The 218674-nt window shown below is 43.5% G+C and overlaps 1 protein-coding gene across 8 annotated transcripts; it reads right to left on the bottom strand.

Moving 5' to 3' along the window:
* Positions 1 to 18232: 18232 nt before the first annotated feature.
* Positions 18233 to 207794, bottom strand: RASAL2 (RAS protein activator like 2). 8 transcript variants are annotated; one of them, XM_054210813.1, is made up of 19 exons: positions 207529 to 207794; positions 124620 to 124747; positions 115378 to 115504; positions 73151 to 73257; positions 58402 to 58511; positions 48216 to 48369; positions 46543 to 46641; positions 45158 to 45712; positions 42664 to 42808; positions 39284 to 39428; positions 38153 to 38389; positions 37249 to 37450; positions 34307 to 34506; positions 32490 to 33351; positions 27961 to 28095; positions 26409 to 26611; positions 25836 to 25923; positions 23103 to 23133; positions 18233 to 21019 (listed from the first exon to the last, which is right to left on the bottom strand). In XM_054210813.1, the coding sequence occupies exons 1-19, from the start codon at positions 207692 to 207694 to the stop codon at positions 20877 to 20879; spliced, it is 3837 nt and encodes a 1278-aa protein (XP_054066788.1). In that variant the 5' UTR covers positions 207695 to 207794; the 3' UTR covers positions 18233 to 20876. The 8 variants fall into 8 exon arrangements, with proteins under 8 accessions (XP_054066788.1, XP_054066793.1, XP_054066791.1 ...); XM_054210818.1 differs by lacking the exon at positions 207529 to 207794 and adding an exon at positions 168687 to 168840; XM_054210816.1 differs by lacking the exon at positions 207529 to 207794 and adding an exon at positions 168407 to 168667.
* Positions 207795 to 218674: the final 10880 nt, after the last annotated feature.

Genomic DNA, 218674 nt, shown 5'->3' with positions numbered 1-218674 from the left:
ACAGCAGGAACAAGCCACAAGAGGAGAATAAGGTCTTCCATGGACGCAGTTGTTTGTAACGTGAATGTCTCTTCGTGGCCTGAACAACATAAATCAAGGCAACAAAAGCATGTGCTGGTCAACAGTGGTACATCTACACCTACAACCTTTTTTGGCACAGCTGTGTCAGCAGACCTTTGTAGTGCTAGAGCTTGAAGCCACGGTCCTGCTGGATTCTGAAGACATTTCTGCTCTCAGAGCAGTGAGGCATGGAGACATTCAGCCACCATAGCTAAATCCAACAGGGATCATTAAATGGAGCTCCTGACCACCAGGGTTCACATTGCAGGAAGCTCAGCTCGCTAGCATTATAAGCTGCTTGTCTAGATGGTGATCCATGGCATGCACAGAACAGATACAGCCCACTGTGCTGCCTTTGCTGGGCATCAGCCAGCCTCCAGGAGAGGGGCAATGAGGACAGGTGGGGGCAGAAAGATCTTAAATTGCCATCGCACAAATGGCCAGACTTCAAAAGACTGGGCTCTGGTCTGAGGCAGCTGTGGGAAAACAGGGCAGTTAGCAAAACACTAAGAAGAGAAATCAGAATGAGATAAGGGGAGTCTGGTTGCAGGTGGAAAACAGGGAGCTGCAGCCCAACTAAGCAGGACGGGACAAAGAACAAGTAATGAGCACCAAGTGATCTGGACAACTGCTTTCACCCCCCTGCTGCCCTGCCCATCTGCTTGGAATTTGCTTTCAAAGCATGTCCTATTTTCCTTACGTCTATCCTGATCCAAGCTCCTGTTTTGTCCTTTATGGATCCAGTGCTGTCACTCAAAATCGTTAAGAGCAGAAAAGCCGAATTGAGAAACAAAGACAACTTATTAACACACACATTCTTCACCCTGGTAAGTTTCTTTCAGCTGTATTTTCCCTTCACTTATTCAGGTCACAGTCTCTAGCTGGTTTATTACAGGCATTTAAAGACAATAATGATTTTATATGACTGTTTGACTGCGTTACAAATTCATCATAAGTCCTGGCTGTGCCTGACATTTAGGTCCAAACAACTGCATACTGTTGGAGAACCCCCACACCCCATGAAATACATTCCCTGACCTCCCCTTGCAGAAGAATGAGGTCATCAGCATAACGAACTCTCCAAATCGATCTGTAAACAGTCTGATTCACAATTTTTCTCTACGAAAGAGAAGTTACGAAAGGAGCAGTTTTGAACAAAAAGGGCTTCAGCTCCACCCAGTGGTAATAAGAAGATTTCCAAACCTTCCTCTGGCCGTGATCTGGGTACCTGCTACCCCGCAGGTATACAACACGATTTGTTTTTAAGCTGAAGCACTAGAGACCTCTGCTTGGACACCGCTCTGTAACAGCTGTTACAGGTCTGAACAGTGTTGTTTCCTTCAAAAGCTGTGGACTAATCGTTATTCTGAGGTTATATACATTAGTCATCACCGTCCTCCTTGGTATTTGCAAATTTTGAACGTTTCTCTTCACTAACCATCTTCCAAATAAACAGTTGGCTAGGCATAGCACCATTGCCTTTTCTCTCTCTGCAGTGATTTGGTGAGCAATTAAGGGGTAAAACTTCTCTTTTCTATCTTCTATGCCTGCCTTTTAATTATTTTTTTTATTTGTCTCGTGAGGCACCACTTTCTGACGTAACTCTTGAAGCTCCTTTTAGAATTGGGGATGCTTTTAAGGAAAGTTTTTCTTGTCCAAGTTTTCAAGAACAGAACAGCTCTCTAAATGAACTTTACAGTTTGAATGACAGGGACCTTGAGAAACTTAAAGCCAGCTCCAGCTCTGTTAGTTGGCCAAAAATTAAATAGTTCACATCTGACCTAATTAATGCTCAAATAGCCATCAGCAGCTCTCAGACTCCAAGGCATAAAATTGTGACAAGTGAAGGGTCAGGCAGATACCACCACCTCACTCACCCCAAAAAACCCTCAGTGTCACCATCAGCTAGATGCATTATCCTTTTTGGGTAGCACCGAAACACCAATTTATGACTCTCTGGGGAGCAGGTTCTGGATTAGATGGACCAAAGTCCTGTGTGTAACTGCGAAATGTTAGGAATTTTTATTCTGTTTCTCATCACTGTTCCTGCCCTTCCTACCTGCCCCAGGTGCTCGCTCTTAACTTTCTGGAAGGTGTGGCTCATTTTAACCTCTTTATTACCCCCATGTGAGTATCATTCTTGTGGTTATATTTACAGTTCAAAGTATTAAGCCTGTAGCATTTGTCCATGGGTTTTGAGATCATAATTAGACACAGTGCCTAATTTTCAGCTAAAACATATGCAAAGTCTGAAATAGATTTTAAACCAATGTGTGTTACATGTAAGAAAAACTGTTGTGTTTTTTTTTCCTGTTTGAAAAGCTTCCAAACCTATTCACTTCAAGCATTCCCTTGTGTGCTTTCTCTCTCACCTACGTACAGAGGCCCATATTTATTTTCATTTTAATAACGTTTTCAACCACAAAACTGGTATGATATTTTTAGCTATCAAACTACATCACATTCGTCAATTAAGTTTTGAAAATGATACACAAACAACATGAAAAAAATTCAGGCAGCCTTTCATCTCCCACGTAAAATCTAACTTGTAAAACCAGTATTTCACAACATTTTATAGCAGCTATTTAATTTTTCAGCTCATCAGGGACAAAACCAGATAAAGCTAGTTTTATATGCGGTAACAATTCGTACAATGCATCAAGTAAAGCACTATGATGGTTTTACTTACAGGAGAAAGAGAAGTAGCCAGTTCAGGCAGGCTCGAAGACATGTATGGATGTCAGTCTGAAGTGGCAGGAAGGTGGAGAAAAGGTGGGTTGTGCAGGACAGGCGAAAGGAGGCTTCCTGAGGGAACCTGAAAGCAAAGGTTGTGCTCTGGCTGCAGCCATTCCCCCCCATCCCCACCTTGCTTCTGCTGCCAGGAACACCACCCGGAAGAGGCAGAACTGATTGAATTCATCAGGCATTTTATCCTTAATGAACCCTCAAAATTTGACCCCTTGCTAGCATAAATCTGTAGTGCCAAGGGAGTTTGGGAACTCTGCACTTTGAAATAACACTCAGTTGTCAAATATATGTTCTTTGCCCAAGCAGCCTGACTTCTTCAGCTCTTACCCTTGCGCTCTGAGGCCCTGCGATGTGACACCACGCTGTCAGTGGTGCCTTCCACCCTTGCATGGAGAGGACACGTTGCTAGACAAACTTCTTTCATTTCTAACATGCAATAAAGCCAAAAGAGTTAGCTGAGGTGTACCTTTCCTGGTCAGTTTGGTTTGTCTTCTTTTGAGCCTCTGCCCCTGCTGAATCCAATAACCAGCTGCTGGGCTGTGACTCCCAACACCCAACCAAACTGGGTAACTGGGCAAGTGGCTGCTAGAGTACTGCTTGGGGGAATCGAATGTGTTCCTTCTCACCGATCTCTCTCTTCTTCTGCATAATTTAGAGCGGCAGCATCCCTAACCCTAATCTTTCAGTTGCCCATCAATTGGAGATAAAGAAAAACAGATCACTTTCTGCATGCTGATTGGACCCCTTGAGTGTACCGTGAGCAAAGGCAGCAGCACCTTTGATGAAACGTAACCCCATTCTTCCTCAATCCGTGTGCATCTCCCTACCTTTTGAGTAGTGCTATTGGTGGTTTAGGAGATTCTTGTCAATTTTTATAATGCAGGAATTTTATTTTTATGTAAGGTTTTTTTTTTCCCCACATTGTGTAGGGAAAACAAAACCTGTAAGAGGTATGGCAGGCAAATTTCTAAGAAAAAGGATTCTCTTTACAGCCAGAACAGTTATTATTTCAGTTTTCCCTTTTTTATGTCATATAGCAAAGCCAGAAGATAAATATTTTGGGGGTTTGCCCTTCCGTCACAAGCACAGGCCCTGTTTCTGGCCTTTGGTTAAATTTTTAACTAACTTAACAGCCTGATAACACAACCCCAAATATTCCTTTAACGCTCAGGGGAATTTTCAGGGAGAAAAAGACATTCATAGCCTCTGACCTTCCAAAGATGACCAAAAACCACAGTTCATATTTCACTTAAGTTCTATCAGGTAGATTAAACCCTGGGTAGAAACAAGCATCAGGCAGCCAAACACATTACTATTAGACCACAACAAACAAACAAGAAAAAGAAACCACCTAGGCTTTTACCAAAGTCGTCAGTAAAGCTGAGGGGCAGAAATACTTTGATATTTTCATGAAACATTAACCTTCAAACATAATTACTACAGACACTGAGATTGCACCTGAATGCTGCACTGTTGGGGAGAATTGCTGTAAAACTGGCCTTCAGGGCATGGACGTGGTGGGTAAACAAAAGTAATATCTGTGCAGAGATAATGGGATACAGGTCAGCACATAAAAAACATAGCTTTAGGGGATGGAAGTGCTGTTACTGACAGGAGGTTTTTTGCCACTTTCCACATACCAGCAAAGGTGATGGTGACTTGTTTGACATTGCATGAACAGTAAGTTTTGAAAGGAGACGCTACTGAAACATAATAAGCTGCATGGGGGAGCATGAAACCAGTGCTGTCCCCACTGAAATTTAAGTGGTTGAAACCATTTTAATATCTGAAAAAATGTAATCAAGCTAGATGTACTCTGAACAGGTAAACATCTGCATTCTACCCTGGGATCTGAGATAAAAGGAGCAGATGTCTCAGTCTTCGCAAGATTTCCAGCCCTGTTTTGCGGATCCATGATTTAAGAAAGAGACAAGAGATAGGCATCCTGAATCTTGTGTGACTACAGGCTATCTCCTGCCTGTATTTTCTGGTATCTTTAAAGTACTGTGAATGAGACTGTGTGCTGTTTCTTCTGGGAATATGACATGGGGAGAAGACAGGACAATGGAAGCTGAAAATTTGCTTTGGGTGGCTCTGATTTCTGGACCACGGCATTATTATGGTATACTTTTCTGTGTATCGGGTCGCTATCTAGCCCAAAGTGATTTCTCCTTCTTCAGGTGTCCAGGGTAGAGAGGTCTTTTTAAATTCCCTGCATTTTACTACTCAGCCTGACCTTTAAAATTACCCTATCGGCTCAAAAGTGTCCAGAAGGTGTATGCAAATGTAAAAGATGGAATTGTTAAAGCTCACATTTCAGGGAATGGAAATACAAGAGAGGTGGAAGGGGGCCAGGTCTGTTTGGGGTGTGATTTGCAGAAGCAACTGATCTGGAAGATCCCAGTGTTGGCAGGCACAGGAGAACAAGTTCTGAACTGCAGCAATTTCCACCAGAGCTCTTCTTGGCCTTCCAACCTTTCTCTACCTGGGATAAATTTTGGTGTGTGTGTCATGGATTAAGGTCCCTGGCCCATGCTACTTAAGAGCACAATCTATTTGAAAATTGAGTTCCTAAATCTTCTTAGCAAAAAATAAAATCACAAGTTATGGTGCATCATCTCTTCCCCAGCTTCTCCTACTGTTTGAATCAGTTTTTAAATCCAGGAAGGGAAGAAGCAGTAATTTAACCAGTGCTGATATTTCTAATCTGCTATGAGGAAAGATGCGGCGTGGGCCAAGCCTACCCTCCCAACTGGCAGCAATCCCACTATCCCATTTGGAATTTGCTGTTCTCTACAGAGTCTTTATCGCCTCAAAGTGGAAACACGCCTGGAGGGCCAGGCCGTAAAATCACTACACTTCATATAGAGCAAGGAGAGCTGGGAAACACAAGAGCACCACCTCTGAAGATAAGCCTCGGGCCAGGCCACAGGGTCTGAGAGGGACCTTAGTTTGTAGCTGAGATGTCCGAGGACATAGATGCAGCACCCCACAAACAAAAGTGTCGGGAAATACTGACTTGCTCTGCAGTCTTGAGCAGGTCTCCTTCCTTCCTTGACTTGGTTTCTCCCACTGTAAAACAGAAGCAATGTGGCTTGCTAAAGCTGCTTCCCAGATTACCTGGTGAAGACATTGCTCTGGAAACGGCACACAGAGCTGGTTTTTGTGTTTTAGAGATAATATTACAAAAACAACTTTCTCCAATACTCCGTTGAACTAAATATAAAGGATTTCTGCTCACGACAGCCAAAGCTGTGTGTTCAAGGCTGCAAGGGCAGTGTAGCATCACTTCGGATTTGCCCACGTCATCTCAGAAATCTGCGTGCTCCGATGACTACGATAAATTTGTGCTCTAAACCCACTAAAGCTGCAGGCAGAGCAGGGCTCAGGGGATTTTACAGCACTATTCTTGTCTGCCTTCAGCTCTGCAGGGGACTCTTCTGTCTCCAGAGATCTGTGCTTGACAAGAGAGGAACCAGCAGGAAGGACTGTGACTCAGTCTTACCTAATGCACGTCTTACCTAATTTCTCACCTCCACAATTTGCAGCATACATTCATGAACAAAAGTTTTGTTTCTGTCTTGATTTTCTGTTCCTGGCAAACCGGGTGCCTCGGGAGGGAGTGAATATACCAAACTCCCAAGTGGATGCATTGCGTTGTAGTTTAGCATAAAGTAAAGGCAAGCCCCACACAAGCTCTGCTGGGAACATACTACTAAAATCCTCAGATGCAGTTAAACTTCCTTTCATTCAGGATTGGATTTGTCCTGCTTGCCTAGCACACATTATGGACTGAGCTGCAAATGCCAGTCGTCACAGGATGCTGCCCTCTGAATAACATGCTGAAATGTGCAGATGATGTTCCCAGGGCAATTAGCACCCTCCAAAATATTGCCTGAGGTGGCACAAAAACCACAAAAGTCTCTTTTCAGCCCTGTTCCCAGTAAGCAAATAATCCAGCCCATGTAACTGCGCAGTTCATTTTCCTCAGGGTTTCTGTTGATCTGGAGCTCATTAGAGAAATTAAAATACCTGATACGGGTAACAAATTCTTCCCGTCCCTGCAAAGGGGATGCAAATTGCATAGTGTTCCCGTGGCTCCAGTATGGTTTGCATAGTTGCATGCAGAACAGCCCTGCTGTGCCCACTGTTTGGCTGGCTGATAGGCCAGGTGGGATTCCATCGTGCATTTCTACACCGTGAATTATTAATTATAACCTCCAAACCATAACATCACAGTTGTCTTACTATATCTACTTTCAATAGTTTCCTTCCTTTTCCCCCACCCAAACGCCTGTTTTTATCCCAGCCTCTAAGGTCATTTAATTAATTTTGTAAGATATTCTGGTCCCTCCGTGTTTGAAGATGGCTCCCAAATTTGCGTCCTAAGCAGTCTTCTTAGCACACTTGCACTGTTCATCCTGAGATCAAAATAAATGCTAAACGAGATCTCGGAACTGCAGTTCATTTTTCAGTACAATTTGCTACCTTCCTTTTCAGACAGATTCTTACTCACCTTCCAGTCTGGTAGTAATCTTCCGATCTCCATTTTAAGCAATGTCTTTCCATGTATTATCCAGTCTTTGTCCAAAGCTCAGGTAGGTAGACCTACTGCATATCCCTTATGCGGAAAGCCCCCAACTTCCTAACAAGGGACATTATCGCCCCTTGCTCACAGAAGCACACGGTTCTTTAGTCATAGTCTCAGTGTTTGATCACAACTTGTTTGTTGGGTCGAAACTTAGTCATAGGAAAAGTAGGTTACACGATGAAAAACCTTCAGAGATATGGTGCGTGGAGACTACAGACACAAATATTATCCCCTTTTCTACCTCTCAATTCTTGGCATTTTTTTCCGGAGTTCCAGAGTGATGGCCCTAAGGGCCCAGTAGACGAGGCAGACTTTCTCAAAGCAAAAGAGGAATTTACATTTATCACTATTAATGTGGATCCTTCACATTATTATCTCAGTTGCTCAGATCTGCAGTCTTGGGCTAGAGTCAGTCAAAGCAAGGGAAGTCAGTGTAGGCCAAGAGTTAATTTAAAAAAAAAAAAGAAAGTAAGAAGGAAGTGTATTGCCCAGTATTTACAAGGCATTATAAAAATGCAATGCTATTTTTGTGTGCTGAACAGCAAACCCTAATGTTTTTTATTACAGCTGTGTGAGGGTGGGAGGGGTAAAGTGGACACTGCAACATTCTTCTGTGTGCAAGGCAGCAGCAGCCACGCAAGATTGCGGTGGGATCTCGGCATACACCTCGGCAGCACAGTGCAGCTTCTGCAGCCCACACAAGAAAGGGGTATACAAAGCAGCCCGGGTAAATGTGCTCTGTCCCTGGGACAAATTCTGTTACACCGGGGGGTCAGCTCTCCAGCCCAGCAGGCATGCCTGGGAGTCGCTGGATCACCCCGGAGACAATCTAAACAGAAATTTTCAAGCCCACTCAAAATTCCTCCCCAGTGATACGAAGCAGAGATTAAAGACAGCTGCCGCCTTCCTTGCAGTGGTACTGTGTTTTATTGCACTTGGATTCTGGACTTTGGGATTGGGAAAATCATCTGCTAGCATCACTGTCCCTCATCTTCCAACAGCAAGAAAAATCTTTTGTTCTAATGTACCCACTCTCTGCACAGTTTATCTAGGAGATCTGGTAACAAGTTTGTTTCTAGTGCAGAGGCACCACTGGGAAGCTCTGCTTCTTTGGATCTTTTCCCCTAACGGTTTCATACAGGTCCTATTCACAGTTTTCCGTTTGTCCTTATTTCTAGGATATCTCCTCAAACACCACCAGAGAGCTGAGGAGTAGAAGTCAAGTGGCAGGAAAGGCATGGGAAAAGGGAGGTCAACTTGGATATCAGGTATCTATTGACTTGTAAGCAGCCCAAGGTCAGAGTGACTGGAAACCACAGCGTTATACGGTTGTCGTCTGACAGCTCAAGAGCAATCCTTCACCACAGTTCCTGCTAGATGGACTTCCCCTTCACAAAGGCCTGCTGCTGCTATGGGCCGTTTTGCTCTCTGTAACAGCAAGGACTGAAACGCCCTTTAATTCTCAGCATGGTTTGTCCCACTCACCCATGCTGATATGAGGAAAGCCAATTATTATTGCTGTACGTGCACTCCTCATTTTAAGCTATTTATTTACGACATCAGTACATAATTGCACAGCTATTAATCATTTCTTTATTTCCTAATAAATGTCACTTCTGTGAGAAATATTTCAGACCAGTCTGGGGATGGGAAGGGCAGATTTTGTTATTTAGCCCGTCAGCATTTGCTTTGTCCTCTTCTTATGTTCCTAGTACTTCAGTAGGACATAAATTAGAGGGCAAGGTGTGTGTGGGAAGTCTATGTGGACTTTGTCACAGTGACAGATCTTGATGTGGTCTCAGAGAGGAGAGTCAGTGAGTTAGCAGGGATGGCCTAAGGCTTTCAGGAAAGATGAGCATTTTACTGACAGCAATTCAAAGGGTATTGAATTGCAAATGTTATTCCTGAACCAGTTTGCTGATAATGCTCGTAGCTCTCCTAGCATCTGCACAAGCGTATTTGCCCAAGATACTCAACATACTTGTTTTTCATGCTGATAAGAGAGCAGTGGTTAAAGAAACACTTGTAGCAATGAGTGTGTTGGTGTCATGCATGCGCAGAATTCATTTATCAAATTCATTCCAGGCTCACTCTAGTAGGGACCCATCTGATAGCTGTGGCCCTTGTAAGCCAAAAAATGCAGTGGGAACCTGCAGAAATGAGTAAAGAATGGCCATACAGCCTGGTACCAGTGTGGTATGTTCTCAGACGGCCACTTACACATGTATTAAAGAGACTAAAATGAAATTAAAACCTTACAGGTTACATGAGGAGGCTTGACAATGAAAATGGCAATCCTCACATGGAGGAACTACAGTTAGGTTGAAATAAACTCCGAGACGCCTGACTCACCAAATTTACTCCCTCCAACTGCTGGGGTGACCTTTCGCATGGGGAAGGCAGCCAGTTAGCCACAAACTGGGCTGGGGCCAGTTCCAAGTTAAGCAGAGTCCACGTCACTGGACTCCTCGTTATCAGCTGATGAGAGACCTCTGGGCTGCCATTCTGACAAGTCCACCAGAATGCGCTCTTTATGATGAGGTGCATCCCATCTTTGACCAAAGTCAACTGCATATGTCACACTGGAAGGTATAAAAACTTCATTGTCGATATAAATATTCAAACTATTTAATTGCATCCTGCTTTGTGTTTGTGGAGTCAGCACCCAAAGGACTGATTTGCTGATGCCCCGAAGACTGCGGCACAATAAAAGCCCTTTTACCTTATGCCAAATAGTGTAGCCAACTTATCTGGAGCAAAAGCTGCTTTTATTGTTTAGGATCAGGAGGAGGCGGGGGTAGCATTTATTTTCCCAACCTGGAAGGGCGTGCATTGTTGGAGAGCATGAGCATGACATATCTATCACAGGCCTGTCCCAGTTAGAGACAATAAATCTGTATCAGCATAGTCCTGCATCTGGGTGAACTGCAGAGAAAGGTGTGAATACAGGAAAGCTGCACAGAGCAAAATCACCAAGGAAACGCCCGAGTCTTAGTCTCCAGAACAGCGAGACTGAAACCAGCCAAATACTCAGATCCTAAAGATACCTGAATCCATCTGAAATCAGATGCCTGCGTATTGTCGAACCGAGGACTAGCCAAGCTCCTTACCATGGAGACGAACCTCTGTGGCCCTATGGGCACAGTCTCATTTCTGATCTTTTGTCTCCGAACGCAGGAGCTGCTGCCTGGGGCGGACAGACACCCTCGGTGCCAGGGTCCTACCCACAGCTGCTGGTGGAGGCAGGGTGAGGGTCCCCAGGTGATGGGGGGTAGTGTTCCTGTCGGCTCATTTCTATTCTGGGCAGCCACAAACTGCTCTTCCTTCTTCACCCGGCTCCTTTGCTCCTCCTCTCAGCATCTCTGCGACTGACTGCAGCTTCTCCCTGCAGAGGTAAGCAGCCGAAGAGCACGGCGTCTGGGAGGGAGGCACCTGACTTCCACCCAGCTCTGCCCGTGCACCTCCTTCCTGACACACAGCATCGCAGCCGCTCCTGGGCTGAGCGGGCAGCGACCAGCGGCTGTGCTAGCCACTGAAGTGGGGTGACATGGCACAAACATCAGTGCAAGACAGGTCTGGGACTGCCGCCCAGCTTCTTTTAGGAGTGACTGTAATCTGCATTCAGGGTCCCAGCAGTTAGTGGCTGGTCAGATAATTTTAGCTGATTAGATAATTTTAGAATGGCTCTTTTTACCCAGGATTTCTGATCTCTGAGATAACTGGTGCTTGCTCTCCATAGTCTCCTCTGGTGCCAATACATTTCAGTGGCTAACACAGGCGTTCCAGCTAACACTCAGCTTCTGTCCCTAACCAGAAGAGGAAATGCTTTGCATACAGGTGGGAGCATTAACACCCGTGATGCTATGCTGACTCCCGAGAGGACAGTCAGCACAGCAAAAAACCCCGTCTAGCCCTTCAGGAAAATTTCCCAGCAGCTGTTAGACCACCAACGCATTGGCAGAAGTCTCATAAAACCACGTCAGCCGTGACTGAACAGAGCGTTACTGTGCACGCAGCAGTGAACTGTGAGAGGGATGGAGCATCCTGCCTCCTTGGCCTTTCCATCTTTCCCTTTTAGGCACACAGCTTATTCCAGCATCACAGTTGTCAAGTCAGCAGTCGGGGCAGATGGACTTGCTGTTTTTAAGCTCCCTATTTGGCCAAGGCCACAATCTGGAATCTGCCTGCAGGGAATGTATTTCTTTCATGGGGGGGGGGGACACAAAACCCAACAAAAAAAACATTACCGAGGGAGCAGCAACCTCTCTGCCCTTCAGTCAACCCCAGAGAAGATGCTGTGTATTTCATCAGCTTTTTTTAGCCTTCTTGGTTGCTGTAGCAATGACTTTCTGAATGCACCCCAGTAAGGCGCATAGCATAGCAGGGAACTACCATTCACAGTTTCCCAATGATGGAGAAAAATCTTGGCAGGCGGCGCTCCACTTAATCCCAGTTATGAGAGTCTGGATCAGGACAAAGTTCTTCAGTGATTCCAACAGTACATCCAACAATATAAAATAAAATTTTGCAGTGGCTTCTGGTACTTAACAGGGAAAGGGCCGTCAGTCCTCCTCTTTCATCGCCTTCCCACCAGGGAAGTCCCGAGTCCTGAAAAGAGTCCTTTGAAAGTGCTGAAGGAACTAGTGCACACGGAGATATTACTGGAGAGCAAAGCTTTGAACAGTGAAACCCAGACCATGTAACCACACCTGGGGTAAAGGGGAAAAGGGACACACATTCTCGGTACGAGCTTAAGCCCCGTGTCCAAAGGCGATGTCCGCTCCCATGCATTTCAGCTGATTTGGAGGCCAAAGTAAATTCTCTGACTGTGAGGAGAACCAAAATCCACCCAGCACTTTTTCAAGGCCTTTATAAAGTAAGTTTTTACTGGACATTCCTAGTTAGTGTCCCCGGTAAGGACAACTCCTCCTTACAGAGACAACGCTGGCTCTGCAAAACGGTTTTCTGCACAGAAGTCAGCTGCTGAGCGCGCACAGGGTGTCACCCTCGGGCCACCTGCCAGGCCAGGGCGGCAGCGCCGGCGGCTCCGCCGGGGAAGGCTTGCCCTCTAAGGAAGAAAGGGGAAAACAGCGGCCAGTGAATTTATCTTCCCTCCTTCCCAAATGCCAGGTCCCAGACCAGGAGAGGCTGGTCCCAATGCCCAGCCACGCTACCTCTACACAGACCTCCTCACGGAAACAAAACCAGCTTCTCCGGATGGAAACCGCTTCTGGTGCCGCTGCTTCTGGGTGGGGAATAGTCAGTTGTTCTCCTCCATCTTACCCGGGGCTCATGGAAGCGTTTTAACCTTTAATGAGCTCTTGCCCTCCCATTACCCACATTGTATGTGCTCTCCTCTCTTCTACATCTCTAGAAGAGAAAATCTTCCTTCTACCTCAGCCAACACAAAGAAGGGGTATAACATCAGAAGCAGCACCGATGCTGAGCCTCCAGCCAGGAGTTTGCAGGGGTGGTAGGCTGTTTCAAGGCAACCATCTCCCAGACAGGTATCTACCACAGCTTTACTGGGTTCAGCTTCCTCCCCTGACAAGTTTAGTTTGCTCCGACAAATGCAAAGCCAACATTTTTGCACAGACGGCCACCTCTGTGAGCCTTCTAGTGACTGGCATTGCACGTGCTCCCAGGAGGACTGTCCCTGCAAGATACCACATGCCGCATTTGTTTGATTATGTTCATTAGCATTATTTGCTTGTAAATACACTGGGCCCGTAATTCTAAAAATAGGTTTTATCTAATGTGACTCTGAAGACCAGGAGAATATAAAGCAGTAGTTAACTTTGGGAGGCAAGATCACAGAACTGAATCATAGAATTGTCTAGGTTGGAAGGGACGTTTCAGATTATCGAGTACAAGAAGTAGCTCCCATCAATAGAACAGCCGCTCTTACAGCAATAATTCATAAATTGATAGTTTCAGGCAGGGTCCAGCATGGCACCCGCACGTTGTCTGGCTTACGTGAGCTAAGTGAAGGGAGTGAAGGAACAAAGGGTAGGGGTGAGTAGACGCAGCCTGCAACTTAGCTGTAGCCCTTCCTCCCTCACTGCATGCAGGACTTCCTCCTTGCCCAGCAAAACAGGAACTGCTCTCAACATCTGCATCCTGCTGCAGGCGGAAGCCTGGACAGCAGAGAAAAGGGAGTGAGAAGTGTCGTTTGTATCTGTGCAGATCACATTTCATTCTGCATTAGTTTCTATCACCAGTCTATCATCTTTCACTCCTGGTGTTGACAGTACGTATCTGTTCCTCGTGATCCCCCTCTCCCCATTGGTAGCGTGACTGTCCTTAGGGTCGTATTATAGCATGAAAGCTGGAAGAACCTGGAGGGTGCGGGGAACATCTATCCCAAGTGCCCTGCTCCTGGCAGCTACCACGAAGTCTGCAACATTGATAATAACTTCTATTTCAGCCAAGGCTGCTCAGCTGCTGAGCTGGGCCATGCAGCTCTACGGAAAAGTGGGTTCAGGTCCACAGAACTCACGTTTCCAGTCACATCAGCAGGATTACATGTTCCCATAGAGCTGAGTAAGGACAAGGTATTCATACGCCATGCAGCAAGTACTGACGGGTAGCCAGGTTTCATGCCTACAACGAAGATATTTGATCCACCTCTCACAGCAAAATGCAGGAATTTAATACATCTTCTGGAGACATGAGGATATTTAACCTGTGGGACCAGGAGAAAGATGAAGGACAGCAACGTGAGATGGGTTCTAGTGTAAAAGCAAGGACTCTCTTCTCATGAGACTCATACGTCAGCATAAGCAAACTGGTATTGCACCTGCTAATGGATTTAAGCAGCAGCTGCTTACAGCAGCAGCACACATTCCTGCAGATAGGAAATCGTTGAAGTTTTTACACTTGCATCCTTTGGGCAGGAGGACTCTCGAAGGGGAGCTTCTCCAAAGGAATTTCACAGCTGGAGCGGGTGAACTGCAAGAGCGATGAGGACAGGCTCCAGAGCCCGGTGCGTTTTGTCCAGAATGGCTACAAATAGGAGAATTTGCACATTCACATCCAGGGGTTTTACACAGCGGAAGTAAGGGCCACGTCCAAGGTAAAGCGGGATTTAACATCCTCAGCAGGATAGAACACTTGAGTATCAGTTGCTCTTCTCACCTGCCTCTGCCTGTTCACATCTGGGAGGCTGGGCCTGCCCCCTCCCCATGGCAGTGGCCACAGAGGAGCGGGTGACTCTGCTGGGCGAGCACTGAGCGCAGACGGGACACGGGTGTGGGAATTTACGGACCCACGGTTTGTGCTGCCCTCGTGCCCAGAAGCACCAGGCACCCGCTTTTTTGGGTTCTGTACAAACACGCAGGGAGACAACTCTTGGCACTGAAAACTTGCAGCCTAAGCAAGAACAAGGCAGAACACGCAGGGGACTGGAACAGAACAAAGTGTAGGGCCAGGGTGGAGGCTCACGGCAGCAACTAAAAGTTTGCTGGGTGTATTTTGCAGGCTTCAAAGCTATGGGAAAAAAATAATCGTGTGAAATGAAAATAAAAAGACTTTTAGCAAAACATCCCCTTGAGTATAGATTTTACATTCAGTAAGTTCAATATGAAAGGTTTTCCCACTTATGATATACAGGATTTCACACACATATGAAAAATAAACATTAATCACTTAGAATCCAGCATTTTATGTGAACCTGTAAATAAATATTCCTCTGCACGTCTGTGCCTCAAATGCTGCAGCTTTGGGCTGGCGCAGGAGAATCTGTAAACCAGGAATTGACCGAACAAGAAAACTGGCCTGATCACATTCGCTGGTCCGGCAAGAGAGGAATAAACACATTAATTAATACGAGGTAACTCTCTTTTTCCCACTAAAGATGTTGCTGTTACCCAAAAAATCCCATGCCTAAAAGAAGCAGCGGAGCAATTCTCCGTGTCTCCACAGCTCGTCGCTCTCTCCCTCCGCACGGCCAGATGTTTCCCAGCAAGTGCCAGAGGTCACCGACAAGGGGTGGCCGAGCTCCGGGACGCAGCCCTGGGACCTGTGCCAGACGCTCCAGCAAATTCCCCAGGCACAGAAACAAGGGAAAGGAATGAATTCTGCTGTTCTGCTCCGCCGTGACCCCCTTGGTTAAGCCAGGCAGCTCCAGGTGTCAAATGGGAGCTCCTCGGTCCCAAACACAAGTCACGCTGCCCGCGTTTCCCTCCCCCCTCTGAAGTTCCTCAAAACACAAGTACCACCTGAGCGCAGAAAGAGCAGAATTTTAAATCAGCATCAGTTTACTGAGTCCAGACTGTTTAAAGTTAAAGTTTATTTGTATTCTTTGTAGGAATATCAATAAAAGACCTCAAATGTATCTATATCTGTACATATTACAAGAACCTTCAAAAATTATTCACAGAACAAAAATAAATCTTCTTTAGAACAAACCCAGGCAATGAAATGCAGAAATGAATCTCAGAGACCAAACAGTCCAGTGCTACTAGCATAAAAATACGGCTTGAAAAACAAGTTTATTACTTTTTAAGGTGTACTTTGTTGAAATAAAAAATAAATTATTTAGAGCTATCATTGTAAAACAGTTCTGTGTAGTAACACTCTTATTAAGGCCCTTGAGACAGAAAAATCTATTTTTACAGGTAGGATTCCTGGCAGGCATGATCTGTAATGACACGCTCACCCTCATGGGAGTTAACTTACTGGGGAGAAGGAAATACCTAAAAGCATCAGCCTAAATTTAACCCTTTTTGCTCTGTCACACTTGGCTGGATACCTGTGGCTGACCGTGGTAAGCGCTGCTGTAAATGCATGTAACGGTTCACCTCGGACAGGGATCGTTCTCCAGGAATGACACAGAATTGTTGCAGAGCACAAACAGAATTCATACATACGCGGTGACCTCAGCAGGTAAGTATTGCTGACACGTGCCGTGGGCACTGCTGTAAAATCGACGGACTTCAATCATTGAGTTTTCAGATGAAGTTAAAAGCCGGTGGGTTTAAGCCAGCATTAAAACATGAAATAATTATATATCATGTAAAAAAAAAAAAAAAAGCCTAAGCCAACCCAAAGCAATTGCAAGGACATAAAATAAACCCCATTTCTTGGATGACTGATTAGATGGATATAGAATTTATTACTGGATACACCTCATATTCTCTAACTAGAAAATATACACATCCCTTTCCACGCTCCTCTGGATCCCCTGCTTAGAGTTACTCCACTGGAGAGGAATATTGCAAAATGTGTCGCTGTATGGATCTGTGCTTTTATGCAGAGCTGCCCATTTCTAATACACCAGGGAAATAACAGTTGGTAATTCCTGGAGGTGACATCTGTTTATTTCCCTTGAAAAAAAAGGTCTGAATTCCTAGAATTGCAAAGAGCGAGCAGTTACAGGACGCCACTCCCAGGCCGTGCTCCCTCTCTTCTCCACCAGCGCCTGCCCTCGTCAGCCTGGTCCCCTCCTCCCTCACAGGCTCCGCGGACACCACGCGCGCGGCAGGGCAAAGGGACACAGCGCTACAAAACGCTGCTCCGTTTCCCTGCCCCGCCACACTGGCCGGGAGGTTTTACGGAGAACCTGGAAGCCCGGGTGGCTTTGTGGTTTGGGAAGAATCATCCTAGAACAATATCGAGGAACGCGGCCAGCGAGGACCGAGATGTCAGGATGGGGCAACTTTTCTGTTTCAGTTTTAGGAGCACGCCAGTATTACTCCTACAGGCTATTAAATTTTTCCTGCGCTACTTCAGCTGTTTCCAAATGAGAGCAGCGGTTGCTTGCAACAGCATCAGACACAGCCTGATGCGTTTGCTGAAAGTATGAACCAAAACCTCACGTCTGTAACGCTCATCATCAGACTTTGCATTGTTTATTGCTCCTCTCATTGCTGCTGGCTACTAGTCTTACACCAAATGCGATCAGGCCCAGTTAGGGCTCTTGCTCCAAAATAGACAGACCTTTTGGCTGCCACGTGGTTTAGTGCCACTTGAATTTTATCAGACGGGACAAAATAGAAGCTGGCGTTTTCACACATTGTCGGCTTGAAGCAGCTTAAAATTTCTCTAGAAAGCTGCCTGGTAATAAACTAGGAGAGACAGCTGCCTGCAGAACTCAGGAACGTAACGCAACTGATCAATTTTAGTCTTGCAGCATTGCGAGTCTGCAACCTTCACCCCTTTTTGGGTCAAGAGGCAGCTTCCCCTCTCTAGCGGGAGTCAGAGGAGCACACTTTGCACTTTAGGGTAGAAACTGAAATAGAAGAGAAACCACCGGCCTAGCAACAAGCTGCGAGGACAGCACGGATGGGTCAGACTCTTGCAGAAGAGCGACCTAATCTACAAAGCTTAAGAAACACATAGGGGAAGGTGCGTTATTAGAACGATACATCACGGCAGCCCTCACCAAAATGTATCCACGTGGGGGCAGGTGTTATTTCCCCTCTAAAAATCAGGGCTGAAATGTTGCCCCTATTGCATTTCCCTGCAGAAACCAAAGCGGGCGCCTCGGAGTCTTTCAGTGTCGAACCTCCAGCTCCAGCTCAGCCGGAGGTCTCTGATGGGTTACCAGAAAGCTTGGGGAGCTCTGGTGGAATGTGTTTCCCAAATTAATGCTAGACTAACGCTAGCAGAATGACCTACCTGCTCCTGCCTTGTTCTAGTCAGTGTATTCCTACGACCGCTCGGTCTCGCATCTTGCATTGCTTATTAAGTGAGCAATGCACATGCCCATCTGAAAAGGCTACTTTTTGTGAGCGAATTCCCCACGATGGAGCTGTGTAATTACAGTACACAGCAGAGGGGAGATGCAGATCGCACAAAAACACTCAACAAAAAGGGGATTGTAAGTTTGGGTTTTTTTTATACAAGGTTTCTTGTAAGAGAGAGCTGCTCACAAGAGGGATTAATACAAACTCGATAGGCTGCCTACGGCCGTGGTGCATGAAGGAAGAAGGAAAGAGGAAGGAACTTAAAGGCACAGTTTGAGGAAGAAAATATCAGAGGTCAGCAATGTCCCAGAGCTGGAAGACGGTTTGGAAAGTACAGAAGAGAAACCACTAGCGAGCACACGCAGAGCACAACCCCAGGTGCGTCAGAGCGCGCTGACTTGGCTGTGGATCACCAAGAACAAGACAGGGATGCTCCTTGGCCTGTAGTACCAAGCCACAGTCGAGCAGCCACAGAAGCTTTGATCTGAAAGGATTAAGCATTAAATATAAAACTCAGCTCGCTGCAGACAGCTCTCCTCTAGATGTAGTACATTAACAGCCAAGGCCTTGCTAAGAGAGATTCGTACACGTTTTTCTTATGCGCCCTACAGAGCAGGAGATGCGGCCTCCGCATTTATGCACAGCTGGGAATGTAACACGCTTGTGTGGTGACTTTGCGCGGCAGTGCTGTAACACAGTAGTCAGGTGGAACTGTCAACATACTGCGCTCTGTCACAAGCTGCGTTTGCCCACAGAGGTGAGGTTGGTTCATTTCCAAAGAGCAAACAAACTGGACAACAAACACTGAACTTGGGTTCTCAGTATTGCCAGTCCTTCACCTTGAAGGCAACACAGGTCACTTTCAGGAGGTCAAGAAATTGGCTTAGAAAATCCTACATTTTTAACGCAGTAGGATTTTAGAGCTTCAGAAACGAAGGCCAGAGAGGGCGATGGCATCATCATCTCTGACCTCTGTATCACAGGCCGTACGATTCCAGGCAGGTACCCCCACAGCCACCCCATTAACTCGTTCCTAGCTGCAGCCTGAACCGTTTGCTAAACGCACCCCACACCGAGGCACCCTCGCCAGGTTTTGTCTTGTTTTGAAGTCAGCTTTTCCAATTTCTAATTTCCATAACTAGTCTGAACGGTTAATCACGCTCGCTGTTATTAGTCTACATCTGGAATTCGAAATTTAAATTCCTGTTGCAATAACTTTATTTACTTTGAGGATTTGGGGGCTAGAAACATATACCAAAAAGTGAAAGTGAAGATTCACACATTATTACTTGAGTGTAGAATTTGGGGATTAAAAAAAAAAAAAAAACAAAAAAACCAAAAAAACCCACCCCAGACTAAATATCGTGGCATTTGATGAAATCATGAGAATCGACAATACTGTGTCATTTATTGTTAATCTTTTACAGTTTGTGAATGTTGTTATCTTCCATGAGAAGGTCACCTTGTAATGATATACGCACTCACATACAGCCTGTAAGTACGCTTTTATGAAATGCAACTGAAAGTAATTGGAGATGAAAGCTTAGTCAAAACTCCTTGAGGAAAAACTGGTGTGTACAGAACTTCAAAAAAACCCCTCTGAAGTATCCAGAGAAAGGCGAATTTCAGGGAAAATGGAAGAGCTTTTAACACAAACGTGCAGAAGCATCTTTCACTGGAACTAGACTGGCTAAGCTAACGGCTGAAACAGTGAAACTGAACAAGAGTTAAACTACAGAAATCCTCTAGGAAAAAAAAGGAAATTTTGCATACGGAAGTCTCCTTTGCTGGGCACGGGCACCCTTGGGTTAGCCCTTTCCTCAGAGCGTTAACCTGACTGTTCCTGATGGAGCGCAGAGAACGAATTCAGGGTGCCACTCCGTGGTGCATAAAGTGGGGATCGGATAGAAATTTTTTTTAAAAAAAAGTATTTACAGGTCTGTAAATTCTCAAAACAGAAAATATAAAACTGCATTAGAACTGGGGTAAAAAAAAGAAAGAATCCTACCTTGAAAAACTGCAGATTCCCTCTGCCTGTTTGATGGGAATCCTGACTGTGTGCAAACGCAAGGAAAGAAGCTTGCTGCTCCAAGTTTTCATCTTGTTCAAAAAGACTGACAATTCTTTGCCGGAGTCCTACTGAAAGTAGGTACAGGATCCAGCAAGAGCCAATTTTCTTGCTAAAATGTTTGCTATCAAGTTTGCATTCGGCTTAAGAAGAGCTAGAGAAGAGGGGAATAAAACCAGCAGATGAATTTTCTTATAGAATTCACTTCACTACTATTTCACTCCACTCGTGTAGTTGTGTCAGCCAGCCCGATAGACCCAGCTGCTGTCTAACGTAACCCACTGCTCATCTCTCTCTCTCACCCACAACACACATGCACTCACACTCCCCTCTTCCTCCTCCAAGGACTGCAGTGCTTTCAACAAGAGAAAAAAAATAATAATAATAAAAATAGCAATAATTAAAAAAATCTACAGTATTCACTTCCTTTTGGTATATTACATCGGCATTTTCTGTACATGACCCAAGAGCTCCCTCTATTTACACAGTGATATGGAAGGACTTGTTCTCGGGAGCCCGGTTCTCCTGGCCTTGAGCGGGGAATTACAGCCCACCTTTCAGAGTTCTTCTTTCTCTTTTTCCGTTTTATTAGCAGCATTATGTAAACCTGTAAGGGGAAGGGGGGGCTATTTTGAAGGTTTCTCGAGTCTGCTCCCTCTTGCCCTTCTCCTGGGGAGACGGCCGGCAGCATCTGCCCAGTTAGCAGCTGCTGTTTTTGAATTCACCATTCTCCGTGATGGAAAGCTTGGTGGGATTGGTGGGGGAGATGCCATTGCGGACTTGCATGCTGTAGCGCTCCTTCACCTGCGTCAGGGCACTCATCAGCCGCGTGTTGGCAGAGTCCAGGGACACGATCCGCTTCTCCTGCAACAGACACCCCGCAAAGTCAGAGCTCCTTCACAAATGAAATGCCTTTGCCCCGCAAGCCTGCTTTATGGGGAACTTCCAGGACCCGGGGCCGTGACAGTGTCTTCGGATGATTTCTAGGCAGAGGCAGCTTGGCTAACATTCTCTGGGAAGATGGGATGTCTGCCTCTTTCTGTTTTCTTGGGGTAACGCGGCCCCTGTGTGCCAAGGTCTTTTCGCGGGCCGGTCTGGCCCTCCTGGGCTTTTTGCGTGATGGAAGGTGACAGTGAATCAAAATTCCACTGGTGAATTGAGCCGGTCACAGTGGCTTTATCCAGACAGCCTCCAGCTGAGGCAGATGGAAATGCAGTATTTTGCCATGGGGGGTGGGGGGGAGGGGGGGTGAGGGATGTTGGTGTTAATAACAACAATAGCCAATTTAATTTTTTTTTTTTAAATATGTTAGAAAAACAGAAACAGGCAGCAGAAAATAAAAGTGGTGGAGGTTTCATCTGGCAGAGAAATGTGCAAGTGGTATCTAACGGCCATTGTCTCTGTATTGTGGATGGAGTGTGCTCAGAATAAATTCATGGTATGCTTGAAATAAATAAATAAATAAAAAAAAAGCAGATAATGGCAGCCTGCAGTCACCAGCAGGAGTGAGGGTGCAACAGCAACATAGAGAAGAAGCAGCCAAAAGCTACAACTAAGGGGTTATTTGAGGTGAAGGGGGAGAGGGCAGTGTGGGTGGAGGGGGAGATGCCATCGACAGAACACAAAGAACAAACACTGAACACGCTGCTCCTAGACCCATTCCAGCTCAGAGGGGCTCCCGGGCTCCGTCGAGTCCAGGGGTCCCCACATCCCTGTTTTGATTCTTGTGGCACAGAAAGTGCTAGCCTCCACTTTTTAGCAGAAAGCTAAAGGATGTGTACTCAAATTTATGAAAAAAAAAAAAAACAAACTAAAAAAAAAAAAAACCCTCAACAAAACCCAGCCTACTAACAGCTAGAATATCTGCAGTGGGAGAAAGCACTGGAGGGTCAAGCCAAAAAGTTGGTGGCACAATTAGAAATGACAATTTTCATCTTCCCTCAAAAAAAAAAAAAAAGGCAGCCACAGAAAGCAGCAACAGAGACGGCAAAAGGTAAATATGTTCTCCGTGCTACCAGCTGATTGGCTTTTTTTCTTTGAGAAGGAAAAATGTCTATTTTAACTTGAATGAAAAAAGCTGCATGCAGGAACTCTTCCCGGTCCAGCCCACTGAGAAACAAAATGGAAGGAAAAATGATGCACAGGAGGCACAAACATGAAGGGATAGTTGAGACACACTGCTCAGGAGACCTACGTGCTACAACAGCCCCTTGAGATTTTGATCCCAGCACATCAGCTGCGTGGTACATCGGTAATCCAGTAACGTTTGCTTTTCTCCGGGCTTTCCCCCCAGGGGTAAGTGTTAGGGTGCAAAAACAAAGCAGAACTGAAGCAGTGCTTGTATGACAGCCCCCAAAGAGACCGAGCTCTGCACAGCAGAGCAGAGGGAGGAGGAGGAGGCATCAGAAATCAACAAACAGCGAGGCAGGCTGTAGCCTGCTCTAGCACTTGCCCCGATCCAGTCAACGCAAGTAAGGAGAAGGGACAACGGAGGAGTTACAGGCTTAGCCTTTCCTCCCATGTTGAATAACTCCTGCAAAACACCGCTGCCTCAGCGGAAATGGGTTCTTCAGCAAGTTAAAGCTCCTCCTCCTCCAACTAAATTTCACCCGGAATATATAATTTAAAATTAAAATTTCTTTCCAAAGAAGATGGCTTTCCAAAGAGTTAAAAATGTAAAGGCTGGTTATTCCCTGGCACTGACGAGCGCTCACTACGCCAGTTTGCAAAACAGCTGGAAATCTACGCTGGGAAAATCAATCTTAACAGCATGCGCTTGGTGAGTGGAGGCATCGTCTCACTCAGAGGAAAATACAGTCTAGCAAAGGTGTCTCTAACACGCAGGAATTGGGCGCAGGGAGTGGGAGGAGCTGGAATGGGTAGGAGGGCAGCGCGCTGGGCCAGGACCGGGTACTGCTCAGCTAGAGAACTGATTGGGTTTACTTGCCTGTTTGAATTATCTCATCCCCATTTATGACCTGTAATTTAACACAGCGGAGATGTCACTTGCAATAGCAACTGGGCCAGTACTCTTTGCAGCTCCGCTGCTCCAAGGAGAGAGTTTAGCCAGACCTAGCCCCTGCTCCGGCGGGGATCCAGAGGCGGTCTCTGGAACCACAGGGCACACGTGCCCCGAGAAGGCGGCTGTCCTGGTGGGTTGGCACGGTACTGGGTGCTGCACCTCACCACAGGGCAAAAGAGCAAATCCTGAAAAGCGTCTGGTGGTGACGTAACTAAGCACATGAAGCCCAGTTACTGCTGCTCCCTAGCAGCTGTTTAAACCCTTCAAACAGGTGTGATGAACAAGGTCCCAACTCCACTCCATCCCTCTCACATAAAAAAAGACCTTTTCTTTTCTAGCCACTGCTATAGCCCTTTGCCAAATGAATCACAGACTAAGAAAAATCTTCCAAGTGCAACTTAAAGGGATTGCTACAGAACCCAGCGAACATTTGGCCTCCTCTGGTGTGTCTGTTCTGAATCTTTCATCGGTTTCCTCTGCTGCTCAGGCACCCACGAAAGGGCAGTGAGAACTAAGCTCCCTCCGTGAACTGGTTGACACTGAAGCAGTTAAGGTTCGCTGATGACCTTGCTTGCCCAAGCAGCTAACAGCACTTGAAAAGAAAAAGGTGTCCGATTCAAAAAAGAATCACCAATGCCACTGTTTTGCTGCTGTTTTTTTCAACAATTTCTGTTGCAGGTGATAAACAATGCATCGTTCGACCAAGTGTAATCAAGGACCACCCCTTTCCAGCCCTGAGGGTTTGAAGCTTTCACAAGTGAGCAGCAGTTCCCCTCTGCCACCCTGAGGGATGAGACTGGTCCACCCTCCGCCTTGCTGGTCCATAACCTCACAGCGAGCCTGAGAGCCTACTGGCATGGACAGGTAACAAAGGGAAGGGCAAATTTCTTATTCAAGTCACAATCTCTCAAATCCTTGCCTCCCCAAATCACTTTTTATGAGGGTTCTCAGTGCCCCTTTCACCTTCTCGAGGCAGATGAAAAAGGCAGCATCTCCTTCAAAAACCAGGCTGCTCTTTGGATGAGCTGTCATTCCATCAGTGTGTAACAGAACAGCAAGATGCCCCGACTGTGCCCATCAATGAAAAATGGCCCAGCACGTTCAAATTCTACTCCAGCTGCCACTTGCCATACTCCTTGATCAGACCAGAGGCTGCCGTACTGTTCCCCCAGCACCAAGAAAATAAAAACAAAAATACGGTGACTGACTACATGCCAGTCCATTCTCTAGCACTGCACTCTCCCACTTTGCATTTTGAGTGCAAGTCCTCACAGAAAGGACTTAATCTTGAGCTGCATCTAGAAAAGGCGACTACACTGGTGTCTCCTTGTAGAGCATCTTGCACAATAGCTAGGAACTATATATGCTGTAATTCCAGCAGGGGTTTCTTTTTGTTCTGCAAGGCTAGGTAACGGAAGTGCCATATTATTGTACACAAGTGATTTATTCAGATTAGATGGCACAGATCCAAAAACCCAACTTCCACGAACAGTCTTTCTGAAGAACTGTGGGAAAACGGGCAGAGACAGCAGGAAAACCACAACTTTTCAAGCTATCAGAAAGAAATCTGCCAGAAATATGCTCCTAATGTTACCAGGCTTTTAAAACCACTTTTTTTTTTTTCTACTTTGTATTTCCCCTACAGTTCCATGTGAGCTGAAACATTTCTATCATCGCTGGCCATTCAACAGGAAAAAAAATGGCCAGGGTGTGACCGTTTGTGCTCACTTCTGCCTGTGTCCTAATACACCAGTACCGTCTTTAACAAGGTTCAACTGAGGCTCCCCCCCACCCAGCTCTTTATGAAGGGAAACAACTTTCTGAAATAGCTTGGGTCATTCCTCAAACAGGTCATCTTGAGATTATCTATTAAGGAAAGTTTACAGTTGGGACTACCAAAAAGCCCAGAAGCAGGAAGGATGCCCTCCAAATGCAAGTATCACAAACATAACACGGCAGGCAGATATCAAACCAGTCTCAGGTTCTGTGGTACAAGCTTTGCTCTCTGGGATCAGCGATCAGCACAGACACAGAAGAACAGCTGAAACGATCCCACACAACACCCCTGCATGCATTGCCCACTGGGTCCCGCTTTCCACCACTAACGTGTTGACTGAGGCAAGCACCGCAGGTTTGTGGCAAAATGGGCATTTCTCCAGGACCGACGTGGACAGTCAGATGGGGTGAAATGCCACACAGGACATTATACAGGGCAACGCTCCATTGCAAGCATTCTCTTTTCTTGACTCAAATGTTCGAAGCCGTGCTTTTAGCTTGCATAGCTGAGATGCATGCACATGGCCGTTAAACTATGCTGGTATGAAGCACAGCTTTTCCAGACTTCCCACTCAGAACAATGTCTGTACAATACACCACTATTCCTTTACCGCCTTGGGATCTCATGGAGAAGAAAATGTTTTGGAGAAGCAGTCAGTCCTGTGATTTATTGTCAGGCTTCCTCAAAGCCCAGTGTCTGACAGTACAGTCTTTACCGTTAAAAAACCCAATTCTCTCCTAGAAGGCAGTAAGTCACACGTACAACACCATGGGCCAATGCTGGCTTGGGTGCTAGAGAACAATGTCGGGGCAGGAGGATAGGGGAAAATAATGGGTTCTACACACAGAACACTTGGGGTTTGGAGATCCTGAGCTCCTTACCTGCGCATCAATAATTTTCTGCTTTGCATCGATGACAGCTTGCATCTCTGCATGATCCTTCTTCAGCTCCTCTTCAACTGCCATGAGTCTGATGAGCAAAAAGAGGTACAAATCAGGACAGTTTAATACTGTTCCAGAGTGTTTCAGGTACTCTGGCCTGTTCATTTCACTTCTCTGATTGTCCTGGCAAGAGAAGAATTCCGCTGCGCTCGGAAAAGCTTATCTATCCATCTAACACTCCCGATTGCCTAACCTTGTTATTCTCAAAATGGACATTGCCAAAAATGCAACTGCCTGAAAAGCTGCTGCCTTGAGTACAGATTCCAAACAAAGCAAAAAGACCTGTTATAAGTACAACAGAAACCAGGGTTAAAAATTCCTGCATCTTTTCCTTCACCCTCCTGGAAATCCGAGGCAAGTTTCTACACCGGCATCTCAGTTTCTTCATCTCTAAGGCAGGATAATATCAGTCCAGAGATATCAAGGAGCAACTACCTTCTCTAGTGTCAAAGAGAACGTGTGACCCAGGGGAGCTTCTGGACCTACACAGTCCCAAACTTCCTAAAGCCTCACCTGCTGATGATACTTTTCATCTGGCTGTCCTTCTCCTCCTGTTGCCTGCGCAGTCTCTCCTCACTGTCTTCCAGCCTAGACTTGTACTCCATCAGCAGCTTCTGCATTTGCTGCTCTTGCACCAGGAGCCGCCGCTCATACTCCTCCAACCGGCGACTTGACACCTTCAGGCGCTCCTTCAGCTTCGCTATTTCTTGTTCATACTGCAGGTGGAAGGAAAGAATCAGATGCAAAGGGAGAAGGAAGAGATCAGATCATTGTAATTTTCTGCTGCTGTTCAGAGAAGGGCATTGTCTTTTTCATGAGAAATAAATTAATAGATGTGAAGGAAATGACAAGCAAACAACTGTGGGCAAGCACAGACAAGGAGCACGTAGGGTCCCAGTGAGAATGAAGCTATTCCCCCACTGCAGGATGTCATTCTGCAGCACAATTTAAGCAGAGGGCTCTGACATGGCTCCTCAGCCCTCACCGGTAACATCCCCAGTTACTCCAGACTCAAGCAGTTCCCAGACAGAAGCTGCTAATAGCGCTCAACTGTAGAAGTGTCCTGGGGACCCAGGGGACCAGTATGGGACCCAAATAGTTTATTCTTCAAGACCTAATCGAGGCATGAAACCACGTGTGAAGACAGAGCAAATCATTCACTACAATATAGAGCCTGAATTTTACTTGGCTGAGGTCTTGTTCTTCTACTTACCATCTCTGTGGACAATCACTTCTGCAATAGTGCAAGGAATCTCAACACATCCCACTTAGTTTGGGCTTCATTCACCTTTCCTAATAATCCTATGTTCCTGCTTCTTGTCCACCAAATGTTCTCCTCCTCGTTCCCTGCCTTCTCAAAATACCAAACCTCTTACTAAATTTCATCACCATAGCGGCATATAGACGTAACTGAATTTGGAAAACTGGTATCTACTCCTGAAAATAAATATGCTTTAACAAAACAGACATGGACGTCTGTGTAGCCCAGAAACACTGTACTACCTAAATGACAGGCATTTGCCCCAGGTGAAGTCCAAGACAAAATTTGAATGCAACTACTGAGTTGCATTTACGGGGCCTTGTACGATCAGTTAGCATATCTTAAGCTACACTTAGTCAGGTTAACAATCGCAATTTTTTTAAAATGGTGTTTAATGATCACTGAAAAGTTTTGCATGCATAGAAAAATGGCAGTATGCTGTAGCTATAGTGTTGTCGTAAAAAATAATGACTTGAGCAGGATCTAGTACACTTAGGCAGTGTGACTCATGACGCACATCAGTGCCGAATACCAGCCTGTAAATGTACAAATTCTCAGCTATGTCAATCTGCACCCATTTGACATGCTACAGCCTGTACGTGCGTTAATCTACAGTATGAGGTACTGTACTACACATCTGTGTGACAGTATGCAGAGCGGCAACTTATGCCGATACAACCTGTGTTTGGAAGCATGACTCTTGTCAAAGCAGCACCCGAAAGCTGCTCTGTTCTGGATTCGGCAGTGGAGTGGACAGGACTCACTGAGTGCCCTCAAGTCCGCTGCATACAGAATAAAATCTACCTTCTCAGCATGCTTGACTTCGTCTGGATTCTGCTCTGTGTCCTCCTCCACTTCTTCATACTGTCCGTTATTGAGAACCCACGCAGCTGTCCTTTCCACTGGTGACATTGTGGCTGAGTCCACGGGCGACTGAACCTGGAGCAGAGATGCCTGTAAGCATTTTTCACAGAAACTACATACAAATCAGCTCTAAAATCCAGTTTATTTGGATGAGGAAAACAACCATGAATCTATCGGTCTCAAAGGATCCCCAAAACCTCTCTTGCAGAGCTACTTCATCCTCCCTTGACTTGGACCCACAGCACTCGAGTCTCTCTAAAACCAATGCACTTGAGACATTTTTCTTCCTCTCTAAGTGAGCTTCTCTCTGGGAAAGCTCTTGTTTCCAAATCCTGCTCACATCCACATTTCCCCTTTGCCAGATTGTCAGTAAGGCTTTCTCGACCTGTGATTTCTCTCACAAAGAAAACAGAGCGACAAAGTTTTGTTTGCACCCTGTCCAGGTAAGACAGATTGGGGTTTTTTTTTTTTTTTGAGTATTGAAGAGCTTAACTTGGGCACGGGTTTCTCAGCCAGGCTGCAGACAGACTTTGCAATGGAGCACAGGGCTGCACGGCTTGGATACGAGACAGCACAGCAGCACTTAACAGCGGCAAAAAGGTGTAACGTTATCACCATAGTGCCTATCAGATCTAGATGGTCTATGGTAGCATATATGCTCAGACAAGGCTGTGAAAGGAATCATAGCCAGCAGTGCTTCCTAGGAGAACTGTAAAATATCATCGGAGGCTATCCTCTTTAAGGGAATCCGAAAAGGAAGCCAAGAAAAGAAACAAGAAACTCTCTGCTGGCTGGGGAAAATAACAGCTTGCTACAAATTCCAAGCAATTTTCATGGACAAAGACAAGTTTATAAGCACAGGAATTAGCATAATTACCCCTGAAAGAGCAACACTGTCTTAACTTTTTGAGAAATGCGAAATATCGACTTCCCCCCCTCCCCACCCCAACTTTAGCTTCTTTTTGTGCTCAAGCAGCTCTTCAGCTCACTGCCTCGTTCCACTATGGCACCAAAGCGAAATGTGCTCCATGGCAGGGGGACACCAAAGTCTCAGATCCAGCGAGGAGCTCTTCACGGGGGAGCAACAGCTTCTTTGACATGAGTCAGGTGAGAGGTAATGTCAACCTCCATTCCTGTTTCCCTTGCTCAGGAGAACAGGGCTGGTGCGCGCTGCACGCATCCAGCTCTGGCCAGAGGATCTGCCTGCAACGGGCTCGGCTGTCCCGAGCAGCGATGAAGACTCCGGCACTGGAAGACGGCTCAGCGAGGGGTATAAAGGCAAAAGAAAGGAGTAGGAATTAGGCAAAAACCCCTGGATTTAGGCAGAGGCCTTTTTTCTAGAAGGAAGCCTTCACAGCAGAAAGGCTAACAGCCCCCTTCAAGTGCAGTGTGACAGCTTAGCAAAGCTCCTTAGATTTTTTTTTTTGATGACATTTGCTGTGAGGCAGCCATGGAGAGGGCGACTATGAACTGTGTGTGGCTCTGCCACCAACAGACTCTTCTCGGAGGTAAATACACTGGCTCCAGGAATTGCTGGAGGAATTAGGAACAGCTACGGATGAACAGCGTCACCGTTCATTGGAGTTATGGAGGACTAAGACAGCAGAAGGGTGACTATAAACTACATCACCAGCCTTGTAACTGAGTGCCGCTCGGCAGCAAACCTTGCCAAACAACCTCGCAAGCTGCAGGACAGAATATTTTCAGCAGCCAAACTGAGAAAGGCTACAAAGACCAAGTGGATGGCAAGCGCTTCACATGCTAATAGGTTATGAGTTATACTCCAATAAAGGGGGGGGGAAAGAAAAAGCCTGCTAGGAACGTGTATTAATTCCCCTCTTTGCTTCTCTTCCAGAGGAACACACTGACATTTCTGTTCCCACCTACCTACTAAATGGAAATGGAAGGCAAAAAGTGACCTCTCCCAGCAAACAAAGGGCCTAGCTCTATATTCAGAAACAAATGGGACTTGTAGAGAACAGAGTCTAATAATTATAACGCCCACAAAGCATGCCTAGAAAGAACAAGCCCAGAAAGAACATGCCAAACTTCTCTTTTCTCTTTTTCTTTTTTAAATAAGAGCAGAATTCCACAACACAATTTGCAATTAAAAGGATGCAATGGAATTTGCCTCAAAAAAATTACGGCCACTCGATTTGGCACACTTCAAGACATTTCTCAAGAGTGCGGGGAAGGAAAGAACAAATTGATTTCTCTGAATAAAGTAGAAGCAAGTGCTCTAACGAATCCAGGGGAAACAATTAGTATGGAAAGTAGAGTGGAAAAATAAGTAGACGCACATCGCCTACAAGAGAGGGGAAGGAGACTGCCCTGAAGCCAGTCGTAGTCGCAGGCGCCTATGAAGCTGAACGTAAAAAGTCACTGGAGAAGAGGCAAGTCTGAGACAGCCACTTTGATGCTAAACAAGCAAAGGTAATGCATTTCCTTGGGGGCAGCTGGGTAACCAGCAATTTAAGATGAGAAGAGCCAGGGCTTTGCAAACAGCTAACTGAACATTTCTTGTAAATACGCACAGGACAGAAGCCACCCGTGTAAGGTGTACGCACAAAGACTGGAGACACACCACCTGTACTTTCTCCTCCTTACTCTAACACCTTCAAAGTAAAGCCTTCTTTGTGTATTTGTGTAGGCGCTTCCCAGAACAAGCCCTGAGGAAAGGCACCAGCTCCCCGTGGATTTTGGCCAGGACACTACACAGAACCATACAATAAAACTCAGCAGATCATACAACAGAGGTTCACCCTGGACGCCTGAAAACTGCAAAGGGAGTTTATCCTTCAAATTTATCCTTATTACTGGCCTAAACATTTTGTACCACCTCCGCACTAGGCTTAGTTGTATTCAACATACTTTACCAATCAACGCCTCTATGCCCAAATATAAAACACAGGCTCCAAAGGAGGACACAAACATATACACTTCAAATAATACACAATTACTTTTTTTGGTATTACTAACTTGGCATATTAAGCTTTGCTTTGTGATTCAGTGTTTCTGACCTCCTTGTACTTTAATGAAATTGAGGTATCAAAGTAGTTTTGAAGCCCTGATTGCTCCTGGGTTCCCAGGCGTCATCCAGGTTTTCCTCCTTTCGACTGTAACATTCAGGAGTTTGCCAAGAAAGCTACAGCAACAGAGATACCAGTAAAACCTTCGGCAGAGTGGGAGCTCACGCCGGCAACTAAGTTCTTCTGCCAGCTTTACCTTACGAGCCAAAAACCTTCTCCCTGCATAACCATATTTCACCAGCGCTTTTGCCAACAGGGCAATGTCAGCAAGGAGGATCATAACCTCCTGGTCCTGGTGGATGTAACTTCACCAGCAGCACGGTGCAGTCTCAGAGGCTGCAACTTTCTGGAGCTAAGTCCTCGCTCATGGCTGTGTGCAGAGAAGCATCCTTCCCAGAAGGTCTTGTGGAAAGCAGGAGCTAAAAAAAAAAAGCCTTCTATCCTAGGTAAGGTAAATCAAACATGACCATGTTTACCCTCACAGTGACCACAGACGAAACCACTTAACACCAAAGAATAGTGCAGGTGTTGCCTTTGAGAGCCTCACCCTGCCCAGCTGATCTGTATGCACGAATGTGACATTCTTACAAACAACCACCTTCCCTCTGACCTGCAGATCAAGACATTTTCTACCTTCACTGTAGTGCCAAGCATTTAAATACTCATTTTCTCTTTAAGATTAAACTAATGCAGGAAAATATTTTCATACACAGCAAATCACAACAGGATTTTTTTTTTTTTCCTTAAGGTAAAGGAATGCTGGCTTTTTGACAGGAAAATCTTGATTTACAGTCGCCTATGAACAACTGATAAAGCGCATTAGGTGTTGGTATATATAAGCTCTCCTTTCCAGAAAGTGTTTGCATTATTCATAGTTTGGGATGATTAATGAAAAAGCAGTATTTATTTGGGGACCAGCAATAGATTGTTGCATCATGGTGAGATATAGATTTCTCCACACTTAAGACAACGGCACTTATTTATTATTTTGGCAGCAGTTTTTCTATGGTATTTTATCTTTGTTTATGTCTCTGTTTTTAGGTAGCCGTGCTTTTAAATTAGCACCACAGGGCAAATGCAGTCTCACGTGGTGATCTTAGCTACGATTTGGAACAAAGCTGCTTCTGTTGTTCTTGGTTGTGTTTTTTATTCAGGGAAATTTTCAAGTTTTGTTTCTTTCAGCAGGCTTGCTGCTACCTTAGTAAATGGGAAACTTCCCCCCCCCCCCAAATTTAGTGCAAAATCATCGCAAAATAATAGGTAAGCTAGGCTTGCCAAGCCTGTAAGGGTAACAAGCATGACTACTCCTTACACTTGCTACCGGCCATTTGCTTCAGTGCCAGTACTCTTGATTCAACTCAATGGTCAAAAAGCTTTGAAGGTCGGCAGCAATCAGCTAAACATCAAAGCAGAAAGCGCCTGGAAAAAGGCTTTCCTTACCTGCTGCGTTTGTTGCCTCTGAATTGCCCTCACCTTTGGGACAGGGCTCTCTCTAGAGGACGAGGACTGCTGCCGGGACCGGCTCCCATTCTGAAGGGGTTCAGCCACCATGGCCCCCGACACTCCCGACATGCTGCCTGTGCTCCGCAGGGAAGCACTGTGTGGCAAGGACTGTGGGGCTTTGGCCCTGGCGCCCAGCCCGGCTTGGTCCATTTTGCGGATCTGTGCTTGGCTGCTGCTGTTCTGGCGGGGCAGCGCGATGGGGACGTGCTTGTCTGGGACCGCGTGGCGCCGGGAGAAGTCCTCACTCTGCGTGCTGCGCTTGGTGAAGTCCTCCATGCTGCTGTTGCTGGGTCCGCTGAGTTTGAAGTCTTCGCTGTTGCTTCGGCTCCGGGAGCTGGCAGTGCTCAGGTTCTCCAGGCTGGAGTCCACAGAGGCCTTCGGCATCGGCGGGGTTGGGTTGTTGAGATGGTAAACTGGGTTCTGGAACGACAGAGGCTGGAGGCTGCCCTGTTGGTTTAAAGCCGGGTGCAGAGGCCTCCTCACCTGGGGAGCGCTCTGGGGTGTGCTCTGAGTTTCCCACAGCTGTTTGATGTTCGCCACCTGGGTGATGGAGAGCTGGCTGCCGGCCAAGCGCAAAGGCACATCGTGCATGATAGAAGCATGGTCACTGTGAGCCGTGTGAGGATCCTGGAGGTCCATGAGAGAGATGCTACGTCCATTGGGCAAGATGCTGTCCCTTTCATCCTTATCTGAGTAAGTCATGCTCTGGGTGGATGCCTGCTGAACCAACAGTAAGGTCTTGCCCCTAAAATATCCATCTACATTTTCCTGGGTTGGAGACTTCAGCTTATGCAAGTCACTGTGGAGTGGAAAGGAATTTGGTTAATTTTTAAGCAACCAAGATGCTGAGAGATCTGTCCCAGAGAAGTCTTTCTACCTCATTTAACCTCCCCCCCAACTGAAAGCTTCAAGGAACCAGATTTCCTTTTATGAGCTTTTTGTGTTCAAGTCAGAACACACTCTTCCTTAATTACCACTTATCTTTGAGAATTACGTTTGATTCAAGAAGTGCTTCATCTTTATTTTTTTTCACAGGTGAAATGTAAACCATTCCCACCAAACCCTTCCCCCTCAGACACTTCTGTCTCCAGCGAGACTTTGGAGCATTTCAGATCCCATTTAACCCTTCGCCAGCGTTATGTATTTCAGGGGTCTGAAGATGCCGCAGGAGTTGCATGAAGGCTCCTGTAGATCTATACGTAAGCTCAGAGCGCAGATGTTTCCACATGACAAAACTGGCCTTTGTACCTGACAGCGCAGAAACTACTCTGAGACCATCCAAGCTCTTTGGCACTTCTGTCACAGCTTTTTGCTTAACAGCTATTACAGGGTGAGAAACGCTGCACTAAACAGAGGAGGAACTATTTTTGCTGTTCCACTGGTAACACGTTCCACCTACAGCCTAGTTTTTTCATTAGTAGTAAATAAGTGGCCTGATAGCCAAAAGGAAATGTTATGGCTGACTACGCGTCCGAACACTCGGACTGGCAGTAAATTGCAAAACCAGTTTTTAGCGGCTGAAGTCACTGACTCCTAGAGACACGTTTCAGACCTGGGTAAGTCAAAAGCTTCAGGTCTCCAGTGCCACCTTGCGCACCTCTTACTGGGACTGTGTATTGCCCGTGACAGAGGACCAAGCTCCCCACTCCTACAGCTGGCCTGGGCAGACAGCTCCGGTGACGGTGCGCTCAACTCCAACAGGACGACCAACCCCCTTAGCCCACATCTTCCCTTGAGCTCTGGCTGTTACATACCCATCAGTGGGGTCCTCAAATATCTTCTGAAGCCCTGAGGAGAGACTGCCACTGACGTTTGGACTAGAGCTGTGCTCAGTGAAACGCCTCAGCTGCTGCTGTATTGGCGTAGGGTTGGTCATTGATTTGGTGATATCGGCAAGAATACGAGGAAGAGGTCCCAGTTTTGCCACGGTCGCCTGTAGGAAGGAATTTTCACCCTAATTGGACAACAAGCACCGCGACATCCGCCAGTTTTTTTGATAACGATGCACAGAGGCGGAGGGGTGGAGGTGGAAGGAAGGAGGGTGGGTGGTTGTGTGCGGGTGTGCCAGGACCGTAATGCAGTGTTACGGAGCAGCGTAACCACGGCGACGAGATGGATGGAGGAGACGAAACAGGGTGCAGCAGACATTGAGGAAAGAAAAGGAAATAGAAAAGAAATTAGGATTGACCCACAAAAATAAAAATCATGCTCAATAAAACAAAACTATTGCCATTCCAATGCAAAACTATCATGCAAAGCGAACTGAGTCCAGGGTGGGTGAGGTCAAAGTGAAAACTATGGTATCTAATCATTAAAGGGCATTCCAAGACTACAGATTCAGCTAGTGGGGGAACTTTCCAGGCAAAGGGTGTCATGTGGTAAAGGAAATGCATGCCAACAGACAAGGGGATGCGGCATTCAGGGGATCATGAGAGAATCGCAAGGGTTGAGGGAGATGGGGAGAGGGAAGGTTTTCATTTCATAAGCCTTTTGCTTTTAGCATCCTACGCTGATGCCATCTTCTGCAGCACCCTGCTATCAACAACTAAGGCATTTTTCCCTACCTAAAAGTGAAAAATAACTGCATGAAAACATCAATGATCCTCGGCCCAACATAATCACATCAACCTAGGATGAAATGTGTCGCTTCTTGTTCAATTACATGTTAGCTCAGTGTTGCCCAGGCCTAGGATAAGAGCAGCTGACCTTCCAGCAAGGAAGGCTGCTCATTCAGGCTCTTTATCTTTCTCTCCGCTTTGGGTCACTGCTGGTTCTATCATCTACAGGGCATCTTCAGGCTCTCAGGACTGCCGGAAGAAGTTGAAAGTGCTGAAGGTTTATAAGAAAGTAAAACTCCACTAGGAAGACAATGCTTTTTACAAAGATATCCTTATTTTTCCTGTAAGCAGGTGTTCAGTCAGTTTGGCTCCAGAGAAAGATCGCTTTACAGGCGCTTTCGTACAGCACTTCTGTGTCTATTAAAACCTCTGAGGTGACTTCTCTCATCATTTCCCAGTCATCACCTACAGTAAAGCAGTACTGCAATGTAACCTTACGCCTTAATTCTCTTTTTAGCAAAGCACTGTACCAGCTCCCGAGGCCCTGTTAGGACAGAACCATGCACCTAACCTACAGAAAGGGCAAAGCAGATCTGCTGTGACGGTTTATCCAGGTCGGGCTCCTCCCTTTCCTCGCTGCCCAAGACGTTTATGCCCGCTGCATTCAGAGAGGAGCTCACAGTAACTAACACCACATCCGAAGATCCATTTGCAGTTCTAAAGACTGGAGCTGGGTTTCTCTTGACCTAACGTCTGACCAGCTCGGAGGGAGACGGCAGCGTTCCCTGCACTGGTGGGTGTACCCCCATTTGGAGAAACGGACGATCCGGTCTTCTGAGTCTCCCTTTGCCTGTTTTCCTGAGGCTGCTGAATTGTCTTTATAGCTGACTTGCCTGCCTGTGACATTTTGAATATACAACGGTGTGCATGTATGAGGGAAACGGAAAAACAAGCTCATATATTGCTATCAAACTAAGATTAACTAAGATTAATATATATCACCTTTTTGAGTCAAGGACATTTCAATTTACTCTGATGCAACAAACTCAGGGGTTTTTTTTTGTTTTCTGTTTTAAATAATGTACTGCGAGAAAACAGATACCCAACAAATAACTATTTTGGCAAACCTTAAAGCAATAAAAACATTAAGAGTGCATTGCAATTCATCTCACCTCTCCAGCTTCAAAAGAAAGAATAATATAAATGGAATACGGACAAAACAACACACCTCTAAAAGTTGAAATATGGAACAGTTCCAAGCACTTGCAAAAAAAAAAAAAAAAAAAAAAAAAAAGACTCACAGCTCAGCTGTTCTGGGTCTTCTCAACTACCTTTGCTCTCAAGGTTTTAATGATTTTGGATCCTGCTATCAAGGTATTAACGATTTTGGATCCTGCAAAGCCACATAGGTAAGGAAGAGCAAACTACTGCCTTTTCTCCTTCTACAGCTAAATGGAAGCAATGCTTATTGTTGGCGATATCTATTGCAATCAGCAGAACAGAATCTGGACAACACATATGACCCCAGCACAATCCACAGCAAAAAGCATCTTGCTTTTTACAGGATAAAACTGTGAGTGCAATCAGGTTTTTACATGGCATCCTCTTCTAACTAATCCAAAGACTGCAGAACTGAGAACATCCCAGCAGGCTTCGGATCACGTCTTTAGTGAGAACAGTTTTGCCCGGCCAACACATTATTCCACCAGAGCCTTGTGTGTAGCAAAGTACCTCCATTAGTATCAAAAAGGGCAAACGAAAAAAATTTTAATTTTCTGTCCAAACACCCTCCCTTTTTTCCAGCTCACTTATGAGAAAGGACCGGCTGCTCAGGGAATTCCAGGCCTACTTTTAAGCGCTGCCCTCTCCACCGCTGAACACTCAGCCTTACTTAAGGCTCTGCAAAGTGTTTGCGCTGCTGCTGAAGCCCAACCACTTCACATGCCCTGCTTCGGGCCTTGATCTGAAATCACGCTAAGAACAGTTGTGAAATACCACTATCAAACATTCCTCTCAAAAGCTGTTGAATAAGTTCTCCCTAAAGCAGGATTCAGCTGCTCCCTTGATGTTTGCTAGTGTTTACTGTTGCTATGATACAATCGCCGGATTCACCCTCCCGGGCCTCCAGCCTGCTTTACCTTATCAAGTTGGGACACAACCTCCCATAAGAGGGAATGCAAAACTGAGAGCTCTCTGCCCAGGTCGATGTAGCCCTCAAATCCAGGCATGTTTGAGATGGTATCTGGATTAGAGATCTCCAGGAGAAAACGCTTCATTCCTCCCCACTCATGTTCCAAAAAGTCATTCATGAAGGCCATGTATTCTTCCTTGTTACCAAACCTGCGAGAAAGGGGAGGCGGGGGGAAACCCAGTCAATAATTTCCACACAAAATACAGAGCAGAAGTGCTTATAGACAATTACGTAAACGCCTAACTTTAGACCTGCCTTTCTGAAGGTTTAGTCTGGGAGGAAGAAAAGGACAATTTAAGAGATTCACCACTTCCTTGAACTTATTTAAATACTAATAATTCACTGTTCATATTACAATCAAGGACTCAACACATCTCTCCCCCCTCCCTTCAACAGACACCCTTTCTCTCCTCCCCTTCTCTGCATCTCCTCCCCTGTAAGCGACATGCCATGCCCTTTGCATCATTCAGCTGGGAATTCTGGAGGAAGAAAGGACAATCATGATCCTTGGTGGGAACAGGCTTTTTTTCCTTTTGAACTGGCATACACACTGACATGCTAATGCATGGCTTCTCTTGGTTTTATACTGTGTCCCCTCTACTGAATTCAACACAGCTCAGATCTGCATGTGAAAAGGAGAATTTATCTAGCTCAGCACTGAGGTGTCTCAAAGGGAACAGCATTCACATATAAGTGAGAAGTTTCCTCCTTTTCTAAAGCTGACTTCAGTTTGCCAGAGAATCAGCTGCCTGCAAACGTGACTACCAAGCAGGGCTCTCCTTGCTCCACAGTAACCTCCAGTGACTCGCGCCCCTGGAGGCACAGATTTCACTTTTATTGCCACCACCTACTTAGCAAAATTGGCGAGATTCTGAATGACTTTAGCAATAAGTGTGAGCGTGCGAGATGTTCGGTCGTCAGGATACTCCTGCATGAGGCTAAAGAGGCTGGGGGACATGATAGCGGGGCAGAGGAAGCGGAGGAAGAGGGAGGCACTGATCAGGCGTTCACTGATGTCCTGCTTGCCCCTGCTCAGGCACTGCTGCTTCCAAGATGCAAATACCTCCTTCAGCTCACGAGGGAATACGCTGAAAAACAATAAGCCAGGAAATAAAATCGCACGAGCAACGAGATACAACAAGTTGAACTGGTGACCAATCATCTGAAATAATTATCTGTGAGAAAACATCATCGTCTCTTGGTTTTTTTTCCCCTCTTTTCGCTCTCTAGGCTAGGAAATGCCATTAGGCATCTATTCTTAGATCCCCATTTAATCTGGTAATACTTAAGTAGTCTTTAAAGCATCCCTTGTTCATATATGTTAAGTGAAGCCATTTTCAGACACACCGATTTGCGAGCTAAGAACTACTTATCCGTCGCTACCCTGGTGCAAACAGGGCATTAGAATACTAAAACCAAACTAAACCAAACTGAACTCATCTCCATGACTCAAATTCTTATTTCGCTTGTTAACTCTCTCAGTATTTTCCCTGTGCTTCATCTGGAAGCAGAAAGGCCCATGTTCTTTCACTGCTACTCAGAAACACAGATTAACGGAAGTCTCTCTGCCAGTGTTTCCTCCCTGTGATTTCCTGTTCAGTTCTACAGATCTAAAGGGTCTGAAAGTTTTCTGCAGACATCAAAAGTGTCAGGTTTTTATTCCAAGTTCAAGCTAAGCTGTTATCTTCTTACTTTATTCAGCTACAGCTCAGTACGTGTTCCCTTGGCAAAGTATTTCAGCAGAAGTTCCTGTCAGGTACAGTCTGTAGGGTTGGAACCCCTCAATTTGGGCACGAGTTCCACCTGCAATATGGTGTCACACGTAGGAAGGTAGTGAGGAAAGGAAACGAAGGCAGCGTCAGAAGACAGACGGGTTTATGCTATTTCCCTGCACATCTGCTGTTTTCTTATCTTCAGAGGAGGAATGGGCGCCCTCTAAGCAAATGACCTAATGTGGGAGAAGGGGAGGGGAGATGCCTCACCAGTAAGAATTGATAATCTTGCAGAAGGCCAGCTCACAACACATTTTCAGGTTGCTCTGATGATCTGTTAATTCACTGGATGAACATTTGCTGGGATCCACTTCACAGTTTTCATCTGACTCATACAAAGCCTTGATAAACTCCCCTGGACAAAGGGAAGAGCACGACAAACCAGGGTAGTTACATGAAAAGCCTCCTTGACACACCTTTAAATCCTGCTTATGTCTTTCCTTGGCAACTGCCTCTTCTGCTCCCTGTGTCTGCAATACAGCCTCCAGACACCAGATGTTGGGGACATGACTCCTCCCAGCTCCTTCAGAACAGAGCACTTGCTGTGACAGATCAGATGGCCGGTGCTCTGATGCTTCAGCCTCCCGTGCCCTCGCTGCCCGCAAATGTAGGTGCAGCAACAGGATGGCTTTGCTCATAAACCCTGCAGACACTTCGCTTATCGCTAAAGAATAGGATTTGACTTTGTATTCAAATTGTATTCTCGACTACAAAATTATCCACAGTCTTAGAAACGAAGCTGTGCTATTTGTCTTCATAATTTCATGCACTTGACAACACTATTTGTTTTTATTACTTCCAAATTTACCATTTTAAAAAAAATTTTAAAAAGTGTCACCTTGCTCTTGAGTAAGAGTAATACCTGAGTGCTAGCTACATATCGCTAATTTTCTCAAACCCTTTTTTCAACACCTTGTAGCCTGCATCTTTCAAAATCCTTTGCATTTCCATCGTCCTTCTCTTACGGCATCACAAGAGAAACCGGACACTTACATAACCAGACGAAGTTTCCTTTGTTTGACATACTGGAACGAACTACTTACTAGTTTTCCTCCTATATACGCCAGCACACCAAGCGATTTTAAAACTTTTGTTGTTCGCTAGGAAAAACTCTTTATTCGTTCATTTAATGATTCAATGTCTTTTAATTTCATCTCTCCTCAGATGATCTTCTGGGCTCCAAGCTAACACCACAAGGCTGGTTTGTGCAAAAGGGTTTTGTTTTTTTGTCTTTCTTTTCACCAAAACCCCTAAACACCTCCCACGCCCTCTCCTCAAACCTTAAGTCAGCAGTGTTCTTGCAAGCAAAGCAGGCAGCACATTTTCTATAAGCTTTTGGGTTTTTCGGGGGTCCAAAAAATTTCTGCTGAGGGCATCTAGATCACTTACTCACAAAACTCTGGGCATTGCTTCTATTGAGCCAATTCTGCTTTAACTGTTGCTTACTGGATTATTATTTTTTTTTTTCTTTAAACGCATTTGAAACTTATTCTTTGTGGTCTGCAAGACCCTGCCTTAATCATATATTAAGATGCTCTTACATATGTATTAAATAGCTAACACCGAGCGTGACGTTGTTAATCCTTTCAAAGAACATGGCATCTGAGCAAAACGACACTTAAAACTCGACAAAGAATTAGATGGCTGTATTGTCATGAACAATCTTGCCCTGAGCTACAGACGAGCTGGATGACCTTAGGGGGATTTTCCATCTCTCATGTCTCTGATTTACAATCTTATCACTCAGCACCAATGCTCTAAATGATATATTAGAAGTCATTAATTTTAAAATATTTTTATGTAATTACTGCACATTAAGGGGCTTGCAGACAAATGCAATATACTGGTCCCACAGCTTATTGTTCAGGCTGCTGAAAAGCATCGTACAAAGTATTACGTTGCTCGTTTCTGCATACCAAGCAAGAGGCCAGCACTGTGGCTTGTACGCAGCGGTTCCACCCATGAGAATAAGACTACCAGAACGGGCTCATTGCACTTAAGAAATGGCCAAAACGCGTATAATCACAGACCAGACTCTACTGACCGTTGGAACACTAATTTAGCCAACTACCTCCTTGATGACTTGCCAGCATCTGGGATTGCTGAGGACAAGCGAGACTGGGGTGGGTTTTTTTTGTGTGTGAAAGGATGTGGTGTGGGACTGGGCTTTGGCCTGATCATGTTTCTCTTGTATCAATTTCCAAAGCTTTCTTCATCCAAGAAGTAACAGGGGGATGGGTGGCTCCTTATGCAATTGCGGATAACCAAGACTGCGTGGAGTTGGTACAAGCTAGCTGTAGTGAGGCTGTGAGTTTCTTTGGAAGAGGGCATGCATGTTTTTTGGTCCTCTTTATTGCAGTATTAGTTGCGTGGACAGTAATTCCCAAGGCAGTGGCTTATGACTAGAGCAGAACCTTTTGGTGGAGAGGGGACAATAATACAATTACTAGAAGCCACTCTGGCATGTCCAACCATGGACACCAAGACCCCACGGGTGGAATGGAGTAGGACACCACAGGTTGCCCAGGCAGTTTTAATGAGGCGGTGAGTAAAAAGCACATTGGATAAAGGCAGCGGGAGGCTCCCTAGACAGTCTGCACGTTGATCTCCTGCCCTGTACTGCTCCTCAGTAGCCCTGCAGCCTCACTCCCTCTGGCCATGTTTGCCCAAGGATTTTTGATGGGGCAAGGTACCAGTTTAAAAGATTAACGCAAATGTTTATGAACTAATTGATGTGTGGCAAAGGTAAGGGCTGAGCAAGTCCAAGGTTCACTCTGGAACATGCCAGCATTACCAGCAGTTGCAGCTGAAGCATTTGAAATTAATTTTCTTTTACTACGTGCATCCAACCCAAGCACTAGGGCGGGCATCTCATGCTTAACACTTGTTAACGCCATAGCTGACATTCCCTGTTAACTACAATGGCACATGAAAGAGATGGACTGGAGGCGCCCCAGCAATATGCACTTGTGGACGAGAACTTTGGTTGTCAACCAGACACCCCTGAGCATATCTAACACCCCAGGTGGCGGCACTTCAGCCTAAAGTGAGTGCAGGAGCTTCTTCATCATAAAAGGAGATTAGTGAAATGTATGCTTCTCATTCATTAACCCTTTCTGAAATCTCCACGTAATTGGATTGCACGTGATACCAGATTCACTCCTGACACCATAACACAAGGTATCGGTCTCAATTTCCGCTGTTAAATGATGTATCAAAATCCCCTTTTTGAGCCTGTTCATATATCAGATGGAACAAACACCATTGCCCACAAGTCATTACATTATTATACCTCTTCATCACAACTAGAGACTCAAAAGGTTACCCAGAAAAACATACTATAGTGATACGAACTTTAAGAGGGACTCAGCTACATCAAATCAAGTTTGCCTTGCCTTGGGTGCTACTCCTGCAGGCACCAAAGAGCATCAAGAGTAAGACAGCACCTATTTTGCTATCTGGATGTGAGACACCTGGGCTCAGTTCTGAGGCAGTTCCTTCCCATCCCACATTCCTAGAGGCATGAGGCTTCAGTCACGTTGCAGACAGTGCAGGGTTAACCCTTGCAATGCAAACAGGCACTTTCTTACCTAGTGCATCGTGAAGATACTTCTGCCCTACCAACTTTAGGTATTCCTCAATAGCTTTGGTAGCAAGCGTGTTCTCCCTGAAGATCAAGACATCATGCTCCCCACAACGATCTACCTCAGACATCACCAAATCCGTCAAGAAGTCCTGAAGAAAAAGGTCAAACGGCAAGCGGTTATTTTAATCAGACTCAGTCATGTCAGGCTAACTGCAGAAGCCAAGAAGGAAGGATAAACAGAGGAGCCAGAGGATTACTGGAATAATTGCCCAGCTTCGGACACAGGGTGCAGGTGCTACACGCAGTATGTGCCAAGGAAATAGCTAGGCAGGGCTCCTCTTGGGTTTATTATACTTATAAAATGATCACGAATTATAAAGCGAGAAGCAAAAGTGTTTAAAAAAAACCCTTTACAGCCAAGTTTGTGTTTCAGTTTAGATCCTGAACAGAAACCCTCACCAGCTGATCTATCAGTGCCTTTGTCTGCTGAAAGAAACTGTGATATACTTATCCTTTAATACCAAATATTACATACAAACTTGGATTTAAAAATCCAAGATGGAAGTTAGGCACAAATTCTATAGCTTGGTGGAATTTACATAAGAAGAATGGCTTACATCAATTAAATTCACAAACGAAAAGTGGTTCAAGATTTGGGAAAAAAGTTAACATACTTGCTGTGGATCTATACGGCTTAACTTGAACTGTATTCAAATACCCAGGCAGGAACAATCAGCAAGTCTTTATACAGTGAATAACCTCTTGATAGAAGCTCTAATTCTACGGTAATACTTGTTTCCTGAAGTGATAACTTTATGTGAGTCAAGGACACTCAGCATTCCACAAGAAATGCTTGGTATTCTGCAAGATCCAATTTCAGCCACAATAAAGTTCTCCAGGAGAGGAAGCTTATTTCTCCTTTTTTTTTTTTCTTCCCTTCCTTCAACTGCTCTGAAAAAAAGAGCCCCCAAAACAAACCACCACCCTGAATTAGGGCTGACTGATAACTGACTTGCTGGTTCTGCCGCAAACAGCAACATCCTCCAAACAGTTCAAAGAGTGCGTTAGTAAGGTTTCATAACCCCATTAACTACAGAAGCCATAACGCGTTGCTAGCACGGGAGCGTAAAATACATGGAACAAATTATTTATGATAAATATGGATCAAAAATACATTTAGTGCTCTTGGTTTTCAATCCATTATTGCTGTTTCTTTTCAGCAAAATCTGAGAGAATTATTTTCACTGGGCGCAAACTGGGAACATCCAGCTGCATCACCACCAACATAGTGTGAACTGGAAACGTACCTTCTTTGCAGCTGTAGGTTATGGCAGCCCAAGCTGCTCAATGCTTTTAGTAAATCGAGGTTCAAACATTTAGGCACTAGGAAGGCAAAGTTGTAACGCTATCTACCTAGATAGCAGCTAGCACTGCAGGAATCCAGAGGCTGTTTTCCAGCAGGATTTCAACACAACCCTATGGGAGCTATCCCAGCTACTGGCTTCTCTGGATCGACAAACAACTTGGTAAGGAAGGAGTTCCTATCACATGCTGTCACAGAGCACCAGTCTTTCCAAGACGTATGTCAACGGCAGAACAGAGTGGCATAGGATTACGGAAACATAAAAGGACCTTTTTGGAACAGCTAAATGAGGCTGTCCCTTGGGTGTTGCTTACGGCCATCCTTCCATGTCTCTAACCCTCTAACTTGTGTTTGGTCATGCTTAACTTGCTCTAGCTGACATTACTGGAAGAAGCTGACTACAGCTTGGTACTACTCACACATCCACTTGACAGGCAACTTCCAGATAAATCAATGCTGGATAATGCTTCCCAGAATTTCCCAAGACCCACAGAATATTCTCCCACAATCTATTCGGAGAAACTGATGCTTACTCCAGTTGCTGCCTCACAGAGGACCAGCCATCAGCGTGCACCCAGAAGTCCTAATAACATCCTTGGGGCAGGTGGGATCACCATTAACCGAGTATAGATTCTCCAAATGGCTGTTCAAACGCTGACCAAATCAATGTTAGCATTGATTGGCTGACTTAGCGCTGAATCAACAATGGCACCCTGCTGCTCAGCAGAGAACTTATTTATAGAAGTAATTTTCCAGGATACTAATCTCTTCCTTAGTTATCCTGTATCATGATTTTAGAAATGCAGAAAAGGTTCCTGAACACCCAAATGCAGGTCCTCACTTTGCAGAATAACGTGAAGTTATATAGTCCTCCCACTTAATACTTTGTACACAGTATCTTTGATCCTTGTATCAACTCTTAATCGTTGTTAGCACTGTGCCTATCTATGTGCCTTCCCGGCAGATGCAATTGCTCAAGTCTTTTCAAATACTTTTGAGACCCTTTTTGCAGCCTTACCCCATTATGCATCTTCCGCTGTTGCTTGCGGTTATAGGCTTTCTAGTTTCTAACTGAAAAGATATCACCTATCAGCAGTGAGAGGGAGTCATTTTGACAGGAGCCGCCTGCTCTTACCTTAGCTCTCCCAGTGCTCTGAAGAATGTGCACCAAAGCACAAGCCATCTCTTCCTTATTCCTTACGCTGATCACAGGCTCCAGCACAGAGCAAAGCATAGTGTAGTTGCTGGTAACAAACTCTGCAAATTCTTTGTATTGCTCCATGGGCAAGATGGTGATGGTCTGATAACGGGACTTTATCCGGATGGAAGGTCCCCCCGATTTCCCTTTGTTGGGTGTAGGCGTGCTTACTGGGTACCATTTTTCCACAAACTGGCGACCGGTTACACTGGCCATGGGAATGTTGACCAGGCCAACATAATTGTTCTTGTCCTTCTTCTTCTTCTTCTCCACATCCTTGTAGATGTGAACTGTGATGCTGTGAAGAGGTGGGAGACCGTAGAACTCAAAGTGCTCTCCCCAGAAAATGTTATCTGCTTTTGTTTTGCTGGTGGTGCGGGCAAAGAGAGTGTCATCAAGGCACAGCTCACAGAAGTATTTCTTCTTGGGGGCCAGGTCCTTTGCCTCAATGATCCAGAGACGGAGCACATTTTCAGCTCGACGGCAGTTGTCCTGTGCAGAAGAAAGAGCTCAGCTTTGATTCATAATCCCTAGAAATTGAACATTTTGTGTTGCTAAAGCAGCAGCAAAGGGCTGCCTTTGGTGTCCGAGGCAGGGTCAGAATCAGAATCCAGAATCAGATTCTCTAATCTTCAGAATCAGAATCTCTAGACATTTTCTAAAGTAGAGGCAAAGGGCTGTCTTTTGTACGTCAAAGGTGGGGACTAGAACATTTTTTTTTTTCCTCAAAAAGCTGTATTTGAAGAGGTTTAGAAAGCAAACACTTTGCACAGGAGCCACTCCAAAGCCACCAGACTGGCATGGCACACTGCATTGTTTCCTCTTGTTGAATAACCCTGAGAGCACCGTTAGCCTGTCCCTTGAAGGTGGTATGCCAACTATGGAGGTGACTTATCATATTTCCAGCTGATCAATAATGTGACTCCCCTTCCCTTCTCACTCTGGCTCAAATTCCTTTTGTTTGGGTTTTGTTTTTTTTTTTTTTTTCCTCCAAACCATGCCCCCACAGTAAAACATGAAACCTATGAAGCCATGTACCATCCTTCTGAGGTGCACGGTATCAGACATCTGGTCTGAAACATCATAAGCAGGCAGTGGGGCAGAGATCAGGAAGCAGGCCAACGTGTATTTATTCATTAAAGGTTTGACCTACTGCACTTACTAGAATAGTACACAGCAGCTTTTGATACACTGATGAGCGGACTTCTCCCCAGACTAAATTAATTGAGGACACATCTGTGGGAAGCCCTGGTACACCGGACGAAAATCCAATCATACCACCTCCATTCCCGGGGTAATCTTATTTCCACAGTTTCTATTACCTTATTCGGTTGCACTGTTCTGCGTAGGTTTTCCATCCACTTGTCCCTCTCTGCTGCAGAGGAGCAACTGAAGCATTTACTGCCACTGGAATAGGTCACCTGGAACATATAAACGACAGGCTGAGTTCAGGCAAGCCTAGGAGACATGTAAAGAGGCTGCCAAAAAGTAAGGAAGAAGATAAGCACTGCCTGAGCAACAAAGTAAATATGAAAAAAAGCAGGAAAACAATATGGGACCCTAGAAGGCAGAGAGGTTAAAAGGCCCACAAAATGTAGAGAGGAAAAAAAAAAAAAAGTCAGTTCAAATTAATATAAAACTGAAGAAACATATGAGGAACACCAGAGGCTCCTCTTAAAGACTTTTAAACAAGTCTTTAATCAACCAGTTAATTTATTTTTTTAAAAACACTTGTTAATCGATCCACAGCTATTAAATGCTTGCCATTTTCCCCGTTAAGTCCCAGAGGCAGATGACTTGGTTACTAACATTGTAAAAACAGACAGAACTAACAATGTATTAATATAAGGCAAAACACATCGGAAATGGCATCTTCGGGAAATGCAAAATGTTTCCAAGGGTTTGTACATACAGCAACAGTCTAAAACAAACTGAAGGAGTTGTGCTGCGACCCGGCCCTGACACTAGATGCCATACACAGCTCTGTGTTCATGCGGGAGGGAACCACCTTGGCTTCTTTCATGTTTACGTGGTCCGACACGCTTCATTTACTGCTTCCATTCATTTGTGCGCACAATTAAAAAGCACTTTGAGGCAGCAACCTCAGAGCTAAGGTGTTGCCAGTTTTTTTTCACTCAACTCCCTAAACCTAAGCAAGCCGGAAAGCGCTTCCAACCAGAAGAAAGAGATTGAAGCGAACAGGAACAGTTCCTGGATACGTCCTGAGGGAGAAGGGCCTGATCTGCTGGTTTTCTGCCAGAGCAGTTTTCCAGGTTGTAAACAGATCTTTATTCCAGCAGTTTAGACACATCTGACTAATCCTGCTGAAGCCAGACTGCTGCCCGCCCCTGCACGCCAGATTACCACAGCCTCAGACTCGTCCAAATAGCTCACACGGATACGCTGTTGGTCCTGCAAGGGAAGGACTGTGCTCACAGTTTCTGAAGCAAAGCTGAGAGCCGTGTGGTGCCATGCTGCAGCCTGCACTGAAACAGCAAGAGGATCTTTGCATCCTGTTCCGTAGCGCAATGGATACCTCTGCAGCTACTGAAGCTTCTCCTTCAGCAGTCGGCAAACAGGCTGAGCTAATGGAAGGGTGCTCTGACTGGAAATCGCATTTCTCAGCTATGGTATATTTTCTAAATTTAATTTTAAGTGAATTTGGAGAGGATGAATACACAGCTTATTAACAATAGTATGTTTGAGCCATACATTTGCATGCAAACTACAAATGCTTAAATATTTATCAAATTAAAGAGATTTTGCAATTGGAAGACACAGTAATTGAAAAAGATTTCTCTCCATTGAGTGATGGGTGCCATTAGCCTCAAGGACTTCAAAATCGCATGCTGGTTAGACAGCCCCCACCCAAACCTCAGGACGGCAGCGGCTGCCCATCTGTTCTCCAATGACAAAGTCACAGAACAGTGTCCTGCAAGGGTTCAGACTGATGGGCAGCATATAATCGGCTGCGTGTTTGGAGAGGGTTCATTACCTCAAAGCAGAAGTCTTGCCCGAGGATACTGCTGTGTAGTGGTTTGACAAAGACTTTTTCTTCTGACCCAAGATCCAGGGCCTCCACGGCGCTGCCTGGGCTCAGTAAAGACTCATGGGAACGGGACTCTTTCAGCTTTGGCAATCCGCGGGACCTGTAAGAGAACAAGGGGGAAAGGAAACATTATTTTTCTTGCAGTTACCAAAACAGTTGGCAAGACCCCAGAGAAAGCTGCAACTCGATGTTTGTTCAGAACAATTTCTACAATTAGTCTGTAAACCGTACGAAAATAACATGAGGCCAGTAATCCCAGACTCCTAAGGAAAAAATCCACCTACACAAGCCCAGGAAGTCCATTCCCACTGACCTAGAAATTGTAGGTGCTGAGCCATCAGTGAAAGAATGGCAAAACAAGAAGTTCAGAACTTACCTGCTGAAATTTAAAGAAACCTCACAGATCAGTTTGGATATATTACTGAAAATATTTACTACGATTAGATTACTAGATAAATGTTATGTGTTAACGCCAAAAAGCACACCAATCTCTAAATCTCAAAACCAAGGCAGAACGGTAGCTACTCTCATTGTAGCAGTCGATCTCCCCGCAAAACACTTGATTGTTAACATGCAAAGCCTCTACAGTCAAATAGATACCTTATTTCCCACTTTGGAAAACTCAAGTCGCTTATCTACATTTAAATTTTGCATTTTCTTTTTCAGCTGCTTCTTCCGGTTTCAACAGTTTCCATTTATTTTTTTTTTTTATACCCTCCGTTCTTTTTTACCTCCTCTCACTAATGCATACTGCTTCTCTTTTTCAGTTGACTCTCCTGTAAATGCCCGAGCACTACCAGAGCTGGCATCTCCTAAATTCACAGTGCATCTTTATCAAGGCAGGCTACTCTTTGTCCCCGCCAGTTCTTGAATACCGCTCAAAGACGCATCCCTCCCTTCACTGCACCGTAGCTTTTTGCAGCCAACAGCAACATTGTAAAATGCATCCTAACACTTTCTTTATTCTCCTCATTTGATTTAATGCAGTATTTGTGCACAAATAAGGAGTCCTGCTGTCAAATAGCACTGTAAAATGTGCTCAGTTTATAGGTGACAGTGGCTTTAACCGGTGCTCCTTCCAACTCCGAGCAGACACCTGGCCTATAAGCTCCTGCAATAAAGTCATACAATACTTTAAGCACAACTAGCATTTCTACTTCAAAAGACAAACACGATGTGCGCACACATCTTATTTTCCCTCTAGCTGGAACTCAGTCAAAGCCTTCACCGATGACCAACAAGGAGGAAGAGCACGCAGTCCCAGCTTAGCGGAAAAGGAGCTCTTTACCTGGCAGCTCCAGATTTTGTTAAGCTATCGAAACTCATGCTGGTCCCTATGCCTCTCCAGTGATCCCTGAAAGGGTGCCCATAAACACGGCGGCACGGCCAGCAAGCGTGACTGAGCACAAACAACAGATGGGAAAGTAGAAAGGCATCCGCTGCCTATATGTTACACAGAGAGAGGCGATGCTCTGAAACAATGCTTTCTCACCTATTTGTCCTCACAGTATTTCCTCTTCTATTCAATTCCCAGTATCAAGGCTCAGTATCAAATGAAAAATGTTTAAAGACAGTATTTATGGAGGTGTGAAAAGCACAGCTACTTCTAACAGCTTCCTTAATTTTGAAAAATAAGTAGTTTTTATATACTTCCCTCACATCTCTCATACAAAAAAATCCACATATTTTGTAACCTTAGCAAAATGAAATTCCTCCTACCCCTGAGCAATCCTATGGGGAAACAGAAAGGAAAAAAACCCAAACCACATTTGGAAAAGGCGTCTTCAGTACTTCTAAGGCTGACTTCGGTACTCCTAAAGGGTTCTTAACAAAAACTTGGGTATCACAAAGGATACATGTAAAGCAACAAGCAGAGTTCACCTGACTGCTCTTTTGTCCAAAATGAAATGCTGAAGGTATTTTAGTAGATTCATGTTGGATAAGATTTATTAAACAGTAAGGGAGAACTTTGTTCCCATTTAATAAATAGAATGACCTAGGTACAGGCAGCAAAAACCTTTCATCAGAGGGATGTTACAAAGACACTGATTTCAAATGCAAAACAGCAGCCCTGGTACAAATGCGTTGGCTGCCCTGCGCGTGCTTTGTTATAACAGGTTACAGCAGCAGCTGTACCGACACAAACCTAAAACCTCAGCCATGTATAATTGAACACTTGCCGCAGTTAAGGTAGGGCAAGTCTAAAATAAACACACCACAATACACCACTTCAATATCATCTCTGCAAAATCCTCTCTAATTTCTCCTCTCAAGAAAGCACTGCTGAGGTCACTTGGCTCCCGTCCCTATCCCAAACTCTCAGCAATTCCAGTTCTAACAAAGTACTTCAGTGCGTGATGCAGGGGAGCTGGCTGAAAGCCTGGAGCCAACCCCAGCCTTAGCTCCATGTCGGAGAAAGAAAACATGGAGTGGTCACAAAGAGGGCAAAGAGAAAGGAAAGAAGAATAATTCCCAACTAAAGGAGAAAGAAAAAGAGATTTTACAAATCCCAGCTAAGCAGAGGGGGCGCTTGGAGTAAGACAAATCAAGCACACCTACATGAAACAATTGTACAGCCACTTGGCAGTGCATCCCCAAATCATAGCGGTGCCACGTGTCACGGCCCTTCCTTTCAAACTTCGTTCTCTGGGCTACATCTCGGACAATAAATCCTGCCGGGAGAGGAAGAAAGGCACAAAAAAATCCAGGAGGAGTTCTTCCTCAAGCCTTAAGGTTACAAATTTCAGACGAGCATCGTGCCAGGTAGATAAGCCTGGGCAAGAGGAAAAGCCAGACCCGCAGCGGTGAAGAAATCTCTCTCCTTGTCGGCTGCGGTCCCACCGGCCCCGCGGGTGACACGAAGAGGTTGCCGGGTGCCTGTTGCCATGGTGCGGCCTCCTGTAAGGAGATTAGGGGGGGCGGCAGAGGCTGCTCGGCAGACGTGGCAAAGGTGACCTTTCCAGAAAGAAAGAATTCCCTCCTCTTCCTTTCCTACAACGAGTTTAACGAGACCCGGACAGTTAAAGACAGCGGGAGAGAGGGAGGCATCTTCGAAGAGTGCCTCCCAACGGCCTTTGGGGACAGGGCGAGGGCAACGGCAGGCACACACAGCAATCATACTCTTGCCTCCGCATCGCACCTTGCAAGTTAAATCTTTTAGCAGCATCAATTCTGCCTCATTGCTCTTCTAACTAGTTAGCTTTGAACGGTTTGTTTTGTTGCAGATCAGCTGGAGCACGGCTAGTTTTGTTGACTCAGGGTCCTGGCGCAGAGGAACGTCTATCTCTTCGAGCAATCCCTTGCAGTTACCGTATTTAAAACGTCTCAATAAACTGATTAAGTGGCTTAGAATTGGCACTTTATGTTCCACAAACACCACAGCAATGTCATAAAGTTGTCGGTTAGATGCAACCACATGCATTTACAAACACAAGTACATGCATCTGTAAGGACCAGGGTATATATTTCATCTATTGATAGATCTGCAAAGCAAATAATTGACTTGTGCCTAAATCAGCAGCATCCCAATCAATGTAGGCAATAATTATACAGAAATAATAGTTCTCTGCTGCTTTAAAGCCTCATCTAACATTCTGAAGCTGTAAGTAACGATGAAGGAAGATTGCTCGCTGGCTTCCCTTTAGCACAGAGGCACAGTTAATAAACCGATGCCACTAACTTACTTCCCAACGCCCAGCAAAGGGGCTGGATTAACGGAGTCTTTCCTGTATTAGGTAGGAAGCTACTAGTAAAACGAGTATTGCTCAGAGTCTCTGTGAAGAGAGAGGTAATCCCAGAGAAGCAGATTACTGTAAACAGGAAGATTGCACATGCAAAAGGTGGGGGAAGGGTTGTTTGTACAAATCTGTTTCTGTTAAACAGCTCCATTAACAACACAAATCCTGTTTTAAATTATAATTAACCTCCGACGATCAACTTTTTTCCTGTTGCTTTTTCTATCTACTACTGCACACACACAGATTGCAAAAGAACGACACACGAGTTCAGAGCAAATAGTTACCAACAGCACCAAACAATTCTTACACAGGTATTCGCCATAATTTCTTTCCAATAGGAAAAGCAGGTGGAGGAGGAGCAAGTCAGGGAACATTTCAAACCTCTCGCCTCTTTTCACTCGCTTTGGAGCGCTGGTCTTCAGAGCTGCATAATTTCCCAGCCAATGCCCCAAACCATTGACCTGGCAGCAGCATGCAACTCCTACTGAAAAAGATCTCTTCAACAAAACCATCTTGCTGGCCCAACCCCAAGCTGACCCCGTCTCCTTGCACACCATAATTCAGTAATTTTCCACTACAGGGAGATCTCAGTTGTAAGCCGGGAACTAGAAACCTCTGGTTTTCAGTGCCTGCTTATGGCACGCAGCAGCCTACTAGTCAACTTCTATTATAAGCTACTGTCTATAAGGCACATAGGATAAAGGGTTAAAATCTTAATTGCTCTGGTTATGAAGCTCTCCTGCTGATTTTGACCTATTTAAAAGCCAACCTACAAAGCACAACAGACTTCAAATTACTCAGCTTACCAGGGAGAGCACTATATTGCTTGGAAAACAAGCCTGTGGACATCAATAAGCCAAAAGATAAAAAAATAAACGTATAGAAATGAACTCCCAAGGAACAGAATCACATAATCTGTTTCCTTTACCAATGAGGTGTGAAGGCAAAGAATTCTGAAAAGAGTCTGTTGTTCAGCCCGAGCACCCGGCTAAAGCCATGTCTCCGCTGGTCTTACGTGAAGCTGTATGTCTGCATGCTTCAAATAATTCCAGCACCATGCCCGCGCGTTCAGAGACACTCCCCGAGGTCAGAAAGTTGAATTCAATACTTAGCCACTCGCAAAGTCACAGGAGAGAGCTTGGCCCGTAACGCAGTGAACTTTCTGCCCAGCGCTGCTATTTGAAATCCCAGCCCTGCTGAACTGGACCCCAACGCCGGCAGCATCCTCTGCAGTCCAGGTGTGCTCTACCTGTGCTGCAGCATCGGGTTTCCCTGTGCAAGCGTTCATTTTGTTGGCACCACACCCCGCTCTGTTTTCCAACTGCCAATTAGCAGAACATCCTATTACTTGGTCAACAATTCTACAAGTCTAACCAGTTTCATTATTAATTTTTTTTTTTTTTTTTTTGAACAGAAACTTAAGGCAACTTATTTAGGTGCAAGTTCTACTCAGCTGCAATTAAACGCTGGCTTTTTCTGAGCCTATTGCTTTAGCCTTTCATTGAGATTCTGGTCTTTCCTTGCAAGGCCCTACCCAAAGCCTCATTGTTTGAATCCCAGATTTGCAACGCCCTTCCCTGCCTGCCTGCGCTCCCTACAGATCCCAGCTTGTCTAACAGACACCTCATATGGTGCAGCCAAAGAGGCTGCTGAATTTCACAGTGGTAGCATCCTCCTCACTCTACTGTAACCATAGTCTCTGCCGTTAACGTTTCAAATTCTTTTGTTTTGCTGGACCAGAGATGCTTAACCTATTCAGTTTCATTTCACTGCTAAGCGATTTATAGGTGAATGCTATGTGGAAGACCCGGGGGGTTTGCAGGAAAGCACTGGCCATTAAGAAGTGTGTTTTCATAAAGGGGTCAAGGGAGCTTGCAGGTGTGACAGAGCAGCCTAGCACCGAGGGGAAGGTTTGCGACAATAGGCTTAACACGGAGGTCTCGTTCGGTTCTCACTGAAAGACAAACAACTGCATGAGGACTGAAAAAACTGGCTGAAAGAAATACGTTCACCAAAAGAGGAGTGAGACGCCTCTCTGGAAGCAAACCACTCCTCCCCTTTCCCCATACTCCAGTATGCAGATAGAAACAGATATGCTGAATGAATACAAGCCCCGAGTGAGTCAAGCCTTAATAACACATTGTGTAACACGGATTTTTATCCTTATGCCTAAATCAGGATAAAAATCACCCACCTTTTTTTTTTTTTTTTGAAAACCATCACTAAATCAGAATGAATGAATATGAAAAATACGGCAAGATTTGCTTCTGTTATTTATATGATCTGTGCTATTTTCATACTGTAAAGGAACTGGGAGGGAGGAGCAAGAACTTACCGAAAGTAGAAAAAGCTGTCATTTGAGCAGCGATACCGTTTCACCATGAACCCCAGAGCCATGGCTACTCGCTTCCCTGCAACCTGCCGGAGCCCATTCTGAGCAAGCATACAACCGATCCTGCGCTCGTCTACGACTATCTGGTAATGCCATAAAATGACTTTTAGTAAAGCAGGAGGATTCCCACGTGGCAGTAAATCCCAACAGGGCAAAACCCTCCCAGCTGTCCTCAGAGCTTTATTGCAGTCGCCGAGACCATATGCAGCCAGTCTCAACCATCTTCCCTCTCTCACCATAAACAAAACTGAGGAGAGAACTGTCGGTCCACTTGGAAACACTCTCAAATTCCTGGCCGCAAACCGAAAATATTTGGTCTCTCCTTCCAAACATAATTTTCCTTAAGTCTTTTCTCATGGTTTTTTACATGTTTTATATATTACTGACACTGAGAAAATGTTTAGAGACAAATGTGTGGCTTGAAGAGCTCAAAGAATGCAGTGGGAAACAGGCTAGAAAAGCTGTGAAAGATGATATGGTAACATGGTACCAGAGAGCCTCATGGCGAGACCTGTTGATCACCTGGTGAGATGCTGTACTGGCCACACCTCTGACAAGCTTTGTTCACATCTGCCACGCGTCGCAACCGAGCAGGGTCTAAGCATTCTCACGTTAGCGCCTTGGGAAGACAAAGCATGAGTTTTCAAGCAAAACAGACCGCCCAGCAAACAACCTGAACCTGCAGCAATAGAAGTGATGCAGGCTGAGAGGCTGTGGACTCACACAGGACACCTGGATGCTGACCCACAGTGGGCTCGTTTCTGGAGGTGCACCACAGGGCTCTCCTCTCCCCATCCGCTAACCCAGTCACACCGGCTTGGCCCATTGCTTATCTCCGTCCTACAGTACTCCCACGTCCTTTCTATTTTAAATCAACTCTGAACAGACAGCATCCATCCTCTGTCACCATCGGGAATGGCATGCAATGTTACGCCATCCCAATCCTCTGTCACCATCTGGAACGGCATGCAGTGTTACAGTATCCCAAGTCTTGATGTGCACCAAGATAACTAATCTTTAGTTTTAATTTTATAGGTATTTATCTATAAACAGCTCCTGTTTCTTAACAGGATGCAAACACCTCAAAAGCATGAGAAAAGCAACATGACAGCAGCCTCTATTTCCTTCTAATCGTTGCAGGGTTTTAATTTATAAAGGCATATGATGTGTCCCTGCCCATGGCAGGGGGTTGGAACTAGATGACCTTTAAGGTCCCTTCCAACCCAAACCATTCTGTGATTCTATGTTTTTTTGAAGGCAGGGCAGAGTATCTGTCAGAGCAAGAAAAGGTAGATGCTATCAGTCAGCCTGGCCCTGAAAACCTGTATAACACCATGACATCACCCAGCATCACCTGTTTAAAATGGGAAAGGCCTGACTCACCGGGAAAGTTTTTACGGCAACAGATCGAGCCTCATACAGACAGCAGGGAGAGGAGAAGGTGAGAGAATGGCAACTCCCTCTCATGAATTAAGAGTCAGCTGCTACGTGTTATCTTCTTTCACGCAGAAACAGTTGTCTCTGATTTGTCCCATTAGAAAAATCCAAAACAACCGCATAATTCCAAACACAAATCAATCTTTGTAGCGTCCTTTTTCCTCCAGCCCACCTCCTTCCAGCATACTAATCTGTTCCTCATCTTCAGTGCTTCATTCCCACATGGTTTCCAAGTTGTTTTTCCTGCTATTCTACCCACCAATTGCATTTTTCAGGCACCCTTAGATACAGAGTGAAACATATGGGAGGGAAGGGAGAAATCATTGGCAAGTTTCACTTTACAGTGGAACTGAATTTCCTTTATGGTTTGATTGATAAAATACCATCAGAGAAGTAGTATCCCTAACCATAAACTTTTAAAGTTGGTATATTCAATTGGCACGCTGTCTGATTAGACCACAAATGCAGAGAACTCCATTAAACCTTCAATCTTTCCAACAAAAGGTAACAACAAGGTTGACTAGAGATGTCAAGTCCTTCTTGGAAGGACAGCCTATCATCAGTTTTTTGACCCTCACCTGCAGCATGAGGCTTCAAGCCAGCTTGAGGTGAGGCTTATGCTTTTGAAGAGCAATATTCATTTGTGCAAAGATTTATCTCCAAATAAACTCCAGCTCAGCTTGCTCTCCACACAGCTTGGCTACTCTTAAATGATCTCCCTTGCCTCCAAACACCTTTGTTCGCTTCAGCACACACACCTCTGAAAGGAGGAAGATCACACGGACTGGTTATCAAAAACGCTTTGTTCCATCAGCAGCAAGTGACCGTATCGAGTCACAAGACCCCCAAAACACTGTCCCCTCTGCTGCCCTACAGACGCAAGATGCACTGCTATATGGCTAATGGAGCAGGCCAAAGGAGGAGGGTGACCAGATCGCAAGTAAAGAGCAAGCACCGGCTTGTCCCTGTCCCAACATCCTGCACACCGTTGGCTTCCCGGGGCTCTGTCCCCCAAACCTCTATGGGGACTCTGCCACTGGAACTTCTCAGTTCCTTTGCTCCTGGATCCTCCTTTTTAAATCCATGCCAAGGAGACTTGAGAGGACTGACGGAACAGACCAGCTATGCTTAACGCCATCGCCACATGCACTGGATTTTATGCTTTGCAAGCAATCAGGGAAAATCCACTTTTCATTCAGGTCTAGTTGACTATTCAAGCCCACACTGGCTGGGAGTAGAGGGGGATCCGGTTTTAAAGGGAAGGTGGCCTTGTTGGGTATAATATCCCGTCTTAAACCAAAGCTAAACTTACTGGCTTTCCCAGAAGGTTAGCATTTCTCTTACACTGCAAAAGGAAATAACAGTCCACATTCACCATGAGCACTACGTTAAGGAAAGACAAATACATTACTTAAGGCAAAGAGATTTTTTGCATTACAAAACTTCAAGCAAGGCTGGTTACAAACAATGGTAAAATTAACAGGTACTTTATCACATGGTGGCATTATTTAACATGCTTATGTTTGTGGAGTCGCTTGTTATAGACACGTTGCAACTCCCTGAAAATAGGGATTTATAACAAAAGTTGACTCAAAACAGACAGGGTGGACATTGCTATGACTATAGGAGCAACATCATCCACATTTTTAGTCATGTTTGGCAAGGGGCCGCTTTTTCTGTAACTCCTGAAGTTAACAAGACTTCTATCATCTGAAGCCTTGCTATCTCCATGATTTTATGATGCTGCTTTTCAGATGGAGAAGATGGCACCATTGATTGAAGCAGCACAGCGTGACAGATACAACTAATGAATTCAACTCAGCTAAAGGAGAAGGGAAAATGCACTAAACAACGTAAAAATCACAGAAGCCTGCCGTGGCCTTAAGTACAGGGCAACCTATTTTTCACTCAATCTGGTTCTCCTGCTGGGCTACTGTGGAATGTAACACACAGTAACGTTTAATGAAAGCAATCAAGAGACTACACAAATAGTTAGGAAAAACTGTGGATATGAGCTTTTGCTTGCCTCATATGCAACCCGTCCCCAGCTTGAATTGCCAGCCAGAAACTAAACAAGCAAGAATATGCCAAATGGAGCACTAAGATGGTCAGAAGTGACTGAGTTTTCCAGTTTTCTGAAAAACAGACCGTCTGTTCATTGTAGTAACACTGCAGTAACTATACAATCAACTGCCATGAGCAAGGATTCTTAATGTGCCTGAACTGCATTGTATGTCTCCGTGCTTTGCCAGCGCTAGGCTGAACTGATCTGCTTGCACCAGCATAATCCCTCACATTGGCTCCTGCACTGATCTGTGGATAAGTACTGCATCGAGGCAAGTTTCTCTAAAGCTGAACAAGCCCATGGTTTTGTATCATGAAATTTAAAGTCTGCATCTTATTTGAAACAGATGCAGGAAGAAGTATTTGAGTCCATACGCTTAACCTGAACAATAAATCCCCCTCCTTGCTCTCATTCTGTGAGTGCATATGCATCCTGCATGTAGATTTTGCGAAGTGCCGCTGGATAAGGAGAGATTGTTTTGGGAGATACATTGAACCTTACCTGTCATCAGCATTGCGGAGAGATGGGAGTCGGAAACTCGTGTTCCTGTCCAGCTTTGACTGACTTTTTGTCCTCTTGATGGACCCTTTCAGACGTTTACTGAAGAAGCCCTAAAAGAAGAAGTTGCAGAAGTGAAACAGGGAAACTGGTGCCAGTAATAAATCAATCAATGCACTGTCACCGAGTCCAAACTCAGCAGTGATTCCCGCTGACAATGATTGCAGAACGTGCTGTATTGGGACTCCTCTGAGCAGGAAGAAAGGCAGGGCGAGATTGTCAATGACAGTTCCAGTATGCGATAGCTTCAAATTGCAGTAATTAGCGCAACACACATTACAGGTGCACTTCAATGAATTCCAACTATTATACAAGAGACCCAAAACCCTACAATTACCATTTAATAAGGAGTAGTCTTAGATATCAGTAGTCGTTCCTACCTCCCCTTTACACAACATGTTTTTAATTCTTGGTCAGATTAAGGGTACAAGCTGTTTTTTATTATGAGTTTCTATCGCACCCACAGTTGCACCCAGGTCATCCTCATTAATTTAGATACAGCAGATAAGCCTTACAATAATTTCTGATTTCAATAGTCTCACTAGCCAGAATTGAAACTTTTGAAAGATTGCACATACTAGTGACTTCAGATAACAGTCCTGGTATTGCGTTGAAGCAAAACTCAACTCAAAAACCTGTGATCTAAAAATATTAAATCTTCAAGTAATCTGTCTTCTGAACAACAACTGTTCACCAAACAATCGCAGGCCAAAGACATGTGGGCTGGAGGGAGCCTGCGGGGAACATCTAGCCTGCCTCCTGCTCCATGTGGGTGTACCGCCAACACTAGGACAGCCTAACTCTCACTTTGTCTAGCTAAGTCTTGAAAACCGCTGCTGATGGAGATTTCACCACCTCTCTGGGCAGCTCAGCCCAGTGCTGCATTACCCTTCCGGTGAGACAAACCTTCCTTGTGTTCAACAAAAACCTCCCAAGCAGCAACCTGCAGCTGCCGCCTCATTATAGCATCTGCCACTATGGGGAAAAGTTTGGTTCCATCATCTTTGCATATCCCCTCTCCATTGCAGCAGGCTGCCTTGTAGCACCCCTTAGCCTTTTCTTTCCCAGATAAACAAGCCCTCAGCCTCTCCTCATGGTTTTCTCCTTGCAGATACTACTGCTGTATTACCAGTAGTGTAACACCAGTACACAGAATCATAGAACCACGGGGTTGGAAGTGACCTCTGGAGATCATCCAGTCCAACCCCCCTGCCAGAGCAGGGTCACCCAGAGCAGGTGGCACAGGAACACGTCCAGGCAGGTCTGGAATGTCTCCAGAGACGGAGACCCCACCACCTCTCTGGGCAGCCTGTGCCAGGGCTCTGCCACCCTCAAAGGAAAGAAGTTCCTCCTCACATTGAGATGGAACTTCCCATGCTCAAGTTTGTGCCCATTACCTCTTGTCCTGTCCCCAGGCACCACTGAGAAGAGCCTGGCCCCATCCTCCTGACACCCACCCTTTCAGTATTTATAAGCATTGATAAGATTCCCCCTCAGCCCTCTTTTTTCCAGACTGAAGAGACCCAAATCCCTCAGCCTTTCTTCATAAGAGAGGTGTTTCAGTCCCCTCAGCATCTTGGTAGCCCTTTGCTGTCCCCTCTCCAGCAGTTCCCTGTCCTTCTCGAACCAGGGAGCCCAGAACTGGACACAGTACTCCAGGTGCAGCCTCACCAGGGCAGAGCAGAGGGGGAGGATGACCTCCCTCCAGCTGCTGGCCACACTCTTCTTGATGCAGCCCAGGATGCCCTTGGCCTTCTTGGCCACAAGGGCACATTGCTGGCTCATGGTCATCCTGTTGTCCCCCAGGACTCCCAGGTCTCTTTCCACAGAGCTGCTCTCCAGCAGGACAGCCCCCAACCTGTCCTGGTGCAGGGGGTTATTCCTCCCCAAGCGCAGCACCCTACCCTTGCCCTTGTTGAATTTCATAAGGTTCCTCTCTGCCCAACTCTCCAGCCTGTCCACGTCTCTCTGTATGGCGGCACAGCCTTCCGGTGTGTCAGCCACCCCCCCCAGCATTGTGTCATCGGCAAACTTGCTGAGGGTGCACTCTATCCCCTCATCCAGGTCATTGATGAATATATTGAAGAGGACTGGACCCAGTACTGACCCCTGGGGAACACCACTCGTCACTGACCTCCAAATCTGACCACTGATATACAAAGGGGTGTGTGCATCTGTACACATGGGGAAATCACAGAAATATTTCAACGCCTGCACATTTGATATTCTCCCATAGCCCTTTAAATTACTTTGAGCTTAATAATAAGCATTTTAAATAAACCATATTGTGTCAAAATACTTCCAGGGCTTGCAGACATACGTACACATACATTCTTTGGCATGATCAAAGCAAATACAGAGGTTCTTAAACCAACAGGATTAAGCAACATTTTACTGGCCGAATCTGTTCTGCTCCTTCCCAGAAGAGCTGCACAGAGCCACCGCACCCTGTGCACTGCCGTCGGGAAATTTAACCAAACACAAGCAAGCAGAACCACATTTGTTAAGAATATTATAGACTGGTCATAAGTTGGTAGAATTTTGGTGTGGATTGAACCAGCAGATCTACAGCCTTACTTTAGCAAAGGTCTAGTGACCGTGACAGCCAGCTGGGAGCAGCCCTCTCTCCCATCATCCACGTTTTGCTGGGATAAAAGTTGAGTATAGCTAATTTTGAACATATTTGCAAGGCAAGCCTCCACAAGCTGCATTCGGGACAGGTGACAGATGTTGCCCACAGCTGCCTCCTGTAATACAGAAATCAGCAAATTGGAGACAAACAAGGTCTCCTGTACTTTCCTATGCAGAACAACAACAAAGCAAGTGTTTTAGTGCCTCCAGGTGACTCAGCCAGGCTGAAGTATGCAACTTGTTCATCTCTCAGACTCATAAGAATTAGGCCATCACAACAAAAGATGACTTTATCTGTAATCTTTTAGTCTGAAAAATCCCACATCTCTTTCACCTCTTCAGGAAAAAAAATAAGGTTTATCTACGATCGGGCGCTACATAATTTCATGTAGGCTCCCTTTCCCACAAAAGGTTGGACCAGGTGAACTTTTGAGGTCCCTTCCAACTTGGGCTACTCCATGATTCTACAGTATTCAGAGGAAAGGGCTATCACTCTCTTCTCATAGCGGATACCAGATTAACTGTTGGAAAAGACAGCAAAACCCGCATTTGGTCAGGCTCAAGACATACACCGTAAGCATCTCTAAACCAATGTTCCAGTCTCGTAATTGCCTTTATCTTCCCACACTTTCAGCGCTCCTTTTGAAATAAAATGTATCCTCGTCCCTTTGAACAAGCACACCCTTCAACCTCTCTCTGCCTTTCCTCATTCGCTTATTCTTGGTCCCTTTACATTCAGTTTTTCCCTCTTCTTTCACACAATTCACTCCCCCTTGAAACCACACAGTTCCCCTGGGTAGGTGGATTCTCTCTCTCCTCACACTCATTCTCACTCTGCTTAATTCGATGAATGGCCAAGTGAATCCTGCTCAGTTGTCAAGTATAAAAAAAATCCCATCAAATCCACAGTTTCTCAGGCCCACACCCATGGCATCTTCAGCAAATACAGCAAGGTGGCCTGTCTCCTCTCTTCCATTGAGATTTGGATGGTGACAGATTACTAAAAGCCCATCCTCTCCCAAATATTTGTGTAGGAAACAACCTGCTCACATGCACGAGAGCCTGACACATGCCTGCCCGTGGACAGCACAGAGAAACTGGGATGCCCTGGGGGATGGTGCTGCAGGGGACAATGGAAGAGGGAATCTGTTTTCTGCACCTGAAGGTAGTGCTGCATTTAAGGCTGCCCTTCAGTTTCTGAGGCTTGCCAGCCAGCAAGCTCCTCAGGGGTAAAAGCTGCTATATTCTCCTGAAATAAGAAATAAAGTGGAAAAGAAAAGGTGTTATATCAAGATACTGCCAGAAAAAACCTCCCACAAATCTACACAGCGTGCTGGGGGAAACAATACTGTCAAAAGGGAGGAACTCAAACCCTATCTGTGTTCCTGCACTTTTCTTGGTCCTGGTATTGAAAAAGTGCCTTTGAAAGAAACCCCTGTAATCAGTAGATGCTCTTGGGGTTCTCTTGGGGCTGTTGCTGGAATTCAAGTAGAGGATGTATAGCACTTTCAAAGGCACCTTCGTATATTCTGACCTCTCAGCATAAAAGGTAACAAACCCAACTACAGGGATTCAGATCTGGTGGACCCTGGCTTCGTTCCAGTACCTCTCAGGCTACTCAAATTGCAAACACCAGCTAACATGTTTTTCTCCCCTTAAGGGCAAATAAGACAAAGCTGACCCGATTCAGCAGGGGACCAAAAGTATTTATATTGAACCATTCCAAATCCCTCTTAGAGAGGGACCGTGAATATTCACTTTTGTGTGTGTGCGTGCACAATTTTAAATTGGCATTACTTTAACATTAGTGAAACATGTTCTTGGTTTAATTGACCATCATCTATTCCCTAATGATAAATATGCTATCTGGTCTTAAATAAGGCTATCCAGAGTTGACCATACAGAAATAAAGGGTAAGAACATACTCAAGGATAAAGATTATTCAAATGAAGAGCATACCTATTAGACATCGTCAAAAGACTTGAAAACATTTGCAATATTTACTCTCCGCACCTTGTTGGCAGTTCATGCGGGGCCAGTGCTTACAGATGGACAACCTGGGAGCAGCATGAAAACTCACACGTGCCAGAACTGAGCAGAGCTTTTTGACTTCCATTTGCCAAAGGAAATGCTTTTAAATAGTGAATACAGATATAGAAAAGATGTAGTGATGAAAAATAAACTTCTATCTGCAACACTACCATCTAACTGAGAGTTTTATTTCCTTTTCCTTCTATAGAGAAGAGATCCCTGCCAGTGCTCGTAACTGTTGCTTGTACCACTAAAAAGACAAAACCACCCTTCTTTTCTTATTGTCTAGGTGTTTCTCGTAAATACTTATTTCAACACAAAATACACCACTGTGTGGTTGTTATACCTAAATCTAACGATGCATCTGAGCTTTGAGAATCGTCACTGAACATTTTGAAAAACAGTGGGAACTTTACTGCTTAAACAAACACCCTCAGACAAAAAGATGTAAGCTTATTACCCAAACTGACAGAAATTATGAGACTATGGTCTCAATAAAAAAAGTACAAAATATTTGGTAGGATAAATTAGCTAGGATGCAATTTGAAAAGATCAGTACCATGTAAATGCAGTATTTTAAGAGGAGTCCAGTGAGAGAATAACTGTAGAAGAATTGTGCCTTAACCCCTCAAGAGACAGATTTGATGGTCCGCACCTAATGAGACAAAGCTCAGAAGCACAGGTTTAGGGGAACGGGGATGGAAAGGAGAGACAGGGGGAGAGACAGAGCGAGAGCACACAAGCACGCACTCAATCAGGCATGTAGAATAGGTTCAGAGCAGGATCATCATCTTAGCCGAAAGCATCAAACGCCTGGGTAAGAAATCCCAACGACACAACATCTAAAAATAATTCAATCCCACTGAGAATTCTATTCGTCTCATTTGGAAGTTAAGCAACTCATCTTTCTCATTCTGCCAAGAAGAAATTGCCACAGGAGAAGTCATAAATTCAGCAGGTTTCTGTAACTCTCCTCCATAGTTGAAGAGGGAAGAGGTAAAGAAACTCTGACCCCCAAGTATTTTAAACTTAGGGACGGTTGTTGTTCCGGGCAGCTTTGGCTTTAGGAAGTGCTTTCTCCGTACCAAAGATGACAACTGTCTGTCTGTAATCTCAGTAGAGCAGCACATGAACTGCCCAACAAATTCGAAGACAGCCCAAGTATGAACTACTCAGCTCTGACTATTGCTCCCTACAGACGCCCCAGTTCTTCATTTTGGAGAGATGAGCCCATGCATAATAAATAACGATTGTCTTTGTTGTTTTGAAAGTGAAAGGTTAGTTCAGCCATGAACTAATAAAACTATATATAACACAAATTATCCATTGATCAAATGCAATGGTGCTAGTGGAAGCTTCAAAGCACAAAGCCCAGGGTAAAACGGGCAACAATAAAGGTTCATCTTATATACTGTGGTTTGCAGCACTGTTACCTACATTAGGTATTTCTGGGGACAAACATGTTGCCTTTTGGAGGCTTGCAACGCATCTTGAACATTTATAATTCTCAAGGAGGAGTGCTAATGCATTATTAATAACAGCAGGTGGGAAACTTCATTTACAGAGCGATGAGACTTGTTCTCTCTGAGGGGTAGGATTGGATGGGTACAGAGATAACACTCGAGTGACTATGGGTGACAGCAGAACCGATTCCCAGCTACTGTGCGGTGTTAGTACACGGAGCATTTTATTTCTTAAGTTGCTCACAAGCAGCCATCAAGAAAAAAAAAAAAATTGTAGCCAAGTGAAAATGCTCTCCTATGCCAGTAACGTTGTAAAGCTGTGGGAAGCAAAGAAGCAGGGGAAGATAGCCAGGTCATAAAATGGAAAGATACAACTAGCGGGATATTCCAAGGATGAGGAGCAAACACGGAGAAGTTTACTATCCCCTGTAGAACAACAAAACCCCAACATAACTGGCAAGGAGGGGAACTTTCCTTATGATCCGAGGAACACTCATTATTAAAATATTAGCAGTGACTGCCTTTTGAAAAGGCTCTCAGCCACTCATGAGGCAGAAAAGCAGATGCAAACAACTACACGTACACCTTGGTGGTAACACAAAGAACAAGACAGTGACTTACAACAGTCAAATTCCACCATCAACTCATCGAAAAAGCCTAGCACTAATGTCACTGAAGAGGTGGTTTGTGCGCAGGCAGACAACAACAAAAAACATGTTAGAATGTATAAAACAAAGGATAAAGCACAATAAAAGCAAAGTGGTATTATGTAAATCGGCCGTAGCTTTCACACTAATGCACCGCTCTCTTCTGATCTTCTCATCTCAGCAAGAAAACTAGAACGAAATGAAACTCCAAAAGTATAAACTGATTAAAGGCAGACAAGAGGGGGATTTACAACTGATAGGTTTTAAAGACCAACTATTTATTTTGGAAACAAAAGCAAGAAGGGATTACAGATGTATAAAACAAATAGAATGGAAATTAACTAAGCTCTTCATGCGCCCTGTTACATAAGAAAACCGGGGTGCGATTTAACATGAGAGGCAGCACATTTAACTGATTGTCAGGAGACCTTTTCTAATGCTATCTATAAATCAGCCCGTAGAATGCTCTACCACAAGATATCATACAGACAAATTTTTTCAGCAAGATTAAAAAAGGATTATGTGTTTATATAAGGAAGAATAACATATGTAGCTGCATTAGTCAGGTTTAAAAATAACAAGAGTGAGCAATTATCGTGCTTCAGGACACAAGCTGATCAACAGCAAGGATCAGGAAGATATTTTTCCCCTGATGGGACAGCACTGCAGATTTGGCCAGATAACAGTTTCAACTTTCCAATGAAAAACTGTCAGCTGCCACAGGAGGGATGCAGAATAGGATGAACAAGTTTAAGACCAGTAATAAGAAAACCAAGGAAATGGAGAGGATTCTGCAACACGAACACACTGATAATACATCTATTAATAAGATGTATCATAAGATTGCACGTACTCTGCACGATACGCAAGTCAAAAGTACTAAAGGAATCAAATTTCCAAGTCACTGGGAATCATACTAAAAAATTCATGAAGAAACAAGAGCTACCCAATAGCTGGGGAGAACTACATCAGCTTTTCAGACCCCAGTTCAGCAAGGTGTTTAGCATGGACACGAGTGGGAGCAGAGCCTGGCTGCCAAGCCTGGCTGCCTCCATGGGAGCTCTCCACATCGGGCACTGGCGTAAGAAAAGAGCATCCTTAAAAGCCCGTATCCAGGAGTTAAGGAATAAAGGTCAGAAGTCTGTCCAGAGAACAACAAAACAATGGTGATAAACAACAAATGTTACAAGAAACAGGTTGTGAAGTCAGAGTGTTTAATCAAACAGAAGTTATTGGCTGCAGCTGGTGGAGTAGGTGGAGAAGTGATGGCCTCCAGCCCACCTCACCCTGATTCGAGTGGCTGCATCTTTGTCTTTCCCTCATGTCAGGGAGGAGGCAATAATTTTCATGTCCCCGGCTCTTTATCATAGAATCATAGAATCTTCATGGTTGGAAGGGACCTTTGAGATCATCGAGTCCAACCAAACAACCTACAATCTCTGCCACTAGAGCATGCCCTGAAGTGCCACATCTAGACGTTTCTTAAACACCTCTAAGGATGGTGACTCAACCACCTCCCTGGGCAGGCTGTTCCAGTGCCTGACCACTCTTTCAGTAAAGTAATTCTTCCTAATATCTAATCTAAACCTCCCCCGCCACAGCTTCAGACCATTTCCTCTGGTCCTGTCATTATTCACCTGGGAGAAGAGGCCAACACCCACCTCTCTCCAACCTCCTTTCAGGTAGTTGTAGAGGGCAATGAGGTCTCCCCTCAGCCTCCTCTTCTCCAAGCTAACCATGCCCAGCTCCCTCAGCCTCTCCTCATATGACTTGGTCTCCAGACCCCTCACCAGCCTGGTAGCTCTCCTCTGGACACGCTCCAGCACTTCTATGTCCCCTCTTGTACAGAGGGGCCCAGAACTGAACACAGCACTCCAGGTGAGGCCTCAAGGCGCACAGCCAGCAAGCAGCCCAACGCTTCAGAATACCTTTTGATAATACAGCATACGTACTAATTAGAAAAATTAATGGAAATGAGCTTTGTCAAAGCTAGTAACGCAAACCTGAGAACTGGCTGCAGGATACCTAAAAAGAGTAACTATGACAAGCGATAAGGTATCAAGGCAGAAGAAAGGGTCCAATGGGATGTGGTGGGGATAGTGGTATGGCTGTTTCTGTTTAACATCTTTGTTAGTGACCTGGAAGAAAAGTTAAACAGCACACTAATTACACTGAGCTATATTAAATTAGGAGGTGAAGCAAGGGCCAGGGAGGACAGAGAAATAACACAAAGGGTTGTGAGCAATTAGAAACTCATAACACTCCTGTGCGTTATGAGGAGTGAACATAAAGTTCACTCCTGTGAACTTTAGTATACCAGAACTTGGAGAATCAATTAAAGGGAACTAAAAACAGAAGAGCAAGAAAAGTGATAAAAGGGCCAGAAGGGCTGATTTGTAGAGGATGCATTAATTAAACTCTGCACAACTTGACTAAGCCATGATTTGGAGGTGAAGAATAGAATGAGTCGGTACATATTTAAATACTATTAAACTGAGGACGACTAGAATGTGACCAGTGTTTAAAGCTAAATAGCTCCCCTACATTAATTGCAGGGGAATCAGATAAAGTCAAATTTACAACAAACGTGAGAAAAATGTTCCTGCTGTTGAGGTCCACCAGACGGTGCCACAGACTGGATATACCCATCATCTGACTCAACTCTAAAGTTTGATGTAATGAACAAATGTGCTTTAGCAGAAAGATATTGTGAAGGTTATAGAGCCTATGAACAGTATTACCCCAGAATAAAAATACAGATGAGAACTTGGGGAGCATCCTGGACACAGCCAATCACCCGTTTATGCCTTGTGACACAAAATATCTGCGGAATAATAGCCGGCTTACCTAAGCCATCACATCACAGGCAAATGACACAAAATAAAAGCAGATTCAAACAAATGTGTTATGCTAAGAAGAGCGGAAGGAAAAATGCTAATCTTAACAATAGGGAGGACAGATTTGAGCACAGCCCGTTTTTCATGAAGGAGTGCCACGATGCCTCGCATTAATGTAAATCAACAATTCCATCTCTGAGCTGGCGCTGATGCAGAATTAAAAATATGTACTTGTATGCCGTCAGGTCACGCGGCCAGAGAAGATCAGACTTGTCCTAACCTGGCAGCACGACGGTAGCGGAGCAGTGCTCTGGAAAAGCAACAATCTTGCTGACTGCATAAAAGATGAGGCTGGGCAGCCGCGAGATCTCATCAAGCTTTGACCTTCACTTAGGTTGGCTGCACTGTCTTCTGTTCCATTTAGCAGTACTCTTAAAGAGCAAAGAGGCAGACAGTATTTCTATAGATCCAATTATGCTCTTGACTAGAAACAAACCAAGGAAGGCAATCTGTAAGTATCAGTCTTCCCATCATATTCACACAGGGTTCCTATAAAAATAATTTTATTTACTTCGAAGATTGTGTTCTGGCTTTCCTACCTCATTTGCACTTGTTTCTTTGCCTCATTCTCATAATTTTTTTTTCTAATAGCCAGCAGACATGGATGAATCATATATTATTTGTAATAACAACTCACTAAAACCCTACCCCAAAGAAGCAAAAATTGGAGAGCGCTACGCGAGTCTGAAGAGTGGTTTAGCAACTCCTCTCTGCTGCAGGAGGACTGGAGACTTTGATTATCTCGTATTTACCCTGGTCCCTCAAGGCCAGTGGCAGAGCAATGAGAACACGCTCGGGTGCCGCAGCGCTACCGGGGCTCAACAGTGCAACAGTAGGGAACGGGATGCGCTGAGACTGAGACGCTCTGCCAGGACATAGTGTGTGTGGGAAGGGAAAAGCTGGTTTCTCGCCCACCTATGCGTCACGATGCCTACTCCTAGCCAGTTCCGTCTGCCTTCCTATTTGTTCAGTCAAATAATATTCATTATTAAAAATATGACTTTTCCTATATATGCGTATCTATAAACAGCACACATCTGCCCATATGAGAGAGGACACACACACACTTTCTCATGTCCATTTTCCTACCTTTCATGCCCTTCCGCTCTCTCTCAATATTCCTCCCAGAAATTGTCAAATGGCAATTAACACCACTGAACCTAAACAGAGACTAATGTTTTAACTGTAGACAAGAATATTTGGGGAAATGGGGAAGAAGAAGAAAGGACAGGCACCAAGAGCTCTTATCTGTGTAGGTATGCTTTGTGCCGTGCATCAGCAGAATTATTCCCCTTGGGGGGAGATAGCCAGAACAAACACATTGCACATGCTGGTCCACGTAGAGGTTAGTCCCGAGAAAAAGTATAACTACTGAAATTCTACTTTTCACACAATAGTGAATTCAAATGTATGTCTTTTCCTCCAGTGCACAGGCAGTGTGGAAGGTAGGAAGGCAAATTTCCTGAACTTTACACGTCAGCCCCTTAAAATAAATCCTTCATTGACCACTGCCACTGAAGAGACTACTTAAAAAATGTCTCGTCAAGGAAATGTTCGCTTAAAGGCCATTATGCTGTTATGAATCAAAATTCCAGATGCTAAACAAATGCCAATTAGCAGTATTAAAAAAACAGATGCCTTGTTCTGAGTGAGTACCACTGCCTGGTGTTTGAAAGGAAAAAAACCCGCACAGAACATGCTGGAAGCCACTGTCCTATTGAGAAGACAGCTTTTAAATAGCTTTTCTGAGAGGCAAACTTAAAAAGCTGTAAAAGCAACTTATTATGAGAGTCTCAGCATAATTTTCCATCAGTATGGAAGAAGGTTAAGCTGTCCCCTGCCTTAAGCTGCTTTCTGTTAGGAATCCAAGCAGCGAGCAGAAGAGGTATGGCACAGAGTCAGGTCCACAGAGAGAATAACTGAGGCAGCGCTACACTGCAGCAGCCTATGGCCCTCCAACCTATCCTGTCGGTGTCAATGTTCGGAAAAACAAAAATGCAAGTTCTCTTATTATTAATTTCCTTTATATGTGCAATAAATCCCTGTCAAATAAAGGCGACTTCACACACACACACAAATTTAAAGCCATTATAGGCGCCGCTTACATCCTGCACTCAAAGCTCTTCTCAGACCACTGATCTGAGACTTCCACAAGGCACCCAAGTCATCTCACCTACTTCTGAGAGCTGGGAAATTCTTAATATAAATCAAAGGAAGAAATATGATTCCTCCCTGTCTTACCATTCTCCTATTAGATGTATGCCAATCCCCAAAGTTAACAGGGTATTTTATTTCAGTAGTTTTGGCTTGAGCTCATCTGTATTCTTAAGCAATCTGACGTCTAATTGCAGCTTGCTCTTTTTAAACAGATCAAAAGTTGGCATGTTTTAAAACAGGGTGATCTCAGCCCCCACCTGCACCGTAACCTGCTGAAGGAGTAACAGCATATAAATGGGTTATTCGGAGCAAAACCGACAAAGCCAGAAGCCTTGTCCCTATGAGAAAAACAGGAGGATGCATTATGCTCCTGGGTATACAGGTGGCCAGGCAGACAAAGAAGCATAATACCAGCTACACGTGGCACAAATAGCTTCTAGATTTCTCCTGGTTTATGCCCAAGAAAGGCAGCCGTGTACTACTTCCTGAGCTGATTTGGTGGAATCCTAAAAGCCCAATGCACTGCCAGGGAAAACAAGAAACATTCTGCAAAGTTCTTGTTTTGAAAGGGAGAAGGAGCTAAGAAGTATTAGAGAACTATTAGAGAAGAAATAGAGAAACATTAGAACGTTACTTAAAAGATAGGATCAGCATTAAAAGAAATGTAAAAAAATGAGGAAGAACGAAAAAAGAAGCATATAAAATAAATAATAGAGATAGTAATCAAACACTTCTGATACGTAGCTTACAGTTGTTAGACAAAGACTAGGACCATGTATGTGCACAACTAAAGGCTAGGGCAATTACTTATAGATGAAGAGAGAAGACAGAGAATTTCTTATAGATGAAGACGAGAACAGCTAGGACTTTTGAAGGCTCTCAGAGTTCAGAAATCCTCCTGGAACTGTGTGGACCATAGAGCCCAGCATAAAAATTTCAGAACCTGACATAACAGAACATTCTTGTGATAACTTCACATGCAACTAGACCAAGACCCTTTTTTCCCCCAAGTACCACCCAGAAAACAGAAGTGATGGAGATAGGTCATAGAATCACAGAATAGCTGAGGTGGGAAGGCTGCTCTGGAGATTGTTTAGTCCAACCGCCCTGTTCAAAGCAGGGTAAACTAAAGCAAGATCCTCAGGACCATGTGTCTGGTCTGCTTTTGAACATATGTCCAAGCATGGAGACTCCACAGCCTCTCCAGGTAACCTGTTCCAGTGTTTGTCAGTCAACCTCACAATGAAAAAAGGTTTTTCTTATGTTTAAATGGAATTTCTTATATTTCAGTTTGTGCTCACTGCCTTTTATCCAAAGAGCCTGGCTCCATCGCCTTTATTCCCTTCCATCAGGTATTTATACGCGTTGCTACGATTTCCCCCTGAGCTTTCTCTATTCAAGGCTAAGCAATATATTCTGCATTAACTGCCACTTCAGATATTTTTTGAACTAGAGGAAAATGTGATTCATGGTCTTCCAATAGACATTAGAAGTTCAGGTTTTGTTCTGACAAGAAAGCCTTTACAGAAGAAGTATTTTTCACAATGAGGATAGTCAACCAACAGACCAAGTTGTCCATCAAGTCTGTGCAATCTGCATCCTTGGAGGTTTTCAACACCTGACCGGAGAACACCCTGAGCAACCTGATGTAAATTGGTCCAGCTTTGAAGAGGGGGATAGATCAGAGACTTCCGGAGGTCCCTTCCAATCTATATTATTCTCTGACTGTGAAAAGGAATAAAGTATGGATTCCCAGTATATTCACTGCTTCCTTGGTCCCTTTTTCAATTCCAATAAATCATGAGTTTACAGGTTGCTTTTAACAGTACATATTCGGTACACTCTGACCAACCTCAATCCTTTTATAATTTAAATAGCTCTCATTAAATCCTTGGCTGTTTTTTAATTTTATTTTTTAAATGGTACAATGTAGGATTTAACCAAAACCCAAGTTTCACACACGTTTGGATCTAAAGCGAGCTAGGAAGCGTGCTTAAAAGGGATGAGTGCTATCTAAAGCAAAGCAAGAACACATACACCAAGGAACAGAAATGGTACTCGTATCCATAGAGAATATAAAAAAAACCCCAACGTTCACTAGATAATTCTTCTTCTGCTTGTCCTCAGGTTTTAAAATAGGCAGATTACTTGCCAGAAATATAGAGGGGGATGAAAATATTTGCAATATTCAAGCTAGATATTTTAAAACATGAACAAACATTGTTAAAAAAATTACTGAGCACCTCATTTTAACTTGAAGCTTTTACCCTCAGCCTAATAATAGAAAGGCCTTTATGCTCTTGGATACACTGACCAAAGACCAACACAAGCAAGAAAATCCCGACTGTAGTTGAAAAAGTCTCATGCAGACTCACAGCCAACCAAACTCACAACAAAAACTGAAGAAGAGCTAAAGAGAATCGACACACCTGCAGAAATTTAATCAGCTTCCGAATAAACTATAAAGCCATTTCAATTTTCCATGTACTTCACCGGCACGAGAGAAAAATAATATGCAAACACCAACCAAAACGAGCTTTTTTTTCCTAGTCAAAATTGAATATGTAACGCAATCCCTGGCGGCGACTTCAAAAGTATTTATATAGGTCGCTGCCCACATTAACACTGATGTTTCACTATTTGCAAGTTTAGATCAAGGCAATGAAAATAAGCAAGATACAGATCTACCAGAAATCTCCTTGATAATACATGACAGTTGATAGCAATACCTCCTGGTCAACTGGAAATATTAAATGAATACTGGTGGGTTTTTTTCATTCAGAGCTTGGTTTTACACTGTGATATTTTAATCTCCTCCTCCTATTCAATGAGAAAAATTCCTCCTTTACAGGAAAAGCACACTTACTGGCACTTTGAAAGGAGAGGTATTCGAAGCATCCATGGAGTTGGTTTTCTCAGAGGTGCTGGTCCCGGAGATGCTCCGCCTGCGAGGAGATCTCTCTGCTGGGACCTCTAAGGGAGAGAAGAAAGAGAAGATGAATGGGTGCCGGGGGGTGGGGAATAGTCAGGTTTTATGCTCTATAGGACAGACGCCTCAGCAAAGTTTCAAGTGCATTACTAAACTGCTAAATTACACTCACCTATTTTTCTATATCTTATTTACTTCCTAAATTACAATGCGATTGCCACTGACAGATTCAGGGTTGCGAATCTGACTTGACTGTAGGCAATAGGCAATTAAAATTAAAAATGCTGGTAAAGATCAATACCCAAACATATTTAGTATTCTATTACTGTTTGTGAGATAGTATTCAGAGAACTTTAATATTTTTTTTTTCCCCCAGAAGCGATGCAGTAATTAACATAAATAAAATCAAGACATAGGGAAGCTCCATTTTAGTCACAGCTGAACACAATTTGACAAAGGTCAAAGTTCAGTCTTATATTACTTGCTCAAACCATGCAACCAGCAGAAGACTCATAACTGCCTGGGTAATATGGCATATATATCTCTGCAGATAAAAAAAAAAATAGGTCAACTTCTCTTCGTTCTGCCAATATGACCTTACTAAGATACGACTTTGGCATCTTAAATCCATGCAGACAGATCCGATGAGCACAAATATTCATAGAAGATGCACTCCTATCTTTTTCTAGTATAAATACTAGAATAATAGCATAATAAAGTATACACACTATTAAAAATCTCTACATGAACACACATATACTGTACATATATGCATTTTTAATATAGAGCTAGATACATATACATATAGATACCTTTGTCACAACTGCTGCCCATCTCCAGCTCAATTGCCAGACTTAGAGGAATCCAGCTTCACAAAACATCCCCCAACATGGGGAAGGAAAAAAAATAAAAAATCACTTCCTAGCAGAAAGTCCATTGTTATCTTCTGAATCTTAAAGAGAAGGAGTAAGCCGTGACTCCAGACAGTGACATTTTGACTCCTGCCGTTTTCCTTTCAAGAGACAGATGCAGCTTAAACTTCCCTTTCTGGCCGCCTGGCCCCGGGGACCCGTGCTACTTCCACTTCAGGGAAAGCTGGGTCTCTCCGTCCCCCCTCCCTTCCCACGGCTTGCAGAGAGCGAGCGAGCCAGCGAGCAAGTGAAAAAGAAGCACACAGGACTGCAGCTATTCAATCAATCGCTCCGACTGCACATCCTCATTAGTTACTTTCAGGCTATTAACAGACGCCCAACTGCCGGCTTCCCTCCGCTACAGAAAATTTCACTGTATATCCTGATTCACGGCAGCAAAAAAAAAAAGGTTTACCGAGATAGACAGCCAGCTGGTGCCACGAGAGCAGTGTTTTCCTCAATATAACCAAAGGAAAAAAAATGAGAAAAGCCTTCTTCGGGGATAACATTACTTGTGATGTCTTTGCACACCGGATTTTGATTTCACCAGAGTTATAATATGCATCTCCCATGGATGCTTGAAGAACGACAAAATGGAGCATACTGAAGGAGAGGCAAGAAATCTGGACCCTGCAGCATTAGTGTTTCACACTGTAGATATCTATCTTTTAAAAAAACAGACCGCTAACGTTCAGTCTCTCAATCTGCGCGTAACCCTCGATGGGGAAAGAACTGCTAAGAGGCAGAACAGCCTCCTGAACTGGGCGAAGTCTAACGCACAATGTAGGTATCACTGGAAAACAGGCAGGGCACAGCCGCTCGCTGCCGACCATGAGGATGATGCACAAGCCCTACTCACACCAACTGAGCAAATCACGGTCTGTCAAAGCTCGCAATAACCGTGACAGAGCAAGTTATTGCTCTAAATCGGGGAGATTCCTCCTTCGGCTGATGAGCAGCATTGGGGCACTGTCTCCTACAGCTACAGAGCCATCGCCTGTTCCCGGGCGGTGGGGGGAGTCCCTCTCAGGGCACCTTTAGAGAACAAAGCGCTTGGAGCAGGGCCAGCGCTAGACCAAGGTTTCTGAGTAACGGGCAGCGGCACCGTCTCAGGAGCCTTTGCAGAGGCTGCTACTTTTATCTGAAGATGCGCTTTTTTATACTGCCAGCCTCCTCCTCCCCCTGCCTCTACGAAGGAAAACTTATTTTCTGTAGCACCTGTAAGTATTGCTCTCCCAAAGAGAGCTGTGTTTCGTAGGATTTAAACGGTTGCTTCTGCTGTTCTCACTGTAAATGTAATGAAAGCAAATGGGAGTGATATATTCACTTGTAACGGGGGACTAAAGCAAGCACCTTTTATTTTACATCGAATAGTAATGCGTAAGGTAATAGTTTTGGCTTTCTCCACTTCTCACACACAGGAAATCACATCAAAGCTGCTTCAGTAATTTAACACAGTCTGGTAACTTTGCTGAGTCATAAATGAAAACAGGAGCCCGAATTCCCCACTATTTTCAATAATAGGTTCTGCAGGAGGGGCAGTTTAGGGAAAAGTTTAAGTTTAAACCAAACGGAGTTGAAAAGCTACAACAAAGAACACGCCTGGCTCTCCTTGCCTTCCCTCTTCCCCCAACACCCACCCAGCAGCAATTCAAGTTCTCTGCAAATAACCCGCTGAGATTCCGTCAGTAAAATGAGTTTCTTTCATTCTCAGACCATCACAGAAGTGTACCAAATGGGGAAGGGAAAACTAAATATTCACAAGATGCCCGCGTTGAACTAAAAATAAAACTACCTTTCCCTTTCTTCTCCTTCCAAAAAGAAGAGCAAATAAACAATGTGATCAGTCTCCAGGAAAAAGAAGACCTAGATACAGCAAAATTGTCGAGATACGTTAACAGGCAATCAAAAGCTAAAGCAGCCTGCTATGATGCCTGTAGAACAGCATTTTTGCTGAGTCGTGTAAAAAAAATATATAGTGTCACCACTAGGCAAAAAATTAGACAGTTCCCTTCCCTGCTCTACAAGCAATGCTGGAGACTACTCTTGCATAATCCTCACCTGCTGTAAAAATCAATGTACCTCTCATTGGCTTTGTATTAAATTACAACTGCTTTCTGCATTGCTCACTCTCGGGGACCAAGACTACAGATAAATCACGTTGTTTCTACAGGTAAACAAGCTGAAATCCTTTTCACCCACTCCCAGTTTCTGGGAAAGGGAAAAGAGAAATATAGGTAGATAGATCTTCCCCTTTTCAACCTTAAAAAAAATACTCCATGAAACAAATCAGTTGTAAACATCCCTGTGGGACACTTTTAATTTATCCCCTCATACATTGGTGATATGTAGTAATATTTACGTAAATAAATATTTATGCAAATAAATATTTTCATACTACATATACATAGTCAGTTACAAATTAGCTAAGCCAATTACTCAGCAATGGCAGAGGCCTCCGAAGAGGGAACTGCCCAAGGATATAATGAAGGTAGGTCTCTCTTCACATCTTCATATTGCGCCACTCTACCCTCTGCAACATGAAATCTTCTTTTATTGACCAGAAGGCAGATTTGTGTAAAACAGGTGCCACTTACTACGACGAGAAGTGGTGATGATTGACCTCCTCTGAAGGCAACCAACCGTCTTGGCCACAGCGGCGTAGCCTCAGTGACCTCCCTTCAGGATGTGGCTCTCGAACTCGATCTGAATTTCCTCTTGCTGGGTGCTCTGGCCACTTGAAATCTGAAACCTTGCTGTTTTGGGAATTGGTATTCTACTGTGAAGAGCTTTTTCTCAGGGTGGGAGAAGTAGAGATGAAACAAACTCCCCAGCTTTGCAGGAGAGCGCTCGCTACTCTATCTCCATTTTTCTGAATTAGAAATGGATTGGAGAAGGGCAGGCAAAACAATCAGGAACAAAGAAACATCCTCAGGGGTTAGAGTGAAAAGAATTAAGTTACTGAACTCGCAAATAAGGTCACAGAAACAAAGATTAGAGGGGTGTCTGTGCTTTTGTGAAGGGCAATGCAATGAAACTACTGCAAGGTCTCATTGGAACTTTCATCAAGACTGTGGCACCTGCCAGACGGGGCCTGTGTTCTCCCAGGACAGGCATGGACATCTCCAGATCTGAGCTCCTGCTTATGAAGTCCAGGAGGTGACTCTAAAGCAGCCCCAAAGACCTACCTGGAGATGCAAAAAAGGGGTAAGCAGGCTGGCAAGCACAGCGTGTCTGTCATTACTCGTAAGGGGCTGGTACCAGGCTCTGTCACAGCGAACAACGGATCAGACCATCTCCTCCAGGCTGGCAGGTCCTACATTTCTATAATAAAGTTCTCAGCCTGGTCACTTTCTACACACCAGCCTTTCATCAAGTTGTGACTTTTAGCAGGTCATAATAATCAATCAAAAGTTATAATCAATAATCAAAGCCACAATTTAATCAGTTGTGACTTTTAGCAGTTCATAACAACACATGGCTTAGCACTGGCTAATTATCTGCTACAGCATCCTTCGCTCTGATGTGCAAGAAAGACTGGGATTTGTGGAAGACTACATTTTCCATCCACTGAAAAAAAAAATAATCGTACTACTGACAAAAAATTAATATTTCTTTCCCAAATCATAGAATCTGTTGAGCAAAATAAAATAAATAATAATAATATCCATCCTCAAATTCATTCTCCAAATATCCTTTGTGCTGTCTTTACTAGGAAGACGGCAGAGTGCTGATACACGTTGTCTACCGGTTACGAAAATAAAAGAAAGATATAATAAGATTTCAGGGATTGGGACTTCGTTTTGTTTTGTCTGCACACACCGCGATATGATGGTGCCTGATCTGTGACTAGAGGGGATAGAGAATGATTCATAAAAAGAATCGGTTCATTCTGCCTCTCAAGCCTAGCTTAATTACAGGCATTTGAAAAATACAAAACCAGTTCAATAAGACCAAATACCTACCCGGGACTAAGTGTTCCCAAAGACTGCCTCTCAGGTGTGCTTGTATTAAAAACGTCCCCAGCTGAAACAAAACCAATCCCCACCCAAATATTTTCCCCCCCTTTATACAGCTACCTTGGCACTCCCCGGGAGAAAATGCTAATTGCTGCTGGTCAGAGCATTGCCTGAACAATCAAACAGTCCTGCAATTAGCCTCCTGTCTGAAGGAAGGATCAATAAGCTACACATACTATACCCCCTTTTTTAAGCAAAATTTGTCATTGTTTTAAACGTTGGAGCCTTCAGGCAGCAACAGTTACCACTGTGGACAAACAATCTAAATATTTACCTTATGCCTGTGCCATTTTAGAAATTCATCTGCCCGGACAGGTTATTATAGATGTCAACGATGGCAATGCCTAGAGGCCTCTTACCAAGATGCAGCATGGTTAGACTAAATACTGAACAGACACCATCCCTGCCCCAAGGAGTCCGCAGTCTTAACCTGAAACACTGTTAGAGCATGATAAACCCTACACGGGAGGCAGGAGGGGAGAAGGACGTGAAGAAAATAAGACATGCGAATTAAGTAAGCTTCCCTTTGTGGGCCTCTGGGGAATTATTCATTTTTAAAACAAACTTATACAAAAGTAATTACCCCGAGATAAATAACCGAATCCTAGGGGGTGAACATAAAACAGTATCTTGACGAAAGATTTGGTAAAAAAAAAAAAAGTCTTAGTTATTGAAGATTGGTAAGAGACAAGAAGACAGGAGAGACAAGTGTTTCTCTCCAAGAGGTCAGACGAGGCCCTGCTGGGGATGCGGCAATGGAATAGAAAGGAATAAAGGCTTCCAAGGCCTCCTTCGGCACAATTTTCTACTCTGTCAAAAGGCCAATTAGTCTTACAGATTAACTACAAAAGAAATACAGAATAAAACCTGCAGCACTTGACTCGTTATGACTTAGTATTTCTTTTACAAACATACTTAAAGAAATAATAGGCTCAAGTCTAAGCTTGGAAGGGTTGGAGCACTCATGGGTTTGCTGCTGGCAGCTAGTTTTTGAAGATGTTATTCAGAGATGTAACCACCAGTGGAGTGCTTTACTAGAGAGACAAACAAACAGAGATTCAATATCTGTTTCACGGACACCAGGAACTACAGAGCTTGTTTCTTACTTTTACAAAGACAGGACACTAAAACTTTGAGCTTGTAGGACAGGAAAACAAGCCAAAACAGACATAGTGCCTTTCTACTCTGCTACATTTTTATGAACTATTTTCATCGCGAGCTGCTGATCATCCACCACACTGTATAAATAATGTAGGTGGCTTGTTTGACCCTGATGGTCTTGTCTCCTCCTATACGCATATATTAAAAAAACCCAAGCAACTAATATACATATATATGTAATTAAAAAAATACAAATGTTTTATATACATGAATGAACGTCCATCGAGTGGGAATACTCAGCTTGGCTGCTAATTCAAGTACTTTGATTCCAAACAAACTACTGTGTTGAACCTATTTGAGAGGGTGTATCTAATTCACTTTTAGAGCCTTTTAAAAATAAATAGGCATTTCAACAAGTACAAAAACTCAACATGCTCCAAGGTAGTTTGTGATATATCAGTAGAGCATATACATTCAGTAACAGTATTGGCATTCACAACTCTGTTAACCCAGTAGAGGCTATTTTTATCTCATTGTCTCTTTAGGGTTGTTTCAGCATGCTCACGTGACAGCACTAACGAGAAAGAGATGTCGTTGGGTGCCGTCAGTATTTACTTATGGGTTTCTTCTACCCTGGTGAAAATATATACCAGCTGACAAAGTTAGAGACATTAATAAAAAGAAGGAAGATAGAAAGCAGTAGGAGATATCTAAGAAGGAACAAGGAGAAGAAGAAATGTCTGAACAGCATTTTTCAGATGAGTACTATCTAATGAAATAGGAAGCCTCATATAAAAATAAATCAAAATGTTAATGTTTTATCTTGGATTAAGCATTCTCTCTCATTTTGCTCACTTGGGGAGAATTCAGACTTGGGCCCAATTCGCAGACTCTCATGAAAATTTAACTAAATGCCTATTTAAGAAGCTTAGGGTAAAAGCAAACTCCAAAACCCTGATCTGTTTTAAGTCCTGAAGTCCAAGTTCATGTTCTGACTAAAATACGTTATGCAAATTCTACAAGGTATAACTTAACTGAAGTTTGCAGATATAGCTTTTCCACATTTATCAACGCAACTAGACAAGGGGAGAGAAACCACAAGATGGTACATCAGAGAGAATGCAACCAAGTCATGGCATGCTAAAGTGTACAAAAGCTCCCAAGCCTGGAAAGGGAAGTACAAAGGAAACTCTGCAAAGCTCACTGGCTATAGAACTCCATCATCAAACAACCGCTAGATACCAGTTATGATCAAAAACTCTCCCAGTCCATTAGCAGGGATTTTAAAAGAAGATACTGTGCTTTACTAGGGATTGAGACGATCAGACAAGTCTTGCAAGATGATCCGGGTAAATATCAAAGATTTTTAATTTACAGACAGGTAATTCTGTTGGTGTTAGACACTCGCATTGTGCTGGCATGTAAAAAAAAATTGTAATTGAATTAGTGCTCGGTTCAGAAGGTGCATAGCAGGCAACCTAAATGACAGTTTAAGTCACTTAAAAGGCATTTAAGTCATTGATTCCTTAAAGGACTTTGCAGTCTGAAAGACAAGACCTAACATGCAAAGCAGATGAATACGCAGATGAGGCTGGAAGAATGGACAAGAATTTCATAGGAGATAATAATTTTTGGCTTTCAAGTACTGATTCTCACATTTTCGTTTTGCAGAATGTTCCGAGGAAGCTGTATGTGGCATTTAGTGAGCACAACATCAGCTGTTATTAGACTGATGCATTCGCTTTGAGGCGGAGGAACGAATCCTCCAGCTCTGAAAACTTGAGTCACAAATGAAACAGATGCACGTCCCTAAACGGTTCGACATATCCTCTGCATGATGTCTGTGGCCATACAAAATTTGGAATAGCTGCCCCTTTTTAACCTCCTCATGCGTCGGCCTCTAAAACCTCCTTTAACGGTTGACTCCATGCACAGCAATACAAATTGCCTCGACAAAGCAGACACAAGGAGCTACTGCACATGACCTGGAGATGCTGATGTCCTCGTTAGCTCCTAATGATCTTGGACTGCCCCTGCTAATTCAAATTACCTTGTGTTTGCTGCAGAGAGATTGCACACAGACAATTAACGCAGATCAGCTGATGCATGGTAACTTGTTCCCGCAATATAATTTGTTTAGAGGCTTATGACTTAGAAACACATTAGTACGATATCAATATTTATTATCCTCATTATTAAACAACAGCCTTGAGCCACGGCTTTCAAAACCAATCCTTTTACTCTCTGCAAAAGAGCTGCGAATTGAGGCATTCTCAAAAAAGCAATCCTTTGCTCTGGTTATTGGGATATTCTCACAAGTGACTGGCTCTTAGACATATCGCAGCTCAACAGCTCTTGTCGTTCCTCTCAAGGGGCCAGAAGGCTGCTCTAAACTTCAGCACCTCTCGCTCACTGTGGCAGGATTTTGCCCCTAAGCAATAAGAATTATTGTTATGGACACACAAAAAGAAAAAATTCCAACGTGCTGTAGACATCCGAGGGATGGCCCCAGAGTTAAGATATCACTTGGGAATCGGTATCTCTTTAAGATAAAAGAAAAACGATAATTTAAGTACTCGGATGCAAAAAACGCTACCTTAAATAGCTCAGGTTTGCAACACCCTCAAGACTCCACGTTGAATAAATATTTCCTGATGTTTCTGGGGTGAGGTTTAAGAGACATCTTGAGGATCTCTTGGTTTGGAACATGTGAACGGCAGTCTCTTGAAGAGCAGCACCGCTGCCCAGCCCATGCGTACTCTTGTCCCTGTTCACATCGGGTGTGATATTCCCACAAAAGGGCACAGCACACAGCAATGAAGTGTTAGCAAATCAAAACAGACTCTGTGGGAGTCCCTTATTTTCCTCCCACATTCTGTACTGTTCTGGACCTGACAACTGAGAGAACTGCTTACCACAGGGAGACTAGAGTAAACTCTACTGAAGAGAGCCCAGCCACACCAGGTACCTGCCTACGGTTTGGATGGAGGACAACAAAACTGGGGAAAAAATAGCATCTGGATTGGCTGTCAGCTACTTGAGTGACAGACAAAGATCCGTAACGGTGACTACTCTGACTTGGGGTGGGGGGACAGAGGTATTATAGCAGATATTATAATAGTCCATGGAAAGGAAAAGGGGCACACATATCCAAGCAGTCCCTGTGAGCAACTCAGTACCTGGAAATTATCAACATAGAAAGAAAACAGACTGCATCCTGAGAACAACAGAAACCATAAAGGAGAGAGATGGAATGATTTGTGGAGAGGGGATTAAAAGAACAAAACCAAGTAACAACAGTTTGACACAGCAACAGCTCTAAGGGAAAAACGAAGCAATAATCAGCTGCTATGTGTGAATTCTGTTTAAAACATTTTCAACCTCTTACTAGTATTTACTATAAGTAAAAGAGTAGTTTCAATTTTCCACCTGAGTGCAGTTAAACTAATGTGCAAGTACCCAGAAATAGAGCACAGGATTGCTTGATTGTGCCTCCTGGACTTAATTTCTAGGCTAGAGAAGTATCTGATCCCTCAGCTAAAATTTTCATTCTAAATGCATCCAAACATTTCTCTTAAAAAGAAAAACTTTCAGCAGTCTCCTCTGATTTTTCTCACTACCATCACACAGTTGAGAAGTTGTAGGCAAGCTGACAGAAACGAGGGGAAGTAGACTGAATGCAGTGATCAGCTGGGTCAAATGGCAGAGAGAAGGAGAACAGACCAGTAAGTAACACTGTTCAGTCCAGAAACGATTTTCTGCGTAGCACATGCCCATTTATAACTTGACCTTTGCCCAATGCATTCGCAACTATCTCAAACAGATCGTAACCAAGTTTAATTAACAATTGCATACCACTTAAAAGCTTTTACAAAGAAAAAACGTCAGTTAACTGAAGGGCTGAAGAAATTAAGCGCCAGTGAAAGTAGTAAAGGCTTCTCAGTAAAGTGTTAAAAAGTAAGAATACAGTTAGTACCCTACCGTACCAAGAAACGAGAGAAGGCTTTTCTCATCTTCTGTGCTGCTATCCAGCCATTCGGCCACATCACCAGGAGAAAGAAGACTCATTCTCCAGCCAGAAAACTTTTCCATACAGAAAACAGTAAGTGAACGAAGCAGGGCAGGAAGGGTGGGGAGGAGCTGATGGTCTTGGGATTCCAGTACTCCAGTTATTGTCTACACGGACAACACGAGAGCGTGATCCTGCCCTGTTCCCTCAGCCCTACATCTGACAGCCCCTACTGACAAAGCAGGCACGGGTGGGAGCAGTAAGTGGGATCTGTACTTGTTGTCCCTTTGTGCCAGGTTTCAGTCCAAGCAGGAACAGAAAGAAAGCAAAAAAGGGGTGCAGGGGAAACCGAGGTTTCAAAATCCAGAAGAGGCAGCAGTTAGGATAGAATCAATTTAAGTAAAAAAGGAGAAATAGGTCTCAGTGCTGAAGAAGCTCAAATAAGTCAGCACAATAGCTCACCAGCTAAGTGGAATATATCCCTACCATTCCTTATAGTGTTGTCTTTGTTTGTAGGCTCAGGTATTATGCTTTATGCTAAAAGAAAAAAACAGCAAGCTTAGAGGCAATTTAAATACCCTCCCCATTACTGAAGAGCCTGCATTCCCCTCTTTACAAGCCCCTTCCTGCTCCAGCTATTAAAACAGCATCCCAGCCTTCCTTACAATGAATTTGTTCATGCAATGGCAGGTTGATCAATCTGTGAATAGGAAGCTCCCACCCCTCCCTCTCCCCTCCTCCTGCATGGCGGCGGCATTGATCGGCAATAATGGAATCTGCTTCTGACTGCCAACAGCAGCATCAGAGAGGGGGGAACTGCTCCTCTTCCTCAGCGCGAAGCAGCACTCGCAGCCCCGCTGGGCTTCAGCCTCCACTGCAACAGGGCACGTGAGAAAGAGGTAAGGGGAGAGCAGCGTTCTTGGGGGTTCAAACAAGTCAAATGCTAATGGTCGGTTATTTATTTTAAAAAAAAAAAAAAAGATAAATGGGAAATAATTCTGCTCTGTCTAGACAGCGAGCTTGCTCTGCACAGCTTTGCAAGGAAGACTTGTCGTTGTGACTTTATGAAGGGTCACATTTAATTGTACGGGATTTATAGCATATGATTTATTCTACACAAAAGAGCATTTTACAGGTTTACACATGCATGAGCAGAGACGAATCCCGGTAAGTGAGGGACTCCTGGGCCCCACAAATCAAAATTGCCTTTGTCCTCAGGGGATGGAGCTGATGCTCCGATCAAACTGCACTCTTTAAAGAGACAGCCGCCTTTTGTTCACCATTTTCTGAACCTGTCCTTATTTTAAATAATTTATACAGTTGCCAATCCCTATTACAAACTAGGACGCTTGCTGACCACTGACTAAAACCCAAGCCAAAACAGCAACAACAAAAAGCCATTAGATCAGCAAAGCGAAGAATTAGATACCGACCAACAAACTAAGGAAAAAAAGCTATCAAGTCCCAGCAGGGAAGAAAATTCCAATTACTACGACAAACTGTAGCAAGTACTGCTTGTGCAGGACAGATATTTTCATAAAACACCTGCCAAGCAGGGCAGATGCTATACAGAATTCACAATTAATGAGGGAAGACGGGACAGGAGTGAGATACCGAGCAGCATGGAAGACTTAGCCAAGCAGTCCTCCTGTTCACACTGAAAAAGTTCATGCCTCCACCCCCAATATGAACAGAGTGCTAAAAAAACCCCAGAAACATTTCCTACGTAATATAAAATCCAACACTACAAAGGCATCAGATGCATTTCCCATCTACGCAAAAAAATAGCTGATTTTTTTTTTTTTGGACAAAATGAGCTTTTCCAACAAATTTTACTGTGTGGGTGGGAGGATCACATTTTGTCCAACTTCTACAAGTAGAATCTTCTTTGTGCTAAGACTGTGCAAACTGATGACGTAAATCTACTCGCACTAAGAATGGAATTAAAGAACTTTTAGAGAAAGGATTATGTAGCTATTTTCTTCTATCTGGTTAGACAATATGAAACAAAAATGTCATCTCTTGCCTTTTACTTTTCTGTGAAACAAGGACGGTGCCCAAAACCACCTGACCGTCCTTCCATTAAAAACTGGTTTAATTTGCAATATTAACTATCAACTCCATAAATAATAGGTTCTAGAGAAAACAAAGTTAAGAGTATCGATTTCCCATGAATGCTTACCAATTTTGCATCCTTTCAAGGAGTACAGATCGTGTATAGATCCTGTTTTCCTCCCTAGCTGCCTTGTCTTCTATCATAATTTAGCTTTATTCATCCCTTTCAGTGCATTATAATGTTCATGAAAACAGAGGAAGTACATTAAATACCAAACAAGAAACTGGCTTACTGGCGTATTTTAAAAATATGGGGACATTAAAAACTTGGTAAAAAAAAATGGAGGCAGAAGCGGTGAAGACTTCAGTCAGGGAGCTGTAACTAGGACCTGAAATGGCAGTAGAGTTTTTCATACGCAGACCTCTCCTGTGCGTTAACATTCCTGGGGCAACATACAGAGGGGGGGACAAAAACCTGTATAAATACTTCCCTACTATTTATCACCTTTTTGTGTGGTTTAACAGGACACAACATCACACAAGCAGGAAGCTTGTCTGCAATGGACTGTCAGAAGGTGGAGATATGCATGAGAACAAAAGCATGAATTGAAAAGCCCTTGTAAGTCAGTCAGTCACAAACACACACCTATGAGAAATCCAGGAAATTTAAAGCAATAGATAGATGCAGAAGAACCACTGACATTTAGAAACACCAAATCCATCACATTTAAAAGTAGAAATAATGATTACCGCCATCTAATCTGACTTGAAACACCTTCAGAACATCACCCACTGACTCTCATCCATTCATTGCATTATTTCTAGTTGAACAACGACCCATCTTCCAGAAAAAAAGAATATCCGATTGTAAATAGAGACTGCAAAGACTTAAAGAACCGCTCTGTTCCCTTGGTAAGCTGTTCCAATGCTTAACTCCACTCGTGCTTAGCAATTTGCTCCTTAGTTCCAAGAATGAATTTATCCAGCCTCATCTCCCAGACACTGGGCACTGGCTGACATTTGTAAGCTTTGATACTCCCTATTATCAAAATTCTGGTCTCAGAAACGTCCTGCCTGTTTACATCCTTTGAAAACCTAGTTTCAAACAATCGCTTCAAAAATATCTCGAAACTCCTCTGCAGCATTGATTTTAATTTTTAAACCTTTTGCTGTGCAAGAACACCAAAGATTAAAGTCGCCCCACAACTGCAGGAGGGATATAGTACTGGTCTCCTACTAAAGCTTGTCGTGGGCAGAAGAAACACCGTGAACAGCTTCTTAAATTTGTCTCCGTCTTAAAGCGGGTCTTGTGCTCCAGAGCTTATCAAAACCTTTCAAAAAGTCTTGTCCAAATTTTCTAGGACAGCCAGTTTTTGCCATAAGCTTCAAATACGCATGAGAGGAATATTCAAAACATGACTAACTTATTTTCCTGCTGTGAGACCTACCTATACTGGAAAAAAGTTTGTTGAACCAATGCAAATACAGATACAAATTGCTCTGTCAACTATAGTGGAAGTATGCAAAATGTGAAAATACAGAAAGGTGGGAGAGATCAGCAAAGCAGGAATAAAAGAACCTCCAAAACCAGGAGTGAGAAGTAGGTAATCTCTGCCTTGAAAGACTGCTGTTTTCCAAAATTAGCACCAGTAGCTGTACAGAATAGCAGGTGAAAACATGAGAAAACTCCTTCAAAGAGTTTGGGTTCGCATCCCTCACCCCTCAGTTCCAAAAGCAGATGAGTCCATGAGGCTGATAATTAAACCCTATGTTTTGGAACCTCTGATATAAAACTCGTATAGATCCCCAACTGGTAATTCCTTGTATTACCACCAGCAAATGGGCTTCGGCTCCTTCCTGCGGTTGTCAGAAATGTCACCCTCCTACAGTTACAATTTTGAAACCTATGAAGCTAAGCAGCTTTGCCATCCTGTGGATTTAAAAATTAGCATTCTTGATAAGTGAAACTACAAGGAAGCACAAGTGCTCAGATTTTGCTACAGGAATGTTAGTCAATGGTAATTCATAATATATGCAAATAATAGAGCACAGATGCCTTCTGATGCAGATGCTTTGTAAGCACAAAGTTATGGGAGTATTATAAATCATAACATATTAATGTTCCCTACATGAGGCACTTAGAAGAAGAGGAAAAATGGATCTTACTTGCACTAGGGACAGACTGACGGACTGATGGATGGATATTGCTATAGTCAGTAGATAATGTCTTCACAGCGATATACATTAGACATTGTACACCCAAGTCATTCTTATTAAAGCTCGTTTAGGAGTGAATAAAGACAGGATATTTGCACACTTGAAAAATGAAATGCTCCCTTCAGGACCAGGGCACAGCGGGTAGAGAAAGGGCAAATTTTTTCACAAAAGCAGGCAGGCAGAGACACAAAACAGCTTGCTGAGGCTGCAGCGCTAGTTAATCCACAAGAAACAATAAAACATCCGCTGCTCTAATTCCTGGATCAATGTCATATGTACCAGACAAAACTACTCACCTCTATACCTGTCCATTAGGAAATATGAAAAGTTATCCAAGTCATGTTGCCCCAGAAAAATGCAAGGCAGTAATAACCTTCCAATCTTATTCAACGCCATAGCAGAGAACAAGCAAGCTAGCTTGAAAACAAGTTACCCAGACATGTAAAAACGTCAATTCTATATGCAAAAGGCTCCATTTCCTGCATTAAATAATTTTAAAAGCCGATCTGTAATGAAAGTCATTTTGCTTTGAGAAGTGGTGTTACAATATAACAGCCTTCTGAGCACACTGTAATCGAGTTTGAGGGCATCCAGACGGAAAAGGCCGAGTAACCCATTGTGTATTACGGAATGGTGGTGGAAGGATTCACCATTATTTTGTGACACGGATAACATTTTGGCTTAGGCTACATAAGCAAAACCAGCGTGCAATACCATGACACAATCCTACGAACGAGCTACAAGCAGCAGAACGGAATCATTCTGTAGCAATGTAAATCAATAGCAGATTTACGTCAGATATGAGAAGATGTGGATAGCCCTGTGGGAGCATGGTGAAGTACACAGAAAGCCCTTTCTATCAGACAAAAAACAAACAAAAAAAAAAAGATGGACGCTCACGTCTCTCTTTAAGCCAGTCCATTCCATTGTGGAAAATGAAACCATGCTGATGAAGTACCAGCCCACACATACACATTATCGTCTAGTATTTTATCCTTTCAGATTGCTTAATGAAGTGATTTTAGCACAGTCAGTGATCTTCAGCGCTCACTCTCAACAGCTCTTATCCAGCTGAAGATGACAACCTCTACATGCCACAGCACTGATGCAGTATTATCTTTTTCCAGGGTAATAGTTCCCCTTACTTCCAGGGTGAACGCTGCTAGCCTCCCAAACCCAGCTGAAATCAGAGATACTAACCTAGTGGTTACTCAGGAGGGAAGCAGAGCAAAGAATTTCCTAAATAACAATTGCTGGAGCAGCGAGGAATCCAGGGGTAGTGGAAAGCTGTACCTGCTGACAGCCTGTAAAGATAAATAGGGACAGAAAGGCTCAAAATGAAGGTGAGAAAAACAACAAAGCTTGAAGTTCTGTAGTATATGATAATACAGGCAAGAGCTCCCTTGTACAAGTGGCATTTTAAACAACGTCAGGAAGCTATTTCCACTCTTAGTTTCAACATGGCATTGGAGAAAAACAGATCAGCACCCAAAATGAAAATTTAAACTAAACCCAAAGGGGCTAGCCTTTACAAAGCTCTTCCATGCCCACTGAGCCTCCCTAGCAAAAAACATTTGGCCTCTTGGCTGGCTATTCATGCTTAACCCCTCCCTAGCAAAAATCATGTGGCCTCTTGGCTGGCTCTTCATACTTCACCTTGAGGGAAACTAAGTCTAGTCACAGGCCTCGGACAAAACTCACGTAAGTCAGTTTACTTGGACACAAAGTATGACACTTACCAGCACAGAAGTTGGCTTGTACTTCCCTTGCAATATAAAGATACATCTAATTGCCTATATGAATCTAATCAATGCTTCAAAGTCTTTTCCATAATAGCAAGCTATGTCTTAAGAGACCTCCCACTACATTGTGTTCCTTGCTGCGTATGAACTATATGTAATAACTTAGAATTACAGACATGCTTTTTAGGTTAAAGAAAAAAAAGCTGACAGAAGCCTATAAGGCTACTTGCTAAGGAGCTGAATTTTAAACGGCTTTTAAAACACACCTTCAATTTTTCCATAACATTTTCCTCCTGACCATCCTAACATGCCATAAACAAGGTGGCTTTTTTTAGAAGGATGTCTGCTCCAGTTCCCTCTTTAGATCCTTGTATTATGTTTTCCTGGCAAAAACGATGCAAAAGAGTAATGCTGTAGGGGCTGGAGATGAATCCTTTGTGTTGGTGACTGTACCTGCCCACAAAATTAAGTCTTGCTGCGTCTAAGACTATACAGCCCTATACTTTTTTCCTCCAGGGTTTATTAATAAAGAGATGCTTGAGGAGAGCAGGAAGACTGGGAGTCAAACCATCAGCTGAAGGTCAACACAGGGAGAGAGACACGTACCTGCACCCACATGACAGAGAACCTCCAGCATTGTATAAGGAAAGAAAATTGTCTCTATCTAGAGGCCGAGGAGGTATAAGCACAGAAGGAACCATCATGCTGCTCTTACACAGAAAGATGGATGCAGTCTTAAATGATCATTAAAAAAAAAAAATAAATCAATGTAATTCAAGAATATGCAAATTGCTGTGATTTTCAGTTCTTGAGCATGTTAACCCTAAGTAAGCCAGTTCCAAAAATCAGAAGAACTAGCAATAGGGAAGTGTTACTACTATAGGTGAAACCGTCCTGTTATTATTGTCCGGCTTTCCCATGGAAAAACACTTAGTCAACATTACAAGACAGTAACCCAACGAGACGCACTAGGAGCTCTGACACAAATATTTCTGCTGGAGAGAACTACTGGATTTCAGAACTTCACTGATGAAGCAACCATGGTGTTTTTTCCTCGTTTCCACACCAACTTAATTACGTTTTTGTACTCAATCCAACTTCAGTTATCCTCAGCATAGCCAAGGGATTCAGCTTAGTTATGCTGCTAGCAGTACGGTAGTTTGCAAGTATCTATTAAGGACTACTCTAAAAACATTAAGCTAATTTAATTCCAAATTAGGGCCAAGACATTATTTACAGAGTCATCCACTCTGGAGTGCCTTTCCAAACTGTGAGCCATATGCCTCATGTAAACAGACATCTTGTATTAAAGTATGAATACATTCAGCTATAGATTTAACAAGCAGTATGTAAAGACTACTTAATTTCTGATGCTGGTATTCACGCAATGACTTTTTTCCCAAGAATGTGTCCATGAAGAATACCTTCTATATTCTTTCCCTCTAACCAAAAACACTGGGCGTTCCAAACAAAGAGCAGACTCGAAATGCCCTGAAAACATGGAGCTGTAAAAACAAAACAAACCCCACGCTTTCCCAGATTTACCAGGCACAAAGATAGATACGGAAGCCCTTCCCTCAGTAACACTGCGAGAGCAACAGCTTGAAATGAATTGAGTCTCGAGCACTTACATTTAAAAAAGGATTCCTGACCTAGCATCTCTGCTAGAAACGTTATGGTAGTTCTAAAGTTATTTAGCATTAGAAATCTACTAATGCTAAGACTGAAAGAAAAATTAAGAAGCCCTGAGAGGTGCCAAACCTTCAAGAATGGATGAAGAGCATAAAAAAGTTCCACATTCAGGGTCTGATTCCCCCTGCCACGGAGCCCAGTTATACCACCTGCTTCACACATCTGAAGACCTGGCCCAGAAATCCAAGAGCTCTTCCATCTTTTGAAGTAGTATGAAAGAGAGATGGGGAGTGACTTTTGACCTTTCATACTAGGAGGACTGAAATTGTCAGTGTCTCAAGCAGTATCAGCATCACACAGTTTTTCTGAACAAGAATTTCCAAGAAATGCAAACTTCAAATACCAGTACAGCTTAAACGTGACCAAGATGAAAGTTAAACAAGAATGAACAATATTTTGTAGGGCTACTGGAAGGAAAATAGTGTTTTGGAGAAAGCAAAAAACAAGTGCAAATATTTGCTGAACATTAAAAAACCAAAAAGGAGCACAGCTTCCTTCCCATCCACCATCCCCGACTCACGTCACTCAGACAGTCCAAGAAAAATCAACCTTTCCAAGCAAGAAAGACCCAGCTACAGCTCCGCTGGCTGTACTCCCAAGTCTCTCAGGTATTAAGAAAATGGAAAAAAAAAAGTAATTAACGAGAAACCTCACTGCAGGCAGGCAGTAAGCTGAAGTACCCGCTCCTCTCTGCCCTGTCTCTAAAGGCACCCAAAGTCTTGCTTAAGTGCTTCAGATACAGCACCGCTGCTATTTTACAGACAACCTTATAGGCCCTTCAGATTTTATCTGTTCTAAATCATTATAAAGGAGCTTTATTAGAAAGACAGACAAGGAGAAGCTCTTAACATATGACAGGTTTATCAGGAATTATATTGGTACACCATAGAAAAAGTATCTTTTAAATAATTCTTCCCAGTGCTTGTCATGTAACCGATAGGGACAATCTGACAGGTTAGTAATATCCTCGAAGACTCAACTGCTCAATCCTGTGCACTTCAAGATGCTGACGTGCTAGGAATTGTCAGAGAGAAATCACGCGGGCAGGTTTATGGGGAAAGGGGACACCTTGCAGTAAGCTGTCCTCAAAGTCACCACTGGGACAGCCAAACACTTCCCCACGAATGCTGCTTAGAACAGGAAAAAAAAATCTTCTTGCTTGCCCTGCAGGCCACACAGTTTGCACAACTCATGTCTTCACAAGTGTTGAATTTTGCTCAAAAAAAAAAAAAAAAAAAGGCAAGTGAAAATAATTGATTAAGGCAGTTTTGTTGGAATACTCCCATCATTCACGTCGGCCTCTCCTAATACTTTTTGACCTATTGTTTTTCCTTCAGTATACACTCTCAAGTGGAGCAAGGAAACAGCCAGGAATTGTTTTTCTTATTTAGATTAAGTTATTTGGACGACATCTCCAACAAGCAAACAAAAGAAAGAACAACTTACTGAGGGTTGGGGTTTGGGTGGTGGCTGGCTTGGGGTTTTTTTTTTGGCCTTCTACAACTAGACGTGATCACACAGATAATAGAGAATGACAATTTTGAGAAAAACAATTTCAGATGAGAGAGAACTGAATGTCTTATCATTCAGCCTGCAACATTCTGGTGCCATCAGAATTCAAAAGACCCACACAGATGGCTTCAAAGTGTTTTGGGAAGTGATTCAACGTGATCAATATATGATATTCTACTGACCACAGGACTTCTCAAGCTTCTGGTCACATAATGTAGGAAAGGCAACACCATCCCATCAACTTATTTACCCTTTTTAGACAAGGTTTAGTACAAGGTAATAGCTTTACGTAGCACTCCCACAACGAGTTCAGCTTGCTTGTTTTCAGCACAAACTAAACACCAGTGATTCTTGCAGAGCAGGGCTGAGGGTGCTGTGCCAACAGGGAGCTTGACTCCACCCTGAGGTCACTGCTTGCTCCCTTTATATGTCAAGAAACCGCAGCTTTGCTGACATCACCAGGCAGGAGCTAAACTCTCCTTGAGAGAAAAAGTCTAATTCACAATAGCCTGCACCTCCAACACCAGATTATAAAACAGAAAACCACAAACAAATAAAAAACTGTGAAATGTCTAGTAGCCCGAAAGCACGCAGCTTGCACCTACCAGGTATGCAGCAGAAAAGCAGGAGCATTCTGCAGAACGAGTGGCTATGACCAGCAATATGATTTCCTACCCCTGCCTATGAATCATGTGGTCTCCCTGCCTCTTACGACTCAGTTCCACCTGTGTTTATAGGAATACTGTGTTAATCTCTATGTAAGCATCAAAATAAGGCAAGCACCAAAGCCCAAGGCCTTTCCAAACCCTAAGAGATCAGAACATGGAGGGTTTTTTTAATCTGATTCCAAATTAGTGACCAAATTTAGTGGTGAAGCAAGGAAACACAGGAAGGTAACTGACTGTATTGTTTAGGGAATTTTCACAAGGACATGCCAAGTCCTCCATCTTGTGGACACGGACTCAATTTCTGACCGATACAATACCTTAAAGATTCTTCTTAGACACTCTGGCGAGTGTTCCCCTGGAGAATACAGACGACATTTCAGAGTGACCTTAGGACATACCAGGACAGGACTTCTAAGAGCATGAATGCTGTGAAAGCTTGCATTAGAATTACACTATATTTCGCACATCTGGCATTTTTTCTGTAGCCACGACCCATTTGTACATTAGAAATGTAGAGGCAATTAAAGCCTGTATTCTAGAAAAAGGACCTGGCCTTCCAGTTTGAGTGCAACTGAGCTTGAAAATCTGACTGAAGCCTACTCCAAAAAGGATCAAAACAAGCAGGAAAATTAATATTATTTAAAAAAAAAAAAACAACAACAAAAAAACCCAAACCAAAACAAAACCAAAACCCCAAACTTTCCCATCTTCTCTTTCCTAAGCCAGAGTTGCATTTTTGAATGCCTGTGGTAGGCGCCACTTTTGAAGGTTGCCCAGAGGCCTGCTCTAAAGCAAATATGTCAGTGGAGCTGTTTCATGCCTCTGGCAAGCATCCACCTCACAACATCGCCCTCCTAAAGTCCCTGCTGAGCATGCTGCAGGTGCAAGAGAGGGAAAATGCAATGCTGCGTGCCATAACAGCAGGTCCGCTGCCTGACCAAGGAGCAGCACTGTTCACCTATGGAGGAAAACTCCACAGAGACTCACCATAGATATTTGTACCCGCCGTCACATCTGTTCCGATAGCCAGCTATTACACAACTCCACAACCCAATTTTTGCGGTTATGTTTACCATGAAAATTTCGGCACCGTTTCCCATTAAATCTGTAACATATATATAGTCAAAGTCTGTTGACTATTTAACATGTGGAAATGATACTGTTGAAACTGTAAGCACTGACTGTAGTTGCATCATTTGCCTGCTGACTTCTTGTGCAGATTTCCCTCTCCCTTACTAGAAGCAATCGCCCATATATACAGAAAATTAAATGGAAGGGGATCATTAGGTCTCCCTTCTGCCATTGGCCCGGTTTCAACTCCCACCATTACTAGCTCTCCTAAAAAACATTTGTGCTGTCTGATGCCAATTAGCCAAGAAATCTAGATAAAAGGAAGTATTCCCTTTGTGGAGAATTAAAGCTTTGAAAAGGTACGTACCCCTACAGGCTGGAAAATGAATCTGTCTCTTGATGCCAACGAGCCATTTACAAACGCCTTCCCATACCCTGTATATTTTGCTGCACCACGGAATTCTTTGACTTCCAGTACTACATAGCTGGTGCAGAACTTACTCCCAGATACCAGAAAGTGGCAAGGAGTCAAGCCTCGGTATACCAGAATGCCCCTTCCACTGCTTATATACAAATGATGTCAATTTATTCCCATGAGCTTTAAAGACCCATGACAGATCTTTCTGACAGAAGTCACCCCAAGGTATTCATTACAATTATGCTGTTTTCCCCTCCCCACAGATTTTTTTTTTTTTTTTTTAGAAAGAGCGAGAGGACCCACAGAATATCAGAAAAAGCGAGGCACAACATGAAGAATCTGCAGGAATGTAAGTTGCTGCTCACGTCTGCCTTCCAGAACTGCCCAGTATTATATTTTTAATTCACTACCCTATTAACATGTTAATCGTATGAAAGAGTCCCCAAAAGAAACAGGGAATTCTAAAGAGTACCTCCTGGTAACCACCCCAAAAATCACCTAAATGAAACTTGGAAGGGACAGAATTGTGTTGCCTTGAGCCTTTCTGATTAGTTTGCCAAAAGTTTGCTTGTTTTTGAAAGACAGACATGTTTGTCCCAAAAAAAAGCTAAAGCAGAAGGTTTTCATTTTCTGATCGTGTAATTCAAAAACAGCTGCAGAACAACCTCATTGGTTCAGGCTAACAAAAACAGTCTCTCCAAGTTAGCAAATTAGTATTCTCCCTGGTCTGCAGATGAGGAGGAAAATGACTAAGTAGGACTTCATAATCAGTACCTATTAAAGGCTGTTTCCAAGGTAGAAAAAGTTTAACTCAGGAGAATCCATTCCTGATTTCCTTAGACAACACTTAGTGCTTTTATAGCTAGGGAAAAACGTTTAACTATATCAAAAGGCATGAAATTTAAATGCTTTCCAGCTTGCTATCACTTAATAATACATTTGAAGAAAAAAGCAGTCAAAAAGCAAGCAGCATTACTAAGGCAATGCCCTTTCTATTGACAGGAAAACAAATCCTCTTGTTTTTATGACCAACCTGTAGGATTCCCTGAACTGCTTTGATTTACCATCACTTGCTGGAGGACAGGAAGCAAGGTTGGCAATATCATATGCTGGAAACATCACGCAATGCCAGGCACAAGTAAATGCTGAATAATATTCCCACAGCGTGCCCTTGAAGAATGATGTCTGGCCTTATCCAGAAATCCAATGTCATATAAAAACATACTGACTTATGTTAGGCAAGTAAAGGCTTTCAGGGAGAGGGAGAAAAGCAAACCTAATGATTTAATAGCCATAAATGAGACTTTTAACTTTGAAAGCCGTTACAAAAACTTGTTTCTCATCTTCGCATCTACGTGATGTTTGAATACTAACATGTAATTTCTGTACTAGCGAGCAGAAAAGTACATATAATCCACTTTTCTATTCATCACATTAAATCTGGGTAAATGTCTCTTTAAAAACCTGTGTATCAAACTGAAATAACGAAGAGAAGAGTTGATATATACATGCAACACGGGGGGAAAAAAAACCTCTTAAGAGTTTCTAGTTGCTCTAAGTCTAGTCACTTTAAATTTCCAGCAAAATACCTATGTGCCTCCTCCCCAGTGTCGCCTCACTGGAAGTACTGCAGCAATAGAGTCCCCTGTTCGCATGGACTGTGTCAGGAGGGATCTCACCTGTGAACTGCATTCTGCGGTAATCCTAATACCTCTACCATGGTCCTGCCACCATGCCAGCCAGAAAGCCAGCGTAGCCTCCACGCTCTTCTCTCCCGCACTCTCTTTTCTCTGCCTCAGACGGTTTGGAATGCAGAAAAGCCAGCGCGGAAGCCCGTCAGGCGCAGTGCTCTCTATTCAGCTCCTTGGCTCAAGTCGAACAATAGCCGCCCTCCAGTCGCTCGCCTTCTCCTCTCAGCGTACGGGATGCACGCCGTCCTCCCTGCAAACAGCGACATAACCTACCCGGGATGGGTCGACACTTCATTTTTCCTGTCCCAAGGGAGGGTGGGGAAGCTGAGAGACAGCGCAAGCACTCGGGGTGGGGTGGAAGGGGGTGTGGGCAGGAGGAGACTTCTGTTCAGGGAAAACGCGTCCGACGCTGAGAAAATTCTGGGATTTCAAGCAGCTGACTCCAAGTCTAAAATCAGCTACAGAGAAACTTAAGAGGCTGATACCGCTGTATCCACTGTCCCGACGACAAGAAGCCAGTCAAGATGAAAACGTGGTTTTGTCAGCCGACCAAGGAAATACATCTGAATGTGCCTGACAAAACTGCACTTCAATTGAAGACGTTACCCCACTTCAAATGTTTCTGTAGCTTAGGAAACACGCAGTACCAAAAAAGCCCTGGACAGTCACTGATACAAACAATGAACTTTTTCCTCCCGCTTTATTTCTTGCGCTGCCCCCTCCCCCCACCCTTAAATTCAATCTAAGAACCACGGCTTTGAAAGTGAAATGGTAAGTCTGATACCAAATGCCTTTTCCTGAGCTCTGTTCTTTTTTATTTCAGATGTGCTGAGAGCTGAACTTCCAGGTATAGCATTCCTCTAAAATAAAAAGACAAAAGCGACTCTTTGAGGCACAGAAGCAAAAACCTACAGAGTCTGCCTACTGCTGCCATCATAATGTCCCTTATACATTATAATGCCCCCGCTGTCAACTTGGATCAGTTTAAAAGTCCACGGTTTGATTCCCAGCAGATCCCACCTGCCAGTCGGGGACCAGAGCAGACAAGCAGACACACAGGAGGAATGCAAAGTTGTTCAGCCTGTTGCTAAACAGGCTAAAATTGCTCACGAAGAGCCAAGAGGCTGCACGCTCTCTACTACCTTCTGCATTTCTTGAGAAAGTGCGTGGGGGGGTTGGGGGGTGGGTTGAACATACCTATTTTACTCTAATTTTGCCACTTGTTTGCATCACTGTATTCTCCTCTGATTCAGTCCCTTTTTCCTCTAATCCTACACGTCTCCTTTTTTCTTGCTGCGTTACTCAAAATGAATTTCTGTACGTTCTCTTAAGCAACAACCTCCCCACACCCTCACAGTGTTTCTCCTGGAAGAAACCGTCCCTTCGGTCACCCTACCCCCTGCCAAGGTTCACGTGAGAAATCTGCGTGAAAAGCACAGCACAGCCCTTGGGAAAGAAACTTGTTGAACGCGTGCTTAAACAATACTGACTACCATATAAATGATAGAAAATTATAATTGCTCCCTCTCCCTCTAAAACCAATCACTGAACTACACCCGGGGATCTCACACCAAGATTAGCACAGGAACAGAACGGCAGCTCAAAAAACAGACGCCCCCCCGCCCCAAACTGTCACTAACAGCAGCGCAAAAAATAAACAGCCCCTCTAAAAGACAAATTGGTTTGACCTGCTGCTTAGAAATGCCTAATTACCGGAAAACATAGGGCAAAACAGTCTCATGATCTCAGTTGAGCCAGATTCTGCAAAAAAGGCAGTAGCAGTTTATAAGCGACTGTAATCTCCTCTCCCTCACCATCCTTGCTCCACAAATAACCAAATACTATGGTAATTATATAGAACACTTCATTCCAGAGCACTGTACCAACTACATTTACAGCACCACAGAAAAGCATCTCTCTGGAGGGTGGAGCAACATCAGACAATTCACATATACCACAGGGTGTGATAGAAAAAAAGGAAAAATTAAGGACTGGTACATTAAAGTTAGCCTGTATGTCTCTTCAAAGGGTTCTAATGCTTTTATGGCTAAATCCTGGCTTTTTCTTCTTGCTTGCTTTTTTTCTTTTTTTTTTTTTTTATTAAAGTTTGTCTGATTACATTTCTGGTTTTTCTTCCCATGTTTTGCTTTTTCATTTCACATCATTTAGACATCCTCTGTTTTTAAATCAGGTTCAAACAGAAGGGTTAAACTTTGGATCCACCTCTGAAATAAGGCCATAATCTGCCTGTTTCTTTCAAAGAAGACATTTTTAGTGACTTGGGAAGGTTCAGTCCTGGTATCTATTTTTGTCAACCCTAAAACTTGCTGTACCAACCTCAAAATAAGATTTCTGAAATGCCGCAGGAGCTGTCAGACTCAAGCAAATACCCTGCTGAAGGCTTAGGAAGAGACAGCGAATTAGGAAGATATTAAAAAGAAAAAATCGGGGCGGGGGGCGGGGAAGGCAAACCATACAAGTACTTTGAAGTATTCTAGAAATCTACCCAGTTTCAGGAATTGGAAATGCAATTTGCAAAGTCTAGGAGTAAAAGTTGTTTGCAGAAGACTGCAAAAGATTATCAGAAAACCACTGATAACATTACCTGTGCGCCACCACATGACTTTTGGTCAACTAACCAATCTTCTGACAAACGTAAGATTTTACTTCTCATTAAAAAAAAAAAAAAAAAAAAAAAAGCCCTATTCAATTGGAAGAATAGGATGTTGTCTCCCAGTATCTCAAGAAAAAATGTCAGTGCAATGAATTAACCAGTTCCCGACCAGCTCTGCTGCCTCTGTTCAGACCTTGCTGGGAGGCAATGCGGGTAACCAGGCACGGTTACAGCTTCTGTCTCCGGAGACGGCTGCTGAAGAAACCTAATAGCAGAGCAGAAGTACTAGAGTAGAATAGATAAAAAGAAAAAAAAAATATTCTAAATTTTAAACGTAAATCCATTTCTTTTAGTATAAATCATTTACAATTAAAGGCAAGATGTCAACTTAAGGTCTATCTTCCTATGATCTATCTGAACTACTTAATATTAGAAATACATATGGGAATGCTCAGCTCGCAGAAGATTTTTAAAATGCCAAATTACACAGGCGAGAAGCTACTAGAAAAGCGTTTTAATAAACATTCTCTGCATATATCCAGGATATTCCAGATTCATTTATCTAAAAAATCTGTTGCCTGTTTTTAGCAAAGTTTCCATTACTTAGTCTTATACAAAGGACTCCTAAATTAATTTAAAAACTAAGAAACATCATTAGGTTTTCCAACATCTTAGAGCACTGATAGTCTGAATAAGTTTATGTTATTGTAATATGTGCTGAGTATAACTTGTTTTTCAGGAAAAAGCACTGAATCCAGCTCACACGCCTATATTGATCACATTACTACCAAAAGCGTGAGGGAGAAGCGACGCGACACAAAGACGGTATTTCAGGGAGGATCCCCTATTTCCCCACAAATACCTGGGCTGATGGCAGCACAGAGGAAAGCGGTGCTTTCCCTACGCGCCCACGTATCCAGAAACGCCACACTGAGCCCCGGCCGCTCCAAGGTACCTGTGCGGCTTGGGGTGGCAAGGAGCTGGCAGCAGCAGACTCTCTGTGAGAAGGTGCCAACAGACAGCAGGGTGGTCGAGGGGTCAGAAATGAAGGTGTGAAGTTGGAAACAGGGGCGGGGGAAGGTGGTGTTTTAAGTTTTGCTTCTGCAAACTTATTTGAATTGGCAATAAATTAAATTAATTTTCCCCAAGTCAAGCCTGGTTTGCCCGTAGACTGTTATTGGGTTTCTCTGTCATTCTCTCAACCCACGAACTTATTCGTCTTATCTTTGTCACCCTGTTCTGTAGGGAAGGAGGGTGAGAGCGGCTGGGTGGGCAGCCAGCAGCTGGCCAAGGTCAACCCACCACCACATGCTTTACCAGGAGCAGGAATAAAAGACCCCTTCCAAACTCTGAAATACAACAAAAAACATTCCTTAAATCCTTCCTGCTTGCTCCTGGCTGGAAGGGTTAACACCTTACCCTCACTGTCAAAGAAAGACCAGAGTACTCATCTATGGACGATGAAAAGCGACCAGCCTCTGGAGGCTCCATTAGGGTTTCCCAGCCTTTAGACCAGCAATCCCCAACACCACCTGCAGCCAACGGGTAACGAGGCTGGCTGCAAAAGCAAAGCACTTGTTATTTGAACACAGGTATCTTTGGGTCAGCAATGTTGGTGACCATTGCTCTAGACTTCCCTGCTACCATTTGAGCCCATACATGCCACGTAACAGTGGGAAAAGACCATCCGTGAGGAACAAGTGAGATTACTGGACTTTTCAGTGGTCAGATTCCCACCTAAACTACATCAAACTCACTGAAAAAAAAGGTTGCTAGTCAAGGAAATATTTGCAGGTCCATCCGAGATGAAAAAAAAAAAAAAAAAAAAAAGCAGCAGAAAACCCTTTCAGTTCTTCACTGGGAAAGGCACTAGATAAAGCAGTCTCAAATATGCATCAAGAATTATTAGCTTGTAGCCAAAAGCACTTTACTGGACATCAAGTTGAATCTTAATGGACACTAATCACTGGTAGAATATATAGTACTTGCCATCTCCAAGGCTTCTTTTGGGAATCAGGGATTTGCTTGCGACACAGAGGTGCCTGTTAGAACAGTTTCTGATGAACTCCAGCGGAGTTCAATAGCCCACTTTTCCTCTGTGGCTTTATTATTTTTCTTTTAAGTAAATTATCTCTTTGCTGTGCTGCCGAAACATTTTTGTCTGTTTTGCAGATAAAAATCACGGCTATAATTCTTTCCTCCCCTTGTGCTATGACAGAGTGATCACTTACAGAAGGGGTAGGAGGTTAGCAAAACATCCAGTATGTGCTTGAATAAGTCTAATTTAATACCTAAGCCATCTCATATATTATGAACCTTTTCATTTACGCATCGATAAAAAGCAGTTCGCCCACAGGAGGCGTGTCACTGCCCCAGTGAAGTGTAAATATCGCAAGATAGCACAGGAAATACCGAAAACTCCACTTATTTCATTTGTTTTTAAAAAACTCTACTTGTCTACTTCCCAGAGGTCTTGTGGAGATTAATTAGCTCATGTTCATAGACTATTTTGAAGATGTAAGAATATTACCGCCTGATGGAAAACAAATCTCCTGAGGTCTTGCGTGGAAAAACCCAATATATAACTGACAATGGATTTCTTGCCCCATTATAGCTTTCTTCGCAAGTTTGCATTATAGCTTTCTTCGCAAGTGCAGGGGAGTTGGAGTCCCTTCCAACTCCGAAAAATTCCGTGATTCCATGATTCTGCCATCCTCCACCAGAACTAATTATAATGAAGAAAAACCCCCCAAAGTTTGGATCCTAGGGCAGCAAGGACAAAAAGTTCTTCAGCACTTTTAATGCAGATGCATGAAAGCCTTTCACTGAATACCTTCAGAGGCATTTCAGCACGGGCAGCTCAGATGCACAGATAGAAACCTGCCAAAGGCCACAACAACAATCCATAATGCCAAAATAAAAATACAAGGATTCACAGGTTTTCAGCGCTCTAGGGATAAGATACAGGGCAGCTCATAAATAACTATAGTACAATCCCAGCCAACACTCCTTGTCCATATTGGCTTGTTATGAGAACATCCAATGACGTGAGGGTGGCAGAGCCCTGGCACAGGCTGCCCAGAGAGGTGGTGGAGTCTCCATCTCTGGAGACATTCCAAACCCGCCTGGACGCGTTCTTGTGCCACCTGCTCTGGGTGACCCTGCTCTGGCAGGGGCTTGGACTAGATGATCTCCAGAGGTCCCTTCCAACCCTATGATTCTATGATATGAAGAAAATACACTGAGGAAAGGGGGAGGTATGAGAGAAGAACAGACTGGTTCAAACCTAGAAACAACATATGACCAAGGGGGGGGAAAAAAACCAAAACAGAAGTGACAGTCCCAAACTTCATTAAAATAAAAGAATGGGATAGTTTACTACTCAGCATAGTACACTTATTTAAAACAAACCTATTTAAAGGTTGGACCACATGATCCTCGGGGTCCCTTCCAACCTGGTATTCTATGATTTATTTCTTTAGATTTCCTAGAAGCATGACTTGAATGGTCCTCCAAAAGTACTCCATGGTTTTCTCACTGTTCGTACAAGCTTGTCCATCAAATACTGCATATTTCTCGTTTTGAAGTTTGGACTACAAAAAGATTACAGAAATGCACGACTGCTAGAGAAGTGGATGAACTTGTAACACAATGGATGTGTAGCTTGCATGAGATAAGGAACTTAAGGCTGTGCCTAAGAGAGAAAAATGCAAGGCACGACTATGCTGCAACTATGAGACCTAACTGCAACACACAAAGACATACCAGAAGCAGTTCAAGTAACAGTAGCTGTAAGAATACGAGACTACAGAGTTCATTCAGTGGGGGCAGAAATGGGTACTAACACAAGCTCTTCTGAAAACCTTGCACAGCCCTTGTTCAAATCTCCGCTGTCTTGGCTCCACTGTGACGGTAAGTGCGCTGGCCAGATCAAAGCTAACACAGAGAGCAGCTTCACATTACACCCCATCCACTGCAATCCAGGCTGCTACACGGCGTAAGCACAGAAGTGGAAGCAGTTTGGCTCTCTGACTGTCCTTAAGCAACACGGTCTCGCCATCTCCGTTGTGTTGGAGCCACCACATGGCTGCAGGGTTATTTGTAACGTCTACCAGATCAGGTTCAACGCGAGCCCATCGACACATGTATGTGAAAAATGATTTTGCTGCATGAAGTCGAATTGATTGAGCTGGCAAGAGTGTGATAGAACTGGCAGCGAAGAGGGTGGTGAGGCAGGGAGACAAGAGTGTGCACACCCCTGCGTAGTGGAGAGAACTTTGTCTATTTAAATTTCATACAGACTTACAACTAGATGCACTTAATCCAATTTCATAAGTATTTGAACTGTCAAGTATCAATTCATGCTAAAGCGACAAACTGATCAGCAACTAATTCCGTAACCAATACTGAAGTCTGAACCACGTTTAATTTCATCAACATTTTTAAATTTAGTTCAACAGTTCAAATTGACTCTAGACAAGACTTAAGATAAGGAAATTCAAGCTGTGGGAAGGAAGGTTAATTTTCCATTAAGTGTAAAGCTGGTCGTTACTGAAGGAAAAAAGGCAAGTATACATGGTTGGGTGAAATGTAATTACTTTTTGCCACAAGATCAAACAACTATAAAAGAGAACCTACAAAATTTAACAATCCACAGTAAGTTCATGCATGATTTAAGGTAGATTCCTCTAAAGAATTTAATAAGTAAGTTTTTGTTGTTGAGAAACTAAGGAAAATGATAGCTTCCTTCATAAAAAAACCCTGAGGTTTGGTTAGAAGAGAGTCAACAAATCTGCCCCAGATGGCCCAAGAGCTACCAGTTCTTAGCAATTACTACCTTGCACAACATGCTCTATTATAAAGATTATAAAGTGTTCTTTCTGCTCACATCACAGAATTTTAAAATCTCTAAAGTGATTTTTTTGTGTGTGCTGGAAGTAGCAGGCAGGGATGTAATAATACATTTGAAAGGGGAAAAAAACCACCCTACCAGATTATGTGTCCATATTGGAAAGTTAAGATTATGTGTTCATACCCCTGTTAATCTCTGCTCTAAAAAGGTTTAAGATCTAAACAGATAAAATTTGCTTCGTGACGAAACTTGGCTTTCAGCACAGATGATCCGTGTCCAAGGGAATAAAGTTCCCGCAGCACTCAGAACAAAACAAAATCCTTTGGCTTCGCTTGCGTTACAGAAGAAGAAAAAGATAGCAGCTTGGCAGTTTTCTGTAGACAAATAACTCCAGTTGCCCAGGGGGAATGTCACCGAGATCCAGGCGTCCTGTTTGTTACATCTAGCCTCCCTGGAGTCAGTTTTAATTTCAAGCAGAGTTGCCTAAATTCTTCATCCTTCCAAGGCAGGCAAATTGCACTGTACACTGTCCAAATTTCAGATCACTTCAGGGCTTTTCCCAAAGTTTCCTAATGTCTTTTGCAGATGCAAAAGATAGCAGGACACTTCACACAGTAGGTGTTTCCCTGTGTGGCCCGTTGGCTCTTTATCCATGCCCAAAAGCAGCCGTATTTCACAGGAGATTTTTTAAAAATGCAACTCACAGTTTTGCATATATTTGCATTTTGGGATAGAACATGGTGGGTAAACAATGTCATCTAAAGACAGTTAAAGTTTTCGAATTTCAATTGATCTTGGCATAGCTACAATCCCTCCTAATCATACCCAACAGCCACAGCACTAGATCGGGACCCAATGCACCAGACAGCGAAGAAGGCAAAGGGTAAAGTCTTTAGCAAACCCTTGTTTGTGCTGTAACATGAACCAAAGGCTTTGGATCTCAGATCACAAAAGGCTCACCTGCACGGGTTTTTGGCAACACTGTCAGGTCCAGGCTGAAGTGCAGTGAAGAACAGAGCTGTGCAGCTTGATGTGCAGAGTACCCACCTGCAGCGTACAGAAACGCTGCCACTTCTTCAGCCACCGCCGAGCTGCGTCAAACCACACAAGCGCAGAACGGTGCTTTCTGTACTCATCTCAGTGGGGTATCCCCTTTCAGCTCCTGGGGACCTTTCAGTTTAGATTTTTGGTACAAAGCACTCACAGGTCAAGACGGAAAAAAAAAAAAAAAAAAAAAATTCCCAGGCCATTTATGGAGGGTTGCTAATTTAAATGAAAAAGGCAATGGACAGTAATGCATCTGATCCTTTAGACCCCCAGGTCTGCATAAAGGAGGATGTGAATTTCTCACACGTATATTTGTGCATGTATATACAAACACACTTCGTGCAAGCCCAAATCGGGCAAACCCAAAGAGCTGCAAACACGCCAAGTCAGCACATCTGAATCCATCTTCCTGCCAGAGATACTGCTGTACAACACACCCCTCAATTTGAGGGCTAAACCCAAAGCCCTGTTTTGCATCCCTGCCATGCATAGTAGTTGACAGGAGATGGCTATTTTGCAGATGGCAACACGGTGAAAAGGCAGACAGTCCTATTGGGAAAATTCTTTCCTCAAGACCCATCGCAAATCCCTACAGCTGAGACACAGGGAGCTGTCAACTGCATTTTTTTCATCCTCACTTTCCAACAGATATTCTTCGTAGGCAAAGTTGAGTGTGGAAGGCGAAAGGACAGCCCTCTTTTCAGCACAGAGCGTTGTTAGAAGTTATAGGAAGTCCACTATTTCAAATTCCGGCACCTTTCCTAAGTAAGTCTTTACTGAGTACGTAAAGATTGGTGCATTGCAGATTCTTTCATTGACCGGGTCACAATCAATCTCTCTTCTTCCAAAACAGACTGTCTCCCCCCTGCCTGTCGCCCGAGCAATAACCCCGTTCAGGTATTCATCTTAAACCTTACTGCACAACGATCGTAATTATGTGGTGAGCGCAGAGTCAATCTATTAATTCTTTCATCAAAAAGTACTAATTCCAACTGGAATATATAGAAAGCAAGGCTCAGCTTTGACAGTTTTAGTTGCAAACAACCTTGTCTTAGAAACAGCAGTTATTGAAAAAACCCTAGAAATCCTTTCAGCTAATGCCTGTTTTCTCCTGCCAAGCTTTTACCTGAAGGAAGAGCACGGGCTGTGTGTTTTCTTGGAGCAATCTTCCCCACGTAGGAGGGTTTAGCAGACGCTTGCAGGAAGGCAGAGGTACATACCAGGCAGCAACGAAACCAGACGTCACTTAACTAATCTTCTGTTGCTCAGTCCATTTCTAAGCCTCTGGACATAACCTCTTAATACAGTACGGAGGCAGGATTTCTGCACAGCTAACTGGTCATCTGACAGCATTGCAGTACTCCAAAACAGATGGGTGCTTCTTTTTTATCACTTCTTCCCTTGTTTGCGTGATCAGAGAATCTTCTGAATTCAGTGGAATTTTTCCTGAAAAAATTAGCTCGAGGGAATACAAAGGGGCTGATCACGAAGATGAAAAATCTATCAACTGCGCAACTAAGCCAGAGGATCAGGAAGTTAAAAGCAATGTTTGAAACTCAAAATTCCATCTTCGCCACATTTCAAACCTATACATGTAGCTCACCACAGTACAGAAGGTAGATTTTATTTATTAGCTCTAAAGTAGACTCTTGAAGTTGTTTAGAGATCTAAAATCAATTTCAGCAGCCTCTGGCTTTCTGTAAAAAGTCACAATAGCTGCAGTTGCTTTGAAACTCGGCCCTCTCACTTAACTCGAGGAGACTCAGGCTTGAAAAAACGCAACTTGGGTGATCTACCGCTGAGCTAGAATGCCAGTTTAGGTGCCCACTATATAACAGTTGTGTCATCAGGAAAGTAAGGGCGCCTAGTTTCCTGTCTATTTGCCTTTTAGTGCCTAACTCCCAACCGGAGCACACACTGCCATACCGTTTTCATCAGAAGTTGTCCAGTCTCCTTCCCATGTGATCACCAGGCCACATGTTTTTATGGAAGTTGTAGGAACTTAGTACCTCTGCCACCATTATCCCTCTCTCAAATTCAGTGTTTGTTGGCCGGGAAGCACAAATTATTGGAGAAAGGGGGACACACAGATACAGCATCAGTTTTACTTCATTCAAAAAACAGGCTGAAAACAATCAGAGAAGCCTCTGCAGGAGACAAGTTACAGTCGCTTTATGACAACAGGCAGATACATGCTAGGAAGAAAAAGTCAAAAAGAGATAGAAAGTAAAACAGAGGAACAGTGAAACGCAGGTTGTAAGGAACCCCTGGAGGTTACCTAGTCCCATTTTTCACCAAGAGCAGGGCCTTGCCAACACCCGATAAGGCCAGCTGCGGCTTTGCCCAGCTGAGACACAAAGCCTTGAAGGATGAAGTTTCTACAGCCTTGCTTGGCAACCTGTTTTAGTGCTGCACTACCCTCCTGGTGCCAAATTTTATCTTAATCTCTCAATCTGAATCTCCTGAAGTGCAACTTATGGCCATTCCCCCGTATTTTATCATCTACCACTATTGAGAAGGGCTTGGCTCCATTACCGCTAACTCTTTCAAGTAGCCATGGGCTACTTGATCAACCCCTTAGCCTCTTCTTTTGCTAGGCTAAACAAGCCCAGCTCTCTCAGCCTCTTTTCATGGGTCGCATACTCCTGAACAAAATGCCCTTGGCAGATCTGTGCTGGACTGTCTCCAGATTCTTAACATCCTTCTCCAAGTAGTGGGCCCAACACTGGACCCAGCATTCCCAGTATGTCAGCAGCGCCGAGTACAGGGCATCAGCATGACTGCTCTTGCATTGCCATGCCAGTGGTTGCAAAGGCAATCTTTAGAGACACTCAGAGAATTGCAACTCATCAGAGCACAGGAGATTCCTCCCACAGAGGAAAAATAAATGGTAACAGTAGGTTGCGTGGATGCAACTGTACCAAAGGACGGGGAGAAGACCTGCAGAACCGAGATGGGAGTCAACAGCTGAGTAACAGCTATCAATGTTCTACAGAGAGGGCTAAGGCACTAAAGGCCAGTTGGTTCTCTGATGAAGTGAAGATGTCCCCAGCATAAAAGTTTGGAAGATGAGCTAGAGCTATGCAAGGATGAATAGACAGTGACATGCAGTAGACACTGTATGTACAGAGCTTGCTATGTAGAAGCTCCTAAAAGGTGTAAGGCTTGCTTACCCACATTGTCCTCAGTCTTGGTGGCTATTCCCTCTCCAGCCACAAAACTGCAGTATATGTTTAGAAAGGGAGGAAAAAGGAAAAAGAAAGGGGGGGGGGGCGAAAAAGGAAAAAGAAAGGGGGGGGGGCGAAAAAGGAAAAAGAAAGGGGGGGGGGCGAAAAAGGAAAAAGAAAGGGGGGGGGGCGAAAAAGGAAAAAGAAAGGGGGGGGGGCGAAAAAGGAAAAAGAAAGGGGGGGGGCGAAAAAGGAAAAAGAAAGGGGGGGGGCGAAAAAGGAAAAAGAAAGGGGGGGGGCGAAAAAGGAAAAAGAAAGGGGGGGGGCGAAAAAGGAAAAAGAAAGGGGGGGGGCGAAAAAGGAAAAAGAAAGGGGGGGGGCGAAAAAGGAAAAAGAAAGGGGGGGGGCGAAAAAGGAAAAAGAAAGGGGGGGGAGAAAAAGGAAAAAGAAAGGGGGGGAAAGGAAAAAGAAAGGGGGGGAAAGGAAAAAGAAAGGGGGGGAAAGGAAAAAGAAAGGGGGGGAAAGGAAAAAGGAAGGGGGGGGGAAGGAAAAAGGAAGGGGGGGGAAGGAAAAAGAAAGGGGGGAAAGGAAAAAGAAAGGGGGGAAAGGAAAAAGAAAGGGGGAAAGGAAAAAGAAAGGGGGGGAAAGGAAAAAGAAAGGGGGGGAAAGGAAAAAGGAAGGGGAGGGAAAGGAAAAAGGAAGGGGAGGGAAAGGAAAAAGGAAGGGGAGGGAAAGGAAAAAGGAAGGGGAGGGAAAGGAAAAAGGAAGGGGAGGGAAAGGAAAAAGGAAGGGGAGGGAAAGGAAAAAGGAAGGGGGGGAAAGCAAAAAGAAAGGGGGGGGAAAGCAAAAAGAAAGGGGGGGGAAAGCAAAAAGAAAGGGGGGGGAAAGCAAAAAGAAAGGGGGGGGAAAGCAAAAAGAAAGGGGGGGGAAAGCAAAAAGAAAGGGGGGGGAAAGCAAAAAGAAAGGGGGGGAAAGCAAAAAGAAAGGGGGGGGAAAGCAAAAAGAAAGGGGGGGGAAAGCAAAAAGAAAGGGGGGGGAAAGCAAAAAGAAAGGGGGGGAAAGCAAAAAGAAAGGGGGGGGAAAGCAAAAAGAAAGGGGGGGAAAGCAAAAAGAAAGGGGGGGGAAAGCAAAAAGAAAGGGGGGGAAAGCAAAAAGAAAGGGGGGGAAAGGAAAAAGAAAGGGGGGGAAAGGAAAAAGAAAGGGGGGGAAGGAAAAAGAAAGGGGAGGGAAGGAAAAAGAAAGGGGAGGGAAGGAAAAAGAAAGGGGAGGGAAAGGAAAAAGAAAGGGGGGGAAAGGAAAAAGAAAGGGGGGGAAAGGAAAAAGAAAGGGCGGGAAAGGAAAAAAAAAGGGGGGGAAAGGAAAAAAAAAGGGGGGGAAAGGAAAAAAAAAGGGGGGGAAAGGAAAAAGAAAGGGGGAAAGGGAAAAAGAAGGGGGGGGAAGGGAAAAAGAAGGGGGGGGAAGGGAAAAAGAAGGGGGGGGAAGGGAAAAAGAAGGGGGGGGAAAGGGAAAAGAAAGGGGGGGGAAGGAAAACGCTAATGACTCAATGCTAGTGACTCAAGGTGAGGACAAAACAAAGCTTTGCAAAGAGCATCTTCACCTCTGACCTGCTTTCACCAATCTTTTCATAAGAGCCTTCGTACTCAGCAGTCATAGATGTGACTGAGGAAAAACAGGGTTAACTTGTTTCAACAAGTGAAAGAGTCTTCATTTTCTTCTCAGATGACTTAATCTCCCAATATAACACAAAAATCCATTTGCATCGACACAAGCCTTTCTAAGTATCAGAGGATCTCAAAAAACTCTTTCCCTGATGATGCCCTTTCCTAATAATTTAAAAATAAATTAGAAAAAAACCCCAACCAACAACACAAAACCCCAAACCCAAATAATTTCCCCACTTTCAATCCCTCCTGAAATTTTCATATATGCAGGCAAAAAATCTCTTATTAATGCCACAAAGACGCACCCAGATGCCACAATCAAAACTTTCGCTACGTATGCTCCCTTACAACTCTCATTTAGTATGAGCAGGTGGTGAGAAGGAAGCAGAGTAAGAGAGAAGAGGATTATTTTGGGAAAGGAAGCAATAACTGTTACTAGTCTGTCAAACAGTATGAATGGTGGAAATGTGAATCATGCTTTTACTGTATGAATGGTTAATTCCAATATGCTATTATAAACAATGATCCATTACAAGGGATGTAATCTCCCTAGCAGGAAAAAATACACCTGTTAGATAAAGAGCAGGATCTGAAGCAGAAACGGAGGCAAGTACAAGAGATGGACCAGCTTGACTTTTCATCTTACCTCTTCCTATAACATTTAGGTGCCAGTCTCCAGGGCCTATATCACGCTTCATAACAGAATTAGCCCATTGAAAGTAACGCTTGAAACAAGGAGGAAAGAGGCTGTCAAGCTGGAGTTAGGCAGAAATTACAGCTACATTTTTAGCTTCCCTGAATGGAAGCACCTCTGAGTAAGTGCTGCCAAGATGAAATCCTAGCAAGTAAATGGCATATTTAGAGTGTGTCTACTCAGTCACAGAGAGGTATTACTACAATGATACAGACTATGTAGCAAGGAAATTTCATGGCATATATTTAACAGGTGGCTTGCTGACACAACTCTGTGTACAGCGTACCTTCCAGATAGGAATTAAGAACATCAACATTAGGAACATCCTCTCCACTCTCTGGAAGCAGAGGGCAAGCTCCTGAGCTAGCAGTAGATGGTGAGTGTCCTCTGGAGCTACAGTTTTTAAATGATCTTATTAGTTTTCAGTGTTTAAACAAGTCACTTTGTATCTTGTGTTTCATCTCTGTGTCCGCCCCTCCGGCTCTCATTCGAGGGTGACCACAGTGGTTTCTGGCTGTACAGAAGGGATGGCTCAGCTGCTCTTCTAGCAGCTGCTGAACCATCACAAATTACAGCTTACTGTACTGAAGTATGTGGAAATTGGTGTCTATCTTAGTACACGGGACTGTAAACCATGGTGGTTCAGCAGCTGCCTCGCGAACAGCTGAGCCAACCCTGCAGCAAGGGTAAAAATGAGAGAGACAGCAAGAATGACTACAACAGCCCTTGGGTAAAGCACGCTTGACTCAGTGTTGACCTTTGATGAGTTACACATCTCTTGCTTCAACTTCTCAGCTGTAACATGGGTAGTTTCTCTCCCACGTGCTTCCTAGGAATGGTGCTACAAGGATATGCGCACAATGCTATAAAGGATGCCACAGAAATTTGCAGAATGGGTATTATTGCTGATTATGCAGAGTCCCTGAAGAACACGCACCGTTCCAGTTGCTCCATTAACAAGAAGATTGACCTCATATGATACTCCTTACGTTTCACACAAGGTGTAACTGTAATGCTACAGATGGAAAAAAAAGAGTTCCATCACTTGATCCCCCCCGGCCTTTTTAAAAAAATCAATCAATCAATCACAAGAGAGGTATGGCAACCTTACTTAGGGGAAAAAAAGCAAATGCCATTGCTATGCCTTAACTTCTGCGCTAGAGCCAGCCCTAAGAAGCTCATCTGCAAGAATTTCAGATATAATCATAAGATGCAGCGCCTGCTGTTGCCATGTTATGCACATGATTGCCTAGGAGAAGCTAGATATTCTTATCATCTCTGCATAGCAATTTCTCTACTAGATATTTTAGCTGCCTCTGCTGCGCCTTTCAGCTTTTGGTGTCCATTCCAAAGCTATTTTAGTCCAGTTGTTATCTGTACTGCTGGTGATCCATTCTGGCTGCCACCATCCGTTTCTTTCTCTTTATAAAGATGTTCAATAGGCTCCTTCACTGGTTTGTCCTCTGGCACAACATCTTGACGCAAAGCTATTCCCACTGCTTTCCAACAACCCACTTTTTTCTGTAATCGTGATAAGAGATATTTCTAACCAGGATGTGAAAACAAGGGAACTACCTAGGGTGCTGCAATTAGAGATTATATATAACCCTTCCCTCCCACTTACCCTCATCCTTCCTCACAGTATGGGCATTGCTTAATTTTTCACCAGCTCATGCCTTTCTTCTTCCCCAGCCGCTGCATGCCCACTTCCTTTAGCTACACACAGTGTGACATTCATATTCACTACAGTTGCAGCTCTCGTATGGAGAAGACCATGTGGATATGACTTTCTCTTGTAATTTTAATATATTCTTGACAAGCATGCATCGAGCAGCACACTACAAGATACCACATGCATCTAAAATTGTAGCAAAATACATAGTTAGACATACACCCCAATAGCACAGTCATCCATTCTGTATGGCAGTTCAAGACAAATGAAGAAGGTTATAGTGTTACATTCAAAAACATAACACTGTGATTTCCAGCTATTCAGATGCTCAGTGAAGTCTAGAAATTCTTCTACACACTTTTTGCACACGGTATAGAAAGAGAAGGCATTTAAATCCTAGATTTTAAAGGTCTTTCTAGCTTGCAAAGCTGCAAAGAATATTAATTGCCTAGTGCAGACTGGCTGCAAAAGGATTCTTCATTCATCTCACTAGCCACACACCTGGAGTAAGTAATTTGCCTATAACACTGTGTAAATGTATTTAATACTGGTTTTAATCCCGAACAAGAACGAGTATTTGTTCATATGGCAAAACAAGATGATCATTTAGAGCTGCGTTTGAAATGCCACAAATGAATCCGGTAGGAGTTCTGTTTATGCCACTCAGCCTCATGTATTTTGCGGTTTTCCCTCCTAAACCCCTGACCTGCCCTGTTTCTTTTCAGGTTTGTAACCCAGGAGTCAAACAAAATCAAAAAAAGAACCCTATTTGCCTTCCTCAAACACAGAAGAGTAAAGAAGTGGTATTGGCAAATACAAATAAATTAGTACTACAGTTCCAATGTGTTAATTAACTACCTAGAAGAGTGATATTAATGACTTGTGTGCGATACACTCAGAGAATAAAATGCCTTGGCATAGAAAACAGCTGAGCCTGTGAAATGAAAAATACCTCACCTGCTTTTCACTTTTGATAACAATGTTATCAAGGCTGCTTTACTGCTTAGAGATGCATGTTACTTTTTTCCTTGTAGTTCACTCTCTCCCAGGACTGATATTTTTTACAGCTGAACTAAGGAAGAATTGCTCTTAGATCCTATCAGCCTATGCCAAGGAAATATTCTTGCATAGGTTGGGAACAGAAAGAAGAGTTCACTTGTGTGCGGTTGCCTCCTCTCTTCACTCTTCCTTTCTTCTGGAAAGACTTGGAATGATGCTCTTTATGATGCAACCACAGGTGGGGTGGAACCACAGGGGGAACTGGGCCAAATTCGGACTTGGGAAACTACCGCAACAGAGCTTTTGTCTGTCATTTTTAATACCTACCCTTTCTTTTGCTCTCCCTAGATTGCAACATGCGTAATTATAGCCAACAGCAGCAGGCAGTTGGTTGGTTCTTTTAGGAACTGCACCCTGAACAGGCATGAGGTAAGTTATAGAAAAACCTGTTATCCAGTACTTGTTAGGAAAATATGAAGCAAAGGAAATTCCAGAAAGACTCAAAGTGAGGTAAAACGTAACCACCTAACAGTTCTAAAAACCAGTGTGAACCACTTACAGATATCTGCAAAAGCTGCATTCATAGAATCATAGGGTTGGAAGGGACCTCCAGAGATCATCTAGTCCAACCCCCCTGCCAGAGCAGGGTCACCTAGAGCAGGTTACACAGGAACACGTCCAGGTGGGTTTTGAATGTCTCCAGAGTTGGAGACTCCACCACCTCCCTGGGCAGCCTGTGCCAGTGCTCTGCCACCCTCAGGGTAAAGAAGTTCCTCCTCATGTTTAGGTGGAACTTCCTATGTTCAAGTTTGTGCCCATTGCCTCTTGTCCTGTCACTGGGCACCACTGAAAAGAGCCTGGCCCCATCCTCCTGACACCCACCCTTTAAGTATTTATAAGTGTTGATAAGGTCCCCCCTCAGACGTCTTTTTTCCAGACTGAAGAGACCCAAATCCCTCAGCCTTTCTTCATAAGAGAGGTGTTCCAGTCCCCTCAGCATCTTGGTAGCTCTCTGCTGCACCCTTTCCAGCAGTTCCCTGTCCCTCTTGAACCGGGGAGCCCAGAACTGGACACAGTACTCCAGGTGCGGCCTCACCAGGGCAGAGCAGAGGGGGAGGATGACCTCCCTTGACCTGCTGGCCACACTCTTCTTGATGCACCCCAGGATGCCATTGGCCTTCTTGGCCACAAGGGCACATTGCTGACTCATGGTCATCCCGTTGTCCCCCAGGACTCCCAGGTCTCTTTCCACAGAGCTGCTCTCCAGCAGGTCAGCACCCAACCTGTACTGGTGCATGGGGTTGTTCCTCCCCAGGTGCAGCACCCTACACTTGCCCTTGTTGAATTTCATAAGGTTTCTCTCTGCCCAGATCTCCAACCTGTCCAGGTCTCTCTGTATGGTGGCACAGCCTTCCGGTGTGTCAGCCACCCCACCCAGCTTGGTGTCATCAGCAAACTTGCTGAGGGTGCACTCTATCCCCTCATCCAGGTCATTGATGAATATATTGAACAGGACTGGACCCAGTACTGACCCCTGGGGAACACCACTCGTCACTGGTCTCCAACTAGACTCTGTGCCCCTAATCACAACCCTCTGAGCTCTATCTTTCAACCAGTTATCTATCCACCCCACTGTCCATTCATCTAACCCACACTTCCTAAGCTTCCCTATGAGGATGCTGTGGGAGACCGTGTCAAACGCCTTGCTTAAGTCAAGGTAGACCACATCTACCGCCCTCCCCTCATCTATCCATCTAGTCATGCCACCGTAGAAGGCTATCAGATTAGTCAGACATGATTTCCCCTTGGTGAATCCATGCTGAGTACTTCTGATAGCTTTCCTTTCCTCCACATGCCTTGAGATGACGTCCAGAACGAGCTGTTCCATCATCTTTCCAGGGATGGAGGTGAGGCTGACCGGCCTGTAGTTCCCCGGCTCTTCCTTTTTGCCTTTCTTGAAGACTGGAGTGACATTGGCTCAGTGCGCAGCGACCTATTGACTCAATTCCTATTGACCTGTGTTCAGCAGGTCTCGGTTGTAAATCCCAGGGCTGCCCAGCAATCTTACAAACACAGCTACAAACCTTCCCGTGTGCAGCAACAGCCCAGCTTCTCCGGTACCCTGTAATAACCTCACCGATGTTTGGATAAATCCTCGTGTTTGGAAGTCATTTTGCTGGAGGTATATACAAACAACGTCCCGGTCGCAAGAACTCCAACACCACCTAGCTGCAGCACTACCCACCTCCGCGGGCTCCTTTGCAAGGATGCTGCCTGGGAAGCAGTGCCCTCTGATACAGCTTGCAGCTATAAATTAAAATCAATTTGTTGCAGCCAAAGGTTTCCACTTACCTAGTTTGGCGGCCCCCTCTGGCGGGTACTCGGGGAATTGGCCCTCGGAGGGGACGCTCACTGTCCGGCGCAGGCAGCGCCCTTTGGTAGCATCCGCCTGCGGCTCTTGGACCCCATCGATGGGCACCTGCATAAAACGGATGCCAACAGCTGTTAATTTGCCACTGGACCGTGCTGTTAATATGCCATCTTAATAAGAACTTAATTTTCTGCTTCTCCGGTAGTAACTTTCAGATGCAGTTAGGCATGCCCAGCCTTAACACGGAATTCCCGAGGCTCACTGGGAAAGCGCTGCAGTGGTAAGGAGAGTTGGCGCGCGCAGATGGGAGCGCAGCCTGGAGAGGGCTGCATGCAGGTGTGCAGGAACCTGTACTCCAGAGCTATCAAGTCACAACACAGATGACCCACCTAACAAGGCAGTCCTGCCCTTCGAAACTGGTTCTCCAATGCCGGACTCATTGCTACCTAGCCTTGCCTGCTTCCTCGCTGGGAAAGTCGGGCAGAGGCTGCTGGTTAGAAGGCTACATGCGAAACTTCAAGATCACAAAAGCATTTTTGCAGTCTCAGCACATGTTCAGTGATCAGTGACAGCATATCAGAGAAAAATGGACATTCTGCTGATTGTATCGGGCATATGGAGAAAGGGAGTATTAAGTCAAACTCATCCTAGAGGTGGGACCTCAGAAGGCTCTGAGAAAGGCTTAGGGTCCTCACTATTTCATAGTAATAAAATTCTGCATGCTAATTCTCTTTAAAAGTACCGAATGTATAAAGATCTTGTTTCTCTTCTGAAATTTTGGCAGAACTTGACCCGTCAGGGTTTGCTCCTCTGCTAATCTTGCCTTTAAACACCTGCCTGGACGACTGCATTTTGCTAGAGAGGTGCTTATGCTGGAGGAAAAGTGATAAATTGTGCTACCTACCACTACAGTTGTGGGGCATCTTGACAACAGCCAAGAGCTCTAAAAAAGCCAACAGTCCCTATGTCTGGGAAAAGGAAACAAGGCTGAAGTACTCCCAATCCGAAAAACACGTACAAAGGGATAAGGATTGGAGGATAAGGAAGAGCACCCAACTACTTTATGAATTTATACACGTAACCGTGTGCTTTCTGATTTTGTTTACATGGTCAGCACAGGTTAATTCAAGCACCAGTTACTTTGCATACAGAAAATCAGACAGATGAAAAATTCAGACAGCTACCTGCTTGCCACAGGTGCAATTCGGACAGGAAGACATTGCTTCCATCAGCAGAAAGACATGCCTCACTCTGCCCTTCAGAAGAACATAAACATTGTTCTGAAGAGGTTCAAAAGACAAAAAAGATCCTTCAAGCTGGTGAAAGGCTGGTCACCAAAGATGAAGACTGCACGAGAAACACGTATCTCCAGTACTGAGCTAAACAGGTTGTTGTCCCATAATAATTATTGTTTCCTCGATTGAGTCACTACCAAGGGGTGGGCACCCGGGGCCAGTACTGCCTTATACAGTATTTCTGGGCCCCATGCGTCCCAAAGAGCTGGCACAGAGAGGGGACAGAGGTGGGATGTAATGGTTGATTAACAAGTCCAGATACTGCTTCCTTGCCTCAACAACAGGACACGCCAGTCGGGGAATTAGGAATTCGCAGAGCCCACTGACTGGTCTGAGTTGCTCACCCGAGGAAGCCGTGCCCTGCCTCCTGCTGGCCTGCCTGATAGTCCTGGTTATGACCGCAGTTTTGTAGGTCTTTGCATGCTCAGATATTAACGCATGCCCAGTATCGGTGAGTTACTGGATTTGCTGTCGCTTCAACCTGGATAACTGTGCTACTGAGTTACTACATTTCTTCTTGTAACAACCTGGATAATCCTACTCCTGATCTGTATTTGTTACCGCAACTTTATTTAAAGATAAATTGTTTATTGCTAAAGCTGTTGGTCTAGAGTCTGTTACTATATCTGGAACTTGGTGGGACCACCTTAAGCCCTTTTATTCCGCAGCGGGAAGAAATCCCAGGGAGGAGGGAGATGCAGCATCCAGGGGCTGGAGGCAGGTACAACCCCTCAGTGCCCAAAACATCTCAGCGCACTTTGGCTTCAACAGTACAACTGCAATACATGCGACACGGCAATTTACTTTCATACAGCTGTGTAAAAGACAGCTTGAAGCTAAAGGAACAGAAGCCCCTGTCATATTTCCTGTACTGCTTATCCTTTCATATCTTCAGTCATCTCTGAAAACCAAGTATTAATAGCAAACAAAAAGATATTATTCATTTCTACTGAAGGTTGTAAAATATGTACAAGATACTGTACTATTTTAGAAACAAGCTGCACTACAATGGCTCTCACAAAATAGTTCTGGCATTTCCTGACTTTTAAGCACTTAGCATTCTCTTAAGGTCATTTTTTTTAATGCTATTTATTACTACGCTAGTCTATTTGTCTCCTTCAAAGAGGGCTTGTTTTTCAAAACAAGTTTCCCAAATCCCTAGCGGTTATTCTGTTAAGGCTACTTTCTTTGCTGGTAGGTTTTTACAGCAGCTCCTTTGACGAACAATCTCCGTCCGAGAGCACATTAGGAAGGTAAGCAGAGACTAATTTTGTAAGCTTATGCCACGTTCATTCAGTCAAGATCCCACATTAGAATTTCAGTTTTTATCTGGAGGCTCCATGTAGTCTTATTCCTTTCTAAACGCTCTTCCGCTCCACCACCTCTTCTGCCTCTCCTGATTTCCTTCAGAGCATTTTTGGTGGGATGCTGCAAGCCGCATCTCCAGAATAGCTACTACTAGTCACACCATCCTCCTGCTTCTGCACACCTTAAAAGCATCAGGCTACCATCCTGTGACCCTCCTTTCTGAGGGAACCTGTTGCACCTACACCTAACTGCTAGCTCTATACCAATACAACTCCCGGGGGATAGATTTCTCCGCCTTTTTTTTTTTTTTAAACTGTGAAATGAGTATCGCCTTTTCTTTTAAGTAGACCTCTTCTATATCTGCGTGTGCTTGTGGACATGGGATGACAGAAACGTTCTTTTAATCCACTGACACAAAAAAACCCCAGCGATGATAGCCAAGAGGACGCTACAGACGCACTGACTTGCTGCCGAGGGTAAGGAGGAGAACAGCAACTGAGGCCACACTGTCCTTTTTGTCCTTGGGAAAAGCAAACAGGCTGCAGCACACCGGAGTTGGTGTCAAAAACAAATCTACTGCTGCATACCAGAGATAGGATTTATCTTTAAAGAGGAACTGAGCCATTAACAGGAAGACTGTCTGAGAGCTCAGGTCCTAATTCTGGGTCACTTAGCCTTTTGTACTTCACGTTTGCCCAGACTAGGGAAACATGGTTATGCTGCACGCTAAAAAAAAGTTCATCCGTGTAGCTACGTTCATCCACTGCAGTACAACTCCACACCAGCAAGAGACTGTTGGAGACTGGTGCGGTAGCATATTTATCGCGGCTTGAGAAAAAACTGGTGCTGCTTATTTCACTCAATAATTCTATAAACCACAAAAGGAACAACATTTAATGCTGCATAGCCTGATCTACACCAGAGAACATACAAACATCCTGCAATTTCATGGACAAGACTTAAGTAGCAAAGTAGCTAGAAAAGATCCCCCCTTTAGTCTGTCTTAGAAGTACTGTATTATTTTCAGTAACACCCCTCCAAAACTGTAGTCTCAGTCTGTATTGACAAAAAACGAACTAACTCTAAGACTGCAGAACCAGTATTTATTGCTTATAAGATCAGCCTGCTCTTAAAAATACAGTTTCATGAACATGCGACAAGATCTCGGTCAGCAGCTCTGCGTTTCTCTGGGCTGGGCTACCTGTTTTTAAACGGCTATATGAACCGCTCTGTGGTAGGTCAAATGCATTCACGGATCGAGTGGCACTGAAACCCAAGCGAGTGCACAACTAAATATCACGTAAACACCAAGTCAGGCATCTGCAATCTTCCTGACGCTCCTCCGGCCCCTGCCATTCCAGCAAGCGGTTCAGCAGAGGATCGAAGAGAATGACACAGTCTTGCAGAGTCAGGACTCTAAGTGGCAATTTAGGCTTTCAGCTCTGTTTTTTTTTTCCCCATCCAGCTTTGTTATTCTGCTCTTCGCCCTGCTGAGACTTCACCAAACTGGGAGTCGTCTGAGCCTGAGCCGACGTGCTGCAGCTGCTGGTTCAGGGCTGGACTCTGAGCCGCGTAACTCTGGGACGAGAAGGTAGGCAGGGACACCCCAGATGCTGACTGTTTTGGCAGTCTTGACAAGCTTGATGCCAGGCCACATTTCACTGTCACATTTCAAAATGTCACAAGGCCAGGTTCAGAGCTCGGACTCTAAACTCTTTAACAGCATCACCTGCCACTTAACCCTATATTATGTATATACCCTATATTTGGGATTTCTAGTAGTTTGATGATGGAAAGATTCAAGAAGTAGGAGTAAGAGCATTACACACATTTAATGTCTCTCAAAGGCAAAATAAAGCTAGGCTCTAAAAAAAAAAAAAAGAAGTAAGAAAAAAATGTTTCTTCGTTGCGGAAAAGATTTTTGGAGACTAGAAAGGCTGATTCATGATAAAAACTTGAAAACTTGCAGCCTCTTCTGAACTTAGTGTCAGAAAGTTTGGAATCATGTCAACGAAACAGTTAAATAATTAATTTAATTTTTACCTTTCTTGAGAAAGTTAGAAGCTGTCTAAAATTTTGACATAAAAATCCACTTTAAAAACGTCGACAACAAACATTTCTTTGGGCTTTTGGAAAATAAATAATTACATTCATTTGGGAATTGAAGCAAATCTTTTCTTACGACTGGGTTCAGCTTTGAGAAACTCCTATTTACAGGTAAAACGCGTTTGCTGTAAAGATGCCAACATCATGAGTCTTTTGAGAACAGCAGAAAGCATTTCTGAAGAACCTCCCCCGGGGCCCCGTGCATCGGAGTCTGCTCCTGCTGTTTTCTCTTGGGATCACTGCTGTCACTCCACTACCGGTGTCAGTCACAGGAGATGCAAGAGTAGGAAAGTACATCAGAGATGTTCTGCTGCTGGCCTCTGTCACCGCCACCAATAAGTAGTAGGTCTTCACTATCCTTTGCCCTTGATTAAAAACACCTCTAAATCCAAGAAGAAAGACGAGGTTTTGAGCGCAGGGAGGAAAAAGGAAGAGTCTAACGCAGTGAAAACTGTTCAACTTCATTTCCAACTGAACACAAAATGACAAGATTCTGCAGGACAGCAGCCAAATTACAGACAAAGCCCAACTAAAAAGCAGTCCAAAACCAGATGCAGCCATTTGTCACTTCCCTCATTAAAGTGCTGTGCAATGGATTATCTATCTGAAACCGCTCTTCATAAACACTAACTCATTCCCTTTCCCTGTTTAAATGGCACTGATTTCGCACACGTTTTTACTGTGCCCTCACAGCTCTTACCCTATGGAACAGGTTTCACAAACGATGAAAATATCTCCACCTTCCTGACAGTGGGAAACTGTCTTCCTTGTAAAAAAACCTACCTGATTTGTAAGTGAATCAATCTAGACCTGTTCCCCTAGTCTTGAAAGATGCTGCTAGATATTACCACACCATGATATGTGGCAGTAATTGTGTATCTCCTGTCGCTCATGACTGCTTATTTGCTAAGTTGTCTCTCGCGTCCCTACAGGGATTCATTTTCTTTCTACTTACTTTTTGGCCATCAATCTCTTCCCTTCATTAATAATCTTCATTCTTCAGTCTCACCTATTTTCATTTTATAAAGTTGACAAGGTGTTAAGTAATTAATATTTTTCTACACTGTACAAGGTGATACCGTCAGACTATTTTTGTCTAAGTAATTACAGATATTTTTGGATCAAGTTGTACCTCGAAATTTCTGATTCCCAACCTACTCTTGTGCTTGCACAGCGCAAAATCTCCCTTGCACATACTCTATCCAAACTGTGTTGACAACAAATCCATCGTGGTGGGATGTTATAAGAAAAGAGTCTTCTTACTGTTCTGTTTATTTCTGTACTGTTCCCTCAGTCCTAAAAATCCGTGCAGTTCATAATGCTGTATTTTAACAGCGTTAACTGAAAGAAACCAAACTTAGCATTATACCTGAAACAATTAAGACATCTTTCATTTACCTGTTTGCATTTCGTATGTTTTCCTACTTTTTGGCTTCGACATACATGCATAATCATTTTGCAAAGTATTGTAAACGTCAAAAATTTCCATTCCCTTGCAATTTCACACAGGATAAGCTTCTTGGATTTTCATTCCATGAAGTAACAAAGCAGACGCACAGAGAATAAAATGAGATGCTTCAGACTTACAGTTTTCAAATTACACCAGCCTCGCGATGATGCAAGTGCTCCCTTTCGGCTGCAAGGGCATTCTGCTGTTAACATCTCTTCCTTCTTCCCTCACACCCACCCCCTTACTGATGGGTATCACTCTGTCCCTCACATTGTTTCTAAGATCCTCTGCAGCAGTCCAAAGAAATTCTGACCTACCCGCTCTATCAGCGATTTCCATGTTCAGAGCAGGAACGTCTCCATCTTCAGTTTCCTGTTGCCTATCTCACCTCATTTCAGGTTATTAAAAAACCTCCCTCCAGCATCACCTTTCCAATATTTTTACTCTAAACGTAATATTCAATTTTCTTCTTTAAGTAACTTCCCTCTTCCTCGTTCACCTGGTCTTTTGCTTATGCTCCCCGGTACCTGTGATCCCACCCAGGGGCTTTTTTCAATTCCCCTCCTACATACTTTTCAATCATTAAGCTCTTCCGAAGCATCTCTCCCCACTGCTGCCTAAGGCCTTTGTTCACTTTTCCTTCCAGATCACATTTCATAGAGCCTCTTTTAACTCTGAATGACTTGCCAAGTAAAATAGAACCGAGTCGCCTCCCCTTCCCTTTCTCATGAAGGCTACGAGGGATACTTCTATTTCAGAAAAATTAGAAGAAGGTGCAAATCCAGAGTATCAGCTCTGTGTCTCTCTCTCAACTAGCAGATCTCTCTTAACTACAGTTTTGCCTTTCTCTAAGGGCTCGTATGTACGCTGCCATGTGTACATGACTCAGAAGCTAGATTAAAACAACCTTTTATTTTCCTACAGCGTGCTCATGACTCTGCAAGGAGTTCCCTTTTTCCTTTCACTTAAAGTAGCCCCAAATTACTTTAAAATCAGAATGGCAAATCTGACTCGAGCTACTAGCTTCTGGAACAAATCGCGTTATCAGCATGTGGAGTCACACCTGCACCAAAGGCATGTCTGCACCATCTGCATGCAGCATTTCCCCAAACAAGCTAGTTCTCATTGTGATCGTGCAGGCAGGCTCCTTTGAGAACAGGCTGCAAAGATTAACTCTACTGCTCGATATTCTGGGGTAACTGCTATACTTAAAACCCAGGCTCTGTATAGCCTGATACTGAATTTTCTCCAGCTTCTGACAAAAACCAGAGTGTATTTAAACAGAGCATATAATGACTTAATACACCAGTGATACATAAGACTGCTCGTATTTACTTCTCAGGATCTAAGCAAAAGACTCATCTTACTCCCAGCAAAATGTTTTTAACTGTATGTGGTAGGAGAAATTAAGAACCCATAAGTGCGTGATTACCACCTTCAGATAATTATTTGTGATATGAGGCGGTGTTGTTTTCAATTACATTTCTTTAATGAGATGCATCCTTTTAGCCCAACTGTGCTGGTACAGTACAGTTTTAGGAATAATTCTCACACGTCTTTAAGTTTCTTCAGTGTATACTTTAATTCCTTAGGCGACAGTCCTGTCAGACTAGAAAAAGAATTACATAGTAAACAAACATCATGATACGGGCCTTCCATTTTCCCTGCGTTTGATCACCTCTCCTACGCATTAGCATTGATGTTTGTTCCCTTCTAATAACTCAAGTCCTTCTTTAGACCATTTCCTCCTACTCTCCCTATGCAAGGAAATATTTCAGCCCTTGTAAATAAACTTGATCATAGCTGAAGATGAATAATATTTAGCGCTACATCAGAAACAGGTCTTATACTCAGCCTGCACACAGCCACACAGAATCTTCAAAAGAAGAAACAAAAATTCAGGTCATCTCTAAATGTAGTAAACTATGGTATTAGACTCATGGGCATTTATATGTAATCAAATCTATTTCAGCAATCTGAAAACATTCCTATTTTATAGCTCCTCCTGAAATATTTATTTTTAAACAGGGTAAATCTACAGCAGAATAATTAAACAAACAAACCCAGGAGCGTTATCAAATGCTTCTAAAGCTCATGCCTTCATGGCAGTCTCTAGACATCGAATATCACATGAAAAAACATATGGCGTAGTCTAGGAGAAGGGACTTATCAGCATTTGTTTGTTCAGTATGTATTTAAACATAGCATATAATGACTTAATACACCAGTGATACATAAGACTTCTCATATTTACTTCTCAGGATCTAAGCAAAAGACTCATCTTACTCCCAGCAAAATGCTTTTAACTGTATGTGGTAGGAGAAATTAAGAACCCATAAGTGCACGATTACCACTAAATACTAAATACCACTAATACTAGAACACGCCTATTCTTTAGCCATATTGACACTACCTTCACGGCAAGGCACAATGCCAAGTACTACATGCTATATACACACACAGCCCCTGCAAACACAGTAATTTTTATGATTAAAGCCAAGATGGTTACCATAGTTTAGAGTATCCATGCCATGGGGCGCCCAGTCTTCCTTGCTGCATTTAGCAAAAGGGAGGGCAAGCCTTTGCCTCAATCAATTTACCTGGTGACTACAGCAAGGATGACCGTATAGTGCGAAGGTTGCACACACCTTCTCTGCCCAGCACTCCAATGCAAGCACAAACAACCCCCTTTTTCCCTACCTTTATGTCTGCCCTGACACAAGGAGGTAGGTTTACGTAGCTGTGGTTGCTTTAACTGACATTAAAAGCAGCAACAACATAGGAAGATGTAGTGGCAGACTTAAATGCAGGCTGTAAAACTCCAGGAGGGAGTTTTGGATGCGCACAGTTTGCTGTCACTTCTTCCATGCAACCGGCATCTGGGCCAGCTGGATTATAACTGTGCGTGCCACACCATCCATACGCAGCATAGGTTAGCTCCTCTTTTCCCCCCTTTCACTAAGCATGTAGACAAAATAAAGGGGAGATGAAAAAAGCCGCCTTCTCGTTTTAGCACTAAAGGCCAAAAGGTAAATCCCGAGTGGCCAACGTGAGTTTCTCTCACCTCTTTCTCCCTGTTGAGCAGCACCAGCTGACTGTCCGTCAGGATGCAGTACTTCCTCTCCCATGTTGTCGTTTCAGTGTAGGGGGACTGGCCACAGGACAGTCTGTGTGTAGGTGGTCCTTTCACATCTGCGAACAGAAAACAGCGACGCCAGAATCGTTAGCATGTGTCATTAACCACCTTCTTTGCTTTTGCAGTTCTGCAGCTCGATGCAAACCAAAACTGCAATCTGTACTTAGCAGTGCCTGTTTCAGCATATTAAAAGACAAAATGCTAATCCTGGGCAGCACCCATGTGGAACGCTACATAAGGTACACCATGAATACTTATTTATCTATAGCATGATTTACAAAAATGACAATACTGAGACGAATATAAATCTCTTTGTCAAAGACCAAAATATAATCAAAAGAAAAGACCAAGAGCTCTCACGCAAACTTCATCTACCCTCCACTCCTTTCTCAATAATGTGATTAAATAAAGTGGTAGGGCCCCGAATGTACCCTAAATCTTAATAAACTGGACTATTTGAGACTAAGGATAGAGAGACATAGGAATGAAAAGGGGGATCAAGAAAGGGAGGCTTCAAAAAGGGAGGGAAAAATTCAAAGGAATGGGCATTTAATTGAGAAGGACTTTAAGCATCTTTTGGTAGGGAAGCTATTTGATTAAATTGTGACAAATAGGAGTCTCCGAGCATCTCCATTGAGCCACAGCCACTGTAGCGACAAAAACTCAAACAAAAAGGCAAAAAAAACCCAACAAAAAATCCCAAAACAAAACAACATCTACGTTGTTTGGCTCCCTAGGAATTCAACTGTGCAGCCAACTTAAAAAAATATCTTTACAGGAGACAGAAATGCTATATGCATCCCCAGAAGGGATGTACGCAACAGAGCCACAGGTAGCACTATTTACACAAACACAGAAAACAGTTTCAAGTCGTCTCTTTCTAAAGTTTTGAGATTAAGTTCTGGTTGCTTTGTAACATTAAGTTTTGGGTTTATCTTGCGCTCTAATTTTGTACAACTTTACTTGCACTGATCTAAAAATCAGTCAAAGTGTACCCTCTAGATTCCTGAAACCCCTGAACTACCTCTAAGTGGTTTAAAACAGACTGCAAAAATCACCACATTGGCAAGGGCTTCCTGCATAGCGGTCCAGGATCTCCTTCAACTATTTTAGGAGCCCATTAGGCAAAACGAGTGTTCAAATCCAAAGTGTTTTGTAAAGTTACCTTCCTTTTAGTACATATACCCCCACCCAGCGCCTGCACAGAGCTAAATACAGATGCTTCTTGTAGCTACTGCCCAGCTTCACCACTAGAGGCCAGTGACTCCTCAAGCACCCAGCACCTCCCGAGCTGCAAGGGAGAGTGCGAGTCCAAACGCGAGCATTAGAAGTGGAGTAATGAACCCTTCCAACTGACTTCCCTCCTGGCAGACCCTGCGTATGCCAAATCCCACGTAATTATTAAAAGAGCTGCAACACCTTCACGCTCTTTTCCTGCACATAACAACTTTGTCTCTGCATTGAAAGGAACATGTCACCTTCTAAAGACAGAGAATTAACTGGGAAACCAGCTTTCAGTACCTAGTTCGACCTCGTATTGCAGTAGGATTTTTGTGATCATTTAGAAGAACGCTTGAAACACAAAAACTGAAAAAGAAGAGGACTGCATGGCTCCTACTGCTCTGAATAATAATGAAATGCACCTTTGCTCTCTTAATTTCAGATGAGATAATTCAGGAAAGAAGCTAAGAATCAGAATCAGGCTCCACACTCTTACCTCTCCTAACAAAGCCTGGTTTCCAACAGTGACAAGCAACTGTGTACCTCGAAATTGCCCAAAACTCCACTTAGGCATACGCGTAATTAAGGGAAACCCCCACAATCTCTGTGAAGTAAAAGTGCATTTGTGCAAATTCCTGGAGCAAAACAGACTCTAACAAGTTATGTATTTGTCCATCTTGTAGACATTAACCCTCCACGTAGATTTTTGGCACAACATCAACTCACATTTATCATGGTGTACCACCAAAATGCTAACCAGATGCAAATTAAACCACCGTTGCTCCTGCTTAGACCTTGGTTTCCCAAACGACAGCACATGAACCCTACCCGCACCTAGGCAAGACAAAGGCAGGAGCAACGGGCTGACAGTGGGAAGACGGGCGAGGAAGATGAAGCCACGGGCCCCTTGCACGTGTATGCAACACAAACAAGAAGACCAGAGCTCTGGGAATCTCCTCTCTTGGGTGATGAAAGCACATGATACATCACTCAGGGGAAAAAAGGATGAAGACGCGCCCTGTCCTGCTCACATGGGTGGGCTAGCAGCAATAGAGTGCCTCCAGCTGCTACGCTGAGTGATAACCAGGTAAACTCTGTTTTGAAGTGCCAGTAGACTTTCTCATGGCAAAAGAAAACTGTTCTGGACTATTAGCTCCAATGCAGAATCTATAGTCACGACTCACCCAGCCCCAAAAGACTTTCGCATTATAATTTCTACTAACTACAGGCCTCGGCAGGATACCATCCAACTGATCTATGGGCTGCACAAAGGAATTAAAGAACAGAATGACTTCTTCCACTGCAATAACAACTCCAGGATTTAACTAAGTCATCAGGCTCTGCGGGCCAGCCACGACTCTGCTGCCAAGTGGGTTGGCTACGTCAGAACAGCTTTCCACAGGCTGCTGGCAGAGTAACATGCCATCTCGTTGTCTGGAGCTGTCAATCACCACTAGAGAACATCACGGCATTAATATGTCGTGTTTGCGTTGGTATCCTTTTGAACACGTCGGGACACAGCCCCACCACCCAGGCAGGCTGACCAAGCGCTCTCTTCAACAAAGAGGAGCAGTTGCAAGCTGGTTTTCCAATGTATCAGATCCCATAACTTCAGTCCTCTCCCCGAGGCTGATGCTGCAAGCCCATCTCATGAAGCAGATGGAAGCTGAATACACGGTGCAAGAAAACTCGCTGCAACAAAAAACACAGTGTAGCTTTGGTGAATTTGTACCACTTATTTAATTATTTCTCAGCTAGCCTTCCTGCGTGGTTGACCTCTCCGGAGCCTCTTGCGACAGCTGTAACTTCAAAATTTATTCTGAAGTATGTTACCAGTTTAGACTAAAGACTCTTTGGGACTTTACACAGTATCACATATACACACGGTCGCTTCACAAACCCTGTTCGGCTTTCCGGTACTCTTCATCTTCAGTTTTCATTTTACATTCTTGGTTCCAACTTTTCACGTGAATGTAATAAAACCCACCAACCTCTTCCACTAATGCCCTATAAAACTAATTTACCACCACTGTTTGAATTGCTATGGAAGTGAATGGCAGAAAGTCCAAGGGTAACCAGGACCATTTACACTTTTGGGAAGGACTGAAAATCAGGGCTACCCTTTCTTGCTTTGGGGCTACTATCTATCAGCTCATACAAGGAAGGCTTGTGCTTTGGAGGGTAACTCATCAATGCATGTCATTTTGGACAGGAGTTGGAGGAGAGGATCAGGGAGGTGCACCTGAACCCTCTGAGTTTGCAGATGTTACGTATGGGACGGGCTCGTGCAGCCACACACCTAAATATGTGAGTTCTGGTGGCAGAGGATTTCTTTCTCTGCTCTGATGCAATCCTTTCCATTCTGCATCGTTACAATGAAGCATTCAAGCAAGGAGATCAGTTAGTCTACACACAGGATTAAAGGTCATGCCTTATGTGCCTTCAAATGCTAATATCAGTTAAGTAACAGCTTGGAAGAAATCCCCTTCTCGGTACATCCTCCCCTGCTGAACTGAGAAGAGCATCGCTGCCCGCCTGCCACATTCGACATAGCTGAAGATTTGAAGCTGCCTTGTTTTTCCTCGGGGCTCTGAAATGCCATTAGGCATGTTATAAATATCCACAAAGCTCCCTTTCTCTCAGCCAAATGACAACTTGTACCTTATTATTCTTTAACTACAGCGCTTATTTAAAAAAAAAAAGGGGGGGGGGGGAGGGGAAGGAACAGTTATGCCATAACCACATAACAACAAGTGTTGACTGGTGGAGGGTGAGGGAACAAGGAAAGAAGCAGCCAGTGCCAAGTCGATCCCCACAGAAAGGGCAAGACATTTTATGAAAACTGACGGCAGTTTAGGAGTATTTAGGGAGTAGCGCTAGTGCTATCAGATGGGAACGTTTCTGAATCTTCCATTGCAAGTATGCCACAATTCTTTTTTTTTTTTTTTTTAAATTCCAAATGCATTTGCAAGTGGAGAGTACTTTCCAAAAATCAAGCAATGGGCAGAATCAGAAAATTATTTCCAAGAGACGACTGGCGTTACAGTGTCATTTAGTCCCACAACAACTTTTCTACAACCAGAAGAGCGGCATCTTTTCTCCTCTTCAGAGCTAGTGAAAAGGAAAGCAATAGCAGAAATGATGCCAACAAAACTACATTAAAGGTAAATTCATGTCTTCAGTCTCCGCCAAAAAGCATTCTCTACCTACCATCAATAAAAACACAAAAATAAACCTCCATCCCAGTGATGACAAGAGCACTCCTGGCATGTGTCAAAGCTCCCTTTCTGAACCACACTCTTCCTATGGTGAAATCAAGGGCTTACTGAAGTACTTGCCAAATTTTCATCAACTTTATTAGGGTCGTATTCTGTTCCTAGTATTTCCAACAAGGAGCTGCCAAGCAGCTGAGTAACTAATGTAGTGGCCAAGTTCGTACGCAGGGAGGATTTTTTTTCCCCCCTCCCGAAGAGAGATTAGTAGGAGCCCTAACACCTTTTGACAACAGGTCTACTTGCCCAATGTTTCCATGGTGTTTTATGTACTTACCATAGAAACGGGACTCAGAGGTAAGCGCGGTTGTCTGAGAGCTTGTCACTACCCCAAGCTACCCAGCTGTGCGTGAGTAGGCAGCCCAGTTACATTAACCATCGGTTTGAATCTTTATCAAGCCATTGAACAGAAGCTGAAACTTCAAACCTTACTATCGACACGAAGCTTCAAAGACAAATGGCAATTAAAAGTCCTTCACTAAACTTAAACTGTCTCTGAAAGGCGATGAAGATCATGATTCAAGGGAAAGATATGGCAGAGAGGGAAACACACCACGTCTCAACACGTTTCGTTCCCTTAAACCTGCATCTCGTAATAAGGCAGGATTTCTGCAAAAGTAGTCACTAATGCGAGTGAAAATAAACAGCAACAGCACTGTTACGTGACATACAGCTGTGTATACTTTCAACTATTTCAGAGAGCTGTGTGACATTCAGATGAAGATCTGCAGGGTCTGCATTTAAAACAGAGAATTCAAGCACCGCTGCCCTGAGAGCTGGTACAGGCGTCGGAGCAACCCTGGCTCAGCTAAGAGAGGGACAATCTCTCAACGTTTACACACAGCAGATGCCGGCAGAGGTCAGTTACTGAGGGTCTGCTAGGAAAAGCACAATCAAGACAACTTCCACTTTCTCTCATGCTGATATATATAGCTTTTGTTTACATTTCTTATTTCTCAAACCAACTCCCAGCCACACGCAACAGGTTCTGCTCCAGGCAGGACTGCAGACAGGCACTATCAGAAACAACTGTTCAAAGAAAAACCTATCATGATGCACAAATTCACTTGGGAGAATGAGGGGACACTCACCCTCCAAGTTTGTGGGCACAATCACCACAATGTCCCAACACAGAACATACAGTGCGCATGACTAATTGTGTAATACGATCAGGAAAATTCAGCACATCCTGCGTGTAGTAACGCAGAGACTCACATGCTACGGAGAAAACATGACACTTTTAGGGTTGATTAATTCTTCCCTGAATCACACCACACTTAGGGATATGACCAGTACACGTTATAGAAATAAAACCATTAATCCTGCTATTTTACTTCAGATCACGACATGGGCAATGACCGTAGGTTTTCTAGGAAGCTTCTTGTAGCTACTGCGAGATGTGGCATTGCTCGCCTGCCTCTCTATATCACTGTGTGGCATGGCTCCATTTCAGTTAAGAGCTACCTACATTTTCTTGGTCAGCAGCAGATCTCTCTGGTGAAGCAGGTGTTATTTTAAGTGTAGAAAGCACGAGCAGATCCTTTGGGATGAGAGGCACGCTATTTATGTAGGATGTTATTACAGAGGTATCTAGTGTGAATTATTTCTGTTATATTTAATAGCCACACTCTACAAACTTCATCACACGTGCAACGACTAGCCCTCAATTTAGCTGAATCCAGTTGCTGTCCACCAGCAGCTGCGTGCAATGATAACCCAGTTCTTGTATGGAAACCTAATACCACGGGTAGGAGGTAAAGAAAGCTTAGGCAAACCATCAGATTTCAGTGATCTCAAAAGCTCTCACCCCGACTGGTTATAGCCAAAATGCTACCTGGAAAATCCATTCTACATAGAATAAAGCCATAAAAGGTTTAAGTAGGTGAAAATGGTATTTTAGATGCTGGCAGAAGCCATGACCAGTGCCATAACTTTCGCAGATTCCAATGCATTTGGCACTGTAACATGAATTCTTCACAAGATCTTTAATTTCTCTAGCATAGGCCAATCTTGCCAATTTAACCTATTAATTTTCCACTACTCTTTTATTGAGTGGCAGTGATCAGGCAGTCTGAAAACTGGTTTTCCACTATCCCAGTGGAGAACCTCATCAACCACAGACATATTCACATAGAAACCGTTCAGTCAGGTGCAGTTTTCATGCCCTGTACCCTTCACAGAAATACGATCGTGGCAATTTTTACACTTACTGGGTGTGCTTCCATTTCCCTACCATCAGTATGCCAGCTATGGGTGAAGGAATCTCTTAAAATTTAGAGAAGTCTGAAGGTATTGTGGCCGCTCAGTGCTTTGAGGGTTTTTCCCCCCCTCTCTGAATGAGGGCTGTGCATCTCTTCAAAGAGATAAGGGCGCAGCTTTTTTTTCCCATCAGCTGCTAGAAAGCTTTGATGAGATCTGTGGTGGGGTGGGAGAAGGCTTGCCTTTCTGCTGTGAATTTCTCACGTGCAGTAGTCGCACCTCAACACAGAGAAAACAAGACTAACCTTTAAAGTTGCATCAACGTTTTGTCCACTACAAGAGCTACCGGACAGATTCTTAAATTTCCTACAGATTTTCTGCATTAAAAAAAAATAAAATGTAAGGAGCAATTTTTATGTGGAAAGGGCTAAGCCTTCAGGTGGGTGAACACCTAATAGCCAGCCAAGCGCTGTCTCCTTTGCAACCAGCTGGAGACAAAATACAGAACGCTACTGTTCCACAAACCTGGCATCTCCCAGAAGGATGAGCTCTTGCTGCCTCTCCTCTCTGTTGCTGACATCATTCCCACCCCTCCCCATTCCCAGATTCCTTCCCTAGGAGAGATCTGACTTGTTTGTACAGGAGACGGCGGGCAGCGAGCAAGGCACAGCAGGCTCACTCCCCCAGCTGAGCTCCCAGCCAGCTCTGCCAATTTAACTCGGTCCCGAGTCAGTACATCTGCCCTGTACTTGCAACGTCGCCACTTTGCCTATGAAAAGCTTTCACACCAAGGCTGAGACTTGGGTAGAGATCAGCCAAGATCTCCCCTCTCATTTCCCCATAACACACGCAATTCAAAACCCAAACCCTCTGCAAGACCTGTGCTAACACATTTACCACCCTCAGCCCCCAATATTTGCTAAAAGGGCTCAGTGTTTCCCAGTACCCAAGCGCTCTGTGGAAGCTCGAGAGCACCAATTCAGTTAGGCCACAACCATCCGAGCAGTTTCACTGAGATTTTCTTTTCAAAAGGGAAAATCATGGAGTTGTTCCAAAAAAGAAACCGCGAGTCTTATAATCTTACAAGTAGCTCAGTGAGCAGATGCTGAGTGTGCCAACAATCTCGCGCTTTCTTGCAAAGTCCTAAAAAACAAGAGCTAAGGAGCTAGCAGCAGAAGCAAAAATTAGGCATAAAGCTAAAATTGGCCTGGCACGGTAATTCTGATTAGAAAGCAGAAAGTTGCACCAGCTCGCTGTCACTCCGCAGCTTCTTTGAGCAAAAGGTGTGGGAGCTCTTAATAGCAGTTTAAAGCTGCCAATTAGCTTGAACACTGCTGAGCTCCTCTAAGCTTCTTACGTGCTGCATAGTCGATTGCTAAACTTACAAAGGGTAATTGATCCTCGCTTCCCTCGGCTGTGCCTCCCTCTCCATCCCTGTTCTCATGGTCTGTACCCAGCCAGGTTCACGGGAGACAGCGTGAAATATGTGTCTACAGGGAGACATCAGCACCTCCTTGAATGGATCGGTGCCAGCAACCTCAAATCACGCAATCATCCGCGCGCTTCGTAGCTCGACAAGTGGAACCAGAAAACACAACCCAGTCAAGGTGGGGAACCTTACAAAACACGCAGGTGTGCTTCACACTCAGCCCCGCTTCCCGCGCGCGCCTGCAAACAAGCAGCTCATTGTGCAGCCTTGTAAATCTCATGACATCACCGCAACAGAAGCTGCTATCTGTGTAAAAACCAATTTGGTTCCCAGGATACCTAGGGATTTCAAATAACCCACAGTTGCTCAAAGCCATCAACTGTGACCCTTCCTACAATACTCAGCAGGTTTTCCTTCCTTCTTATTCAAGTCTCGTCCCCTGCCCAGGACCACTCATCTTTGCTCCTGAACATTAAGTACATTTTTCTCTCACAGTTAAATTCCCACTTGGCCTACAAAACGCTTTGGAATCTCAAAACAGAAATGGTTATTACAAACCTGGAGAGAGGATTATAAGAGATTACACGCCCCTATTACATAGCTGCCAAGTTTGGAGAAGATTCTCAAGTGACACTTCTCCCCAAAGCAAGGAGAGGCTTTCGTGAGAGGTTTAGGAAAAGGAAAATGAAGAACAGCAGAGAACTTAATTATTTGTGGGAGAAAAAAAAAAATCTGCAGTTTCTCCCCTTAATTCATGCACAGACCTTTTCTTACCCAGCTCTATACCCTACGCCCTCTTCTTTTCTCTGTAATGCTTACTCTTACCAACCCCTACTCTCCATCTTACAGCCTCTTCAGCACCGAGCATCCAGACCGGGCTCTTCCCTCTTAATTCTTTATTCTTTGCAGCACTGCAGGAAGAAGACAAGAGGAAAAGCATCCTGAACTTAACGAGGACCTTGGCCCAGGCAGCTGTAAATAAACCAACCAAAACAACCAACAGTTTAAAAGCAAACTCTGCTCAGTTCCTGCACATGTTTTGGGTGCACAAAAACGTACTGGTGTACTTGTGGTCAAAGCTAAACATACGTGTACCACAAGCAGTGCACAGATCTTGGCAAAAGAACCACTACCAAAGGTTCTGCCCCTACAGACAGCTTTATCCCCTACCCTTGCCAACGAAGCATCAACCAGATGATATTAATCCACCACAGACTGGTTTCAAGAGAGAAAGGCCCTTTTGCCGCCTCCTGCCAAGGAGGGAGGTATGGGAAGAGCAAAGGTAGAGAAGCATTTCTGTGGAGACAAGAACAAGCCACAGGAACAGACCTGGTGATGAGATAGTGACCACAACAAGCTCAAGATGAACAACTGAAAAGCAAACACACCATCTTTCAGGCTTTCGCATGCAGTTTGAATTACACCATGCAGGCTGTTTCTTTTAGATGCTTTCCATCTTTGCCTTTCCTTCAAGAAAACCGATAGATTCATTGTCACTGATCTGAACAACCTCAGCCCATAAACTCCATGTCTCAGAGCAACGGCAGGATTGCTGAATTCCCCTTCCCTTAACCCTACTTCTACACAGCCTCCGTGCTCTCCAGAAACAACCCTCCCTGTGTGTGGTGGTGTTCATGATGAGAGAGAAGAATAAAGGAAAAATAAATGAATAAATAGATAAATAAATCACAAAGCTCTCATGCGATGCTCTCCCACACCTAGGAGTTTTAAATGCTTGGTCACCCTGTCGTCACTGCACAGCCTGTTGCTGCTGTACTCTGTTAGCTATTTTCAACCTGAACGTTTCTTGAAGCCCAAGTATACACCCAAGCAATTAGGTGCTTTTTTGGAGTTTGGTTTTTTTTTTTGCCTCAACAGACTTTTGGGAAAAGAGAATATAGGAGTTGGGACCACTGCCGATGTCTCAAAACAGATGAGCCTGTTTCCCTTGTCGAAGGAAGAGTTCACAGGACACTAAAATCTACTACAACGACATGAATTTTTTTTCCATATTAACCAGGCCATTCAGGCATACAGGCTAAACTTAGCTTTCTTATTTTAACCACTTAAAACAAATGACTTAGTAAGGGACCACCTCAAGGGATTCAAATATAATGTAAAAGAAGCCCTCCAGTACTCCCCATGCTATTTAAAAAGACCCACTCTCTGCCTTCTGGCATCTTCAAAATGTTTTCCGAAGAACCTGGAACCAGCTATTACACACCGATTCGTTGATTTGACCTACTTAAAAACAAAGCCCCATACAAAAGCACCAGAATGCTCTCCTCATTCCATTTTTCTCCCTAACGTCTGAAAAGTCTTCATGCATTGCAGTAATGCAATGCTAATATACAAAGGACTGGACTTTTTTCCATCCTTTAGAGATGGTCCAGACACAAAACTTTAGAGGAAGGAGACTGGATCTTACATAAATGCAATGGGGATTCTGAGCCATATTTAGATTTATGCAAAGAGATGTTTTATTGCAAATAATCTGAATCCCACATTTAATCCAGTACAACAAGGTAACGACCTGTAATACCTCTTTTAACAGCTCTACTCTTTAACCTTTAGTTAAAGGTTATATGAGGTTAGCTTCCCTTTGTAATTTAACCTAGATAGTGCATTTGTTTTTAGGGAGGGAAAGCTGGCTTGGGGAGAAGAATCCACTTTGGTTAAGCGTAAGGAGGTTGTCACCAATTTGATCAAGGCAGGACACTGAGTTGTTGGCTCAGATCAAGGCTCCGGAACCTTCTGGCTCAGAGCGCTTTGCTCTCCTTATTGCCACACGATCTAAATATTTGCAAATCAATGCTCAATTTTGTTCTGAAATTTCAGAATATAAGCAGGTGATTTCTTTCTTCTTGCCTACTCTACATGATGTTGAAGGAAAATAACTGTGAAACAAAGCGGCAGCATGGGAAGAAATAACAGTGCCAGGGCAGAGAATCTGCAAGTGCTGAGCTAACACTGTGCCAGGGGAAATTCATTCTTGTAGGCCAGCTTGGCGTGGACACCTTAGCCACGCTGACATCAAGGCTCCCGAGATACGGCCAAAACAGGTGGAGCAGGTTTAATATGCTTTTGGCAAACCTAAACAAGCATGATTAGCGTATCCTTTGATGATGGGCTAGCTAATTAAAAGGATCTGTAGCTAGGGTGCAGTATTTCAGGTATTCTTCAACTGGGTTTTCCATCTACTTAATACATTTCCTTCTCTCTCCAGTAAGCGAGGCCATGAAGAATAAAGGCAAGCCCGCATCCTCACCCCAAACACCCTCCACCCAAGAGCCCGCACCTGCTTAATTCTTCCTCCTTACTCCTGCTACATTTCCCCAAACCTGCGAAATATGAAGTTTGTGAGGTCAAAACCTATCGCTATTCACTACGCTGTTTTTTTTTAATGTGATTTCTTTGATGCTTAGTGGTAACGCTGCAAATCCCCTACACGCAAACATGCACTTGTTCCCAAATGTTTTGCCTGCTGTATGTTTTGCAAACTGACATCATGAAGCCCCCGCAGCCTCCAAATCCCCGTCTATCAGAAGGATAGAGCCACAGGTGCTCATCTCCAAAATCCTAGAAGGAGAACAAACGAACCTAATATGGATAAATAACCAGTGGAGAGAAAATGTCTTTCCTACAGCAATGCTAAACAGAAATTTATAGGTCACAACCTTGCAGAAACAGGCCCGATAACATCTAATTAGCAGTCCTGCTGGGCAACTGCATTTTGTAACAGTAAATCCAACCAGACCAGGAGGAAAGGGAGTGGGGAATCTTTACATAAATGTAATAATTTTCATCCAGTTTGAAGAGATTTGCGTTACTGTTTTGTGGGGGTCTCCCCCAGTAGGAATAAACCCACACAAGTGATTTTATGAGTTATTACTTAAATTCATTTCACTCCTATTGTGAAACAATTCACAGGGGTGGCAGATTTTTAATTATTTATTTATTTTTAAATTGAAATGTTAAGAATTCTGTTTGCTGCCAGAAGATGGGTGGAGAAGGCAAGGAAAGTTCACGTACCCAAGAGACTATTAACTAGAACCAACTTGGACAATACATTTGAGAAGCATTTCCTTCCAGCTACTGTAGATAGCTGTCCTTAACATGCCTTTACTTAAGCAGCCAATTTTCCACCACTGAGTACAATGAGATTTCAAAACACACACGAAACCAGAGTATAAACAGACACAAACATCCACTTAGTGATATAACAAAAGAAAATACAGGAGAAAAAACTTGAGGTTCTCTATTTTCTGCCCATTATAAAATATCTTGGCATTTTAAGCATCCTCTGCTTCACACACACACTCCCCCATTTCTTTTTTCTAAGTGACAGTATCATCACAAAATATCCTGCTTAGCTTTCTGCAATGGAGTTCTTGAACAAAAATTATTTCTGGGGGTTGAGGGATAAATTCCACCCAATATTATCGCAGAGGGAATGGAGTTTCAGATGAAACAAGCAGCAGCCAACATAGCATGAATGAGGCTGCAGCAGCACAGACAGCAGGAGGGAGTGGTGCATCAGGCAGAGCTAGTCCACGCCAGCAGTACAAAGCAAGAACATTTAAAATACATATGAAGATCTTGTCACAGGCAGCAGAAATGACAAACAGATGAGAGGCAGCACCAAAAAGTGAAAGATTAAGGGACCACTCCCTTTCTGCAAGAGTTTTAGTTTCTTAAAGACAGACGGTGCCGCTTCCACATCATTAGAGCAGGATGGTACCCTACCCCCCAATCCCTGATGGATGTCAAACTTATTTTAGTAAATCTCTGGCGATAAAAACCATGCATGGCATCTTGTTCATTTCCTCCTTACTGCTTAGTTTGCCAAAAACTTTAGGCTCCGCTTTCCTCGCCATATCTACAGACCAGTACTATTTCTTTTGCTCTCAGTGACTAATGATGATCCTGCACATCCCTTGTCTTTGTACAAGACTCTTAACAACAGGATGAGAACTGACAATGATATCTTGGTACCTGGGACGAGTTTTGCTAGCCCTGAAGCAATCAGACATGATGATGAAAAGAAAAAAAAAAAAAAAAGAAAAAAAAAAATCTGTTTTTTTTTTTCTCCCAAACTCTCCTGCGACTAAAATCCATTAAAATGCAAACAGGCTTGAATTTTATTTTATCCATCAGTGACCACACTTCACTGGCCCTGGGCTATGACTGTCTTTTTGTGAATTCCCTGCACATAAGAAGAGTCAAGCTCTAGGTTTAGGAGCAATCAATCTAGTAAACCTTGCTAAATATATATGTGTGTATACATTTTATAATGATCTCCATTTTTCGCACTGATTTACATTGATCATTGAAAAATACATTCAGTTTCATGTTTGCTCATCTCTGAACAAACAAAGCAAAGGCTGTTGGGTATCCACAGACAAATGAGACATTACAGATGTAGACAAAACCTATCATCACCCTGAAAGCATTTCTCTTTGAAATTATATAGCCATGCAGAAGTTATTCAGAGTGGAGATTGCTATATGTGTTTTCAATTCAGCCTGGGCCTTTTGGGGGCAGGGAGGGAGTCTGATGAGGCTTTCTTCCCCTCCACATACTTGACGATTCAGAAACATATGACTCAGTAAGGATGTTTTTCTTTCCCTTGTATTCTATAGCTTCAGTTTCTCAGGATAGGTCTCCATTAGGTTCATATGTCTAAGTTTATATCTAGCATGCCTACCTTGAGTTTCACCATTAAAATAAATGCATCTACATCCATTTGAGCATGTGATTCCCCATCAAGCACAATCATGTAAATCAAATACAGTCAGTGCACCAGCTGGGTTTCTACTGCACAGGAGTATTTCTTTCTCATCTGCAGACTTTGTCCTCTTTTGCCTCAGCATTAATAAAAAAAAAAAAAAAAAAAAAAAAAAAAACAAAACAAAAAACAAAACCACGACCCGTTTCAGGGACTTACAAGTCTGGAGTTAGAAATTATAGTTCCCACAGTAACAGTAGGAAGATGTCAGATGTCTGGGCACATATGCCACACAGCGCAGCTAGGCTGCTGTAGAGCTAGCATCCACCAAATTCAAGATGTTACATATGCACGCAATAAATTGGTTTGGTTGCTGCGCAAACACAAATTTCTCAATTAGTACATTTTAGCCATTCGTGTCTGTTGTTAAAGTAACTCAAAACTCCTGCTCTACACATATAACTCCCCCCAGACAAACCCAATGGCAACTTACAATTCTATTCAAGGGCCTTCACTTCTCCTCATAGAAATGTGGCCATTCACAGAAAGCTCAGAAAAAAACTGCACAACGAAGGAAAAATGTATTTTCTGTAAAGAAGTTTTCCCCTTCTGCACCTATTAGAGTATATCTAAGCAGGAGCTAACGAGCTGTCAGTATAACGAGCTCCTCAGGCAGGTTTTGTGGCAACCTGCCTTGAGCTGCCTGCTGCTGCGGATAAGCCAGCTAAAAACTACCTTGTTAGCGCAGCTGAAATAGCGGCTGCAGCCATCAGGTGTCTGTACTGGGAGGGAAACAACAAAGTCATAAGCGGTGCTGTATCGCATACGTGTAGACCCAGGAGCTAGCCCAGCCTGGAAGCAGCACAGGGCAGTGCCCGAGCGGAGATGCCTGTTTGTCGGCAGTGCACGGCTGCCCATCTCAGCTCCCCCCGCAGCTCCCCAACCCCGACTTGTGCTCACCGGTATCCCACAAGCATGTAGGAGGGCATCAGCCTGATTTTGGATACGCACAGAATTTGCCTCTGCAGTACCAAGATAAAGACAATCTTGCACCATCTTTTACTGACATACATTGCTTTGCTCTTTCCGTATTATTAATTATGTACACTGCTTTCCCACTGACTTTTCTGAAATACCACCGCAACTAGCTCAGCAATTTCCATTAGATTATGTTTTAACAGTAAAACGTATATAAACCTCCTAAAGCCCAACCCCACAAAGTCACAAGGGCCTCCTCACCTCCCACCCCGCTAGAGTATTCAACACTTTCCTAGGTACCCCATGCTTTCTGGAAGTCTTCTGGATTAAAAGGCTTTTACCGACACAGTTCTTCTGTAACATTGAGATACGGTAAATAAGAGTCAAATCTTCATGTGACAGTGACACACGCAAGTCGGGGTGGAAGTCACGGTCACGGTCATAAATCGTGAAAACCAACCTTAAGACACATGACTTGGCTCTGTCACAGCAGACTCTGAATATTATCCCTTCCTCTCTCATTCCTTTTCAAAACTTCATCCCATTTTCCCTTAAGAATAAATCTCAGTATCATTTAGTACTACCTCAATAAAAGAAAAGACTGTTATTTCAAGACATCAGTGGCCTGAACCCTCCTCATTTTACCAAGCTTCAGGAGGGCTGACAGGAAACCTACCGCCAATGACACTGCAGCCAGAAGCCTGTCCTTGCTAAGCACCACGCACTCAGCAACCCCAGCCGGAAAACAGTAGCACCTTAGTATAGTAAGCACGCAAGTCTTCATTGCTTAATAAAGCGCGCAGAGGAACCGGTTACTAAGACAGGCTATTTATACAGGTCACAGCCAATATACTTGATCAGTAATGTAAAAAAGCATTGCTTCAAGAGGAGATGACTGTAGGCAACTCGGAGCCATTCAGATCTGTGTATTTACCTTTTTCCCCCCTCACATGCAGTGCATTCAGTGGCACTACCTGGAGACGTGTCACTGACAAAGCCTCTTCTCACGAAGAAGTGCAGACAGAGCTAATAAGAATTATAAGGTAGATGGAGACGCATCACAGGAATTTAAAGTTTGGCAGACTTTACTCTAGTAATTTATCAAAACCGCTTGCCAAATTCGTCTGTGACAAGGGGAGACAGAGGACAAGGAGAATCAGAGCTTTGCAAAATAAACAAATCTCCAGAACTAGAATTCAAACCTCATACAAAGACAAGAAACTATTAAACCAACGCATAACTCTGACCCCCTAGGTGTCAAACCTAGAGACAGCATCAATAGCGACGTATGGTGATAGCTGACAGAGATACACGCACCTGAGCTGGAAAAGCGTAGTTGTTCACTACCTGTTTTCACGTGCCACCCAATAATCTGGCTCCTCTCTGCATCGGTTTTCAGACAAGTGGGTTTTGAGAAGGATGCTCCTATACCAAATGCGCACATTAAAATGACCAGCATATTCCCCATGAGGAAAAAAGACAGAGACTGCCCGCTCTCTAAAATACAGGCTTCTTTGAGAAACTAGCTATTTCAGTAATTTTTTTTCCACCTTCTCTGTACAAAATCTTTTTTAACTTGACTTGAACAAGTGGTCCCGTAACTTGTAAAAAGCTCTCCCGCCCACAGAAGACCAGATGTCTAGCTTCAGCTTCCTCACAGTAAGAACAAAACCACGCAGGGGACAGTTGGTTTCAATGCTAACATGTCAAGAGGTTCATGCATTAGTCTGTTGTTTACATAAACAGCTTCCTTTAAACAAGTGATGTTTTACAGGATTATGAAGTATTTATTTCAGAAGAGTCTAAAGAGTCTCTTGAGTAACTACCACAGAGAAAGTATCACCACAGAAAGCATAAGGCTAAACGATAATACGATTAATTAGTTAAGGGAAGCGATCGAGTAACTCTACAGTAGAGCAACAGTATAAATAAGGACACTGGGATAATCTTGTACATGTTTGTTTACTTCTAAAATGTCATTGCTTTGAGTCCTAAATCACATACTGTTAGCATTACAAATCTATGCCATTCATTATTTGGGGGAAAAAAAAAAAACAAAAACAAACCAAAGACCTAAAACCCAAATACTTTCCTTTGGGTTTGTTATTTTAAGGAAAAAACGGTCAATGTGCCCAGGAAGCACTCGTTGTGTAAGCATGCAGGCAATTTTCATCTCGCGCCAAGTCCCATTACAGGCAGCATTTGTGGAAATGCAAACCAGGGAGCTTTGCCTGAAGAAAACTTTACCACGGCAGAACTTACCCTCTTGCTACAGGCTCTAAATGTACACATCTACAAGAGTTAAGATTCCCACGTCCAGTGTCGAACAAGCTTAGCAGGGACTGAGCCTTCCAGGACAGCTGAACCACTGGGTACAGTTCCCCTTTCTGCACGCTGCGACTGCTGCATTTAAAGCCTATCTTTAAGAAGAATACAGAATTTCGAGAAAAGCCTAACGCAGTTTCTTTCATATTTCCTAAGCCTGGGCTCGCTTGCCCCTCAAGGGAAGGGACAAGGACCAGTGGCCCTCCTGGGCTGCGGGGTAGGTGCCGACGTGCCGCAGACACCAAGACCATGAACATCTCCCGCTGCCCTCCCAAGGATCCTGCCCCGTTGGGTCTCACAGCTGAACTTTCTCTTTCCGGAGATTCAAAAGCTGAAACACGAAGCTCTGCCAAAGACTCCAAATCCAGCTGCTCCAGACATAGCTCCTCCTCTGGAAAGCACAGACTGTTTTTCCTCTCTCAGCCACTTCCTTTCAACCTGCTCTGGCCTGTTATCAAAGGAAAAGCTTCTCCCATCAAACCCCCAAATCTTTACTTCACTGGGAGCCCTTTCTCCTAGTCTCCACACTTTCACTCTTGGCTGCCTCTAAAAGAGCTGCATCTCTTCAAGCCCCTCTCTCCCTGCAAAGAAAATACCAGAGACAAGACATCTCTAGGACATAATTACCCTCTCCTCAGCTAATTCCCACACAATAATTTCTCATGATCAAGGTAATCACAGATAACATTCTTGAATGCACCAGCTGTCAGCCTCCTCTGCACAGGCAGCATAAAGCACAACATCCGAACAGTCCCACGGATATGGACCACAAAAACAAGAAAAAGCAACCTGGAATGCAAGACTCTGCCATTGACTTGCTGTGATTTCATGAGTCATAAAACAGCTCTTACAAATATAAATGTCCTCATTCATCCCACTGAATGATAATTTTTGGATTCAGACAAAATGGTCTGGGGATTAAAGAAATTAAAAACAGTCAGCGCTGAAATGAGAACAACTACCTGCTTAGAGACACCCTTTGTTAAGTGTAATTAAAACCAGATAAGCGTTAATTTTATTAGCTTCAGATATTATGGCTAATTATTTTGTGTTGTGTTCATAAATATTCAGCTGAATAGCGTTAGCCTATTCCTCACACTAAACGTTACAATGCTTGGCACAAACCAGGCACGGCTCACCAGCAAACAGAAATACTCTGGGACGCGCGGTGGCGGTGGTGGCAGGGTGTTCAAGCGATACTCAAAGCTGCCAAATACCAGAAACACTCCCCTGGGCAACCCCATCCCCCTGTAATTTTTAATATACCACGTAACACAATACTTATGACCACAAAGTCACACTACAGTTTAAAGAGAGACTGATACAGGACTGCAACCTGTTATTTTCATAGTTATGACTCTACAAAAAACTACAGCCATTTTAATGCAAAGCAGGAATTAGGTATAAGCAGCTACCTTGCAGCTACCTTGAATGTGACAATTAAAGGTGGACGAGTTTTAACATCAAGACTACTGTTTCCAATGAAACATAGGAGATAACAGTAGAAGGCATATAAACTGATATGTGCACAGCACTTAAATGAACACACGAATTACAGAATAAGCTCAATTGTGCTAAAGTTCCCCAATAAAAACCCCACCAAAAATAAACTACTTAAGAGCAAAAGAGGTTTGCGGGTGGAGGAACATGAGTCAGTAGAAGGACTTCTAAAATGAGAAATTGGTTTTGAAAACATGAAAATAAAAAAGCTGCTCCAATGAGTAATAAATACTAAATCCCTTCTCCGACAGGAAGAAACAGTTTTGCATTTTGGGAATCGCTGAAAGAAACTGAATGTGCAACTGCCTCAGCTTTTGAGTTTTAAATGTGAAAATACAAATCTCTAAGTAAGTTTATATGAAAAGATTTCTATAAGAATTAGAATTTAATGAATCTAGACTGTAAAGATATTTAAAAGCGCACAGAGTTTGAATAACTTCAGTGAATTATAAAAACCAAAATCAATTCCAGAAAAGCAAGGATTTAAAATATTCCCTCACTCTAGGCATAAAAAACTATGAAATGAATTAAAGCATGAAATCAAAATTAAAAGGCTGAAGAAACATATCTTTATCCCAGTGCAGAAAGAGAAGAAAATAATTCTGAAGAAGCGTCTTTATAAAAATTGTAACAAGAGAGCGACTGTGAAAGTTAAATGCACGCCGAATAAAAGAAATCAGCGTTTACCCTCTCCCTCCCCCAAACCAAAACAGAGATACCCAGGGAAGATATAGGTAATTGATTCAACTGAAGAATTATTTTGTCATCAATCTACAATGTAACTTGCACTGCCCTGGGATCCAGATAAGAAGGAAGGGCGAAGTAAGTGTTATCTGAGAACTCTCTCACAAACCCATTCTCAACAGTGTTAAAGGGTCACTGGTAACACTCAGAAATAAGAAGAGAGGTGCAGCAGCTCACCTACAACCCTTGAATCCAGGGCTTTATCTGCACAGCTCCTTCCTTGTTTCTACTGAAATCATGGTATGCTCGCAATCACCAAGTTTATCAGAATGACATTTCTCCTTCCTCAAGCTGATATATTTACTAGAAATTAAAATGTTCTTAGATTTCTTAAGCTATAAATAATAACTTAAGAGCAAGTATAAATCCTTTTACCTTCAGGCTTTGCGTGGGCTAATGTAAACACTGGTTCAAAACGCCTGGCTTTAGAAGTGGTTAGAAGTCAACACATTTGCACCAAAAGCACTTCATTGACACCCAAACTCAGCCCAGGCTTCTCCTGTGAAGCCCCATGCAGCACACTGGGAAAGAGCTCTGCTCTTCCCACTGACCGTCCACTCTGTCCGTCCTCTTCCTCCTAAAACCCGGGCTATAATGTTGCTGAAGGCATGCCACACGCATCGGCGAGCCTCTGCGTCTCCCCGAAGCACTGGGCAGAGCCAAGGCAGGCAGCTCTCCCGAGGTTCAGCATCCTTTTATCACCGCAGAGGATGAGTGAGTCCATCCAGTTCAGGATTTTGACAGCCAAGAACCGATGAAGCAGTGTCTGAACATGCTTCCCTAGGCTGTGAGACCAACTGGAAAATATTCATGCAGATTTATTTTTTTTTCCCTTTTCTTTTTAAATCTCACTTCCCTCTTCCAGCTGCCAAAAAACCAACTGATCCTCTTTTGGGAGGTAACCATTTCTTGAAGAAGGGAACTGCTCTTCCCTAGGCTTACAAAGACCAGTAGCAAACTCCACCAATGGCTACACAAACCCATGCAGACAAACTAGCCTCTCTGGTTCTGGTGCAGAGATGAAGGAAAACACAAGAGGCCAGGCAAGCGTCAGAAGGAAGATCATCTTTTAAAAAGTTGATAATCTGCAAGTATTTCACGGGAAAGTGGAAATACTTTTAATGAAATGAGCTCGTGGAAGGGCTTGGCTCCTTGGACAGAAGGGAGACAGAAAGCGTGCCTCCAGGTTCTCTTGGTGGAACTCCTAAGCACACCTCTCCCACTGTGTATTTAATGACACAGAAAAGGTCCTCTTGGGTCCTTCTTGTCATAGTGACAAGAATTTCTGTCCAAACAGATGTATCCTGGGAGAGTTTTAATCAAGCTTTTCCAAGTCAAACTGTTTGCATACTTTGGAGAAATCCTATGTCTCACACCATTTCTTGGCTAGTAAAGTGCCTGAGCACTTTTACCACAGACTTCAGTTGCCTGAGGATTCCGAAATTCTGCCTTGCTTGGAGAGGAAAACAGAATTAATTCTCTTGGATTTTTCCTTGAACACTAGACAGGACTGGACTGTAGGCATAGGAAGATGCCTTCTGCCTGCCCAAGCACCAAAACTGTCAGTGGACAATTCAGCGACACACACCCACTCCCCACCCTCCCCCCCGCCAATGAAATAAACTCATGTGATGTTTGGAAAGAAAACAAGATTTAGATGCAGTTGAACGTGACAGGCTAGATCTATTTCTCTCGCCCCTTTTGTCTCCAAGTTACCTCCCTCAGACCTGAGACCTAAACCCGAGGAGCTCACAAGTTTTGACACTGTTTTATCAGGTCTTAGCCCACAGTACTGCGTGGGGCAGGAGACTCTACCCAGCAGCTCCAGCTAACTTTGGCAAAAGCAGCTCTTCTCTAAGGTAAAATAAAACCAGCAGTAAGCAATGAGTTGTCCTATGGGTGTATATCCCACATAGCAGCATGTCTTACAGGGTGAACTAGTTCTCTTTAACCTAAGTTGTTGTCTACCTGAAGATCACAGGCTGAACCTTTGAGAAGGCTGAAAAGAAACGCCACAGAGGTGACCCCCCCACCACAAGCTCTGTGGTCCTGTGACAGCAGCCCAGGCAGGAGCAGGACCTGGCTGTTTCAGGCAATTTTGTGGGTGACTGCATCAACCTTGTTTCCTCAAACACCTTCCCAGCTACGACTTCCTCCCTCGAGAGAGTTTGATTTTTAATTTCGAGTCCCATTGTTTTTCTCTCAGTTCCTGAACTGTGACTCTCTTTACAAAACCAGTTTTGGCAGGCTCAGACAGAGGTTTGTCCGATGCCAAAGAGCCAAAAGGCTCTGTCATTCTCCCATAACTGACATGAAGTATTTACCAAGTGGTGTCTTGTCACAAATAATCCTTTTCCTCTGTTTACTTTTCAGGCTGCTAAAAGCAAAGCATCCCAATAACCTAGTTGCCTTACGCATTGTGAGAGAACCATTTGGTATCAAAGTAAACCCAAACAGAAGAAAAAGTGGAACTACAGAACGCTGTGCCCTTCACATACTGCAAGATTTCAATCCAAAATGCTTAATCACATAGAATAGCCTCCCAATATAGCTTGCTGACACGTATTGGTGGGCAGAAGAGACCAAACAGAAAAAACTGTCCCAGGCAGCTGCAATAGTATTTCAGTCTCCCAGGAGAGGAGGTCTCAACAACAGTGGGAACCTGCAGTAGAAATCTTTGTTTTCTAACATGAATGACTAGAGAGGAGAGAAACAAGCAAATCAACCAACCAACCCCTTAACGAGAAGCCTTCGGTGGGGGAAAAGAAAAAAAAAAAAAAGGGGAAAAAAAAGTAGTTCTATTAATTCTTGGGTTTTCTTCATGTATTCCATGCAATTTAACAAGCATCATCAACCCAAATTCCAGTCGAGAAAAGTCTTGGAGAAACACAAACCAGTGATGTCTGTTTCTAGGTTTGAACAGATATAGTCATTCTTAGTTATTTCTTCATTTTGGCCACTTGTTTTTCTTTTAAAGCAATATGACTGCTTCCTGTAGCAAACATAAGCCTATAAGGGACATTGCACTGAGACTTGAAAGATGGAATACTCCTGTAGATATTCTTCTTTCACTGCTACTATTAAATTTAGTTTTTTTGAATACTGATGACTTGTCCAGCAGTCTCACCTGGATCCAGATGGTATCAGGCTTTTAATACGATAATCTGGAGGACTCTGGAAGGTGCCGAGGTTTTATGGAGAAGGAAGGTTTATTTTTGCTTTTATTACAAATTTAAACTTTGGGGTTTTTTCAAAGCCTCGTAAATTACTTGGTTGAGGCTGCGTAGCCCACTAGAAAGTTACAGGACAGACTGTGAGAACAGAAGGCAAATTTCTCCCCTTTCCATTGCCTTTTTTTTTTTTTTTTTTTCCCCTGCTTTATGAGCAGTGTTATGAGCAGGGCAGATTTAAATAACATCTTGGACTGTCATCTTGCTGACCTCAATCCCGGCTGCCTAAACCTTTGCAACACTGCTGTCCTGGGCATCTAGAAGCGAGCAGACATCCATTTAGCTCGTTGATTACAAAACGGTGAATCTGGTATGAGGAACTAGATCCGTTCCACTGTCTTGAACACTGTTTAAAAGACAGCTTTATTTCTCTCTCTCCCTAGTACTTCATTTACAGTAGCAGGCTTGATATCTCAATCAGGGCACTAAAATGCTGCAGAGGCTACGGTGCTTGCAGGACGGCACACACCACACGCGTGCTACTGCTTCCACCAGATGATGCTTTTTTTAAAGGGACCTCCAAGTTATTAAGCACACACCAAAACATCTCACGCCACTTCCTTATCAGGAAAGGCCCTTTTTCAGTTGCTTTTTTAAAATTAAGATAGAATATCAGAGAGTCACCAACGTCAGGTTAATAAAACTAAGGTAAAACAGAATTTAAACAACTACTTTATGTCGCAAAGAGTGTCTCACTATACTCACCTGCTACACAAACAGAAGTAGAACAAAACAAAAGTGAGTTCTTTACCTGTACTCGAATCAATTTGATTATCATCTGTCTTCCCGTCATTTACTGACTCGCTGCCAGGCTCTCCTTTCCGATTCATTATCTTTGAAAAACCACTTGAGAGAGAGGAGAAAATGCCACGGATGAAATAGCCTTGCTGTTCAGAGTCCACTGAATGCACGGCTTGCAGAAAAGGCTTTGCATTCCTGTTTCCAATGTGTGGCACAGGTTCAGACAGAGATCGGTTGAAAGGAACCCGAAACGGTCTAGTCCTTGCCTGGAAAAGTGTCTCCATTGGGTCTTCGTGGAGATCGTCAGCACTGGTAGCAGCCATGCTTGCAGAACTTTTGGCAAGACTTGGATCACTGCATTCCCCTTTCAGGCTGCACGAGCCCTCTCTTTTGCCTATCCTCCAGGGAAGGCGAGGATGTGTCTGCCACCTGTACGCTCCGACAGGTTTCTCTGGGTCAGAACTCATTTGTTTATTCATCTTCTTGCTCTTCATTTGGTCGTACCAATGATAGTCCTTCAAGGCAGCACTGCCAGCATCTTGTTCCGACAGCGATCTTCTGAAGGTCCTGGGAGCGAGACTGTAGTGCTTTTTGAAAGCACTCATTTTCCACCCCTTGAACTTCAGCTCTTAACTTACACTTCTTGTTGCCTAACAGTCATATAACTGTAGATCCTCACTCACCATTTTAAAGGCACAGTCACTTTGTTCACTGCTGTGAACTGCAAGACAGCAGAGGGTCTTTATGAAGATCTTGAGCATCAATCCCAGAACCAGGTATTTCTACATCTCAGCAAGAAGGACGTGCCCTCACCTATAGCAAGATGACTTCTCATGGCACATGAAGCCTTGCTATGCTTGCGGCCGCTTCCTGCACTGTCATATTTCTGCACCAAGCTTTCAGGAAATGACTAAAAGAGCCCAGCCATGAAAACCCACAGTGGTGTTCTGCACCAATCACGCTTCACTTTTTTCAGTCTACGTTAAAGATTTGGTTAAAAAAAAAATAGAATGCGAAAGTACTTCACTCTAGAGTCACAGCAAAGTCTCAGAAAAGTGCTAAAAGGTTGCAATATTTAACTTAGAGTCATGCACATTATGCTCTTCAGTTAAGTAGTAAAGTATATAACTATATATATATATAAAGTTAAGCATAAAGTTATATACAAAACAAAGATGATTCCTAGAGTTTATATTTACCAGAGGTACGTCGTATCACTTAGGAATAACTCAGAGTTGCCTTTTAGAGAGAGGTAAAATAGGCAGATTCATCAGAATCGAGCGCTGGATACCCCAGAGAGGAAGGCAAAGGGGAGGAATGGAGTCAGGAGAAGAAACACCGCAACATAATGAAGTGAGAGTGTAAATACACCAAAGGGAAATAAGTAAAGGGGAGGAGAAAAGGGACAGAGGGTGGGTGGGACTTCACCAAACACAGACCAAAGCAAAGGAGAGGTTTTGAGGCATGATCCTCTGGCAAACAGAACAGGACAGCACGCAGATTTTCCTTTTTCTCTCCCACCCCCCTTTTTTTTAAAAAAAACAAAACAAAACAAAAAAACCCCAAAACCCAACAGAATAGGCTTTTATTTTTATAAATCTAGTTGGAATAAGCGAGATGGAAAAAATAGGACTATCTGTTTAACCAAGAGGAAAAAAAAACCCTTGCCTTCTCTACAATTTAAGAAACAGCTGACTATTTTAAAAATCTCATAAAGAAAATATCCACTGGTGAACTCAGATCATGCTTGCCAAGTTTTAGACGAGAACACTTAAATCTCAAGTCTACACAAATCCCTGAAAATAGGGGGTTTATAATGGAAATGCTGACAGACCCTTGGCAATCAAGTGACAATGAAAACTACTTCTCTGGTTAAATAAAATGATAATCTGGTCTGGCAGACCAATAAAGCTTCACTGACCCACTATGGGATCTCGCCTTTAAGCTAGGCTGTATTCGTCAGCCAAAGTACATTCCTGGCAGTTGCAGATGCAAAAACTTCCTTACTTATGTATATATATGGAAACGGGTATCACTGCTCCCTAGAACAGGGCTGGAGTTCCCCAAAGGTCCCCATCATGCAGAGAAATAATTCCCTTATTCAACAGCAAGGTACATTCTTCAATTAGAAGCAACAGAAGTGACTATCCAAAGTTGCCACGTTCAAGAAGTTACAACAAATAACCTCAGACGCAAGAACAGCTCAGACACTGCAATGCAAATTCTGCATCAAAAATAATGATGCTGACTCTTGTGCTTTGTAGGAAGTCATGCTGCTCAGAGCACGAGTCTAAAATGACAAAATGCATCTAAACAAGAACTCTGCTACAACTTCCATGCAGAGCAATGATCTCCTCAAGAAGAGACATGAGGAGCAGTGAATGCTGGTAGAGATGCAAGTACTCCTAGTGTGCAAATTACAGAATTCACCAGGAAGAAGTTTGCTGGCTCTTGTCTTCTGTTTCTTGACTGCATGGGTTGCTGATCATCCTTTGGAGCAGCCTATCTGGTCCCATGGACTTGCATGGGTTGAATTCTTCTCAAGCAATTCTCGAGTAATTCCTGACTTGACCTTTATCCACTGTTGGTAGTTTTTTTCCTTCTTGATCCCTTGCACCAAACACAGAGGCCTGAGAGTCCTTGTTTCTGAAGGCTGAGGCAAACGCAGCATTGAGGACCTCAGCTTTAACTGGATCTGCTGTTACTAGATCATCCACCCCTTCCAGCAACAGGCCACTGTTTTCCCTCTTGAGCCTTTTACTACTAATGTGGCAGTAGTGCTTTGAGCAAATGCTTTCAATTAGTCAGTCTGGTAAAGTAGGTTTTATGGAACTTCAGAAATAAGTATAAATAAATACGACAGACGACGATGTGGTTCACTCTAATGGCACAAGCCATAATCAGCAGAGAAAACTGAGAAGGTGAGGTAGGTTTCTGGTCAGCTCTGCAAGCCTTGCTTGTACAAGTTTCCGCTCACACATCTACATCTCCTTTTGGTTTGGGAGCATAGAAGGGCAGGAGAGGACAGAAGCTGGAGACAGCTAGTGCAGTAGTTGACATCCTCCTGGGATTCCCTTGCTGTAGATTTCTAGCACGCTTTCTAACTTCTGTTGAAACATAACAGCCAAGCTGAGCACTCGTACAAACCATGTTTTGAAACAGCATTTTGAAAGTACTTATCTGCTGTATCAGAGGACTCTGTATGACCAACAGCAATGACTCAACTCAGATAATATGACACCAGCTGCATCAACGTTGCTCTGAAGCAGGGATTTAGCACAGCAGCACTTCGGACAGAATGAATCTTTAGGCAAGACACTGGTCTTTGCATGAGGACAGATATGATCATCAGTACTGCTTCTCATGCTAGTTCTGTTTTTCACCACTATCCTGTATACACCTGACTGTATGGAAAGATCATTTCATCTCCTTCCCAGTACAGCTTGTGTTACATCAATCACTAACTTCCACAGACCACCCATTTCAGCACCGGAACGCAGAGAAAGATTAACCTCGTATCAAGTTACAGCATGAAGCACCATGCAAAACCAGTTATGGGTTAACTTCTACTTAAAAATATTTTTATTGGTGTGGCCAGGGGTTGGACCACAGTTCTGTACAGAATTAACAACCCAGAAAAAGTCAGGCTTCAATAAGCGCTCAACATGAAGCCCAGGAACATCAAAGTCACAGCGTAGTTTAAGTTTGAATACTGTTCAGAAGGGTCTTTACTTTTGACTTTTGATTTCACGTTACCACTGCTCAGACGAATGCACTTGGTGATCAAAGAAAACAGTTGTCCAGCTGCCTTCACTTAGTTGAGATTTCAGTGGCTACAGAGGAGGCCTACAGAGGCTAAAGAGATCTTTCTCAAAGCGCTTCTAAAAATGGTATACAAAGCATGCATGTTTATTGACATAAAAATCACTGATACACAAGTTTGCTTAGTCTACAAATAAGATGATTCTTTTAAATTGCTAGCTCAAAAATTTTAGCCTGGGCTTTGAGTCAAACTGGACTCTCTCTTCCTTATACACATCATCAACAGCAAGGATGATGCCCAAAGAAAGCCTTCATCTATACTAATCCAATGCCATTGAGTTAAAATCAGTCTCCCTCGGCTCCAGCATTTCTCGTGTATATATAACATGCAAGAAAGTAATTCACGTAGAAGAACTTTCTCCTTGATCCGCAGTCCAGTTACTCATGTGAAAACCCATGTCCTTTCAGAGCTCGTTCTGAACGAGCAGTTCAATGCCCGTTCATCTTGGGAAGTGTTTACGTTATTGTAGAGAAATCAACTCAACAGCAGTGACTGCTAATGTACTGGTTATGCGAGATCCCTAACCATACAGAGCCACCCACTCAGCTGTCAGCAGGTAAAATAATTTCAGTGGAAGAAAAGAGCTTGTCAATTAACTTGAGAAAATCTGGAATGTTTTCATTTATACCTCCTGTTTTTAATATCTACTGCATAAAAAAAAGTGATCCTCAGCTAGCAAATTTTCCTCAGAAGTAGGTTTTTTTAGTAATGTTTGCAGTTCATTGTGCCAAATCATTCATTTGGCTTTTTCAGAAAATTACTATTTTCTTCCCAACAATCCAGTCATTTAATCATCTGATTTGACATGTTTAACAGCATATATTTCACCACTCTAGATATTTAAGTAATTTATGCACAAAATGCAGATTTGCTATGTTGGAATATAACTGCATTTCAGCTTTAGAATTATATTAGGAAAACAATCTTTCTTAACTTTATAACAACATTTCACAGAAAACGTACACAAGCAGCATTACATTTTCACCAAGCATACGAAGATAATTCTTTGGCAACGGACTCCTGCGTGGGCAGCCCAATCTCCACCATTTGGCTTCCCAAAAAAACCTACCCAGTTCTGATGCACAAAGCTACAGAAATTCCCCAGAGTATCTGTCATTTAATAAATACTACCGGCCAATTAAAATTTAAAAAAAAAAAAGGCAACGCCACAAAAAAACAAATGCATCATTGCCAAGCAGCTGGAGGGAGAACCTGTCTCTGATGATCTGATGATAAAAATTAATGTTTAATGCTCACTCGGTCCCTGAAAGCTGTCTAGTGCTTGAGTAAAGGCACAATGTGTAAAATTTTAGTTCATCTTCAGCGTAGCTTATATTGAGAAAAAGATGAATTGAAGCCTCCCATGACTGAACTACTCCATTTTAAATTCATTTTGGACCAAGCACAAACTTACCAGCTTCTCATTTTTTAAAACATTTGGCAAGACATGGGAGGAGGAGGGAGGAAAGAGAAGAGAGTTAAAAAAGCCCAAAACTGAAAACCCACACAACTATCAAAACCCATGACAAACCCTGAACGTTTATTCACCACACTTTGAGTTTTCAAGCAAGTCCTCTCTTCTAAATCATAGAGAAGGTTAAGAAAACACTGCTTCTGAGAAGATCCCAGACTAAGTCCCCAGCTACCAGACATCAAATGAGTTCTTTAACACATAGAAAAGTAAAGCAAATTGCACCCTGCATCCTCCCCAAAGAAACCAGAAGGGATGCAGTCAGGCAGGGATCCTCGATTTTGCAGGCTATCTCCCCTTTGCTCCTTCACCCTTTAAAACCAGTCCAACGCCCACTGCGGTGGAACAGTTCATTGAGCAGTAACCAATATATAAAGCAGAAACCATCACAAACATCTTCCAATTGACCCAACATGACATGTAGCTAAATAGCATAGAAGATGAAAAGATTTTTCCTTCCCTTTATATTAGAGACTTTTCAAAATATTAAGTTTTGTTTATGCAAGGCTAAGTAATTAATGACCTAACATCCCCTTCCCATCTCCTATCACCAAGATGCATCTGTTTCCCCCTGCAACATTTCCTGCAGGTGGGTATCACTTCTCCTCAACTCAGCACAGACCAATGCACCTGACTTACTTGACCGCTTAATATTTAGTGCATGCAGAGGACAAACGAAATAGCACCTTACAAATTGTTGTGTTTGGGATTAGAGTGACTGGAACAGCAAGGCTTGCTGGAGTTTGGAATCGGCATGGTTGGAACACAGATAACTTACCGAGCCCAGAACAGAGGTGCTGAGAGCAAAGCTGCCGCCTGTTTATCTGACAAGTTTTGGGCTAGCAACGCATATCACTGACCACACAGAAGGCTCACCTGCCCCAGATAAATCAACAAAGCGTGCCGCTTTCACTATCACTATGCTGAGAATGAAAAGTCTCTATGAACAAGCTAAATGGCCATACCAACACATTTAAATACCTGAGCGCACCTCATTTTCTGAGGTTTTTGTGCCAAGTCATGCTGCGTTGTACAGTCATTGCCCTGCATTTCCAAGCCCTTTACCTTTCACTATAGCCAAAGCTGCAGTTATGCCCAGTGACAGGACAAGAGGTAACAGGCACAAACTTGAACATAGGCAGTCCTTTCTTCTGAGGGTGGCAGAGCCCTGGCACAGGCTGCTCAGAGAGGTGGTGGAGTCTCCGTCTCTGGAGACATTCCAAACCCACCTGGACGCGTTCCTGTGCCACCTGTGACCCTGCTCTGGCAGGGGGTTGGATGAGATGAGCTCCAGAGGTCCCTTCCAACCCCTACCCATTCTGTGATTCTGTGAGGCAGACTGACTCAGGTCTGCATTTGCAGTGGCCTAATACCTGAAGGCAGGTACCAAACAACTGTTTAAGTCTTCTGTCCTTGAATTCTTCTACACTTTCTCTGCTGATACAAACTCCTCACCTGAAAGTCTCCTGGCTACATTTCTCCGTGCTGTTCCCGTGATCTGCATGAGAAGCTGCTACAGCGCTGTCAACTGAGCAGAGCAGAGAGAGATAATAGAAATTTATGAGATGCTGGGTTTTGGATGGATGCCAGGAAAAGTTAGCAAGAAAATCCCATTTCAATACATCGCAAATAAACCTGTAGAACAGCAATGCCAGATTTTAATTTCACTAGCAATCTTTTGTTGTTGTTGCTGTCAACAAAACACAGCTCATGCCAAGTTTCAAGGGCCTTAAAAACGTACATTAGAAGCTAGCCAAGCGCGCGCAGCGGCTTAGTGAGCCCACACACGCAGCTGCGAGCAACACCAGCCCAAGCTAGCCAAGTATTCTAGCAATATGCACTGGTGCAAATAAACAAATGTATAACCTGAAGGTAAACACTTGGTAGCATGGAAAGTCATAATAGTAAAAAGACCCATTTGTGGTGAGTGGCAGCACTTCCCTCGGAAACTTGTAGAGATTTACAGGTTTCTGTAAGGCAGGCAAGCCCTCAGCCCCGACCTGAGACACTGCGGCTCCTGCAGGTCTGGCTCCTCTGTGGGCTCACCACCGCACCAAGATGTGAAGCCACTGACACACGCAGGGGGCTCACGCTCAGAGGAAACCCTGAGGAGCCGCAGACCACCAACTTTAGCCCCTGCAGAAAGACAAGTGCACTGACGTACCTCACTGGCAACTTCTGCAGGACCATCCTTCAACTGTAGTAATAAAGAAGTGCTCATCAGCACTCTGACATCCATTTCTTCCTGATTACAGGTTGGGCTTGGTACCATCTGAAATACCATACGCAAGCTACTGATTTAGGTTTTCAATAATGATGTTTTTCACCAGGCAAGATTACCTTTCCCTCACCCCACTCGTTTTCCAATTGAAGTGTTTTGAATTTTTTATTTGTTCGTGAGGGGGGAAGCATTATTCCTGCAACCTTAAAGGTTTACCAGCAGAACACAGTTTTATTGCTAGATGTGATCCTTGCATGCATCAAACCAACATCAGCTTAAACATCACCAAGAGAGGAAAAATAGCCATAGTATGTAGGCATGTTAATAGATAAATGTCTCAAAAATGGTCTTGGTAATTATACCCAAGTACCAGGTGCCTATATGCAAATTTTCCAGCCTTTATTTTTATGTAACTGTAACCACATGGAGAAAGTAATAAAAGAAACAACCAAAAGAGAAGGAAAAAGGGATGAGAGGGAGAAAAAAAGAGAAGTTATGAAATTTAAATGACCTTCTAACCAGAAGAGTTCTTTCTCCACAGGTTGCCTGTCGGGAACAGTCTTGAATCAGTACAAAAGCCAGAAGAGGGGGACAGTGATGAAGCGCTGAAATGAAAACGTATTGTCTGCCAGCCTGAGAGAGCTGCGAGCCCGGCGGCAGGGCTGGAGGAGATTTCACAACTGGCAACAGTGAGTAGAGCCAACAGATGAAGCAAGGTGACCTGCAGGCACTAAAACAGCACAAGATTGGGGGAAAGAAAGGAGCACACCTTCTTTGACTGAGACTATCTCTGGATTTGCAATTTAAAGAATGATTAAAGATGTCCAGTGTAGGACACTGCTTGCGATAATGCCATGTGATCTCTGAGAGATGAACCTGTATGTCCTAACACCAAGCCTGAACTGAGAATTTAAATGAAACCCCTTAAAAAGTAATATTAAAACGTGTCTGATGGTAACATGTACAAAAGAGGCTCTCCCAAGAAGAGAAAGATATAGAATAATTTCAACCTTTGAAGAGAGAGGATGGAGGGAGGAAGAGAGGGAAGGAAGATAATGGCTCTTTCAGAGACTATTTAGGGAACAAACCTGTGACGTGCACACACCTTCTCACTACAGGATAAAAAAAAAAAACACAAACCTAGACATTGTGAAAAAGGATTTGCACAAAGCCTGAGTCATTGTATCCCAGGCAGAGTCCCCAGCCACTAAAGCTGTCCTTCTGAGCACTGCTGTCTGTGTCAGCTGGACAGGGAGGCTGATGCCCAGGCCTTGAACACACAGTGAGCCGTGCCCACAACACAAGCGCTTCATTTCTTTTGCGTCTTTTTATTTGTTATTCCTGTACCAGAGACTACTTCTCTTTCAAGTTCCAAAATAACTTTGTTTTTGTTTCATTAGGTGTGAACACTGACTTACCAGATGACAGAACTGCCTATTTCTGAGGTCAGTCTTTTCCAAGTTGAGCATGCAAAGTGCCATTTGTAGATCTGCACAAGCGGCACTTCCATTGCAAAAATGGAAATTTTAACCAAAAGACTTAACAGGACCAGGAAAAAAAATCCAAAATAAAAACCTCCAAACCGCACGCTCTTGCTTAGAGCAAAATCCTCTCCAGTTGACATTTCTTAAGTGCTTTTTATTTAAACCTTCAGACAGCTTTGTACAAGCCTCTTTAGCGTGCTACTATCACAGCCCTCACACCTACAAAGAAACTAGCTTTCAGAAAGAAGCCATGAATAGTCCACAAATTATTGCCAGCCCTGTGAAATGACATGCCAATATCCAGCTACGACCAAGGTCACCGGGAGGCAGCAGTTTCAGTAAAGATACTTTTGTCCCACCCTCTCGCGATGTGCAACTATTGTCGGAAAAGTTACTTGATTAAAACATTCCTCCTCAAGGCATTCGTGTTTACTCAATTCAGCTGTAAAAGGGAAAATGAGCTGTTATTTGCTATTTTTACCTTGACCACCCTAGCTCCATCCTCACCGAGCGGTGCAGAACCGCTCTGAACAATGAAGTCTGACTTTGAAATTATATCTTGAAGTTTCAAACTAACCTGCCAACAAGCCCAAAGTATTTGCTTTAAATATAAAACACAAAGCCACCTTGGGTTTTATAAATACATAAACAACCTAGACTAAATTAATGAACATGTGTATTCCAATTCAAATAGATGGGATGGCACTTGTATGGCTTCACTTAGTAACTTATTATAATCTCTGCCTTATAAAAGGGTTTTTTACACGTATGAAACACTCATATACCAGCAAGACGTAAAATCAGGGTGTAATCAAATCTCCACGGTTTTATGTGGAAATCTCTCAGGACTTCAAGCTGCAAAACTGAATGTGAACAATTGCATCTATTTTCTAATAAAGACCATGTGCCTCAGGAGTCGAGTACACAAGTTTTTAAGAGGTCTGCATAATATTTTTGGAGGTATTTCTACTTCAAATAAGCAATCCAGTTAAGCGGAGATAAACATGCACACACATCAGTGACCTTGTTTAAACAATGCACCAATTATTGTGACAAATCTGGCTGCCAAATCTAAATATAGACTTTTAGGAAAAAACAATGGAGTTTGAGTAGGAGACAGACTTTTCATATTTACTGTTTACCTCATTATCCAAATGAATGTGCAATTTGGCCTCTCTCCCCTTGTCAGGCTGCATGACCACTTTCCCACTCGGAGCCAAGAGAGCTCTGGCTGTTACTGGAAACGCAGCGTGATCCGGCACATTTGATGCTACGAGAGCACTTGGTGCAATTTCAAAGCTTGCCTCACAGTTTGGGTATGTGCGTACTGTGCTTCCCCCAGACAGCCCCAGGCCTGACACAAGGCAGATAGGCACCGCAGGACTGAGTCACAGCCACAGAAATAGGGATTTTTATTTTTATTTTTTAAACGAAGGCATGCAGGGGAGGAATTAAAAATCCCATTCAAAACCCACTCTAGGTTTCCAACTTCGGGTGCCGAAGAAGGAAATAAGGGGAGGAGGGGGAACAGATTAAAAAGGAGGAGGAGAAAGTTCTTTTATTCAGGGTTATATTTTTAGACTATTACTAGTTTTGTTTTGTCATCGTGCTACGGAAACTAGACCTGTGTGAATTAATGCAGCATTATCCTTTCTACTTTTTGCTAAGTCCATGCTGCAGTATTAACCTAATCTTCTTACATGGGACATGGCAGGGCATTTGCCCCCCTCCCCCCCCGGCCCTGCTGTGGCTGATGTTTTTCCACCACAGATATTCCTGACTACGCCGTACATCCAACTATACATTCCCTCCTTCGCCAAACCATGGAGGCACAAGTAGAATTCATCCCTTTTGTGTTGGGAAGCAAAATCTACATCCTGCAGACACTGAACCTGAAATCATGATTTGTCTTGAAGCATACTAAGGTAATGGAATTTATAACCATAACATATGCGAAGGAACACCGCTGAAATGCTTTTCCTTCTTGCTAAAAATACGACTTAAAGCGCCTTTGCCCTTCTTGATCTGTTGATACTTATAAAAGTAAAGCTCGATTTTGCTGGGCAGGCTGAGGCTAGAGGAGAGAAATCCATGCCTGCTATCCCCCACTCTATTTTAGTTCGTACCAGTTACGTAGCGCATTTATTCTTATTGTTTCAAAACAAGTTAAAACTAACTTGAATTTTTTTAACAAGTTTCTCTCCCCAGCTGTCATTGCTAGGGTTATTGTCAAACTATTTTTTATTTCCTTTCTCCATGCTTACACAGCAAGGCCAAACCCATTTGTGACTTCCCTCTCTAGATGCAAGTTGCCACGCACAGATCAATTTCACAGAAATACAATGGCTTGCAGTCAAGAAATCATTTGGAAAAAAAACCCCAAACATATGGAGCTCAACTTATTTATAAATATCTTCAAAAAGGAGCCTGGAAACATTCCACGCCAGGCCGGCGATGCACGAGGCAGAAGTGGTGGGGAGTGGCAAGGGAAGAGACAGACAGTACAAGGACTTTTTTATTATTTTTCTTTGTCTTCAAGTTTTGTTTTCTTCTTTCCAAAAAAACAAGAAAGGCCAGGAAATCCTCCCAATTCGGCATTCCCAACACCACCACATTAGGCGAATACAAGGTCTTCGCTTCCTGTTCCCTCCTCACTTCACAGCAAGCGAGGACAGAGCAGGACAAAGCCGATGTCAGATCTCACGGGGACGCTACAAACAGAGAAAAAGCCCCGTGGGTCAACTCTGCACAAGCTTGGGGTCATACTGTTTGTTTGGGTAACACACAACTTCTTATCCCGTACTAACGCATCCATTTTTTTAACTATGAAAACCCAGACCAGGTCTTAGAGTCAGTAAAGCTTTTCCTCCATGTCTCATCTCTAAACCAAAGACTAACCAGCCAGGCCTCCTGCAAAAGGCGTCCTCAGCCCCTTCCAGTACCTAAAGGGAGCCTACAGGAGAGATGGGGAGGGACTCTTTATCAGGGACCGGAGCAACAGGACAAGGGGCAATGGTTTCAAACTGAGAGAGGGGAGACTTAGATTGGATATCAGGAAGAAATTCTTTCCTGTGAGGGTGGTGAGGCACTGGAACAGGTTGCCTAGAGAAGCTGTGGCTGCCCCATCCCTGGAGGTGTTCAAGGCCAGGCTGGATGGGGCTTTGAGCAGCCTGGTCTGGTGGGAGGTGTCCCTGCCCAGGGCAGGGGGTTGGAACTGGATGATCTTTAAGGTCCCTTCTAACCTGAACCATCCTGCGATTCTATGAAAAGCCAACAAGGCTCTCCTCTTACCATCACCAGCTGGCAGAATTTGGGGGTAGAGATGGTTAAAAGGGAAGAAAGGAAAAAAAAACCACAACAAACCACCCAAAGCTCAACTTTCTCCCCACCTGCAACCCCCTTTTCTGGGGGTCCAGGGGGACAAGGACCCATCTACCTCTGCTGCTGCTCACACCAGACATGGAAAAGTAGGAAAGGTGACAGAACACACTAAAAAGTCTAATTTCCAAGCCATACCTTGGGCTCCTGCCTTGGAGCAGCTGTGCAAAGCTCCTGCCCTCCTGTATCCCAATGGCAGAGCGAGGCACAAATAGCTTCACACTAAAAGGTGCTGGTGGCACAGGACTAACATGCAATTTTGAGACTCGGGGAGACGTTGCGTGGTTTTGCCATCATACAGTTGGCATGAGTTCCAGCAACAGAGACCAAAAATCACCTCCCTGTATAAATATACATGTAGGGACATGAGGACAACTGAAACCAAAACAGAACCACATTTCTCCTCTCTGAAATGCTGTCAAGCTATCAAGTCCTTTTATCCTGTTGACTGTCTAAAAACTGACAGAAGAAAACTGAGTATTACTCAGGAATAAACTGGAACAGAGGAAAAAAAACCCAGGGATAAATAAGAGCTTATCTTCTTAAAATATAAACCCCTCAAGGAATATAATTTGCTGCAATTAAATATAAAAAGACAATCCTCAAGATAATCCTTAACAAATCACCTTAAGAGTTTAATAAGTTGTGGTTTGGTTTTGGGGATTTTATTTTTTTTTTATGCATGTTTAAACTGACCTGTGTTTTAAACTGACCTGTCAAAGCTACTTCTGAACTTCTCACAATGATGAACATGGGAGCCAGAATAGAAAGTCTGCAAGACAGGTTACTTTCTAGGGCCGCCGAGATAAATATTCAAAACCTCTTTGTCGAAATAGTTAATTCTTAAACTAGCAAGAAATCTCAGGTCTGAGCTTGTATCATTCCAGAGCGTGATATATTCATCTATCAGACGCAGCGACACCACCATAGGAAGCTGAGTATCCTGCCATCCAACTTTTTGACTCTGGTTCTCCCAGATCAACAAGAAATTCTTGATACCAAAGTGCTTGAAAAGAGCTGATAATGCTAAGATATTTACAGTCCTACAGTAAATACACCATCGCTTTTATCCTGGAGACAGGTTTAATTGTTGATATTTAAAATAACCCTTATACACTCCTTAGATATAAAAGGTTATTTTACCAAGCTCTATTTTGAGTTTCCTTGTCTTTCCTTTCTGGGTCACCAAAGTTTAGATACAGGCTCTATTTCCTGTGCACAGACGGCATGAGCTCTTTTTTCTGTATTTTCTTACTTGCTTTGTTCCATACACAGAAAGATGTTCCCCAGCCAGCTGAGAAGTGGAATGCTCTGTTCCCAGAGCAGAGATGATTCACTGTCTACTCACAAGACAGGGTATAAGATCTCCCGTCCTTCCCCCCCAAATACCAACCATTTTGCAAACTTTCAGTGTGCCTAAATTAAGTGGGTTTTTTTGTCAAGTAAACAAAAATTCACATTTCCTGCCAAACCACTAAGCCACGTTCAAATCCTAGAATGTACACCCAATTCAGCATGACTTAGTGAAAACTCAGGTATGCAGAGACCGAGTTTGCAAAGCTGTAACGGTCAGCTTGACAGAAGGAGGACGATTAAGACTGTCAAGTCCAGAGAGAATCAACTTGATATTTACTTGTGTATCCTGAAGCACAGAAGTACAAGCAAATCCCAACAAATCCAAAACACATTGCTCACACTAGACTGCTGTTGTACCCTGCAGAGGCTTTGCTTATGAGGTGACCTCGTGGTAGCATTTTGTTGTTCTGAGCTGCTTAAAACTTTTCACTTTGGTGATTGTGGGTTTATAGTTTTGAGGCGGCACATCCGAGGAAACCTGTAGCAAAGATGGGAGGACACAGACAAATAACTCTTAAACTGACTTTGTTACTGAAATCAGTCTACAGTGGAATTTCAAGTCTACAAGAAGTTTTGCAGAAATAGCACAAGATTCATACAGACAAAATTGCACATCAATTCCTTATTCAGAATCTTTTTGTCACATTCACTGGAAAAAAAAGTTGGGTTTATTCCTGTCCTTCATTCTTCTACCCTACCGGCTTTTTTCAGTTACTTTTTCCACTGCTTTTCCCATGCAACAACTATCAAGCACAACCAATAGATGGATTAAATCACACAAGCTTTCCTATTGTATTCACTGTATTTTTCACAGCTGAATGGTCCGTATCCATTCCATTCCAGTCTATAGGGATTTTAAGAGATTGCATATCGCTGAAGTTAACAGGATGTAACTTGCACCCCACCTGCACCTCTGCTTTCAGTCCATTTTTGAAAGTCCTTCTTATAATCGTAACTCCAGGCTATCAAATGAATTACAGTTCAATAAATTTAACAATGCACAAAATATCTATTCCAACACTAATTTAAATCTCTTTTAAACACTTTTTAAAGTTGGCAATGAAAGGAATATTAAAATGAGAGCTTCAGCTTCGTTACCATTAAGATCTCTGAATGTTGTACTACACAGTTAAGGGAATTTCTGAATGAACCAGAATGTGGCAATTTCTGGGTAATCCCACTAAAGCCAGAGGCGGGGGGAAGAAATCACTGCTCTCACATTCTTTTTCTACTAGCAAATGCAATATAATTAAATGCAAGGATTCCTAGAAAAATAACTGAAGCCAATTGCCACAAACTACACTACTGGGAAAGTTAAGTAGAATGAAAAAAAACAATGCAGCAATACAAAAAAGATTAGTGACACACAACACAATTTCTCACTAAAGAAAAAGGAGGAATAGATGTATATTTAAAGCTCAGAAATTCAGAGCCAGGAGTAGGAGGGGAAAACATGACATAGGAGGAAGAAGAAGGGAAGAGAAGGAAGAAACATGTATTTATCATCTCAAGATCTTAACTTCAGCTATTCCAGAAGGAGTAAAGAAGCAGCAAAGAAATTCCACTGCAGCTTCTGCTGACACAGATAGGTCTAATGCTGCCATTACCTGGCCATACAAATTTGAAAATTGATGCAGAGCTCTTGAAATCTGACAGCTAGAAAGCTGTAATTTAGCAAGGGTAGTTATTTTTGAGCACTTACTCAGGAAAAAGCTGAATTTAGCTCAGAGGAGGACTAGCTGCTGCCTGCGATTGTCCCAGAAAGTAACTGGTGATGTCAAAAGATTCATACAGGGACTTTTAAAGCTTTAAAATCCAGACACAAGCAGGAAATTAATGTTTGGACTTTTTCTGACTAGCCTAATTATAACTTTCAGCCCCAAAGCAACTTTCAGTATTAACTGAACTCAAGGTTTAAGTTCACTCGTTCTTCTACCTAAACTATCATCTAATTTGTTATCTCCTCTCAGGCCCTACTAAGACTGGAAATCTCATTTTCAAAACTAATCCTCTCCCTTACTGTTATCTGTTAACAACCCTCAGGACTGCAAATTTAATCATGATAATAGCAGAAAATACTGACAGGTGAACAGGACTGCTTTAAGTGTTTACACCATCAGCAATAATTGGTGTTTATTTACATAGTGGTAGTAGTGGAGAGCTGGTTAGTGGAAGGCAAAATAGCTCCGTGTCACAGCTGATGCTACAACTACCCTCTGCAAATTTAGGTGCATAAGTACAGGGATATTTAAAAAACTGATTATGTTCAGCCATTAAGACAAGTTACCACGGATAACGAAACATTTAGAAAACCTTTTATCATGTCAGAGAGGGACTGCAAATTTACTTTCACAAAGAAAAGTGACGTGGAACAACACAAGTAGCCTTGTTGCAGTCCCTTGGTTATTTGTAGTGAAGAGGAGATACGGATACATAAAGAACAGGGAAAAGTTTACTTTTAGTATAAGATATCTTCAGAGGCAATATTAAGTGATTTATTACTAATGAGAACTTTGCTTTTTAGAGGTTAAAATGTTTTCATTATTTCAAAACATTAAAACAAGATATATTAGGTTCCCAGTAAACAGAAACGGGAACTTATACGCACTATTTAAGATTTCGTACTTTATGCTGCTCAGTTTCCAATCCCTACTACAATTATCTGTCTGCAGAGGAAATAACACACAACATTCTCTGCTTAGCAAGAAGGTTTAGAAGAACAATGAATATACAAGGTAATGCCACATTATTTTTAAACAGATTTCTTTTTCTTTCTTTCTTTTTTTTTTTCCTTTAAGAACATTAAAAGACTTTCTGAAGACAGGATTCCGATGGTTCCATGACAGAAGAATACAGCACTACTAAATCCAAACCAGACTTAAAATATTTGCAACACCCGTACTGCAAGATTTTCATTAAGCGAGATGCCTTTCTTAGTAAATATGTTCTATAGCACGCTCACTTGAACTGGCAGCATAAATGTCACTGCACTCAGGTGATTAAATTAATAGTGAAGATCCCTTAGCCACGGTGTTCTGATATGACAGCCTAGTGGCTACTACCTTTAAAATCTGCACTGTTTCATGTGTGGCCATTTACTGTAAAGGTCCCCAGCGTATCATCCTCATCGATCTGATATAAGAGATTCCTCATGCTAAAAAAAAAAAAAAAACCACATCCTCTGAGGTACCGGAGATTCCTGTTAGACTACCATTATTTACCTGCCAAAAGAAAGTAACGTTAAGATGATGCAACCTTCAAGGCTCTTACTTTTCTGCTATTCTAGAACTTTGATGTGACACCTTTAACTTTCATTTAACAGCTTCTTGCATCCAACATCACCCTGCACAAGCTCCAGATGACACGGCAGCATCGCTTGTGGTGATGCAGCTGAAATAACGGGTGTAATTTCAAACACTAACTAAAAGATAAGGCAACATATTGTTATAAAATAAAGGGTATTACTTAGCTAAGTCCTTCCTTACAAGTTTTTGCTACTTTGCTGTTCTTTAAGTTTTCCATAGTTTGTCTTTTTATATTTTTACAACACAATGTTACAGAACTGCCAATTTCAGTCGCCTTAAGTGCTTCTTCAGCTAGGTCATGGCTTAAGCTAATTTCAGCTTATCTCAAATCCAAAAAGCGGTTTGAATTTTCTCCTGCAGCTGTGGACCACCAGACAGGCAAATTAAACAGCATTTTAAAAGTAACAGGGATCTCAGGAGAGGAGAGATAAATACAATAGCCTTTGTTAAGCTGGCAAAATGCCATTTGCCTACTTCGACCTTGACTTTTTATAACCTTTTTGTTTTAAATAAAGATCGAAATCATAGGATGTTCAGTTTCACCACCACCTCATGAAGTGTTTGCAAGTTCTCTACCATAATCAACCTTAAACATATTTATACAGAGGGGTCATTAAAAACCCCAACTGTTTCAAAGTAAGTGGAATCTAACTGCTGCTGAAATAGCCTCTGCCCACGTCTATTTTTATACAAAAGTCACCACTGAGAAGTCCCTTAGAAAGACTGATGTTTTTTCATTTAGTTCATTAATCCTGAAATATCCAAAAGCTGCTTCCAGTTGTTGGTAGCTAAGCGAATACATAAATTTCGAACATGCCAACCCAAGATCACTTTCAGATATCCTATAAGTAAATCTCTCACTAGGAGCTAAAAATGAAAGAAAAGATTTTTTTTGAATGGCATGAGAAGAGTTAAATAAAGAAGAGTGGTAATCGGACACAGACCCTCATAATAAAGCCAAAACACTCATCAGCCTATTTTGCTACAGACTTTTCTTCTGCCAAAATTACATGTGATAGCGCAGAATAAGGTGTAGATCTATATTCTTGCTGCTCCCCATACTTTAAACACAGGAAAATAAGTACCGTAAGTGTTCTTTATGCTTCCTTATAATGTTTGCTTCCTGTGCCATTTCTTTTACCATCTAACCACTCATTGCAGTGTTCCTTTTATCCATGCACTAGTATGAAGATTTGGGCAGTAGGCTGGGATTACAGAACTGAGGTCTCAGCACCCAATCTCCCCAAACGAAGAAGCCAAACTGGTTTCAAGCACACACTTTTGGTGAGGCAGAATGAGTGCCTGTCCCCTCTGACCAAATACTTTTTCTATGGGTATGCCTCCTCTGGGGTCACCCTCCTACCAGCTGCATTTCATACCATTCTTCTAGCATCCTTAACTTCCTAACATCCTGCAGATATTTAAAGAAAAAAAAAAGTGCATTTAACACCCATCCCCACAGTGTAAATGAGATTTAAGTCTATAAAAAGCCTGTTCAGAGATTTTTGAAATCATGCTGAATGTTGTCAAGCCAGTGCTTATTCCATGTTTCCATATTTTCTATGTTTCCTTCATCAAAGAATTGTGCTTTCAAATATTGATGGGCCAAAACAACTCTGAAGAAATCTATGCAAGGCAAATCTCTGCTGTAGTCATTTAATATCTCCTAGACTTCTCTACAAAAGAAACTCCCTACGTTAATTCTCAGACTGTCTTTTGTTCGAGCAAAGTTTCAACTAGAATGATTCCAATCTCCTTATCTCTGAAGCAAGGAAAGCTATTTACTTGTTTATTTTCACTCACTTTCTTTTTGTAAGGACTTTTTTTTAAAGTTAATTTACCTAAAGTCCCAAATTATTTACAGAGAGATCAGGGAGATCTCCTCCTCAGTTTCCTGTATTGGTCACGCCCGGTCTGTCACAACATAATCAAGGAGATTACTCAGTTTCAAGTGGTATCTCTGCTTTTCCTCGAGGCAGAAATTCATGGTTTCTGAGAAGTCCTGAGTGAGCCAAGAGAGACTAGTAAGTTTGGGCTTAAAGGGAACAGCATTTGCCAACAAGATCTCTTTCCAACCAAAGGCCAAAGCAATACTTTGTGCATCCAAACCATAACTTCTACGCAACAGACGCTGCTTAATCTGTGGCTGAACTGTCCCCTCCACAAATACAGGCTCAGTTGCAGCCTTGGGACAGATTAGCAGCAGCCAGTAACTCACACAAAAGTCATATTTTCCAAGAACAATCTTTCATTAAAGTTTATATATTGACAAAATTGGCACTTGCACAAATCTTCCCACACCCAGCTCAAATTGTGCCCTCCTGTCCTTATCAAGCCCTGGAGCAGGGAGAAGCCGCTCTGCTTGGAGAGGGTTGTGTCAGTCTCCAATACCTCAACAAATCAGTCCTAATTAGCCCACGTTACTTGAGGAGCCTTCTGCCCTATTAAAGATTGATTCGCTCAGATACGCCGCTGCAAAGATTGTTTCCTGCTGTGGCAGTTTACGATGTTTGCTTTGCAGAACAGCAGCACGAAGAAAGGACGCTTGCAACCAGAAAGACACAAGACTAATAAAATAAATTCCTGAAATTTGAGCCTGCCTCTTAAAAACACTCACTGGTTGCGCATATAATCACACTCCATAATTATTCTAATTTGCACAATTAAGAGCCGAATAAGCACCATAAATTTAAATGAAAAACCCCAGGCACAGGCTGGTGTTGCTACTGGAGTATTTTAGAATGCAAAATACGCCACAACACTGCTGATGACGATTCCCGTAACCACTGCGACACAAGCGCACCTTACTGAAATCCAGTTAGGTACTCGCCACCAAATCAAAAGAATAAGAGTAAAGCAATAAAATTGTTTCTCCTACAGCTTATTAGCATTGTTTTCTTCTCAATTCATCTTTTGGTAGTTACAACTGACGCAACAGTTTATGCTCCTGAAATGCGTGCCTCCTGCAAGCTCCCCGCTCCCCCCCCAAAACCTCCCAAATTAAAAGCCATCTTACTTCTACGGATTGCTGCTGTTATTTAGCCAAGCTAAGGCAGAAATTCCGGGGGCAGGCTAAGGAACAGACTTTGAAAGTGACTATGCCCTCAAAACTAGCGCATTTCTCCAGATAACCATCTTTTCCATGGACAAAGGTTTTCGGGATTTCCACATAGCCTGGAAATGGAAGATGAAAATAACAGCAATACCCAACAGCTCTCTGCCCGCTACTGTGTTTCTCCTCCAAGGCACCTAAACCAACACTTTCTGATCACTTATCTTTCCCATCAGGCAAGATGTTTCTTATACTCACCGCTGAATGTCTTTGTCTGCACTAGCACCTTCCTCATCAGGCTTGCCATACCGGAATTTTTACCCGTGTTGTCTAAACCTGCTCAGGACCAAACCAGGTGGAAGAGTTAAAAAAAAAAAAAAAAAACCGCCTGCATCTAGTCCCTGAGTCTCTGCCGACCCCTTGGCTTTTTCTACTGAGGCTGCACAGCGTCTGGATGAAGAAGGCTGAAAACACACACACACACATGTGTGCACGCACACGCACAGGAAGCTTGGAACCAAATCAGTATTAAACGTACCGACTTCCTTCTTCATGCTCCAGTATCTCTGCTGTAAACAAGCGCTGCATATTAGCTAAGCGAAGCCGAAAAATCCAGCAGAGAAGGACAAAAGAAGGGAGTGGCTCCAGCAAGGAATAACTATTTTAAATACACAAACATCTTCCCATCAGATTAAAACTAGCTTTTAAATTAGGCAAATTCTGAAGCCATTGTTGTGACAGAATAACTCAAGACAAACAGGAGACACTGCTTCCTCCTCTGGAGAGGTCTCCTGGATTTCCAGTACGAAGCGTCCTGCAAGCTTTCCAAGTGCCTGGACGAGAAGTGTTCACGTCGCTCCAGGGACAGAAGGCAAAGAAGGGGGAGGCAGACGCAGAAACAAGCCCCAGAAGAGGCACCATGAGATGCAACTGCTGCACCTTGCAGTGTAGGTGCCATGAACAAGCAGGGGGATGCTTAGCTGTGTCTGGGTCAGACCACGTGGCTGGGGCTACCAGCCCTGCCCCACAAGCCAGCCACCAGCTCTCAGGAACAAGGTCAGCTTGGCAGCAGCACATGTGTGTGCAGGGATGAGGCAGGAGTCAACTGCATCCTCTCTGACAGTGTTTCATAAACAGCCTGCTTGTGTTTTGAGAGATCTCTGCCTCACCCCACACAGCTTCAGGCTCCTTTAGTCTTTCAACGGGTTTTCTCTACCATCTTGAGGCATTTAACTCACAGCAGCTCCACCTCTGAGGAAACTGGGTAACACACCACCAGCGTGCATCAGACACGCCGCCAAACCCTTTTGCACAGACCCAGAGGGCTCTAACATTTGCCCCACTGCTGGCAACAAACACTCTCTTGATGGATAAGAGAGCAGGCAGGTCAAGCTCTCCTGACCCAAAATGCTCCAGAGGAGGACGATGATGGCTTTGACCATTCCACTGGATCTCCAGCAGGCCCATGCGCTTGGCAGGCAGGATGAGCAAGGGCAAGCAAAGCCCACGAGAGAGACGTCAGCAGCCGCTTCTGCCTACTGCTGCCCTCACAGATCACCTGCTGCAGACTGCGACAAGATGGGTGGCTCTGGAGAGCATCCTACCTGGTCTGGAGGGAGCGAGCCAGACAGAGACCACTGCCCATCCTCTCCTGTTACAACAGGCTGCAGCAGCAGCCCTTCAAAGCTGCAAGCCTGCTCCCATCAGGGAGGCCTGCTGCACCCAAGCATCCTTGGAAGAAGAGAAAAGGGAGGATGAACAGGGCAGCTTCGGTCCATTACCAAGGATCAGCCAAATAATGACCATCCTCACCCTCGTCCGGGACACAGCCATAGCAGCCCTTCTGCTGGCAGCAGCCCAGCTGCTGGAAACTGCAAGTCTGGTGGACTTCTCCCCAGCCGCCTATGTCAGGAAAGACTGAGACACATGTGGCTTCCCAGGACTAGAAACTTTTCCTGGTATCTGGAAGTATACCAAAGGTATAGTAGTTCTTCGTCTGGGATCTTCAGCAGCCAGTATCTTTATTGATACCGCTAATGAAATAGTGCCTGACCACCGTGTGGTTTCTCAAACCAAGTCGCACAGTAGCCAGTACAAAAGGCTGAGTGAAGAGAAGCTGGAAGCTTGGCAATACTTATCCCCAAGATGATAAGAAGTGCCTGTCTGAAAAAGCTGCCATCTTATGCCTTTTCAGACAGATGCGTTATTTATCTTTCTATCAAAGACCACTTATCTCATAAAAGAGCTTTATTACATGGAAGCTGAAACAGTGAAAGATCTGCTACTACTCAAAGGTCCTTTTTATTACCACGTTGCAACATTGGCTACTAAAAGATACCCCATTTTTTCTTACTCTCTTAATACGGCAACAGCAGATTCCACAGTTCAGGTCTTCCCCTCCTCTTTCCACCCTGTCTTTCAAGATAAACCAAATTCTCATAAAAGTAAAGTAAAAAATCACTGCTATTCCATAAGGCGTGTGAGATGAAGGGGTTGGAGTCAAAAAAGAGATAGAGCTGCTCTTAAAATCAGAGACTTCACATGAATCTTCCCAGGGTACATGGGACAAGTTTCACAACAACCCTCCACATAAGAGAGAGAAGTCCAATTACAGAGAAGCCGGGCAGCACAGGGCAAGCAGTGTGCAAAACCATCAGTCTTCTGCCAAAGGACAGCTGCTTCTTGTTCCACTGTCCAAGCTTAAAAAGCGACACTTGATTATGGAAGAACTGGACACGGTTTCATTTCTGTTTCACCAGAAACAACATGCTAGCACGTAAGAGTTTGACTGAGAGAGCAACTCTCCATGCTTGTGCCCCTTCACGTGACCAGCAGCAGCCGTCCCGTGTGCCGCAGCCAGCCCATGCCCTGCCAGAAGGCTTCATCCAGATGTTGGCTCACCTCTTAGTCTTCTCTCCTGACAGCTCCTGAGAGACCAGACAGGGAATTGCTCAGGCAAGTTGTTATTCGACCAAACTCTTCCCCACTAATCTGTGGAGTTGGCCCCGTGATCAACCTCTAACATGATGATTAAAAAAAAAAAACCAAAACCAAAAACCTGAAAGGGGCCTACAGGAGAGATGGGGAGGGACTCTTTATCAGGGAGTGGAGCGACACGACAAGGGGTAACGGTTTTAAACTGAAAGAGGGGAGATTTAGATTAGATATCAGGAAGACGAGACACTGGCACAGGTTCCCCAGAGAAGTTGTGGATGCCCCTTCCACAGAAACGTTCAAGCTCAGGCCGGACAGGGCTTTGAGCAGCCTGGTCTGGTGGGAGGTGTCCCTGCCCAGGGCAGGGGGTTGGAAGTGGGTGATCTTTAAGGTCCCTTCTAACCCAAACCATTCTATGATTCTATAACACATGAGCCCACATCAATTCGACTTAGGCATGCCCAGCCACACAGACATATACCACGTCACAGGGCTGTGCCTGGATACATATGCCCACATACATGAGCACATCCAGGGACAGTGCAGGACCGTCCCCAATTTCTTGGGTAACCCTTGTGAGGTCAGGAAGCTCACCTTGTGACCAGCATCAAAACCATGCAATTCCCTTTTGGGAAACTGATCTTTACACAAGATAAAGGGAGGTTCACATAGTCCAATATGCCAGCTAACTGCCTTAATACAAGTGTTTATGTGCACATCTACCAAAAGACATCCAGAATTTCATTGTTCAAGTGTAATGAAATCGCTGCTACAGTACAAAACACAAATCATTTCTTTAATACGCTTCAGCCGAAGAAGGCTTCACATTAACGCCCTCGTCCCTGCCAAGTACTGAAACAATTACTGCATGAATATTAACAGGGGTTCCTCGGCAGGATGATGCGATTATCACAGGGAATCTCAGGAGACATGGCAAGATTCTGCACGATGCCTCAAATTTGTGTTAGTTTAAAGAGCGATTACTTCAGGCAGCAGAGGCTCCTCAGCCTGGCTATGGAGGAGGTTCCACGTAATAAAAATAACAAGCCCCAGGATGAGACTGCTCGGGAGAGAGGGAAAGAAAACATTGCTGCTTCCACCAACTGCACTCTGAGGAGTCACAGCCCTTCATGTTTTCAGAAAGGCACAAACACGATAACAGCTCTCCTGCTTCTCACATCCCGTAAGGAGAAGAAAAATTGTCTTGAATGTCGTATCTATTTAAGGTCATATAAAAAAAGAGGGGTCTGGTCAGTTCACCCCCTGAAGAGGTTTTCTGGGATAAACACCACCGTAACATACAGAGACAGGAACGAGGAGAACAAAGAGCAGCACGCAGGTTTCAGACCAGCAAAACCGTGCTCAAACGCTTCTACTCCCTTTCATTTCAGCCCCACTTCTCCAGTTATTAGGGGCTTTCACCTGTTACGCACTAAACTTAATGGTATGTTTCTTACTTCTGTGGTGAAAAGCCTATTACAGCTCCTCACCTGGTTCCAGAAACGCAAGGAGTCATGCAGTTTCCCGAGCTGAGCCTGCCCGGGTTTATGGCTCTCTTGGCAGCTACGACTTTCGAATCTTCAAAGGTTTAATGCTTTAGTCTAAAGCTTCAAAAGCAGCACCTTAAAACTGGGCATCCCCCCTTTGTTTGCATGTGGATTACGGAAAGCTTGTTCCTAGCAAAAATATACGATCAATCATATTTTTAATATTACATCTAAAACCAGCACACAGATATTTTTTTTCCCTTCAATTACAAATATACTCAAAACCAGGAAAGTTATAACTTTGGGTAGCTGAGATCCTATTTGGGATCTCATACATTTATGACACACAGTTCTGTATCAAGACATAGAAAGGGGTTGTGATTTCAGGTCACATTTGTACTAAGCATCCACTAGCACCTCCAATTTTACAAGCTTTACAAAGAGGAAGGACATCCTCTCCCCACCCTTGAATACCCCTCCTTCCACAGACTCTTAAAAAAAAAAAAAAAAAAAAAGAAAAAAAGAAAAAAAGTTGACATCCAGCACAGTGACCTGATGTTTTCCATGCATTTGCCCTGCAATAAGCACACAAATGCCTTCTGCTGGGCGTTTTCCCTGTTAACCTTCCTGACCAAAAACATTAATGCTCAGAAGAAAACGGAACCTAATGTAGTAGGTAATGATACTATATATAAGCAATGAGTCAAATCACTTTGTTTCTCAGGCGTTCAACTTCACAAGTGGTTTCAGAAGTTCAAAAACACAGTCCCTGTGCTGACCCTAGAACAGCTGATCATTTCTCATTTTCACATGTTTTCTAAAAGTGAAATGTACTCTTAAAATCAGAATTATTACAGAACTCTGTGAAACAGATGCAGATAAGGCAATTCTTCACAACAGTTTTTATGAAAAAAACCTCATCACCAGTGAGCAGCTAAAAAAACACTACTACAACTAGCATAAGTAAAGAGAAAGGAGGTACAGAAAAAAGCACGCAGGACAGGGAGTATCCAGGAGAACTCCAGCAGAAGGACAGGAAAAGTCCAAAGCGTTCAACCGCCCTTGAAAGCAGAGTCTCAAGGCTGGCAAAGTGACAGAAAGCCAGCGGGAGATGCTTCCCGCTATGCAAAGGACAGTGGGAGGCTGCTTTTGAAACAGAAAAATACACGCTTTTTAAAAAGAAGAGATTAAATACCTAACAGTCAAGTCAATGGAGGAAATCAATGATGCATTAATAGTTTTGATCATTCTCAAAGTATTTACACAGTCTTGCACTCACAGACTTTCTTAAAAAAACAAAAACAAAAAAAACAACAAAAGAAAAGAAAAAACAGATGATAAACCTGCTGGACTATTAAAAAAAAATATCACCCCTGCAAATTGTGTCCAATCTGGAAAAAGTAATCTAATCTAAAAATTCAACTTTTTAAGCCTCTTCAGTACCGTGTCTCTCTGCACATTAACTAGGAATTAAGATAGCCAAAGAGTACTAAGACTACATGGGAGATCACTATAAATTTGTCTCCAGAGATGGTCCTTATTTGGGAGCAGAAGTATATTTATTTTCTACATCTAAATGCCAATAGCGGCTCTGTTTCTCTGGTTTGCTTCAGCAAAATTTGAAACATGGGAAATTACCAGTAACTGCAGGCATTATTAAGTGACAACAATAATGCTTTACAAGACATCCATAGCAAGAGGGTGGGGGGAGAACCATATACACTTCCAGAAACAGGCTGATAAAATGACATCTTGTCTTCCTGAATCTAAGATGTCAAAAACAAATGTCTCTAATAACTCGTTTGGACAAAAAAACCCCACTGTTAATAAGTTGCAAACATGGAGTCACCCTTTTCAGCATGCAGCATGAATTCTCTAAAATAGAGCCCTTTATTTTATCTACATTTTGCTGTCTGCAAACTCAAACATCCCACCACCAGCTCCGCAAGTTCTCAGTGTGGGGCTGGGGTCCATCCTCCCCTCAATAATTAAGTTCCCCACGGCTGTGGGGGTCTGAAGAGGGGAATCTCACGTCTGCCCTCAGAGAAGCAGTTGTTGGGATCTGCAGGGCAATCTCAGCAGCTACAGGTGGGTGCAAAACAAGTCAGTCTACTGCTGCATGCAATTGCCTGTTCTGGCTACACGCAAATCCTGCAAGGATAAGGCAAAAAATTCCACCCAAAATACGAGCTTCACTGTGATAAGCGTTTCTCACCTCTAGCACAACATCCTTGATGAACAAAACAGCTTTACCGGAGTTTATCCAGTATTTTAAGGGGCACTAAATGAAAAGTCTATAAAGAAGAGTGAGGTTTTAAATTCTGTCAACAAAAGGTTTTGATAAAGAAGAATCTGCAGATTGTTCTCTACTCTCCCACTGCCCTCCCTCCCCAGAGAGACAGATAATTTTCTGCATAAGTGTGCAAGGAAAGACGTGCTGAAGATTGCTTTTGAGCTGCAATTTGAGCCAGACAAAAAAGAAAAAAAAAAAAAGAAAAGAAAAAAAAGACAAGAAGTTAAATTCAGAAGACAGGAAATCTGAAACGAAAGATGAAAAAGAACTGCACAAATTATGCCATTGCCAGTAAAGGGGGAAAGGCTTTGTGGCTGACACACAGCCGTGTGTGCCAGCCTGGCAGATCTCAGCGGCAAGGAGCTTTCAGCGGCATAATTGCCTCCGTTAACTGTTGAGTGAATAACCCAGAATCCAGACAAACAGGAAATTTATTGGAAACTCAACGAGAAACTGCCAGCGGTTCTTTCTGCAGGTTGAAGTGCTTTTAAGTGAAATGAACAATGAAGAGATTGCAGTTTCCTAATCAAACCACTTATTTAAAAGAAGCAAGGGAGGAAAGTAGGGAAGGGGGAAACCTGGGAGACTGAGTATGGGAAGCTAAAAAAATATCAGGTATCTACAACAGATTAAACAAGGGGAAAACAGAATAAACGTGCACTTTGATAATTGTCTTTACATACTCTCCTCGTCCTCATGCAGTATTTACAGTTCTGAACCCAGTGAAAACAGATGTACATAAGCTGGAAATCATAGAATCACAGAATGGTTTGGGTTGGAAGGGACCTTAAAGATCATCCAGTTCCAAGCCCCTGCCCTGGGCAGGGACACCTCCCACCAGACCAGGCTGCTCCAAGCCCCATCCAGCCTGGCCTTGGACACCTCCAGGGATGGGGCAGCCACAGCTTCTCTAGGCAACCTGAGTCAGTGTCTCACCACCCTCAGATTGAAAAATTTCTTCCTGAAAGAAATGGACATGGCATCTCTCTAGAAAAACAATTTTGGGGTGCATATAGGAGACAGAAGTATATTTCTATAACCTTATGTTCACAACCAGGAGGAAATACTGTCTGCACCTGCAGAACATCCATCACACTTCTGATTGCTGTTACCACAGGAGTGTTCCCAGTTCTTGCCACTGGCTCTGCTGGGAAGTGAGATTAACGATTTTGCTGTCAGCACCAGTGCAAAGGAACACATGTCAGACCTCGCCTCACCCTGCGCCCCTTGTTTCAGAGGAGGATCTCCTGCCTAAGGATGCTAAAAAGACAAAAGAACAAGTGCCTCCTTACATACATTACTTATTGGTGCTCCACATAAAGAGTATAAGACTCACTAGTATGCTAACAAATTACCTATTTTATTGTAGATATTAGCAAGTTAAGATAACAAAATAATGCTATTGCTGTATTAGTGAACTACCTTATCTTTATAAATAACAAAACATGCAGTTTTGAAAGGAGCTGACAGTAATTGGAGCTTTGTCTACTCTGCAAGGTACAAGAGACTCAAAGGTCTCCAGCTCCCTCATTCTCAAGTCACCTCCCAGACATCAAACTTAGTCATCTGCAGCTTTCTTGATAGCTCCTGAAGTCTGGAATAGGCTTACTGCAGGTGTCAATATCTTAAGAGGAGGATGCAGATACCCATTTTTAACATAAAGGTTTTCTTTACCAAGAAGATCAGCCAACCAAACCAACCATTTTTAAAAGACCTTTCTCAACACATGACAATTTGTCTCCCTCTCACCTGTTTAAAATAATTCTCATGGCTCTTAAAGTATTAAAATACTCCCTTAAGTCTTAAGGTTAAGTTCTAAAAATGCAAGAGGTACAAGCCTCCCAAGCTCCCACACTTGTCACCTTTCCAGGCAACTGCATCCTTGAGACAGCTTGTGGCCACCGAACAGCTTCCCTCCTCCAAAAGGAGAGTCCTACACTCCATGCAGACTCAATGCTTACTCCTTGGTACTGGAACATCCCTCTGTCTTCCATCCCCAAACCTTCAATAAAAGGGACTAGTGAGCTCCAGAACCAGTATAAGAGGGGAAAAAAATATTCCAGTGGCAGCAAGCTGTGATAGTGGTTTAAGCATATTATGAAACTGCACCAGCACTCAATAACCAGAACTGTGCTCAGGATGTGGTCCACAAAAGGGACTCTGGGCTTGCAGGAGAGGACGGTGTGGAGCCATGCTCCACCTGCAGTGATCCTCCCATCAGGAATTTTTCAGCGTAAGAGAGGCCGGGTCACTTGGGTCCTGCTGCAGGACAACAGAAGAAACTGGATGGTCTCTGCCTTTCTCCTCCCGGGATCTCCCTCTTCCTCCACCGCAGACCAGACACTTTTAAATTGCTGCGAATAGATATGAGATCGTATACTTTTGCAGTTGGCAGACAGCTGCCAGAAACCCGCTCTTAATCCCTAAACTTGAGCACATTTATAAGGAAAACAGAAGAGTTCAGAACCACAGGAGAAGCTTGTAATTTGCTCTGCGAAATAACACTAAAAGCCCATGGCACGTGCAAAGGAATGTATTTTTCCCCTCACAAAACCTCAAATAAGCATTTCAGTCCCATGTTATCATGGGAATCAAAAGTGCCATTTTTGAAAAGTCATGGATTTATACATCGGCTGTGTGAAAGTCCGAATGCGTAGTTTAATGAAGCAATTGTTTTTCCATTAGTGGAATGGAAAGGCAGTTGTTTTCAATTGTTTTGCACAACTCTTCCTCATCGGCTTGCCCAAAGAGATCTTTACATGAGCATACGCACACGTCTGCCACAGGGCAGGCACTTGTATTTTAGACTAGGTGAGAAAAAAAAGGCTACAAGATACTGTAGCCCAAAAAAGCAAATCACATCTTCACGCGAGATTCTAGCTGTGTTACTAAAGGAAAATTAGTGAGTTTTCCCCTTCTATGTGCTTGTAGTCCTGGGCCTTTGCTTGAACTACAATTGGTGGCTATCTAGCAAGAAGAAAACCCACCAAACTTCCTCTTTCCTCCTCTTCAAAAGTTTGTCTGGAGAGGATGAAAGCATGAAGCAGGGGTAATATTTATGAAAAAGATGCTCATTTTACTGAAGGAATTAGGAATATCTTTATGAGCAACAGTTACCTTTTCTATCGAAGCACAGCTGACTCAACCACTCATTGCTTTCTTCTGAGTGTAAATGAGTCAGTCAGCTGAAAAACTTCAGGGTGTAGCCGAGTGTTATGCTGAAGTTGCCCAAGTTTTTCTGAGAGGGAATAAGTCAGACATCTGACAGGCTGTTGGATCACAACCAGTGGAAGCAATATGCAGCCAAAAATTTACTTACTGAGAGAGAAGCCTTCCCCACAAGTGTAAAACAGCTCTGGAATACCATTTTCATGAAAGGCAAAAGGCACTTTGGACCACCAAATCATTGCTTCAAATGTTAATTCACCACTGACATGTCAAAAACCAGCTAGAATAATTTGTGCAAAATGGTTTTCTGTAAAATTATTGTTTTAAGGGAGCAGGGCTAGGGTGAGCAAAACCCACAAATATTCTTATGCATTTATTCTCCCAAATGAAGTACAAACTTGGAAGTTGAGTGAGGGGACTGTAGAGATTGTCCCCTTGGCACAGAGAGAGGAGAAGGCTTGGCCTCTTAGTGGCAGCTGCTGAAAACCTTTCTAATTCTCCCATGGACTGAAAAAGAGCACAGGTAAAAGACATTCTAAAGAATACCACTATCAAAAGGATTTGAATTTTGATATAAAAATCAGCAAGACGGCACACTGCTCCACGTGGGGCAGGGGTAAGGAATGGAAGCACTCAGACAGAAAAGACAGGATGAGATATAGCATGAACTATACAAGAAGGAAATGAGAGAGGAGAAAGAATAAAGCCAGACTGGTTGTTTTGAGGGTTGGGAGAAGAGATGAAATACAGGGAGTGGAATAAATGAAGATATATAACAGTTTCTTTCCTATAAAACCATAACGGGACAAGATCATACAGGTATTTTTCAGGTCAGTTAATAAGCACATATTCTCAGGCTAGTAAATGCCACGTATATTTTTCCAAGGACTTGAGGAAAAACTTGTATTGAAATTAAAAATAAAGGGGAACGCTCACTTAATCTGCTATGCAATCTGAATCCCCACTTATAAATGGCAGGGACTGGAGACAATGAGAAATTGCTAGATTAGAGAGTCCTCTGCAATGCAGTTAGCAACAGCTGAGGGGTAAAGTTGGAAAAACACCAACAGACTTAAGAATGCCAAATTAAGTTTGCTTGCACAGTTGCTGCTAATAAAAACCACAAAGCCTTTCTCTTGGTCTCCACACCTCCTCATTCATACTGCTCTGTACCGCCTCATTCATACTGCTCCGTAATACTGAACCAGAACTAAAATCATAGAAAAAGCCTCAGAAAAAAATCCTGTCCCTAACATCCTCAGTATTCCCTGCAGTTGAGTGAACGGAGCGGCTGCAAAGCCAGGTACAGCTTCACACATGATCCTTCACCCAGGATTTTCAGTGAAGCCCGGTCCCGATGCAGGCGGGAGTTAACTTGTTACTCCAAGTGCCAAAGACAGCAAAGGCAGCCATCCCAGCAGAAGAGGTACTTCAGCTTACAGCAAAACATGTAATTTCAAGCCCAGGAAGTCATGACACAAAATCAGACATGAAAAGATCTTCCTACTATCTCACGGATAAATGGAACTTGCTAAAATTTATTAAGAGGTCTGTTCGGAGCTACAAAATGGTTTCTTCTTTTTCTAGAGCTGTAAACTCTTCGCCAAGCATGAAGGGTTGTCCTGCGATTCACAGAGAGCAAACGTAAAGTGATAATGTGCACTGAGCTACAGAAGCTACTCTGTCAGAGCTCAGTAATTACATGAGCGAACTGATCTATTAACAGTGAGTCTAAATACAGCCCCCCAAGGGGCTACAACTCAATCAATGGTATTTGGAAAGGAAACGTTGCTATTGCAAGGGAAGAGTAGCCATGTGGTTATCAGCAATGAGAAATTACCTACTTATGGAATAATAAATCATGCTATTTAAAAAAAAATAATTTAGACTACAAAGAACTTCATTTCACACAGGTCATGTTCAGAAGTACATCAGTTAACTCTAATTTGCCTTTGAACAGCAGATTAGCGACAGAAATTCTCAGCTTGCATCTAAACGGAAGGGTTTCCTAACTGCATTAACAAAGTAAAAATCACAGCGCTGCACTTCTTAAGAGTTTTGTTGTTGTGAAAATGATTCTGATTTCAGAAGGCAGCTTTTCCCCTGGTGAGGAAGATGTGTCCGTGAATTACTCAAGACCTTCGACAGTTAACCCTACCAGCCAATCCTCCTCCTCATGGGGAGAATTACTACTGGAGCACAATGCATTTTGTAGAGCAAACTAATCCCAAGAGCCCCCCAATAAAATTCTGTTGTAGCCTAAAGAGTCATCCTTCAAAGAAACACATGTTCCTGACTGTTCTCTTGTGTAAATGACACTGTAAAACAGTTATTTACCTTCTCGGGTCAAGCTTACTGAAATTAGTCACATAAAACATCTGCATGTTTTCTACAACTTCAGATTAATTCAATTTTATATTGATCCTATGCTTACAGATCATGATTCTGGAGACAGAAAATATGTGGGGAAATATTTAATTTTTCTAAAGAATATCACAATTTCTTCTTTTTACGAGTAGCCAGTACGTAGATATCATCAAATCCGTGCATGGCTATCAGCCCTGTTTAACCACTCTGATCATACTGATCTTCCACAAATAGCAGTCCTACTTGCACCCTGGACATGTTACGGATTGCTCTGTTTTTCTATCAGCGGTCAGAAAAAAAGGAAACGTTTCTCCGTTACTCACCTCTCCCCATTACAACAGGGGGAAAGGAAAAAAGCACCTACCAGGGGCTGCTGTATCTATAATACATGCAACACAACACACAGGAAAAGCCCCTTCCGAAGCAGAAGGATTATTTGCATGTAGCAGAGACCAACAAGTCAAAGAGCAAACATGAGGAAGGCTATACAGTCAGAGATGTGACACTGCATTCCTTTGAAATACTATCACTTTATTACCCCTCTCTTCAAGGAATTTGGCAAAGCTGCAGCACTTGTGAAGATGAACAAAAGGAAAAAAGGATAAAGAAATGAAGGTGTGGCAAACTACAGTCAAAAACAAGATTACTCACAAAGAAACTCTCATAAATAAACATGCGCTGTTGCCTGCTTTTTATTTTGCATGTCACATACCTCTCTGCTTATATTTGTGCATATGTTTGTTTTTTCATTATTAAAAAAAAAAAAAGCTGCGCACAGCTTGGACTGTGTCTATGGAAGTGTGATACTGTATGAGCAGCAAACAGCCACAGGCCAACAGTCAGCAACTTTCAACACAGCTGGCATTAGGAATTCCACAGACTATGGTCCTTTTGTTACCAGAGCTGAAGGACATCAAATATTTATCTCATTTGACTAGCACATGTCGCTGTAGCGCACTTATATTTTATGCAATCTAAGCTTTCAGTCTGAAATACAGAGGAAGCTTTCAAAATTCATATTTTTATATTTCCAAAGGAGATTGAAAGATCAAACATTAGTCCACTGTGGTAAACAATCTGAAATGATTGCTTTGACAAGATGTTAACTCTCTAAAATTTTTATAATTAGGTTCATAACGAAGCAGGATACTGGAATTATAAATTGTTTGGGTTTGGTTTTTGGTTTTTTTGGTTTTTTTTTTTTCAATCAACCATTTTTATCAGATTTGCTCCAAAAGAAAACACAGTGAAGACAGATCCCACACAAAGACATATTTAAAAGATCAGATACGAAAGGAGTAACAACAGGGAAGCCTTTTTATTTCTCACACTGAGCAATGATGATTGTAAATAAAACCGAAAGTTTAAAAAAATAAAAGTGTTGCTATACGCTGTCAAGCGTTACTTTGTGCAAACTGACACCAGTAAGAAAGATGCTGAAAAGCCAAACCTGGGGCTCTGCTCACATACCCTAACACACCATGGAAGTAGGTGCTTGCAAAGGAAAAAGCTAGTGCCTCACTCTGTATTTTCAGGGGGAAGAACCACCCTACAATCACTTCCTTCCAAACACACTCGTTCTCAACTAGGGTTTTAGGTAAATAAAGTTATAAACACAAAGACCACTCCTTACATTATTGAGGATGACCATCTCCATGTGTAGCTATTTGGCACAAGGAAGCCACAATCATAAATTATGCTTTTATGATACATGATTTTCCTTTTACCTTTAGTTACACTGTACCACCACCATCCAGGGTTCTTTGGGAGACATACTCTGAGATCCAAGGGACTGTCTTTCAGTCCATAAGGCATTTTTCCTGCATAACACAAATCCTCAAGCTTTCAGCTTCATCCTTATGCCAAGTCCAGCTATTTTGTCCAGTACACAGCATCTCTCCAAGATGAGCTTAACGTAATACACTTAACACCAGATACACTTTATACCCCGTACATGAGTAAAAGTCACAACGTGGGACATAGGCACACATGAGCATCTAGTCTACAAACCTTTCAGGACTACTGCCACTTAAAAAATGATAGTAAGAACAGCTTTATTCAGCAAGGAAAATTAAATCAGATATACAGAAAGCTTTCTTGTCTTGTTTTGTATTTAGGCACTAAACCTAGACCGGGTTTAACGTGCAAGACTGAATCCTGCACGCATTGCATTCATAAAGCACGTAAGGAAAATCCTGGCTTGAAAACTAAAAATCAAATTCAAGATGGGTGTAAGCATGAGCGTAAAACAATGAGGACGAGGAAGAGAAAGGGATACGAACATTTCTCTGAGGCTAAATATCGAGGCAACTGTCCAGGGAGTTTCTGCTTCGGTGAAATCCCTCCTCGGTGCAGAGGAACACTTCAAAGCTAAGCTACCACTCACTGAAATTCTTCAATTAAATTGGAGCAGATACTTCGAAACCAGCCTCAAATTACAGAAATTGGCCCTCAAGGCTCCTTGTAGAATTACTTTATTTAGATAATCAGCAAAAGAGTAAGACTGGAGGAAAAAGTGACAAGAGCAGCACAAATATCCTATTTCAAAAAACAAACAAACAAACAAACAACAAAAACCAAACAACACAAAACACCACACTTCAGCCTTCAGAAGTCATCCTTCAGCCTGCCACAAAACAATAGGACTCTGTTCTCTTTGTAACTCCTGACATGTTTTATTTCAACCACCACACCCAGTTCTGGGAAGGGCACTACGATAGCCGCTGATTTGTTTGCAAGATGGTGCAAGGTGAAGTCAAAGTTAATGAAACCATATCCTGCTTAATTTATTAATTTTTTTTATTATTTATTTCACACTAGTACACACGGAGACAAAATTCACTCATACTCATTGTGCTAAAAGGAAAAGGGTAAAGGGGTAAAAAGTTACGCTATACTAGCCCCTGATTAAAAACCAAAATAACACTGAAAAAGAGTGTGGCAGAGCTCATGAATAACGACGAGCAGCTGCAGGCGAAAGAGCTGGAGCAGAGTCCCCTGGGATCCGCGTACTCTCCGAGTTAACAGGGCACAGGCTACAGCAGCCCAGGGAAACACCGCAGCAGAGCTTTCACCATGCCGCCTCATTGCTGCATCTCAGCCTTAATTGGCACAAGCTTCAAAGCACGGAAAAAGTCTTGCCTCTACACATTCAATCCCAACCTTTGCAAAAAAACTACAACTGGTGTGTTCCCTACTGAAGAAGCGTTCTAAGTCAAAAATCACGTTTTCTTTACGTAGATCTGATGGTTGTTAGCTATAATACTCTCAGCTTATTTTCACCGATGACCTAGATATGATAGACACATTATACTGATGCAAATCCAGACTAAATCAAAATAAACCAGTGTATGCACTGGGGTCTGTGTGTGTGTAATATATCTTTTAATACATCACAAGGTACATCAGATCCTTTGCCTAGGCTGAGGACCTGAAGAGGATAAGCAGATACTTTTTAAAAAGTCCGTTGAGTGTTATGATCCCCAAACTGGCCACTGGGCTAGAACAATAAAAGGATTTCAGCCAAATGAGCACTACTTCCTCCAGCCTGTCTTTTAAAAATTAAACGCCGTAAAGATAACAACAGTCATGCTCAGAGCTAATTATAGCAGATACGTTATAGTGGCTAAAAACGCTAAAGAGAGGTGGTGGGAAAGGAAGGAAGGTAGCTCAGAGGAAAAAAAGAAAACAGGGAATGGCAAACCTGTCACGTGTCTGTCACACTTGGCCTTCATGCAACGCTCGGGGGGACACAGAAGGTAGGAAGCGCATACAGCGAAAGTCCCAAACCCTGACATACAGTTTAAGACAGACTGAAGCCCCATAAACTTGCAAGAAACCAACAGAAGTCTGAGTAACATGCAAATTAAGTGGGAAAAAATGAGGAAAGCTTCTTAGCCTGCTTTTTATCCCAAGTGAGAGTGCAAGGGGAGAACTCCCCTGCTCCCACACTTGCACCGGACCTGCCAAAGCTCCATCTGGTCAGAGGACAGGTACTAAGCCATTTTATTTTAGGCTACAGGAGAAGGCTGCCCTCAGCAGTCTATTGAGCTTCGATTTGAGCAATAGGAGCAAGCAAGTTATAAACGTCAAGAAATCCCAAAGCCAGCAAGCCCCGTGAGGAGCAGGAGACCGTGCTGCCAGGCTGCCGATGTCACTGGCGTATAAAGCAGCCGAGGAAGAATCTCATTTTCACGTGTAATCTGCACTTGCATTTTCTTATGATTTTCTTCCTAACCCTGTAATCAAATGTTTAGCTGCTACTTTGACGGTACACATACTAGTTTTTCCTTCCATTCCTAAACTTTGTCTAGTAAACAGGTGATCCAACAAGGGCAGACTACTCATTTCTTTGGGAGTGGCAAATTGACGAATGGAGTAAAATTCACAATACCCTTTACCTAGCACTAAAGCGGGGTTAGTACCTTTCCTCCTGGACTGGCTGTGCCTTGGGCCATTACCTGTGGGGAATCACCTCCTTCCAGCATTGACAAGTGACAGAAGAGATGACAGAGCAGTCCCTGACTCAGAAAGGTTCACGGCAGCTGCCTACAGCATGCACATAGACTTGTCTACGTTGGAAGGGACCTTTCAGATCACCTAGTCCAATCATCAGCCTAACTCTGCCAAAAACCATCACCAAAACGTGTTGCTAAGCACTACGTCTACCTGTCTTTTAAATACCTCCAGGGATGGTGATTCCACCACTTCCCAGGGCAGCCTGCTCCAACTTTTGATAACCCTTTCAGTGTAAACATTTTTCCTAATATCCAATCTAAACCTCCCCTGGGCAACTTGAGGCCATTTCCTCTTGTCCTATCGCTTGTTACCTGGGAGAAGAGACTGACCCCCACCTCTCTACACCCTCCTTTCAGGCAGTTGTAGAGAGCTATAAGGTCCTCCCCTCAGCCTCCTTTTCTCCAGGCTAAACAACCCCAGCTCCCTCAGCTGCTCCTCATAAGACTTGCTCTCCAGACTCCTCACCAGCTTCGTTGCCCTTCTCTGGACACGGTCCAGCACCAAAATGTCTTTCCTGTAGTGAGGGGCCCCAAACTGGACACAGTACTGTGTGCCTACGTACAGCTCTGTCTCATTGTCCAGAGAAAAACATACGATGCCTCTAATTAATTAAGCCTTCCAATGCACCAGAGCATGTGCATAAACTCGAACTTACAACAGTGACCTACAATCTTCTCAAACCGACCAGAGGACCCAACGCAGGCTTTGCTGTTCAGGATGACGGCACTTGCCCATACCTGGAAGATGCAGAGGAATCCAGCAGTGTGAAATGACCCTGGAAATGACTGATGACTGGAAGAGGGGGAAGCTAATTTTTCCTGCGCATGCAAATGGCTGTGCATTAATAACTTCTCAATCCACCCCCCCGCACTAGCAACTGTCCTATTTAAAAGTTTCCTCACAGTTGCTACAAGTCAGCAATAGATATAAAAGTACTGCAAAAAAAAAAAAAAAAAAAATCACTGTAACAAGAAAAACTGTCAGCAGAAAATATACTGGAAAGCTACAGAAGAGGTTTCATGCTTATTCATACTTGTTACATCGTAGGATGATTTTTCCCCTAGTATTTGTAAGACCAGCTTGTAAAATTGGAAAATAAAGTTTCACCCTCTGTGAAATCAGCACAAATATCAAGGATTCGTTTTTAATCCTTCCCAAGCTGAAATGAAGCTCAGGTCCATGCTAGCCAGGTTAAGAAAGCAGCAGGTTTGGTTCATCGAGGACACCTAATCAAATGGTACAGCATTCAGACAACTGCATGTCCTCAAGCTGAATCACGTTACCATTCCTTGTTCCCCAAGGTGGGGCGGGGAGGAACAACGGTCGAGAAAAGTGGGAAAAAGGAGTTGGGATAAGCATTTAATTAAAATAAAACTCAAAATCCAAACAGACACCTCAAATTAAGAAAGAAATCGTTTATAAACATGCCCTTTTGAGAAACAGGGCAGTGCTGGCTCTCCTCTGGGCCTGTAAGCCAACTTGCTCATTTGTTCCCTGCACTTTATCTCAAACAAGCAGGTGCAGCCAGGTGGAGTATTGGTACAGGTCCATGATAAAATGCCATTTATCTTTGCAAATACTAGTATTCATCAATTCCTCCTGCAGACAAAACAATAAATGTTTGCTTCCACAGATGGAGGGAACGTTAGTTAAACCATGATACTATTCTAGTAAATCCAAGACAGATGGGCCAGGGTTCGGGGACAACTGAAGTTGCCATGTTCATGATAAGGGAATTAGAGTGACAGAAAGCCTCTTGTTGGGAAATGTGGGGTCTGGTGGATTTGCATTTGCTTCATAAAGAAGGCAAATGCTCTACAAAACCACTATTCAAAGTCAGTGAGGCAGAACTGTTTGGAGGTAGTGGGTCAATCCTAAAAGAGGGCACACAGATTCCCAGGTAATCGTTCTACAAAGCACCATGCACAGAGTCCAGCAGGTCACTGCACGCAAACCTGAAATCAGTTTTTGACACATCTTGTTTATTTGTCAGTGTCGAGAAACAATGAGAGTATGGGGAGGAGGAGGAAAGCGAGAGAGAAAATACGCCAATCTCTCAGATCGCAAGAAAGAGAGGAAAAAAGTATCCCAAGTTAAAATTTGAAGAATATTGTTCTTTTGCATAGTAATAGTTATACAGAGTGGTTGTGACCCACCTATACCAAGCAGACACAGAGCAATTAAAACTTTTCCATCTCATATAATCAAAATAGTGTTCAAATGAAGACAGGATTAAAACATGTATCTCTGTGTCCAACTTGGCTACAGGTTACTGTAGATGGACTTTATTATTATTTTTTTTAGCCAGCAAAGAAAGAGTCAAAGGTGTTAACAGAAAATTGGACCTGGTACCCTGTGACCAAGGAAGCAAAATTTATCCACTTCAGTAAATGTTGACAGAGCCATTACTCAGGCAAGGCTTCAGATAAGTCACAACTAAAGTCTTGAGCGCCAACAGTGAACTGCAGGGTTCCCTACCCCTGTAGTTCATCTACCACAGCTGATAATATACTGGGGAAAAAGAAAAAAAAGAAAAAAAAGTAAAAGAAAAGAAAAAAGGCAAGCTTGCATACACTACTACTCCAGAGAGTAGATGCACACAGGCTGTATTAAGACGACATTATAAAACTGGCATTTTTCTAATGAGACTGTGTATTTTCATGATGCTATCTGAAAGAAGGATGAGATTAACAAGGCTGCAGGGCAAAACTAAAGACATAAAGAAACCAATCATATGTACATTAGCTAAGGCAGCTGCCAAAACTTACTTAAAATGTTTAACTGGACAAGTAATGCTATGCTAAAATTTAACCCAAGTAACCAAGTTTACTGAAGAGAATCTGTACAATTCCAGGCATAGCAGCAGATGCTGTGCATCTTCTTTCTATCACACTGTCAGTTTGCTCTCTAATTATGTATCTTTAAAAACAGGCATCGAAGATCGGATACTTACTGAACTTCTAACTTCCCACTTGAGAAAAAGCCTTGAGGATAATAACAAAGCAATTCCTTTACACTCTGGCTATTTCTCACTTAAGCATCACCCTGTGAACTTCAGCCTGGTGATAATAGCAGCATCAGTGTTACTAAAGGCTTATAGTTTGCAAGAGCAAAGACAACCTTTTGGGGTTTTTTTTTGTATGTGGGTGTACTTGGAGTAAGTGGGGAGAAAGCTGAGAAATTGCAAGTGGAAACTGAGGACAGAAAAAGCATAGAATGAATACGTGTTGCATAGCTTAAAATAAGCAAAAAATGTTGCTTCCTGATGGTCAGTTTTCAAATCCAAGCAGCTTTTGTCTTCATTGGCCACTGGTATTTCTCCACAAAAAAAAAAAAAAAAAAGAAAAAAAAAAAGACAGACAAAAAAAGGACACCGCATTCCAACAAGAAGTTAGGGTCAAAAACACCGAAATCAACAAGTTCATATTATTATTGGTATTCCAAAAAGTGACTTTTTAAAGCACATTTCTCAACTACACACAACAGCCACCAAGGCATGTTAACACCATCCAGAGGAACAGGGTCAACAGGCAGCGGCTGCTTCCTACACCAACTGTTAGCAAACAGGGCAAGTTTAAAAGGCTGTAATATCTGAATCTATTTATGCCTTCACTGATTTTATATGACAAAATGACAACTAAAATAAAATGGAAAACCAATGACAGCTCAAGCTTAGCAAAACAATCTTCTAAACCTGCTTTCATCATATCTCCTGACTCTTACTGGTTGGCGTGACATGCCAGAAGTAAAGGAGCTTCTTCATGTAATTATCGTGTCTCCCACTGCTTTATCTTTGTCTTCCTCATAAACACTTTTAACCAAATATAACACTGCTTAAAATGCAAGTGCAAGAAGCATTTCATCTCTACAGCAAAACCTGTTTCTTCCAGTCTTATCAGTATTTTCATTAGAGGTGCTTTTAGCACCTATCTTCCATCTTTACAGCTTGTATCCATGTTGATGTTGAAACACTTTTAAAGTGTGCACCAGGTCACAGGCTTGCTATTTTTCTTCCTATTTTTCAGAAGTTTCTTAGAAACAATTTCTTCCTGCAGCAATGAACCTGTTCCTCTTTGCATCAGACTGGAATTCCAAAGCCATTTGTTTACTTCCTCATTTGCGCACAATCCTCCACCCCCCCCTTTTTTAAAATAGTGCAGTTCTGAGAATACATAATTTCTTAACAAGCTGACACTGAAAAGGCTGAAGACAGCAGCATTACTGTCACCAGCAGCCAAACAGAAGCTTCAAAAACGAAAAAAGAAAAATGAAACAAAAAGCATATGTGGATTTTGCTGTTTATGGATGTAATCATTGCAAAAGTGACATACATTTTATCAATGCTTTATTTCTATTACAGAGGTTTTGATGGGAGATTTTGACAACTACTAAATTATTATTCTGCAGTTTTCTTAGGTCAGTAAATTTAGCTACTGCACTTAATGCATCTTATTTTAAAAAAGGTGCGCACACATACACACACACCCAGGCCCAAATAGCAGGCAACAGGAGGGCCAAACGAAGGATGGGGGATGGAAGGGGAAACTGAAGGTGGAAAGGAGACAAGTTAGAAAAATCAGTTTACACATTAGAACTCATGATTAAGCCAGTATTTTCCTAGGAGATTTTAATCTGCTTTCAAATGCTCATCTAGCCTTCCCATACGCAGGTTTCTAGATCTCTAACCAGAGTGTTGCATCTCTTCCACTTGCTGATGAGTAGCTTGATAGAGCGTGAGACACAAAAAAGGCACTTGAGGCAAGATGACAAATATCCAAAGCTACTGATGGGAAAGCAATTCAGGAAGCAGGAGTGTTGAAAGAGATGGCGTAATCGTGCACAACACACCGAACACGAGATTGTTATGGAAAACCGAGCCAGTAACGAAGACAGGTTTTGGATGCAAATGAAGGAACAGAGTGGATGTATGTTCTGACCATGCCTAGATCAGTACATTTTTTGGACATTTTTAGAGAGTTGCTCATGAACTGTGAGTGAAGAAAAGCAACAGCAGAATACTGAGCTGCAAGACTAAAAGTCAGTGGTGTGGACAACCTGAAACTTCCCCAGCTTCTAAGAAGCTGAAAATAGTTTTGGGTTCTCAGTAGATCCCTAATTCCTACCAATTTCTGTGCTTTAACAGTGCCCTATTCCTACTTTCTAGATTCCCCTAACCTTTCAGCTACAGCAGTCAGCAAAACATCAGGCTTTACTTACTACTGTAGGCAAATAACAAACATACCAAACAAAACCCTACACAGTGCAAGCCTTGTTTTTCAAGGTGTTGGATGCCAGTTACAGCAAGTTATTTTCAGACATTTGAAAGATTTAAGCAGAATGAGATGTAATTTTTTTTTTCATTTACTATCAAATAAAACTAGGAAAAAAAAAAGGAAGTCTCAATATTCCCCAAGCATTTCCTGTAAACATCCCAAATTCTAGCATAAACGCACCGAGAGAAACTGCTGAAGCAGCATAACCTGGAACATTAAATTAAACTGGAAATACTTATAAGCATTCTTGTAAACAGATCATGTATGTATGATGGGGATAAAGGCTGCTATGAAAGACCAGATAACTTACTGAAATATTCAGCTGCTGAGGATATGAGGGAAGAAGAGACTATTATTAAAATATTTATTATGGTAATTCATAGAAATTAATTTGAAAAAATCAGCTCCCACTACACAAGCTTCACAATGAGCTTATAACCTAAACACTGATGCTTTGTCAGATTAAGCATGCTTTCCTTTTTATTTTATGATGTGATGTAGCTACATGCAATTTTTTTTTCTTTAAAAGACATCTCCTTCAATATTCTATTACCAGGGAAATAGGGTTAAGAGACAGAAGTGTCAGCCTTTGAAAGGCAAAAGGATTTAAAAATGAACTGAGGGGGAAAACTGTCTAGTTATCTGTTAATACTAAACTTTTTCTTTTTTTTTTTTTTTTTCCAAGAGAGTTAATGTCATTTTACCATTCAGAACTTGCTAGTGTTGGGTTACAGAGATAACAGGATTTACATGATCATGACAATTTTTAAAATATCCCATCACTATTACTAAATTTTGCTTGTCCTGCAGACAAGTCAAAGCAATTTTCTGCTTGTCAAAGATGATAAATCAGTTGTCTGGTGACACTGACAGGTGGATTTGTCAAATCTCCCTTGAAGTACTTTGGTCTCTGCTTTCAGGCTGCCTGTGAACTCCTGAGAGTGGAGTAACACAAGAGAATAAGGCAGGGATTAGGAGGAGTCTGGAATTTTAGGGCTGCTGCCCATTTCCCCAGCTTTCTTGGTATTTTTTTTTCTGCTTTACCATTAAAGTGGGTGTACGGCATCCAGCTGCTGGGTTTTATTCTAGCACTTCACCCACAGAATTCCAGTTAAAAGCAGAACAGTTAAAAAAACCAAAACCACACACTGCATTTGAAAATACATTATTTAGCTTATAAATACCAACTTCTCTTTTCTTCAAGACGGGCACAGCTTAGGAAAGATGAAATTAAACCCCGTTTGCCACTACAAGCTACTCAAAAGTGGTATTTAAAGTGAGGGGAAAAAAGCAATGGCAAAGATGTGCAAACGGAAGCATATACCTTATGCCTACCAGCCAGAAAAATGGCCGTTTACTTACAATAAAGGTGGAAGTGTTCCAGTGAAATACTTTAAGTACTGATGTTAAATAAGGTTGACAAGACACGTAACACAAATTGCTCCCTTTTTAGCCCTTCCTTCACAAAATAAATTAGAATGATATTAATATGCTGCTTGGCCTGTACTTCTAAAACAGATGAAGTTCTGTTCAAGAGTCCCTGCAGGTGTACTTCAAAGACTAATTTGGAAAAATAACTAGCTACAGATAAAATAAATAAGAAATTAGAAAATGCAGAAGAGGAAATGGTTTTTCCTACTACCCTCAGAAGTAACACCACTTGGGCGCAGTGCTTCTCCAGCAGCAATTCCCCTGGTGCTCTGCAGCAAGCTTCCAACGCTCTTGATCCAAAGACCAGACAAAGGCAAACAGAAGCTCACATTTAACCAGCAGATATGAAAAGATGAGAAGCCTCAAAGTGAAGCCCAGAGGCAGCGTTTCAAATTGAATCCTCCTCCCGAGCAAGCAAGGACTCTCCAGACACCACTAAGCACTACCTTCTCCTCCAGACCTTTCATATGGACTCTGGAGTAGCGAAGCGGATCCTGTAGTTGATTTTGGCCTCCAAGGCTTCCTCTTCTCCACCTCCAGGACACTGCAGATACGGCTTCCCTGGGTCTGGCAGATACCTCGATTTCTATAAAGCTCAAAGAATTAGGAGAAGCAGCAACAAATTGTTTTTCATCTTGCCATACAGAACATGAACTACTTCACAACAAATAAAAGGCAACGCCCCATTCATGAACCTGATCTTCATTGGAAAGCCTGAAAAGCATAAGGGTTTGCATTTTATTTTCTCTCTCTCAGCAAGGAATGCCAAAGACCTTGCAGGTTTGAGATGAAGGATTAGCATTGTGTTTTTGTACCATCCCTCTAAATTTCCACATTAAGTCCTCAAGCTAGAAACACAGCAGAAGGACATTTTTACATCATTTTGACAGCGAGGTAGTTCGTACTTGTTCCTGAGCTTTTTGAAAGCACGTTCTTCCTTCTGCACATTACACTCAACACACAAGAAACGGGGAAAATGACATTTCTGGCCGCTGACAAAGCCTGACCAAATCACCCAGCAGAGGCATGCAATTCACTGTATCCCCATTTATCCAGGGGGCTGAGTCAGAGCTGTCTTTCCCCACTGTAAGCAGACAGGGTGGAAATGATGACAATCTGTTTCAGAGGCTACAAGATGAACTAAGACATTTGGTATTAGCGTAACGCAGACACAATTCTAATTCTAATAAAGTCATTTATTGGAGCTGTGAAGTGCAGCTGTTCTTCCCCTGTCTTGCCACCCACACTGTACTGCGAGCAGCAAGACTGAAACTGAGGGGTGAGGCAAAGAAACCAAGTGGGAAAATGAAATAAATCATTTGGAAAACAGCTGGATGGTAAAAATGGTCAGCCCTTAGGCTGGAGAGCTACTATAGATCCTGCTGTTTTACATTACCATTAACTTGAATTTAATTGCCATTTGGGTAAGCAAGCTACATTTCAACAGACACATGTAAATTAATCTGCAGTTATTTCCAAAGATACGCTGTCACTGGAATAATACTCTTGCCATAGAATCCAGAGCAGAGTTGCTCTAAATCTTTACAGGCAAAGAGTTTTTTTTTTTTCCTTGGAAGTACTGTGATTTGTTAAGAAAACTTTATTGAGGATTTCTTCCTGGCATGAATAATTTCTGTGCCTTGATACTCTTAATAGTTGAGAAACACAATTATGAACAAAACAGGAGATAACTCTTTAATTTCCAAAGTTGCTTCTAATTCAGTCTGCATTCATACTAGCGGGGGCAGGGGAAAAGAATCAAACTATCTGGTCTCTTCCACTCTGTTGTCAAAGGAAAATTGAGCAAAGCATCGAGCCAGCCAGTATCTCTTTCAATCCCAAACCAATAGTATTCTGACTGCAATACGGGTTTGAAGAATACAAAAGGGTAAAAAATGCAGAGGAATAATACCCACGATGGCTTGTCAGAATATTAAGGAGACTGCAGATTGTCAGAGCTCTGGAATCGGATGCTGATAATTCATCAGAGCTTCTGCTCAGCTTCCAAGCAACAAAATGCATCTGCACATGTTGGGGAATAGATTTGCATTTGTTGTTTCCTGTCCTCTGATAAAGAGTAAGATTAAAAAAAAAAAAAAAGTATAAAACTTAGTAGCTTTCCCTCCACAGGTGCCAATGTTTCACTTGCCTTGCTGGATATTTCAACCAGAGAAAAAGAACATCTTAAAAAAAGCTGCAAACCACTAAAATCTTTCACACGCCATGCCTTTGGACTAGCACAGCCTCTGCACGCAGCTCGCTTCCAACAAAAACAGCACCACCCCCCTTTCACCCATTACCCTGCTGGCAAGAAATGCTGGTCTATCCAGCAATCTACTGGGTAACACAGCTTGCCACCAAGCTGCAGCTGGCGTTCAGAACGTTTGCCGAATTCTTCATTTTCTCACCAATGACATGCAGATCATTTAATCTCGGAGTCCTGGTAATGCTCAGTCCAGTGCCCTAGGCTCGCCTTCTGAGGCAAGCAACTCAAATGCAGGTATTTTTAGCTACATTTTTAGCCACTCAGACTCTTTCTTCCAGCACTCATTTTACAAGCATACCTCCACCTCATGTTTATACCAGCACACATGCCCAAATCCAGTTGAACATGATACAAGGCAACAAGGAAGAGAGCGAGGATTACTATTCATAACAGTGGGCTACAAGAAGAACTTTCTCCTCAAATGCCTTGCTACCTGCACCACCAGTGAACATCTCATGCTAGTTTAAGTTCTTCATCCATCTTCTGCTACATGTTTTCCTAATAGGGTTAGAGGCACCGCACACCCAACACCAGTGAAGACAAGTTCATCTCCAGATCCTGATGGGAGCTGGATGTCACCTTTGTTGAAATCCCTTTGACATTTACCCACACACAAAAACTATTTCCCTCGTGGTTTTCTTTGCTGTTCCAAGCAAAAACTGCGCCGTTACAATTAATAGCATGCTCATTTCATAACCGAAACACACACACACACAAAAAGATCTGGCTGCTCTTTGCTGGAAACCAAAAAGCCATCAGGGTTCCGGGAAAAGGACTGGTGTGGATTTTTTCTTTAGGGTAACCAGTGTTTATACCAACACGACACCCGAGTGAAATGGGGTGGGGGGATAGGGGTGGAAAAGGAAGCAGCAAGTCCTATGAGATGATGATTACAAATGCTGAGCTATGTCCACTTTGTGAAATTACAGAAGTGAATTATTCTTTTCCAATTATATGTAATACCTCAAGGTATTAATCCCTCCATAAGACTCAGCTAAATGCTATGTATCTGCTGAAAGCTGCACATCTGCATCACATTAACTGGTTTTAGAAGTGTCTCCACAAGTAAGTAAGCACATACCTCATGCCCCAGATAAAAAGCAAAAGCACCACTAATTGAAGAGAGATACAGCTAAGCCTCAAACTGAATCACCACTAGTGGAAATTACAGAAAAAAACCACAAGGAGCAATGCAAAGGAAGAATATCCTAGAATGAGTAAAAGGAGTAAGAACTGGGATGTTCCGTCCTCCAGCTGTGTAAGTGCTGAAGTAATAAGCACATGACACATTGCTGGCCCCTTGCAAGGACAAGAGGCAAATGCAATGCCCTTAGAGTCACAGGGCTAACCAATTCAGTCATGAGTAATGAGAGCTCCAAGGAAATACAGGCATTTCCTTCCCTAATTCTGCAAACACCCAGCTCCAGGGTCTCAAAATGATTAGGAACAGAGCTTAGTAAGAAAAGTACCTATGAGTCAGTCGCGTTGTCTGTCCTGGGTGTAAGTGGAAGGCTGCTCAATCAGCCAGGTCCAAGCTTCCATCTACCAGTATTAAAAACTGGCTAGTGAGCTTCCAACATTTCTCATGGAAGGCACTTCCTTTTGGAAGGGAATGAAAAAAAAGCAACCTTAAAGCGGCATGAAGTAGGTCACCAAGAAGCCACATCAATGAAGTCTGGAAACAAAACAGGGAGGGATACTGTGTCGGCTATAGAATCAAGTGGTTATTATAAATGGACATCAAAAGTACGGCTAAAACATTTTGACTGGTAAGCCGTTCCATGGATGAAATATAAGTACACAGTAAGTGATACACTATAGCTTTTCCTTTGTAAGTGTCCTGCAAAGCTACTATATTTTTAAGCATAATTTCATGCTTTTTAAACCTAACTCATGATAACACTTCTAAATTCCACCACCACCAGCAGCAATCTTGGCAGAAGAGATTTATGCTATTGGATATCAGCCGCTCTCTCACCACAGTTTTAATTTAAGATTCATCCCAAAGTTATCTTAGAGCCATCTAAGTACAGATTGATCTGTAAACAGATGTGGTGCTTATGTTCTACAACTGGATGGATACGTCAGCCAAGAGATGTCTTGGCCTGGGCAGCAGCCTAGCGGAACTTCAAGCTAATCCTGCACAGTCGGCGAGACTGCTATCCAAGGTCACCAGACTGAACACATGGAAAACTAGGGTCCATCAGTCCACTCTCACCTTTTTTCCTAAAATGCTAGTGCAACATCAAAGCTAATGTAACCCGCAGTCATAGCAAGTAGTTTCTCAGCAAGGAAGAAGTAGGTCAATTCAATTCTTGGCACTTGTTTATAGGAACACCTACCTACTCACATGGGAAACTACCTCAGCTCTCATTAGAGCGCCTGCTGTGTCCAGGGCTGATCTGGTTTCAAACCCATTCTAAGAAGGGAGTCAGTCCATTGCAAGGAAAACCGTTACTATCTCTTGACAATAACAGCTATTGCACTTCAGATTCTCTGCATAGACAGGCCTTATATTTTTTTTTAAAAATGTTTAAATCAGAATAGAGGACTAACGAGATAATCTCCTTCTAGTTGCTTATAGAATCATTTTGTTTGGAAGAGACCTTTATGCTCATCAAGTCCAACCATTAACCTAGCACTCATGAGACAAGTTACCACTAAACCATGTCCCTCAGCACTACATCTATATGTCTTTCAAGCATAATTCACAATTCTTAGTGGCTCATATATGTAAATAGTATATATGACTGGCTGCCTCCTCCTGAGCACTGGGTTAAAGATGCTGAGCATGCTATTAAACCCAAATTACGTAAAACGTACAGCTTGAGATCAACGAAGCCAGGATCCAGATAACTTTGAGACACCAGGCTTCAGGTGAATGCTGCTCTTACACTAAACATATGCTTACCATTGATAGCCATACTGCATTTTCAGATAGTTTTCTATTTTTACCCTTTTCTATTTTTTAACACAGAAAAAGCAATGTGTTCTGACAAAGAAATAACACAAAGCAAGTTTTGGAAGATTAATGCCTTTTCATACCGCTTAGGTGTTTAACTATTATTACTCCATTCCTCTCTAATTTTTTTTTCCACCAAAGTTTCAGACATATTTTCCTTTATACAGCATGCAAACTCCCCCTTTGCAGCACTGGGCTGGAATCAAAAATATTTGTTTCCTCCTCATCATCCTTCCTTTCTCCTACATATTCATCATTTTGGTGAACAGAGGCTGTTTAAGTCCAAAAAAAAAAAAAAATAGAGCAGAAAATGCTTAACTTCAGTCTATAAAGCTTGCCTAGGCTGACAAAAAAAAAAAAAAAAGAGGCTTTCTTCCTTAATTTGATTTAATGGTTATAATTGAGAAATTAGCAACCACTGGAATCAAAATGAGGATAGCTAAGTCTGAAATGGCCTTGGTTCACACTGTTCTGCCACTACTTACAGATCTTGAGGTGAAAAACCACAGGGGCTTCTTTAAGCAGAGGAGGCACCAGCTGAGGGCATGTGAAAGAAAACTGACATAAATATTTATGGCAAGACCATAAAACCTTTTTGCCACCTTACTATATGGGATATAAAACTCATTACCTCCAAGGAGTTTAGGCTGCTTGAAAACTTCAGTGCGCAAGGCCTTAGCTAATGGAAGGAGTTAAGGAAGAACCCCATGAAATCCATTCAATGGGGTAATCAATCACCCCACACCTCACTGACATCCTGCACAACTGCTGCCAGAGAGCAAGAGAGAAAGAGACCCCATAAGCCTAAGCCATCTAGAAGATAAATCTTCTCAAAGCAGGTTTAAAAGGATGTAGATTTTTTTAATTATTATTGTTTTCTAAAACACTATATCCTTTTGCTATAGGTCTCTATTTCCATTTTGGTGATACCACTCCATTTTTCCTGATTACTTATTTTCCAAGAGACCTACCAACTACCCACCACCCTGAACAAAAAGATGGAAAATAATTACAAAAATGTACCTCAAAATAGCAAATACTCAGTATTATTTGATGAGGAAGTCTAATGATTTCCTAGCAAGTGTGAGCACATTGAGCTTTTGGTGTGTGATGTACGTGTTCCAGTACACTCAAGCAAGCTGGGAAACCCAGCAAAGACAGTAGCTTGGCTGTACAGCCTGAGGTATAACCTCATTACATAAACAAACATATTTTCAAGAAGCTTTTTGTCTCTTCTTTCATAGTGCCTGTACTGCACTGCACTCCTGCATGTCAAGATAAATTACCTAACTAATACGGAAAATTACTATGGATCAGTCAACTCTCCTGGCAAAGCCAACAAAACATAAAAGTATTACCCAGTGGCATAAGGTCTCAAATAGCCATGGCAAGGATGGTAGAGCTTCAGGTGATTTAATCATTGCTCTATGGTTTTCCAGTCTCAATCTGCGATATATGAAGAGTGAGTTACTTGGAAATAATGATTTAGTCAAACATCTGGCCCTGTCCACAAATTAAGAGAAGTTAATCAGTGCCAGCTACCCAAACTCCTTCATACCAGCAGTCCAGCCTGCTATCACTGTAATGAGACAGATTTATTACATTTTGAAGGTCAAAAAAAACTTTACATTGGGTGGGGTTTTTTGGGGGGAAGGCAGAAAGGGAGCAAGCAGACATAACCACCTCAATAAAAGTTTCCCCTCTTGAGAGCATCTTGCCCCGCTGACCTACAGATCTGACAGCTAATAGGGCATTAAGAGGATTATGAATAGCCACAAGAGGATCCAAGTAAAGTAGCAGGCTTGAAGGTATCCAAAACACAAAGCAGTACAACTCAAAGCATGCAAGCAAAGCACTGTGGAGGTCTCAGGAGATCTGACTTCCATTGCCAAGTTTCTTGTATGTCCTTGGGCAAGTTACCTGACCTACTTGAGTCTCGTTTCTTCACCTTCCCATTTCACAGCAGCACTCTCAAATGAAATGTTAATGCTTTGGATGCACTCACATAGTAAGGCAATGAATGGTCCAAGTAAGTGAAACTGATCCCTCCTTCTTTTACCCTAATGGGTAGCAACTCCTATTAAAGCAGTCACCATTTGCCATGACAAAATGGTAGAAAACAACTGATGCAAAGTGATCATTTAATTCCTTAAAGAGATTCAAAGACTGGATTCAGCCCTCTCAGGCACTGCTACTTTCCACACGTTTTTCCTCAAATCTGAAATCCCTTGTACCACACCTTGTGCTGACTAGAGCAGCATCTGTACCCTATCTTGTTGAGATGGGTATCAGTGCACTAAAGAGTCAGCTAAACGAGGGTGTGAATTACCTCCGCTTATCTCAAGCCAATCCACTGACTCAAGTAATGAGAAACTGAAGAAAGCAAGCAGGGGTTTTTAACTTTATCTGCCATACAAGTACTAACCATGGAAAAGAAGTATCAGTCCCATCCGTATTTCCTACAAATCCTCACTGGCAAAAGGAGATTTGTTTCCCAAAAGGAAAAATGCAGTTACACTGTTGTATTCCATGTAGTCACTTTAAGTTCTTCTATGAAGAAGATCCCAAAAAACGGATGACAAGTTTCTAGGCTTTCCAACTTATTCAACCTAAACGCAAACACCGCTATTCTAGACTTGGGGAAAATCAGGCCTCTCTCAAGAGAGCCTGAAGCTCTGAAGGGTGTAAGCTGGCCCTCTGCCATGCCATGACAGCTCGCAGCCCTGCAGACTCCTGCTGCCTAAGAGCATTTCCTTACTTTCCTTCTCACTTCCACGCCACTAAGTACCTTCCAACTGATAAAACGAGAAAGCTAGAGGTGCTGCATGCAGGCAACGCTAATCACTTCTCATCTGGTGAGATAATGCTCCCTCCAGTCCTGGCCAACCCAACAGTGCTCTGCTGGCTACCAGGCCTATGCAAAACCATCGCCAGCAGGAGACGGGGCAGTGCAGCTCCTGCATTCCTCAAGCATTAAGCTTTGTCTAGAATACTGCTAGATTGTCTTTTGTTAATCAGTGCCAAAAAAACTTTAAAAACAGTCCTGACACAAAATGTCTTCTCCTGAAGCTCTGCATTGTGGTAGTGGGTATCCAACGTTTGTCACACATGGATAAAAACCTATGCAAAATGTCACTTCCTAATTAGTTTCTCTCTCCTTGTCAGAAACTTCCCATTGAAATCCAAGTTCTCATCCTCTTTTCCAATATTCTGCCTCCCAGTACCTTGCTTGAAATCCCTGCTACCCAGAGTACGGAAAGGTCTCTCAGAATTAATACTCCAATACCTATAGTCTACCTGAAAATAATTTTCTATGCTTTTGTCATGCCATCCACATTGGGAATGGGGCCGAGGTGCAGAGTGAATCCTTTGGACCATTACATGAAAGCCTAACGTTGGGAGGGGTTAAGTCTAAAGGATGGGTTTTTAGTCCCGGTTCCTAAACACTTCTCTTCCTCTCATCACAGTACTGATTTCCATTCCCACACCTCCTTGGAAGCAAGGACTGAATACACACAATCCCCTCCCATCTCATAATACTCTACCGTGTAATCCTTCATCCACTTCCTAACGCATTTGCTGTTTTTCCATCTTTGCTGTTTCCTTTCTTCTCCGGTCCAGGCTACAAATTCCAAAGGGCAAGCAAAGCAGACTCTATCTGTAAAACACCAAGAGCATCTACAGTACCTTGTAAATAAAATGAATTTTCTTAACACAGAGGAAAACGGGGCATTTTCAATTAAACCACTAGTGTCCCAGAATGCAGACACAGCACTGCAGGAAGGGAAAAGGTGCCTGCAAGTTTTAATCAAGCCAGAAACTAACAGAGAAGCATATGCATTCTTATGCAAATCTACACCAGACACATTGCACATCTGCTGAAATGGGTGTCATTTTCCCACAGTTTGCAGAATTAATGTGTTTAACTAAGTGCCTGCCAGTGCTTGCAGTATAAGAGCTAATTTTTAATGGGGTATTCCCAGCTGTAAAAAAAAAAAAAAAATCCCTTTAGATAATAAGGGATCTAAATCCAGGACTTGGTTTTACATTTACTTAAGTGCAAAGACCCCCTTCACCTCCAAGAGCTCATTACTCGCACTACTCCAACTTGCTTTATAATTAAAATAATCCTGATTCTTAGAAAAGAGCCTTTCTACAGTTTTGTGACCTTTTGAAACTCCATTAAAGAGAATTAACAAATGTTATTCCCTCCTGATCACTTTTATAAAGGCTTTCTGAGATAGGGGAGTGTCAAAACACACAAAGGACTTTGGGAGACATTTACAAACCAAAACGCAGTAATTTTTCTTTTCACTTGGTTACTTTCCTTGCAGATACAAATTGTATTTCCATGATTACTATGTGCCTTCACAGAGGATTTTGAAAGAATTCAGAAGAGAACTTAACTCTGCGACCTTGGGGCTAAGAAGGCGTATATGCCAGAAAATGCTGAAATCTCAGCTATTTTTTATAAAAATCTATAAATATCAGTTGAAAGGAACCCATGATCTCATAGTAAGTCAATGGGTCACAGCTATGCTCCTCTTATCTTCCCTTTTTTTCCTATTGTTTAAAAATAGGAAGCAGCACCACATGAAAATGTTCGGCCAGAGATAAATCCTGTGACTGAAACACAGGAATCAGGAAACTGATGTTTTAAAATAATGTCATCCTCATTTTCCCCAACACACTCTAGTATTGTTGATGCCTCCAAATATTTAAGTGACTTAATAAATTAGTAACCTAGGCAACATTTGCAACAACACAGCCAGCTGAAAGAGCCCAGCTAAAAACTCCTAAAAAAAATAATCCATTTATGTATAAATTAACATCAACATTCCTTAAAAAGAGGAAGGGCAAACAGTTTTAACCTCAAAGGGCTAATTCTGCAATAAAGTTTGTGAGTAAAGCAACCAAGAAGAAAACAGGCTATACCCAGCGCTCAGCTGCACTCCAAATCACCACAATACACAAGAAAGCCAGCAGAGATTCAATAGCCGCGGTAGCACAGAGGACCCATAATTCACCCCCTACATGCTTGTATGAATTCCCTGCAGTCAAAGAGAGCTATCAGAAAAGCTGTCATACAGCAGGTATGAGCAGATCACCTGTAAAAGCACTTTAGTCAAATCTATTCCCCGCTGCTGGCTGGCAAGGGAAAGCGCTATCTCTGCCCACAGCACGCTTGTCCATTTTTAATCTGTAGCAAATGCCGTCACTTAAAACCTTGGTTTTGATTAAACTCTGTCTTTTATAATGGGGCACCAAATAGAAATCATTGTTATTTTTCATCTTAACAAAATGAAAAGAAAGCTTTATGCCTTCATTATTTAATGTTTGTAACTAATATGCTGCAGCAGTACCTGAAGGCCACGATAAGGTCAGATATCACTATAGTAGGCATTGTCCAAAAACACAGGAAATGACATTTCCCGGCCCAACAAGCTTTATCTTCTTTTGCACCAACTTTCTAAGCGAGTTAAAAATAAGTCTATTGATCAGAAGGGAAAGGAATGCTCCCGAACCTTCTCTACTTGCCAACACGAGACTGCCTACGGAGGCATGCCATGCAGCTCTTCAGCTCCCTTCCAGCTTCCCAAGGGTCTCATCCACACCTTCAGCTTATCTAACGTTAAGTCCTTCATAACAGCAAATGATTTCCTGCAACAAATTGCAGCTCCGTACACACTCATAAATACGGCAGTATACAAAATCTAGCCCAGCTATACTACCTGCATGCATCTCAAGAAGCCAAGGAAAACCCTCTACAGATGCAACAGCCGTCCCTCAACTATCAGATCGCTTCGCCGCTTCCATTTGCTATGAGGGTTTTTTTGTTTTTTGTCTTAAAATACACCCTTCCTACCTATCCCTTGTTATACAGCCTCCAGATTACTTTTTAATTGAGCTTCTGGAGACGAGCGATAAAGGTTCAGAAGTGGAGAGGACGCTATCCCCCAGCCTGTTTCAGGCAGCCTCAGGCGTCCTTCAGCAACTCCTGCACCACCGCAATGAAGATGCCGCCACCTGGTGGGATCTCCACCGGCTTGGGTGGAGGTCGGGGGGGACAGGCTGGACCCCGGCGAGGCGAGACCGACTCTGGGGGAGGCTCGTGTGTCACACTCACCATCCTCGCATGGACATCTCAGAAAAAGCTAGCCGGCAGCATGAGCAGGGCTGGAAGGAGAGGATTTGCTGACAAGATGCCATGCATTATGGCCTGTTGGTGCTCGTTCAAAAAGAAATAGTTTGGAAATGGATAATCTTTGCATTTTTAGGTACAACTGCAAGCAGAGGAAGAAGAGAAGAAAAGAAAAAAAGGAAAGAAAGAAAAAAAAAAAGAAAAAAGGTATCAAGCTACCTACCAAGCTATAGCAAGGCAGGCTCTACCCACAAAGCCGTAGTGCGGCAGGCTGTAAAGAACCAGAAAACCCTGGGAACAGATTTGGACTCACTGATATAAGAGTTGAGCAAGGTAGAAAACGGATTGCTGGAATGGGTAACTCACAGAAATTGGGCTTTTTGGACTGGATTTCACATGATTAGGAGTCACTTCTGTTCAGTGCTCAAGCTACAGCTATTTTTTAATCTCCACATGACAGTACATGCCTTACCGTGGCTTCAGCCCTGAGCATGAGCCTAATATTTTCTGAGGCCCAATACTTAAAAGCCTGGAACTCAGCTTTGAGGCAGCCAAGAGACGTTTCTGTCTGGTTGCACGGGGTCTAGGGCTTTTTCTGGAGTCAGAGCCAGCAAAGCTCTGTCTGTAGATCTGTCTGTATCCCTAAAAAAGGATGGAGCCCTTCAAGCTTGTGTTTGAAGAGCCTTCTCTTTCTGCCAGGAGAAGGGGGATGAGAGGGCTTATTCCGGCAGACTTCTCGCAGGATTACAGGAAAAGGTGATGAAAAAGTCCACAGCTGATCTGCGCTAGAGCTTGTACAACCACTGTCATCTTTTAGCACCATGGCTAAAAGAGAAAGACGTTTCCTAGTCCAGATAAGGCCCCAGAGCAGCAATGTCCATTTGCAGGATGAACATCCAAGAAAGAACAGCTTCTTCCCTGTACTATTTTCTACGTATTTCAGCAACTCCTATTTTGAAATTAATCATTTTAGCGCATGAGCATTTGCGGTGAGCTTAAAGCAGGCACACGAGAAACTAATTTGACAACCACCGGCTACCGAAGTGTAAAACGTGTTTAGATACAGACTGTAAGTCAGGCAAAATCCGATTCTGCCCCCATCACATGCAAAATTTAACACCAATGCTGATATGCTAGCTTTATAATTCTTTGCTGCAAAATGCATGGATGTTCAATCAGCCACACCAGGCAATAGAATTGCTCTGTTTTCACAGTTAGCACTGTGAATGCTGTAAATGCAGTTATTCCCCTGCCTCCTCCCCCCAAAATCTGTTTCAAAGAGCAGAGAAAAAGATCTTGAAACTCTGCTTTCGGAAGTCAGTTATCCCTTTTACAGAGGGGAAAAAAATATCATAGCATTAATTCAGGCAAGACAATCTCTTACCTCTTACCCATTACACACATGCCATGAGTCTGAAAGGAAGCCATCATCCAGAACACATGTTGATACATATTTTACAGAAACAATAGTTGTGTGTCAAAACTAGTTCTTGGAAACATCATGTAACAACATTCACATGATTTGTGTTTCACGAGCAATTACACCTATCACTCCAACAAGCAAATTTGCTGTTCCTGTTCACTATTCAAACATCAGATTAGAAGAAACTGCTTACATTACAAACACCTTCCTTCACTAAGGAAATTGTATTTCCATGGTTTGATAATGTCCTTGCTAATTCACTTAACTGGAAGCTGACAAACCTCCAGAACACAGAATGAAAAAGCTACACTTTAACTACTGCAGCTAACGCAGGAAATGCAAAAATACCCAGACTATGATTTAGATCTCATCGTGAAGTCAGACAAGACCTCAGTGTCACACTGAAATCACATCCCTGACATTGTAAAGTCCTACTGTATTCACATCACTGTCATACTGCTGGCAAGCCACAGAGACCAGTAATGATGGTACTTCACTACTTTGTTCTTTTCTCTTGTGCTTACAGATGAAGTTTTACAGGCCCTGCAACTGGACGAGCTCCCCTCATGCCAGTAATTACCTCCTTGGATAGAGACGAAATGGATGGCACACCACTGCAGAACAGAGAGGTACAGAAATAAGACAGTTATCTTTAAGTGTCTGCCGAACTCCTCTTCTTTAAAATAAGTGTTTCCACTACTTGAGACACTTTTCAGAGAGTCATTTGGAACAAGTCCCCAACACAGTGGTACACCTTCATAAAAACAGGTGGAAAAGAAATTTTATAACATCAAAAACCGCATTTCTTGCCATGCTAGAAAATGCTTCTCCGCTTTTCATATGCTAGATATTCCTTCCCTCCCCCAGCCATTCATGGCGAAATAATTAGTCTTAGTGTTCTCATTGTTTATCAGACAATACAGACAATAAGGCTAAGCTTTCTGCTCCTGTTTTCTTTCCCTGTGCTGCTGTGGTTCCTCAAACAACTGTGCAAGGCTTTACTTTTAATCCTATAAATAACACTTGTCACTCATAGGTTTGTAACCCATATTTAGTTGTGCACAAACATGGCACAGTTTCAGCTTGATTCATTGTCCACAAACTTCTCCAGATGTGCTCATGCAAGCAAAAAAAGGCTAATAAGCAGGAGGAAATAAACAAATACTAGCTAATCCGATTGCAATTTCGTAGGGAAGGAGAAAAGACACTACCACATCATATTCTTTATGAGGGAGAGAGATAATGAGTTGTTTTTAAACACAGACTAGGAATAATTAGTTATTGTCCTTGGGCTACAAGATGTATTTTTACATGCTTGAAGTCTATGCTGATTTTTATAGCCTGCGAGCTAGCTGCTCTGTCACAGGGATTTTTTTCACATTTATCTACATGTTAGTGTCAGGCTACAAACACATCACAACATATGACATGACTTTATCAACAAGCAATGTTTTTTGCTGTGGCTAATTTTGAAACCACATTCCTGCTTCCACTCATACAAGATATAACCTTGGGTAACAATCAGATAGGCTGGTGCCAGACATCCTCTTCTTAAGTACATTCTCATTTTACCTTTGGAAAGTATTCTAAACAAACAAACAATTTGAAGGCAATCTGCTTTATTGGGAGCTCCCCCTGACAACAGCAAGGAGATTTTTTTAGAAGGCTGCATTTTATAGTCTCGGCATTAGACTGAGAGTAACAAAAGAAAGCCACACAAGAAGCAGCAAGCTAGACATGGTGGAAACTACTAAAAATCCCAAACTTCTATTACAATTAATTGCACTAAGTATAACTTCGCTCATTGATGCGCCAGACAAAAAGCAGACAGACAACCTCATCCCACTGCACCAGCTTTTCAAGCTTCCAAAATAAACACAAAGGTCTTTGAACAGACTGTGCTCTCCAGAAAACCTGCAGCCTGATCTTCCTCATTTGATAAGTGCACAGGCTATTGCTGGTGGTACTCACAATAATTAACTGCCATCAGCCAAGAAAACCAGTAGAGTTCTTGGAGATAACTTATTTATATCATCTTTGTTTTTCAGGAATAATGCAGCCAGTAACAGTTAAATGATACGGGTAACAGAGAGCATTTGCTTCTAGTTTTACAGGCCAGGGAAAACCTGGAGAATCTCTTTGGGATTCTGGGCAGGGGTGGAAGAAGACAGGGGCAGCCAGCAGCCTGACATGATCTGAGGTAAAAAAGTACCAATAAAAGAAAGTGTTTTTACAGATTCTACATAATATTAGGCAACAGTAACATAGTAACTGCACATGCAAACACCATAACTGCTGCCTTTTCGAGGATGGACCAACAAATTTGTTACAGGAGGGAAAACAAGATACCGTCTGCAGTGATCTTCACTCTGCAACGTGGGAGTAATTATCGTTAGATTACCAAGACAAACAAGAGGAAAAGACAGGGAAAAGATAAAACACAATTTCCACTATTTAAGTGCCGATAGAGAGATTAAGCCTGACTGCTTTTCAGTTGGGACCCTAAACAAACCAAAGCCCGGTCACATAAATCAAGCTAGTTTTAAAAGGTTACATACCAGGGAGAGTTTGAGAAAGAAGGGGAAACAACACCGGGTCCTGTACGCGGCCCAGATTTTAACATCCTTTTTATAAATCAGAAAGGTGCCAATTTAACACGCATCAGTAAGATGGGACCCACCATATCAGCACCTCCCAGGCCTTCAGTATCTCATTAATACTAATCAGAGCCGGCGCTGGCAGGCGGCGGGAGCTCAGCCCTGCCCGCACTCGCATCCTGTACTTGACTCCCGGCGACACAAAAGGTTTCGACGGGGATCCCCGGCCTGATAACGCCGCGGGTGCCGGCTCCAGCATCTCAGCATCCCGGCTGGGGGGTACTGGCGGGGCTGCCAGGACGCGGGGTGCGGCTGAACCCGGCGCTCCAAAGGGGCGGGGGGATTAAGGAGACTCGGGGAATTGGGAGCTTCGGCAGCAGGAGGAAAAAAAAGGGGGAGGGAAAAAGTTAGGGCCGTGAAGTTTTCCGCCGCTTCCAACCTGCTGCCGGCAACGGGGCCCGGCCCGGCCCGGCCCGGCGCGGGGCCCGGTCCCGCCCCCCCCCCCCGGCGCCCCCTCACCGTAGACGCGGACCCAGCCCTGCTGCTGGCAGACCGACTCCAGCAGGACGCGGTCCAGCGCGCCGCCCGCCGCCGCCTCCAGCTCCTCCGAGCCCAGCTCCGGTTCCGCCAACGCCGCCTCCGCCGCCCAGGCCGCCGGCTCGCCCGCCGCGGGGGGCGCCTCCATGCTGAGGCGGGGGGGACGACTAGGCGCCGCCGGCCGCGCCGCGCCTCGCTTCGCTTCGCCTCAGTGCGCGCCGCGGCGCGGCTCCATCCCTCCCTCCCTTCCCCGCCCCCTGCGTCAGCGCGGGAGGAGGCGGTGGCCGCTGCCCGCCCGCTCCAGCACCCGGCGGCGGCGGCCCCGCCGCGCCCTCAGCGCCGGCGGCATCCCCGGCCAACAGGCGCGAGCAGTGGCGGGCCGAGCGCCCGGGGCAGGCGGTGGACGGCGGGGCTCGGCCAGGCCAGAGTAATCGCCCGCCGAGGCGGCGAGCCGGGACCCCCGCTCCCCGCCCCTGCCCTGAGGGAGAGGCGGGCGATGGCGGGCGGCGCTGCCGGCCCTTCGTCCCCTCAGGGGCGCGGGCAGCGCTCTCCCCAGGCGCCCCCGCTCGGGACCGCTTCCCCACGCGGGGCTTCTCGCCGTGGCCCCCGAGGGGTTTCAAAATGGCCCCCGAGGGGTTGCCTCTCAGGCCCGGCAGGCCGGCCCCGCCGCACGGCTTCAGCTGCCCGGCAGGAGCCAGCCCGCCAGGGGAGGCGGGAAAGGCGGCGGGAAGCGGAGTTTGTGGCTTGACAGAAGCATCCCCAAGAAGTAAAAATCGGGGGATAATCCCTGCTCGGGGGGTATATGGCACATGCATCTCACAGCTTGCCTTTCTCTGACCTGCTAGTAACAGCGCAGGAGTCTGAAAATGATGGGTTTAGACTCAAAAAGCAGTATAAGATGGGTTTTGTCAGTGTTCACGTTGTGCTTGGGAGCGTGCCTAGTTGAGAGCGTTAAATCTTTCATGCATTACACTGTCGCTCTCTCTCAGGTACATGGGAAGGAGACGTGCTGGAGAGAAAGGAGGGCAACTGGCTTGATTAAGTTTTAGGGGGTTTGTTTCCTGGATGCCTATTTACTGATCTCCCTGATTACACAAAGTTTTAATTTTTCCATCAAAGTTCTCATCGCTTGAGGTGCGTGTTCTTAAAAATCTAGAATAAAGTATCTGAATATAGCGTGCATCCCACAGTGTCTTTTAAATCACGGTATTGTATCTTCAGTTTTCAGGGAGGATGGGCAAAGGGGTTCAGCTTGCTTTGTGTTCCTTCCCTGTAATCTCTTGGTCTGAGTCCGTGCCTATCCATGATCAATAGAACTGGGTAGATTCATCCAACCATGTAGATTCAGCGATTATCTCCATGGTGCATAGAGGATTTAGCGAATCGGCCATCTCCTCAACATTTCTCACTGAAATCAAAAGCTTAGCACGGGCTGTTGTCTACAGGCTCATCTCTGTACACAACTTCTGCATTAGTACAAAGGGGCTAGCATTTTTTTCTTTATTGAAATAGTTGTTGAATTAGCGTGGACCTATAGCAGTTATACTGCCACAAAGCTGCTTTAAACTAGGTACAACTCCCCCACTTCCTAACTATGTCAACTTGTTTTATTTTGCACTACAACAGAATAAGAGGGTTCACACAGCGAGAAGAGCAATAACTTCCCTCTGAAAGGGCCATAACTCTCTAAGCTCTGCAGGTTGCGATCAGCTGCCCGAAACCAAAGGTTTGTCTTAGGAGTTCCCACAAGTTTCTCTTGGGAATGGAGGACTTGCAGAGTGACAGCGAATGATGTCCTCCTGAACCAACTGGATTGGAGTATCCTTATACCCTATGGTATAGTTGCGTCTGTGATGGAAGATGTATTAACTATTTCAATGGAGAAAAACAAGTCCTGCCAGCCCTATGATTAATTGATGAAACCTCGTTTCCTGCAGGTTTCTATCTCCTGCTTGACTGAGAGCTTGACCTGAATCTTGCCCTACAATTGGGTCATTCTCTACCCAGTTGGGAACCCTGTTTTCTGAAACGGGATGAGTTCGCATTGCAGTTTTTCCATTGTGTGGTGGGAATACGTGCCCTGCTGTGATTTCCAAGCTGAGTTCGAAAGCAAAGAAACCTCCTTCTTCAAAATGTTCAGTTGTTTTGTGATTGGCAGAACCAGTGTAGCCCAGTTTCCTACAGGTTCATGCCTCAGTGTAGATCGCCTGGTATCTAGCTGAGGGTGGACACGCTCGGCGGAGAGGCTTGTAGGATCGCCCTTTTTTACCTTGCTGCCAATTTTCATTATTCCTGCAGGGATTTAATTAGCTCTTGGACCTTTATCCTTCTGTTTGTTTTGTTTGAAACAGACCAGTGAGTTCGACACTTCTTGAGGTTGTAGGAGATGAGACACAGGATCAGGGAAAAGAGAGATCGTGTGAGCTTGATGGTGTCAGCTTCAATTGTCTGGGAAATAAAAATTTTAAAATTACCTTTATAACCAAGACGAGTTAAACCAGGCTGAAATCTGGTGAGGATTCATCCCTCCATCAGTGTGGCAGGCATGGGGTGATTCTGCACAGTGCTGCGCAGCCGAGACACCCAGTAACCTCTCCTGGCTCCTGCCCACCCCAAAACATGCTCTGTGTCATGGTTTCCAAAGGACTGGGAGCTGAGGGTGTGCGGGCTACTCCTTCCAGAGCAGACATCTGCATAAATTGCCATAATAATACCATAAAACAGTAGGAAAACCAATTTTTCCCTCCTACGTTCTCTCTACCTCTCTGCATTCCCACTGCTGCAGATAACAACATACATATTCTCCAGGCTTATCAATTAGTGGCCACAATCCAATAAACTCTTGGAGGTTCTCCCCTCCTGCTCACCCTGCAGCCCCCTTCTTGCCGTCAGCCTCCCAGAGACTTCTCCATCCCTCGCACAAGTACGGGGTCTTTACCTGCTGCTGCTGCAGGGAGCTTGCACAAAAAAGGGAAAAGGATCTGGCGTGTTGCGAGGGAAGGATGTGGCTGCTGAGCTACTGCCAAAAGGGGAATAGTGGAGTTTTAAAATGCTGCCACACAATCCTGGGACGACAATTACGCAGGAGCAGCGCAAGACACCAGCAACTGGTTCCCGTCAAGTGAGGACCAGTTGTATCTGCAAGTATGATCAAGCCATCCTAACAGCAAGGTCTGGAACGACTGGATAGTGAAGTTTCTCAAATTCACACAGTAGCAGAAAACAAAATCCATCCTCCCGCCTTTATTTGTGGGGTTTGGTGCAATGTGAACATTTGATAAAGAGCAGGGATGACTGAAATAGGAAGGCTGGTTTTGCAGGCGTGACAGTAGCAAAAATAGACGTATTTTATAAATAAAGATGTCCTGGAAATCAGAGAGTCCCGAGTATCATGCTCATCGGCTCAGCTGTTCTGGCTGGGGGTCTTCTCCGCCAGTAACGCACAGGGGATTTGTGCAGGCATAAATGCGCAGTAATATAAGCACATGCATGAAATTCCCTTCGTGTAAAACAGCCCCATTAGTTGATCTACTCGTGACTGTCACATTAACCCACAAGCTCTAGTTAAATTAGGGCTGGAGGTTTACTCCGAATAGGTTAAATCAAAGGGTTTGGAGAGAGCTGCATAGGTATTTCCATTAAGCCAAAGACTGTATGTGTTGTAGAAGAAATTGAACTACATCAGTCTGACTTGAGAAAATAAATCTTACAAGCTGACCTTCTTCCAGGAGAATGAACTTGCGTCTTCAGGAGCGAGCAAGTCTCACTTCAGTGATCTTATCTCAAAAAAAGGCGACAATAAAATGAGAAGAGATGTGAAGGAGGGTGGTAAGGATAGTGGAAGCGATGGGATAGATACCATATGAGGAGGAAAGACTAGAAAAATGAAGAGGCTCCAGTTTGGAAGAACAAAACCTTGGAGCAAGCAAAGACAGAGAAGTCTGAAGAGGTCAGAGAGGTCTGGTATGGACCTGGAATTATTTTTCCCTGTTTCTCGCAACACGAGAGTGAAGGAGCACGGAGAGAAATGTTCAGAAGCCGGGTCTAAAGCAGACAAAAGGAAGTACTTTTTCACACAACACATAATTACATTGTGGAACTTATTGCCACAGGATGTCACGGAGGCCAAAAGTATAAATGAATTCAAAAAAAAGGATTAGACAAATTCATGCAACCTCCGGCTCAGGAAGTCTCTCAACTGCTGATTACCGAGAGCCGGGAGGGTATGCCGGAGGAAGGATCACTTTATACTCTCCCTCTTCCGATATCCCTTCCTAAGCATCTGCAGCTGGCCACGGCCAGGCGCTGGTTATTGCCCAAAGTGCACGTTTATTCTTAGCCAGCCTGGCAATGCTTATATCCTCCTGGTAACTCCCTATGGATGGAGCCTTAGGGACCAGAGGCGTCTCCCGGCCAGATATGGGACTCACCCCTAATTTTGTTACCTCCAGCCCAACACAGTCCCAGCAAAGTCCATTGTGGCCACTCTTTGCTGAGTTAGGCTGATGTAATTGAAGCCAGATTGAGCCCTGAAACCTTCAGAGAGACTTTTCCGCTTTCCCTGCCCCTGGGATTAAGCACTGAAATCTCCGTGCTAAAACCCTCTTTGAACGGGGATGGCAGATAATGCGCAAACTGATTAAAAAAACCCCAGTGCTGGGGAAAGTTAAATATTAAAGAGCCAAGGCCCAGTTTTAACTGCTGCTGCCGTCCCTCCTTCATCTCATGCCAACTGCCTCCAGGATACATGTGCTGACACTGAATTTCTACCTCAAAAAAGCGGCTGCAGCATGGGCTTTAAACTCAGGCCCTTAATGCCAAGATAGGAAGCAGAAAAATAGAACAAAGGCAGCGAGGGGCTCCTCTGGCTCGCACCTACTCCGGTCATCCCCGATCCATCCCTGCAGCACCACGGGGAGGCTACCCCAGCACCCCCTGCCCCAGCAAGGCATTTTGCTCCTCTGGTGTTTCCTTTAACTTCCCAACATTAGTAGTCTAAAATGTTTTGCTGCCTGCATACCCCTGTTGTAACTAAACTATAATTCTCACTAGTGGAGAAGAGGGATTTCAGAGAAACATCTGGTCTCGTTTCATCAGGATAACAGCTCTGTCTCTATTTATACACACGCCAGGATCGTTGTAGCTCTCAGCTGTTCTTCGCTCGACATCTCCTTTCAAGCCGCCGTGTCCCACTCCGTTGGGGCAGGCAACGGGTCGAGGCCAGCCTGCTGCAACGTGAAACAGAAACCGGTCCTAAAAATGGGGACTTGTGAGAACTTGTCCTCTCAACACTTGGCGCTTGCTGTCTGCTGGGCTCATGACAATGTGCCTCCATGGACGGGGTTGCTCCTGTCCTTCCATCCTGGTGGAGAGAAAATGGGGAAAACCCGTCCGACTGGGAAAATAATAGCAATTTGCTCAGTAATCCCAGAGATTTTGCTAGTCAGGGATGAGGCCTGCAATGAGCCAGTCTCATCGGTCTGAATAAGCCAACCTCGGTAGTCATAATTTTCCTTTGAAATTCAGAGGAAAATTCAAACCATTGAGAAGAGACCGGCTGGCCCTGGCTTTTCTCTACAAGGTGTTAAGGAATAAGCTGTGACCCTGCAGAGACACGGGAGGGTCAGAGACTCCGCTTGGGAAGGTGGCATGTCCTACTTAATTCACTGCGGTGGGAAAAATCCGCTCTGCTGCCTCCGCTCCAGCGCTCACAAGACATCACATCGCATTCGGCGTGTTTAAAAACCCCTCAAGTCAAACAGCTGAGTACCTGGAAAATTACCAGACCACACGTTCAGAAGCGCAAGTCGCTGTATAAAATGAACACTCATCTCCGGAATGATGATGGTGCGTAGGTCGGCATTAATCGTCTCGAGAAAGTCTACCCCACTGCCCTGCTTTTCCCTCAAATGGGCTGTTCCTCTCCTCCCATCCCAATCCACTTCTAGCCCTGCATGCCCCTGGAACATGGCTATTTTAGCATCACTTCCTCTCCCCACTTCAGGAGATCTGGACTGTTTATTAATTATTTTCTGATACACAGCTACGAAAGCAGGAGCCACTCGGAGACACAGATTTTTGTAACCCAAATGAGACCAGCGTTTTCAGATGCTACTATTGATTGTGCTGAGGTTGCAAACTCCCTGGAGCAGGATTGAATTTCACCCTGCATTTGTACCGTCTGATGGGATCCTGCCCCTTCAATATACTACTTCAAAACACTATTCTCAGCATTGACCTGAGGTTGCGTAGATCAATATTTGTTTACTCAGCTCAGGTCTAATTTTCATGCCTGCTTGGTAATCCAAGTCCGCCTGAATGCAACAGAAAGGGCCACTCCTGCCTATTGCATGAACCAGGCGGAAACGTGCACCCTTCCTGAAACATCACCCTTTAGGAGCAACTCTTGAGAAGGAAAATGTGACTTCGTCTTGGGAGAACATGGTCCAAATATAAATCCTGGTGATTCTGTGGATGCTTTGGGGTGGAGACGTGACCATTTGAGCCCTTGTGAACTCTTCACTTCCATGACTCTTCTGTTTGGGAAACATTTATTTATTTTTTCTCATTTAGGATGTTTCTCATGTCCCTTCGCAGCATGCTGAGTACCTTTGCAAAATGTGTAAAAAATGCACCAAACCGGCCAATTTCTGTCCAATTGCTGAGAAATGTTCTCTCACCCTGAGCAAAACTACAGAAAGGAGACTAAGGGAGCAGTCTGAGATAACAGCACCTTATCCTGCCAACAGGATGCTCTTACAGTGAAATCCGTCTTCATCCCATCCCATCCCCTTTATGAAAAGCGAATGTGAAGGCATGCACAGCACTGCACATCTTTTTTTCTGCTCACGTGGGATTTGGGGAGGAGGGGAGTGAAGAAAATCTGGTGCTGGAATACCAAGTTCTGATTTTGGATATCTTTTCTTTGAGCCTTGGGGTGTGAGGATTGGACACGAAGCTCGAGGAATGGCTGGACGTGGCCAGACCTGAAGTCTGATCAAAGGCACTTACAAGTTGGTGCAGGGCCCTTGTTAAAGAAGGTGGAGGTTCCTCTCTGTCTGCTGGAGATGCTCAAATCCTCTGCTCTGCCAACACGTCCCCTCGCCTTGCAGGTCAGGAATATCCAGACGCAAAAAATCCTTCAGCTTGTCAAAAGCAGTCATCTGGCTTTAAAGCCCGAGTGACTTTTTTTTTTTTTTTAATTTCTCTTTTTAATACTGGCTGCCTGTCTGCTGCTGCCCTTACTTTAAAACAAAAAATAACCAGCCTCCAGCAACCTTCAGAACAGATCTGTAAAACTCTTCAACTGACTCTAACAAGCAAAGGCAAGACTGTGACAGACCTGCCAGCTTTCTCTTCGTGGATTGGATCATCTTCAGGGAGTGCAGGGCTGGCATCTAAAAATGTAGCCTTTGAACTGGTCCTTTTTTTTTTTTTGTGATAAAGCTGGTCCCTGGGACACTGGGGAGATGACGACAGCAGATGCTGTGATGACTCAGTGCAGAGGAGGCTGTGGGATGGACGTGGGGTCAGTGAAAGGGTACATTTACTGGACTGTGCTCGGACAAAATGGTTTGGGTTTTATCTTTGAGCAAGAAATGAGGCCGACAAGGAAGGAATGATTTCTTTGTCCCTGTTTTTCGTGTTAGACTCCAGGTTAGATGACTTGGCTTAAACTTTGAGGAAAAGAATAATCACTAGATTTATCTACATCTCGAGGAACACAGACTTCTTTCTCTGGGCTGCCTATATTATTAATTTATCCAGCTTCCCTCTCCTGTATTTTTGTTCTGTGTTGCCCAAACAGATGGGTTCCCTTCCTTTGCTATTGTGAGTGGAGACAGATGCAAATAAATAGGCACTTGTGCTCTGTTGTGTGGTTACCTAGAGAGGCTGTTGTTTGCAAACAAAGGCTGTAGCAGGACACAAATAACCTCATTTGGTGTAGCCTGGAGATGCACTTCATCAAAAATACTGCTGTGGGGTCCCCCATGCTGCCCTTCAGTGTTTATCATTGGAGCCGAGTGTGGCGGTGGTGGCAGCATCCGCCAAAGCAGAACTGATCAAGAGCGCTGTAAGATGCTGACATTTCAGAATAAAGGAGGAGCAAAATGTACAAGCTCTCTTCCTCTCCCCTCCCAGTTCTCTAACCTATTGTTTCTTTAGATATCTGAATAAATAAAGGTGAAAACACTGCTCCGGAGCACAAGGCAGCCATTTCGTAACAGCTCACGTATAGGAAAATACAAGGTCCAGCTTTCTCCCCTGTCCTGTGAGCAGACCCAGAGGGTTGATACACGTTACCTTGCACCACAAACAGTAGCTGCTTGTGGTTTTACAGGGGCTGGATGCCAGCTGGGGGAATTTCCTGGTGGGCCACATGGAAGCAGCGGCTGTGGCTGCCAGCTCTGAAAGCCAAGTCCAGCCCTGCCTCCCACAGGGCGGGCACCTGCAAAGCTGCTGGGATGGAGAAGCATCTCTGCCTTTTACCTGTGAACTTCCTGGGAGCAGAGCCTGCCCCATAGGGTTGATGGCCATTGTGGGTCCTCGTCCAGGACTAGGCATCGTGATAACACGAATAAGATACCAACGTAGCTGTTGTAGACTCAGTCCCTGTTAAAAATGCAGAGATCATTAAAACTACATGCCCATGCTTGTCTTGGCTCAAGCTGCATTTAAAATAAAATGTAGGATTCCCAGAGTTGGTTCGTACAAACAAAACTGAGTCTCAGAGCAAGAATTGCCCTGTGGTGGAAAATAGCTGTGTGGTGCTGCTCACAGCAGCCCTTCAGCCCAAAGAGTGCAACCGGGGTTTAGGTTTGCAAGGAGGAGATTTGGGACACTGGAGTGGTCCAGAGACAGACTGAAAAGCCTAAAAATGTCTCAGGCACTTCAGAAGAAACACCTGAACAAAAAATCCCTCCACTGAACACAAGGTTATAACCACATGACAATAACAACAGCCACAACCAGAGCAACGATGGGAGCTTGGCTTTTCTGAGCAGTGTTCTCTTCTGAGGAGAGGGTCCAGGCTTCCTTGGTTACCACATGAGCCTCAGTTCTCAATCCCTCTGCCTTTGTTTTGCCTGCCAGAGTCTCTGCGAGGATTTTGGCCCTCTCTTCCACTAGGTGTTAGTACTTGGGTATTTATTTTAAGAGATGGGCAGCAATATCCCTCCAGGAGTCATACCTGGAGTCATACCTGCTGCTCTTGTGTGGCATTTGGGGCATTAGATGTTCCACCTCAGTCATTTAAAAGTGTCCCAGGAGAAAAATACTGCCATTTCCTTTCTGCTTTTCCAGGAATAAAGCATACATTTGGAGCGCAGATGACAACAGTGCCACCCGTACGGGGGGGAGAGACTCCTGAAGGTGTTGAGCAGACAGGAGCAACGCTCAGTGGCTGCAGCACAGGGAGAAGGCAAGCGGTGTGGGATGGTACCATTTTTACAGTCCCTATTCTGCTCTTAATTACAAGCTTAAGTGATGGCTAATAAAGATGATCCAAAACAAATAAATTGAGCTGCTGCTCTAATTAAGAGGCTTTTGCTGCATGCAATGAGCCAGACCCATCTGTGTCATAGTTCAGCCGAAGCCAGGAGGGTTCCACGAGGGATTCATTTGAATTGCATCTGAACTGCTTCAAGGAGGAAAATGCAGCACTGACCATCTTGTTTCCTACACTGCTAGCCAAGAAACATTGGTCCGTTCCCCAGATAGTCATCCTGGGCAGAGGCAGAGTCATTCACATACATTTCAGTGGATTGTATCTGCCTTTACAGCAAGTACATTAATACAAGATCTTCCATTGCTTACGGGAGGGAAGCTTTAAGCTGTTGGGAAGCAGCGATTGTTTTTCTGGGCAGATAATACTACACCAATAACACGTCATGGCTGTGCCCCTGTTTTTTAACCAGCCCCGTACAGCAGAGACAAGAAGCAATTACTACTGGATGTATGCTTATTTGATGGATGAAATTAGCTGACAGACTCCCCTTGGCAAATGGCAGCAAAAGGCTTTTTTAAGGCATCCATTTCATCTCGCAGGTAGGGGCTGATGCCTGAGAAGGGCAGATGCGAAGGACAGCATGCACGGAGAGGCCGTGACTGCCCTGCAGATATACAGCTTTAATTTCAGGAGCCTGAACTCCCAAACCGCAGCTAACATTCCCGCAAGCCTCCACTCTCCAGACGTGCCATGCCCAGTCATCTCTGCAGGTACAGTCCAAAATATTTAGGGCTCCCTGTGCACAAACACAAATTTTTGCCTGAGAAATACTGAGCATCTGGGAGCTACATAGGGTATTTTTCCTCCCTCCTTTGTATTTTCCGTGGAAGAGCGTAGTCTCAGCACCGTATCTTCTATGACCACAGCTGATATTTTAAAATCCTCTTGCCTCAGAACATGGTCCTTTTGCAGGACTCCAATCCAGGTTGTACATGACATCATCGAGGAACGACTGAGGCAGCTGGGTTTGTTTAGCCTGGAGAAGAGGAGGCTGAGGGGAGACCTTATCACACTCTACAACTACCTGAAAGGAGGTTGTAGAGAGATGGGGGCTGACCTCTTCTCCCTGGTGACAAGTCACAGGACGAGAGGAAGCGGGTTCAAGTTACGTCAGGGGAGGTTTAGATTGGATATTAGGAAACATTTCTTCACTGAAAGGGTTATTAAACATTGAAATAGGCTGCCCAGGGAGGTGGTGGATTCACCATCCCTGGAGGTGTTTAAAAAAAGGGTAGATGGGGCACTTAGGGACATGGTTTAGAAGTGGCTTTTGTCAGGGTAGGTTAAAGGTTGGACTTGATGATCTTAAAGGTCCCTTCCAACCTCAGCAATTCTATGATTCTATGATCTTGTAACAACACGCCCCGGCATATCTGAATATGGTACCAGTGCTCAGCTTGAGCCTGCTCCCTTCTCCTTCATGTCACCATAACGCACCAGGGCTGCTGGTCATGACCCCAGGAAGAAAGGCACTCTCTCCCTAAACAATTAAAATACCATTTATTTGAGGTAATCCTAGAAGGAAAAAGGGGATAGCATAGAAAATCTCACATCTGTTCGAAGTTGGGGCACTCTATGTTGTGCAGCATCAGCTGGAACTCCCAGTCAGGGCACGGCACC

This window comes from Rissa tridactyla, chromosome 8 (genome assembly GCF_028500815.1).
Source record: "Rissa tridactyla isolate bRisTri1 chromosome 8, bRisTri1.patW.cur.20221130, whole genome shotgun sequence".
Lineage (NCBI taxonomy): Eukaryota > Metazoa > Chordata > Aves > Charadriiformes > Laridae > Rissa > Rissa tridactyla.
Note: the sequence above shows the minus strand (reverse complement) of the source record. Positions and strands in the feature narration are given on the sequence as shown.

Bases quoted from the DNA above. Each gene is read 5' to 3' on its own strand.
- RASAL2 (XM_054210810.1), bottom strand. From the start codon at position 148,663: ATGAGTGCTTTCAAAAAGCACTACAGTCTCGCTCCCAGGACCTTCAGA. The intron at 42,809-45,157 runs GTAAGAGCAGGC...CTTTTTCTTCAG, and splicing joins AGAGCACTGGGAGAGCTAAG to GACTTCTTGACGGATTTGGT. The intron at 34,507-37,248 runs GTAAAGCAGGCT...TTGTCCAATTAG, and splicing joins TTGTGTCCCAACTTGATAAG to GGTGAAAATTCCTTCCTACA.